Here is a 288358-nt window from a genome sequence, read left to right as displayed (position 1 = left end):
GGCGAGTCTTCAATTCCTTTAAAGTGGCTGGATTCAAGTTTAACGAAATGCATACATGTTGTCAGTCAGCCTTCAAATTGACACTCTGTATACGGTTCTGCATTGAGGTCTGTGTGAGCACATTACAAATTATTGCTGTGGTGTAATTGGAATCTTTTCTATATCTTATCTTTTCATACAGTGTCTCTCAATACACATACTGTACACAAGTAGGCCTTTACACATTTACGCGCACAACACATACACAAACCCCACTACTGGAAAAAAATGGGGAAAAAAGACACAATGAATAAAAAAAATTAGGATTGAAGTTACCTTGACTAAACATAAGCTTTAAGTTAATCATGCATACAAGGCATTTTCTCGTTTATTCATGGAAAATTGATCAAAAGAAAACGTGCAGACTGATTTTTCCCCTTCTATTCATGGCAAATTGAAACATAATGTGAGGTGGTTTTATAGGTTGTTTGGAGAATTTATGGATGAGTTAGACAAAAAAAAATTGCAATGATCTCGCAAGCCTTTAAGTTAGCTGATTTTGTTATGTCACTGTAGTTCTTTTGCTTGACTAATCAAAATTTATATCAATAGCAGAATCGAAAAAAAAAAATCAGATTTGATTTTTACAAGTTAAATTAATGCAAATATGAAACAGTTGTGTCCAGGGAACGAAATGTTCTTATTTTTTGCTAGTGACACATGGTAAGTCTGGTTAAATTGCTGACAGAACACAAAACCTACTTCAGCTTAATTATCCGATGGAAAGGTTCATCACGGTATATGGACACATTGATCTCCCCATCTCACATCTCTTTACTCTAACCTGAAATATCCACTATCTTCTACAGCTTCTGTTGGTTCAGTGATGAGAGTAAAAATTGTAATGAGGTAACAACTTCCGGGCTAAAATACTCTGAAGTACTTCAGGTTTCTCCATAATCCTACACATAACATTACACTACAAATAGTCAAGTGGCGCAAGATGCCGTTAGAGGACTAAAGTTTGCATTAAACTTGCAGAAAGCTACCTTTGACACTTTCAGTGGCGTAGCCAGCGGTGGGGGTGGGGGGGCAGAGTTCCCCCACAGAAATTTGAGGGGGGTGCGATGGGCGACGGTGAAATATCAAAGGGAGTAAAAAAAATATACATATATAAATGTACCCGAACCTGGGGGATGGGGCCGATAATGGGGGCAAGGGGAGGGGGGTCAACTACTAAAGAGAATGCAATGAAAAGTCACCTCCAACCACGAAATAGAATGTGATGAACGGTCACCTCAAAAATATGTGCAGTGTCTCTCTGAGTGGCCATAGATATATATTTTTCAGTATGTGATATAAAAGGATGGTTTTCGACTGCGCAGTCGCGCAAATTCTTTCTTTTTTTTCTCCCAAAAAAAATTGGTAAAGATTTTGTACCAAAAAAGGAAAATTTTATTACACGACTGTAGTTAAAAATATGGAAATGATACCACCATTTTGTATCTAAGCCCTTTTCGAAAAACATAAAAGGGACACCTCCTCCCTTTATACCCCTCCCCCAGGATGGCAATCCACAGCTATGAGCCTGAAAATGGGGACAGAAATTTGACTTCCCCCCCCCCATCACCCCCCCCCCCCACATAAAAAAACTGGCTACACCCCTGGACACTTTCCCTTTGTTAATAACCCAAGCACAATGAAGCAATGGAAATGCATGATGTCACGACCATAAGACAACCATTTGGATCAAACAGATACAAGGTTGAACAAACGGAGGTATAGTCTCATGATGACCAACTCATCTGCTAAAGTAGTATACCCATAGCTGATTTTCAAAGTGATCGATTCAGTTGAGCCCCCTCTATTGGCCAGCACCTAATATGACAGTGAAGTCATGGCCATTTTATCCATAGCTCCACGAGGGTTCTTGAACGTTTAAATTAAAGTAGGATTTCATTTGACGAACTCCTTTCGGAAATCATCACATCATAGCATCAGAACCCGTCTCCATCCAAGAAAGGCCGTAAAAACTCCCTTATTCAACTTCCTAAGCGATGTGTCAAATTAATTGAGATTTGTCAGTAAGCAACTTGGAGGTACAAATTACCATGAATCTAGAGTGATCCTGGGTACTTCCGGTATTATGCATTTCCAGAAAGTCAACTGCTTAACTTTTCATTCCCTGTAGGGAGGGCAGGTTTCTGTTTATACTATTAATGTAGGCTTATCTCTTCTAGTCTTGTAAAAAACCAGGAGCATTATGATTACAATTCCCATCTACGAGAACTATGTGCACTAACACTAAGACAAATGTGACGTCATTTGCATGAATAACCTGTGCTATGGTTGAGTGGATACAGGTGGTGGTATTAGAAGAAATGAAGCCGTACATCTGGGAGGTTATGGGTTCATGTCCTGGTAGGCTCAAGTAACAAGAGTTTCTTTGTCCAGCAGAAACCCATGTCCCCCCCCCCCAATTTGAAATGGTTTCCTATTTGCAAAAACTATCCAAAGTGAGCTAAAAAATGTTAGTTATTGATTTATAGTTATTTATTGAAGATTAAGTTATACAGTATAATCCGTTCAGTTTTTTCCGCATGATCATACACATTTCGATAATATCCACAGGAACTCTTGATAGGTTTCACTCAATGTAAAACCGTCATCAGCATACGGTTAAAGATGTAAGGGAAGGCTGGAGTTAAGAAGTGGATCAAGTTGTTAGGTTTTTGTAATCAGGCTCTATCTTAATTGAAGTTTACTCAAAAAGTATCCCCTGAGAGTATTTTAATATGCTGGTTTATAACACACCAATATACACTACACAGGAGTAAATTCTGCACTCTCATACCCTCCACAAAATGTTGAGGATTGAAACAAATTAATTACGAATTAACCTTCATCATGGACTTAGGACCGGGGGGGGGGGGGGTGGAAGGGGTCAACTACCTTTACTTTGAAAAGTGAGGGGTGCACGGGTGGGTTAGGAGTATGATTTCCTTATCAATTTTCTGACTAGGATTGCTCCAAACATCATTGATGGATCCTTTAACTGGATTGACAAGCAAAGAAGAGGGTGCCAGGCTGAGGTAACCAAAATATTTTTTCTTTAATGAACAATATCATGTTCAATTTATTAGGACATTTCATTTTGATAAATATCTAAGGAAAATTGTGCTTTATTTAGAAGAAATCAAGGTTAAGAAGTCACAACAGGCAGGGCATCATTCCATTTTGTCACTTGTGATATCATAGTGCCAATACTGTTAGGGTCATGGGTGACACCTTTTTAATTCTTTTCCATTTGATTTTCATTCTTTCAGAAAGAATAACAATAGTGTTGCACTAAAAACTACCCTCGCTATAGTGTTATAGTGTTTTCATTCTGCATGTGCAGATCTGCCAACCTTTTGAAATTTGAAACTTTCCAGTTCTTCCAAACCAATAACTTGCAACAAATTTGTATTTTTGGGGGAAAGAACACGAAAAAGACCTGCAAACAAAATCAATCATAACTAAATGCAAGAATGAAAAGTGTACATAGAACTAACTTAGTGAATAAGCCCACTATACGTTGTTTATGAGAACAGTCAAATAGTAGGCAGGCCTAGGCCAAGTACTGTCAGTAATCAGTAACAACAGGTCTTAAAGAAAAGTTTCAAATTACTCACTATTTGGTGAGCATGACCAAAGTTCTAATCGCCAAAAAGTAAAATTCACTTGCCACTGAATGACTGATATCGTTGTAGTCTACATTAACCAGCGTACTACTAGAATTGTCCTAATACAATGCTAATGAAAGTTCATAGGCCACTCATACTTGAACGTTTTAAGTTACGCTCAGTTAGGCCTAGCCTAATAACATTACCTCTACGCACCTCGGGAAACATTTATAGGTAATGCTCAGATTGATATTCAGAAACGAAAAGTAATTAAAGAAATCGTAAAGGCATGTGAATGGTTCATTTACATGATGACAACACCTATTTTGTCCAATTCAAATGGTCATCACCAAGGCCTCGTCATGGCTACTGTTCGAATGTAGTTAGGCCGGTTAACATTACGACGAAGTCCAACGTTAGGCTAAGTACGTCATAACTAGATAGTTGGTCAACAAGATTTTTTCATTGGAGATCAGTAATTGACACATTTTTATTACTTGCCATACATCCTGTTATGTTACAAATCCCTAAAGCTCAAACACCATCTTCAGTTATAAATGGCAATTCTAAATTAAATGTGTTCTATGATATTCTATGGCAATCTGAACAAGTTTTGAAGTTCTTAAACACTTACCCCATCTCCAATTCCCATGGATATTGGTCGTTGACATAAATCAGCTTACAATTTAAACACCAAGTCCAAACGAACAACCGTGTATTCACCACATCTATGATAACCATTAGCATGGTCACTGGGGTACTTCTAAGGGCCAAATAAGGTCGGTTTACCATTGTTCCAGTCATCTATTATTATCACTACGGTCTTCGGATATCACGCATTCGTTGGGGACAAACAGTACTTTTCATGACTTCTCGTACGATATACGGAAATGCCTTACTAGTTGGCAGCTTTGCAGGATTCAGAAAATGTTCATAGCAACATCCAAGATAACCACTCAAATTAATCATGCGTAATTCGTATAAATTTCTCTATCACACAGATCAATGGACAACGTTGGATTTCCTTCTCCTATGTGAAGATTTCATTTCAAAAAGAGTCTGAAGCAGAGAAATAAAACTAACTATAAAATTGTCCACAAGGGTCAGTATCTATTAACCGTTTCAAATGTAAGACATAATAATGGCAGAGTGCTTGGTTTTCATACACATACCACAGGAAAATACCATACAAGAGTCAAAGAAAGGGTGGGCTTATTATAATGACAACATGACCATCAAACTACCATATTTCCCTCAAGATTATACATATGGTGCGATTGCACCAATGAAAAATCCTTACAATGAACACCTCTAAAGTTTGTAATTTTAAAATCAGATGAAAAAACAAAAAAAGTTTTAAAAAATGTTTTCCATTCACTGAAATGAGAATTCCTACATGAAGGTATGAAATTAAGGTGGTTATTACTTCAAATATTTTTTTTCTTTTTTTTTTGGTGTTTTTTTTATTTTTTTATTCTTTTACTACAATCATTCCAAGTAACCAAAAGTTACAGTGACGAAAAGCCCACATGCCTTTTTCTTCTTTTTTTTTTTGTAATAGTATTTTATTAACCATTTTTTCTTTTTGTTGAAGTTTTGGTTTTTGCAGGGCATGCACAATAAGCCATACATAGATCAAAGGAGTACTAAGACAGATCTAGAGAAACTGGTTAAAAAGGGAAGTGAACTCGAACAACTCAAAACTTAAAAACAGAAAATATTTCTTAAAGATTGACCAAACACTATATATATATAATGATAATAATAACAATACAAAGGACTTTTAAAAATTGGTTACATTTTGCGCATCAAAATATATAGTATGAAAAATTGTGAATTGCATTATTTTTGTAACAATTAACATGATATCAGCTTTGGAGCGCAACAGATAGCAGCATTAAAGTAAACTGAGAGCTGAAAGAGGGCGCTACAGATAAAATATCCAAAGAAACAAAAAGGGGTCATTTTTTTCCATATTATTTTTCTTTGTTTTTTTGTTTTTAATTACCATAACAAAAGCATTTCAAGGCAAGCAGATTTACATGAAAACCCCTCGTCACAGACAGATGGCAATAATGTTGATGACGATGCTCCAATCTGAATTAATTCAAAGATAAGGCAATTCACTACATCACATCGTTGATAGTTTAGAAACCCATGTCACATAAACAGCTTTGATGAAATTAGAAGAGAGAAAGAAAGTAGAGTGATAGGTCATTAAAAACAATAGAGAGGAAAAAGAATCAAAATTGATTTTAAGAAAATTGTTCTTAGTGTTAAAAAATCTAAATATTACAATGAATACAATCACACTGAAAGGTTTGACCCAAAAAATCACAGCTTTGACCTTAAAAAGTTTGGAGGAAAATAAGAAAAAAAATCAGAAGAAAGAGAGAAGAAGTAAAACCCATGATTGTAAAAGAGGGGACTGGGACGACAGTAAAAGAGGGATGATATAAAAGAGAGCCGCAAAACAACACTTGCAACTCCAAATCTGCATCTACACAAACATTACCACAGCAGTCGCTTGGAACAAGAAGAGTTAAAAACAGCTTAAAGGCGAGGTTGGCAATCTCTCCGCCCCGCCCCGCCCCCTCCCCCACCCCATTCCCTGTGAAAGAGTAAGCTTAATGGTTCTCTGAAATACAATATACCAAACCATATCCATCATTTGTTTCCAGCAAGGTACTGAAACTTGTAGAAAACTTTAGGACCAAGCCTAGCTTTGATAATAATAACCCATAACCATCAATGCTGTTAATTAACCATATTATGAAATCTGAAGACTTGGAAGTTATGTTTAGACGTAAAAGTCTGTATGACACCCAGCAAATATTCAGGAGGACAAGTCATACTTTGCTATAACGATTTTTCTCCATTAGCACTAAATCTAGAATGGTATTAGCTATCTGTGTAGAATAGCTTTTATATCGTGAAAGCTGTTAACCATACTATCATATTCTAAGACAGCCTCCTTAGCTCCCCCCCCCCACCCCCAACACTGGTCTCTGTTGGCTCTACCTCTCCCTAATTTCTGCTCTAGCAGCATGATAATCTGATGAGATAAGATATTGTAGATGTGAAGGGTGCTGAGAGTCAGTTAAGAAAAGCCATACCCACTTAGCATCATTATAGCTAAAAATACCACATTTAGTAGCTGTAGCAGCATCAGAAACATGCACAACTCCTCGCAACAACAGTTCCCTACTCACCCCCCCCCACCACCCCTCCCCAATACCATCCCCTAGCAGAAAGTTTCAAGCCAAAGAAACAGAGAGAGACAATATTTCAGGAATCTAAAGAGAGAAACCAGACTGAACAAACATCAATGTACCGTGCCAAGGAAAGAAATTACAAACATGAGCACCATTGCTGATATTATTTTTTTAGTCAATTTGCACTTTTTTCCATGATATTTTTTTCCGACAATTTTTTCCAGTTTTTTTTCTTTTTAATTTTTTTTTTTTTACAAATTCCAAAAAGCTGATGTTTAAGCTACAGGGTCAAAAATGTTCCATTGTTCTACTTTGCAAAAACACAAAGGACTAGTTTGGTCCCAATTATGCTGAGTGTTACACACACAAAAAAAACACTCAAATGTTACAGTAAGTAATATTCATAATGCTTTACACTAACATGCACAGTAGTTTACAAACTCATTAAGAGCCTGTCATTTCTCAAATCAAGAGTTGACAAACTTTGGCTTGTGAACAACCACAAGCTTTAAAAACCACAAGTTTTTTTTTTCTCTTATTCTTCTTCTTAACTTTGAATAAGTATACATGAAAAAATAAACTTGAAAATGAATGACTGGGCTATTCCACATCAAGATGAAAAAAGAGACAAAGCCCAGATCTACCTGATCTTAAAAATGACAGTAAAAGAATGAAGAGTGGAAAAAAAAGTGTTTTGTAATTTATAGTCCTTGTGTAGGACTTTTCCAGTTGTAAAAGCATTTGAAGAAAAGGTAGAATTGGTCCTTCACACAAAACTGCTAGATTCCCATGTTACATTTACAGATGTCAACATCTCCATATGAGGAGAATGGCTGCTATCTAATCTGGGCTTATAATTCATATCAACTATTACTTTTACCTGGCATCTCCCTTGTTCCCCCTTCTCCTGTTCCTTCTGTTATCTGTTTCTTTTGTTGCATGTGACTAATTACCAGTCCATTATTAAATTTAAATCAGACTTACATACTTATTTGGCTTTCTTTACAATCAGAAGACAAGCCATTAAGTAGTGTGGGCACGGGCACTGGTGTCGTAAATTATTTAAATACCTTTTCGACAAAAGAAATATTGAGAACACTTTACATTGCAATTTTTTCCCCTTCAATAATTTTCATCCTTGATGTTATTATTAATTTGTATCTACTTATTGATTTAATTTATTCCAAGGCTGGCATGATTTCCAAAAAGATATATTTTTTTCTATTCCTATGTTCACAATCCTCCTGATCTCAGGTAGGAAACTTTGTTATGAAAATGAGCATATGGACAATCCACTAAAAGCACACACCATTATTGTACCTCCCCCATACCCCCCTCCTCCAAAGGATAGAAAAATTATAAATGTCCTATTTGTTCAAATTTAAAGTGACGGTCTGCCTGACACTAATACTGTAGCTTCAAATTATAGCAGTGGATACGATATTTAAATTCTTTTCTTTCTACTCTCTCCAAAATTGTATGAGTTGGAAAACAACAGCTATTGCACACTATTCCTTGTTTTATCTCCTTTCATACTTTGCACAGGGAAAACATTTTGAAACTTTTGAATCAGGAGATTGGTTTATCTATGACTTGTAAGCACTCCCCCAGATCACTCCCTCTCCCCCCCCCACCTCCTTGCACCCACTCTGATTCCTATAACCCCTGTCATATTAGCCACATACTTTACTGTTTTCTTTTCTCTCTTCACTAATTCACCCACAAAATTTCTGACATAAAAGTGGCTTGGTATGTTTTCAAAGTTGCCATGGATTAATAGCTTTTACACACAGCCAAAGTTATTGCAATTTGAAACCAAACACCTGAAATCCATCAACATATTGATTTAGAAGAATTAAGATTTCCTTCCAGCCAGGAGGAGCTTTGGCATTCTTTTCTATAGTTGTAAATAACAAGAAAAAGTGATCACAGAAAATTGGTAACAATCAAACCATCTACATAAATATCTAATAAATCTACAGATTGATCTAAAAACAGCGAAAGACCACCTACTTCCAACAGTGCACCCATGATAAAGAGAATATTACAAAAGATATGACACCCCTTAAATCAACTTGTCCTTGCCGCATCGAGAAAGCAGATGACCCTCGAGAGGGCCACTACTGAGTTGTTAACAAAAAAACTGCTGGAGTAGGTTTTTTATTTAAGAGATGAAAAGAAAGGTCCATGACAAACAAATTGAAAACGGCAGTCATCTTCGAATTAGTGCATCGGCTAGGCCGTTTCTATAAGAAACAATCACACTTTATTTATAACATCTATACAAGAAAAAAAAAAGGAGAAAATGGAGAAATTGCACATTAGTCCTTTTGCTTTTACCACAAAATGTTTTTTCTTTCAGTGATAATAAAAGAACAAAAAAATAAAAAAGAAATTACAACACTGTTTTGATTCATATACTGTCCTCAATTGTTCAGTGCAATTGCAAAGAGCACTTTAAAAAACAGTGGCAATTCAGAAAGGCTTCTTCCTTCTATTACAAAAAAAAAAAAAAAAATTAATGGGTAAATATTGAAATATTTAAAGATGTCAGTCCTTTCCAACTTACCATGCATTGTAACACCCCCAGCAGGGTGCCACCCAAATGGGAAAGAAGCCACACGAATGTACAAATGTCAAACTGTGATATTGCCACTACTAACTTTTGACCTTTCTTCATTGAGCCCACCCTACACATCCCTCTTGAGTAGCACATGATGCAACCATTGTTCACACAAAGATGGAGAATCTTAAGAGTAATCGAGTATATATATAAAACATAATAATAATAATAGTAATGACCATAATAATTAAAAAAAAAAATCATAATACATGTACACTTCTTTGAACTGTTTTGTATCCAAACTTAAAACATGCGAATTTAACGTTCTGACTCAGGCCAGCTTTCGATTCCGTGCGCAACCTATTTAAAAAAAGACTAAAACCGAACCCACACTGTCTCTGTGAAAGTGTGTCAAGGTGATTTTAAAAGTTTAACACAATCCACACACAAGAGTGAACATTACACCACCTGAAAGTACCAGCAGTAAGTAGCCAAACAAAAAAACCTGTTCCCAGACACACACTCAAAAGCCAATCTCACAGAAACTTGAAAGTACTATTGTCCTCTGCTGTCTACAACAACGATTGCTTTCGACTTTTCACTCTCTTGAAATTGAAACTCTTAACACCGCTAGTTTCTTTGCACCATCTTTCTCTGCTCTAGCATCTTTTCCAATAAGCCCTTCAAGCCCTTTCCCTTTCTTAAACGTCTCTTCCACAAATCGCAAGTTTTTCTGTTTTTTTCTTAAATGACAACAAGAGAGTATTTCCACAAATTCAAGAAACTGAACGATAAAACATCCTTGTCAGAGTGGCCTCCAAGAAAACGAATGGAGTCAAGATTTGTTTTCCCTTTCCTTAGACGAAAAATTTACCATGTGATTATAAAAGACGTTACACCCAGTTCCTCTGGCTTATTAATCATTTTTGCCCCCTAAGTTTTCTATTTATTTCATTTTTTGAGTCAGTGAAAAACGCTGTGTCATTTTTTTTCTAGTTGCACCTCTCTTCTCAATCGAGCAAACAAAACATCAACAGCTGCTACCCAGAGGAACAGAGGGAAGGAGAGATGGGGACATCATCGTTAAATGATCGTCTGACGGATGATCCAACTCTCCACTCAATGTCAGATGACTTACTCACACACAGCCTACACTGGTGGTGACTGTCATCCAAATCATGACAAAATTATGGTTACAAAAAGGCTACCGTAAACAGGCCCGGACCGAATCAGAGACCAGCGGCGGTTCACGGTTCCCTTTACACCAAGTTGTACTCCTTAAGATTCAGTTGTAGGATGGTGTCCTTCACTGCTGCAAAGACAAACCGGATGTTCTCTGTGTCTGTAGCACAGGTGAAGTGGGAGTAGATGATCTTGTCACTGTCAGGATTCAGCTCCACAAACATCTTCAGGATGAACTCCCTGGCAGCGGTTGCATCCCGTGGTGGGCCTGAAGAGGAAGGAGAGAAAAAACAAAGCAGAAAATATTTGAAGGAACATTTATATATATAATTGTGATTGAGTTACCTCATTCAATGAAAAATGTGATGCTTGTAATATACATGCCGTGTATGACAGTCCAACGCAAGTCCTACTGGATTAAACGAAAGAGCTAACGGTTTCAAGCTCGGACTATTATAGCTTGTAGGCCTACTCTGAACTATGTTGTAGGAGAAAATTATCGGGAAGCTTTTTTCCAACAGCTTAAATATCACAATTTAACCGACAAGGTTAAAACAAAGTTGTAATTAAGGAGTCTCTCCATTAGCAAGTTATTTGCATGAATAGAATATCTTTCTCGGGCGCTTTTGTCGTACCAGGTAGGGATGACTACAATCAGGGGAAATATTCCCATGCCAACAAGAGCACTTTTCTTCTAGAAAGTACACACAAATTATAACAACAGGAGATAAACCTCACCAGGCAATTTGTAGATGCACATTACCATGCCAACAGAGCACTTTTAAATTGACTTGGCCTTTTCTTTGGTATTTTAAAGGGAGACAAATTCATAGAAGTAACGTCACATTCTCGTCATGTCAGTGTCATATCATACATACGACTCAACAAAAGTAAAATTCACTGCAAAACCAACACTTCAAGAACTATCACAAAACTGAACTATTTTTTTTAATACATATTTTGTAAATGAGAGAGCGGAATTCATGTGTCAACTTTTTAATACCACTTTGCAGGGAATAATTTTAAATTTTGTGTCGTATTCTTTACGGCTCTGCACCTTGTCTCTTATGAAATGTATTGGTTACTGCATAAAAAGTGCTATACATAGTGGCTATACATAGTTTATCTTTGGACTTGTATAGCATCTTGACCATTTTACTATGGATAAATTATTCACTGCTAGGGGCCAATCCTTATTGCTTGGACTTAAGCAAGGGGAGGGGGGGGGGTGTAATACAGGTAATCACAATGTTCTGAATGTAGGGTATTTGAAGTTATAAATCAATGAGCTTGCAAGTCATTTCCTAGACACTCAACTTTCAGCTTATCTTTGCTAGAATACCTCTGGCTCCCCCTCCACCAACCCCCAAAAATGATGTTTTGAATCCCCAAAACAATCACAGAAGTGTAAACTAAGTGAAGGGAAGGCCTTTTTGGACGAAAAGTCTACAACAATTCTCGCAGTGTATCTTCTGAATGGTATATCCTTTTGCAAGTACTTTGACTTTTTCTAGCATATCAAAAGAATCAAAATGTATACTGTTGAAACTTTTGTAGCATTAATACAGGGGTAGAGGACTAGAGGTGTTTGAACTGTGGACCTAAATGAGCCCAGCTATCATTAAAACACACCCAGACACCATAACCCCCCAAAAAATTGCTATACCTCCGTTAGATGAAAGTCTAACAAGGCTGCCTCCCCTGCTTCAGTGTCCTCAATACTTTCAGTCAGGATGTAGGTTTTAATTGTTGCTTGCAGAGATTAAACCCATATATATATATATATATATATATATATATATATATATATATATATATATATATATATATATATATACACAAGAAAACAAACAGAGCACCAAAGTCTGTAGATTGAGTGATGACTCAGTTGTCAATCAGTGATCATATTTTGTTTCGAGATGCCTGTTGCTGTCTGTTGTCGTCCACTGATTGCTGCATATTACTCTCCATTCAGCTACTCACTCTAGGGATCAAATCAGCTACAGAAAAACTGACTGGGAAATTCGAAAAGAGCTAAGGATAAAAACAAAACTCCTCCTAAACTCACTTCCCCTGGTGCTTGAGGAATGATATATGCAGACTTGATGCTGGGGTGTGATGCCTTCTTACATGGTATATGCAGACTTGATACTGGGCTGTGATGGCTTGTTACATGGTATTTGCAGACTTGATACTGTAGTGAGATGCCTTCTTACATGGTATATGCAGACTTGCAACATATGAATAGCTCAGTTTGGCAGGGCATAGGACATGAAGCCCTCAGGTCCTTTGGTTCCAATCATGATCTAACTACAACCTTTCTTTGCTCTTTCAAATTGCATTATTTTAGCACTAAGTGGCTTGACAAGATAGCCTTACAAGTTATCAGTAAGAACTACTATTTTATTATGGGCTAAAAAAAAAGCCAGTTTGTTCCAAAGGGAGTCACATAAAAATTAAATTGTGTGCGCCCTTTAGAAGGTCGGAGAAAAAAATAACAGGAACATAGCCCAGCTATGCCTATATACGTACCATCGTAAGAGGGAAAGTAATCTACAAGGTGCGAGTGCAAGATTTTTTCTTCGAGTAGATCTTTTTTATTCAGAAACAGGATCACTGATGAATTTTGAAACCAAGGGTAAGTGATGATAGTGCGGAATAATGCTTTACTTTCTTCCATTCGATTCTGTAAGGGGAAGAGAACAAGTAGGAAATAGTTGTTAGATTGTAACAGTAAAGGGAATATAGTCTAATTCTTCTTCAACACAGCAAAACTCTTCTTTTGCAATAAAACTTAAGAAACTCCTGGCCTATATCGCACGGAAAGTTTGCTTGTCCTACAAATCAGTTTTGCTGAGGCCATCAGACAACCTGTGAGATTCCCCCCCCCCCCCCATACATTTCTCTATATGGTAAGAATGCCAATGATACAGTGATTACTATATTGTGTTTAATTTAACAGTCTGTCTACAACACAACCCATTAAACCTCGGGAAAGAGTAAACTATATGCTCTAAATCAAACAAACTCCCCTGGTATGAACACACATCTATCAGTTGGCTATCACCAGCACAGGGCATCAAGACATTCCACACCAATTTAAGCAAACATTTTGGTTAGGGTCACAACTACTTTGTTATCAATCCCATTTCCTTGTCAGAATGGAATAGATGTGTCTAACACAATGGGTAGGAGAGAGCCATTACAGGCCTTGTTCACTTTAGAGAACACAACGAGAATCAGGATCTTGTCTCCCACCCCCGCCCCCCTCCCGAGGTAACAAGGCTAATCTCGGATGCATCCTCATTTAAGAGAGCAAGGTGGATCGACAATAAACGACAGAGCAATTATGCAATCACAAAAACATCACAATGATTGTTTACAAGTCATTGATCCCCTGAGCATCCACACTACTATCTTGACCCCACTAGCAGGGTCAGGATCCTCCCTGACAGGGAGATCAGAACTGTGGGGTCTGATCCTGAGTACTCCAGCATCCATACTACAATCTTTATCAACCTTGGGTTCTCAAATGTGGACTTCTCGGTAGGTATGGATGTTACAAGGAATGATGACTGCCTATGTGGATGCTGAATGATGCTAGGAATCAAGAAACAGGACACACTTACCTCACTGTCTGATTCCACAAGAACTTGGTCATATTCAGATAAGGCGACTAGAAACATTATGGACGTGACATTCTCAAAACAGTGAATCCATTTGCGTCTTTCTGATCTCTGACCACCTACGTCTACCATCCTGAATAAGACAAGAGAGAGGCAAAAAAAATCAATTCTATTAGATCATGGACAAACAAACCAATTACATAAACGGTGCATACACATTGGATATGCTCATGTATCTGTGACGTCGCTAAATAGTGATATGTATCAATATGCACAGAAGACCTGAAAAAGGCATAGACTCGCCATTGTGGTACATTTGGATGGAAGAGGAACTTGGGCAGACCCCGAATGTGGGATAGGTGGCGCAGTTCTACAATGTTACGGCTTTAGTAGGTTAGGTAGATGAGGAAAGAGACGGGTAAGAGAATAAGAAAGTATATCTCACCCATTCAAAGTGTACTGGCTACTCTTTTGCTTTAAATGCAAGGTTAAGTATTTTAGCCTCCACAGATGAATTGATAAAAACAAAAATTCTGTTCTAAAAACACAAAATTCTGTTCTAAAAACACAAAATTCTGTTCTTTTTTACACATTTATTTCATTCTATTGCACAAATATATGAAAACTAACAAACTTCTCTAAGATACTTCAGGCATCATCCAATGTACATACAGGCCTACAATTTCAGGAACTTGCTAAGGAAAGAAGCCAGTGCTCATGAAATCTACAGGTCGGCCAAAGTCAAGTTCTCCCTGATGTTTTCCTGAATTAGTACATTCGATACATGTATGTCAGTTACTAATGCACACAAGTCTGAAAGCAGCCCACTAATATTTGCTGATAATCAGCAGTAAGATAGGGCCTTACTTATAGCTACTGAAATCATGCCGATTCATTGACTGACAATTGTCGTTAACCCACTTATCGTGTGTTGACAATGTGTTGACCTACTAATCACTTGTTAACCTACTAATCACTTGTTAACCTACTCATCATGTGTTGACCTACTCATCATGTGTTGACCTACTCATAGTGTGTTAACCTACTCATCATGTGTTAACCTACTAATCACTTGTTAACCTACTCATCATGTGTTTACCTACTCATCATGTGTTAAACTACTCATCATGTGTTAACCTACACATTATGTGTTAACGTACTGATCGTGTGTTAACCTACTCATGTGTCAACCTACTCATCACGTGTTAACCTAAGTACTAATCATATGTGAACCTACACATCATATGTTAACGTACTGATCGTCTGTGAACCTACTCATCATGTGTTAACCTACTAATCACGTGTTAACCTAAGTACTAATCATATGTGAACCTACACATCATATGTTAACGTACTGATCGTGTGTTAACGTACTCATCATGTGTTCACCTACTCATCATGTGTTCACGTTCTCAGTGCCTACTGCCAGAGTTATTGCCATTACCTATTTTTTCCTACCAGTTGGCCAATGGCAAACTCTAATTGCATTTAGTGTGTACAATAAATAGTCCAAATTTAATATCCAGCTGACGTTCACTAATATGACCACCTACCTGAAAATAATAGAGTCTAAATCGAAAGGGTATTCAATAATTCCTGTCGTGGGCACTCTTACTCTCAATACATCCTGTTCTGTTGGTAGGTAATTTTGATCTGAAATTCTTTTAAGATCACTAAGGTAGCTGAAAAGAAATAGAAAAGAGAGAAAAATGGTTAAGTACAGAATCACTGCATACAATAAGAGAATAGCCCAGGATATTGTTTATGTCATAAAGGTTAACAAACAAAGGATAACTACATACTTGAGATATTGAACTGTAAACCCAATGAATAATGACAAGTGTGGTATCCACAAATAGTACCTACACTTAAATATTTTCCAACAACTGATGGAAACTATGTGTCATTGGTAGTGCATTTAAACCAGAGAGAAGCCCCATCTCAACCTGTTTCATGCCATATTAAGAACATAAACACCATAATTCAAGTATCCAGTTTTCAAAGGTTAACCAGCAAGTCAAGCCTCAGTGCTACAAACAATGTAAGAACATACTAACAATAACTGTAGCATTCACTGCAAAAGACAATTTGAGTTTTGAAGATTTTTAGTGACAAGCAAAGGTGCTTGCTTATCACACCCTACAGTATTCAAGTTTGACAGATCTAAGGTTTATCTTCAAAGGGAATACCATGTTTACAAGAAAAAAAAAAAAATTAATTGGTAAGTTATGATCTTCAACTTTGATTCCTTTTGACCTCAAATAAATAACAACTGACCTCCATGCAAGAAATAAGTGTTCTTTGGCTTATGACAATGGTTCTACTTCTGCATACTAAGTGTGACATTTAACCTGTCTTGACCTCAAAACACATTAACTTGACTGCATACAGTACGTTAGGTTACTTGTCTGCCTGAGACAGACTCAACATTACAGGTATGCCACTTAGTATACATGTGATACTACAGAACACATATATGATGTACAGTACATTGTTCTTAAACACAAATCATGTTCTAAGAACAGAAGGGAAAGCAGCACTTGGAATTTGGGACGAAAATGTGCCAGATTTTTAAAAGCCAACTATGTGGCAGAAATTGATAATTCAGTCCTCCTAAAAGCAGCCATTAATTCACAATACCATTATTAACTGTATGTGAAGGTTGTGCTTACTGCCTCATTTTATTCATGGATGGATGGTTAGCTGACAAAGGGGACTACGCAACAGTTTAAAGTTATTAATGCATTCATGCTGTACTAATGTACAGTATGCATCTATCAAGTCCAGGATTCCAGGAGAGCGCTGCATTGTGAAGTAGTAAACTTGTACAGTAGTACTTATCGATATGCTGTATTGTGCTAAGACAGTGTACAGTATATACAGTATATATATATATATATATATAGTATATATATAAACAGCATACTGTAATACTGTAGCAACAACAATGTAATGTATGGAGTACCGTATGTAGTATTAGTAGTATTAGCAGCAGTGGGTTTGTCATGTGCAAAGCGAGTGTACTACGTAGAGCATAACGATTGGTAATGTGCATTAGCATAGTCTAACATTTCCATTTGACTTCCAATGATAAATCTGTCAATACAAGAATCAAACATACTGGAACCTTATCATGGATCACTCCCCAGAGCAACCCCCAAAAAGAAGAAAAATATAGAAATCATATTTTTCTCATGTCCCCACGCTGCTACTGACTATTACTATGGTGAGTAGTATGGCTATCAAGAATGGAACAAGTTACAGAAACGAAATGAATCCTTAAAAATAATACTCTACACTTTGAAGTATTAATCGATGTACCCAATAGCACAAGTTTTGGTACACTGCCCATAACTAATATTTAATAACCCTTCTACAGTAAGTGGAATGACTATGAAGTACTGTACATACAGTACAGTACTGTACTGTACATGCAGAAAAATAAATACTTATATACTACTGCATATTACCCAAATTTTTAAAATACTGTATAATGCCCAACTTTTTATCAGCCGAGTGCTAATTAACAATACATATATATTCCTCCCAATATTACTTATTTGTCTAACAAGGAGGGCTCAATGTAATAAATCATCAATCTGCTCTTAAACAGATCTGAGGGGGGATGTCAAGGACCAGTAAGAATGTGAGTGTGCAAGAGATGATCATACCTCAATGATGATGATTTTACACACCTCTACAAAACCTTATAAATACTGGTACCAACGCCACATGTACTGTACACACCCAATACTGTCTAACAGTGTGAAAAGACATCTAGGCTACTAATCTTACACTGTGTACCAGCAACATACAGAAATCCTATGGAGATTCACTGAATAAAATTAACAATAGGAGTCAATGGACCGTCACAGAGAAAAGCTGTATCCTGGACATTAATCAGTGCACTGGCAGTGTACAAACAAACAACAAAGGACCAAGGAGCGTGGTCTCATGCACCTAAAGTAACATCTATTGTGTAGAAGAGTTGTATTTTAACTCCAGAATGCTAAGCATGGTATCTTTGACTCATAAACTGAGTAATATTGACTGGATCACACAGATCACACAATCCAATCTTATTTTCTTGATACTGACTGATGTGTTATAGACACTAGAAAGTCCACAGGTTTAGTCAGAGGTCTTGTAAACACTGAGGTGAATACACGAATCACATCTTCAATGAACCTATGAGCGCGGATACTTACCTGTCTCCAGTCTACTTATGCACTTTCCTCATCTACCATATAGTACTAAACTGGTTATATTTTAGCACTGTGCTCCCAATCATACATCAGGCACTCTTCCTTCAGAGGAAAAGCAAATTTTACTTCCTGAATGGTAGCCTCGTATGATGGATGACAAAAGTGCATAGTAGACAGGAGAGAGGTTAGAGAGAATCCAAGTAAATTAACAAGTTCATACAGAGGTCCGTATTACAAATTATTATGTTTACCGACTTTGACCTTAAAGGAGCTTTTAAGTTTGGAGGAAATAATAGAGAAATTACTTTATTTCCCAACATAGAGACAAAAGAAATTAATACCATGTTGACCGATGGAAATATAGCTTTTCTCATGTAATATTGAAATAACAACTTTACCGTACCACAGAATCAGTTTACTTGTTTCTATAGTACATGTAATGTCAGTATATGCATACAGTACTATACAGAAAAGCACTGTTTCAACTTTAATAACATGTTGTGTGGGAACTACTGTACATACAGTAGATCTGCAAATATCTCTGTATTCAGACCAATTAAATATCATGTCCCTTGATGTCCTGAAGAATATGAGGTCACTTTTTAAAATAAGACATAACATCAAGGGAAAGACAAAGCCAGCAGAGGGTCCCTAGCACAGCAAAACAAACTAGTACTGAGGGTGTTAAAAATACACTCAAAATGAACATCTTTGTGGTATTCATAGATAGGTCACATAACCATTGCTAACTACTGTTTCTTATACTATGGCCGAGTGGTATGGTTATGTACTTGCCTCAGTTAAAGGATTGCAAACATAACAAGAAACATGAAAATTAGTAAGATTGACAGGTAGCCAAAAATGAACTGTCGTTGTTCATCATTTGTCCGAACTGGTACAAAGTTCCCTCCTAATGCAAATTAAACCAGTATATGGCTCAATGTAAATAAAATAACTTTCAGCACACATCATGATATATGCCAATAAAACGTCTTCTCTTAAAACACTATCTATTGTCTTTGCATTGAACGCATATTGTGTAAGTAATCCATATTCTTCAAACTGATTCTTTGATAGAATTTTCACTTTCCCTTGAGTACAAGCCTGCACCATTAGGATAACACAACAAAAACAACAAAGTTATTCTCAACACATTCAATGCACTGAGAATACAGATTCATGAGCTGATCTTATCACTGCTCAAGTTTCCATCATACATCCTTTATACAAAATATTCTTTACATAAATATATATATATATATATGTATATATATATATATAGTTATAGTTATATATATCATGTAACCTTTCAACCTCCAAAAAGGAAAGTAAAAACAAATAATGAAATGAATCCAGCGAATAATTAAGTGTTTGATTTATTGTTTGATTCTCAAAAAATGTTTTAATCCTATCGTTCAGTTTGTACAAAATTGCTACACATAGTTGCATTGTGTATATAGCAGATTGCCCGTTCTGTAGGGCATTCTTTGATATGATACTGGATGAACGTTTCCCTGAAATCTGAGAATAGGTACACGGTACCCAATGAGGTGATATTGACAGAACGACAATATTCCCGTGACAGGTTTCCTGGAAAAAAGACAGCCCTGTTACAGCATTTTAAAACAAACACTTCTACTTACTACTTTGCTGAATCGGTTAATTGGTATTCTCTTCTCCTATCGTAGCACTCTTGGATGCCTAAATCCTTCCATATAGATTGTATAAAAGTAATATGAGGTTCTTCAAAAGTTGTTACTGTTTCATGGTCGACCAGCCTGACTTCACTTGCTTTTGTCTGTAGGAAAAAGAAAATGAAATTGATCTCTTTTAAATGCAATACTCTACTTTGCATCTTAAATGTTTTATTTCATAATAATGCACAGATGTCAGATACCAAAGCTTGATTTCATATTTCTAATTTTTTTGTTGGGGAGGGGGAGCGGGACAGGAGAGAAAGTGGACAGGATGGTGGCAAGGTTGGAGAACAATGTAGAAAAGATTAACAACTGCAAGGGAGACAGGTTTTGAGGTGCAGTGCAAATGATCATTTTGCAGTTTGCAAACCCACATGGGTAAGATGGAATACATTGGATTGCAATTAGCGTTGTGCGGTAGTGCAAATTTCACACAACCGGTAGTGTTGCAAAATGAATCGCGGTATCGTAACTACTACCAGGGTTTTCCTCAACTTTCATCTTGGGTTCAAAGCACTTAGTTACAAGACTGTTAATGTCATATTTTCAATGGCATAGCCTAGGCCATGTACATACTCATACATACTCAAGCTTAAATAAGCCAAGATTTTAGAACAACTGTCTGTAATGGATTAACAGTGGATTCTTGGCACATTTCCTTGCATTCAAGTGGAAAAACCTGAAGGAAACTCTCAACACCAAATGAGGGGAAGTCATTACCAGACTTTCAAGCAAGAGTCAGTATTCTGACTTGACTTGAACCTAAGCCTTAATAGACAGCAGTAGAAGGATACTATAATGCAGCATTAACCTACAGTATGTTCCATACTACAATCCACGTAGTATTTGTTTCACTTTCACTTCTTTTCACTTTGTTTCACTTCTTTAGTTTACATCTCCTTTCAATTACTTTCCTCAGTTTGTTCTGTAGATCTGCTTTATTATTATATTATGGTGCTAAAGCTCTTGTGAAGCACCTTTCTATCCTATGATGAAATGATGGTAATTAACTTGAATTGCATAATACCTATTGTGTGATACTATACACAGTGGATACAAGCTGTATGCACAGCCCTATGTAAACCACTGTATTCATGCATTCATTACCTTTGTACAGTATTAGGATGAAACTGACACAAATAAGTCACCCTGAATTTTTAGGTGGAGGAATTAATGTCAATCAGAAAGACTGACACAATTTCACATTTCTTTCTTAAAATATGAAAACTTAGGTAGTCCCATTTCACAAAATTATCCATATAGTTCAAGGTATATTTCTTCATTACCATATAAGCTGCATTTTATGAAACTTTCAATAATGGATATTTTATGCATACATATATATATATGTGTGTGTGTGTTTCTGTGAAGTCTGTATGTGACTAAGAAATATTTTAAAAAAATGCTTTTACAGTCAGAAACTGTGGCATTTATGCAAAATGCCAAAGTTTTAAATCATTACTTCCAGTTGCACTCAGCTGATGGATAGGACAGCTGATATAATTTTCTATATTATTACGTATACATATCAATTTTTCAAAAAGGAATATACAGTATGTTTGGTGATATAGTACTGTACAAGGTAGATATTTCAATTCTGGTGTGAATTGAGCCACATTTTAGTATATATTCTACTGTGCAACACACTAAAGAAGTATACAGGATACAGATACAGTAGTGTACCGATCATGATCATGTTCAGATTTGCCATACAAAATATTGGGCAGTACCGTCTAGTTTTGAAAAATAGCCCAAAGTGGGGAATATCGGAAAAGAATCATAGATGAAACATGACTTGTTTAACTTCTTCAATCTACTGTAGAATATAACAACTGGAATGATAAAATAAACTTCCTTTCATTCCACTTAGTGAAAAAGGGATATGAACCGTAGGCAACAAGGTTTTCAAATTTTGACCTCTTTCGATCTCATGTAATCTTTGACCTCTACATAAAACAACATGGTACTTGTTCTTCGGTATATCTACATATCAAATATGCAGTTCAAGGATGATACACTTTTTGAGCTATAGTGTTAATGATCTCACCTCACATCAACAACACACACACAAACAAATTGCATAGGTTACTGTACTTGCATGCCCAAGAAAAACAGAAACTATTCTTTTGGCTGCTATGTACACATGCCAAAATGAAAACGTGGCTAAAAGTGACTTAACCACCTAGGAAATAATGAATCAATGTTCAGCTTGTATTAATCAATGTAAATGTCAGACGTGGCAAGATCAATGAACTTCAGAGGCTCTAAACCGTGTAACAAACTCCATATAACACGTGTACAGTGTTTTTCAAACATGTAATTCAGTCTTGGTGGGTTGATGTAAGTTGGTTTGCCTATAGGTTGATGACATCACAGTGGTCATCAAACCAATCTTTGGGATGAAATGCCTACCTTGCTTAAAAAAATTTGGGGGGAAATTTCTTTTTCTGTGGTATGTGCATTTTCATGGGTACTGTACATGTAGTACTTTTACTCAAACATTGTTCTATTTCAAGATCCTTTACCTTTTTGTGTAGGAGCTGTAACATGATTCTAATTTTTTTTGGCAAAGTATAAAGTCAATGAAGTTGAGAAGTTTCAAAGAGGTGTGTCGCAAACTCTACCCGAACGGTAAAAGCTCAAGCACTGTACTTCAAGGTGATACCATCATCTTTTAGCAGTCAGAAATCTGGGGTCCATGAGATCTGATAATCCTGGGACTGCCACCTTGTTTCATCTACAAGACCTTTGCAAAGTTTATCCTGTATTTCGTCTTACATCTTCTTCCTCCTTCCAGAGTGGCTGACTACTGCTGCTGACTAGGCCTACTATTATATATATAATTATGGTACAGAAATTGTATTCATGCATTGATTAATCTGAGCAGGGGCAACGGAGATTAAAAGCAAGCACGGTATCGCTTAAACTTACTTTATTTTCTGGATCTGCATACGGAATCCTGAGTGTATCCATGGCTCTGATCATTGAATTAATAGCCATAAAAATATTTTGGTACACCAATTTGGTGAAAGTTCTCCTATCTTCTTCTGTGTAACCTGCCCCATGAATAATTCTCATCTGTTTTATGAATGTGCTCTTACCACTTTCGCCTGTGCCTGTGATGGGAAGAAAATTTAAAAAAATAAAGTCAATAGCTTTTTGAATCAAGATATACATGACTGTTTAAGGCCTAAATCTAGTCCATGAAAGAAATCACAAAAGAAATGGGTACAATAGTGTATACATATATTATTAGACAAAAGCACAGAAATATTAGATATGACGCATAATTGACAAAAAAGTAGTTTAGAAAATCTATTGGAATTTTCCGTCCCCCCTGGGGACTTACAATGCACAGTGTAACATTTAAAAGTCAAGAATTCTACGATATATGACTACTGTATCTTGATGTACACATCTACTGTAATAAAGTATCTGTTGTAGTATAAGGTCCTGTGTTGCATTTCTAAAATTGTATAACAGTTCCTTAAAATACACATGTATACAACATACAATTCATACAGTAGATCTACTACTGTTTAATCTCCTCCACTCTTCAATCTTTGTGCAAAATTCATGATACTCATACAATAAAATGCTTTTGTTTATTTTATGTTTTTTAACCATACAGTTCTTCAGTAGCATTATAGCAGAATCCCTGCTTATGCCCATATACAGTAACCTCTTATACAACTCTTCCATTCCACACACACAAATGAAGAACTCTGCAGCTTAAAGAATAAGAGAAACAAATAAAATCTGTCGTAGTATACATCTCTCATACTAGCACAAAGAAACACCATAACATTTATTACACCATCCATTTAGTTCTGCACTTTCAGTAAACCCACTCAATCCTGTAGACTATGCATATCCATACAACACAGTATCTGTACTGTATAGAAAACACCACACTGTGTAGTACTCTCTCAATGGTACTGTACATTCCACACAGCAATGAATGCCCCATTGACTACTCCTATACATTGTCAAGGTACAATACCAAGAAGAACCTCCCAAATGGCAAATTATTACACTGTACATAGCCACTGTCATAGCAGCAGGAATCCTGGTAATGTTGTATTAACCTTGCCTACTACTAGTACTGTACAGTCCTGTGCGAGAGCACTTAATTACACACTGGTTTTCGCAGACAGCCAGCACACAGTATTTGGCATATTGAAATCTCCCGTTCTCTGTGACTTTGTGAATGCAGGGAACACTCACTGTATAGTACATTTAGGTGTAGCCTAGTACTGTACTGAATTAATGTCTAGCTACAGTACAACAACCGTGAAATAAATGGTAACCATTAAAGTAATACCACTATGGGAAAATGCCTACATAATGTTATGGATGGAATCATACTCTGTAATTACTGACACTCTGACTTTCACTTAGTGGAAGAAAAAGTGGGAAAAAAAGTGAAAAAGAAAAGTGAAGAAAGGTGAAAGAAAAAGCGAAAAAAGAAAAAGACATGTCTTAATGAGAACACCTGGAATCTTATCTAGGGTGCTGTTACACTAGATCCGGATCAGATCCCCTGGTGTTATCAGAAGATCATCTCTCCATGGGGTAAACTTATGCATTGATCCGGACGCATTTACACTTCAGTCGTACTCTGATCCTCCCCGCTACGAACCGGATGTTGGATTGGAATTGTGTCATGCCCAGCCGCGGATTGCGTAGTACGTATACTCCAAAACTTTCGTTGTCATGGTGTATAGCCTAAGAGTGACAATACTATGCTATGCAGGGCCCATACTCACTCAAACTACATAGGAATTAGCACATGCATGTTAATACAGAACTGGAATTCCACCCGAGAGTGCATGTGACGAAATGAGTTCACCGGATATCTCGGGTCACTGTTGATACGGAAGTGTTTACATTGCAAAATTGATCTCAACGTCCGGATCAGATCCTGGTCTCTGCCAGCATCAAGCTAGGAGGATCAGATTCTGATCTGAACTGCGTTTACACTACAGCCGTAATCTCAACATCAAGATCAGACCCTGATGTTGAGATCTGATCCGGATCTAGTGTAAAAGCACCCATAGATTCAAAAATCTTACAAGGTACTGTTCAGACTCAGGTTTGCAAAGAATATTCTCCAAACTCACCCAGTTTCTTTTAAGTTTTATCTTTTATGTCTTTACAACTAAAGTATCGTGATATTGTATATTGGCGCAACATATGATGTCTACTGCTTTCATTCCAAAAAAAATTTCAGCAGTTTTTTTCTTTGCCATAACTTTTGTGAAACTAACAATATCATTTAATGTTAAAAGGAAAGGTCTCATGATGTAACAATGACTCTCTAGTCAACATTCATTCCAATTTGGGCGAGGTTTATTCCAGTTTTTACTTGAAACAAAACAAACAACCTGGAAAGAACTGGTAGCTTTATAAAACCCTGAGTCAAAACTCACATTCTTGTTAAGTTTGATTGAAGATGTAATCATTATATATGTTATGTTCAGCGTTCCGCCTTGGTCTGCTGTTTTACATCCAAAGCCAGCTCATTTGTTTGAAATGTCACATATTCAAATGAGTTTTTCATAATGTTGTGGAAAAATTGTTGATGATAAAGGAAAACATAGACATTGTTACTATACCACCACCAAAATCAACCCAAGTACGACAAAATTAGGCAAAAACTTAACAGGTTAAACAATTTTGTGGGACGCAAAATTTCTGCATAGCATCAAACGATCCATAACTTGCTAATGAAAAGTTGCTTAAGGATTGGCACTTCAATATCTACAGATCTGCAAGTTAAACCGAGAATCATCAAATTGCACAGATGTTATAGAGCAGGGTTGTCCAACCTACGGGCCACAGTCCGGCCCGCCGCAGGGTTGCGTCCGGCCCGCCAGAGATGCTCTACGGTGTGAAATTTAGTGAGCAGATTTATTGATAACAATTTGAAGCTTTATAATCAATCATTCGAACCTTCTGGGTCCAAAAAAACTGCATGCAGGTCAGTTTGTGTGACACTCTCTCAGCGGAGGGAAGGGGGGGGGGGGTGCCGGCTGGACTTATTCATCTGTTTTATTAGGAAGGAAAATAAATCAGTGAGCTCCGCGCAGTGCTCACATTTTGTTGCCTTGGGCTTCGCGCAAAAAATCGAGCGTAGGGTTCATGCGGCCCCCTCCTTCATCATAATCATTCCATGTGGCCCTCCTCTGCAAAAGGTTGGACAACCCTGTTATAGAGCATTGCAGGTAATTATTTATCCAGTATCACGTCACCGATTGCTATGCAAAAAACTGGTCCAATTGCTTTCAAAATTGTAAGATGTGTATATGTTTTTGACACTGCAAACAACAGTAATTTTACATGCGACAGACTTCAGTCTTCAAAGATAACTACACAAAAACTGAACAGTTGTAAAGACTACAGCAATATATATACTATACATACTGCACATACAATCAAGATTTTGTCAACTGTGTGGATTGTACTGGGAATTCATTACATTGGTGTTACTGTGACTTACAGCATTCCATTTTGACTGAATCAAATAGACATTACCATGACAGGTTGACCAGAAATCAGCTATGAGTTCTTCAGGGTGGATGTCGTAGTTCTACAAATTGCAACCTTTCTTTGAGGACTTCTAAACTATAAGCTTTCATGATTAAATAGCCAAACAAACAAAAACATCTCCTTTAATCAACACACTTGGTTTTTAAAGAGGCTCAAATCGATCTGATCAGATATTAACTGATCTATAAAACAGTTAGGTATTGAGAGCCGACTACTGTACTGTTACCTTACAGGCACTCACGGTACACTGTACAGTATCAGGCATCCAAGTTGTAGGATTTAATAAAAGTTAAAAGACCATTGCAGGTTGTCACACCAACTATTAGAATGCATTGGATCCACATATAGTAGGAATCTTAAACTGTACACACACAATAAAAAACACAGACAAATGAATTTCAATTTAATTATAGCAATATACAAGTACTTTATAGATAGAATCACTAAACTTCAAGATTTTTCTTCAAGAAGTAAACCAAAACTAGGGCAATTCCATGAATATGACCTTAGTTTCTAATGCACACATATAGCACAATATTAAAAAGCTAGTTAATTATTCCAACTGTACCTGCTGCACAATGTGAAATCAATGGTGAAACTAACAAAATGCTCAAGAAAAACACTACCTTCTTGTTTCAAGGTTGCCTCAATTTCTTCAGATTCATGGAATATTAGGGTACTGTATATCATTGAAAGTCACTTGGCCTTGACAATATGAAGTTGATTATGAAGTCAAGCAAATCACTCGTCAAATCAGTGAAACTTAAAGAGCTGCGATCTGCATTGATTTGTCATCATTTTTGTATCCCAAAAGGGAAAACTATGGAGTCATTCCTACAGACTATGGAGTCACTCTTACCGACCATGGAGTCACTCTTCCTGACCTTGCGCAACTGTGAGGGGACCGCGGACTGCAAAGCCGGCAAGGACAATAATGCAGATTGCAAACTTGGTAACTACTGTTACGGTTAGATTCGTCCAACACAGCAGGGTACAGAAACATTGTACTCAAAGCTGAAGCCAAAGTGAATTAATCAGGTCACACATCCGGAGCCTATGCATGCTAAGTTCTTCAATACCATCCTCACTACATTTCCGGAAAATTTTAATACTGTAGTTTGATTGTTATTCTTACCTAATGTAGCAATGTACGCTCGTGTTGAATTTTGATATTGTTCCCAGATGGGTGACGATTACAAGTGGTGTGCTGCAGGTACACTGGTTAGCCAAGTCAACATCAACCAGCACCCGGGTCTTACCGGCCAGTACTAATGGGAAACATACTATTCCGGCCAGAACTCCCCGAATGCCACGACCGGCACTTTTATGGTCCATCACAGTTGGGTAGAATTCTTGTCAATTTAACATGTGCTATACAGTAATGAGCCTCATAGGACAGGGCACTGAACGTCAGCTCATACTCATTTTGCCCTGGTTACGTACTTACACTATAGCCACTACCCAGAACCAGAAAGCAAGTTGGCTTAGAGATGCTTTGCCACATTTTATATGAGCACACTAAAGAGTAACACTTCAATGATTCTTATATGTTGACTTCAAGTGATCCGCAAGATTCTTGCAAAAATGCAGGACCTACTGTACTTCCCTGTCAAGTAAGGAGATCATTGTCCATGCTATACTTTTGTGATTATTATGTCTACAACTACAAGGTTGTCAAACCTCTACAATATTAACCTACACTAGAATAAACTTCACCAAAGATGCATGCTTACAAAGGAAGTCCTTTGACCTCTTTAGATGGTCTCAAATGACCTTTGACCTTCACACAAAGAATAGTGATCTTATACTCCTTTACACTTTGGCCTCTGGTGACCTTAAATGACTTTTGACCTGCAACAACAACAATACCACAAGTTATATACATAAAAATATATACACATGTATATATATATATATATACTGTAAATACACAAATTGGTCTACAGTAATAACTGCATCAATAGTCACCAGGCATACAGTACAAAGATTTTGTGTATTGTTCCACCATATGTCGTTAAAGCTGGGTGCTCCTGGTGGAAATTTTATGCAACTAATACTAACAACACAGTAAGTACAAAGGAGATGTTCCCAATGGAGCAAACTTTTTGCTACTGGTAACAGTAGGTGGCCAGATGGGACAACATCTTTTCAAAGGTGAATAAATATACTATGCACTTTGGAATGACATAATTTGCTCTCGTTTTCTTCGTTTGTTTTTTCCTTATCATTCTGCAACTGCGCACAAAGCAATTAAACACACAAGTCAGTGTGTATGATTAAAAAGTGCCTCTTACAAGTAGCACACACGATAACAACATGCAAAACAAAATCAGCAACCCTGTTGCTAGCAATGTTAATCAAGGGGTGCTGTTTCCTAGCACACAATAGTGAGCATATTTCAAATTAGGGGGGCCACTAGAAAATTGAAATTGTAGTTTCTGCCACCAGTCTTTGCTTGCTTGGCACAATGGCATTTTCTGGGACAAAAATGAAGTAATTAGTTATTAAGCTCAGAAACCTAAATGATTGTCTCCCCTTCCCCCTCTCTGATCTGTCCTATCAGACATACATATAAGCTAGCAAAGGGGACCATTTAAATTGAAAAAGCTCCCAAATGGTTTGAAGTATGGTATACTGTAACATTTATCAGACACATGTAGACCTATGGGGATTTAGTGTTATGACAACTGGATTGAATATATTGCAAAGCATAAATTTGCACTTGTTAATAATATTATTCTCCATAATGCCACAATCAAGAATGTTTAACCCATTTCTTATGATAAAAGAAATATAAGGTAGCAAGTAGTTGTGATAACTAAAAGTACAGTACTTCCATTGGAGTTTTCTAATTTTGATTTAACTGAAAATTCAATTACACTAAAGGCCTGTAGTACATGGGCACTATTATTTTATTACAACAATAAATACAGTAGTCTAGACCTAGGCTGTATCCTACTGTAGATAGCTTGCTGCAGGCCATAGCCAAGGTTCATGCCACAGCATACTGTCTATACAGGAGGCATTCTCAAGCCATCTTAAACTGTACAGTATTTGCTTTCATTCTTTTCCAACTCAGTCATCAAGGCTAGGACTAAACTCTTTGTGAAAACTGTACTCTCATTTATATTGTTTGATCGTAACTTTCGTCCATTGAAAAGCTCTATTACCTAGGCTTATATACACTATTCTCATACACAGTAAGTGCTGTAGCCTGTCATACATATAGGACACAAAAAGTAGCCTATACCCAAGGTCAGTTAGTTTGTACAACTACTGCGTGGAGAAAATTCTCGGGGATCGTTCGAAAGCACAAAAATACGGAATGCAATAAGGTCTCAGGTGAAACTGTTAAGGGTATAAAGATTGATTTGTGAGTTTCTATAGTAAGTGGCAAAAAGTGGTCACAATTGAGCCAAATGAAACAGTGAAGAATATAAATGGTTTCTATAGTAGCCAGGGAATGTTCCAATCACAGCAGTTTGTCATGGCAAACATTTTTCAGTTCAATGGGTTTGCTGTCACATGTACATCATATATGGTTGCAAATTGTGGTAACATTCTGCCTGAAAGCAACATGTCCTGTGTGGGTACCAATTTATGATCATTTAACCAAACCTACAGAATATTACACGAAACATGATTACATTGACCGAGCTGAGAAATATTCCAACTTTCCTGAACCAAACAGTATTAGTTTCCAAGTAAGTAATGATTAAATGCACATGATAAAAAAAATATCATGGCCCGCCAGTTTTTTTTTTAACTTATTATTCACAATTGGCAAATTCCCATAAAAAAAAAAATTTCAAATATAATTACTATTGGAAGTTTAGTAACAAATTTAGTATAAACAAAATTAAGGATTTCATTCAAAAAAAAATTGAGCTTGAATGGGTTAGGTAAGGATCTGGTATGGACTATAAACTACTTTTAATACACAAAAATAACTGCGCCCACATGAAAGTCAATATGTGAAAACTGACTATGAGTGTGACAGTGCCAAGTTATGTACAGTACAGCTATCATGTGATCTAGGGTCACCTGACCATTAAACCCAAGCTCATGCCTGATAATGATGGTGGCAGCAGCAATCTTGGCAGGCTGTGCTTAGAATACAAACTTATTCACCTGTTATGATCCATCATTCATGTTAAGTCAATTTGCAGCCTGTATGAGAAATAGCAATATCAGTTTTTTCTCCTTGGAGACAGTCATCCTTTCAAAGTACTATAATAAACAATGGAACTGTCTACTGTACTCATTTCTTTGCTGGATGCTTTCTCACAGTGTACACAAAATAAAACACTCTCCTCAGATGTTAGTTTAGTTTAAAGTAGCCACAATAACTACTCTCCCACAATGTAAACACAACAGACACACGAACAAAGAGAATTAGAAACGAACAAACAGTGCAGGGGAGAGGAAGCAGGCAGCAGGTCGAGGTTTGTAACAGTGAATAATAAACTGTTGGTACAGAAACATACCGTACATCATCAAGTGATACAGCGTCTGTATTGCAGGAATGAAAGCTTCAGCACAAACTGTACAAAGTGAATTAAGACCACAGCAGTGGTTGGTCTGTGGTGATTTAATGGACCATGTAAGAACATCTAGTTATTCGGGCCTTAAATATAGAAATGTACAAAAACTTTTGTTTTTATCGCTACAGCAGCTTGCAATTTAGATAAGTACTGTACAACGTCTACAGCAGATCATTATAGTTAGTAGCAGGGCAAATTTTTAAGGACCTTAAGGACAACCATGTCTCCCCTTTTGGTTGTCGAACAGCAAATTTGAGGGGATGACTTAATGCTGTTGTTCATCCGCGATCATCACAGATAGCGATTACAATGATCTTCTGTTGGATTCTTTATCCTCATGGAAATACTAATCTAAGGACCTATACAAAGTGTATCAAATATGGCCAGGGCTCACCATGGGCAATAGGAAGGTTACCGAGGGGGAAGGCATGAAAGCAACCTCTACTTTAGACTTAGGAAAAAGAGAGTACTATGGTTGTTAGGAGACAGGAAGTGAGGAACAGGTAGCTCTTGACACTGTGTCCAATTTGCAATGTACAACTTTGATTCGATTACACTAGAGTATTGTTACACTGTAAGGTTACCTTCAAGTAAAGTAGTGGCCAAAAAAAAATTGTTATACTGATTAAACACTTAAGGTTCTCTAAATGCAGAGAGCAATAAAGTAATTCTTCTATCATTTCTATGACTAGTATCACACAGGCCCACATTACACATGTAAATAATTTAACAGATACAGGATAGAAACCCCACATACTGTAAGGTGTCCTGTTTTCACCATATTCACTACTTGAGGTAGTGGCATATTACCCTGGCAATTCTACCATTGGGCTGCACTGTTTATCCATTGATGTCGCTTTTGAATTAGCAGCCAGATTAGAAGGAGGGGACCTTTGCAAATCTGAATACTTACTTTGGACAGAAAAAACTTTGGAGAAGAGACAAATATCTGTTATTGAGTGAATGTTGGCAGTGTGTGTAGGACCTTGTAATTTCAGCTGCTACAGGGTACTCATCCTCTATTGCAATTTTCTCCATTTTGTAGAAATAATAGGCCTACATAATGTCCCCAAAATAGTCAGTGTTAGACTTGAGTATCATTTGCAAGATTGCAAACTTCACATGTTTTTCCACCTTCTAAGTCTAAAATATATGTAGAATTTGGCCAAATAACCGTAGAACAGTTGTGTGCATAAATCAGCAAAGTAGCATACCTTTTCAATTGGATGCCATTTGAAAAATAAGCTTAATATACATACTGCAATGGGTGCAACCCCACCCAACAAAAAAACCCAAAATCAGCAACTTTATGACCACATTTTCCTCTACAGAAGTCAGATACAAAAAGAAGTTTTTCAAGAGCCTACTTTAAAATGCTGACAGAACAGTTCAGAAAATTGTCAACAAATAGCTACAGTACTACTCTTCACACTCAAAAGAAGTTGAAACACCTTTTGTCAATAAATACTGTCACCAACACGATAAGCAAGAATTTGTGCATCCAGCCTAGTTTGTCCTACCATGGTCCTACAGCTTTAGTAAGCTGGGTGGGGTGCTATACATGCAACCGAGTGCCACTCAATAGTGGCTAAAATCAAATCCATGTTTGTAAATAAATAAGTCATAGAACCTACCTGTCCAAGTTTAACATCCCAGCCACAAGGTGTAACGACAAACACAGTAGGCTTGCCATTTAGCATATTAGCTTCTGGCCACTAAAACAGCACTACTGTACCCGCTATGTATTTTTGCAATGTGAGGGCTGTCCAAGCTTGAAATAGCCAGTACCTTCACTGATAGATTTACAGTACAAATACTCTGCCTTATGGTACAAACGGGCAATAGGCAAGTACAGTACAGTACTTAGAGTAGTTTTTGTTCTTTGTTGTACCTTGCTATGCACAATGATTTTACTTGGAATACTACAAATGTATGGAAACACTGAACTAGGATTCTAAGAGCTTCAATTTGGCTCAGCTGGTTTTATAACGAAACTGACAATATGACAATGATTAAACATATAATTCAAAGTTCCACAGTGATTTCCGTAAACTTCTCTTCCATCCCAATGCAGTTAAAATCACACACTCTACACCTACGTAGGCTGGATGTTTATGTGATGATTTTTTCATACAAGAAGTCTACACATTGAAATCAGTGACCAAGCACTGTAACAAAGCAGTCTAAACATAGCACCACTGGACACCAAAGCAGTGTTATCTACAGATCAATACATTGTACATCTATGTACACTAAAGAGAGACTAGCATTGGGGAACCAATCCAAATAAAATATTTTTGTAAAGGCAACGGTACCACAAATTTTGAAAGTGTTACTTGACAGTGACTAACTTACAAACTGTAGCACATCATTGATAAGGAAAGACTGTCACACATGGAGCCTGTACTGTACCTTCTAGTTTGGGAGCAACTGTAAGACTATGCACTTTTACAGACCTTGAAACACATGCACGTATACATAACCACACTATTAATTGCAAACCGTGTATATAACTTTTGATTTGATAAGGTTTAATGTTCTATTTGTAATATTCATATCCATGGATAATGAACCACGAAGTACACTGATAACCAAACAATCATTCTCACGCCCGTGGTTGTCTCAGACAATAACGTTCTTATGATTAACAACTATGTAAACAAACTCACTCATGCAGTATTTAATTTACGGCCCCTGGGATTAGAACTTTGGTCAGGATTGGCAACTGGGACATCCCAAACTAAACATTCTCAAGCATGTGAGGTAGCTTCAGGAAGATGCAAGGAATGTCTAATTTGTATTTTGATTTTACAGTAAGTTCAGCACAAAACTTAGCACAATGGGGAAGAAATATATTTTCTGCGATTCAGTAACCACTAACCTCACCCAAGCTTTTAATATCAAGCCCAGGTATGATCATTTTGTTCCTAGGATGGATCCAGTCAATTAAATCATACTAGTATCAGAATATATACCAGTAGTTTGGTTGGAGGAAAATTCAGTCACATACTTTCATTAACAAAGACAGTCCCTCATATGTTTGTCCACTTACACAGCGAAACAATATTAGGCAGTCTTAAGATACCCTTTAAGAGCTACTGTATTGTGAATGTAAAAAAGGTTCTCTTTCACTATTCACATATTTAAAAACATAGATCTGTTAATTTTTAACTTTATTTAATTTGTTTATGGAATATTGATGCTTGCTCAAAGCATTGTACAATACTAGCAGTACACATTGCAGACCCCTGTGCATGAGTTGAACTTGGACACGAACCCTCTTGTTAGCAGATTTTTACTCCCCCCCCCCCTCCCTGTCCTATGCAATTAACCCTATAAGTTCATCTTCAGGGACCTTAGTTAGATCATGGTATGCTTCAAAATTTGGAAATGAAAGTACTGAGTCACAAGATCAGTTTTTAATTGCACTCAATAGAGTACAAAGGTGAAGATTTTCCATTGATTTCTGTTATTTACTATAACTGTTTGATAATCGAGTTAAATTTAGAATCCATAGAAATCATTTTGTGCAAACAAACTATGTGCAGTTTAATAATTGATTCCAACCAAAATCACGAGTCAATACATTAATAACCAAGGATAACTTCAAAGATATGTCGTGCAGATAACAACTACTTATCACAACATACAATGGTATTGAATGATTTGAAGATTGTAATAAATCTCTGAGCACTTTAGTCTAGGTGGGAGGGATGTTTCAAGGTCCTCCATTTTGTCTGTTTCACAGGTGCCTTTTTGATAAACACAACAACAATTTTTAATTATTAATGGTTGTCCGAGGAAAACAAATTTCTGTTGGGACAACAACCAAAATCAGCTTCGGAAGGTGGAATACCCACAAATAGGCAAAAATGATTAAATTGGATCCTTCTCCAATCCTTTGGACATACTGATGTAACAACTTAAAACAATGCTAGGCTTATGATCCAACCCCCAAGTGGATTTTACCTGGCTGAACACTGATGCTCATTTCCTCAAACCTACATATCTCTCCTACAGTTGTATGTATCCTAGTCATATTTTTTTTTAATTTTGCAATTTTTTATCGGACAAACAAATTAGCTGTAAGGACAACCAAGACGTAAGACCTGGTTATCTGAGGCAAAAACCAGGAGATATAATTAAAATTTGCCCTGGATGTTGAAGTTCTGACTCTTAAGCTTTTACCTTCACTTCTACCAAACCAGCCTCATACCCCCCCCCCCCTCTCCACGCTTCCCCTAACTTGTGTCTTCCTACTGAATATAACTTCTTGCTCCAATGTACAATAGTGTTTACTAAATGATTAGCTAAGTGCACAAGGACAGCAGCTTTGTTGTTTCACAAACACAAAAAAAGTAAAAAATATTACTGTAAAAGCCTGTTTTGGGATCATTTAATGAGTATTCTAATATTTTTAACAGTTTTACATTGTTTTGCAATGTTCAGGGATCTTTGGTGCATATTTTACAATGAAAAGTAAAAGAGAGTAAGAACAGGTGTGGGAGGATAAAGAGGTTGACATACGGGTACATAGAAGAAATCTAGGAACATGGGAGAAATTCCCCCATTAAATCAACAATTAATTTAAATTGGGAATAAATAGCAGATACATCTGACAACAAAGAGGACGCAACTACTGCAGTACATTTCATGCATCATTTCTTTTTATTTCCACCAGAAATGTTAAAGCTACAAACTTACGAGAGTTAAGAAAAGAAAGCCTACGTCACATAAAAAGTCCATCAATGTCTCACACCAATGATTTCATTTTCACATCAAATGAAAATCACATACAAACTTTCGTTGTGATATTTTATGTTAAAAAGGCCATAGCTACTGATAAGTATAAAAGGAATAATCATAATAATGCTATCCAAGCATACAGAAATATATCTCCTAAGCCTGTGGTTAGTTATGAATGGTAGGCTAGGTCCTTCACAATATAGGCTAACAATGGCTAACAATACAATAAGCTGCTACGCTGTTGTTAGTGTTACCAATACCACTATTAATGTTAATGTCACTATCGTTTGTATAGTTGAGCAGTCGTAGATCAGCCATTGAAAAGGGATAGTAGTAACTACTAAGCAGTGTTATGAACATGGAAAGATAGTTACAGCTAAGACTTATCAGCTGGGTTTTGTATATGGCATATATCTAGCTCCGTAGCTGTAGTACCAGTAGCTGCCTGTGATTTGTGTTAACAGATCAAGGCTAGGCATAGGCCCAATAACAGGATAAATAACAGGGCTAGGCCTTACTTAGCCATATATGATTTGCATCATGTTTTGATAAATTTCAACGACAACTGTACATCAAAAATTGTAAATTTGTATACATCAGGGAAGTTGAAACGTCACTTAGTAATATCCACCAACAATCAGTCATGCAAGGAATCTGGTTGTAAAAATATTAACCTCTAAACGGCAGTTTTGTGAAAAATGTAGGATAGGCTTGACCAAAATACGTACACGAACCTTGCGTTAGGTTGTATAGCCTACCCTGCAGATACTTACCGAGTAGGAGAAGTTTCAGCTCTCTTCGAGCATCTCGTTTGTCTTTTCTTAGCTGCTTCTCAATCTCCTGATTGATTCTTTTTTGTTCTCTCGCCTCTTCACTCAAACAACACGCCATAGTTCCTTTCAAAAAGCTATCGTTCGTTCTATATGACCTAACCTCAGTGATGTTGGAAGCAGGGATTGGCGAAAATCTAGCTGTTATGGGCATTTGTACACACACGGTGGTTGTGCATGTGCTCACAGCGCATACATACCACACTCATCCGAGATGAACCGTACACACACAAAACATACACAACGCTGTAATGGCGGTCCGCCGTCGCCAATCTACCGGTAATACCAAGGGTAAAATTCTTTCTCCTTTCTAGACGGGAGAGTGCACCTCCTTATTTTCCGGTATGAATCCCTTTTGTTTCTGATCACGTTTCGATGTGACCTAATTTTCCGTTCACGAATTTGCAAGCGCCGAGAAAAACCAAGAGGGGACCTACATCCTTGGGTGTGGTGAAGGGATACGACCTGAGCAATACAAACCCCCTGGAAATAATTCCTAGTTGTTTTATTTGCTTCTCAAAGCAAATAAATTTACAATACTGTCCACTTTTCAATTATATTATCATATTTTGAACTTATTTTAAAGATTTTGGTTATTTTTATAACAATACAAGATAAAAAGAACGAAACTATTGCTAAAATTGTAGGGGTGAGGTTATAGAAATAACAGCCAAGTTAGGATTGGCGGGAGACTATTATGGGATGGCACGCTTGGCCCTCGCATATTAATGTGATTCTGAAGACAACGATTTGTTAAGACTCGCAATGAAAGCTTTATTTATTTCTCATGAAATATCCAGCTTGAAAATTGGGGAAATTTGCGAAAAATCGAGAAATTGAGACAATGAATAACTCTTCAGGTTTCATTTTGCATACCTTTTCAAACCTGAATGTCTGATTTTAAATTTGAAAGTGCGAGGTGATGGCGTCAGTCTATAATTTTCAAGCAAAAACCCATTTACCTAGATCCACATAAAAAAAAACACATGTCGTAACTTAGACCTTTTTGTATAGATTTTCTTTTCCTATTTTGTAAAAGAATATAAACGAGATTTCCAAAAATGGCAAACCCCGTCGTAGAAATTTATCAGTGGTTCAAAGTAACTTGGTGCTTGACTTTCCCACCAAAACAGTAAAATATATAATGGCATAAGTCTTCCATTATGAATTTATATCAAGTTCATTTCGGTCATTCAAGTATAGGGCCTTCCTTTAGCCTTGATTGTTACATCTATACACGTTGAAATTGACCAATTCGTAGAATTCGTTCCTGACTTCCAATGAAAGGAAATTTTCTTTATGTTTCAAGGATTGAAAACCTGTGCAATGTCGAGTTTCGCCCTTCCTGTCATATTGTCAGGGTAGTCCAACTTGATTATGCGTCACCCTTACCATCGGTGTTATTCCTTTTGAAATTTACATTTTACTTTCCGGCTTCATATATTTTCAACTATCTTTCAACTATTCCGCTGACTGAAATTATTTGATTAAGTAACGCACCAAAATGCACCCCGTCAATAACTTTTAAAGGGTGCGATGATGGCCAAAATAAAAAAAAACACACTTATCTGACGAGCCAGTGTTCGTCTATGGTTAAAGGGAACATGTGCAGCGTAAAGGCCATTTATGAACCCCCTTCCATTACTTCACGAAAGAAATGCATCCCTTTTGTCATTTCACCAAAAAACCCTTCGAGTTTGAATCACATACCGAATTGCCTGTCTATTTTTGTTACAGCGCCCTCACTAACAGGATTTCAGAATATCGTACGTACCGATCTAATTAAGCTACATATGCCTGGTCGCCCCCCCCCCCTCACCCTTTTATTTTACCTTTTCATTTTGCTGCAGTAGTCATAAAGATGAGCATACATTATTTTCACCGCACATTTCCCCCTCGCCCTAATTCACCCAAATCCCAGGGTCTGTAGCCCACTAATGCCCCTCCCCTGTCGGCAGGCCTCGTACCAACATTTGGCAAATAATTAAATTAAATTAAATGACGGTAGCTTGAAGTTCCAATAATTGCAAACTTTAACTGACGCACATATCCCATGTATGTGGATCATCCCATGCATGTGGATCATCCCATGCATGTGGATCATCCCATGTATGTGGATAATCCCATGTATGTGGATCATCCCATGCATGTGGATCATCCCATGTATATGGATCATCCCATGCATGTGGATCATCCCATGCATGTGTATCATCCCATGTATGTTGATCATCCCATGCATGTGGATCATCCCATGCATGTGGATCATCCCATGCATGTGTATCATCCCATGTATGTTGATCATCCCATGCATGTGGATCATCCCATGCATGTGGATAATCTCATGTATGTGGATCATCCCATGTATGTGGATCATCCCATGCATGTGGATCATCCCATGTATGTGGATAATCCCATGCATGTGGATCATCCCATGCATGTGGATCATCCCATGTATGTGGATAATCCCATGTATGTGGATCATCCCATGCATGTGGATCATCCCATGTATGTGGATAATCCCATGTATGTGGATAATCCCATGCATGTGGATCATCCCATACATGTGTCCTCATACCAACATTTGGCAATAATTAAATTAAATTAAATGACGGTAGCTTGAAGTTCCAATAATTGCAAACATTAACTGAGGCTAAGTGAATATTACGTTAAATGTATCTGCAGATATCATAAAATGACCCCCCCCCCCCGTCCCCCCCCCACACACAGACACACACACACACAGACACACACAAGCTGTCTGTGTATCCTGTGGCAGTTTTTGTAAAAGATCAATTAAGTACATAAAAGCTGCATAACAGGGAGATATAGCTCCTCGTAATGAATTATGATCAATTTGCAAACAAATTAGCAGAATCGATTAGTAACGTAATCGTACATACGTGTCGTGTAACACTCCCACCCCACCAATCCTTCACCTCCACCCCACCATCACCAGCAGGCTATGCTAACGGTATACTAAGCGTTGAAAGAATCCGCGTCTATGACGATACTTCTGAGTTTCCTCAGCTAGCCTGGCTATAAATAGTACAGCCTGCACTAATTGACACCAATGACCCGCTTGAAAATATTGTTTGGTATCTAAAGCCCCAGTTCTTTGTTTTTTTGTTCGAAGAACAGGACTTTAAGGGGGACAATTCAAGTGTATGGTTTCACTGGTAGGAGGGTTGACTCATGAATCCGTTGTAGAGACGATTATTCAGGGCATGTATTGCAATAATATAGTCTATCGCAGCTAATACGCATGTGGCCCCTGATCTCTTGTTTACATCTTTGTGTCCATCATAATTTTCTCCTTGGCCACCGCGACCCATATTTCGTCCTTACTCTCGCTCTCTCCACCAGCCTCCCACCCCATGACCTCCCCACCTCGCACTACCCCTCCCCTACCCCCTCTCCCACCACCGTACAATTCCAATCAAATCCTGATACGGTTTTTAGACCGATATTGAGGAAGGATTATTTGCGTAGGATTTGATGCGGCATGATATCGATATTATTCAAGGCCTGTATTTGGAGTGTTTGTAGAAATTGCCGAGAAGAGCAAGACCAGTGACGTCACGAATACTGCATTGTTGCATGATCTCTAGTGTATTACGCAGTATTTGTGCCAGTGGTTGTTGCTTTTTAAATGGTTATGCGCAAGTTTAGCAGCGCATGAAGCGGGAAAGCTATAGCTTGTGGAATCATCAGTGATATGGACAACAGCCTAACCAAAACTGGTCATTCTCAGATTTTCTGCCGGGTTTACAGATGCATAGTTCAAATTTGCAAATAGACTATTGGACACTTCTGCAAAAAGTATATACATTAGCATGTAGGCCTACACTAATTTCATCATCATGAGTGGCTTGATGTGTTCCTTTAGCGTTCTTCGGTAAATTGCTAAGATTATATCCAGTATAGAAGCAAGAATCTATTACATCTGTGGGCATAGTCCAGTGCACGAGATGTAACACTTACAAACCTATATTATTACTTCATATCCCTTCTTGAGACATTAATCACTTACGTATTTATGAGAAATAATTTTGAGGGTTTGGGGTATTACGTAAGAGATCTGGGGACGCGGAAATACACGTATAGAAGATGGAAATGTTGTCGAATCGTTAGGAAAATTCAATTTAATTTTAAAGGTAGCTGTTTGAGAACACATACATATTTCAATTGCACACGATAATATACATCAAGGAATCTTCCTAAATGTTTCCGAAAAGTGAATATTAATGAGCCAGCCCTTCTCAACATTCCGTCACCCAGTGGCGAAGCTAGGGGTATTGGTCAGGGGGGCGAGAATGGTCTGTAGTGGCGCTTTCGACACTATCTAAGCGGAGCACCACCACAAGTTGGCGCGGAGCGTGCATAATTTTTTTCAGTAAAGATACTCCCTAGATCGCCGGAAATGACCCTTTCCGGGCCTTGCTAATTTGCAGATAAACGAAGAATAAATAGGTGTCATCGCCAATTTGTCAGAAAATTACACCAACAAAATGTGACAAATGTCAATAGGTATTTGAGAGCGCAATAAAAAAGTCAATAATCGCGAATAAGTAAATATAAGAGGCTAGGAAACATTTAGGGTTTCTAGGAACTATTTAAACCTGACTTTTATCCAAGAAAAAAAAAACTTTTTGTTCAACATTGATAAATTTACCAGAAATTATATTGCTTTTATTGACGTTTGCACTCGGGTATAAAAATATGGTATATATAAGGGAAAAATCTACGCTATGACTGTCATTGTCTTTAAACCTTCAAAATGTGAGTTAAAAAGGCAAATGCATTGTAATCATACTGCAGATACATAAATTTGAGACAAAAAATAACACAATGAGAAAATTATTCTTTGTTTGTACCAACTTATGTATTTCATGTTATATTTTATCTACATGACCATAAACTGAAATTTAGTAGGTTAATTTCTTACATGAATAAAGGAAGAAAAATACCTCTTGTCCCTGTACAAAAGTGAATCAGTGAAACAAATACACCCCACAACTGCAAGGGAGTGTCATTTAGCACCAAGAAGAAACACCATTAATGGCTTACAATACAGTTCTGAGGGGCGTACCAATACGCCCCGCTACTGGTTGGAGTGTCATTTAGCACCAAGAAGTAACAACATTTAGTGGCTTGCAATACAGTTCTGAGGGGCGTACCAATACGCCCCACTACTGGTTGGAGTGTCATTTAGCACCAAGAAGAAACACCATTAATGGCTTACAATACAGTTCTGAGGGGCGTACCAATATGCCCCACTACTGGTTGGAGTGTCATTTAGCACCAAGAAGTAACAACATTTAGTGGCTTGCAATACAGTTCTGAGGGGCGTACCAATACGCCCCACTACTGGTTGGAGTGTCATTTAGCAACAAGAAGTTACAAAATTTAGTGGCTTGCAATACAGTTCTAAGGGGCGTACCAATACGCCCCGCTAATGGTTGGAGTGTCATTTAGCACCAAGAACTAACACCATTAAGGGGCGTACCAATACGCCCGCTACTGGTTGGAGTGTCATTTAGCACCAAGAAGTAACAAAATTTAGTGGCTTGCAATACAGTTCTAAGGGGCGTACCAATACGCCCCGCTAATGGTTGGAGTGTCATTTAGCACCAAGAACTAACACCATTAAGGGGCGTACCAATACGCCCCGCTACTGGTTGGAGTGTCATTTAGCACCAAGAAGTAACAAAATTTAGTGGCTTGCAATACAGTTCTAAGGGGCGTACCAATACGCCCCGCTAATGGTTGGAGTGTCATTTAGCACCAAGAACTAACACCATTAAGGGGCGTACCAATACGCCCCGCTACTGGTTGGAGTGTCATTTAGCACCAAGAAGTAACAAAATTTAGTGGCTTGCAATACAGTTCTAAGGGGCGTACCAATACGCCCCACTAATGGTTGGAGTGTCATTTAGCACCAAGAACTAACACCATTAAGGGGCGTACCAATACGCCCCGCTACTGGTTGGAGTGTCATTTAGCACCAAGAAGTAACAAAATTTAGTGGCTTGCAATACAGTTCTAAGGGGCGTACCAATACGCCCCGCTAATGGTTGGAGTGTCATTTAGCACCAAGAACTAACACCATTAAGGGGCGTACCAATACGCCCCGCTACTGGTTGGAGTGTCATTTAGCACCAAGAAGTAACAAAATTTAGTGGCTTGCAATACAGTTCTAAGGGGCGTACCAATACGCCCCGCTAATGGTTGGAGTGTCATTTAGCACCAAGAACTAACACCATTAAGGGGCGTACCAATACACCCCGCTGCTGGTTGGAGTGTCATTTAGCACCAAGAAGTAACAAAATTTAGTGGCTTGCAAAACAGTTCTGAGAGGTGTACCAAAACGCCCCGCTAATGGTTGGAGAGTCATTTAGCACCAAGAAGTTACACCATTAGTTCTGAAATAACATAATAACACCATTAGGTGGCTAAGAATGCAGTTCTGAAGACCGATACACCCCCTACTGCTCGGAGTGTCAGTTAGCAATAAGAAATTACATCATTAATAACAACAATAAGTGGCTTACAATGCAGTTCTGAAGGATGTACTATTCAGACCCTCAGATTGCTCTAATGGGCATACTGATACCCCTACTAATAATTTTTCACCAAAAAAATACAATAATAAGAGAAAGTCACTGTAACCTTACCCCCCCTCCCCCCCCTTTTTATTTCACACACACTTAAAACAAGCATTTTAGGATTTGCAGAGTAGAAGACCATGTGGCTGTTTCAGTGTTGCCACTTTCTGAACATGAACACATATACCCTACAAGACAATTAACCTCCCTGTTGTCCCCAAATGACCTTTGACCTTCACCAAAATCAATACACTTCTTTTAATCAGTGCTATACACATTTTTTTCATCCTCTGTGATCTAGGACCATCCCTAGCAACAATAGTCACATTAAGTTCTGTGCCATCATCCCATCAAAGTTTCCTTGCAATGGTTTTCCTCTTGAACGCAATGGCCAGACCAAACAGACTCAGTGTGAGCATTTCTGTGTCATCTTCAGAAAAAAAGAGAGAAATAAAACTTTATTCTACACTGACAGTCTAACCATTTTATTTATTTTTTATCTGTTGCATTGATAGTAAAAAAAAAAATGAACAAAGACTGCAAATGTTTTTTGATATGATAAGTTAGCAGGACTATACTGTCATATGATTGCAGTGCTATCACTCTGCTGTCCTCTACAATCTGAGTAATACTATGACAGAGGTCACATTTCTGCCTGTATTAGTAGCCTACATGTTGTTCCCATTATACAAGTGAAGATTCCATTTGAATGTAATGTGTCCCCTTGGAGTAATATTGAATTAAAACATTGAATTTAATTTGATGTGACATTTGACCCCTGTTTCTGGGGGGGGGGGGGGGGTCTGCTAGACATAGACTTTAACCCTAAAACACCTTCATACCAAGTTTTAAGAAAATCAAGCCAGTCATTGAAGAGGACTGTTTGACATAAAATTGGACACAGACAACTTTTACCCCTCCCTCAGTCAAACACTTCCAGTGACCATGCAATACCCCACAATGAATGACCCCTATTGGGAAAACTAACCACTACCATGGCAACTGTTGCATAATACTGTTAATGGTCCAACTGGCAAAGGAACTACAATATTGTACCTAATCCTTCCTATCAGAGTGATTAAATAACAATTATTTGAAAATTCACATACTGTAAGAGAGCGATTCTGTGTGCACAACACAAAGTTATGTGTTATGTGTAGACAAGGACTTTTCCATACACACTTTCAATGTCTTAATGCATAGGTCATTGCAACCTGAATATACAATATGGAGGAATGAGATGAATAACTGCTCGGCAAAAATTCTTCTATAAAAACAACATTCATAGTAGTCACCTTTACCTCAATGCTCATATGATGCCTGGTTTCCCCTATTTTGATGTGCTTGTTTGCTAACCAAAGTTTTGTATCTTTACATTCTTGTCTGGATTTCTCTCTCTCAGCTCCTTACAGGCTGTCAGATTGTGGATGCCACCAATAACTTCATAATGGTATCCATTTGCCTGAAAGAAAAATTTGTTACAAAATGTGAAAATGAATATATCAGTAACTTAAGTCAAAGTAGCGTAATGTCAGACTTTTGTCCTCAAAGATCAGGTGTAATTGACATGCAAACAGAAAGCCACAGGGCTTAGTGATTCCTTTGCCTATTGTTATTGTAGGGCATTGGAGGGGAGAGTTCTACTGAGTACTTGGGATCCACAGTGAAATGGAAAAAAAATCTCTTGCAACTATTAGCAAAGGAGAACTAAATGTGTACTCAAAGATATGGTGTGGACAACCCTGAGTTATCATGTTTTCAAAGGTTTTTAATATTATGATGTATGTAGGAATCCACATGTCAAGTAAAGATCTGTTCATGTTGTTCTTCTTGTCTAGGGCTAATATTGCCATGTGCATGGTGAGGTACCATGTTCAAGAAGTTTTTCAGACTGAAATTAACTGACCTTGACCGAAACAGCCAAAAAAAAAGAAGACAAATGCTTAATTCCTATCAAATTTGAAATTTACCAAAACTTCACTTCTTCAGCTAGAAAAGTTGTCAGTTGTTGACCACTAGTGACCTCAAATGACCTTGACTTCTCCCAACACACTATCAGCTGAGTATTTACTAAGAGTGTCTTCATACTGAGCATTAACTTCATGCAAGCTGTACTTAGTGAGATATGTTTTCAGAATTTAACTAAAATTTACCTCAAATGACATTTGACCTCAAAAAAGTTAACATTATAGATGGCAAGTATTCAATCAGAGGAACAAATTTGACATTCTATGTAGCTTTATTCTTTGAGTTAGCTCATTCACAAAGTTTTCAGGTTTAGACCATTGGTTATCTCATATGACCTTTGGCCCCTCCCAAAGCAATAACAGTGAAGAATTTACTAAGGTGGTAGATACCGAATACATTCTTCTAATTGTTCAAAGTGTGAACTATATGTAAGCTGTACATGGTGATGTAAGGCTTATTTTAGGTAGTTCGGGAACGGTAAACCCGGCCTTACACTGATACCGTAGATCCGAGCGTGAAACGTGAAATAATCAGGAAAAGCGGGTACTGGATAATATATGTCTTCTTTTATTGATTCAGGATAAAACTATAACTTTGGAACTTGAGATAATTAAAATGTAAAGAGCCCGAAGTCCACAGACGTAAATATAAATTACGGAGCCTACTGTTCTACGTCTGTAGACTTCGGGAGATAAACTTCAACTCCTCGATAAATCTTTAAGAAACACTTAAACCCCTGATTCCAAAATAACAAATTAAGACGCGTTGCACAGGGCACACGCTCTGCCCTTGAACCCGATTGGTGTAAACTTTTAACTCACCCCTTACCAAACTCTTGATTGGTTGAGTGCCAACCTGATATGCAGATGAGCATATGCAAATGGGCACTCAACCAATTTGAACCAGTTTGGCTGTCTTCCAACCCCGAATCATTTAAAACAAAAGATACGCTTCTAATAGTGCGTGATTTATATCCCGCCACACCACAGCGCAAACCACCAATGCGCGAGCCATGGGTGACGTCATAATGACAATAACTAGAATACGCTTCACAATGACAATAACTAGAATACGCTTCACACAGGATTTACCCATAATAGGAAATGTCCTCATTTCCAAATTAAAACTCAAACAAGTAAGCAATATGTTAACACCAACTAGAATTCAAAACAAATATATTTAATAAGAAATAGCAAAACCAACACCTAGGTCTTTTCTTTTGAAATTAAAAGAGTGGAAAAAAAAATATATATATATATATAAATATAGGAAGACCAATATTTGGGTCCTTCCTTTAGAAGTTCTAAGAGTATAAGGGGGATATTCTATAACCCACAACCACACAGCTAACAAACATTACATATATATAAATATACAATGCTTAAAATGCAATAATAACGTGCACTTCTGTTTATGTTTAAAATATTGGTAAGTAAATAGAACACCGACATAAAACCATATCCCAATTCTTCCACCACCATGCTCAACCAACACAGATGAACCTGATGTTACCAGACAACTCTACCACAACCATTATAAGGTAAGTATATACCACACTTCAGATCAACTGTCAAATAAGATAAGATATAAACATAAAAATAATATGATGCGCCGGTTCAATGGCGACCCAATAAACATGTAAAACCACAAACAAAATCCAATGACTGGGGACAAGGCGCGTTCTAGCCTCCCTTAAACATCAAAGGACTGAGAAGAGAACAAAAGTCTAAACTAATTGCTGATGGGTGATCAAGCCATGTACAATATCTTCGTTTCTGCCGGAAATAACCATCATGCTCCTTAATCGAGGTTCATGGCTAATCGCGGTCAACAAATGTTACATCTACCTCATACATAAATTTAAAAAAATAATATCAATTTGTGGAACAACCCTAATTACTCTCCTGTCGTCGTTTTGAGATGCGGCAATTGGCAGGAGCATAGTAATCCCAACTTAAAATGAATTATGAACAAAATACAATTTACAAACATGCATGCAATTTATAAGACAGCTTCTCAAAAACAAGATACACATTAATTCATAATGAACCAGGGCAAAACTAACTGTCACACCAGATACTATCTAAACATTCAAATACAAGGGATGGAAGAATGGAGAAAGGTAATACTCAATGACTTATTATCTTAAATTCAAATTCATAACTTGAAATTCAAAAGTTACCTCATAAAGTCCTGTCAGAGAAAAGACAATTACCCTTTCTAATATAAAAGGCGTAAGTCTTAAAAAGAAGGAAAGAAGAAAAAAAAATACATAACTACTTATCCTTATGAAAAGAATGATAATAATTATGGCTTAAACCATCTCATCAGACCTAACGATCCAACTCATAATCACTAAGATAGTTAGGCAGCTTTACCTCCCTACCTAAACGTGTAAGTCTTTTATTATCTAAACGTTTTCCACCTTGCAACTCAGGAGAAATTCCAGACGTATCTAGATTACTCTCAAAGTGAAATGGTAAATTTCTATAAAATTCATCCAAGGACAAATTTGGCAAATAATTCCCTTGAACCACACTAGGTGGATTTGGCTGAATAAGCTTTTCATTTACATCCTCTAAACTATAGGGAGAAACATAAGGCTTAAGTCGGTTATAATGTATGACTTTAGATGGAATGGAAGATTTACTCAAATCTTGTAATTGATAAGTTACACCATTGTTCATAACTCTAATTACTCTATGAGGACCTTTCCATCGAGCGGCTAACTTATCACGTTGCTTAGCTGGATCGTTTACCCACACTAAATCTCCAACAACATAAGGTAGAAATCGAGTCTTCAACTCTACATAATCAGCCTGTTTTTCTTGAGCTTTCACCAATTCTTGGCCAACAATCTTACTAGCTTCTTTCATACGTTTAGTGATGTCATCAACAAAATCACCATAGCTACTATGACAACTGTAACCAACTGGAGTGTCACCAAACATAACCTCGAGGGGCATTCGAGCTTCTCTGCCATTCACCAGAAAGAATGGTGAGTAACCAATGCTAGAATGGACACTAGTATTATAGGAAAAAGCGATATGATTGAGCATCTTATCCCATTGGTTACCAGTTGAGAATAATCTCTTACTCAATTCACTCTTAAATGTTCGATTGAATCTTTCTACCTGACCATCTGATTGTGGGTGATAAGGACTAGTACGAGTTTTCACTATTCCCATTAGTTTACACAATCTATGCACCAACTTGGATTCAAATTGTTTACCTTGGTCAGTGTGTAATACTTCTGATATCCCATGTTCGCAGAAATACTTATCAAATAAACACTGTGCAACAGTCTCTGCTGTTTGATCTGGCAAGGCATACATATTAATGTATTTAGTGAAGTAATCAGTTACAACCAACACATATCTATTGCCATTCGTAGTTAGGGGTAACTCAGTTATATCAGCAGCAACTCTCTCAAATGGTTTGTTGACTATCATTGGCTCTAAAGGAGCACGAAAAGGTGAAAATCTTCACTGCCTGTACCCAGAAAAGGTGGGGGAAGTTCAACCCTAATATTATCATAATGAGGTGGTGCCATCATTTCGGTAGTATCACCCAATAGTGGGGACCTTATAGTGTTACGAGAACTGGAGCCTCTACGTCTAGGCATAAAGTTTTTGGCGAAGAACAATGAAATTCAGTCACCAGTTTAAAATAAATACAATATCCTAAAAATTTATATACCAGTTGGGGGTGCCTGTAAACAGTCTATACTCAACAACATGTGTACCAGAATGGATAATCTGTGACCACACTAGGCTATTTGGCCTTTTAAAGAAAATTGTTTCTAACAATTCAAAATTTCTTGTAGATAACCAAACATAGGGGAGTGAAAAGTGGGAACGAGGGTTAAAAATATTACGAATATTATTTATCATCTAAATAATTCAACTTACTCAAGTAATATATCGTATAATACAGTATTTTAATAAACTGGTACTGGTTCTGGTAGTAGTGGTACTGGTTCTGGTTAGGACAGGCGCCGTTGTGTTGGGCTCGTTGGTTAGGCTTCGTTAACGTCGGGCCTACACCTAAATTTGTCGCTAACTCCCAAATCTGGTGTCTATCCTAATTTAATTCTCTAATACACTTTTATGGGTTGATCTTCGTTCCTAAGCACATAAAAAAATTTCTAAAGTATAATCTAAACTACAAACAAAAACTTGGTAGAAGTACTGCACTCCGACATCAACGTCTACGGACCTGGATAGGGATCGGCGGAAAGGTGACCAGACATTTGATAGACAATCTGCCGTTGGAGCAACCGTTGATTTTCCTAATTCCCTCCGTATGCGTAGCAGTGACGATATACATGGGTGGTGGTATACAAAAAGTTCCTTAATACTAGTAGGGCTATAAAAGTTAAAAGTTTTACCATAAAATAGGCGAATTATAAGTAAAACGTCTTCGTTTACTGTCTGCCTGCGATGATCTTTCTCCCGCTGCAAAAATGTTCCATAATTTTTCGATGGTGTGTTAGAGTTCTTAAACACCGCTGCCACCAAATATGTAAGGCTTATTTTAGGTAGTTCGGGAACGGTAAACCCGGCCTTACACTGATACCGTAGATCCGAGCGTGAAACGTGAAATAATCAGGAAAAGCGGGTACTGGATAATATATGTCTTCTTTTATTGATTCAGGATAAAACTATAACTTTGGAACTTGAGATAATTAAAATGTAAAGAGCCCGAAGTCCACAGACGTAAATATAAATTACGGAGCCTACTGTTCTACGTCTGTAGACTTCGGGAGATAAACTTCAACTCCTCGATAAATCTTTAAGAAACACTTAAACCCCTGATTCCAAAATAACAAATTAAGACGCGTTGCACAGGGCACACGCTCTGCCCTTGAACCCGATTGGTGTAAACTTTTAACTCACCCCTTACCAAACTCTTGATTGGTTGAGTGCCAACCTGATATGCAGATGAGCATATGCAAATGGGCACTCAACCAATTTGAACCAGTTTGGCTGTCTTCCAACCCCGAATCATTTAAAACAAAAGATACGCTTCTAATAGTGCGTGATTTATATCCCGCCACACCACAGCGCAAACCACCAATGCGCGAGCCATGGGTGACGTCATAATGACAATAACTAGAATACGCTTCACAATGACAATAACTAGAATACGCTTCACAGTGAGATAACCTGTTAACAAAGTTTCAGATTTTTAGGTGGTGTGGACCTCAAACAATTTTTGACGTACTAAGTAACAGCAAGTGGTAAGCACTCGATTGAGGGATAAGCATACTAATTTCACTTAACCTTTACTTCAGTAAGGTCATTTATAGGGTTTATAACGGTTGACCACTGGCAATTAAATAACAATTGCAGCTGAGAATTTGCTAAGGGGTAGCTTTCTACCAAGTATGAACTTCATGCATATTGCACTTGTTGAATTATCAAAGTTTTCAAAATTTGAGCTAAGGCATCTCTCTCTCACATATGCACACACAAGCAGTCACTGCTGCATGGTTTTTGATAAACAATTATGAAGCTCCATTATAAAAATCACTTTATAATCAAGTGCTGATTACTCACCGTGGGTTCTGAAAAATTCTCCAAGTTTTCCAAAGTTGTTGCTATAACAGTCAGTGGTTGATATTGTGGTTGTTAAATTCTAACATAGCCTCTTTTAGTTTGGTGAGAAATTACACATTCACTTCTCTCAACTTCCGACCAACTTCTAGATTTTCTATGTCAATATTTGCAACACCTGTGGAGAAGTAAAAACGATGGAAAGTAAATTTCTGCAAAGCTAACATCAACTGACAGGGAAATGCCATACTGTAGGTATGCAAAAGGTTTTCCATAAACTTTGTAAAGCTAAAAATACTATTCAAACCAAATGAACACAGTGACTATAGTGATTGTTAAAGTATGTTGAAAAGCAATGTTCAATTAATGAACACATTATTAATGGGGTTCTGACCCCTCCACGATAACACTCAAATAAAAACTGATACTTCTATTGATGTTGTAAATTTCTGGTGAAAAGTCAACAGTTGAGGCAGTTCTTAATGGGCATGCAGTAGGAGGCATACAGATGGCTCAGTATGAAGGACACTGCACAGAAACTGATGTAAAATGAATTTAACAGCTGCCTACTGTCCTTTTAGTTGTGGGTTGCTGAATATTACTCATACAGTATGCGGGCCCACCATGGTAGCCATGTGCAGGAGGAAATTTTTACTAACAAAAGGCCAAAAATAGCTTGCTGAAAATGGAAGATGATTGTTTTAGCATCTAGGACAATCTTTTACCAATGTTTTTTCGTGTTGAAAATTAATGCTTATTCAAATTCTCTTCAATTTTTCTTTTTGTCCAGTAAATTGGTGAACCAAAAGGTTTGGTTTTTTTTTCCCTTTGTTTTTTGGTGGGCCAGATTAGATTGTCTGGCATGCTCAATCTGGCTAGTAGGGGCCCCCTGTTCTAAAACCACAACAGTTCCAATTCCTGAGGCAGTATATTGTACTGCTACCGTACCTGACAGCTTCTAAGGGTTCTCACCTAAGAATGCTGCATTAACTTCCTTCTTGATGAATTCTAAAGGGCTGACAACTGGCTGATCCTTATTACTCTTCCTCTTTTTGTGAAGCACAGGTAACTTGTGCTGAGCCTTTCTTTTCTCTTTACTTCCTGATGTTGAGGGTCTGTTTTAAAGTGGAAAAGAGCAGTTAGTAAACCTGAATATGATAATATGCTAGTGTCCTTTGACTCCTTGGACTCCAATATCTCAACCCCAATCTTGGCCCAATGTCTGACCCAGAGGGGAGAAGGGGTACACATGAGGCTTTCACTACCATGAAATTGAAGACTGTAAACATTTTACTGCACTGGTGCATGTCAGTCTCTGAAGCAATAATATTCCTTGTTACTATATCATATTGATTCAAAACTAATTATATAGTTGCAATAAAATTTTAGGATTTTGGAGTAGCCGACAACAGGAACGAAATTAGGATTTAGGAGCACTTCACGTTTTAACAATTTTGATATGTTAACACTATCCTGGCTTCACTGATTAAATAGGCTTAGGGCCTAGCTCTTGCTAAGTTGGAGTTGGACGTGACAATGTTATTTTCTACGAAATTTTAACAGATTTGTAGGTGCAAACAACAAAGACACACGTTGTTTTTTTTTTTAAATGAAAGCTGAAGGTTAAGGAACGTGAAGCATCAATCGAATTAATCAAATAGCTGCACGAAATTAGGACTCACCTTTGATGTTGTGACCTAGCCTACACAGACTTCAATCTGGAAATAGTGTGCACGCTACCTAGGGCCTAAGTTAGAGCCCGTAGAGGCCCCTTTTCTTCTAAGTTCTATTTGAGGCGTATTACAACGAACCGAACTTGTCAGAAAAATCGGCAAAATCGCATGGTCAATAACTTCCTGGGCTCCTGCCTTTAATTGTACCGTAAATTGTCGAGAGGACTAATAAATGTAAAATGCCGGTATATCCTAGTCATTGAATCAACTTGAAGTAGGCCTAACGTTTAATACTAACTCACATCATGTAGTGTACTTCACTTGTTCACCTTTGACCCTCAAGTTTTATGTCAAATTCACGTACGTACATAATATAAGCTTAAGGAGGTAGCACTTGTATGTTACTACGCGACTGTGGTCGCCGTTTTCTTGTTCGTCGGAAAATATCACAGAAACAGATTGTAGTAGTAGAAACCGTCAGGAGTGTCACTCGTTGACTTGTTAAATGGCTGTCAGCTTTGCTTGTTATTGCACTTGCTTCAAGTAGCATTTTTTCACTCACAATCAAGTCAGAATTGATTGAAATATCTTTTCTAATCAGTTTGGGTTGTAGACAAGCCACACTACATGACACGGACGTTTTTTTCGTCAAAGTCAGTCTAGAGCAATGTATAGGGTGTCCATTATGTGCTTGCATCAACAACTTAAAAATAGTAATACACAAAATATGACGACAGATCATGAAGAAGTTCGAATTCAAGGTATAACGTTAAATGCTTGTCTACACTGCGGTTGGACACCTGCAATCACAAATAAGTTACGCTTGGCAGTTACATTAGCACACTGCGGTTCAAGCGTCCTTTGACTCGAGTCAGAGAACAATAGTATTCACTGTTGATGTCAGTTCTGTATGAAGATAAAAAACACTGATAATGTGCATTCTGACAGTTAACCCACCACAATGGAGGTTATAGGTCGGTTAATTACGCGGTGACTTGATTCGGTTTTTCAAGAATGGTATGGTTTAGACATTTTATCCTTCACTGACCTTTTCAGGTTTGCCAAGCAGAATTACCAGAGATCAATGTCTTAAACTCCAGAAGTTATAAGTACCATATATTTGTCAAAACTCCTTTTTATTCTCAGAGGGTTATGGAATAATTTGTCTGAGAAAGTTGTACTTGCAAGTAGTGTACGAACATGGGAAGTATCACTTCCTTGGTAAGAAAGGCTTTGGGTGTTCATTTAGAATATTTGAGAACAAATGGAGAGTGAATGCTTCCAGGAAAGTACTCTTTGAAAACGCCTAGCAATTTTAGCGTGGTATGATTTGGGGCGATTGGCTATGCACTTTCAATTTATTTTAAAAGCATACCCATATACATGCAAGAACCCAAAACTCCACTTGGTTATTCTTAACACAAAATATATTTCATTATACGGAAATAAGTCCAAAAATTTTCCTCACCTTAATGCTGTTTGGGATCGGCGGTATATTTCGAATCTTCATGTAATTGGTGACAAGGGCTCTTTGGTTCCAAAAGTAGAGTCCGGACAAGTCCGAAAAAAAGAAAAATCTTGAGTCTTCCTCTGCCACACACCAATTTCTTGGTCTCGTCATTTTATAAAATTATTATTTAGGCGTTTCGAACTTTTTCGCAACTTCGGCTCTACGATTTTGCGTTTGGTGCATCCGTGCATGAGCAGTCTAACCTTGTCAGTGTATAAATACGTTGGCGGTCTGAACAACTCCCTGGTCTAACAAACGTATACGTATGTGTATGCAACTACCACAGTGAAAATTAACGATATCAAATAATAGTGCGGATGTTTGTGGTAGAAAAAAGACAACAAAGTCTGGTTGAACATCTCCACGTTTGCGGTCAACATCGAGAGGGCCGATGAAAGATGATATTACGTAATCATTCCTATCACGTTGCGTTCTCTCACACAGGAAATGAAGGTTAACGTTTTTTAAGTTGACGACATGCCATGGCCTTAGCCTTTAATTAGAACTATAGTTGTAAATAATGAAAACAGTGTGTTTGGCGAATAGGATCATTTATATACCTACCAGTATGTGTATGCATGGAGGTCAAAAACAGGTAAAAAAACCAGGTAAAATGGAGGTAAAAACAGTTTAACCTCCATGGAGGTAAAAACAGTTTTCCCTCCATGGTGTATGCATGTGTGCATGCGTGAGTGTATGTATGCAATGCATGTACGTGGATAGGTATGGATGGATGGGAATAACAAAGAAGCTGCATTAAACAAATATATGATGCATTTCATTGAAAATAAGGCTGCAATAATATATATATATATATATATATATATATATATATATATATATATATATATATATATTTATATATATATATATATATATATATATATATATATACATAAATATATATTTCTATATACATATATATATATACATATATATATATATATATATATATTATTATTATTATTATTATTATAGAAAACCAGAGAAATAAGATATGACTCATAATTGACAAATAAGGAGTAAAGTTTTAGAAAATATATTAGAATTTCGGTCCCCTTGGGGCCTTCGTTAGCAATACTTGGCAGTCGAATGAAAAGTACAAAATATACTAACACAATGAAAGTTTGACGCTAGATAAGTGTAAGTTGCATTGATGGAATTAAAAACCAAATAAACCATGACTATACAGGAAGCGGATGAATGAGCAAAGAACGGATAACATGTTTGTAGAACTGATAGTTGTTAAGGCACTTAAGGGGTCCCAAGTCTTTGTCGAGGCCGGTGACTTAATACGAAAGATCCAATCGATTTCTTTACGTTTACGTTCAGTAGCGAATTTGAAGTTCGAGGCAATTAAAATACATTTTTAGTTTTTGAGAGAATGTCTATGAAGATTGAAATGTTCGGAAACGGGGAATCTGATCAAATTATCACGAAATATACTATTTGTGATTACTAAAACGTTAGCGGAACCGGGAGCCTGTTCACCTACATAATTGCCCTCTTTGCAAAGTACACAATAGAAAATGTAAATAACATACCACAAAAGAGGGAATGGGGATAGTTGACTATAGTCTTAGACCCGTTACCGTTAAATATCATTGAATTTCTGTTATTGCGTGATTCCTGAAGAACAGATAAATGAAACGTTAACCTATGTGTACAACAAATTTTACATCATTACTCACTATCACACATTCCCACTAGGATATTTTTAGTATTCAACAGGGTTGTATACATTTAGGTTGTCCCTTGCAATTTTAAAGTGAGTGTACGCAGGGACGTAGCTAAGGCCTGAAGTTGTGGGGGGGGGGGGAATGCAGTGGCTGAAATTCCAACTGGATGGGTTTTGGAGCCAGAAAATTCCGACTGCTGCCTTGTATCCCCCCCCCCCAAACCCGCACTACTCGTGAACGATACGGTGAGTGTTAGTCAGACATCCCATCTTTCGCGACTGCAATTTTGTTCCGATTTTTTTGCGGTACATTTGTAGCACTGGCCCTCACTTCACAAACTTATTAATCACTCTGGTTAAGCGGGTAAGCAACTGAGTTGAGTTATCTGCTTGATAGGCTACATAGACTACTAACTACAAAAGCTATGTTAATGTAACAAAGGGGAAAACCATTTTTCAACAAATTATATTCGACGACATAGTGAATTACCCCAAAATACAGTGCTTTTTCCTAGCGCGCTTAATATTATTTTCTTGGGGGGGGGGGAGGCTATTTATCACTTGCATGAAAACAATTTCAATTGTTCACATCATTCCAACTGAGCATTATGGAATGAAATGAACACTTAAACATTTTGCAGAAAAATGTTGAGTTGACGACTGATACGATAAGTTACTAATCAATTGAACATTTTGCAGAAATTTTTCAATTGCTCCATTGGAATGAAGTGAACAATTGAACATTTTGCCAAAACATGTCCAATTGACAAGATAAGATATGTTGTCAATTAAATATTTTGCAGAAAATTTTTCATTGCTCAGATGGAATGAAGTGAACAACTGAACATTTTGCAGCAAAATGTCCAATTCACGAGATATGATAAGTTGTCAATTAATCATTTTGTAGAAAATTGTTCAATTGCTCAGTTAAAGCAACTAAGCAATCCAACATTTTTTTTTTTTTTTATAAGATTTTATCTTGTTATCTAAACAATTTACTGAAAAATTTCACCCTATGGGGCAAAGTTTTTCTCATGTTGATGGCACTTTAAAGCTTCCGTAGATAAGCATTGAGCGTTTTTATCGTATACGTTGTACAGTAATTTTATTAGGCATTTCTTTGTACAGTATTCAAAATCGCACGAAGTTTTGTATGGTGGAGTATAAAGAACGCGAGATACAATTTCTAAATGTGACAAGGAAAACGTGGTAAATATGACTGATTAAAGGTCAATTTTGATCGAAAATTGTAGGTCACTCACAAATTACAAGAATATATGAAATTAGAGTGCGACAGTCGGAAAAATTAGAGTGAGACAGTCGGAAATTCGGACTGTCGCACTCAAATTTTCCAACTATCATCAGTTTTACAAAGATTGGGGGTGGGTGTGAGACACCCCCACCCCTCTAGCGACGTCCCTGAGTGTACGTATACACACGGCACGTCGAATAATACACGGGCGAAACTCGCAGTGTCCTGCATTACCATTGAACTTCTGAGTTCGTATATTTTTCAAGAAACCGACACGGATACATACGACAACGTATACCAATATGTAAATGTCTCTCAAGATCGGTATGTCATAGGCACCTATAGATGACTGAATTTCCCAGTGAGGTAAAATTCCTCCTAGATGGTAATCAAACGGTTTAAGAATTTTACCCAAAGGTGACCATATTTTAATATGTAGCATATATGGGGCCAATACATCATAACTTTAAGCCTTCGAAATAACCTATTGTATAGTTGCATATAACAAGGTTTGAACCTAACTGGAGACCAAAACTTCCCCGTATGCAACACCTTTGAAAAATAAAGAGGCGCGGGGGGGGGGGGGGTCGGAAAGAGGATTCAAGAAAGTTTGTAATATATAGGCTTCTTAAATAGTGCAGTTCCTAAAGGGTCTACTCGTTTGTATTGGGTTTTAATGCCTTCTAAATCGCTTAATTTTCAAACAGTTTCTGTGAAGACTACTATATTTCAGTCATACTTTCTCAAGCGTGGGCACAATGCCTAAGCGTGGGCACAAGAAAGCGTGGGCACACATGCATGTTAACCAATATGTATATGTGTAGTGTACGCGGCTGCGTGCAGTACATATGTTGTCTATGTATATATGTTAATCGTAATGTCTTTTTCCCGTTTTGATAGATGGGCTATAGTATGGGGTGCCTCCTATGATAGTAAGAAACCAGTTACCATTAAGTACCATTGACGTACCCATCAGTGGCGTCGCCGAAGGGGGGGGGGGGGCTGGGGCCTGAAAAAAATCGTGCCCCAGGTGCCCTTCCTCTTCAGATGCGGTTGTAGTGTTAAAAAAAAAATACTCAGACAAAAATCTTTATTTGCCTAAATTAAAAACATCAATATTGGACAGATGCAAGCCCGAAAATTACTTCAAGTTGCTAAATATAGCACCAGATTGCATCTGAGGACCCTTAAAATTGATCCAAAATTCACAAAGTGGAAGGGAGAACTCTCCCCTATCACCCCTCCCCCTGGACGGCATTTAACAATACACATTGTGCCTCCATAAGTAAGTGATGTGCCCCCCCCCCCTTTACTACATGAAAGAGGACAGTAATGATGGATGAAGAACCCGAAGTACATCTGTTTTTCCGTATCACATATTATTTCACAAAAATTACAAAATTTAAACCCCAATGACGTGCGGGCATAATCTATACGAATTCAATACATCACTAACTATAGGTGGTGGCGAGATCCTCAACCCTAAATGTGATAGATTTTGTGTATAACTTCTGCATATCAGTTTCCAATCTTATTTCCGAAAATATTAATCAATAAGAAGTGCTGAATGTGAACAAATCCTAAATGAGAGTATATGCCTAGAGTCGGCGAATAAACAATTTTGGTTGTAAAATATATACATGATATTTTTCTCAAATTGATACATATGACCTTGAATTTTACCCATCTTTTTAATTGTGTTAATGACAATGACATATGTAAAGGATGATTTTGTAACACCTTTAGATCCAGAGATATGTGTGTTTTCCACGTCGCAAAAAAGTACGCCCTCTATTCCATCTTGTTGCTAAAATGTGTTTTTTCCCTCTTTTGTTGGAGACTAGGTATTTTCCTTTATATAGTAACATTATTCAGCTAGGAGTTGATCACAATGCACAGAGTAAATTGGTTAATTTGTATAATTATACTCCAAACAAAATTAAAATAACCCTATCAATTAGACACAAGCATTTTACTGTTTTCCAAAATTATCATGGAAGTTTGATGTATTTTGCTACATTAGGAGGCTTTAAATGTATTGTCAATGTTAGTGCGATTAATTAAGTGAAAATAGCTATGGCTGTAGAAAATCGGAGGGTTGAGCGCCGTCGGCTAGGACTGTATTGTAATGGACTTGTCGCAACAGAAATGTGTATGTGTATGTGTATAGGTGAGGCGGGGGGGGGTGGGGATATAATGATATTCTTTATAGCAAGTGATTTTAATGTTATGATCACAAGCTGGCTGAAAAAATATACCATAATTTATCTTACAAGCATGCAGCTATTTTTTTTGGGGTGGGGAGGGGGAGGGGAGGTGGTCAGGTCGACCGTTGTTTATATAGCATCAGCAAAGTCGTTGGGAGCTGGGGTTAGCATCGATGTGGGGCAGATCTCCATGCCCCTGCCCCCATACCCCACCGTGCTACTGTTTACACAAGTGAAAGCGACATTTTCCAAATGTATCCATGTAAACCACAAATGAATACTTCTACAGAAAGGCTAACCTAACACAAATAAGACTATATGCATGTGTGTTTGACAAGTAATACTGATGAGAACTCCGCATAGTGCATATTTTTACGCAGTACAACTAAACAAGTCTACTACAGTACTATTATAAAGGTTACCAGAGTTAGCCTTTTCACACAATAGATCTAGCGTATTTTTTTTCACCTTTCTAGGGTTCCAGCATACGTTTTATCAAAAATCGCACCAAATCGGTAATTCACAAAATAATTACTTTGTTTTCTGAAACTTTGAGACCAAATTACCACTTGGCAACCCAATAAAATATATTTATAGGCTTCCGTGGCTTTTACACTATAATACCGCGTGAACTGCTTTAATATTAATGGGTTTTTCATTCTTGGGTTTAAAATCCACAGTTAATTTTCTTGTATTATTTCCTGATTGTTATTAACCGTTTTAACTTGTTAAAATAATCACTAGACTGCCTATGATATGAATCAGTGCAACGAACAGTCAACGAATTATTGAAAACAACACATAACAAGTGAGTGAAACTGATTATCTAGCGTTTTCTGGGGTTTTATTTTGGCAAATCTAACGTTTTTTTGTTACTTGTCGCTGGTAACCCTGATTATTATTATGCTAACCGTAAATGACCTTTGGCCACCCCGTACTAGTTTTAAGTGATTGACAGATCAGCTGTGCCGCAACCCATTACAACTCCCTGGTAGTACAGTAGATACTGTAAGTGTAATCGCACAAAAACATCGTGTGTTATGACACATACGTTGTACTCCCTGTCCCAGGGCAACTCCGAATATTGAGCCTATCGTTTTAAATTCTACACTTGTTGCTAGCGTCCATACTGACACGATTTTTATCGTCAACTCTTCTTCGAAATCGGGTGTTTTTCGTAAAAAGCTTGCATCCTGAATTCCTGACCATCGTCGATACAATACAACATAATAATCATAACTGACCTATGAATCTTACGTAGCATTGTCACTCTAGGCCATGAACCTTGAAAACGAAATTTTTGGACCAAATGTACTACTAGTACGCGATTTCCGGCTGCGAGTGACACATTTCCAATCCGAATTTTTTACCGGCCCGGGCAAGGATCAGATCCATAGTACGGCTCGAGTGCAAATGCGACTTGATCAATGCATCAGTTTACCCCGTGGAGAGATGATCGTCTGATAAAATCAGAGGATCTGATCTGGATCTTGTATAAAAGCACAAGTCCAAGAACAGATTTAAGAACTTAGGTAAGTGCTAATTTTCAAATTTAATCTTTATAGCAGCAAATATGCTCATATACTTCATTATTGCATACTGTACATAGTGCATATTGCTATAATTTATTTCAGGCTTTTCCAGTTACAAACATGCCCCTCCCCCCAAGAAAAAAATAACAAAACACAAATAACAGTTTTGGCATATATATGTCCCTGCATGGTCCAGTGTGCAGATTTTTACTCACATTTGTTGCTCTCACTATGTGTGATTGTGGGAACTAGGGACTGTGTCCCAATGGCTAGGAAAATTATTGAAGGTCAGGCTATTTTATTGAAGTTAATGAGTTTTGTCCTTTTTTACAAGTTGTACTGAAGTTTGGTAGAACACTACCATTTCGACAAAATATTGTCAACTAAAAATTCACTTTTCAACATTGCAGCATTGATACTGACATTGGAGAAGTCCTCTCCCTCCATACATCCACATACAGTACCTCACAGATGTGCAAGATTTCATAACAGGGCTACACAGTCTGCATAAAGTACTAACCTCAGAAGCAATCAATCACAACAATATTGTCTTGCCTGATTGCAACTCCATTGTGGAAATAAAACCTGAAAACTTTGCCTCTTTGGTTGTGGTCAAACAGTGTGTCAATAAAGGATCATATGACACCTAGCCAGTTCATATCACAGTGTAAGGCAGTCTATACTGCAGCAACCAACAGTGAATATATACAGTCTTCAAAAGCAGGGTTAACCACAGAAAGGGAGTAAAACTGTTGAGCAGTGGTCATGCTGTGAGGACTTACTCTTTCAATGCATGCCTTTGGATACTGTTTCACATTCATGGCTCATATTATTGTGGTGTGCAGCTGAGTAAATGAAGATTTAGTTGTGCTCATTTGTCATTGTGCTCCACTTACATGGGAAACAAAATGTGTGAAGGAACCCTTACAAATTTTAACAAATTACCAGTTTTCTGTCAGAATGTAAAGAGGATGATCCTGACAAATTGGACATTGAGCCAACTCTTTTCTTATCTCCACACAAAAGCAAGGGAAATACATCCCTACCTAATACACTTAAAAGGAACGTGAGCATGGATAATGAAATGGAAAATTTGGAAGAGGAACCAACTTTAAATAATCATACTAAAACAAAACTTTCACTGCCGTTTGAATGGGGCAGTCACTGTGAGTCACAACATCAGTACTACAGTATTTCTCCAGATACAACAAATGATTCGCTGTGGTTGTACCTTGACATAAGTTCAAATGGAAGTAGTAGCAGTAGCTTTGGTATTGCCAGAGAATTTTCTGCATCAATTTCTTCATGTGATCAAAACCTTTTTTTTTTACCAGGAGTGAGAAAAAACGAAGGAGACCCAATCAAGCATTTGATCCACTGCCTATGTTCCAATCTGATTGCTGTGATGGTAGCTGTATCAAATCGCTTTCTTACGATGACCTAGAACAGTCTTTTCTAGAGGTTAGTGAAGTGAGGGAAACTTAGCTAAAGCAATTCACTCTGGACAAGATTTGGATTCATCAGGAAAGATCATGTCACACCTGAGACAAATCTTGTTCTATTTATGTAATTGGTGGGAAGATTGTATGTGAGAAAGCATTTTGTATGTTCTTTGGTATTAGTAGCAAGTTATTCAAAGATTGTCTGAAATAATTTCAAGTTGGCAAGAAAAATGCAATTCATGGCAATAAAGGCAAGAAAAGGATGAGAACAAAAACTCCATTTGCACTAGCTTGGATGAGGTGTTTATTTGAACATATTGGAGATTACATGCCCCACAAAACAGAAGTGCACCTTCCAGTGTCATACACAAAGACTTCTCTCCATGCACACGCATGAAGTAGGAAATGATAGAAATTGGCATTGGTGAACAAAGCATCATTTCCAAGGAATACTTTATGGAAATCTTTAAAAGAGTTCAAGATTCCTAATTATTTTATCTTGTGAATGTGCATGGATTTATGACAGTTATTGTTGCATACATTGCATGGGAAAAGGGGAATAAAATTTCAAATTCCTCATAGCTAGCCTAGTAGCTTTAAATTGATTAACTAGCATGAAGACATTGATAAAGTAAACTGAAACTTGTGAGGTCGAAAGTGTTGTTGTAAGACTGTTTTGCCAGAATTATCACACAAACAATAGCTGTGTACATTACAAATGATAACTTTCAAGTACTGTACATGGTCTGCTGATCAATCACAATTGGTGGGTTACTGTATAGCCCGGGGTGTCAAAACCACAGGCATTGCATCCTTTTATCTTTGCTGACTATGGAGGCTTTAACTTCATACAATCCAGTGACATTTAATCTGTTTAGTTAACTACATGTGCAGTCCATTAAACATTTCTTCAGAAAAATTCATGTGTCTCTATTGTTAGCTTCAGCTTCAGCAAGCACAAAGACTGTACTGTACATACTGGAGAGAATACACCTCACAGCTAGTGTGCCACTAAAGCTGCATTATCATTCCTTAAAAACATTAGAATTATTGTCAAAAATTTTGATTTAAAGAAGTTCTAAAGAACATGTGACATAAGTTTGATTGCAACCTCCACTCAAATCAGGAGTAAAAGTGCTTTCTGCTGAAATGTCAATGAACAACTCCCTTAGATAGTGACATTTTCAGAAAGTTCCCCCAAATATGCCAGAAATTGAAATATGCTTACCTTTGGTCAAACTTCTTTAATTGTTTTAATTTCCACCTTTGAGGACATTTACCTCAACTGTCTGGGAAAATGATTAGGGTCTTATTTCCAAACATCCCTATCAATTGGTCTAATAAATAACATGAGAAGATGTTGTACAGCTTTACTTGTTCTTTTCTCAATTAGCTACTCTCAACACCCTATACTCCTTTAAAGGAATTCTCTAAAGTACCTAAAAGAATGCTTAACTTCAGTTATAATTAGTAAACAATTTCAACATGCTCATTGCATTATTCTATGGGTATTCATAAAAACAACATGGTTCAAATTGACACAATAAAACTCTATCACTAATCACTACATAACTTTTTCTTGATTAGGTTAAGCAGTTCAATTTTACACCATTGTGTGAAGTAAAACTTATACTTTAAATGCTTAATTAAAGTATTTCAACATTATATTTTTCTAGACGACTGAGTTTACTGTGGGTGGTACTTGAAAGAGGTAGCGGAAAGAACAAGGAGTGGAAAGGAAAATGAAGAATGCCGACAATTGCAAGAAGTTCATCTTAATCATCTTAAGTGAGTCAAAATATTTTACTAATTTAGAATTAAAAGTTGATGTCTGCTTTCCTTTTTGAATCCTTGCAGAAGTCAAAAGCAATAGAAAGACTATCTATTCCTTCAAGTCCTCTATATGTGTGGGTGTGTCAGTGATGCTCCTAGTTAACACTTATCTCTTTCAAAAACTTGCTTGAACTACAAATTGGATATAGTAGCCCTAACTAAGATGATAAACCCTAAAGTTCAGAGAAAGGTCATTGGATCGGTCTCAATTTTTCGTAACAAGTAATTAAAATGGCAGAAAATGAGATAGGGGCCTTTTCTGGCCCTACTCTGAGTGTGCTCTATATTCACAAGCAAAGGCATGTTTGAGTTTTAATTTCCATGGGATCCTTGCCCAGTAGTAGTTGTACGGGAAAAGTGCAAAAAAAAGTCAAGTGGGTGGTACGTTTTATGAACAGCGCCCTCAAACTTAAGAAATCTCACTTCTGGCCCTAATTGGGGGTCCATTTTGGGCCTGTGGGTATATTTCAATTTTTTTTTTTAAATACCATTTTTCAGGAGCGTATTGACCCTATTTTTAGAAACTCAAGTAAGAAAGTTGTGTATTTTGTGTTATCTACTCAAATTTCTGACTCGAAAATTGCGAAAATCACCTCGTTCATATGTATGAAAATGCTTGCACAAGCCGATTTGAGTAATTCAAATGACAACAACTTCTTAGCATTAGCATACAGGTGCTTAACAATTAAGAGGGTGGTCTACTAGCATAAGGACCACAAATAAACTGCATTTCCAGGGTCATATGTTGAACGATGTCTGTGAACAGCACCCTTAAACATCACATTTTACCAATATGTTGGGCTATTTTGGGCATTTCAAGGTCAAATTTGGTCACAATTAAAAATTTTTTTTTTGGTTTTTAATACAAAACTAGTAAGATATATGTATAGTTATGATGCAAAGAATGAGCTAAAACATCTTTTATATTAGTTATTAATGCTCTGATGAGCAGCTTAAAGTGGCGTATGAGAGTTACATCAGCTCTACAGAAACATGCTTGCGAGGGCAAACAGTGGTAACATTGTATCTTCATTCAAGGAGATGTTAAACAACATTAGAAACTATTGAAATGTATTTATTAAAAGTGTTCTGTCTAATACTCTTTGACTCCCTCTCACCCCCACCCCCAGCACCCTCCCCATAGTGCACTAAGCAGATTTGTATACACACAGTATGTGACTGACTTTTACTGCATAGAGACTGCATAAACATGCATTCAAGGTATACTGAATGTTTTGGTATGGTAATCTTCTGCTTCAAATTGTCTGTATGCATGTAACCCACCCCTCCCACCCACATCCTCTACCCAACCCTATATCAGAATAGAAAATTGTGAACCAGTGCGTACAGTGTGCACTATATATGTGTGTACATGTTCAGTATGTGTGTTATTTTACACCAAGCAAATAAAATACACACTGTCCACAATCATGTACAGTACACACTGTGTACTGGTCATTCCATTCAATACTGTGCATATATCAATGTCATTTTAAATATTTGAAATGTAGTGTATGCTTTTGCTAATTCAATAAATTAAAAGACTTTCAATAATTTATAAGGAATGTTTAACCAGTACATAAATGTGCAGTGTGTATACTGTACATGATTTTGTACAGTGTTTATTTTCAAGTGCTTGGTGAAAAATAACACTGTACTGAACATGTACACACATATATAGTGCACACTGCATAGTGCATACTGTGCATATTTCAATGTCTTTTTAAATATTTGCAATGAAGTGTATGCATTTTCTAATTCACTAAATTAAAAGACTTTTAATATTTTAAAAGGAATTTTTAACCAGTACATACATATATGTACAGTGTGTATACAGTACTGTACATGATTTTGGACAGTGTGTATTTAAATAGTACTTGGTGTAAAATAACACTGTACAGAACATACATGTACACACATACAGTATATAGTGCACACTGTACGCACTGGTTCACATTCATTTTCTATTCTGATATAGGGTTGGGTAGAGGATGTGGGTGGGAGGGGTGGGTTACATGCATACAGACAATTTTAAGCAGAAGATTACCATACCAAAACATTCAGTATATGCATGTTTATGCAGTCTCTATGCAGTAAAAGTCAGTCACATACTGTATGCATACAAATCTGCATAGTGCACTATGGGGAGGGTGTTGGGGGGGGGGGGTGGGGGTGAGAGGGAGTCAAAGAGTATTAGACAGAATACTTTTAATAAATACATTTCAATAATTTCTAATATTGTTTAACATCTCTTTGAATGAAGATACAATGTTACCACTGTTTGCCCTCGCAAGCATGTTTCTGTAGAGCTGATGTAACTCTCATATACGCCACTTTAAGCTGCTCATCAGAGCATTAATAACTAATATAAAAGATGTTTTAGCTCATTCTGTGCATCATACCTATACATATCTTACTAATTTTGTATTAAAAACCGAAAATAAAACTTTTAATTGTGACCAAATTTGACCTTGAAATGCCAAAATAGCCCAAAATATTGGTAAAATGTGATGTTTGAGGGCGCTGTTCACAGGCATCGTTGGGCATATGACCCTGAAAATGCAGTTTATTTGTAGTCCTTATGCTAGTGGACCACCCTCCTAATTGTTAAGCACCTGTATGCTAATGCTAAGAAGTTGTTGTCATTTGAAGTACTCAAATCGGCTTGTGCAAGCATTTTCATACATATGAACGAAGTGATTTTCGCAATTTTCGAGTCGTAAATTTAAGTAGATAACACAAAATACACAGCTTTTTGACTTGAGTTTTTAAAAATAGGGTCAATACGCTCCTGAAAAATGCTATTTAAAAAAAAATTAAAAAATACCCACAGGCCCAAAATGGACCCCCAATTAGGGCCAGAAGTGAGATTTCTTAAGTTTGAGGGCGCTGTTCGTAAAACGTACGACCCGCTTGACTTTTTTTTTGCACTTTTCCCGTACAACTACCACTGGACAAGGATCCTATGGAAATTAAAACTCAAACATGCCTCTGCTTGTGAATATAGAGCACACTCAAAGTAGGGCCAGAAAAGACCCTATCTCATTTTCTGCCATTTTAAATACTTGCTACGAAAAAATGAGACCGTAAATTTTCCTCAAAATTAGCTAAATTCGAAAACTGGCCACATGTCTTCCACAATATCTGCAATATCAGACATAAAATACTTAACATTTATGCAAAAAATGCCTCCAAACTTGACACAAATTAAGGGCTCTTAAAATGCAATCTGGATTTGGTTGCTAGGCGGGGCCGTATCCTAGCAAGGAAAATTTAAAAAAAAAAATTTTTGCCCAATTTCATCCTTTGAGACATATGGCAAGACACCATATCAATTTCAGGCGATTCTGAGAGGGTCGACGTGGAGGCCACTGTTGATTTGGCATGGATTGACCCATACGTGTGTAAATGTTCAGTACAGTGTTATTTTTACACCAAGCACTAAATAAATACACACTGTCCACAATCATGTACAGTACACACTGTGTACTGGTCATTCCATTCAATACTGTGCATATTTCAATATCATTTTAAATATTTGCAATTTAGTGTATGCTTTTGCTAATTCAATAATTAAAAGACTTTCAATAATTTAAAAGGAATGTTTAACCAGTACATAAATGTGCAGTGTGTACTGTACATGTTTTTGGACAGTGTTTATTTAATAGTAATTGGTGTAGAATAACACTGTACTGAACATGTACACACATATATAGTGCATAGTGCATATTTCAATGTCTTTTTAAATATTTGCAATGTAGTGTATAATTCGTTTGCTAATTCAGTAAATTAAAAGACTTTCAATAATTTAAAAGGAATGTTTAACCAGTAAATACATGTACAGTGTGTATACTGTTCATTATTTTGGACAGTGTGTATTTAATAGTACTTGGTGTAAAATAACACTGTACTGAACATGTACACACATATATAGTGCACACTGTGGACCATACCAATAATTCAGTATACCTTGAATGCATGTTTATGCAGTCTCTTTGCAGTAAAAGTCAGTCACATACTGTATGCATGTATACAAATATGCATAGTGCACTATGGGGAGGGTGTGGGGGGGGGGTTGGAGTCAAAGAGTATTAGACAGAACCCTTTTAATACATTTCAATAGGTTTTAATGTTGTTAGCATGGCTGATGTAACTCTCATTTTCGCCACTTTAAGTTGGTTGCTAGGCGGGGTCGTAACCTAGCAACGAAAAAGTTTTCAAATCTTTTTTTTGCCCAATTTCATCCTTTGAGACATATGGCAGGACACCATATCAGTTCCAGGCGATTCTAAGAGGGTCGACGTGGAATCGACCCAAAAATCTGTTGATTTGACATGGATTGACCCATATATCATTTACATTATTTCTCAAATGATATTGGATCAAAACTCAAATCAATATTTCTTATCTGATATCGTAAACCCTGTATCAGTTAAGAGTTTATTTTGTATCATTATATGTTCTATTTTTACTAGGTCAAAAGGAGAGCAGTAACATCTTGCCCGCACTAAGGCGTGCCAGGTTTCTTTGGAACTGAATACCCTTATAGTCGATGGAATGGACCAATCAAAGACTGATCTGCCACATTTTGTCCAGAGTGATAAGGATGTAAAACATCCACATCCACATAACAGGTCAGTATTATCATGGAGGTCTGTTTTACCTCCATGGTATTGTGAAGTGACCTAAGAGTGCACAAGACGGAAAGTGTTTATGTCATTATAAGTGTAACCATCATGTTTTCTGGTTTCCGAGAAATTGTAATCCTACAGTATGAAATTGTAATGTCATGTTGGTGTATAGTACAGTATGTATGTGCGTGAGCAGCATGTGTGTGTGGGTGTTTATACAGGGTGTTTGTTTGTATGATGCCTTGTTTTACAACACAATGTCTCAAGAGGGGAAGTTTGATTATCTTCATAAATAGTATAAGGATGGACACCTAAGGTTACAAGAAGTCTAGTGTTCCTATTGTTTTGGTTGAGGTCAAATCAATTCTGTTCTTTATTTGTTGTTGTCATAAAGATAATGGCCTTAGTATCCATCAAATATTATGTGACTGTTTTGTTTTGTTAAAGCACATAGTAGGTTAATTATCAAACTTTATTTAACAGCAGAAAACAAGTAATAACAACCTCTTTATCATACATGTCAATGAAGTAGTATATATATATTCATTCTTCTCTTTCTTTTCAGGTGGTCTAATTCACACTAAAGGTCCATGTGACAAGTTTGCATATATGTTATGACTGATCTGAAGCATATCCAACATGATTCAAACATGACCATTACATGCAATTTGTGGACACTAGTGAAGCACAAGGATACTCTTGGGAAGGATCTGTTTTTGCAAATGGATAATTGTTACAGGGAGAATAAGAACTGCTATCTTCTGTCCTTCTGCCCTTCTGCTCCTTGCTTTTAGAGTTGAAGATCTTCAGAGTGGTGATATATATAAATGTTATAACTTTGCGAAAGAAGTTATTGAAGTATCTGACTATATTAAAGTTGGGAATATAGCAGCCGTAAACCTCATTGATTCAAGCACACGACCATACTTTGGAGAAGTCACTAAAATTGAAAAGGATGAGGTTATTTTACATTGGATGAGGGGATCCTGGACTGGAGACTGGAAACTGCTAGACTGTGGCCAAGGAAGAAATATGCAGCCATACACACCATCAGTTTCTTTCCATTCCTTAATGTTCTGGGACTTAAATTTAACCCATAAAAATCGCCTTCCAAAGAGGGAAGTCTGTGACTTGAAAGAAAGATATGCAGCTATAGATAAAGAATTTGAGCTGAATAACTAGGAAACCTTATGTTTTACACATACTATTGATTGGGCAGTGTGTACTCTTATTTTCTTGCAACAACTTGTGTAAAAGAAGATATGTAGTTTTGAGAAACACACACAATTTTCTTGGTGTATTGCTACACTTAACTGGTTGGGGCGTACTGGTACGCCCCAAAGATATATACAATTTATCATAGGGGTGTATTTCTACTCTAAACTGGTTGGGGCGTACTGGTACGCCCCAAAGATATATACAATTTATCATAGTGGTCTATTGCTACACTTAACTGGTTGGGGCGTACTGGTACGCCCCAAAGATATATACAATTTATCATAGAGGTATATTTCTACACTTAACTGGTTGGGGCGTACTGGTACGCCCCAAAGATATATACAATTTATCATAGTGGTATATTTCAACATTTAACTGGTTGGGGCGTACTGGTACGCCCCAAAGATATATATAATTAATCATAGTGGTGTATTGCTACACTTAACTGGTTGGGGCGTACTGGTACGCCCCAAAGATATATACAATTTATCATAGTGGTCTATTGCTACACTTTAACTGGTTGGGGCGTACTGGTACGCCCCAAAGATATATACAATTTATCATAGAGGTATATTTCTACACTTAACTGGTTGGGGCGTACTGGTACGCCCCAAAGATATATACAATTTATCATAGTGGTCTATTGCTACACTTTAACTGGTTGGGGCGTACTGGTACGCCCCAAAGATATATACAATTTATCATAGAGGTATATTTCTACACTTAACTGGTTGGGGCGTACTGGTACGCCCCAAAGATATATACAATTTATCATAGTGGTCTATTGCTACACTTTAACTGGTTGGGGCGTACTGGTATGCCCCAAAGATATATACAATTTATCATAGAGGTATATTTCTACACTTAACTGGTTGGGGCGTACTGGTACGCCCCAAAGATATATACAATTTATCATAGTGGTATATTTCAACATTTAACTGGTTGGGGCGTACTGGTACGCCCCAAAGATAAATACAATATATCATAGAGGTGCATTTCTACACTAAACTGGTTGGGGCGTACTGGTACGCCCCAAAGATTTATACAATTTAGCATAGTGGTCTATTGCTACACTTAACTGGTTGGGGCGTACTGGTACGCCCCAAAGATATAAGGTATATTTCTACACTTAACTGGTTGGGGCGTACTGGTACGCCCCAAAGATATATATAATTAATCATAGTGGTGTATTGCTACACTTAACTGGTTGGGGCGTACTGGTACGCCCCAAAGATAAATACAATTTATCATAGAGGTGCATTTCTACACTTAACTGGTTGAGGCGTACTGGTACGTCCCAAAGATATATACAATTTATCATAGTGGTGTATTGCTACACTTAACTAGTTGGGGTGTATTGGAACGCCCCAAAGATACAAAAAATATTGTACAATATATCCATTTTGCCCCAAAATGACTATTTATCAAAAAATACTTGCATTTTATGTTCGCTTTGGGAAAATCATACCAAAAATAATCATATATTAAATTTTTGCTATATTTTGTCAACTTGATTGATAAAAATCTTTGCTTTTGTTAGTAAGTGATGGTTTATTCAAAATTCAGTGAATGTTATGGCTAAATTGCTTAATTTGTTAGTATCTGTAACAGCAAACTCTTTTAAGACATCTAATCCACCAGAATTGAGATAAAAGGTTTATGTCTGCTCGTTTTACTATGAATTAACAAGGTAACACTGTTGTGTAAAATTATTCCATTTAAATGGCTATTTATCCTGCGTTTTTGAATAAATGTTTATTTAGAGAATTTTACAAATAAGAAATGTTACATGCAAATAAATGAGAAAATACGCAACATATTTCAAATGTCATATTTTTCATGTACTTATACAATGCAAAAACCAGGCCTTGGTTAACAGACCACATTTCAACGTAAAATGGTTGAATTCACTCGTACATCTTTCATTTTTCAGCTTTTACTTGGAGAAAAAGTGAAAAGTCATATTTCCTTAATTACCCAAATGTTTCCTAGTCTCTTATAGTGGTAAAAAGCTGAAAGGGCGCCAGCAGTCCATTTGAGTCCGTCAGCGGGGGGGGGGGGGGGGGCATCCACCCCTCTGACTGCATGGACGCTCCGCCACTGCCGTCACCCCAACAAAGTGTTTCATACCAATACTGGTGTCATAAAGAAACACGTACATTGGAAAACTTTAAGAAATATTTCTCTAAATTTCTTGAAGTGAAATTTCAGACTGTATAGTCTAAATCTAAATCTAAAATCAATCTAAAAGAGCTATACGTCTCCCAGTCATGAGATCCCCGGTTCGATTCCCCGCCGACAGCAATGTGTGTCGTCTGGCAAGGGTGTTGTTCAATAACAACTTCCCGACATGGACGTTAAATGGATGTGTGTCGAGAGATTGGCTTCGGTCAGCTTGCGAGTCTACAAGCCTCCATGGCTTCTTTCGCGAGTTCCTGCTTGCGGGAAGATCACACATACATACATACATACATACATACATACATACATACATACATACATACATACATACATACATACATACATACATACATACATACATACATACATACATACATACATACATACATACATACATACATACATACATACATACATACATACATACATACATACATACATACATACATACATACATACATACATACATACATACATACATACATACACACATACATACATACATACATTTGAAGAAAGCATCGAATAGCATCAACAAAGTTATCAAACTAAACTGCAAACGTTGCTTTAACGCTACGTTCACCAGTTCAACCGGTTGGTATGCTTAGAATGCTTTTGTTCCATTATAAAAGAAATCTTTCCCTATACAGATGGAACAGTGACTCGGGTGAATCGAATAACCCAAGGAACCGGACTCGAGTCAGCCTGGGAAAATCCTGCATGGTTTAATGACTAAAGTCAACATCGAAGTGACTGTCTGTTTGTTGGGCTAACATGTTGGATTCGCATAAAGGTATGCCGTGCCCTTCGGTGGAATGTTTTAGTCGGTGGGTATAGAGCCAAAGAATGCAAGAATAGTGTCTCGTGGCGGTGCTCAAAAGAGAGGGACAGGGGGACATGCCTCACACCTCATATCGTCAGTTGGCACGGGGAAAACGGTTTTACATGCATCCGGGAAAGAATTAGACCACAGGTGCTATCGGTGTACACCACCTCACACAAACACACACACAGTCTTGCGTTTAGCCTAGCTCATTATAGACCTACTTCATAGCCTAAATATGCCTCAGAATGCACCATTTGACGTATAAATTGCTATTTTATTTCAAGAGTAGGATCTTCAGACCTCCATATGTAAGAGACGGTTTCAACTACCCAGGGCCACACCCGGCCCTTCCGTATTGGTTCGTGTCCCAGGCTTAATCTATCTGCAGAAATGTCGAGTTTGAACCCCTCCACCACCTATGAATTCTGTCCACGTCGCCACCGTAATGTATACGCTATTTACCTTAAAAAGTATTACTGCGCCCCAAGGTCTGGACCCCTGTAGATATAGCCAATGCTGCATGTGTGCACTTATTCTATATGGAGAAAAATAGAACCCTACAGGTTGGATCAAATCGCAAGCAAGAAGGCATGTTTACTCCGACCAGAAGCAAAATATCAATGAACTTTGACATCATAATCAGCGATCTTTTACCTGTACAGCCAGAAACGACATCTTGTTACACATGTTTTACATAATCTATCGTTACACGAGCAAGTTCCTTTAATCCATCATTCAGGAGAAAATTGGACATGTTACGGAAGTAATACATCCACAATGCAAATACAAAATACAAGAACGATCGCCATGTGTTTCATTTCAAACATTTGTAGCCAGTTAAAGTTGTCTGTGCCATATACACACGCACACATACAAAAGCCGGGGGAGTTATAGGCACCACGTAGATGTATGAGCAGGGCGGGAGGGGGGGGGGCGGAGTACTATAGAAGGGAATTGAAAGTTTAGTGTAGGCAAAATATTCCAAAGGTTTAAAACTATTATACATACTAAGAGAATGTCCTCATGCAACCGTTACCATTAATTCCGTCTCAGCTGCAGAACACTGATGCATGCCAACGCCCAAACCGCCCCTTCACCGAACTCAACACTACCCTCAACCCCGCAAGTTCCTCCTCAGAGAACTCAAATCCACCCCAACCTCGGTCAACTCAGCAAACTCAAGATACATGCAACCCGCCCATGCAGGCTCAGCAAACCAAACAATACCCCAACCCCGTCCCATCTGAGAAAACCCAACCCCATCCCATCCGGCTCCACCTCAGCGAATTCAATGCAACACTACCCAGCTCAACCCCGTTCCTTCTAAAAGCACCCAATCCCACACCACCCCGCCTCACTTTCGAGAACACAAACTAACCCTATCCGCGCCCCACCTCCCGAGAAGTGTCTTTCAATACATTCCGCTTCCAAGACGGTATACAGCAATAAATTGCACTCGATGTGAAATTGCGACAAGATTATGTTTTCATGTAGGCAAACAATTATTATTATTATCATGTAAAGGAATGATTATGCATAATATTACACACGGGCATATCATTCTTTCACATCATCATGGTAGAAAACTGTAATATAAAACAGATGATTACAAATACTATTCTTTACTTGATGTAGAAATCCACCTTTCTCTTATTTGTCCATTCTCTTGTTCTCGGTATGTGTGACGATTGGATTACTGCTTGTCATTACTTAATTCTTTAACTTGAGAACCCTCATGACCAAACCTCCCTCCCTCCCCCACCCCATCCCCTCCACAATCACCGCTGATCTGAAACTTCAATGAGTGGGATTACGGTTAAACATCACACTGATCAGAATCCTGGTATTCTTGGAAATCCAATCTCCAGGCTGGAAGGTCGTCATTCTTCCAACGATTAAATTCTTCCCGCCACTGGTGTTCAACCTCACTTAAATCAGCTGTAAAAGGATACAATTAAGATGAAATATTAGCATTACGTAATATTATCGAATGTAAATATAAATTTTCAAATTTACAAATTTGTTGTTTTGTTGTTTTTAAGCTTTTACCTTTTACCTTCTACCTGCTTTTACCTTATACTTGCTCTCACTTGCACTGGATTTCAAAGGTAGTATGTAGGAGGGGGTTCTACCCAAAGACTGATTTTAGTAGGAGTAGATTTGTAAAGGACTCAGGCTGTGTGCACTGCATGGGTCTTTGAAGCCGACACTAATGTGTGTGTGGGGGGGGGAGGGGGCTCCTCTTCCCAAAGACAGGAACTAAGTGTAGACGTCAAATGATGCATATATTTACACTATGAATTAGGTCTATAAATAGGTATGAACGTAAACGTTTGGGGTGGGGGGGGGGCTTGTTCTTCCCGACTTAATGTAAAACCCCCACCCCCGCCATACCCACTTTGCGCACTTCATTGTCTCTTTGAACAAGACAGAAAATTCTATAGCAATAGTATATAATGTTGTGCCTCCTTACCAGAATATGTAACTAACTTCAAAACGTAATCGTTCCAAAATGCGTTAAATTCAGCCCTATCGCCAGGAATGGCTATAAAGTCAGGTGTTTCCTCCAGGATATTTAGTCCAGGAACAGTGAAAGGCTCCCACGGGAGTGTCACGGGACTTCCTTTGTTTGGATCCCTGCGTCACAATTGATAGGAGAGAGAAAGAACAAATAAAACCCGTTAATTTTGCGATAATTATAGAAGTACTGGATTGCATTGTCCTCTTCAGAGATAATTGAATCGAAAACGAACTAACTTGGATAATTGATCATGGAGCAAAATCCCCCCCCCCTCCCCTGACGGACTCAAATGGACTGCTGGCGCCCTTTTCAGCTTTTTACCACTTTTTAATTATTCGCGATTGTTGACATTTGTCACATTTTGTTGGTGTAATGTTCTGACAAATGGCGATGACACCTATTTATTCTTCGTTTATCTGTAAATTAGCAAGGCCCGGAAAGGGTCATTTCCGGCGATCTAGGGAGTATCTTTACTCAAAAAATTTATGTACGCTCCGCGCCAACCTATGGTGGCGCTCCGCTTAGATAGTGTAAAAAGCGCCCCTACAGACCATTCTCGCCTGACCAATACCCCTAGCTCCGCCACTGGGGAAGACTGCTGAAAAGATCAAGAACTGGAGATAAACTTTCTATGTCCTTAGTTTGTTTGCGTTTCAGTTAGCCTCGGAAGATGATAACGCTATGATAGTAACCAACACAAATCTTCTGTAGCAGATAAGAAGTTTGTAGACAGTTTATTTCTCTCTTTCATAAATTTACTTAACAGAGCTGTATATCTTCTGAATATGGTGTTTTCACTATGTAAGTTACAAAATTAGGAACAGAATTTGAGGAGGCGGTTGGATGAGGGTGGGCGAGGAAGGAGTAGGGTGGAGGATGGTGGAGGAGGGTGGAGGAGGTGGAGGAGGGTGGAGGAGGGTGGAGGAGGGTGGAGGAGTTGGAGGAGGGTGGAGGAGGTGGAGGAGGGTGGAGGAGGTGGAGGAGGTGGAGGAGGGGTTGGAGGAGGGTGGAGGAGGGTGGAGGAGGGTGGAGGAGGGTGGAGGACGGTGGAGGAGGATGGAGGAGGGTGGAGGAGGGTAGAGGAGGGTGGAGGAGGTGGAGAAGGGTGGAGGAGGGTGGAGGAGGGTGGAGACTGACGATGATGTGGGCATGACTCCTGCACCCCCTCCCCTCATAAATGTCTGTAAAAAGAGACGTGGACACGTATACATAACATAGTCTATAATACAGTACGACACTTCCATCGTGGATGTACTGAGCAATCTTGTAACTTATGTTTCTCGCGACGGAAGTTGCCATCGTTATAATCTGACAACTTGGCCATATGCATCTTAATGACCCCTTTTCGGCGAGGGACAAAAACTTCATTATCTTTCTAACGGAATATTGTAAAAATATGAGTGATTCTGTGATGTACAACACCATGCACAGTGTTTGCTGTACATGTCTGGATAAATAACAAGCTATAACAAACTATAATTCATTGTGCAAGACACACTGTCTTCAGACTTACCCGGTTTTGGCAAAATTTGTGTAATATCGCATCAATTCCAAAGAAAATTCCTTTTCCTTTGCATTGAAGGTTCTATCCAGTAGTGGGTTCATGTTGTATGCAAACACGTACTGTAGATCGTTAGAATGACCAACTCCATACCACGTTGGAAACTGGGTTGTACCAGGCCTTAAGTAGGTAAAGTAATACCGATACACACTGTTACCGCTCATAGCATATGCTCGTGCAGTGTGCTCACCAGGGCAGTGGAAGGCTTCATCAGTAATCAACTCGATGTACTTGTAAAAATAATTCGTTTCCGGATCGTCGAAGTCCTCCCAGTCGAGGTATTGTTGCGCAATCGAGTTCACTATGACGTCATTGGTATATGTGTAGGTGAAGCGAGCTACTCTATCTAGGAAGGTCTCATAATCGGAGGTGGGTTGCAGTCGAGGTAATTGACCAGGATAAGCTCTCATGGCAACTAATGAACCGTCATCTTTAGTATTTCCTAGCATTACGTCACACATTTTGAATTTCTTCTGCTCTAGGAGGTATCTTGGATCGTCTGTGATGAATTCTCCGTCGATAGTTGGTACCAGCGGTATCACGTTAGTGGTTGTAGCAAGAGCCTGGTAAAAGATATGCACATATATATATATATATATATATATATATATATATATATATATATATATATATATATATATATATTTATATATATATAAAACCAGTTAAAATTTAAACGTTTTTATATAAATGCAATATTAAATTCAGCCTCCAGTTTTTATCCTTCGAAATCAGAACTATACCCTTTGTAAAAATTTCTTAACATTTTGTGTGCATTACAGCTGCTAGCAATTTCATTCTCATGTTGTCCATCATCCTCTATATAGCAGGAGGCGGCCTGTGAGCTAATCTTCCGCAGCCCGAAACAGTTTGTCAATAGCGTATTAACGCTGCCATCGAAACCTTAAAGCAATGGAAAGCATGCTATATGTTTCCTTCGTATATATATATATATATATATATATATATGTATATATATATATATATATATATATATATATATATATATATATATATATATATATATATATATATATCATATGTCCATTTTTGTTCATTTTTGTCACCGGATTAGATACGGTACATCCTCATTTGTTGCGACACGTGCATCGGGTATACACAGTTTCACTGTGGCCCCGCGAAATCATTTTCGTGCTCCTTGTCTACAATTTACGTAGTAAAGTCTGTTTAGCTTGACAACGCTTGTGATCGAAAATTAAACCAACTAACAATGTAGCTGTCGTGAAGAATATTGACGACGCGAAAGAATTTACGTTGCATGTATACAAGTCAGCTGTTGAAGTGGACGCTTTATATGAAGATACTAAACCACGCTACAAGAAATGCCCATTGATCGACTACAACACAGTCAGGTCACTGTAAATAAGACGCTTTTGAAAACACAACCCCAAATCATGAACCATAACTGCGTCAAAACCTCCCAAAAAAATACACATGTTAACTTTTAGTTTTCATTCCAGGTTAATTTTTATTATAGCAAATGGACTACTTTGGTCATCAGTGGTGTTCATTCTCCTTACCTTCAATTTCTCCTTACAGTTCAATTTACCCACCTCATCCACCCACCGACCCCCACTTACCCACTATACACATTTCTCCAAATTAAACGATAACATTATATAGGCCTACTGTACCTGCATCGTACGCCTTATCTAACCTTCAACCACGTGACTCACACTGGTTGATATAACATATCCATATAAATTATTACATTTTTCGTATGCCTGCAGGTGTACAAAGTTTTGATTTATTTTAAATCTACTCGCGTTATAAAGTAACATACCGCATTTGCCGCTGCGATAAGTCTCTGCTCGTCAACATCTCGCAGACAATCTCTCAGCTCCCGACTGGTAGTAGCATCTCCGCACCCTGCTAACCTCCCAACCAAGTACGCGTCGTTACGAGCTTTTTCAGTGTCCAGTTCAATACCCCATGGAGCCATCATGTTGCCACTCTATCCGGACAGAAATAAAAAAGACGTTATCATATAGGTTAAGTTACACATGAATGTTTATTTATTTATTTCATTTTATTGTATTTTATTAATTGAGTTTGACAAATCGTTAAAGACCCTGGTATGCAAACTTTCTTCCCTTGGTGACCCCAATTTTAACATTCATTATCTTGGAGACCCTCCAGTGGTAAATGTTGTGTCGTGGGTTAGGGGTGTACGGGGAAGAGATACCCACTTCCCGTTTTAAATATGATTACAAGGTGCTTAATATCAAAATGGTGTATATTTTGAACCTTTTGAAGTTATATGAACAAGATATTTCCACAAATATTGGCAACTTTTTTCTCCCAAAATTTGTTGAGATCCTCCAAAATATGTTGGCGACCCTCAAAAGAAACATTAGTCATATTTACCATTAATATTCCCCTGTTAAAGTAGTCCCAGCTCTGCTGCGCGATGAGGTGAAAGCCCACACTGGCCCCTCCGGCACTTTGACCCATGATGGTGATGTTGTTGGGATCTCCACCGAAAGCTGCATTGAAATAAGACAGTGACGTAGACAAGAGGGTTCGTGTCGGGTGACTCAAAGGGGAGGGGGTGGGGGGTGTAGGTATACGAAACGGCGGGAAGGAGAAGCGGGAATACTCGTAATATGAGAAGAACTTCTTTGCCGCATGCCCTCCATCCTTAATTAAGTTGAAATTAATTGAAAGGTATAGCTGCAGGAGTTCCCAACCTTTTTACTTCTTTCCCTTAATAAATTTATAATGGCCACATCGGCCAATAGACATTTCGATTCTCTTTTTCTATCGATTGAAAGATTTACTTGTACCTGTAGCGATCCGCTACACTTACCTTGATCTTTGAAGTAATACAATAAACATCAAAGATATTGACCCGTCTTCAAGGAAACCAGTGATCTTTGCAAGCTCAACTATAAGCACCACATTATCCACAACACTTTATGCCATTAAATTCGCTTTCCACCTCCTGCCCTCCCTTCTCCTTAAAAGTACAATTAAAGTTAGATAGCGCCATTTTTCGTATAGTCAAAACAGGGTTTTTTTGGGGGGGGGAGGGGGGGGGACATTCTCCACACAAAAAGGAAATCACAAAATTGAAATTTGTTTGCAAACATTTAATAACTCTCTTATATTCACTCTAGTCCTTAAATCTATCGTATGAATATCACGTAATATGTCAACAGGGACAAATGATTAATATTTTGTTACCGTGGATATTTTCCTTGATCCATTTTAATGACATTTGTTGATCCCAAAGCCCGTAATTTCCAAGCATTTCTTGTTCTCCTGTAGAAGAGTAAAGGTGAAAGTTAGTCAAGCTAAGTTTGGTTTTAACTTGTGTATTTAACTCTTATAACATCTCGTATGTCACCCCCGCCCCTCCCCAATCGCCTCCCTTAATTTATATTAGCCTTGAATGCTTTTGCTATTTCGTAAAAGAAACGTTTGTTACAATATAACTGGGTGATATCTGTGAGGACAACAGTCAAATTGATGATAATGATGATGATGATGATGATGATGATGATGATGATGATGATGATGATGATGATGATGATGATGATGATGATGATGATGATGATGATGATGATGATGATGATGATGATGATGATGATGATGATGATGATGATGATGATGATGATGATGATGATGATGATGATGATGATGATGATGATGATGATGATGATGATGATGATGATGATGATGATGATAATGATGATGATGATGATAATAATACTAATATTGAATATATTGTTGTGTACTACTGCTGGTCCATTTCAAACAGCGTCACAATACCTACCCGTTGCTAGGAATCCAAAGGCGCTCAGACGGTAGTTCATTGCAACGAACACCACATTACTCAGTGGAGTGATTGGTCGTCCGTCGTATGAAGCACCATTACCAGTTCCTTGAATAAAACCGCCGCCGTGAATTCGAATAAATACCGGATAACCGGAACCCTGAAATTCAAGGGAAATTACGTTATAGTGGCAGTAACATTATTTACTAACAGTAACATTTCTCAACTCTCAACTCTTGGTAATGCGTTATTGGTATATTTGGTTGAGATAACTAATCGTGAACAACTTCCTCAGACATCTAAGAAAAAATTCTTATTCAAATTGTGAGATATCACAGATCTAATCTTTCTTTTCATACTCAAGAATGACGACTTGGTCAAGTCTAAATGTGACACCATGGAGCCACATTTTCTTCAATTATTTATGTTTCCTATATTTATAACACTGTTTATTTTCTGTAATGGAGATTGGTACTGTTAATGCTGAATGTAACATATTGATCCTTTGAACATGATCTAATGATTGCACTATGTTCATTGTCAACACGATTAATACTTTACCTTGAAAACACGAAAAGGAAAGATAAAAACCAAGGGAAAGTGAAAAGGTTTCAGAACCTAACGGTACTATATAAAATCACAGATATACAAACTAATAGCTCCCAATCACAACATATGGACGAGAATATCTTTCAAACAGAAGAATAATATTCTTCGCTATTTGGAGAAGTCGTTCACTCAGTACAAAGATCTCTATCAAATGAGGTAAACATGGTTGTTGGGTTTATGTCGCCTTAAAGGAACTGTGTAAAGAGTTTAATTGATTTGTAAAATGGATTGCATGCGTGGTTGCCGATGTAATGACGAAAACAATGGTCTTACAGAATCTCCCCCCCCCCCCCACCCACCCAATCCTAGACGGGATTAAAGTACCGTCAGCAGACAAATTATAACAATTCAAATTCCAATCGATCCATGTGGGAAAAAAGGAGATCAAACGTTAAACATCCGTGCGTCTCCTTACCCTCCCACTCAACCCCGTCCCTTTATACCCCATCTCCTCCCCCTCCATGCCCGTGGTATAGAATAATGATAATTAATATTTGCGAACGATCCATTCGGCTGTTTCCAGCTTATACATCGGCAAGCTTTGGCATGCAGTCACCACGTTAAATAAAAAAACAACTATTTTGCATTTGAGTCGAACGTTAAATTGCTGGTAATTTTAACAAACCGTCCGAATATTACTCAAAAGTAGTTTACAATTGAGCAATGTATAAGTTGAAAGAACGTTAGAAAGCGAATAATTAGTGATTCCTTTCGAATCTGAAAAAAAAATCATCTCTCAGACAATTTAATATTACGTATTAATCAAATACAAAACGATTATAAATATTTTTTTCGACATTCTCTTTATCATTTTTTTAAGTAAAATTTGATTACTTATATGTTAATGTACTGCATGCACTTGTATGAAATTTAGTATCGAATCCAGTCGAAATTTTTACCAAAGCTATCCCCAAATTTCACCTTAACAAAGTGACTAAATTATTCCTATTATATTCCTAGTCATCGGTGGGCTTTGATATCGAGTATGACGTGTCTCAGTGAAGGATAATCCATTTTTAATCTGGTGTAACATATTTGTTAAAGTTTAATTGAAAGTTAATGTCCATTAATCGACTTGTAGCATAATTTGAGAAAATAATGATGAATCTTCAATTTTAATAATTGTAATAAATGAACATTCTTACATTTCATACGAGATATATGGAAAATATACAACTTTCAAATACCAAACAACAAATATACTGAGATACAAATTTGGAACGTGATTGTCAGAACAGTTATGATGATACATATATGGAACCGTCGCATCGAATATTTCTCATTCGGAAGACTATCCTAGATCGATTATCAATATTGGAAACTATTATAATTAAAAGAACCATTATTTCATGTTTAAAACTTCATCAAGTTTATACCGACGGACATCTATATAAAGCCATTTCTCTCGATGCATGAGACACTATATAACTAACTTTAACACGTTCTTGTTAACTAACGTTAACACGTTAAACGTGAGACACGTTAATACTAACACTCTTCGTTGTATATGAACATATCACATAAAGTCATATGTATAGTTTGGAGATTATACAACTTGGTGACAATAATGATCACCTTTACATTCAATCTTTTCGATTGAACACTCAACATTTAGGAGGTTGGTCGTTCTATTAATAAATTTGAAGAGTTGGGGAAAGATTGGTAAAAAGTGTAGTCGGTCGTTCATTGTATGAAGGTTGCAAACATTTCTTACTTCTTAACTCTGATACCTGTCGACCAGATGGACAGAACCTATAGCTTACTTTGCATAAAAGAAGCTGGGCTGAAGGTTATATTTTCTTTCACTGATTAGGCTATTTTATAATAACTGCATACAAAGAAGGGGATTCATGTGAAACGATTCTAAAGTGCTTCGCGATTGACATTCCATATACCAACAGATATTATTATATAACCTCAACCGCCCCGCCGTCACTCACCGCCCCTCCCCCTACCCCTCCCCACCCCCTGGTACGTAATGAAGGCCTATATACCACTACACAACAGGATCTGTTTGACTTACTTCTGCATTGGGGGAGAATATATTCAAATGGAGGCAATCTTCGCTTTGTCCATCGGCGGTACTATTATCCACCACGATTTGCCAGCAGATTGGTCGAAAGTAAGTTGCGTTATAGACAGTCTCTCCCCAAGGTTCCATCGCTTGTGGTTTAGCAAACCGAAGATCTCCAACTGGTGGTTTGGCGTAAGGAATCCCTCTGAAGATATCTACAGTGGTATCAATATCGATTCCTGCCTGTAAGTCCTGATAGGCATACGGTGTCCTTTCACCCATAATGTTACCCATGGGTGTGGTGACGGTGATTGGGGTTTGTGACACACTTTGGTGCACACAAATCAACAGAACTAAACCAATCAACGAAGACATGTTGGTATCTCTTTCTGTCTCTCTTGAAGAACAAAATACTGCCAACAAACCAGAGGTATATGCTATCTATACTAGCTTATATAGGTATAATACGATAGACTCAATTTTGTGCAACTCAAATCGAACAGTTCTGGATCCAGATGTAGTTAAAATCCTACTCAGGGAATCAATCAAGGTTGTCCAAGATATGAAAAATATCTCATTGACATTTGCCCTTTATTGATCAGAATGATACCAAGATTATATTCAATTCAAAGGTTAAGAGATTGGATATAAATAAATTCGCTTGTTGCCATACGTGTATACATACAATCTCGTTTTCTTCTGTTATACCTTATCCCTATTTGAATCGTAGTTTTTTTTTCCTTAAATCAAACACGCTAATTAATTGCATGACCTTAATGAGTAATCCACACGGTTGTTATCGACACCTCTATTCCACCATCGATGGTTCATGGCTTATATCAGTGGTTATCTCTGTATATACTAACGAACCCCTGTCAAATGAACTTACACAGTGTAATCAAAGTCTGTGTAAGGTAAACAGACTCTTATAACTTTGATGTATGTTATGATCTAGCAAAATATAGACAATCATTGGATGTCCTTTATTAATGATAAAGTTTTAAAAAAGAATTGAAGGTTTACAGTCTGGTATCAAGGTAGGTCCTTCTCACAAGACCACATCAATTTAACCACTGGCCAGTGGTAACTTGTCACACCCATACACACGCACATACAGTCCCTCCTGGGGCACTATAGTGCGCCACATCGACGTGTCCCATGGAGGAATTCCCATAGGGCGCAGCCACAAAGCAGCGCCCACAAATATATCTACAAGGTACCTCGTATAGGTACCAATTTACACACCTGGGTGAAGTGAGGCGATGAACAGTAAGTGCCTTGCCCACGGATACAATATAGCCATCTGGCCAGGACTCGAACCGGAAATCTTTGAATAGAAAATCCATTGCCTTAGCTATTTGTCTACTGCGCCCTCGATATCCACCTTAAGAGATATTTTGGATTTCAGCTCTCGTCCCTTTAGTCCTAATGTTTAATTATATTCTTCTTTGTTAGTATTATAAAAAAGATATAGAAAAAAATTACGTTCTTTGTGTAAGTAACAAGTCACTCACATCCAACATAAGTTCTCCCGGTCAAGTGTAATTTTCTGACAGTCTGATGTATTGAAAACATATCCTCTTTTGATCACAGAAACGTTATATTTTGAATGTTGTGTTGCTGTGTTGTATATAGCTAACGTTATATGTCTCTGCACGTTTTAGCTTATAGGGGACTGCAGTCAGTTAAGTTGATGAACTTCATTTATTCTAAATAAATCTTTTCTTCCAAAAAAACTAAGAAAGATACTGACCTTAACCTAGTAGAAATATTTGGAGAGGACAGTTAGATAGGTATAGGCTATTACAATTAACATTTTACCTTTATATATAATAAGTAATAACCCTTTGAAGCAACGTGAATATTTTCAGAATTTTATAGATTTCTCAAGATCTATGAGTCCTACTGAAGGCGTTTGTAGTCTATAATTTAAAACAAAACATGGGAAGGAAATACTTTAGTGGAATGCAATGGCAGCCGACTACTATAAGAATACTGCAGAAGTAAGCAGGTCCTCGCTGACTGTATATCGGGGTTATTGTTATTTCCATTTTTGAAAACAATTACCACGAATTCAAATAGGTTGGTATGAATCGCCTTTTATATACCTGTCGTATGAATCCTTCCTATAACGTATTGTTTCTGTTAAACATGTAACAGTATAAGTAGATCGACCCATATATCGATGACAGTTCATTACTTGCGTGATTGTGCCAGGTATGTTATTCGAACTATTTATAAACCTACTTAAAAGATTACATTATATATCAGAGAAAATCAACAAAAAAAAACACCTGAACCCTATAACAAATAAGCTGCAAGAAAGATATACAGTTGATCAAAGATAACAATTTATTTGTTGATAAACAGAGACAAAATCGTGTCGTTTCTTTAACAGGAAAAGCCGGTAACCTATCCAAAGTCCTTGACGTTGGAGGTTGCATCGTTATATTATTAAGGTTATCCCGAAGATATGATCATATTATAGAAGAACGTATAATTAGTTCCACGATATTCTGAGATTCTCATCAATATTCAATATTAAAATCCTATCAAATCCTTACAATCAACTTGGTGGGTCAATCTTGGTTTACTTATTTCATAGACTCATAAAGGTTTCGTTATCTATATTAACAATAGAAGTCATTGTCATAATCATGTTCCTTGTTTATAAAGAAAATGAAGCATAATATTATCATTAAGGAAATTTCCGTTATAGCTTTCATAAATACTTCATAATAAAAGGTGACATGGCCGACGAACAGAGTTACCAGAGAACACAATGATTAATTCTGAGATATATTAGGATTGGTCATTGGAGGTCACGTGACGGATCAATTGCCATCCATTTCTTTTACTCGATGGCTTTGATTAGCTAAATTGCAAAAGTCTATGGTTTTAAGTTCTCTTAAAAAAGTGTTTCTGAAAAATATGTCGAGTTTCAGCACAGTGAACCGGCGCGTCGGTTCACCACCAACCCCCCCCCCCCCTCCACCTAGGGCCGAAATGGCCACCGGTTTACCGGTGCACCTCTGGTTCCAAGGCCGCCGTCGCCAAGTTGAGGGCTCAAGCGCCATTTTGCACTTCGTCGCTTGGATCAAGGCCTAGCGCCGCCGATTAGATCACAGCATCGGTAGCAATTTATGCCTTAGCCCCCCCCCCCTTCCCCACTCCGCCCCTTCCTCTCATCAATCTCCGTGAAGGTTGAAGAGAAATGAAAGTATGGAGAAGCAATGGTAAGGTGGTTGAGTAACACATTGTTAGATGAATAAACCATCGCTTAAATGCAAAATCTGTTTTCTATAGATCTTAACATATCACTCGATGTTTTCGTGTTACTCTTCTCTTGTACACTTGTAAATAAAATCGACGAATGGAAGAGGGGCAGGAGGGGAGGGGGTGGGAGGGGTGATGGTGGTGACGGCGGTAGAAGAACTAATTTTCATCTGAAACAAAATGAAACCTCAAAGGGAACATAAGAAACCAGACTCTCGCCCCTCAGAGGACTAAAGTCTGGGTTATTATGCACTTCTTAGTGGTGCATCCCTTCTTCTAACCATCCTTCCCTTCATCTTTATCCATATACCCACCCATGTGATCATGCATTGGGAAGATTAATTCAATAGGCGAAGAGCCTCCTTGGTGATCCCATACAATAAGAAAAACCAACATATTTATACCACAGATGAATGCATCCCGCATCTGTATATATACTAATCATATTCAAAACAAAAGTGTGTGACAGCAATACGCTTCCGTAGTAAAACGCTTCCGTACTGACTGCAGGCATTTTCCTTCATGAGAAAGTATCTTTAGTAAAATACTTAAAATCATTCTGTATAAAGAATTGACCAAGTCGATGAACTTAAGCAATTAAGCAGCTGGACACTGTAAAAAATCTGCTCGTAATGTGGAAAAGTTTCTTCATTATTTCGAAAATCTTTTTGTAGTTGCTAAAACTTGTTTTTAGTAGTAAAACGATCCCGTACTGACTACATGCATTTTCCTTCATGAGAAAAGTATCTTCTCGTAAAATACTTAAAATCATTCTGTAGAAACAATTGATTAAGTCGATGTACTTAAGCTGGACATTGATCAGAATCCTGGTATTCTTGGAAATCCAGTCTCCAGGCTGGAAAGTCGTCATTCTTCCAACGATAATATTCCTCCCGCCACTCTTCTAATTCTTCTTCTTCTCCTGTACTCGAATCAGGAGCAAAATCTACAAAACGTTTAAAAAAAAAGAGATACTTAATTTCATGATTGAGCATCTATTTGTGTTTGATAGCATTCCGGAATCCTTCGCATGACTTATAAAACTTAGGTAAGGTGACTGGAGCGGGTTCACGTTGAAGAAGGCTGTGGCAGTAGCAGGACATATTCCACTAACACTATGCCGTCAATTTAAAGATCTGAAAACAAAACACATCCTGAAACATTTGATGAACATGGATGGCTATATCACTTAGACAGTCGCTCCATCTCACTGTTACTAGCGACTATTTGGGTGTGTGTGTTGGGGAGGGGGTGGGTTGGGGGGGGGGAGGAGGATCGTACCTTCCGTCAGAGATGTAAAGCTCACTCCAGACGTGGTGTATCCATGTGTCGCATATCGACACTATATTTAATATTATTTATCATAGCAAACTCCACATATGCTGACTTCGTTTGTGTCTGTATATAGGTCTATGTATATTATTATCATCACAGAATCCTCAAAACATACATTCCCAGCGTACCTGTATATTTAACTAATTTTAAAACGTAGTCGTTCCAAAATGCGTTGAATTCCGCTCTCGCTCCAGGGATGGCCTCAAAGTCCGGTTTCTCTTCCAGAATATTTAAGCCAGGGACGGTAAAAGGCTCCCAAGAAAAACTTACAGGACTCCCAACATTTGGATCACTGGACGAAAGAGAAACGAAAAAATACCCCTATTTTATGTTGTTGTTCGATACAGAAAATCGCATCAACTTTAAGCCCATTTAATTATTTGTCCATATATGGTGGATTTTTTCACCATTTCATTGCCAGGAGTAAAACTGCACTCTGAAAGCTATATAGTGTGCACAGAATAACGATTACGCATTCATACATAGGAGTGTTCTGTATACGTTAATCACATAAAGATTGCATTGAGACTTGTGAATACTTGATAATACTGCCACTTTTGCTTATTAGGACCAAAAGTGTCACTCTCAGAAAAGAAAATCATTCCTTCTCCAACAAGATATTATTCAGGCCTCGAAATTAAAGTTATCGGTTTACTGGCTAAATGTCAAGAGGATTTCGCCGTTTACCAGTAGAGAAAACAAAATATACTTGTATTTTTCTATCAGAAGAGATAAATATATGATAAGTCGGTTAACAATCCTCAGTGGAATAATCGACAAACCGGTAAGATAACTGGTGTGTGTTGTGTGTGATTCTCAAAAATGCACCTGATAACTTGATTTTGCCTTGGAGGGTACACGCTAAGAACTGTTGGGCAAATTTAGTTGGGTAATAATTTTTTTGGCAAAAATTGCCCAACTCCTGAGAGTCAATTACTATGTTTGTAAGCAAAATGTTGCTTCATGCACTTAGCAAAGGGTTTGTGCCAAAAAGTTGAGCACAAAGAGTGTTGCGTGCAACAAATTCGTTTGGCCTTCATTGTTCTGCACTGCAATCGCGCCATACCGTACCTGTGCGCAGTCTCAAGCTCCGAAAAGCGAACGGTGATTTGTTGTAATACTTGCTCTATGGCCGTAATTCATCATGTCAGAGCCTGAAGTCAAATCAATTCTCACCAGATGGGGAATGGATGAGCTAATAGAGACATTTGAAGGTAGTTATTTGTAATTTCCTTCGCCAAAACCGTAAAACTATGCATGTGCGGCATACACGATTTTAACTTCCGTCCGTTGGCCTAACGCGAGGCTAGGTCGCCGTTACTATTTGTTGTAGGCATATACGTTAGCCTAGAAGTAGTAACAGTAACGTTTTAAATTTTAGCTAAGAGCAAGTAGGTATTATTAGTGTTAAGATGTAATGTGAAGTCTTATGTTATGAATATGATAATGGGCTAGGCTAGTACACAGAAACTGTGGTCACGCTCCACCGAAAGTATGCACCAAGGGCCTAGTCTTGGCCAGACATTTCGTACTCATTCTTTGTGATAGTGATGATTTGGTGAGCCTAACACCATGATTAGCCTAGGCCTAGTTACAGAGTTTTTACCAGTTGAAATGTTGCTTAGGCCTAGGTTGCAATTGAGACCTGTAATAGGCTAGCTATGCTGGATTACTGGAGGTCCAACATTGGACCAGGCCTTAGCCCAGCCTACCGCAAGTATGCTATATCACCACTCAGTTATGGTTTAGTTATTTTCCTCTAGTCTTATTGGGAAGTTGCTGCCACTGGGGGAGGGGGTGTCCCATGCATGACCACTTTGTAAAGCTCAAGCCTGTATAACATTTGACCTAGGCCGACATTGTGTGAATGAAAAGGACAATTACCCGTTCTTCGAGTTCTTTAAGGAAAATCTGTAAGTTTAAGAATAAATCATGTACTTATTTGAAAACCGTTAAGTATTGTGAGTTGCTACAGTATTTCAATTCCCAATCCGTTTTCATCCTGTATGGCCTAGTCTGTTCCTTGATTTGATGTAAACATTTCTTTATTAAACTATCTAATTAGCAGCACAAATATAGTGTTTAGATTACATTGATAAATTGGCAAAATCAGTCAAAATCCAAACCTACTATGTACAGCAGTTTCGCTGTTGTACATCTAGCCTCAAAAGCGCAGCGCACAATAGGTATAGTGTAATCAAATAGAACTTGCATATTAAACTGAGACTGCTCTGTTTCATTGTTATGAATCTGCTGTGCGGCAAATAGTAACACGTACAATACTACAATAGCTGTAGGTTGGTTACGCGCAAAGTATGTTGGCGATTGTAGGCCTATGTAGGCTAACTATATGAACCGATGCATTATGAAAGTTTGTTATTGTAGTTTGCATGACTATCATGATAATAAGATTGGTTTTTGGAAAATTATAAGAAACTATTAAAAGTAGAATTTTGAATTTTCTATCAGGAATACCTGTAGGCCTCTACGGTAGAGATTTGCCCGCACCAAGTAGATATAAAGCGCCGGGCGGGATTTTTTAATAATTGCCAGGCGGAAATTCCTAGGGCTGGGTGGAACCGCCCGACAGGGGCACATCTCTGGAAGAAAAATGGACAGCTGACAAGTTTGCTTGTTTTGATTTTTTATTCAGGAGTTGGCTTGTGCTTTGTTAGTATTTACAGGAATGGTGGTCTATGTTTTCTTTAATTTGCATTCAGTTGGTCTTTTAAAGCCACCTAGGTTACCAATTTCAAACATTGGTCAGTAGTTTTCTCAAATTGTTTTGATCACATTATTCACATAAATATGAATAGGTTTTAAAGTAATCATGTTTTCTTTCTTGTTTGTTGTTTCTTTCAGACAATGAGATCGACCTTGAATCATTCAAACTTCTTGATGAAACTTCACTGAAAGAGCTGATTCCAAAAGTTGGGCTCCGTGTCAAGTTTGCCTACAGATTGAAAAGCTATGTTAGTATTATGACCACTGTTTCTGCATACTTTACTTTACTACTTATAGTTACTATCATGTTATTAGTATGCTTCAAGTGTCTGGCTACATTACAAGAGGCAAGTGTAGAAGCTCTTCTTGGTCATTTAAAATACATCCATGGCATTCATTCCGGAACTGGAACAAAACTAGTGTGAGGGGGCCAATGGATGTGTGTGGATGGGGGGGGGGGTATTATCTACTTATAAGCCAGAGTGACACTATCTGTTGGTGCATATTGTACCCCCTGTGCTGGATTTGCCACAGGAAATATCCAAATAGACTCAAATTTTGCACCAAATGTGGGCATACTTACAAAACATCAAGTAATATTTGATAACCAGTGTCAAGTAAAAAGGGAATTATTGTAGTAAACACATTATTGCAGATATGTTTAGCTTTTTGAAGGGATTGGGATAGTTAATTGTGAAATTGGTGGTATTTCATTTTCACAGGAGGCATTTTACACTAAAAGCACCAGTGGGAGACCAGCGAGCGGATGGTTGGAAGAGCATCTTAAATACAGTAGAAAACGAGTGAAGAAATACAGCACAACTGAAGAAGCAACATCACCAGAAGGCAAGCATGATAATGATGAAGACACTGGTGAGTGTAAAACACTTGAGTAACTTAGTCAACACTGAATTGAAGGGCCCCTCACCAGTGGAGGGTAGGGGTGGGGGAATAAAGAAAGAACCTTGATAAGAAAGCATTATTGTATTGCAAACTTGGGATGTTCCATAGGTTTATGAAAGGTTTTGATCCCCTTGGGTTATAGGAGCTGTTAGGGAGTGTAGAGAATGAGAAAATTCACACGCACTAGGCAGTTGAACAATTTCTAAATGTTTTTTTTTATTCTCTTGGTAGATGGAAGGGGGTCCCAATTGGCTGGTCAATTTTTAGTGAACATGTTGATATGTAAGGAAAGATTCATTGTGCTGCAAGAATAATGTTTCACACTAACACAGTTTTTAATCCTGATGTTGATGTGAATGGGGGGGGGGGGGGAGGGGTTCAAGGTGGACTTGGGGATTTGAATCTTGGCACTCCATTAATATCTGGAAAAAGCCTGGATGGATGAGCAAATAGGAGTAACCTGGTAGTGGGGTGTTAATATAAGAAAAATTTGTGCATTGAATTTCACTACATTCAGATCACATTGCTGTCTTCAAAAAGTAGTGTTACAATAAGAAATGCTTTCCTCAACCAATAGTATCTGTCTATTTCGGTGCTAACATTAAGTTTCATCACAACTTAGTTTTATGGTTTCAATGTAAAGAGAAGCATATGCATTCATAATGGCTTATGTGTGTGTGTGTGTGTGTGTGTATGCGTGGGTATATGCATGTGTGTATGTGCTCAAGACTAGAAGCTTAGTCAGATCTCATATTTAGTTGTAGGTGGACCATAGAACCCTATTATTACCTAATTAAAACCGCTATTCATTTTTGCATTCTGATTTCAGATGATTCTGTGTCTGAGGAGGACACCCAAAAGATGAAGACGTGGCTTCAACATAATGAGCAGCCACGTGCTACTATGGAAGAGTACATGCTAAAGACAGCAAAGAGAAGACAGATACTGATCAAATCAAAAGGCTTCAAAGAAGCTCTTGTGGAGTATCCAAAGATACTACTTCCAGGCATGGTAAGTATTGAAAAGTCAGCATATTGTAAATGCTACTAGGATGAATGAGTTTGTTCATTAATTTCTACCTCTGCAGCTTATCTTTTGTGATGTTTTATGGAAGTAGCTGTTTTCTAAGTCACAGCTGTTGAGAATGGGAGGGTTCTTATGTCTCAATGACAGTGCTCTTGAATTAATTGTGCTTGGAGCATAGAAAAAATGCAACTTTAACATAACTTTTAAGAATATTGTGCTGAACAGTGATTGACTCAGAACATTCCTTGATAATAGCTGTTTGACCCATTTTGTAAGGATTGTAGATGTTTCCAACATCTTGGAGCATTGATGACCTGATACCAGGTTTGTGCTATTAATTCACAAATGGTAATGGTTGAGTTTGGAAGACAAATATATGTCTTATTGTAATACTTTACATTTTGGCTGCCCTTGCAAATTCATTCAGGCTTCATGCACATCATTACAGGGGTGGTAAATGAAGGATTAGATATAGGCCTACAGATATATGCAGTGTGACAAGCTGAAATAAGACTAACCGGTATTCTCCAAAAAGATGAATACACAGTTTTGCTGAGTCAAAGCTGAAAGATTAAATGCACCAATTCTGCAAGAAAATGCTGCAAACATATGTAGTTATGGTCTACTTTCTCCAATTTGTGATTGGAACGAATGGCAAGTTATCCTTCTGGTGAAAAACGGTTTCTCATGCCTAAATTCCTGATATGTGCTTTAACTACAATTTCTTGTTTCTCAATGCCTTTTTGCATTGTGTCTTTCTAGTAGTTTTGTGTGATTGACATTGCACTAACCTCAGCATTACGTCAGTGCAATCAGTGATTTACCAAATTATTTCCCATTCCATTCTCCAAATGCTCTCCTTTAGTGAATAGTTTTCTTTACTCTCCCATCTTAATGTATATACAGATTGAACAAGATATCCAAGTACTTCAACCAGAATCAGCAGAAAAATTGTATGAGAAGTGGCCAGCTGTCTGCAAGGTCATTTTATCATATACGGAAAAGAACTTTCCAGGATGGATGAAAGAACTTCCTTGGGACTGCACACTTTGTAAGTTGGATTAAGCATCACAAACCAGTAAAAAAGTTTTGTGTAATGTTACCAAAGGAGAAAAATTTAGACAAACAGCTTTTGACTAATAGTATGAAGTATGTGTGTGTTTGTGTGTGAAAAGAAGGATGTAATTGTCTATATTACCAATTGTAAAACCTTGGTAAATTCAAGGTTCATATGACACACACAGGAGACACACACATTGAGCAATTCCCTTAATCAACTGCCTTTGACTTATGTTTTAGCATATATTTTTCACCCCTAAAAATTTGGGCATCCCATCCCTGCAGTAAAATGGAAATGGCAACCCATGATTAAGGGCAGTGCACTCACGAGGGGTTTATGCAACTATTTATAAAACCCTGCAAGTTCGTATAACAGTCTATATGTACATTTTTATTTTCTGCGTTTTGACAGTGACAGAAGAGGAACTTGGATTTTTTGCTCTGCCATATGTATTTCAGAGTCGGCACAAGAGAAAGAAGGGCAGAGGATCTATGTCAGTTTCTGCCGGTGTAAAGGCATTCATAGACATCCGATCTGTAAGTATTGAATATTCATTCAGTTCATAGATGATGTAGGCTGGATATTTATGCAAATCTGCTGGCACCCTATGACCATGTGAAGCTACACTTGTGATATGCCACAATATGCTGTTAAACCAAGATTTATTCACAATATTTGTAGCATTATTTGTCATTACACAGTTAGTAGATATTGATACTTCAAGGTCAGCATCACAAGCTTTTTCATATCTTTGATGGTATCATCGGTCAACAGGGGATATCATGAATTTTGGTGTCACAAAATGTTTAGTATTGTCAATGTTTTTCATTACAGTGATGTCTACTCAGTTGCCAATATCAGTAAGCCATTTGTTTGATATGCGTTCATTTATGCTAATAACAAAACTTTATTATGGTTATCGTGAAATAAATTATTGGCCTACACGTTTTCCATCGTTATATCTGCCATTAGTCTGTTGTCTGTCTGTCTGTTGGTCAGCTGTGTCTCTCTTTCAGTCAGCATTTATGTGAATGATTTATACATCCTTTATCATTACAGAACGTGACAAACATCAAGTCCTTTTGTGGAGATATAGATGAAACGGTACATCCACAGCCATTTACTGTAGTTCTTTGGGACTTAAAGCAGAAGTCAATTTTTTGTGCTGATTGAGAGAAAGGCTCTACCTGCAACCTCACTGTTGAAAGCCATTGACACATGCTTCAAGATGCACTTTGTGTTCGATATTGAGTATCAGCCTGACTGTGAGGCATCATGGCAATTTCTGCAAAGCATTATTTATGAGTTGAACACAGCTATCACAAAGGAAATAAGCTCTGTGAAGGCTTTCCGTGCCTATTACAACTCAATGTAAAGTATTATACCACCAGCTGCTATACGTGTAACTGCCTGCATTGATAACCCTGTTCTACTGTGTTGGTTTGTAACTTTTCTGTTGTAAGTTCTATAATGGACTTTGTTTGCTGTAATGATTAAGTTCGCTTTTCATGAATATTATGTGTTAGTTTATCACTTTCATTCAACATGACTTGACTAGTTTGATGGTTAAGATTGAATTGTTTACCTGAATATTATTATTAATATAGCAGTTGATTATGATTGAATAGCTTGATTGTGATATTATGTATCATTGTTTATGACTGATTGGTTTGGTTACCATTGCCATGTTGGTACTGATTTATTATGTAAGCTACATGACTGACTAGTTTGACATCACAAATAGTATGATAGTTAATTACAATTAATTAGCTTGATCGACAGTCAGCATAAAGATATTTCATGGGTTATACATTGTAAGTTTGATCAACATAACATGTAATTACTATATAATGATTTATTAGTTCAACTACATGAATGATTCAAGTCTCTGACCATCAGGAATATGGTGGGTTTTGTTGGTCAACATTGTTGTTTAATTGATTGGTTTCTTAATTAGTATCGTGTGAAATCATATTGTTGTTGGGTTTTTTGAAGTCCTCAGATAGAGTGGTATTGATAAACCTGTTATTTTGATGAATTCTTTATTTAGGCATAGATACTTAATATGAGGTATGAAGTATATCATAAGTTGACATCAGCAGAGGCTATAAAAACTTAGGTACTCTGCCTGCACATGCAGGGATTGCAAAGTCAAGAAGCATTTGGATATATATAGTTCAATTTCAAAAGCCCTCCATGTATTGTGTTCCAGGCCCTGAGATTTTCCTGACCTAGCATTGCAATGAAAACTTAATTGTTAGATATGTTTGTTAAAACTGTCACTTAACATCTACCACCTCCTGAAAAACAAACAGTTATAATAATAACAACAACAACGATATAAGGGTTTATATTAGATTTTTCAATTAAATAGAGTAGTGAAAGGGATGACCCCACTATGAAAAGGAATTTCATTAACATCATCAAACTCTTGCCATGTTAGTCAAAGATTTCAGGCCTGGTTTACTTGCAAACTCTACAAAATTTACAGGCTACATTTTACAGTGAATGATAACAATTTTTAATTTTTTGGTATCACATTTTTGCTTGTTCAATTTAAACCCAAGTGATAAATTCTTTTGGGGAATGTTTATGTATTCATATTATATATGTGCAGATACACTTAAAACTTATATCACAAGATAGAAAACAAAAGAATAAGTAACTGCAAGAGAAATTGTATAAATTGCAAAATGTTGCTTAAGAGAAAGTGAAAAATAAAGCAGTTTGCGAATCAGAAACTTACTTTGGTCCATTCTGTGATTTGATTTGCATGTTTGTAATTGCTGTATAATCTAAAAATCAACTGTAGCAAAAAGTGACCAACATTGGAGAATATAATAGTGCTAGAAATTGGGGAAACATAGCACGTAAGAATTATTAGCACTTTTTGCTGAACTGTGTTTAGCACAGGTTTTTCCTAAACTTTTTGGTAAAAATTTTCATAAATATTGGGTAAATGTGACATTGCCCATAGTTTAGCAACTCAAGTTTTGCCCAATTTTTAAGAAAAATGTTACCCAAAAGTTTAGGAAAAACCTGTGCTAAACACAGTTAAGCAAAAAATGCTAAAAAAGTTTCACGTGCTATGTTTCCCCAATTTCTAGTAATTATATTCTTCAATGTTGGGCAATTTTTGCTACATCGTTCTTAGCGTGTATATAAGCACTTGTATATTTTTAGCAGCTGGTCAAAATTCTAGCCTTGTATTTGTAACATTCCCAACCAGTCAAATTCTCATTTTTGTTATTAATTGAGTATATTCCAGTTAAGTTAGAGTTTTATCATATATACATATCACTGCTACGCAATCAAAAATTTGTATTTGAGAATACATTTGAGAAACTAATTTATACCTATATGTAATTAATATATATATATTGAACATTTAATTTGTACTTATATATATGTATATGTATTTATACACATATATATATATATATTTTTTTTTTCTTTTCTTTTCTTTCTTCAGGGAGTCTTCCACATTGTTAAGCTTTTAAGCTTTATGGAAGACTTCCCTCCACTTTGTACTTTTGTGGCAAAACAAATAAATAAATAAATAAATAAACATGTGACAACAGTTGCTATGACGTAAGTCATAACGAAGTCTTTCGTTTATACACAAATAATGTAACACTGTACATATACGAGAGGACGACACACTTACCCGGTTTTGGCAAAATTGGTATAATATCGCAACAATTCGAGTGAGAAGTCCTTTTCCTTTGGCGTGAAAGTTTTTTCCAGTCTTGGGTTCATGAAGTATGCAAAGACATAAGGTAAATCGTTATCGTGACCAACACCATACCAAGTTGGGAATTGGATAGTACCGACGCTTAAAAAGTTAAAGTAGTACCGGTAGACAGTTTTGCCGCTCAAAGCATATGCTCGCGCAATATGTTCGGTAGGGCAGTGGAAACCTTCGTCGGTTAAAAGTTCAATGTATTTATAAAAATAATTTGTACTTGGATCGTCAACGTCTTCCCAATCGACATACTGTTGCGCAATCGAGCTAACTATGACGTCATTGGTATATGTATACGTGAAGCGCGCTATTTTCCTTAGGAAGGTCTCGTAGTCAGAATAAGGATTTACTCTAAGAATCTGTCCTGGATAGGCTCGCATAGTTATCAAAGACCCATCGTCTTTAGTATTCCCCGTCAAGATATCGCACATTTTAAATTTTTTCTGCTCTAGGAGGTATCTTGGATCGTCTGTGATGAATTCTCCGTCGATAGTTGGTACCAGCGGTATCACGTTGGTAGTTGTTGCCATAGCCTGTATGAAGTTTAAAACATTACATCGTTTAGGTGTCACCCAAGTATGCCAATCCCACTTCTGACACCATTCTTTGATAACGCAAAATCCTTCAAAATCTCATTGAGTACATTTCCGATTTATTTTTCCTTACTTTCGGTAAGAACAATGAACTTGAACAAAAGGGGGGGGGGGGAGAAATACTAACAGAGTGCTACACGATAAAACTTTTCAAGTATTCAACAAAAGTGATATACATTTAAAGGAACCACGGAACAGGCATATTTTTTGATCCACTGCTTGAGCAATGGTTCACATCAACTGGAGATAAAATATGACTTGGTGTTATGCAGTTGAACTAAGTGTCGGGAATTCAGATACATAAATCCATTAACGTGTAATTGAATGTGCAATTGATTTGGTAATTAAGTAAAGTTGCTGCAAGTCTTAAACTTAAAAGGATCAATATCTTAAACTAGAACTACTTTTAGTACCTGTGATTCGCTATAATGTGATTGAATATATACATATTACCTTTCCCTCTAATCAAATCCTCAATATTATTTTTAACCATTTCTCTTCCAATCTTACTCCCCAATTATTATGCTCCCAACGTTAACTAATGTGTCAGACAAGTGTAAATTAATAATAGGTACCGCATTCGCTGCAGCGATTAATCTTTGTTCGTCCAACTGACGTAAACAGTCTCGCAACTCTCCACCATTGGTGGCGTCCCCGCAGCCTGCGAGCCGCCCTACCAGGAAAGCATCACGCCTTGCTTTCTGGGTGTCCTGCTCGAGCCCCCATGGGCCATCATATTGCCACTCTATATAAGAAAGCAATATACATATCGTTAGAAATGTTGTCAACCATTCCTTTAGGTACAGGCAGACTAGGCACATACGGCATATAAGGAGAAATATTGCTGAATATTGCTGCCTGTATATATAAGTTATGTGGTAAATATATCGATGCCTTCATGTGTATGAAATTGGTGTTTAGAGTTTAATACCCATCTCCATACCAGCTGACGTTTCAAAGAGTTCTATGATACGCCTTAACTTCTATCTTAATATTGTGTAGTCAAGTTATGCCTCATGGTTTGTGCTATTTGAAATCGCATCCAGTAAAACCAACCGCCCGCCCGTCGTACCATTAGCCCGATCCCCTACCTTCAGTGCTATGACCTATTTCGGATACTGATTTATTGTGGGAACAACCACCATTTGTATTGTGGGTAGAGGGGGTGGGGTTAAGGTGTTATGCAGTCCGGGAGATGAGTCTTAGAGAAAGGTTTGGTAAATTGGAGGGTGCTTAGACGCAAAAATGGTGCGATTAATTTGCAACATTTGAAACAATGTTGAATAATTTCCAAGTGTTTTAATTGTACCGCATAATAGTTAATATAGTATCTACTGTATACTAGTCTTTTGTCTGTCAGTGGGGTGGGGTGGTGGGGTGGCGGGAATGAGTCTAATTTTATAGCCCCTCCCCCCTCAGATATAAAGTTTGTTGCGTCCCTGTTGATTTGTTACCATTAGAATAGCGCGATGAAAATAGTCCCAACTTTGTTCCGCGATGAGATGGAAGCCTACACTCGCCCCTCCTGCACTGTATCCGTTTATTGTGATGTTATTAGGGTCTCCTCCAAAAGCTTCATAGGAACAAATTATTCAAAGCAACTTGATAAGTCTGAACGATACAGTATTTCATTAACCTTTAATAGATTGAAACAATCAGTAAAAACTCATTTATTTCAATCTAAAAGTTGTCCATTAGTGCATTAGTGCAATTTGAATAATGAATGACAATTGGCGATATCGTATGTTTCATATGCAGATTTTTTTTCATATCATATCATATCATATTATTTAAAGTGTATGTTAAGACGTCAAACACAATGATCGACAAACAGTCGGCAGGAAAAGTTTACCATCTCCAGAGGCAAAAGCAATAAAGTAAACATGTGTGTATCAGTGTGAAAACAAGAAGAACATGACAAGAAGAATGCTAATCTAACTTAAACCAAAATATACGCAGTTTAGAAATAAGATGAGCCAATGACGTTTGATTGCTATACCCTTTATCGTTCGATTTGTTTGCGTTTTTACGACATTGATTACTGTTACTTACCATGTATGTTCTCTTTAATCCATTTTAAGGATAAATTTTGATCCCAGAGACCATAATTGCCAGGCATCTCCGGATCTCCTGCACACAAAAAACGGAAAAAAGATCACAAGATATTTTTCCCCATCCCCATGCTCTCGATGTGCAACCATTCTCGACTCGCCTATCGCTGCCGTTTTTTGTTATGAAGGTAACAATGAATAATTAATTCGAATCAGTGTGCAAGAAGTATTAGTCGAAGAAACATTTAATTAACAAACCCAATGTGATTTTGTTTATTATTTCTTTGATCAATATCTCATGCCTTTTCATGAAGCTCTTTGTACCCTCGGAATCAGAATCTATAGCGATCAAAGAGAACCAGTGACGTAGGAAGGTACTTTTGAGTGGGGGGGGGGGGCTGAAGACTGAAGGCCGGCCTGGGGGAGGGGTCTAAGGGGAGGGGGTGTCCCCCTCCCGTTTGGAATTTTTTTGCATTCCAGGTTGCCTCAGATGCAAGTTGGTGCAATATAGCACACTTCAACCCACCCACTCCATTTTGTATATAATTTTGCATTTTCACCTTGCCTTAGATGCAATTTGGTGCTCCAAATGAGATTTTTTCTCTTTTGGAAATAAAAAAGGTTTTTTTTTTGCGAAGCGGGGGGGGGGGGCGGAATGATACTTCCGCCCCTCCATATTTTTCACTGGGGGGGAGGCTGGCGCCCCCAGCCCCCGGTTCCTACGCCCTTGAAGAGAACTTACGCAGTTCCATATTAAAGATCAAAATGAGTCCATACCAGTAGCCAAGAAACCGAAGGCATTTAACCGGTAGTTCATGGCGACGATTACCACATCGCTCATCGCTACGATCGGCCGACCGTCGTAACCGGGACCGATACTGGATCCCTGTGTAAAACCGCCACCGTGGATTCGGACAAACACCGGGTAACCGGATCCCTGTTAAAAGTAAAAACAATTATGAAACAAATATCTTTCGTGAAGGATGCCATTGAACGAATTCGTAAAAGTGATTGAATGAGCAAATAATAGTTTGGTTAAAAGTGAGTTCGAAACGAGCACCACAATGATCTATTATAGCCGAAGTATATACAGCCCTAGGTTTGTAGTGTATATAGTTTGTGCTCTGTTAAAAGGTATGGCCGCATGGCTCTATACTCAATGGTAAGGTGTGTATATATATATAAGAGGCTTGCTATACTCAATCTCAGATGTGGTCATACAGATATCTGGAAAACCGAAAAACAACAACAATAAATTAACGTAATTATACACTAAAACTATGAAATACAAAAACAAAACCTCATTATGTATTCCATCTGGACGGTTTAAGAGAAGTCTGTTCTTGTATTATTCTGTAGTACATAATCACATGCACAACTATGACGAGGTACTTTTCGGCCAATTTAGCCCATATCTGCAGGCGAATGGGCCAATTTTTTTGGGGGAAACGGTATATCGTTATGGCTGCTTTAATGATTATTTACTACACAGTATAGTATCAAAAATCGTTTGCAGAGCTATAATGGAATTCATAATTAGGCTTTTAACACTTCATAAACAAGAAATAATGCCGCGTTACCTGTACGTTAGGAGAAAAAATATTAAGATGTAAACAATCTTCACTTTGTCCATCCGTTCTGTTATCAATCACTATCTGCCAGCATATAGGCCGGAAGTAGGTGGCGTTGTACACTTCCGTCCAAGGGTCCATTGGTTCGGGCTTGGCGAATCTCAAATCCCCAACCGGTGGCTTGGCGTAGGGTATCCCTCTGAATATGTCTACCGTAGTATCAACCGTTACTTTCGAGTCTGAATATTGATACGGCGTTCTTTCACCCATGATGTCACCCATAGGTGTAGTAACCGTGATTGGCGATAGTGATGCGGATTGATGTACATACACCAAGAAAATTAACACGCTTAACTTGAATATGTGCTCCATTTTAAAACTGTTTTTATTACAATAACACTAAAACGTCGTAACTGTACGTAGTGTTTGTAGTAATTGCTAAACACAAGTGTTCCAGCGTTAATCACTCCTACAGATTACAGAAATAATCTAATTGTTTAAAGAATGTAGTCTTAATCCTACCCTAGCTGGTTAACATGATAAGCAATAGACTTTGTACGTCAATGAAGAAACAAATGATGCATTAAATACGGTAGCCTTTATCCTGGTCAAGAACAAATATATTTACCCTAACCACGATTTGTTTGTGAGTTGTCAAATACCGCTAAGTAATTCCCGGTGTATGAATATATACAATGATCATTATATACCGGTCTATCATGTACGGCTACAACTGTGTATACTTTGAACAGTACCTTAATTCAGAAAGATGTTTGAGTTGATTTTGGTCAATTTCTTTTTCAGTGTCGAATGCATTCGTTAATTACAAGCTAATTAAAGTATTAATTAATGTCCATTTGGTGAAGACAATTTACGAAATTATCTTATGTCGGATCAATTACAGTCTTCGTTCGGGAAATACTCAGTAAAGTTGGCAAAATAAGCAGAAATTTTCAACACATACTGGCAAAGGTGCTTGAAATTATGTAATTAAACCCAACAATATTACATTTCACTGAGATTTAGCCACAGTCTATGCGAATTCAATCAAACATCGAGAGTTTCCAATCGGCGTTTCACCACAAAGTAGATGATGATTAGGCTCAATAATAACATTTTTTTAGACCCGATTTATATTCGTAAAGTATAGAATGTTTGCTATATTTATATCAATAACGAGATTGTGGTAAAGGTCTAAGCTTTGCTATATTGATATCTGTGTTATAACAAATTGACAGACTTTCTCTAGGTTGCGAGTTATTGTTGTGGCATTAATGCTACCGTATATCACAAATTCCTACTGAGTTATGTTTCGTTACTGAGTCATGGTGACTCGAGTTATGTTTCGTTACTGAGTCATGGTGACTCGAGTTATGTTTCGTTACTGAGTCATGGTGACTCGAGTTATGTTTAGTTAATGAGTCATGGTGACTCGAGTTATGTTTCGTTACTGAGTCATAATGACTCGAGTTATGTTTCGTTACTGAGTCATGGTGACTCGAGTTATGTTTCGTTACTGAGTCATGGTGACTCGAGTTATGTTTCGTTACTGAGTCATGGTGACTCGAGTTATGTTCGTTACTGAGTTATGGTGATTGGAGTAATGTTTAGTTCCTGAGTTATGGTGACTCGAGTTATGTTTCATTAAGGAGTCATGGTGACTCGAGTTATGTTTCGTAACTGAGTCATGGTGACTCGAGTTTTGTAACTGAGTCATGGTGACTTGAGTCAATGTTTGTTACTGAGTTATGGTGACTCGATCAATCACAGTGCATGATTTCAGTGTACTCAATGCAAGCATATATAGTAGATTGCTTTTACAATAATTATATGATCTCATATATTATGTATAACCAAAAAATTCTGATAACTACTATAATTCATTTGTATTCATGAGAAAAACTTATGTCATAAAGTGGTAAACAAACACACAATTTTAACTTTTTTTTGGACACCAATATTACCGTTAATATTATAGTTAGACGGCCTTATACCATAGGAACTTTATAATTCCTGTAAAAGTGCTGCGAATATTAAGAAGGAAATATAACAGCTATTCAGTAAAGTACAACCATTCTGGGATATAATGGACGTATTAATTAGTTGTTCTTACTCTGAAACACAGGACACATATAAAACATATTAGAACCTTATATTATAAAAGCTAATGGAATTAATTTCACTGGTTCTTGCAGATCTATAGGAAAGTCGAAAATTGTAATCGTTTTATATCTATCGATCCATCCATATCATTACATCGTTTTCGATTTTTTAACATTTATCTTTACATATTTCAATAACATTTCCTTTTGCCGGTCTGTCTAAGTACTACATTGATCAGAATCCTGGTATTCTTGGAAATACACTCTCCAGGCTGGAAGGTCGTCATTTTTCCAACGATTAAATTCTTCTCGCCACTGGTGTTCAACTTCGCTTAAATCAGCTGTTGGATAAAAATTAATTCAATGTAATTTAAATTATCTTCCTTTTTTCATATTTTCTACATTACAATATCTCATTATTATACATATATTCATCATATTTTAAGTAATGTTGATTAAAATATGAAGAAGGTTACGAAAATTTAAAAAAAAAACACACACAGCCATGTATCACATTCAGACCGAGAGCCCGATTGTTTTTTAACATTGTTCAAATCCATGTACCCTATCCTTAAAAGTAATCGGGAACAATAGAATTCTTCAGAGGACTTGGTGATTCTTTTCAAATGACTTCTGAGGACTTGGAATTCATTTGTTCAAGTCCTCAGTCAGAAATATAAAACGAGTACACATACACACATATACCCATACAAACAAACACATAAGATACCAGAGACATTTACAGTGGTTAGAAAAATTGACTAAAGCACAGCTGCAGACCCAAGGTTTTTAAGACTATCTTTAGGATTCATTTCCAAACATAATCGATCAAAAAGGGGTGGGGGAGGGCGGGGGGGGGGGGAATTGGGAAGTCCCCGAGGAGAGAGAGAGAGTCAGGTGTCATGGTGTCAATAAGGGGCCTGGGGAAAAGGGTAGAGAATAGTGTTTTCTCATTTTAATAATACATACTTGAGGGAAAAGTGTGGCTGGTAACATTAATAAATTGCCCACGTGGCCTAATGCCTGATTCTCGGCGTATAACTGCGAGTTGGGCAGGTGGGAATCAAGCTTTCTGTTAGTTTTCTTTACTGACAAAGCATCTTTTGTTTCACTACAAATACATTGTCATTATAACCGGAAAGATTCAAAGTATCACAGAGAGAGCTTTTGAAGTGATTCAAGTAAATTTTATACCTGAATATGTAACTAGTTTCACAACGTAGTCGTTCCAGAATGCGTTGAATTCAGCTCTCGCTCCTGGGATGGCCTCAAAGTCTGGTTTCTCGTCAAGAATATTTAAGCCAGGGACGGTAAAAGGCTCCCAAGAGAAACTTACAGGACTCCCAACATTTGGATCACTGACAAAACAAAAGAATACATAAGGATTTGATTTAATGTATAGTGTAAATTTGAACCACCTTTCAATGTACAATGTATATATGTGAAAGTACAATGTTAGACTTTTCATGTTACTGTATAATTTGAGCAGGAAAGCCCAACATAACCCGTCCAACGTTCCAAATTGACACCCATTCTCAAACCTGCAGTCATGTTCCATCTTATCTGTGGACATATCATGCGACGAGTTTTGCAGTTTTCGAGATAATAAATATATTTCATAAATATAATTCATTTATAGGAAACGCTGTTGTAAGTGAACGAGATATGAGGGAATGCGTTCTTTTGTTGGTTGAAGTACATTTTTTTTTTATTCGGATATAGGCCTTTAAACTTATGCCTAACTGCGATAAATGATAGTGTTACCAAGCAAAGATCTGTTACGAGTTATGAAGTGACCAAAACTCTCACATTGCCCTTGTATATAAACATTGCAAAAATATAATACCGGGATAATTAGGCTATCAACATACCCGGTTTTGGCAAAATTGGTGTAGTACCGAATCAAATCGAGAGAGAAGTCCTTTTCCTGTAGTGTGAAAGTGGCTTGCATCCTTGGATTCATGAAGTATGCAAACACATACGGCAAATCATTAGTATGACCAACTCCATACCACGTTGGAACCTGGACTGTACCAGGCCTTAAGAAGGTAAAGTAATACCGATACACACTGTTACCGCTCATAGCATATGCTCGTGCAGTGTGCTCACTGGTGCAGTGGAAGGCTTCATCAGTAATCAATTCGATGTACTTGTAAAAATAATTCGTTTCCGGATCGTCGAAGTCCTCCCAGTCTACGTATTGTTGCGCAATCGAGTTCACTATGACGTCATTGGTATATGTGTAGGTGAAACGAGCTACTCTATCCAGGAAGGTCTCAAAATCGGAAGTGGGTTGCGGTCGAGGTAATTGACCAGGATAAGCTCTCATGGCAACTAATGAACCGTCGTCTTTAGTATTTCCTAGCATTACGTCACACATTTTGAATTTCTTCTGCTCTAGGAGGTGTCTTGGATCGTCTGTGATGAATTCTCCGTCGATAGTTGGTACCAGCGGTATCACGTTAGTGGTTGTAGCAAGAGCCTGCAATAAGGGAATGTAGATCTGATATGACAATCTGTACGTTGCCCATCGTACCAAGAATAAGGAATTGCACATCCCGGCTTGAACACTCGTATTCAGTAGGCCTACTATTCATGTTCCGTTTTAACTGATTGTAAACTAAACTTTTTTGGAAGAATCGAAGATCGACGATCGCCCATTTTACATGTGTTAAAGTATTATCTTATAAAGGGACCTTAAAGCGAAATAAAACAAAAAAACAAAACTACAAAAACAAAACATTGCCTATGTTATCGAAAATCATGGAGATATACTGCGCTGTGTGAACAACTGTAATCCACGGCAATATCAAAGCATATATCTATATATGAAATTTAAGTAAGTATATTGATTGCACATCTCCATAGTTCCAACGTACTCATTGGGTTAGTGTCAATTCTTATTCATAAACGGTTACATTGGTAATCATAGAAGAAATTATTTTCATTCTCCGATTTGATCAGTTTCTAAATATCAAAATTGGTTCTTTAATATAACACTTCCATGTTCAAAATTTATCGTTTGTCTTGTCCCACGATAGAATTCAAGATTATATTTACCGCATTCGCTGCAGCGATTAATCTTTCTTCGTCAACCTGACGTAAACAGTCTCGCAACTCTCCACCATTGGTGGCGTCCCCGCAGCCTGCGAGTCGCCCTACCAGGAAAGCATCGCTTCTAGCTTTCTGGGTGTCCTGCTCAAGCCCCCATGGGGCCATCATGTTACCACTCTGTAAATATGTCATACATGTTAACATGAAAAGAAATATAGTCCAATAAAATTAAAACACCTTATTGGAAGTTGTAAACTTTTAGGGTGTGAAGTGGTTATATATAAAAAGTCTTCAACTGTATCTAATTCTTGACTGATTTTCATCCCCCTCACCCCTACCCAACCCCCACCCTACCCCACAAACACACTGAGTTCCTCTTTCTCCCCGATCATTTTATTACAAATGTACGTATATTATTTAAAAAATCTTAGATTAACGAGAAGACAAATGTTGTGTTCTATAAAACCTGTGTCTAATGAACAGATGAAAAACTCATCTTACCATCGGAATAGCGCGATGAAAATAGTCCCAGCTCTGTTCCGCGATGAGATGAAAGCCTACACTCGCCCCTCCTGCACTGTATCCGTTTATTGTGATGTTATTTGGATCTCCTCCAAAAGCTGCAGTGAAATGATTTATTTTTTACAGCAATAGTTTGAAACTGAGCAGTTTCGTCAAAATGACGTTCCACTAAAATATCCATAACGTTCCACCGTGCACCTAACATCAGTTCCTTTTAAACCATATCCTGTTTTGTTTTCCTTCTCCCTTTTACGATTTACAATTAAAGGGAATTAATTATTTAAATACAAAGGTCGGTTTAACCTATTTCTGTAACACGTCATCGTAAATCAAAGGAGGCAATTACAACATCTTTCATCATATTAGTAATAAGATGAGTCCGTCATTGTTTCCTATATACTATACTTTATGATATACGCTCTGTTTCCCTATAACTAAAGAAATAACGCCGTTACTGTTACTTACCATGTATGTTCTCTTTGATCCATTTTAAGGATAAATTTTGATCCCAGAGACCATAATTGCCAGGCATCTCTGGATCTCCTGTAAATGGAGGACAATAAAAGAGAACAAAATATCACAAAATGCATCGACCGAAGAAGAGGATCCTTGTTTATTCACTATAATGAGGGAGGCGGATCCTGAGATGGTACAAGAGAGATTGTTTGCCAAGCACCTCAAGAACATTTAAAATATGCCAGTATAATTTCATTTCAAAATTAACTTATCAAATCAGTGCAGAATCCTGTTCTCCACCCTCGCTCTCGCCCTCCCCTCTCCCTTAACATCCTCTCCCTTCCCCTCCCCCTCTCCATCTCCACATATGCCTAGACGAGTTACTGTGTATGGAAATATGCCCCATAGTTTGGAAAAGGGATAGGAATTCATCTTTAGGTTGATTACATGCACATCAATGTCTGCTACAGTAGATCAATAACGAAATTGTTTCAGATCGTACCGGTACCATTTTATACAGGTAAACTAAGTAACCGGTAACAGAGCCCCGTAACAATCATAATGATTCCTTCATCTAAATTATAAATGTTCAAAGTTAGTTTATACCAGTAGCTAGGAACCCGAAGGCATTTAACCGGTAGTTCATAGTGACGACAACCATGTCACTCATCGCTACGATAGGTCGCCCGTCGTAACTGGCCCCTATGCCTGATCCCTGAATGAAACCGCCACCGTGGATTCGGACGAATACCGGATAGCCGGACTCCTATAGGAAAGGAATACTCAAAGAAGTGTGAACAAATTCAAATGGGTTGATCTATTATAAGCTCTTTTACATATTGTTATTGTATTGTTTTAGGCAGAATAACACTTGTTGATTTAAACGGATGTCCTTGATGAGGTGACTGGGGATTAGAGGGGGGGGGGGGCTTAAAGATAAAGTTGGGCACGCTTAATCCATTATCTATTCATGTTTCTTACATATTTTCAATACAAAGAAATGGCTACGAGCGGTATAAACAGTATCTACATATATATAAATGTAATAGCATATTGCTTTAGTAAATTACAAAGAGTTACCTGTACATTAGGAGAATAAATATTAAGATGTAAACAATCTTCACTTTGTCCATCCGTACTGTTATCAATCACTATTTGCCAGCAAATAGGCCGGAAGTAGGTGGCGTTGTACACTTCCGTCCAAGGGTCCATTGGTTCGGGCTTGGCGAATCTCAAGTCCCCAACCGGTGGCTTGGCGTAGGGTATCCCTCTGAATATGTCTACTGTGGTATTAACCGTTACTTTCGAGTCTGAATATTGATACGGCGTTCTTTCACCCATGACGTCACCCATAGGTGTGGTAACCGTGATCTGCGAAAGTGATGAGGACTGATGTACATACACCAAGAAAAGTAACACGCTTAACTTGAATATGTGCTCCATTTTCGGAATACAGCAAAATATGTTTAGCAGTCTCTGACAACGTTTTTCTTTAATTTGTAACGTATAGTTCAGATGGTTAGTGGTTAGTAACAGATGGTAAGCACAAGGTATACAGCCTTAATCACCCTATTATCTCTTGCCGAAACAATCTAATTTAAGAGAAAAAAATTATCGTATCGATAAAATCAAAGTTAATTCCCTATTAACACGTTCAAATGATAGACTTTGTACGCAATCGCGATAAGAAGTACAGTTTAAATATATAGTCTGTTTGTACTGTGAATTTAACTCCTGATAAATATTGCAATCACAGCGGGGTTATCCATATTTACAAATAAGGACTTGTAAACTGACAGCCACATTTATACCAAAAGAAAAACAAATGGAGTGTTAGTCACGTTATGATAACGTAGACCCCCATGTTATTCTTCATGCCATACGAAAGTTAATTCGTTTAAAAATGTACAGATATATTATAAAATAGTTAATCCTCGAAAATATTCCTTTTCTGATCACAAATCAATAGTGTGTTTCATGCCTTATCGACAGTATGGTTAGGATGACTCCCATCCGGCAATCACGGGAGGGGAGAGGAGGGGAGGGGAGGGTATGGGAGGGAAAGGTAGTGGAGGCCAAAAGAGGGCAAGGGGAGGAGGGAGAGGAAGTATAGTGTGTAATGGTTTGGTGTCGAAGAACAAGGAGACATGATTACACAATAATTATCATTTTTGTCCATAGACCAGATTATATTGTTCCATTTACCTAAAATAAATCAAACTTTTCGTTTACGAAGGCTTTCGTTTTGCTTGAAATGTTTTCTTTGTTCGAAGTTCACTACAACTTTACACTATTCCATACATAAATATATATATATATATATATGTGTGTGTGTGTGTGTGTATACATATATTTCATATATATATATTTTTTATATATTTTTCATTTATATATATATATATATGTATATAGGTTGATATCAACTATCTGATAGTAACAGTGTTTTTCTCGGATACCCATGCCAAACTAATTATCAGAACAAATTAATATGATCATAGTCCAACTTATTATCTTCGAGAAACAATGAAAGAAAGAAACTATAACATCTATCATAATAAATGCACACTATAATTAAAACTCTATTGGTATTTTATTAATTCGTGTTAACGTTGTATTATTTATACTCACATCAGAGAAAGACTCCAGCCAGTAACAACTTCTAAACACTTTGCTACTTGATATATTTTTGTCAAACGTTCAAAAAATGAAATATCGTTTTTCTCGGCTCTGCGGAGTTTTGTATTTGATGGCGTTTGTTCATATGACAACGTCGCAAATTTCTCCGATCGTTGTGTCTACGGCAATGGGTGACATAATGGGCGAAAGGACACCTTTCGCCTACCAGGATCAAGTGGTTTCCGTTGATACCACTGTAGATATCTTCAGAGGGATTCCTTACGCCAAACCACCAGTTGGTGATCTTCGGTTTGCTAAACCACAACCGATGGAGCCGTGGTTGGAGACTTATGACGCAACTTTCTTTCGACCAATCTGTTGGCAGATTGTAGAGAATAACATCACCGAAGAACAGAGCGAAGATTGTCTTCACTTAAATGTATTCTCACCAGATGTGCAGGTATGATTTTCTGGTGCATTTCAGAAACAGATCAACTTTTCCTAAGTCTGATGTCTTATTTAATTCTCTTTTAAGGGTCGGCTGCATGATTTAAATAGAATTTGAAATTAATGTGATGCAGTCATAAAACCTATTATTAAATTGGATATAGGCTGGTATATATTTAGGCGATATAGATTTCAACCCTTTGTTCTGTCCGTATTATTGTACTATTTGATGCCCTACCCATAAACCGTTAATATCCCATACAGTTGAAATTTCATTTATGTCATTTGTTTCTGTGCAAACTTTTGGAATTTAAGCACAACGTCAGTTCTTACAGTAAAATGTTTGTATAATGTTAAGTTGCAGATCTCTTCTGGTAGCTTAACACCTTCCCCTTTATTAGCCACCACAAACGACAACACTGTAACAACCTCAACGTTAAGAGCATAGCGTACCGTCCACCAATTCCATTTATCTATTCCATATGTGTATCCTAGCGTACCGTCCACCAGTGCCATGTACCTATTCCCTATGTATTTCCTGGCGTACCGTCCACCAATTCCATGTATCCATTCCCTATGTATTTCCTGGCGTACCGTCCACCAATGCCATGTATCTATTCCCTATGTATATCCTGTCGTACCGTCCACCAATGCCATGTACCTATTCCCTATGTATTTCCTGGCGTACCGTCCACCAATGCCATGCATCTATTCCCTATGTATATAATCTGTCGTACCGTCCACCAATGTCATGTATCTATTCTATACTTATTTCCTGCAGGGCAGTGGGTATCCAGTTGTTGTACATATTCACGGAGGAGGGTTTATCCAGGGCACCGGTAACAGTGCATATCACGACGGGAGACCGATGGTTTCGTTAGGCGACGTTGTGTATGTTACCATGAACTACCGTCTCAACGCCTTTGGTTTTCTATCAACAGGTTTGTCATCTTGAAACATTTTTTAACTTACCCAATATTTGAAGCTCATGTGAAGCTTAGACATTTAATCTGATGTTCCTATATTTCATACATATACGTATTAGAAAAAATCTTCAGCGCTTGAAGTTCCGTCTCTGCAGCAATTGTACCCTAATAAGATGTAAATTTTTTATGTGTATTTGACGAGTGTATTCTGGTTCTTCCAAACGCAAATCGAGAACTTCACTGAGCAATATATGAAGAGCTTCCTATATAGATTATGTCTGCCTCCTCATAGAACAAACGCACTGCCCTCGTCACCCCCATCCAAGCCACCGCACACCTCTCCACAAGTTGATACAATTCCTACTAAACTACTAACCTACGTAAAGTTGCATTTGTGAGTTGTGTTTGATTAATGATTTGACATCGTTCTTCATATCTTGAACTGTTAACACCCCTCGTAAATTGACATGGTTCTATGTAGAGAACATGTTTAACATCATCGCAATCTGCATCTGATGTAAAATTTCTGACGTCATATAACAGAAGTAAATAAACAAACAATGTTAGATAGAATTAATCTGAAGCTATACTTCGTTCAACAAATGGAATCAGGGGAAATGGTATTTGCATGTGTGTTGTAATCCTGCTTTCTTCATATCGAAAAGCGAAGAGTAGACTTCAGCTGTAAAATAGCCAAATTTAACACATGTCGTAATCATTGGTCTATGTGACGGATATCTATGTGGCGGATAAATGTGGTGACAACCTTTCCCAAACAGCTAAGAATAAAATCTTAATCCATTTGGGAGATACCAAAGAAATTAATATATACGGTAATATTGATGTTCTAACCATTGGTTAAATGCAGGTTTATCGTATTGGCTTCAGTACTGTTAACACTGTTAACAATCTACGTTGAAACATGAACAGAAACTAACACAAAGAGAAAGTAAAAAAAAATTCAGATTCTACGGGTACAAGGAAATCAGAGATTTACAAAATGGCAGCCACAGATATTTCAACCAGGACATCTTCCAAACTGAGCAAGAGTTTGATAACTGCTTTATGGAGTTGTTCATCACAAATATATATCTCTCGAGCTAAATACCCATTATCCTATTTTAAATGAAATCTGCATACACATTCATATCATATATCAACATTATCGAATTTCTCCTGTTGTAACCTACATAGGGGACCCGGAAATGATCGGTAACTATGGCCTGTGGGATCAAAGCTTGTCATTAAAATGGATAAAAGAAAATATTGAACGTGAGTGATTTCTTTTCAAAATAAAATGTTCTTACTTATTTTGTTATTTCATGTGTACTAGTTCAACTAATGAACATTTAGATTATATACCGGTATTCTATTGTATTGACCAGAAATAAGCTGTGCATAAGTGCAGTTAACCTTCGTAGGATGCAGCTAACCGGTGTAGGAGTAATACACGTCCTCTGTGCGGGCAACAGTGCAGTTAGCAGCCGAGGATCCAGTGGGAATCCACACCCTGTCCCTTTGTTTCCAATCCCACACAAAAACTATGGGCAATTATATAAGCACAACCTTGATATAGATCTAATAGATAGCCCAAACGTGCCTATGACATCTAAATGTTTAACTTTTGCTGGAGGAGGACCCGAACCCTCCCCCTCCCACCTCCCTGTATAGGGATGTTATTCAACGACCCCAGGACCAACCCCTCCTATTTAAATTTTCGATGTCCCCGCCCTCCCTCGCCACCTGATAAGACAAATCGCAATCAAGGAATTGGCAAGGAGCTTTGATTGTGATGCATGTGTCGTTATTACGTTATCACATTGCTGAAAATATATGTATATATATGATTATTCGATCAGTTTGGTTATGGTGAATGCCATGGACTGCTTGCGTGCTCAAGACCATTTCCTTAGAAACAATGCAGTTATGAATGTATTCGGTAAAGAAAGAAGTCACTCTATATCTGAGGTTTCGTCCATGTGAAGGTCACCATCCTTAATACAAGTTTATGTTGAGCCTATATACCAGTTATATTTTCAACTACTAGGCCTATATCCGTAGTCTGATATTTCACATACATTTGCGTGACACAGTTTTACCTAAAGGCTTGGCAGACTTAATTGATCAGGATAAGGTTACGTCACATATAGGCAGATGTTAGTCCCTGTCTCATCAGAGATGGTTGAGAACATAGTTCCTAGCACCCAAATGTTGAGTCATCCTTGTCACCATGGTGATTAGGATTTCTAAGTTAAGAACAGTTTGGAGAATGTATAGATTTAACTTTCTACTCAGTTAACATAGGCTTCTGTTTGTTTCTAAGGAAACCATCCTCAGTAAGAAATGATAGATTTCCCTACAGACTACGAAGTGTTGAAATATTTCCATACACGATGGACGGTAGGTTGTTTAAATTGGTGCCGATTCGATTTTAGCATCTTCTTCCACCATGGTGATATCTATTTGAAAAAAAAAATGTTATTAATCCTTAGTTTATGATGTACCGGTATTTCGTTCATAAACAGCATTTGGTGGAGATCCCAACAACATCACCATCATAGGACAGAGCGCCGGAGGGGCTAGTGTGGGATTTCACCTCATAGCGGAACAAAGCTGGAACTACTTTCACAGGGGGATATTAATGGTATGAATATTCATGCAATCTCCTCAGACAAAAAAAAATCAGTACATTATTTTCTTTTTCATTTTATAGAAATTCTTATTGTTCTCATTCTAATGTTAGCTGCATTATTAGATCGAATCAATAAAAAGACGGTTATGGCTTTAACAATACCTATAATTAGTATACAGCCTGCATATTGATGAACCTATACTGTCATTTGAAGGGAGGAGCACATTGCACATTGCATCATCACAGCTATGAAATAATCAAAAAATAATTAACATACATTCCACTATCGTGTGACAGAGTATGCCGTACAAAATCTGACGTCACACGATGAGATTTCAGATTCTACCCGATTATAGCGAACGAGAAGATCCACTTCGGTTATTTCGTAGGAAACATGTGTGTGTGTTCCGTTAACTGTAGTAACATAACACATGCAATATCCCAACCTATAACCTTAAAGTCTGAATACGTGTTTGCTGATCAATTTCAGAAAACAAACTTCAATGTTTCTTATTCTAAATGCACTCTGACCAGGTGGAGAAATGCTGTCGCAATCGAAAGAAAATTATTTTCTGTTGCTCTTAATGCACGAACGATTTCCCGTGAAATCACTTCGACCGGGAACGTCAGCTTGTTCGTTACACAAATGTAAACAAAATAGTCTACACATGCGGCCCGATCAAGATTTTAACACAGTCATACTCGTATCATCCACTTTTTACAATTCCACGGAGGAAACGTCTGAAAACACCTGTTTATTCATTGTAATGGAAGGAAATGACACAATTTCGCAAGCCACATCGGTAAGACCGAGAGAAAGAAACAAGAGCAGGGACCTAAGACAGGCTAGCCACGAAAGTAAATGTAAGCCTAGGCCTAACGGTCGTAAACAAGTAAGAGAGATTTGATTGGCGCATGATCTGTTGGGCGGGGCTTACAAATTTTGGTTGAAGTTTGTAGAATCTACGGACTCGTTAATAAATCTGGCGAATTTTATTCAGCTCAACATTTTTAGCGACAGATAACTTAATAAAAATAATGAATATTGATATGAAAATTGCATAGAACGGTGTCATTTTCACTGAACTTTTTGTGCAGTAAACTGAAAAGGTTGAAGCTTAAATTTAACAAACACGTACTGAGCCTTTAACATAAATGATATTCGAAGTGGGCTTGAACTCTGAACTGCTGCATGTACACATTATTCACAGTATCTAACTGTACAGGTTTCTTGGTTTATGTATATTTCAGAGCGGAAACATGATGGCACCATGGGGTTTAGAGACAGATTCAGAAAAGGCAAGAAGTGACGCATTTTTGGTTGGAAGACTAGCGGGCTGTGAAGACGCTACAAACAGTCAGGAACTAAGAGATTGCTTAAGACAAGTCGAGGAAGAACGACTTATCATAGCAGCAAATGCGGTAGGCTCTTAAACCTACATCTTAAGAGTTATTTGTTTGTCTTTCTTTAATTGAATATCATGCCGAGAAGAAGAACTTGCTAAATATCTTTACATAGGCCTATTAGTGTATATGGATATAACTATATGCCATGTTTTGATTATTTTTATTATGATGCTTGTTATGTGGTGTCAGAAGTGGGATAAATGTAATAACCACATATTGAGAAATTCAGTGTCGTATGTTATTTGTCATATAATTGCCTGCAGGCTCTTGCTACAACCACTAACGTGATACCGCTGGTACCAACCATCGACGGAGAATTCATCACAGACGATCCAAGACACCTCCTAGAGCAGAAGAAATTCAAAATGTGTGACGTAATGCTAGGAAATACTAAAGACGACGGATCATTAGTTGCCATGCGAGCTTACATTGAACTTATTCCTAGCCCGGATCCATACTCTGATTATGAGACCTTCCTGGATAGAGTAGCTCGCTTCACCTACACATATACCAATGACGTCATAGTGAACTCGATTGCGCAACAATACGTAGACTGGGAGGACTTCGACGATCCGGAAACGAATTATTTTTACAAGTACATCGAGTTGATTACTGATGAAGCCTTCCACTGCCCTGGTGAGCACACTGCACGAGCATATGCTATGAGCGGTAACAGTGTGTATCGGTATTACTACAGTTACCGTAGGCCATTATCCGCTAGCATACCAACATGGTACGGGGTGGGGCATGGGTATGATATGCCTTACGTATTCGGTCACTTTATGAATCCACGAATGAATTCAACTGTGCCATATTTACGTGAAGAGAAGCAATTTACACTGCAGATGATGAGTTATTACACCAACTTCGCCAAAACTGGGTGAGTGTTTGCCAACTTTCTGTTTATTCATATATATATATATAATTAGAATAGGAATATTACTACCTGTAAAATTAATATCAGGTGAAACGGATTGTTTCAACGTTAAATGAAGCAGCAATAAGAGAATATTAATAATAATATCATGCGCACCGATGTTACATGTAAACCGTAACCGTGTTTCACTATATACTAATAAAAAATTATATTTATCAGGAATCCAAATGTGGGCAACGAGGTCACTTTTCCATGGGATCGTTTTACCGTACCTGACTTGAATATCCTGGAGGAGAAACCAGATTTTGAGGCCATCCCTGGTGCAAGGGCAGAATTTAACGCATTCTGGAATTATTACGTATTGAGACTGGTGACATACTCAGGTACAAAACCAGTTTTACAATTTATATCTAAAACAACATCTATACTCTACAAAGGACCTTAGCTATATGGGGGCGGGGGGGGGGGTGGGGGGGTAATGAGGGTGTCGAGTGAGGGATAATGAGAGTGGGGGAGATAAGTGTATTACTTATAAGATGTGGGGATCCTGGTAACGCACAGGGCAACGATAGTGGAATCGGAGATTCGTTTTATCGATGGTGGTATTTTCTGCTGGTGTTTACATAGCATCGTTAGGTTAATCTACGTCACTGCGACCACAGTGAGCTACTTTTGACTAAAAGGTATCGCTTATAAGATGATCGATATGAACATTTATTTTGAAGAGAAAACTTTAATCGGTTTAACAGTGTTTTCTTCATTTTCAGATACCTCTCTAAGAAAAAGCGTACTTAACAGACAGTTTTGAAGTATATATAGTGAAAGATAGTACTTTCATGATATAAAGTGGACTGACTTGTTTTACACACGAGTATATTTTCCGTGTCCTGAATTTTGAGGATATATAGAAACTATTGTTATTTGCGATGGGTATTGTTGTATTCTAGTCCACAACTAATTCTTTAACCTTCTCTCAGTAGTCCCGCTTGTCTTTTTCTTTCTTTCTTCAAAAGTTTAGTTTAAGTCATTCTAAGAATAACGTTTTATACGTTAATTAAACATTCCATGCTGCTTTATATCGTCTCTATTGTTTATTTACTTGTTTATTATGATTTCATTATTGACAGCTGATTTAAGCGAAGCTGAACACCAGTGGCGAGAAGAATTTAATCGTTGGAAGAATGACGACCTTCCAGCTTGGAGATTGGATTTCCAAGAGTACCAGGATTCCGATCAATGTAGCCCTTAGAATATTTGATCTAGTAACATCAACTTTAAATTTACGAGATCGAGAAATATCGGAAGATGCACTGAAAATGAAAACCAAGGCAATAAAGGAAAAAATAACACTGATTAATTAGAAGAAAAACATGAAATTTTGACCGGTTATTCGAAACATAATTAAAGATAGATCATTGTTGACGATCAACGTAAGAAACTTGTCATTTAAAATATGACTCTTGTATTTTATTTCTTTGGTTTTAGTTTTGTTTTTTTGGTCCAGAATATTTTACCGCCTATCGCGGTATGTATGACACATTATGTCAGTCATTATATACCTTCTTCATACCGCAGATTAAACGATATACCGGTATCGCTTATTGCTACATGTATTCGCGAATTTTAAATATCCGAAACGTTATACATTGGGAGAAATGTTGGAGAGATATATGCCAATAATAAACTAGCATATCTCTCGATGATTGTGACATTTTATTACAGCGGTGTAAAATAAGAAAAAAATAAGTTTAATAGTTATAGTAATAATCATATATTATGTTTTACAGCAATAGATAAGAAAATGATTACTTAGACGTTACCGTTTTTGTCCTTATTTACTTTAATTAGGCCTATATGAGACGAGAACAAGGGTGTTATCATAACATGGGAGGGGAGATATATGAAAACGATTCCAATTTCTTTCTGAAATTATCTTATGCGGAAAATATACAGGCAAATAACTTCAAGATTCCTCTTTTCTCCCCGGGTGGGGAGGGATCAGCCAATAAGAAACCAGCATCTCCCACCTCCACCCACCGACCACGTGGGAAAGTATTATGTTTGCACCCTATGTGCACAGCAGTGTAAAATTCCTTAAGTGGGGTTTGGGGTGAGCAAGCGAAATGTATGTAGTTTGGCATCCAATTAATGTTGATATGTTACAGACCGTTGAAAGACACTACTAGCAATCCATATTGTATTTCTATACCACCTTTCATTAAGTTAATTAAGTAATTAAGGAAATTACCCTTCAAGCTTCTGAGGCTCCTCAGTTAAAGTGGGTGGACATACTTAGTCTAACACACCATGGAGCTATAAACAGATAGCTCCATGAACACACAGACCATAAGGCTACTTCGGTTCCTCATAAGGTTTTCATGGTCTCAAAATGACATGATTATACAATGCAATACAAGTATGTGAAGGAAACATGGTGTTGAATATTGTTCAAAGGTACACTGCTGTTTACAAATGTGAAGTAACAAGAACATCTCTTCGTTGATTTTTTTTATATAAAACAATGGATGAACATTAACATTAAGGGGTACACAGTGGAGCCAACGTCATCATCATTTTAGCTTTGAAGGAGCATACCAGAGATTAAGCTTGATTTGACAAAGACATGTCAAGAATAAACTTCTGCCTAAAGTCATTCTTTGACAGATCGCGATGCTCTGTCAATGACGTAACCGGTCGAGGTACTAGAGGACGTTTTCCTATTGGTCAGAATTAAAACCGTCATCAAACAAGGCAAGACGTTTTATAAGAGATTACATAGCACTCACTGTGCTAAAGGTTATAGGTATATAACCCATGCACCTATACAAGCTAAAACAGAAGTTCAAACAGTGGACAGTTGGTCAATACTGATGAATCATCAACACTGGAAAATTTATTTATTTACTTTATTGCTTAATTGAAGACTTCTCAACACGCTGACAATAAGTGGAGGATCAGAAATCCCGGGAAAGCTTTTGAATCTCTTAACAATGTTAAAATACTATGGCGCTATACTAACCTTTGAGTGAAGGAGACTCGGAGAATAGCCTATAATATAGGGCGTGGGAGATAAAACACTTCCATGCGGACAGAGTCATATTGTTCCATCGGTGCAGTGGCGACATGCATCTGCTATAAGTATTTATCGTAATAAAAGGCATTGAATACTCGCCCCAAACCGCGTGCCGCGCTCTGAAAAAGTTAACTTTCCGTTGCTTGCAAGTGAAGTTTTCTGCTTGTCGCTACAAAATGCAGACAGTAAATGAAACGTGATACCTTGTTATCTTTAGCTGCACCTGCGATGTCCATCGCTGTATCGTTGATATATACTGTGCTGTGGGTACTGACCGCAGCTGTATGTACTGACTGTACACTAGTGTCTAATTACCGAAGGTAGCAAGCTGTGTGCGTATTTTCTGGGATCGATTGTGGTGTCTAACACTTCTGTTAAACCTAATTCGAAACTAGGTCAGATTACCGTCATTAGACGTTTCTTTTTGCGCGAGTCTTCACACCCTTTAAAGTAGCTAAACGCGGTACTCATCACAATTCTCCGCTGTTACCCTCTTACCACGAGAAAATATAAATATATTGATACTCAATAACAACTATAGGCCTATATAGAAACCATATCAAGTACAACTTTGGGTTGCCGGAATCGAAACGAACTTGAATATGTCTTTCGTTTTCCCTGTTCTCACACAAGTGAGAGTAAAAAACAAGAAAATTAGAACCAAACAACTAAGTTAACAATTTAAATAATGCTATTTAATAAAATTGGTCTTATCGTATCGGCCTTATAATTGTACTCACGTTGATGTATAAAATTCCGTTGTCTAAACTTGCGTCATTGTCTAACTTACGTTAAACTTAGCAACGAAATAAGTTTTCCCTTTTCGCGTTCCATATCAATGATGTAGTCAATTAGATATTTACAGGTTCCAAAATATGACCATCGCCAAAACATTTGCAAATACGTTGAACTTAGAGAGTTTAATCAACTTAGAATGGAATCACGTCCGATTGCGTAATAATTAATATTCATGCCAAATACGATTTCAGTTTGAACTTTTGTTTCAACCATTGTACCATGTTATACATAAATGCTATTAAAAAGGAGAAACAGGGTTCTTCAAAGATGAATATTTTAATACAATATTCTTATGAACAACTGTCGCTGTTTTGCTGGTAGTCATTGAATGAGAGGCGCCATTTTGTGACGTCATCATACTTCCAGATGGTGATTTCCTCTCTCCATTGGGCTTCGTATTCGCTCAGATTATCTAATTGATGGGATTAAAGAAAATTTGATTCATTTAAATATTAATCATGTTGTGTATAGAAAAATTACATCCATGTCGTTGAGGAGATGAAAATTCTTAAATCGCTCCGCTCACCCCATCCCTCTAGAAACGGATGCATGACAATTAAAAATACATAAAAAGAAGAAGCTAATATAAGTAAAGAAAACTAATATCAGGGTACTTATATTATGTAGATATAACTTTAAGGTATAGTTGTAAGGTTATGTAGAATGTAAATGGCCTTTCAACTTTAAAATATTCAAATATTTCTTTTCATTTCTCCGCTCCTCAACCTTTCCAAAGACATGAGTATACTGATCACCATCAACTACGGAATGGTCGGCTCGTTTCGAGGTTTACATGACTTAAGGTTATAAACGACATGGTCCGAATACCGTTCTAGACCCCCAAAAAATGATTTACTCTATCAAAATTGGTTGACAATTTACCCTATCAGACTTTTGGCTTTAAGTTTACTCCTTAAAATTTAAATTGTATATTCGATAGGGTTGAAATTTCTGCTTAATCAGTTTGTCAGAACAACACGCTTTGAAGGTTCCAATACTAATCTTATGAACTGTTTATCAAGTTATGACCTTGTGAACATACAGAGACCTTGTGAACATACAGAGGCCTTGAAAGCCAGGTTGGCCCCCGGGAGCATGACGTCACCGGTCCCCTTTGTCACTTTCCCAATTTTTTTTTAAATAATAAAAAAAACATGAGAATACACTATATTTAATATCCCAAAATTGTGCGCATCCCACTCCAATTCGTCCATGGCCCCCTAAGTGAATCCAGGCCGGGGGTTGTTACCTCCTAACTATACCAATTTCGTCGGACCTGTCTGTGAACGTACCTATAGTAATAATCGGCATTGTGTGTCTGTACTTTATAGTGGGATGAAATGTTAGAATTTTTTATGTTTTTCATAACATGAATAACCAAACAGGGGTTATGGTCTTCTATTAACGATCATATACCTGTATAGTCTACCATCGATGGTATGTTATGGTTCCACATTCTACAATGATCTGCCCTGACTCCAGTTAGGTCATTCAGGTTTGGGTTGAACTCCTTTAGTACCAATCCTGGGATTTCAAACTCTTTCCATTCACTTTCTGGGTCACTGTTACCATCGTTATCGCCACCGTTGTTTGGATCTCTTCAAAGAAAGAAACGAAATAAAGTGAATGTAAAATTGATCTCTTGTGATGTAATGGTTAGTTATGAAATTAAGACTGAACCAAAGCAGAAGGCCGTTATACATAGGAGGGTGTGTTACTGGATAATGGATATATCACGGCCATTGGACATCGACGGAGCCGCGTGGACGATATTGAACTAGTATTGCTTCTCTGCCTTATTGACTCTTTGGAAGTCGAAACATTGCCATATTTCAACTTGGGATGATTCAGTTCGGCTCATAAAAATGACAACAATGAACAGAAATAGCGGGCACAAGAGAGCTCACTAGTTTCAACCAATTTTAGTAAGTACACTCTTCCGGTGTTGGGAGTAACATTCACCCGGTTTTGGGAGTAGCTCTCATCCGGTTTTGGAAGTAACACACCCGGTTTGGAAGTAACACACCCGGTTTTGGGAGTAATAATCACCCTGTTTTGGGAGTAACACACCCGGTTTTTGGAAGTAACATTCACCCGGTTTTGGGAGTAACACTCACCCGGTTTTGGCGAAGTTAGTAAAATATCTCATGATATCGAGAGAAAGCTGCTCTTCATCTGAAGTAAACTCCCATTCCCTAAACGGAGAGAAGCCGTAACCAAAGACGAAGGGCAAGTCCTCTGCGTGGGCCACGCCTATCCATCTAGGCGCTGACGGCCAGTAACTTGTTTTCGGAAGATGAGTGAAGAAATACCGGTAAACCGTGTTACCGTTTGTCGTGTACCCGCGTGACGTGTGTTCTGACGTACAGTGAAATGCCTCGTCGGTCGCTATATCCATAAAAGTAAAAAAGTAATTCGAATCCGGGTTTTCGTACTGCGTCCAATCGATGTATTGTTGTTCAATGGCTGTAATGATGACGTCATTAGCAAATGTATACGTAAATGTTTCCAGCTTATCTCTAAACGTTGGATAATCTGATGTCGGCCTGAGACTGAACGGAGGTACTAACTGCGACGGAAATGCCCGAATATTGACAATGGAGCCATCATCTTGAGTATTACCAACGATCACCGAGCATTGTTTAAAGTTTCCGTTGGCCAATAGAAGACGAGGATCTGCAGTGATGAATTCTCCGTCAATGACCGGCACTGTAGGAATCACGTTTGTGGTAGTTAGCAGAACCTGCAGAAATAATGGACTAGGTATGAGAGTTTTACCGAGAACTGTCGGCGTAACGTGTGGAAGGAGAAAACAGAAGAGCTAAATTCTGCTGCCAAGAGATTGTTCCAAATAAAATGATATAGATAAGTGACTGACTCGCATGTAATAAATACATCTATAAATTGTACGTGATCAACTACAGCACTCAGCGTAATAGGAGAGCGGGGACCCCCCCCCCCCCCCTCTCCCAGACAGACTTCAAATATATTTCGAATTATTAGAAAAACCATATTATTATTACCGTATTATTATTATTATTATTATTAAACCAAATTTTGAAAAACGTTTGATTGAAGTATGCATCATGTAATTAAAACTAAAATAGTGTCTTGTGGACGATTTTTTTTTTAAAGAAACGAGTGACAATCTCTTAACAGCGTTGGCTATATATAAGGTGGAATATGTACGGTAGGATTCTGTCCATTTCGGTTCAAATTGTCGGCAATTATCAAACAAGCACAAAATGCTAATTGAACGGCGCCGCATAGATGAAGGAATTAACGTATACCCCATTAGCGGCAGCACTGATCTCTTTAGCATCTTTAGTACGAAGACAAGTAGCAAGTTCTGCACTAGTGAGACCATCTGCACAACCGATTAATCGACCAAGAAGAAAAGCATCCGATCTGGCTTTTGCGATGTCTGTTTCTAACCCCCAGGGTGACATCATGTTGCCGCTCTAAAGAAGATAAAGGGAGACATAAAAATGTCGTTGAATAATGGATGGCAAGGAGGACACTGTGTACATACATTTTGGTTACTCCGCAATACGTTCACATTAATAAAATTACTAAATATTGAAATACTTTTTCATCAAGACATTTTGCTTCACACAGATTTGGTGTATTATTTTAATTGTTACAGTATATTTATGTTTTCGTTTTATTTGGATGAACGGCACCGTTATGGATCTATGTATACCCTGGTCATCTTGTGAATGTCGCAATGAAGAAACTCTTCTGGTTTCCGATATGAAAATTGGATATTAGGTTTTTTTTTTTTAATATCAACTTTATTACATACTTACAATAAGTAAAGCCCTGTGAAAGTAATCCCAGCTTTGTTGGGCGATTAGGTGATGTCCCACACTAGCCCCACCAGCACTCTGACCAAATAAGGAGATGTTATTCGGATCACCACCGAAAGCTTGTTATTTAGAAACACAAAGCAAAAGGAAACAAGGTAACGGTGTACAATAAATAAGTATTACAATCGTGCACGGTATGTCAATCAGAATTGCATGGCGGGATATGATACAACTTTCAAATATCAAATATTAATTTCAATATCTAATTATTAGCAAGGGCGGCGGAACCGGGGGGCACAGGGGGCACGTGCCCCCCCCCACTTTTCCTCAGGTTAAAAATGTGCCCTTTTTCTACATAAAAATTGAGGTGTCTCAAGTTAGCAAGAGGCCAGGGAACCAGAATGAATACTCGGGAAGGGCCGTTTCCGGGCATCTGAGGGGTTTGTAAAACCAAAAATTTTCTTGTACGCTCCGCGCCAACCAATGGTGGCGCTCCGCTCAGATAGTCGTGCATACAACTTTGCAAATCCTGGCTACGCACCTAACTTTTAATGAATTTCTGTGGGTCAAACTCTAAGCTATTTCGAATGGGAAAAATTTGTTAAGATATTAACATAATCCTTGTTTCAAAATTTGCACATTGGATATTGCAGTGCTAGTATATATGCATATTTTCCTTAAGGGGGGGGGGGGGGGGGCTTTATGGAGTGATGTGTATACGCAAATAAGATAATACAATAAGAGTTATAAAGGGTACTAAATATAAGGCTGCATCAGGCCAATCGAATTTCTGCAAAGTGCCCTTTGATGTCGGTGCCCCCCCCCCCCCAGATTAAAAGTGCTTCCGCCGCCCTTGATTATTAGATAGACTACAAATAACTGTAACTGGATGGCATTCTAGGTTAACGCAGTAATGTATTAAAGGGCCGTCTATCATCAAGTACATATGTGTAACTGACAGGTTACAGGTATACTATATCTTAGTATTGGTTACAACTTATACAAGTATATCCTAAGGTAGCATACTCCTATTAGAGTCTATACCCATCCGCCCGATTGTTCTCCTTCCGTCAGGAAAAGTGCCAAAAAGCAGCAGGAGAACATCTTTTTTGACCTGTTATCAATCATGATCTAGTTTTTTTGTGGCTTGCATGTTGAAGAGCATGATTGGAAGTACATATGGTGAACAATTTTTAGACCCCTTTAGGCCTCCCAGGAGCAGCGTACGAAAATTGTTTACTACTGAGTGAAGAGGATTGTTTACAAGTGACGAAAACTTCCGGCTCGGATAGCACAAAAAAAACTACATGGTCATGATACGGAACATTGGTGGTGCCACGAAAGGCCATCTTGTCAGCTATCCGGTGATGGGTAGCGTTTACTTCTATCTAGACTTAGAGACCACATTACTTTTGTGATTTAGTGTGTAAGTCAATGGGGCTTTTAATGAGCGTATGCTACCCTAAGCCATTTACAAAATAGTGGTCGATATCCATTCACACATCAGGCACACAATCACACACCCACACAGGTCCTCGAGTTGATAGCCATGGCAACACACGCACACATGCACATACACTGAACTTTTAATTAGACACCAAATTTGGGAGTGGCCTTCTATATGAGCTCCAAACAGATGATTTACCCTTCTTCGAATACGTTGATATAGATTGACATTTTGTTAACTCGATGCACCTTGTTTAACTATTGTTATAACATTGTTTTAACCCAATATTTCAGAATGCACTGACCTTCGTAGCAATGATTTGAGTAGGGCAGATAAAAATCTGAGAGCAAAGTAATTGTTAGTGATCTGCATTTCCCCACTAGGCAAACGATCTTTATTCGAAAATGTAGAAAGGTTCGAAGGATGACAGGTAAAGTTAAAAACAAAAACACACAAGCTAAGCAAGTTACTCAAGTAGAAGTACAGATGGTTACTTGTGAAGTGTCCTTAAAATGTGGCCAAAAATACGTATGATAAATAAACTATTGAAATTCTTACCAGCAATATTTTGCTTAATCCACTTCAAAGCCTCATTCTGATCCCAAAGGCCGTAGTTTCCTTTCAATTCGTCGTCACCAGTCGCTAAAAATCCGAATGCATTCAGTCGATAATTCATGGAGACCATTATGACGTCATTCATAGCAACCAATACCTTCCCATCAAAATTTAAATCTGACGAAGCACCTTCAACAAATCCACCGCCATGAATCCATACCATTACAGGTATGTTTTGTCTCTATGGAAACGAAAGGTGATTATAGTGCGTTTTCACAGTTTCAGATATTTTACACAATGTAACGGACCATGCGAAGACATGAAGATTGATCTATCTCTATCCATCTATCCAGTGGCGTAGGAAGGTACTTTTGAGTGGGGGGGGGGTCTGAAGACTGATGGCCGGCCTGGGGGAGGGGTCTAAGGGGAGGGGGTGTCCCCCTCCCCTTAAGATTTTTTTTGCATTTCCAGGTGGCCTCAGATGCAAGTTGGTGCAATATAGCACACTTCAACACCCACTCCACTTTGTAAAGAATTTTGCAATTTCACCTGGCCTTAGATGCAATTTGGTGCTTCAAATGAGATTTTTTTCTCATTTGAAAATGAAAAAGAGGTTTTCTGACTTGCGGAGCGGGGGGGGGGGGCGAAACGATACTTCCGCCCCCCATATTTTTCACTGGGGGGCTAGCCCCCCAGCCCCCCCGGTTCCTACGCCCTTGCATCTATCCATCTATCTACCTATCTATCTAGGAAACAACAAAATAAACATATTATACGTGTGACTGAAGTGACCAGCTGGTATAATATATAACAAAGAATAAGACATAATTATAATCCTTCTGTACAGTGTCTTATAACCAAACAGCTTTATCGTTGAAACATGAGTGTATGTAACAACGTTGTGAGATTCGTCATAAGAACTTGTCTGGACAAGGGAGGAGAGGGGTAGGCTGGGTTGGGGTGGGCGGGGTGGATGGATGGAGCTTAATTGCTCTCACAGTGCTTTCAAAGAGGTGGTAAAAGTGCCGCATACAACATAAATTTCCAATGCTGTTGAAACTGACACGAAGATAGCTTTCGACAGTCACTTAATGGTGCAGTCTCACGAGGCGAAGAAAACGAAGACAAAGAGTAGACCCTTCCAAGTAAACTATTTATCTACTTCATCAGAAGAATATATAATGGAAACCAAATGAGACACATGATTAACGTTAGGTGTATGGATCCTTATTAACGCATTTTTTCATGATTTTAATATATTGATCGTTTACACATACCGTTACATCAGGAGACCAAACGTTCAGATAGAGACAATCCTCGTCTTGTGGGTCCGTGCCGTTTCGTTCTACTGCCAGTTGCCAACACCTAGGGCGAAAAAATGTCGCGTTCCATGGTTCCGACCAATCGTCTACCGCTTCGGGCTTACGGAAACGGAAATCCCCGATTGGAGGTTTAGCGTACGGTATACCGAGAAATTCATGGATACTGGTATCTACCAGTGGTGGTGACGAACGATTAAATGCGACAGCCTGGCCGAATACGACCCCGTTACTTGTCGTAACTGACTGGGCGTTACTTGCCAAGATATTGGTTGTTAAACCAACAGCAAAGAGGTAATATCTTATGGCGTTCATTTTACGTCCTATACAAGTGTATTCTGTACCGATACTAAATATATATGGCCTGATTAAAACTGTGAACTATATAGGTAATTAGCGATATTTTAATCTTATGCAAATCTACAGCATACTACTGTAACGTCACTTCCCTGTCTGGTGGGGCAGTCTTTAATTATGGGGTTGGCGGAAGAGAGTCTCGACAAAAAGATGACAATGAAGAGGATGATAAAGTGCCCGTGGCACAGTGGTACCGTTTATTCAAACCTCCGACTTACACTTAGGTTCATTAAATATCCTTACATTACGCATAACGTAAAGGTTAACGCAATTCCTAAACGCGGCGTCTAAACGCAGCGTAGAACACGGCACTAAACGCAACGCCCAACGCAGCGTCCAACGCGGCGCCACACGCAGCGTATAACGCAACGTACAACGCGGCGTCCAACGCAGCGCGGAACGCAACGTAAAACGCGGCGCCCAACGCAACGTCCAACGCAACGTCCAACGCGGCGCCACACGCAGCGTATAACGCAACGTATAACACGGCGATAAACGGAACGCCAAACGCAGGCTCTAAATATGTAAACAGATTCAAAGCTATAGGGTTAACTAAACGGTGTCTGCAATACCGTTAACAGATACAAATATACTAAGAACCAATCGATTGACTAAATGGCAGTAACGTATATGGCAAATATCTGACCTAGGCTATTCACTTATATTCCTACTTACGGACTAACTGAAAATATACAATCACGGCAGAATACTGATCTCTACTAAAGTACACACATTGTCACGTAGTTCAGAGCGCTACTGAATAACGTAAAATGATAACAATCGGTCAATAACGTTACTCCTAAATAATTGGGCGTAATCTCCCTCAGTGCAATAGTGCAGTTTGCTAACAATTTATACAACTCACAAATGTATCCAATAATATTCTGAGCGCTTACAATATCTAAGAACAGTTATACACGGTGCCGTGGTATTAGAAACCTACCAACTTGGATAATAGTAAATGATATGATAACGTACCGTACGTAGACGTCTTGTGATATTTTGGCAAAGAGTCCCTCGCTGCACGTACCAACAGCTCCTTTTATACTAGCCTGAACAATGGCTTAAGTTTACGCGCGTGAGAAAGTTACTACTTCAAAGAGCACCGCCTTAGTGTTGCAGTCACCAGACTTCCGGAGACCGAGAGGCCAGGTGCACGATTACTTACGTCATAGTAAACAACTTAACGGGGATTTCCCGACATAGAATCATTACATCACTTAAACAGTCTATACAGCTTAAAGAATAACCCTCAAAGCTTAAACACTACGCAAGTTCGGTTACACTACAATAAAAACAAAAGTATCGATCATTTGGACTTTAACTTTTGTACCACATCAGCTCAAGATAAATATTTCTATCGTAGGCTATCTGTCAATTGCATAGTAGGCTATACATAGACCGCATATGTATATGCTATACCGTGGCAGGCTAAAGGTGATGAAAATGGCAAGGTAAAGCCCACGCATTTATTACTGAAAATTATACGAAAAAGTACAGAGTTGACTACGGGGAGGGGTTTTCCTATGAACAAAATATGAAACACAAAAGGCACTTTTGTGCAGTCTGTAATTTTCGCAAAGCATATGAAACAATATGTCCCTCTCGCAAAGCATTGTCTCATTCGGGTAGAAATAAAAGAGGTAATCATCAAAAGAAAACTCCACCTATATACATCTTTATCTTCAAATCTCAATATATTTATTTTCGCTTTATTCACTTTTACGGTCTTTTGAAATCGATATCAACTTACTTTACAAATTTGAACAGAAAAGTCAATTATTAATCATTTTTCTCGATAGAGTATATCTAAAATAACAATTGATTATAAATAACGCACTCCACTCCTTCCCGGTCTGATGGGTATAAGTGCTCCTGGGTTTCCCAAACAAAGAAGAAACAAATCTTTTGATGCATCTCCTCCCCAACCCCCCCCCCCCACTCCCCGCCATATAACTTGAATTTCCTGTAATTCACTGAAACCCATACTGCCTAGCCTATAAATCATACGGGAAACTGTCACAAGCGTATAAGAGCCATCTGACTACATCAAGTTTACCTGAATGAAGGTCACACCAAACACTCACATATGACTGGATACAATGAAAGTCTAAGGGTAGGCTATATGCCTACTGCAGAAAATCAAATATCGCGGCCTTAATATAAATGTAGTGTTTGTGATTTTCTTGGGTTTACAACAGTGACGTTTTAATTCAAGAATATACGTGAAGGAGTAGATATAACCACGACGATAAACATCGTGTATATAGATTTGACGACAGTACTTTTGCAACAACTTCATCTCACTTTGGCGTTCCATACTTTAATATTGCGCAACATTGTTATTTCGTGCACATCAGCCTCCAATTTAATGAAACATATGCCCTGCAAACAAACGCAAAACAGTCATTTTCTGGTGAGTAAATTTGGCTTAAAGATTCAAATTTCAGAAAAAGTCCACACAAAAGTGTTTTTCAAGTTTTGTTAACGTTTAGTTAGATCTGACTCTATAATTAAAACGTAGACTATCGATTAGAACTAAAACTCCCGTATGATCGAAAGTGATGTATTCGTGCAACTGATACTGTCACATTCGTGTGTAGGCCTAGGCCCAACGGTCAACTGTGTTATGTTGTCTAGGTGGCGGATAATGTATTTCACTAAAATTGCTTTTTGTTTTGAAACAAAGGAGTTCTAAAAAACCAAATAGGAAACATATCATTTCACTAAATTGACCATAGACGACCATTTTCTCACCATTTAATGGTCTGCTGTATAGACCCCAACTACAGCACGCTATCATGAAAAAGTTTCTAGACTTGAGATACATATCAACCTGCCTTGGTCGTAAAATGACCTCTTAACCAATTAGTCTGCAATGCCTGCCACATATTTTTTCTTGTATGAGGGTCTTTGTGTGAACGATGTATGATGAACTACACTGTAGACATGGACATAATTCCACACACTGGTTAACACACAGAGCCTAATGGCGTTAAGAAGCTACATGTATGCATGCTAATTGTAGAGCCTGAGGTCAATTTACGACCGTGGCAGGTCGATAACGTAATCACAAACTTTCTTAGCTATAGCGTGCTGTAATTGGAGCCAATAAAGCAGATCTTTCCTTATAGAAGCAAGCTGAAGAGGATGGCGTATCGTTACTAATTTATCAATATGTAAATTCATCTGTATGATATCTACTCCACACCATTCACATTTTTCAGAACCCTCTCATGATACAGTGTTGCAGAGATTTCAGACATCATGTCAGACGGAACTGATAATTTACCAATTGATATCACATCAAATAAACTGCTTGGTAAGTGCTTTTGATACAGAATTATGATCCTTCTGTGATATCAAACTTCAAGTTGTTTTGAACTGCCACCAAAAATACATTTGCCTCAATGAGATATTGTATTTTACAAAAGGTTATCTTTGAAAACCATTAGCAAGTTTTTGCATGCTTAAATTTGGGGCCAATATTGATGACTTTTATTTACATACATTTCAAGAAAAAATCCTTTTTGACTTCTTGCAAATTAAAATTTTCAATTCAAGTCTTTACCGGAAGTTATGAACTTCCAACTTAGTTTCTGAAATTTCAGAATGTTCAGAATTGTTCATTTTGAAAATAAGACATCAACACTGAGGGAAAATGCCTTGCAGATTACAATGCATTTTTGGCATCGTGAGTGATATTTCTTGTCACAGTACTTTGTACTTTGTAGCATACAATTTGGGGATAGTACTGACACCCTGTAATATGTTTAGTGCTTAAAAAGAAAGAGATAGCAATCATAACTTTCAAAATTACATTGCAAAAAGTAAATTGTACATTGAGTGCTACATAAAATCAATAGTCGTTGCTTATTTGCCATGTGTAATATGAAGGAATCAATATATTTAAACTAACTTTAAAACACTTCTGTTTTCTGCTTAGCACAACGTTGATAAACATATGTTTGACTATCTTTAGCATATTTTTTTTCTTTTGTTCGTGCATACTCTTTCAAAAGAGATATTACAGAAGAGTATACAATGGATTACAGGACAAATTTGTAATGGTCAGCTTTGGGGATTGTTCGACAGACATCTATTTGTTTACATCCAATTCAAATTGCATTGTAAATAAAAGTCGCAAATATGTAAAAAGATATATTGGTATCATCCCAAAGTTGGTGTTCTATTCACTAAAACTAGACATGCAGCATCTTCTACAGTACTGTGTAATGTTGGCATTTATTGTTTTGCTACATTTTTTTGCTTAACAACCAAACCTTATGGGAAAGAATAATTATAACATCATTTCAATTAAGTTTTAATATCACTTTGACATTAAGCATATTTGTTTAGTTAAAAATGAACCACTTTATGTATCCTATTGTTTTCGTTTTGATACCAGACAACGCACTTCCAGTTATAATCATTTCCAAACTTACTTTTAGATTAGATCAGATCATTTCATTGGTTGTTTTCAATTGCTAGATTGGCTGATCGACAGGAGACATGTCAAACACAAATGGCAAGTTGACTCAACATCCATACAGAAGAAGATAAACCATGCCATTCAAGACATGCCAGAGGTGGAGGAAATCAAAACACTCTTAGCTGGAACTTGTAAGCTGCTTCTTCCGGACATTTCTCTTGTAGAATTAAAGGCATTGAAGACTCGCCCCAAATCGCTTGCCGCACTCTGAAAAAGTTAACTTTCCGTTGCTTGTTACAAAATGCAGACAGTAATGAAACATGATACCTTGTTATCTTTTATCTAGACCTGAGATGTCCAGGCTGCTATGTACACTGTGTTGTGGGTATTGACCGTAGCTGTATGTATTGACTGTACACTAGTGTCTAATTACCAACGGTAGCAAGCTGTGTGTGTATTTTCTGGGATCGATGGTGGTGTCTAACACTTCTGTTACACCTCATTCGAAATAAGGTCAGATCACCGGCATGAGACGTTTCTTTGTGTGCGAGTCTTCACACCCTTTAATCAAACAGAGTATTAATTGTTTGCATGAAATCAACAATAATGTGCCATCCACCCCGACTGTGCTCTTCATCTGCAGGGACTGGCTCCCCATTCTTGTTTTGTAATGAGTGTTCAATACTGTATCTTGTCATCAGTGTAGCAGTACTAGATGCTGCCGTGACATTGTTTTTCTTCTTCTAAGTATCTAGCTATTATCGATACTAGTATAGAATTTGTTACCACGAACAACCAAAACTGACCACATGATCAAATGATTAAAAACTCCACTGGCTAAAAGGCAAGTTCTTAGTGGAATTTTTACTGATTTACAACACACAGCCATTATTGCACAGTCTTTGTGATAGCAGCACAATGATACTTGCTGGTAATAATATATAATATAATTATTTGGGGCTAACAGGTACGTAAGGTATGGAAATCCTGCTGATTCTATGACATAAGGATTGTTAACCAACTTACCATGTGTGATTGTGTGTATGATCTTAGTACCTACTGTACTGGCAGAAAGATGCTTAATTTGTTCTACTAACACAATGGAAATCCATTTGCATCTAGCCAAGAAGTTAACCTGAATTTGCAGAGACCTCCTGTTTAAAAATTAAGTTAGATGATTGAGTGTTCATCAGTACTGTTAGCAGAATATTTTTAAACAGTTCAAAGTTGAAAAGATTCTCTTTTTAAGATAGATGCATTGATAAGCAATTTTTTATCAAGCAGAGTTACATAACAGTAGTAGAGGAATAATAAAATAGCATCTATGGTTCGTGACATGTTCACTATTTACAGGTTTGAAACCAATACAGTGATTTTTGTTTTGTTTTGATATATAACTTTTTGGAATGAACCAGTACTGAAAAACATCATATTAAGTGTGTTTCTTCTTTTTTTTCCCTTCTAGACATCAACTACTTTCACTGCCTTAGAATCTTAGAGCTTCTGAAGGTTTCAGAATCTGGAAGCAAGAACATCTTTGGATATTATTCATCGCAGAGGATGAAGGTGAGTTCTGGTCAGCAGTGCCAGAAGACTCTCCACAATTCAGAACTGTTTATTGTTATTCTGAGAATAAAAAAAAAGAAGGAAAATTTGGTCTCAGTTTAAAAAAGAAGTTTTGTATAATAAGCCAGACTGTTATTTGTACTTGGGTCTACCAGTAACGAAACTTTTATTGAATCCAATGTGTTCTACAAATACATGACTAAAGTGGATGGTGAATTAGTCTTAAATATATTAACATTAATCATAGCTTTATATAATTTTATGGGAATTTTTATACATCAGTGAGGATGTTATTAAGGGATTGACACAGTATTAAAGTCAGTACGAATATCCACTAACATTTGTCAGGGTACTGTAACTTCTTTCTTTGACAAACTTCAGGGCCCTTTTACTTGCCACTTTTGTAGTGCATTGGTTACTAAGAAAGTAAGCCTTCTGAAGAGTATGTCTGAGTTGTTACAACTTAAAGTATTATAATATTATTATTATTATGATCATGCGGCTCTTCGTAATGGTGTATTCTGGCTAATGTTGTAGTATGCTTAATGACACTATACTACTAGTGGCCACTAACTCACTTGAGCGAGTGTGCATTTCAAACAAGAAACCTAAAACGTTTTTACATGTTCATTAAAATTGCCTTTTTTTTGGCCAACATTTCATCCACAGATTTACCAAGAATGGTTGCCATAAATCATTTCTGTTGTTAGCTGATTTATGATTGTAAGGTGCAAGAAAAAAAGATAGAAAATAGAAAAAACACAGAATTTTGTTTGTTTGTTTGTTTCAGAGGTGTTATTAAAATAACATTGAGGAAAGTATGATTTAAGGATGTTCTTGTCTTTTTGGTTTCTAGAAATCAATAAACATATTTTATCATTTGCACTTTACAAAACAGGACTGGCAGGAAATTGTGTCTCTGTATGAAAAGGATAGTATTTACCTCGCCGAGGTATCGGACACCCTTATCAGAAACGTCGCTTACGAAGTCCCCTGGATTAGAAAACAAATAGCAAGGTGCCAGTCAACTCAAACTGTAAGTATAAACTAAAAGTAACATCTAAATTTATGAAGGGCTTTATTGATGCTGACAATACCATTCAGCCATTTGTAACATCAACATAAGAATAGGGATGCACCGGATCCAACTTTTTGGATCAGGCCGGAACTGGATTTTGCCGGATAGTACATGAAATCCGGCCGGATAAAATCCGGCAGGAACAGGATATTTTCATTACACAAAAGAAAATCATTAATAAGAAGTAGAAGTATGAAACAAGGAGCAACTCTTAGGTGAGGTATATGCATATTATAAAGAAGGTGAAATTAAGACCCCATTTATGAGATTAAATATAACTTGAAGTGGTGTAATCTACATTTTTTAATAAAATAACTACAATATACAGTAATTGTTGACAAACTTGATACAGTATGTAAATTTGTTTGCTGGAAAAATACTGCATACTACCTATAAAGTTTGTTTTAAAACGGGAAGCTACATTTCACAAATTTCATACTTTATACTGAATAAAAAGATTATTTAATTGGATCTTTAGAAACAGTGGGTCAGACCATTGAGAAAATTAAATTAAACATGTTAAACCTAATTTTTCCTTACTTTGAATGTTTTTATTAATTTTTGGAAATAGTTTACATTAATTTAAGTTAATACCAACACCTTTTTAAGGAATAATTCAGGCCAGATTTGGAAAAAGATCCGGCCAGATTTTGAAAAATATCCGGCCGGAACCAGAACCGGATAATTGCTCACCGGAGAGTCCGGCCGGACCGGATATCTGGTGCATCCCTACATAAGAAGAAGAAAAATAGGTTTTTTTTCTTAAGGTCAAAATCAATAATTTACAAGAAGACTTCAGAGAGTAACACTTGCAGAGATGACAGCAATATACCAAATTGCTGGTTGAAAGCCCCTTTTGAATATCTTTAGTTGTAACAGATATTAAGGCCTAATCCAGAAAATAGCTTTTAGTTGGTAAGCTGTGCAGGTGATCATGGCTGAGTTATGGACTTCAAATTCTTCCTTTTATACTATTCCTGTCAAATTACAAATCTCCTTGAAATATGTTACAATTGTAGTACAGCTAAACTGTCCATGTACTGTAAAAAAATTCACATTCAGTAAGGAATATCTTTGTTGTTATGTGTAAGTATCCCTTTCATTTGCAGATGAATTATTTGTACACTACAAAGTAAAAGTATAATGTTTTTAATAGCTTAAATGCACGATGATGATAATGCTCAAGCTGTTGTTTCCTATTTTTGTGCTAAACAAAATTTCCTGAAATTTTAAAAACTTTATTTTTAGGATAATAACTTCTAGTAGGATGTGGTTCTACCTACTGATTGAGAAAATTTGCTCTTTTCCTTTTTCTTTTTGTTCACATGTTTTTCTTGTATATCACCACAAATTTTCAACCACCGTCCCTTTAATGCAAGAATTCGTTTATTGAATTGGATGATCCCTTTGGCATTTAAATACTGCATGTTTCAAAATTACAAAAGTGCAGAATTACATAGTTTGATGAGTAATTTACCTTACCATTCCGTTTTTCCTCCAACCTTCTTTTCTTTCCCATAATGCACAAGAAACTAGTTTCCTCCGACAGGTCAACATGTTTGTTTTGCTTTCACCATATTTATTATCCTCCCTTTTCGTTAGGAATGTGAGAAAAAGGACAAATACTACGCTGATGCAGCTGTCGCTGCGAAAGAAGAATATCAACAGTATTGTAAACAACTTGGAATCAAGGTAATCATTATGTCACATGTTATGTCACATTATTATGTCACATGTCGCACAATAAATGTCATTATTATGTCACATGGCCCTGATGTCATTTCAGCCATTGTAGTTCCTAGCAATAAATGAAGAATATCAGCAGTATTGTAAACAACAGGTAATCATTATTATGTTCCAAAGAAAACATGGCACTGATGTCATATCATCCATTGTATGTCTTCTCTAGAAACCCTCGAGCATGATTTGCTGTTGCTCTGGCAACGATCAGTGTTTTTCAGAGACGTTTATGTAATCACGCTGTCTGTTTGTTCGTCCGGTCTTATTCCCATAGGTAGTTGTCCCTGCAGTCTCTATGTACTGCTAACCCCCACAAATCATCATTCAGTCACAAACATCCAGTTTATGCAGATCTAATCACTTTGTGTTTTGAGTTAATCGCACCATCAATCACATCAGTTCAAAGAATCGTCTCCAAAAACATACAACAAAGTATTTTGGAATAAAAATTCGAGTTTATTTCTGGTGTTTTCATAGTACCGAGCAAGATATAACCTTACTCTTAGATCTGTAACTACTTATAAATGAACAGCTCATGTGACTTGATCAATGACTTGCTGTAGTATGCCATGATGTAACTTTCATGAAAAGTTATGCAACAGTCTGGTGACACACTTTTTGTTTAAATATCTTGCAAATTTTGAATAGGGCTTAAAACCTAAGTTTAGTTCACATTCCTGCAATTATGCCTACTAGCCATTTAACTAACTTAGACTAGACTATGTATTGAAACAGATAAATAAATATCTTTTTGTTGCTAGATGAAATGTTCTAAATATTAGGAGAAAGATCTGCATATTCATCTTGTACTAGTGTAGAAGAATAATAATTATTTAGCACTCCTTCATCACGGTAGGAGACTACAGTAACATCCTTTCAACAGCAGGATAAAATAATCACGGGTCAAAAATATATGAGGAGCAAATTTTCCACTTATAAATATTCATGTGTCACTCAGTTTTTACTTGACTGAATGCACTCATTTAATATTCTACTGACCAAATTAATATCAGAATAAGATATTCATATGAATGTTGTAATGTATTAGGAGAGACTCAATAGAGAGAGAGAAGTCGACACTAACTTTGCAGTTCATAAGTGTGTTTAATCGAGTAAGATTCCTGGCTGGTAGTGTGCAGGTCAAAGGTTATAGATATGTACTGACATGGTTACGTACAGTGTAATTATGTTACTACGCCACAAATGTCATTGAATTCATTGCAAGTTCAACAGACAAACAGACGCACTTGATCATATTGTGTTTTCCTCCCTTCTATGTTACTATTATAAAAGAGTCTCACTTTGCAGTCTTATTGAAGCACAACCTTACATGAGGTCCTTGGGATTTGTGGCCATGTGCACTCCATCAATCTCTTGGTAGTAAACTATGTACAGTTAAAGCTTTAATTTGCACAAACGTGACCTCTTCTAAATTTTCATGAGGAATTTCAATGGGTTTTATATGTATTGAGATAGCATTCACCGACCTATTATTATTATTTGGTTTTGGTTTTGGCAGGGGGAGAAGATCCGTGCAGAGCTATTATCTCTGGTAGCAGAACTCCCAGCTTTCTATGAGTCTTTGACGACAGACGTCAAATCTCTCTCAGATGTGGTTGATTTTTATGGAGCATTTGTCCAGTTTACTATCGAGAGGTAAGCACTTAAAAAGAAATTAATACAGCAAAGTTATTGGCATGGCAAGTTCTATTTGGACACTCTCTGTTGATCTATTAATTGGAAACATTGGGATTCATAATTGCATCATGTCTAAAGGTTGTAGACTGAGTAGGCTGCAGCATCATAGCAGCCAGGCCATGTACTAGGAAATTATCTGTAGTGCTCTGCAGTATCACACAATAGACCCTGCAGCTGCTGCAGGTTGTAGACTGAGTAGGCTGCAGCATCATAGCACCCAGACCGTGTACTAGGACAGTATCTGTAGTGCTCTGCAGTATCACACAATAGACCCTGCAGCTGCTGCAGGTTGTAGACTGAGTAGGCTGCAGCATCATAGCAGCCAGGCTGTGTACTAGGACATTATATGTTGTGCTCTGCAGTATCACACAATAGACCCTGCAGCTGCTGCAGGTTATATGTTGACATATTGCCTCACTACCACAACACTGGAACATTTCTAATTCTCTGTCTTAACTTTTTTCCTACTAAATAATCTTTATTATCAACATCTCAATATGTATACCAAGATATTGAGACATTGTCATACTGGTATGCACTTTTATCCCCGACATCTCAATATGTATAACAAGAAATTGAGATCTCAATGTGTACAACAAGATATAGATATATTGTCATACTGGTATGCACTTTTATCACCTACATCTCAATATGTATACCAAGATCATGAGATATTGTCATACTGGTATGCACTTTATTACCGACATCTCAATATGTATAACAAGATATTGAGATATTGTCATACTGGTATGCTCTTTATTACCGACATCTCAATATGTATAACAAGAAATTGAGATATTTTCATACTGGTATGCACTTTATCACCGACATCTCAATATGTATACATAACAAGATATTGAGATATTGCCATACTGGTATGCACTTTATCAATGACATCTCAATATGTATTACAAGATATTGAGATATTGTCATACTGGTATGCACTTTATCAACAACATCTCTATATGTATAACTAGATATAGAGATATTGGCACACTGGTATGCACTTTATCAACAACGTCTCAATATGTATAACTAGATATAGAGATATTGCAATACTTGTATGCACTTTATCACCAACATCTCAATATGTATAACAAGATATTGAGATATAGTCATACTGGTACACACTGCAGTAGTGTGCCCATTTTTCCTCTCTGCTGCCAAAGCTCATGTCTAATGCATATAGGCATAGTGTAGTAAATGGGATGGGAATGCAAAGCTTATATGTACTTTCATAGTCCAAATTGATGCAGAGTTTTTGGGCATGTATGTTTCAGCAGTTTTGTGATCTCTTTAGCAGTAGCTACCCTTCATGTTTATTAAAGTGACATTTCACATGAGTAGAAGAAGAACCTTGTGGAATTAGAACAGGTTTGCACTGTTGGCTGTGAAGTAGCGTAACTTAGGCGTTAATCTCTGGAACCCTGCTACATAAGTTGTTTCAAGTCTCGTTCTGTTCTCTAACTATACACGAGTCCTATTTGATCTAATTTTGTCTTTTAATACTTTTTACTATTTTTCTTCGTCTTCCTCCACAGTGTCAAAGGGGGCACTACACCGTTATTGAGTCACCTCATGGAGAATGGGAACACGACCACCTACCAGTGGAGGAAGAAGAAGACGCCAGATTCAGTGGAAGAGGTCAAACTGTGGTTCTTGGAGGAAGAGGAAGAAACAGCCAATGAAGATGAGGTATTAGAAATTAAAAATTTAAAGATTTTGTGAATTTTTATAGTTGTCTTTGTGAGCCTGGTCTGTGTGCTCAAGTGGGGGCATCTGTTATAGTGCATGCACAGAAAACACTGCCAAGTGTTTTCTTGAGCATCTATTTTTGCAGGTGAGTTCACTTTTATAAGTAAGTTAGAGATGTATTACCAACATTAAGTGCTTCTGATTAATAGTATTATGGTTGTGGTTGTGACTAAAGGTTGTTTGTAATAATTGGCCTGGAAGACAGCTAATTGACAACCTTAAGCAGCCACACATGTATGTGTGAATGCCAAGTGGACTCTTAGTTTAAAATTTATTTTCAGGTGGTTATCCAGTTTACAGTTGTAGCTCATATTTTATTTTTTACAATTGGAAGACCATTTTAGATGGGAAAACTGTGGATTTCTCCTGCATGAGAAAGTCACCTTACATTGGCCAGCCAGGGATTCGACTCTATGGCCACCCAGATGATGCTAGGTTTCATTGCTTCTAATGTCACTGTCTTTACCAATTCCATTATAGTACCTTTCTAGCTGACAATAAGCAGAGAATGGGGAGAAGGGTGGTCATTTCATAGTTGCAAAGATAAATCATTTCCACTTTAATTATGTGGTTTTAATATCTTACTGTGGAGCAGAGTTGAAAATAATCCTTCTCTGTAATGTACAGGTGGCAGCATGCATGTGTCTTGGTAGTAGAACGTATTCGATGAAATATGTAAACTTTGCCCATAGATCTATATCAGATAATCGTTTCATTTAAATCATGATGTTTATGAAATGACAGTCAAGCACAAGTGCCCGCTCAATTCTTGAGCATTATTCATAGTTACACATCCTGATGTCGTAGTACGTGGTAAACACCATAAATCATGTCTTGCATACATTGTGCTGTTTTATCTTTCTGCAGTACCTTTCTACCTCTGTAGACATGTTTCTTTCATCAGATATCAAACTACTGTACTAACATTTTATACACTGAAAAGTATCCTTTGTTAAATTGGTATGTTTTTAAGCTTGCTTAAATGATGCAAAGATCGATTCAACTTGCATATTTGTGACTCATGTGCGCATTGAAGTGCCAATTCTTCTTCGAGCAAATGAGTGACATTTGAAACCCTAAGAGGATGATGAAGTTAACAGCATAAATGTTTCTGTTTTTTTTTATACTTGTTCGTGATTGAGTGGATTGTAGATGTGTACTGTTTCATTTCTTCTTCAGATTGATTGGGGTCTAACCTCTGATGATGTGGAAGATATTGATTTCAACATAACCATTGAGGATGTAGGGGCTGATCAGGAGACTCCCATTGACTTTAGCATAGAGGTAACAGAACACTGTTGACGTATTAGGAAAATATCATGAAATTATCATATCAGATAAACATTGTTTGCCATCATGATTGTCCCCCTGTGTAGAATATACTATACTATCTGGACACATCTACACTTATGTAGCACCCTGATCCAAGGATTAACTCTTATCTTACCCGTGGCAAATGTTTAGCACTCAAATCCCACAATGTCTCCATCTTTCTTGATGTATTTCTTGTGTATGTGAAGACTGGGATGTGTCTGGATGTCATTTGTCATAAATTCTGAATTTGAGGTTCCTGTATCACCATGGTTATGTGGAGTTGCCTGCAACTATGATAGTTGGTTGCCACAAATGAGACCAAAATTCCTACGATGTTCAGAATTGGATTTACTTTCAAATCGAATATTGTGTCAGTTCAAGTCAAAAGTATAATTCAACGACAAGAAAGTAGAGATTCTCTACAATTTCTCAGACTGGAAATATCAACAATGTTTGGATATCATCACAAGAACCTTCCAAAAATAAATTTAAATGGTCCGTGGAATTATTAAGCAAGACTGCAATATTTGCTAATTTATTTTCAAGTTAGTAAAAGTGTACTATTTGGTGACCATAAAATGAAATAAGATGTGTGCTGTTTTCTTATAATTCCATATATTTATGATTACATTCATTCATAAGCTTATATATTTTCTCCAAAGATAATCAAATGTGTCGCTTTTGACTTTTCATTAGCTAATCAGATCATGCTACAAATCTATGCACTTAATACTTTTAAAACTACTTAAATCTGATGCTTTTATCCACACACAGACCTCGGATACCTCTGGTAATATTGACTGGAATATTGAGACAAACTCAGGAGGTGCAGGAGATGACAGTATAGCTAGAGGGACTGATGCCTTAACTGTATTGGACAATCCTGTGACCAGAAATCAATTCGTAAATGAGCTATTGGAGGTTAGGCCAATAACGTGGCATTTGTTTTTGCAAATTTTCAATATATAGATACAACGTAGTAATCAACATTGGTGTCTTCTACTTTCACCTTAGTGGTTCCTCTTATGAGAACATCTTTGAAAATCAGTCCCAAACTTTTTTTGACATCCTGATACATATTGAAGCGAAAGTAACAATAGTGACAGTCTCCTTTGACTTGTTTTTATGTATTTTTTGATAAATTAACCAATTATAACAAATACTATAGAGTGTGAATGCACATATTAAAACAAACACATTGTGGGGTTTAAATGCACCCATTAAAACAAACCCATTGTGGGGTAGGGATTCATACATGTCACAAACACACTGAAGGTGTAAAAATGCTCCCATTAAAACAAACACATTGTGGGTATCATTGCACCCATTAAAACAAGCACATTGTGGGTATAATTGCATCCATTAAAACAAACACATTGTGGGGTAGGGAAATAATTAATGTCACAAACACACTGAAGGTATAAATGTTCCCCATTAAAACAAGCACATTTTGGGGAATAAATGCACCCATGTAAGCACACACATTGTGGGGTATACATGCACCCATTAAACCAAACCCATTGTGGGGTATTAATGCACCTATTTAACTAAACCCATTGTGTGGTATAAATACACCTATTAAACCAAACCCATTGTGGGGTATAAATGCACCCATTAAAACAAACCCATTGTGGGGTATAAATGCACCTATTAAACCAAACACATTGTGGGGTATAAATGGATCCATTAAACCAAACACATTGTGGGGTATAAATGCACCCATTAAAACAAACACTCTGTGGGGTATAAATGCACCCATTAAACCAAACAGATTGTAGAATATACAAATACATACATTAAACAAACATATTGCAAGTATAAACTGAACAATCAAAACAAACACTTTGCAGGGTATATCACTTGGGTATAGTTTCTTTCAGAGTACTTAGAAACTAACCTAAATAGTGGTTTGATGACAACACACTAAGGATCTAGGGATGTTAGTCTTAAGAACTAACAACAGCAAACTTCAGTAAGCTGTCCAATGCAGACAATTAACTGCATCACTAACATGTTTGGTAATGTCAACTATAAATATTTGACAGTATTCAGTGCTGGTTTTGCCCTAATTTGGCTAACTTGAGACAGAGATAGAAACCTGCATCTTGGAGCTGTATAATGCTTGTCTCCTTTTCGTCATCTTCCTCTCAGCTTGAATCATTCCTCCAGCAGCGTCTGATGGAGATGCAAGGAGAGGATGACATCCTCTCGGTCAATCAGTTTCAGTCGGCTCCAAGTAATGTTCAGATGAAGACAGTAGAGGACATCAAGAGAATGCTTGCCTCCATCTCTAATATCCTCTCAAAGATGACCGATACCAGAATACACCACTTGTTCATGTTGAAGTCATCCCCACAGTAAGAACAACAATGATTACCTGACGTTGAATGCAACAAGAAACTTGTAATAGTACTATGCACCCTAACTTTAATGTACAGTATGTGTGGAGATAACTGATCCTCGGGCTGAGTAACTTCTCTCACCTCCTTGCCCCCTCCCCCCATCCCACCCTCCCCTTTCAATTCTGTACTCCCTCCTATTCTGGACAGGTACAAAAGATATTAGTTGATAAACACTCTCAAACACTGAAGTGAGAATTCCGGGCTCGTTGAACAGTAACCTCCCTCTACCAGCAACATGTGGTAGGCCCTAAAACCGGTTGAGCGCCTAAACTCTAAGCCAGTGGGGTTACTGCATAGAGGAGTAGACATGTTCTAGAGTCTACTTGTAGTCTAGAATAATTCTATTGTTGTAGATTCCCCAACGTCTCGTATTTCCCGTAGATACCATCGTCAATCCTTTGTCATTATGTTTGGACCGACAGAAAGATGAAATAAACAACTGTAATCTTTAACGTCAACAGTTAAGATCAACAGATTATCTGCTGTAGAAGTTTTACCCTTTTCATAGGAGACTTTTGTGACACCATAAAAAATCAAATAAATACTCAAGACAAATCAGTATTAAGGTAGTCATTTTATTACGATAGTAAGAATTGATAAGGCTCGAGGATATTGAGGAATGACTTGTAACTTTCATTGTTTACGGGTGCCACAAATTCAGTTAAGAGGTTTCAGCTTGTGGTGGTTTTAAACATCAGTTGGTTGTGTTGCTTCAACCGGACATATTTGCAAAAGATATTCTACAACAAATTCAGGCAACCAGTGCAAATGTCTCTATTGAAGGTATGATATAGTTTATTCCTATCCGAAAAAGTTGAAATTATTTTTTAACAATTAATGCTGAAGAAATATTCTGTCCTGATTCTTATATGTCAAGTATTCTAGTTCTAAACATCTGCCATGTTGGTTTGGTGTGCCTGGGACGAAAGTGTTGACATTTATAATTTTTGAATTAGCAGCATTTCATCCATAAATGACTGACTCACAATGTAAATTCAAGGGCCTTGGCAAAGCAGTAGACTTTATATGAGCTGTGATCAACTGCATAAAGAGCAAGCATCTCACTTTTTTTGATAGGTACGTTGACAGACTGACAGAGACGGTGAGACTAAAGAAGGATATGGAGGAGAAGATGCTGGCATCTCAGGTAGCGATGCAAGAAAAGAGGAAAGCGTCCATGGAGGAGGCCAAACAACTCAAACCCAAGGAGGAGAGAATAATCAAACATACAAGAGAATTACAGAAACAGGTCAGTAGTGGTTTGTATTGACTTGCGGTATTCGGGGCAGCTTGATGCTACCATCTTGAACCCTTATGACATGCAATGGCGTAGCTGGGGCCTTCAAGGGCCCCTGTTCAAGAGTTAGAGAGACCTGGGGTCCTTCACCCTTTCTTCATCTGAATGGTATATGACACAAAGCATCAAATGTATACTGTCTGGCTAGCTTCAAGATCTTAATGCTTTGAAGTTCCATTGGGAACCCCACCATTGGGGCCATGAATCGTCTGAGCGGCCTATTGGTATGTAAGGTATGGAAAATTAGGAATGAAGAGACTAGGTCGTCACACCAAACATACCTCAACCAAACTGTCCTTTTCCTGCTAGTTGGATGTAATCCTCCTAAATATAAAATGGCGACCTCAGTTTGGCAGTCAGGGAGGGCCATAGCTGCCTCTAGAGGCATCTATGCCATAGCTGCCTCTAGAGGCATCTAGAGGCATCAAAGCTGCCTCTCCAAAGCTAAACGACACAGGAACCAAAATGCTAATGAATACTTGTAAATGTTCGTCAATGAATCTAAGTGCCAGCAGAGTTATTTCACTGGTAGATAACTGAGAGCAAAGAAAATAGTAATGTCTCGATAATAATGCAATGTGTTACTAACTTTAGTATCCCCACCCCTTTACAGCCTCACACAATAATTGAACAGTATTGATTTAATATTTGCACTAGGCTCCTTGTGATTGGACCTAATTAAAGACTTTATTATACATGCCTCAGAATGTACCTTTGGTTGCCTAATCTTTTCCCCAAGGACCCCCTTAAAATGGGAATCTTTTTCAACCACCCCCAACACTCACACCTGAACATCTTTCATCTGCCTCTGGCCCTTCCATAAAGGTTCATGTCCATCCCTAAATCAGACAATGATATTTAGACTGCTCCACCCCCTTTCATGCGCCTGCCATGGTATACATTGGTCGGGTTAATGAACTATGTTGTTGCAAAATTAAGTGGATTGGGATTAGCATCTGAACATTTATCAAAATCGACTCAAAGAACTGTTAAAAGAATCATAGAAGCATAAAAAATGTGCCTTACGAATTTTGAGGTGGAAGGGAGGGATGGCTTGTGGTAGTTACTGATAACCGTGAGAGATTGAATGTTTTAAATTACTCTGGAGAGCAGGAGCATTTTTCTACATCCACTCTGTGATCATGTGCAGTTGAAAATTGCAAATTCCAAAGAGCAAGCCAGGCATGAATTCAAGTGTTTGTTACTAGTCATATTTACATGGCTTATCACAACTACATCAGGAGTTTTACGTCATCTCTCATCACAGGATTGTAAGATCTAATGCCCCTTCTTCATCTTCTCAAATTTATGCAATTTAAGGTAACGTCGGTAAATATCACCGTTTATCGGCATCAGAATTGCAACCTTTATTTTCCAGTTTTTACAAACATTTTCATATCTTGATTCCTACTTTTTTTCTTTTCTTTGCAATTTGTCTTTTTTTCAGATTGAAAAAGAAATCTCTAAAAAATATAAGAATAGACCAGTCAATCTAATGGGAGCCATCAACACATTATGAGGATGTTACCATGGAAACCTCTCCTGTGATGGAATATGAATCATGATAGAAGCTTGAAGATGTTTATCAATGCGTTGGATGGACTTGAACAACTGAAAGAGCAATCTCTTGGGTCTTGGAAGTGAGATGATATTGAATAACAGAATTTAAGCAATTCCAGTGAATTTTAGTGCCAATAAAATTCTCTACGGGAAAGAGCTGCAAAAAACATGTTTTCTTCCAGCTTTGTTTAAACAATGTCTTCCTCTGACTGGGCTGTTAAATATTTTAGCTTTAAACTTTCCCTTCAAGCTGTCAATCCTAGAGCCTGCCATCACTCACCGTTTATGTTAGTGTCCAGACTCCATCTAGACTATTACGATCATATAAACGGTCTAACCGTACTGCTGATTTGTCCCTGAGGTGTCAATAAGAAATATTTCATATGAAAGAATCAAATTTCTCTTTTACATAATATTGTGTCTGGTATTATAGGAATTCTCTTCTGCCATCCACCCCCCTCTTATTGGGTAACTTCTTAATCCTGTTTCTTTATTCAACTAGTTATGGTACCTGAAAGATACATTGTCTGACACAGGTCAAATTACGGAGTAAGGGGGGGGGGGCAAGGGGTACAGTCATCGGTCAGTTTGAGGGCCCAGGAAAATATGGAGGGGTCAGGAAATTGTGATATATGAAAAGTTCGAAGACACAATTGTGACACAATTGCTCGCAGGGCCCGATCTAACTCTCTCTCCATGCCTCTGGTTTGATGTGTTCATCCCTCATATTCACAGAGAAATGACAATGCCAGGCAGTTTGATGAGGGAGAGAAGGAATATACCTGGACAGCTTTGTCTCATGTGAGGATACTATCAATTACTCATCACTTGTGTGATACTATCACATTTATAGGACCAAGTGTGGAGAAATAGTGTTTTTATCATTCTTTGATTGGACAAATTCCTTACCACTTAAAAGATCAGTCTTAATAACTGAATATTCCTGTGTACCCTTGAATGTTAGATGATGTTCATGTGTAGTTCACAGGAACACAATTTGTCAGTCCTTACTGTTACAATCAATGTTCATGGGAAGAGAGGAAGGAGGGGAGTACCTTGTTATGAAGTTTGCTTCAATCATAAAACTTCATGACTGCAACATCTCTCATTTCTAAGGTGATAATAAGTAATTAAGGTTAAAGGCAGTCCTGACTCCTTTACATTACTTTTATGAATAATAAATGTAAAAACACAAAAAGAACAATACGATTGTTTCATTTACTTCGTTATTTTTTAATATCTGTTGGTATTCTTCTTCTCGCACAAACTTAAAAGTTGGACTTACAAATAGCACCCTCAGGCCCAAACTCATTGCACTGATCCAGGAACAAATAAAACACACACAAAAAAACAATAAAACAAGAAAGACGAAAAAAACAGAAGAAATAGTTTAAGCAAATTAGAAAATAAACTAGAAATAAATGAGTGAAACAGTCTGATAAGAAACTTGACTGGTCCATCAGTAGTTATCTTGTAGCCATGCACACTAAGGAAAAAGATACAACTTACTCCTTACTGGGCACCATACTTAAAAATAACAAAATAAGTGCATGTTGCAATACCTGGCAGCAGTCACAGTATTCCAACTAGCATGTCTCTAGCAAAGTTATTGCAAAATATCAACTACACTGCATAAGAGACCGAGAAAGTATTCATGTATACCTCGCAGTATAACTGACAGCGTTTGTCAAACGATCACAACTTATTTTCTTTCTACTTGAAAACAACACACATTAATGGATCTAATCTGGGGCTGAAAATACTTTTTTCTACCAAAAATTCATTGGCCTTTCATTTTTTTTCATTTTCTTCACATCTGTTTTTAAGTATTTGAAGTTCATTGAATTGAGTTATTTAGTTAACCTAAAGTGAAGCTTTTGTGACAGTGATGTACAGCTTGCAAGATAACATTAGAATGGCCACAACTTTCAAACACTTGCCACACATATACAGTTATAGGATTTCTTCAGCAGTTTTGAACACAATGCTTAGTGATGCTAAACTGAAGCTATATGTAGTCACAGTGATAATTTCCAGATATGCTGTAATTATTACAGAGTTCTGACACCTGTGTGACACACACTCAGTCTAGATATGCTGTAAATTGCCACAGTACCTTGACACCTGTTACACACACACACACACAGATAAGGCATTTCCTTGCCATTTACTGCAAGTGCTTCATGGTTTGCTAAAGCCTTTGAATTCACAGTGAATTCTTGTATATTAAAGGTATTAAGGTAATTTGTTGCTTCTTGCTGTACAGACACATACCGGCTGTAGTTTGCATAAGTTAGAACCTTTTTCACCCTGAACAAGTCATGTAATGTTCATGTATCACACAAAGATGGATATCACCAAAAACTAAGCGTTAAAATAATGCTACTAATGGTTTAATCTGATATGAACAAAATTGTGTCCCACAAAAAATTAATGTGATGGACTTTGTTCTAGTCTTTCAAGCCTCTGTTTTTAGTGCCGTAATTTCATCATTCTGAAGCTCAGGGGAGCAGTGAATGTAATATAAAGACCTTACCAAGTTTAGCAGTTTCTGTTCTAGTTAAATTCATTTCGTTACCTTAACCATTTGTTGACGTTTCAGTTTATTCCTTTCCGATACAGACACAGAAATCCTATGGCAGTGTCAAACCAATGCGCAAACACTTCACACTAACTCCGGCAGTATTTCAACTTTCTAACCCTATAATGGGTATGGAAACAAAATTACATTTGATCAAAAACAAACTCCTTCCTTCCATTTCTGACCTTTTCACCAGTGCATGCCTAATCATTATGAAGGCAACCTGGTTAGCCCTCGCTTGGTTTATACCCGGAAAAAAAAGGTGATTTCTCGGCATCACATGAGCTACGAAGAAACCGAAGCGATCTTCCTTATCTTAGCTAATGAAACAGCTGCAGCAGGAATAAACTATCACAAAAGAGCTTGATGAGTAAGACAAGGGAGACAGCTTTGGTTACTTAGATCATGTGATACCCAGCAAACTCTTTTTTTTCGGGTATATGTATGTATGTATGTATGTATGTATGTATATGTGATCTTCCCGCAAGCAGGAACTCGCGAAAGAAGCCATGGAGGCTTGTAGACTCGCAAGCTGACCGAAGCCAATCTCTCGGCACACATCCATTTAACGTCCATGTCAGGAAGTTGTTATTGAACAACACCCTTGCCAGACGTATAAAAACGAGTATAACGTATAAACGAGTAAAACGTATAAACGAGTATAAACGAGTAAAACGTATAAAAACGAGTATAAAAACGAAGCTAGGGCTAACCAGGTTGAACTTGTCATTATGAGGAGAAAGAGTAAATTTGGTGATGTTACTAAGAGTAGTGCTGTTACATATACAGCTATATCATCAAATAAAATCAAAATTATATATTTAATAAAAAAAACGTTTACTCTTTGCTGATAAACAGCTCACTTTTCCCAACGAATCACTTTGCCAATATACATAAATGTTAGCCTGTTTTCACTAGGAAGTAATGAAATAAATACCACAAGTTCCTCTCCATCAGAAAATTTGTCTTTATGTTTGATAGTTACGAAATAGAAATGATTTGAACATAGTAATTTCAGTCGTTAATCAATGGGCATGATATAAACAATTTTGAAGTTTTTCCTGAGACAATGCCTCTATTAGCTTAATCACCCCCCCCCCCCCCCCTTCGCCTGCTACTAGAGCAATACCAACATGTCACTTTCATTGATTAGTAATTTGTCAGATTCAAGGTACAATGATCTTTAATACCAAAAGGCCTGTCACAAGCATGACACCATCCAGCCATCCACAAGGCAGACAGCTGTACTGTAGAATAATGGGATGCAATGTTTAGTGGCAATCATGGTCTTCTTACATATTCTATACACACACTTGATTTATTAACCTTATCCTATGACTGTTTGACAAATATTGGGCGAGACAGGATCTAAATCTCATACCAACTATTTTAAACATTAATGACCTGTGGCAAGCGATAAAAGAGATGTCAATATACATGATTACAGTAGTGTCCATACCTTGCATTTTGTACAGAATGCATACATGTCACCTAACACAATGTAGTGTGGTTGGGTTAAACCTATAATAATTGTTAAGTACTCACAAACTCCTGACGGTCTACTCTGACATTCTGAGACAAACCGTTGTTTACATTCTTTTTCTTATGACCTAGGTCAGTATAGTTACAGTTAAATGCATCCCTTCTGCTGGAGGCTCTTTACACCACGGAATGGACATAGAAATAATACATCGTGGAGAATACTATACACGTTCATTTAACACATAATTATGTAAAACATAAAATAACATAATACCTACACCTTATGAAAATATAGAACAGATTTGTGGAGAAATACATTCGGGGCAAATTCTGCTTCGTGGTTGCATTTTCATGATGTCAAGTTAAATAGGATTACTCAGACATGAACTTACTGAGTGGGTACAGTACAATAGAACAGTACTTGTACAAACCTTTGATTAATTTGCTTTGCTTTTTTTTTTTATATAGCGCTTTATACCAGCGATGGGTCTCAAAGCGCTTTACAGACGTTATATTACCCCTGGTCAATGATAACCTGTCCCAGAGACAATCCCTCCAGTCGGCAGCAGTTATATACTGCGCCCAATGACAAGTTACCTCACAGGTACCCATTTAACCCCTGGGTGGAGAGAGGCAAGTGAGATAAAGCATCTTTCCCAAGGACACAACGTAATAAACTAGGCAGGAATCAAACCAGCAATCCTTGGATCACGAGTCCGACGCCTTAGCCAATTGGCCACCACACTCTCATTCATTTGAGGAGCCTACATTTATTGCAGTTTTGATTTATTGCTTTCTGTAATGAAGATTATATGTAAGAGGGGGGTACTAATTCCCAGTGCTTGCTAGTAAGATCCTGTTTTAAATACTGCGGCCGGGAACATTGATGATCAACCAACTTTTGTAATTCGAAAACTTGAATACAATATATGTAGCACTGGTTATGCACAAATTCCTTTCACAAAGCTGGGTAGGTTGATTTCACAACATGACAATACATAAATGGCTTTCTACCATAAGCAATCACAAAGGTGGTTCAATTTTGGAATCCTTCACTTTTATCATGTGACCAAAACAACAATCACATTTTTTTCTCCTTTCCTGTACTCAACACACAAAGATTCATAATTTGTTATCACTACTGAGAGAAGTAAAAAAACATACTTGTAGACTCCACAGTATAAAGTATTACTGTTTTGACAATTTACCTAGTTAATCTTTTGTATGTATGTTGTATGTCACAGTGTCACCACAGTCCACGGCTGGACTGTCAAACACTCACCCTTCCATAAACTCACAATATTTGAGCAGTTATAAGTGTCTCTTGCCCTTGCAGCATCTCACAATAATCTTACCGTTCAAATTAAGGAATACAGTGTATTTTCAAAAGAAAATTTTGAAGGATGATTGCTCTTTTTACAAAGACCTTAAGATAAAAACATCCAGATATTAAGACAGCAATTTTAACAGATCTCTAGCATGTTTTGGATCATGCATCATTTGAAAGAAATTTGGTGTCTGCAACAGGGTATTGAAAAAAGGAGGGGAATTTCTGAAGTGGCCCACAGAATAAAAAAATTGTGAATCACTTTTTGGGTCTCTTCATAGTTTGGAGAGCTTTCATAAAACACAAATTGCAACCAGGTGCTTACAAACTAAAGCCTGCTAAAAAAAAAAGGAAAAAAAAATTACACGGGCGAAAGGAGAAGACATCAAAGGACACTGCAGATCATATAGAACTGCTAAGCCCTCGCAAGTACAATCAGTCTATTCTATCTTGGTGGACTGTTATCAATATTTGGCAGGCTCCTGTGTTTAGGATTCCCTGCTGTTTAACCATAACAACACATTTATAGCAATTATGCATAATATATAATAGAACGATTACTTCGTTACTACTGCTCAGAAACTAATTAACATTATTACTGGTGCCAGTTGCAAGCAGGTTGCTTACCTTAACGTATAGATCTACAAAAGATGATTCGCAGTTTCTACATTTTGTTGATGTTAATCCCACTACTAATTTGCATACTTTTGTTTTTTGAAAATAACAAGAATACAAAGAAGAAGTATTTTTTTTTACACAAAGAACATAAATGAAGATATAAATATGTAAGTAACTAGTTAAATAAACACAATTGGCTGCTTTCAAAAACGAGAAGCCTCTAATAATGACAAAGTTTCGATGAAACTGTGATTCTGCCTAACTCATCGATATGAATAATCATAACTTTGTATGATGAACACTTTAAGTGCTTTGCAGTCCAATTTAAAACATTTACCCTGTACCTTCATGAAACTCATATTTTGATCAAAATTTTGAGGTCATAATACAGTAAAAAGGTTAGAATATCAGATTTGAAAGTAGAAAGATGTTATTTGGGTTAAGCACATGACCTACTAAAGTGAAACTATCAAATTATTCAAAAGACAAAGAGATCAATGCTGTATCAAATTTTATAGATGCTTATAAAGTAAAAGCAATTTTTATTTTGAAAAAGTACTGGCTATATTTCTGTACCACTTGTTAGTTTTTGAGAAATTATCCTAGAAAATGCAGGGGCTCATCAGGTAAAGTGGCTGGCCTACCTAGTTCAGCACACCGACCATCATTAAAGTGCCTTTTACTTGCTTAAAACTTTTACCTGAACATTTTACTATATGGCTACTGAGTAATAACACAATTTAAATCTAAACAATAGTTTTTGGCTTTAAAACATAAATTTCTGGCTAGCCGTTGTGTAAGCTTTCACCAAATATATATTTCACATTTCCTTAAACCTATTTTCAGAGATCAACTGTTATGTAGGATGCATGCAAGTATGTGTAAGTTGCAGAACCAAATCCAATTTTGTTTTTTCATTACAGAGAAGAAATATTCATTGTATTCCTTAAGATATCAGGAAAGAAATGTCTATTAGATGTAACACGGTAAAAGATATTATTCAACTGAATTAAGATCAGTGACTGGATAAAATGAAGATCACAATGAATGGTCAGAATGAACTGTGGATAATATAACACCATTAGTTATAGCAATGAATCCATAACAGTCGAGTGAAGCACAAAATCGATAACCTAGATTTTTACAAAATATATTTTCACTTTAGAATGACAATAACTCAAACTCTGATAACTTAAATGAGAAAATAGAAATTGTGTTCACTTTTTTGGGGAATTATTTCCATCCGATCACACGTAAAGGGAGGGGGGTGGGGGTGGAGTCAGTAACAGCCAAAAACTGTTTTTGCTATAAATACTGGCTAGCTTTGTAAATATCCACACAAACTGCTTCCATGCAATACTTTATGTGACAAAATTAGCATTCATTTTTCTTTTCAAAATGAAAAGAGTAGCGACAAGACTGGCACGAACCTACAACAAATAGGAAAAATGGTAAAAGAATAACAGAAAATATTTAACTGTAAAATAAAATTATTTTAAAGCAGTAGATTTGAAAGGAAAAAAAAAGAAAGAAAATAAAACTTTTATCTTTTCTTTTGTTTATATAAACTAACAAATGGCCAAAAAGCAAGATTCCTCTTGCATTATTCTATCAACAGTAGCAGACTCATGTAATACTAACATTTCACATAAACTTGAGTGGTCAACGTTTGTATCGATCATTTGAAACCGCAGCTTTGAATAAAGATAGTTGAGTGACAAATAAGGTATAATTTAACACTTTGACTCTACCAAATCTATGACAGGGACATTTAAATAGCAAACATATACAATGTCTGCTGTCTCCCTATATTGCTAACTGAAAACTAGATACATACATATATCTTACACTATGTACAGTCCATAAATTAACACTACAGGATTTATATATATATACATTTCTCTCTCCAATATTTCATTGCACAGTTTCTAACTCTCTCCTTCGGTCTTCACCTGCTGCACCTTTGCCGAGATGTTTGTGGTAGTTTTTTCGATAAGTGGCAAGCTCTCCAGCTTAATTGCAGTTTGTGCTTTCCGGATTGCGCAATCGGCACTCGGTGGTTGCCGTGGCGAACTGACCAGACTGCTGACCTTACCGAGAGAAGCGGATGGCAAGGTCACGATAGTGAATCCGGTCGGTGGCGTGCTTGGTGTGACCAAGCGTGCGCTCTGAGAAGTAGGTGTAACAGGGGTGCCTGGTTCCACCACTATGCCTGCATTCCCCAGAGTGGTGGTGCATGGTTCTAAGAGGATGCTGCCATTGGCAAGAGATAATCCCACATGACCGGTGGCAAAAATTGATGGCGTGATGGTAGTAGTCGCTGTTGGTGCGGGTGAAGCTATTGTTTGTTTCGGCGATGGAGACGGAGATGAGCCAAGGGACGTTGGAGGATGCTGTGCTATCACGTGCTGGCGAAGACCCTGGGCCGATCTGTAGCTCTTCCCACAGTCACATTTGTATGTTTTTTTAATCTGAAAAAAAGTAAGGCAACACTTCTGGACATAACATGTCAGAATGCAATAACAATCTGATGTTTACACTGTCTCCTTTACTTGGAGCATCAAAATATAGGGTGAATTTTTTCCCCCCACAAAATCTTGGAATTCTTATTATATTTTTTACACCTACTGCATGGATAGAATCACCACAGCAATACATGCTGAGCTCTGGACACTTATGCGATGGAATGTCCATGGGTACTTTTAATTGCATGCATGATAGTGCAGTGCCGTAGTAATGCCACAATTTATTTGTAGCAAGCGTTGTCTCTGTCAACAATACAACACTGGAAAATCTTTATTTCACAAACTCCTAAATATTGTTGAATTCTTGTATTGTTATTCAAATGCACTCCAGCGAATGCCTTAAGGAAGTCTCAAATCAGACAAAGGATACTTTTACAAGTACTTGAGCAGCTGCAGGTGATGAAACAGTTTCATTGATGACTAATAAGAATTGGGGTGGGAGAGGACATCACAGACCTGAGTTTGTTTAAATTTCAGTGATATACAGTAAGTATTAAATATTGATGTGGAACCTTGAGTACAAATCAACACAAACAGTTCTTCAGTCTTACTATACACATGAAGCAATGTAAACAGAATATGTCAATGACATTACACATATAAACAAGGGCATATTACAGATGGGTTTTTATGTTTAATACATAATGAAGAGCTCTGTAACTGGGGGAAAGACTGAAATTGGACAATGGGTATTCAGGGGTTTTGACTATTACCATCACCTTTATTGTATTACTAAAAGCTAAGTACTATGGACACCTATTCAAGTTGCCCTGTATTCAGTGTGATAATCTCATTAACAAAGGTATTTGAGTTCAAGATATACACATTTGAAGGTTTGATAAATCTGGGAAACTCATTTGAATGTGTGCAAACCATGACGTGGAATGTTGCGCTCATCAAAATTTCTTATTTCAGCCCTTATTAAGTTAACCCCTAATAACAAGCCCACATATAAATCATTTGAATAATGTGATGTTCCTCTTTTCAAAGAAGACAATAAAATATTTGAAGAAATGGCTTTATGCCACATGCCTGTGTTCAGTGTCCTTGAAACACAGGTTGTGAAAACAAATGGATTACATAACAGACGATTAGGCAGTCATTCCCTGTACATCATCAATGTGGATAATTAGCTAATGTTTATTCATGAATAAAAACTAGAATAAAACTAGAATTAAGAAAAGACTTGTCAACCTTTGGTCAATCTTTGATGTTTTTTTATGGGAGTTACAGCTATTCTCATAATTTCCAATGCCTATTAGAGTGATTAGGACAATGTTGTTCATCGGTGTCCTTAGACCTTTAACTACAACCATCTTTCTTAGTTAAATCTCTGTATAATTTCTGACTTTCTGTGTCTTGTATTGAGCAGACTGTATGTAGAAGGAAAGTGCAGCAGCAGACAATATAACACACAGGGCTTTCATTGTGCTCTCAAGTTACACAAGTTTACACTGCATTATGTTTTTGTCAAGGACAAGGTTATTGGGTTGCATTCTCTACAAAGCTAACGTGACACTTGTTTATGAGAGCTACTGGAGTTTTAAAAATGAATAGGATTTACATCCAACTTACTAGTCCTGAGCTTGAGTTCTGACATCATGACATGTTTTACAGGTGAGTGTCTTAAATTTCAACGAAGCTATCAAAATATGATTGCCCCTTTGTTAGTCTATGGCAGTATCAACAAGAGTATGCTGTCATAGTAGACATACCCGAGAGACTACAGGGTCAAAGGTCAGACAAGTCAAGCAAGGTCTTTAGACTTATATCTACTGTCATAGCTCATTGAAATGAAGGTTAACCAACTAGAAAATGAAGAGAGAATATTGAGTGTAGATCCAGTTTCATATCACAGACTATTGCACAAGCTAGAATTAAGTGATGATAAATTCGCTGTTTTCTTTCACGCTTTGACTGGATTTATCATAGAAAGTGAGAGTGGTGAATTTGAACCAAATTTGTATTAAACCACACTTTGTATTTCTTGGGCTGTCAGTGTAACGTTTGACAAGACATTGCTTTTTTTCAATTTCAAAGAGAAAATAAATCGTTCAGACCTTTGTTTCTGATTTGTCCTTTTCTTTACGATGTCCATTTCTGGAGTGATATTTCATGCCATTGATGTTCTTGTACCTCTTCTTGCACCCTGGTACGGGACAGAGGAAAGGTTTGCTCTTGGTCCCCTCACTGCTGCTCCGATTCTGCAGGACTAGGTCTGCATTGTATGGACTTCCCAATTTCAAGAGGATGCTCTCTTCGCTGTCAGAGTCGCTGTTTAGACGATCTAAATCTTCTCTGCTACCTGGAGGAAGAGAACCATCCAAATCTCATTTATGGGAAAAATTGAGAGGCTTAGATGGGAAACATCATTAAAATGAAGCAAGAAATATATCAACAATTGATTTTCTGAAATTAATACTTTGTTTTATTAACCCTTGTACCCTCTAATCACTTAACAAAAACTACAAAATGAGGTTACAACAGGTTTAACGATGCCATACAGCTTAAGACTAAGATCACAAGTCTGACTCATCACAAGGCTTTTGACAACAACAAACTTCATACAAACTAGTAAATTCACCAATTTATCCTTCACTGCTAAATCTCTTCCTACATGATCCACAGTGTGTTTACTAGACTGATATAATAATCATAAAACATAATTTTTATATAGCGCCAAACAAACTATGAAATAATTCTCGTAGCGCTTAACATAATAATAACAATTATAACATATATGCATAGCTTTGTCACAAATATTCAAGAAATGATTTCTTCAACCAAGTGATCCAACCATCTGGAGGTTTATACTATAGCATGACAACAATACATGGAGAAATTAACATCGATTTACCACTATCATCCACTCTACCAAACATCATTATGAAAGTGCAGTACGCTTGAAGTTGATAATTGACTTGAAATTGAAACAAAAGTTCTTGAGGTACTAACCATAAGTTAAAGGCATAACTTCTACAATTATCAATTATATTTTCTACTAAAGTGAAATTGCACTGTGAAAGATATCATTACCATGTAAGAATCAAGGCCAACTGCTTTGAGTATGTGAGAGATAAACTTTTGTAAATATTGATAAATGTAATTACAGATTTAGTAAAAGCGTTGTCATACTTGGAAACAGTTATTCTCCACAGTTTTCCCATCATTCTTTGCAACAACCCTAAGAAAGGCATCATAACACTGAGAAAATATCTATAGGAGATATCCCAGAAAACTGCTTTCATGAAATAACTTTAGATCAGCACCTTACCTATGAGAAGATGTTTGGGTGATGAACCTCTGTACAGTTTGGTCTTCTTTTTTTCCTTCGGTTGATGTTTTGCAGCATCTGTTACAAACCTTAATTACACAAAAAAGAAAGAAAAGCAAAAGAAGAAGAACAGAAAACATTTAATGGCCATATAAATGGGAAAGGCCAATGTATGGTGTTGGTAATTAACCCTTGAACCTCCTCCTCCCCCCCCCCCCCCCTTCTAACTTATGTTCATATTTATCATTTGGACTCTTACTTGTGGCTTTATGAATAATCTAGTATTGATCTACTAGTGCAGGCTTACGTACTTGCACTAAGTACCTAACTTGTTCTCATACTAAGGGGAGTTATATTTGTACCTTGACTCCGGGTGTTGCACTGGTAATTATACAAGTCGGTCCACCAATTTAGCTGCAATCACTAGTCAATGCAGTGCAATGCAAACCAAACCACTGTAATATCTTTCATCCATCATTTCAGATGTTCTGATACTTTACAAAAATTACATAACAATATCCAAAATGAGATGCACAAAAAATGACAAATACATTGTGAAGTATTTAAAAGTGAAATAAGATAGTACTTGACCAGTCAATGTTAAAAACAATCAACTTTAATGATTATGACATATATGCAAAGTAGGCTAGGAGTGGGTACGCCTACCATGGTAGTATTGCAGGCCTAAGCCATGGTACATGTTGGCATTTGTTTTTTAAAAGTAAACAGACTTTTCTAATGTATTAAGTATCTGTTAGATCACTTTAATGCTTACAAGGTTACAATAAATTAACAAGTGGCTTACATATGTTGGAATAGTTTCATTCCATCTGCCTTTAGTTACGAGTCACTCTGAATCCTTTAGATCATTCCTGACTCTCTTTTAAAGTCTACATTTTCTCATTAAGTTCATGTTTGAAGAATATTATTTTAATACTAAACTATTTGGACTGATATCCACGAGATTCCACAGGTTTCTTGTCACATCCTGATGTAAACATATCCTAAGTACATGGCATACATGGTAGGCTATATTATTCTAAAAGTCATCCCTGAGGCTGGATAACTTATAATTCGTTAGAACCAAATGTTTCAGATGGTTGCTCTATCAAATGAAATCAGAATTTTTTAGTTAAGATTTTTATTCAACAAAAACTCACCTCATGACATAGCTTAATGCTAGTGCAGAAGGTTGCTGTCCTTCTTGCTTCTCAAGGAAAGATGGGTCATTATCTACAAAGAAAATAAAACACATAGAATTTAAACGCCATGTTAGTAAATACTGCGAAATATGTCGACCAGAAAGCTAACAGGCTTAGTGGTTACTTGCCAAATTATATGAGAACATTTTTTGAAAATTGCACACAAGATTCTTATAATAAGGTGGATCCACATACCAAGTATGAAGTGCATTCAACTTTCACTTTTTTAGATTTCTGTTACAACAAGGTTTTCAGACTTTCATCTCTGATTAACCTGAAATGACCATTGACCTTCATGGTAAACAATAGGCTTTTTGTACTTATTAAGGTGGATTCACATACAAGTATAAAGTTCAACCAATGTTTACTAAAATTGCAATAATGTTTGGTTTTCAGACTTTGATCTCTATTGATCTCAAGTGACCTTTACAAGATTTGTTAACTTTATAGTTCTTATTAAGTGGGATCCACGTATTTTTATGTTTAAGTTTAATAATGGAAATCTTCCTCCTATTTACAACTCATATTTTCATTATAGATATAATATGCATCATTACAACACTAGATCTATGTACTCTCTAAACATTCCATATTCACGAACTAGACTTAGACAGTCCCAGATTCGCTCACGTGGTGTTACTCTCTGGAATTCATTCTCATCTAATCTCACTGAATTGAATATTACTTTATATACTTTTAAAAATAGGTTGAGGAAAAAATTGATGTCGACTTCATATTATATATAATTACATGCATATTTAAACCATTCTTTAATGTTGCTGTTATTCTTTTGTAATTAGCACATTGCTAATTATTTTCTTTATTTCTTTTCCTTTCTTTTTGTAAGGGGTTAGACTCGAAAAGCTTTGCTTATTCTGACTCCTCTACCCATCATATGTACAGTATATATATATATACTGATTTTTGCATATCATTTATTATATGTAAGTATATTAATTTACTATTACTCATGTTATAAAATATGATTTAATGATTATGTTGATGATGGTACAAATAAACTTGAACTTGAACTTGAACATATGGCCTTCATCCCAAGCTTCAATTTGTGAGTTATCATGTTCAAGGTTTTCAGATTTTGTTCTCTGTTAACCTAAAATGACCTTTGAACTCCACCAACTTCAATAGGTTCTTCCACCCACCATGGGAATCTGCACAATGAACTTCAAGCAAGATGTATGATTTGGGTCGTCATACATATATAGACACATGCCATAAACATAACATAGATTGCATGTTGCCCTTGGCAAGGAATCAAAAGGCTACATTCGGTTTCATATGAAAAAGCATTTTTTCATGCAGTCTCAAAGCAACTCAAATAACTAATTGGGCAAATCGAATTCCTTTTCATTTACTTTGAATAAGTTAAAGTGCCAGAACTTCCAGGAAAAATACTCCTCAATACGTTTAACGATTATAGCATGCTAACATCTGGACTAATTCCAACGACCTTTCACGTAATTCCATGCAACCATTGGTGACCTATTGAGCAAAAACATCCCTGAAAAAATGTCTCTAATCAAACAATGTCATTTGGCCACTTGCACTACTTTATATTGACATGGTAACCACATTTTTGTTGAATTCTGCTCACAGTATTACCAAACTTTTCATTTTTCTAAACTTAAAAACTATCTTTAAATTTCCAATATTTCAATAATTATCATTGTTTTCAATCATCATGAACAGGTGAGTTACTACAACTGCTTTATGCAGAGGACTGAAAGTACATTACTACGGTTCCTAAGGTTTATATCTAGCCACGAATTTCTTTGCTCTGTCAAATTTATGTTCAAACTGAAACAGTTTGATCTGTACAAACCATCTGACCAGTGCAGCATGTTCTTGTGTGATTCAACACTCCTCAATCTCTGAAAGTACATTACTACGGTTCCTAAGGTTTATATCTAGCCACGAATTTCTTTGCTCTGTCAAATTTATGTTCAAATTGAAACAGTTTGATCTGTACAAACCATCTGACCAGTGCAGCATGTTCTTGTGTGATTCAACACTCCTCAATCTCTGAAAATAGTACTGTAATAAAATGGTGAGACCATGATCCACCAAAGTAGTCTATTGCAGTAATCTTTTGAAGACATTGAGTAACTTTTAGCTTGTTAAAGTGGTATACGGTGACTGTCACTTTGCCTAGGAAAGTTACTGTAGTTTTGATGACCATGTAGCAAAATCACATCTCTTATATATATATATATATATATATATATATATATATCATTGGAAAAAGATAATTCAGTATTTGGACCGGAAATAACATGGAATAACATGATAGTCAACAGGCACAATCACATTCATGTACTGTACAGACTGCTACAGTATGTAATTTATATTTAATGCTACTGTACCATTTCATCAGATCAAATGTACCAACTGTAAACATTGTTTCTCTGAGTAATATAATTCTTTATTTATGCCCTGCCCCCTTCCCTTAATCCTCTCTTTAACCCTCCACTGTTTATCTCCTACCTCTTCTCTTCCCCTGTTGGTTTCTTTCTTTCTTCTCTCCATCCCTTGTCTACTAATCCCCTTACATCTATCTTTTGTGTTCACCATGCTCATTAACCTGTCTGTATTCTGTGCATGTTTTTGTCCCTTCTGTTACTGTTACTTGTCATTTAGCTTTTGAAGAAGATCCTGCTAGGATCGAAACGTCAGGCCAACTTACTTTTACACATAGTATAATTCTCATCCATGTATATGATTTATTAGACTACCTGTACTCCTGTAGTTGATAATAAATTCTTTCATGATATATTACCTATGTGACTTTCTTCAATGTGCTCTATCAGCTGGCACAGCGATGAGAAGGTTAGACTGCACTCCTTGAATTTACAATTATTTGTGGTGAAAAAAGCCATGACCTGTTACCCCTGCCAGTGGTGAAGCTTCAAATCAGCAACTAGGCTGACTGTTATCAACATCATCTTCTTTCCTGCAAAATGATTAATCAACAGCTGTATGGCACATGAAGACACAGGGTTCTTGACAATATAACTTAATACTGACTAGGCTATACATATTAAGATAATATGATATAGGGTAAATGCAATTATTTTAGGCAGCCTAAGCATAAACATTCTCGTCACATTACCAAAAAAAGAAGTACTGTATGTCCCAATTTAATGCTGTGTGTGTTTGTAATTTAGCCCTCCTGATTAACTCATATTATTTAACTGACATATCATTTAGTTCTGAACAGAAACTTAAATATCTAATGCATACATAATTATCTAATGCATTCATAATAATGCATTCTAATGCATATGCAATAATAATGCATTCTAATTAATTCATAATAATTCCTGTATATATTTATTATATGTGGAAAATCAAATAAATCAAATCAAATCAAAATAATTTACAGTTATTGAATTTCGAAAGTTAGAACCACTACCCTAGTGTTGTTTTTAACTTTTCTGTAACTTTTTTATACAGTTACCTTTTCCTAGCAAGGCAACTGCAATATCCACGCACTCTATACCTGTATAGTAAAGGCTTCATAATTGACGCACCCCCGTAATTGATGCACCTTCAATTATTACTAGCAATGATACAGTAGGCCACCTAAACTTTTTGCAGTCAAGCAGAATGACATATTTTATGAGTTTGAATCCATTTCAGCTATTTGCTGACCAAATTGTGGTATTTTTTAAGCTTTTAACACCCTCCCACCAGTTTTGCACATTTTTTGGTCATTTGGAAATCTTACTCCCTAAAAATAACCAACATTACCTCAATATGATTACACTGCTCTCTGGAACCTGACCAGTCTGAGCTTAGAGGCTCAGAGCATAGCAAACAGCATCTAAAGTCAATGGATGTATACTAAGGCCTACACTACAGTTAGCTTTACAACGAATGTGTCAATTCAGGGGTATGAAAGAACTTGACATGGCAGACATTTTGTGGTCAAATTCTGCTCAATTGTACGGTGCATAAGCACAGAACCTTAAATATTTTGAGATCATAACATTTCTGAGGAACTATTCATATGAAAAACACATACAGTCGAGTGATTTGGATTTTTCCTTGATAGATATCGTTGATGAAATCCTTAAGTGCGTCAATTATGAGCCCACCATGCTACTATGGGTGGACTTAATTAAGTACATTGCATAATTCTGTGTGCCAATACTTGGTGTCCATCATAATGTTAACAGATTACCATATATACTACAGTGTTAGATGGTTTACTCAAAAAAAAGCTGCCATCTGAAAATGTTCTGTAGAAGTTTCCAATTGATTTGACACCAATTATACCAAAAAAAGTTGTTGCAAATATGTGTATTAGCTCAACATGCAGATGAGCTGACTAATTTACAAGTTTGAGAAAAAATAATGCTCTTCTCTAAAACAAACAGGTTAGTTTCCAACTACCTGGAAAAATTATATACCCAAGTCACCTGATCATTTCCTCAAGCTAAACACTTTCTGTGTGGCATACAATTGGTAGACCTGTGGCCTAAAATCGGTCGCGGCCTAAAATATGTGCATTTACCCGAAAATTTTAAATTAAAGTCGCACTGAACCTCCATCCTGATGTGGAGGGGCAATAGCAGACTCCAAGGCCTAGTCTGTGAGACAACTGCATGGAACTATGCCTCCAAAATGAGGTTTTGAATTTGTGGGGTGTTTTTTTGTTTCACCCTATTAAGTATTACTAGTATTATACATTACATAAGGCTGAACTTTGGCAAGCCTCATCTTGCTTAGGCCTATGGGTAACTATCTTTCAACATCTATTATCTAAGATAGCCTTACTAAGGCTACTTTTCACAGGCTGGAAAACTAGCCTATTAGTATTACAGCAAAACTTCTTTGTGGGCACGCACTGGTATTCTCTAGCTGTCTTGTGTTCACAATGTTTAACGTCCTGTCGGCTTGCCTGATATGGCTTACGGGTAGGCCTAGGCAAACTCTATTCCAAACCTTATATCTAAGTTAGGCTGGGCTCACCTAGGCTACAGTAACAGTAACACAGGCTGTATAGTATGAGTAGTATTTACAGCATATCTCACCTTCTCGTTGACATATTACTAGTAGTACTTCTACTTGTACTACTACAGTACTAGCTGGGATTCTCTGTAGACTGTAGTCAGTGCTGTCTATTTTATGAACAGTAGCAAACCTAGCACAAGTTCAAAGCTAAACAGTAGGCTAACGGTACTAGGCTACCTAGCAATGATAGCTTAATGACAGCAAGTCATATTAGTAAACCCTCTCCAATACAATTCGACAATTAGAGCCCAAGCTTGACCGTGAAGCCGAAGTTAGTGTGTTCAACGTATATGTCACACTAATCAAGCTTTTATAGTAACCATATATACAGTACTGTGGAAGCTGGTAATGTTAGTGTTTACATTTTTCGCAGCCAAACCCAGCTGGTGACCTTTTGCCCTTTCACCGTTTGCCCCAGGAAAGTTGAAAGGTCATATGACGTAAATAGATGCTAGAAATTAAGATCCTCTATTTCATATTATAAACTTATAGTTTTTGTTTTAAGAATTAAATGTTAATGCTCAATATTTTATTCATTTTTAAAACTAGATGTGAAACATAATAGTGCATAATCGTATCGAATTGCGTCATTTTAATATAATTTTTAATTATTAATCTCCGAACGTGGCTATCGTTCACGCATGCACTTTACGCTCAGTTACCGGTACTCCGATTCAAGACGTGAGTAGAAACCTAAATCCCATATTTTCTTAGCAATCGTTCGAAATTTAAGTTAGTTTTAGAAGTGACGTTATTAGCGAATATTATATTCATTTGATAAGCATTTAATTTAATTACGAAATTTTCAAGTTAATTCTAATGTAGCTAAATTTGTTGTCAGTTCTTACAGCTCTTACTTGATTCCTTTAAATTGTATGGTCTTCTTTTGCAGGTTGAAGTTGTCAGGAATTTGTGCGAAAAAACACCAACCTAAAGATGTATCACTGCACAAGATTATGTTCCTCAGGAACGCAAACTCTCGTAAGTACACCTTCTACTAAAGCACTATTATATTACAGTTTCCAGATAAAACAGCCCATTTTTCAAGATCTGCTCATTGTGAAAAGAGAGACCTGCCCTATACCTAGCGTAGTTTATATTTGTCAGGGGAGTTACCCATTGGCTTTATGTGGTAGGATACAAATGCAGTAGGTTGCTACAACCTACAAATGTGTAACATTAGGCTTCTTCTTGTCATAGTGTTGACCTAGCCGTGGCCACCGCAACGCCTCACCACAGCTCAACTTAAGTTTATTTCTGTAGGCTTACTTATGTGAATTCCTGAAGTTTTAATTATTGTAGCCCAGATGCAGATCTGACATGTGAGTGTGCATGCTATTTTTGCCAAATAAGTTGATGCACAGTTACACACTGTATAGTTGCTGTGTTTGTAAGTCAATTTGTTACCAGTACATGGCTGAAATTGCCACATTGAAACAAGGGAACAATAAAGTTTTTTAACTGATTTAGCGGAATTGCATAGTTTAATTTAACACACATGCGATGTTAGAGAAATTTTTGCTTTCTTATGTTAATTCAATTGCAGTTCACTGTATTTTTTGTGAAATATAATCGAATCATTGATGAAATCACACAGTTGAAGAATAGAAGTAAACCACAGAGTAAAGTTAGTGAGAGTGTCATTGCCACTGTCCTACAGAATAACCTGAAATTCCTCAGTATGATGATTAAGTTACCATATCCCCCAACAAGTCTTGAAGAAAATTGTACAAGGAATATGATGGAATGTCGTGTTAACCAGACATTCCTACTTGATTCTTGCTGAGCATGCCCGATTGGACTTTCAGCTGCTACTCGTCTTGTGCACTTGTTGATACATGCTCACATTCACAATGTACACAGGCTTGTCTGAACGTATACTATCAAAAGAGTCAAAAAATTTAGTCTTCCATCTTTCATATCAAAATCTTGCTGTTTTGGAAGAAAGAGTCAACTGTTACATTCCTTCTAGCAATGTTTCTAGAATTAATTGCAGCCAAAGATACAGGTTCAAAACCTAAAATCATGCAATGTTCACATTTTTTAAAACTCTTTTCATTCACAAAAGAAATGACTCATTTTCTATGCTATCATTTTTATAGATTGCCCGTGGAGCCAGATCATTTGTCAGACCACTTAGTGCATCAACCAGCGTCAACAATGAAAATACAAAGTATGTTGTTAAACTGAGTTATTTTAAGCAATTGTTTCTCAGAGAGTAGAAAAAGAGATAAGCAATCGTGTATGATGTTCTTTAGTGTATATACTCGCTTTCATCATGGCATGTGCTTTCTTAAAAGAGTTGATGTCAAACTAGAACTTTTGTTGCTGTATGTCCATGAAGCAGCTGTTGTTTGATTGTTAAGGCAAGATAAATGAGGTACTTATGTGCCAGTCATAAATCATGGAAAAAAGAGTGCCCAAGGTTCACATGATGTCATTCCTGATCTTGGATATGTAGAAAATACTACCATTTTCAAGTAGATTTTCCTATTTTATATTTATTTGCGGTTATGTTCACAGTGTTTCAAGGCGCAACCTGAGCTCATATGGCAGTGTTGCTAGCCTCAGCGGTGCAACAACAGTAACAATCCCACAGATACCAGGACTTATGAATCAAGTAGGTTTTTTTTTAATTTTATGTGAAAATGAATGACCAGCCATGTCATCAAAATACATAGCTAGGTCAAGTAAATTTTCAAAGCCATAATAGCTATCATTTATAAGTATTTGTTGATTTTACCCAATATCCCAAGAGATGGGTACTTACAGATCTGCTATATATTTTGAATGTTTGAAGGTGCATCTTTCACAACAGCAGAGTTAGGAATGGCTTTGTACAATTTGAGCCGAAAGAGGCTTTTTCATTACAGATGTGCAGTGTTGGTACACGATATAATCAAATTAAGATTACCTTCTATAAACAGATGCTAAACATGAGGCCTGTCTCAAATGGAAAAAATGAAAATGTATTGATTAAATAATTTTTGTGGAAGCAACTCCAGTTGACATCTGACTGTGTTGCAAGTTCCTTCATGTCAAAGAGTCAATATGGCCAAAATTAATTTCAAGTAATCCTACAGATATATAGCAGTTTGGCAATTGTCATCAACTTTCAAACTGTTTTCAAGCAGAAAATTAATCTTTGTTTCATTAAAAAGAATATTTTAAATCCCAGGTTTCTGCATTTTGTTGGTGGTGATGATTGCTTTCTCAAATAATCATATATCTGCATTTGTTGACAACATTACTTTGTGTTAGTACCATGTTTTTACTTGCTCCCCACTGTGGCAGGTTTTGCAGTAGTCAGCATGATAACATTCAACAACCCTGTCAAATAAACAAGAGAGAGAGAAACATTCAATGCCACTGTGTATAACATTAGTTTGTGTGTTGTCAAAACTGCAGGTGAAATGGCATTTTGTATAAGTGAACACCAATGAAATTAAAAGTATAGTCCTGTAATTTAAAATGGGTTTGGAAGTATTTTCACAGCTCTTCAGTCAAGTCAGTAGTGGGAATATTATTATATCTCTCTATATATAATAATGGTCAAAAAGTAAAACGTCAGTAATTTCATTTATTTGTTACAAGTAAGAAAGTTTGTGCCTTTGCTTGATTTATGATTTGCACAGTAGGTTAGTTTTGTATTGGACCTGCCTTTCTGATTTCATCAATATTTTTTTTTCATCCACTTTAATAAACTGCATTGTCAAATCTGTTCTCCCTATCAGATTGCTGCAAGGAACTTCCAGACATCTGCTGTACAAAAAGATGTTGAAGCTGCTGCAAAATTCATCGGAGCTGGAGCTGCCACAGTAGGAATTGCCGGATCTGGCGCTGGTATTGGAACCGTCTTTGGCAGTTTGATTATCGGTTATGCCCGTAACCCATCACTAAAACAACAGCTTTTCACCTATGCCATCTTGGGTTTTGCATTGTCTGAAGCCATGGGTCTATTTTGTCTTATGGTTGCTTTCCTTATCCTGTTTGCCCTGTGATTATGGGCATTGTTATAGTATGATAGAGACCAATTGTCTCAGATTTATTTTCAGGTCTTATTTGTTTGCAGAGTTCACCATTTGACCAGAGAGAACGGTGTTTATTACATCAGTATGGCAGGCAAGTGCATTTTAGGGTGAGGGTCCAATGACAACTTCAAAAGTCAAGAGGGATCTTTTTTTTCAAAATGAAAATCTAATGTAGCAATGGACATGTAATGTTCCAGCCAATTATTTTTCTTACATTGTTCATAGATTACTTAAATGTCTCTGATTGTGAGAAGATTGGCACCTGTTGTTGTTCTTGTGTGTTTGTATCAATCGCACCAATTCATTATAGCATAACCAGAACAAACTGTTGATGTTGGATCTTTGTATTCAAATCCATTTCAACTTATTTTCTCATTGAGACAGAATTTGAAATTAATTTGCAGATGATTTACCTGATTGTAATTAAATTGAAGATCAGACATATGATGAACACAAGTCTGGTGTCAGTAGTGGGCCACTTGTCCCAAAAATGTTCTTGGCCAGCCATGTGATGGAAAATGAATAGATGATTGAAAAGTTAACTGTATTGTGAGCTTTTTTGTTTCATTTGTTAGTCCGTCTCTTTAGAAGTCCTGTATTCTAGATAAAGTTGCACTTGCAAGTCAACAACTGAATGAGAGAATGCTGAGATTAAGGACTTTCTATCAGTATGGGAAGAAATGGTTTAGACAGAATGGATAGTATTTCGTCTGTAGTAAAAATTAAAATGAATTAGTGGAAATATTAAGTTACTAACAGCTCATTCTATTGTTCACCATTAGATTTGGCTTTAGTCACAGCAGTGATCAAAAATATTGCAGTCCTCTTTAAAGTTCATCAGAATGGGGGTACCAACTGTACCAAAGTTGTTTCTGAGTACTTTCCTAGAGGTGATTTGACTTACTGCCTGACATTGATATGTGCTTGAATGGACAATTGTCACAAAAAAATGCTTCAAGTTTGGCAGTATATAAAGCATGTTATAAGTTCCAACATGAGTGACAAATATTTCACTTCTAGTATGTTAGTTTGCAATACTGATATTTTTAATCCTGTGAGGGGTAGTCAATCTTTTCATAAAATCAATTATTAAACTACTGATGCATGCAAGCTAACTACAATTAAAAATTTCTTCAAAAGTTTAATCAGTTTACCCTTAAAATCACCAATCTTGAACAAGGATCCCTCAAGTTAGAAAATTGATGCAAAAGGTATTGTCCCTTGCTATCAGCACAATGTTCTAAAAACCCAATTCCCAAACACCTTGAGGGCCTTAAGTGCTTCAATGGCCCAATGATTACTTAACCAAATAATCTGCTTTTCAAGTTAAAGGAAAAGGATTTGCTATGTATTGTAGAAAGATCTCAGGTTAATCAATCGCTATTTACTAGATTTTTGGAATAAAACAGCAGTCGCAAATTTAACAATGGGAGGAAAACGTTTGACTTTCACTAAAGCAATTTTTTTCATCTGAAGCTGGAGTGCCCTGCTCGCTTGGAGAGCAGTGTTCTTGGATCATAATGTGATCTTTGTTCACTTATCCTTGACTGTAACTGAACTCGATGGGGACATTAATAGGGTTCAGAGCAACTATATGATGCCCCCCAAACCATGTTGTTACTTGCATATAAATATGAAGGTTGGCTTATACAAATATAACAAACTTGGCAGTATTAAGGGCGTACAGCCTAGAAGAGCATTCTTTTGAAGATGCTATTCAACACGACCACAGTTTGGGGAATTTCATAACATGCTACCAGATTTGTAGTAAGAAAGCTCACTCTGAATGTAAGCTCAAAAGGCTTAAAGGACCTTTTAGTAATAAAAACTTCAAATTCTACATTTCATCATCAACTACGGCATTTTCTACCACAGTAAATCCACTCAGACTTTAGGCCATAGGAGTTTTGCAGTACTTTCTAGTTTTCTGTTGCATCCGCTGCAATGACCTAATAGACAGTGTTGGATGAGGTAGCCCAGCCACGCAGATGAACGATCTTTGGATGTTTACAAAACAATCTTTCCTCAAAAATTACACAGGGTTCAGAAAGTATCTTAGGAGTACAACCTGGACTACTAGCTGTTACTTAAACGGTGTGAAGACTCGCGCACAAAGAAACGTCTCATGCTGTTAATCTGACGTAGTTTCGAATGAGGTGTAACAGAAGTGTTAGATGCCACCATCGATCCCAGAAAATACACACACAGCTTGCTACCGTCGGTAATTAGACACTAGTGTACAGTCAATACATACAGCTACGGTCAATACCCACAACACAGTGTAGCCTACAAAGCAGCGATGGACAGTGGCGTAGGAAGGTACTTTTGAGTGGGAGGGCTGAAGACTGATGGCCAGCCTGGGGGAGGGGGCGTCCGCTTTGGAATTTTTTGGCATTTCCAGGTGGCCTCAGATGCAATTTGGTGCAATGTAGCACACTTCAACACCCACTCCATTTTGTAAAAACTTTTGCATTTTCACCAGGCCTTAGATGCAATTTGGTGCTCCAAATGAGATTTTTTTTCTCATTTGGAAATGAAAAAGGGGTTTTCTGACTTGCAAAGCAGGGGGGGGGGCGGAATGATACTTCCGCCCCTCCATATTTTTCACTGGGGGGCTGGCGCCCCCCAGCAGCCCCCCCCCCGGTTCCTACGCCCTTGGCGATGGACATCTCAGGTCTTGATAAAAGATAACAAGGTATCGCGTTTCATTACGGTCTGCATTTTGTAGCGACAAGCAGAAAACTTCACTTGCAAGCAACAGAAAGTTAACTTTTACAAAGCGCTACACGCTGTTTGCGAGTCTTCAATGCCTTTAACCATGTGATGCATATCAAAGTTTGTGCCAAAAGTCAACCATAATCTTTCCTGTCATAATCTTTCCTGTCATAACCTTTCCTGTCATAATATGCAAACTTCATTCCTCAAGTCCAGTGAAGAAGTAAATGGACATTCACAAAATGCCAACCTTGCCAGGAATCTGGTTTTGCTAATAAGAACATATTAAATGGTCTTTCAAAATAATGCAAGTTTATTAGTGTCATTTAGTCTAATAAAGATATCTAACCATAATTTCAGCTCCTATGGGATACTAAATTTCTCCACTGTTAACAATCATCAAGCTGATTTCTTCCCATGGAATAATTTATGTGGTAATCGCCATATTATTCCTTGCTTCCACAACAATACTGGGATATTCAAGTGGGTTAGGCAGAAACATTCAACAATCACGCAGAAAGGCCAATGATATGTCAACAACCGTTTCAGTGTAATTGGACAATGATGTTTTGTTATTTCAGACTTCATTTATTTGCACATTTCACACATTGGTCTTTTAATACACTTGTGCAATTCATCCTGGTTACCTTATTCAGTTTGAAACAACAGAAGTGTAAAGGTAAGAGATATGCAGGCCGGTTGAAATAATGAAAACGTGACAAAACACCAAAAAATTTGTACAAAGAGATGAAATTAAAAACTGGCAAGGGGAAAACATTGATCATGTGAACTAGAATTGATATTGAATGATACCAACAGTAAGTTTATTTCTTCAACCATAAGAAAAATTAGCCCTTTGTAATGATATTGAAATATTTCTGATGTCATATTTTTTTTTTTTTTTTTTTTTGAAAACGAAATATGTGTGATTTGTCACTGGGTTAGGACTGAGAGTAGATACAGTATGCACTCATTTAAGATTTTGCATTGCCCGAATAGTAGAAAGTATCCAACATTGAAGGGTGTACATAATTCGTAGACCAAATATGCTAACACTTTTATGGAGCAGCAAGGTGGTTGCCTCCTGATGGCTGATGTTGGGTACTTGGTTGGATGGTATATTCAATATTTCGATAAAAAAAAGGGGAAAGTTTGCAAACAAGGTCGATGCATGACAACTCTGGCTACAGCTTTGAAACTTATCATGCTGTTCCTGAAGTCGGTAAGTATACCCAGATGACGATGGAACAGTAGCTACTACTGTCATCTTTTAAGGAACAGCATTAGAGGCAACAATAAGCATCACTACCTGATTCCAAGATACAAAAGGCCCTTACTCAGCCAACGAGTGACTGTACAGTTATACTGACGAAAGATGACAATTATAAATATCAAGATCAATTTGAACAAACTCACAACATTTTCATCTAAAATTGTTTGTTAAGTGTATACTAATGATCCTTGAGATCGTTCAAATACATTGAGCTATTGTTAGGTAATTTAATTTTAACATCTGTTCCCAATTGTAGGGAAGAGAGTAAATGCAGGTTTTGTTGACATAAGATTCAGACAGCAATCACTTAAAGATTCCAGGGGGCTTAAATCTCACAAACAATGAGGAACAAAACTTGGGGTTTTATGGCACAGTAGTGGACAATACTGACATCATTTGTTTATTGTCAACCGCCTCCCTCTCCCAATTGCCCCTGTTAAGCTGTCATGATTCATGTTTTCTGCCCAAGATCTCCTTTCCAGCATTTCCAATTTGATGTCTTTCTGCAGAAGACAGTCATCTTCCCACAATTTGCTATGGGTACTTTGATGAACAATAATGAATTAACTTAGCTGGACAAGAATCCATTTTCAATTTAGTGGAGGTTTTTTGTCATTTATCATCCCCTCCACGCAGCAAGGACTGCCAACATGAATAGTACTGTGACTGCTGACAAAGACATGGTTGACATGGTGTTAAACATATAGCTGTACTGCCACCTCAAGTACCAAACGAAGCCGATGGTACACGCAAATAAAGGAACCATGAATTGGCCGATATCTAACTCTCCTTGTTCGGATTGCTGGGCAGCAGTTCCTGGACTTTGCTGATGCTGTGATATATGACAATGAAGAACGCAGTTGTTGACAATGCTGTAGGAACCGAGTTGTCGACTATCATCTCTCAGAAACTGACCATTGAAGATGAGGTGCACAACTCGACCATCCTGACTCTCCTCTGCAAAATTCAGTCTAAAAGGAAAGATGAATACTGTTTATAACCAGGAATACATAAAAGATTAATACTGTTTACATATGTTTTTGCCAGCAAATTTACAAATCCTGGTCACAGTGCTTCATGTGGTACTCAAAAGGTGTAAGAAGAAACAGATGCCAATGGTGTGAATCTTCACTTTGTTTAACATGTAACATTTTGCCATTTTGAGCTATTTCTGTATTTTTCCCCCCTTTTAAGAAGGTCTGTCTTTAAACCATCACCTGAAATAAAACCTGTGAAACACTTGTTCCGTTCGACAAATTCAGGAGCCATTTAACCTATTTGGGGATATTTTTACAATGCAATCTCACAGCGGACTTTGGTCCTCTGAACAGAAATTTGCTCGTCTGGTATGAACGGACAACCACTAAAAATTTGTTCTCCCTTTTCTTCTTCTTCTCTTCTTAAAATTGTCCCTGTTATTTCTTACCTTTTAAAGTTGCCAACAGTTTCTTCAATGCTTGTCCTGATGATCCTTTCTGTTTCATTAAGGAATTTAATTTTGAGACTTATATTATCATCAGTTGAAGTTCTATTACTATCTGGTTCAGTTTCATAAGTCCTCTCTGATAAGTTTTCCACCCTAGAATCATCTCCATCTTGATTTAAACTTTCACATTTTGTTGTTGCTTCACTTGAATGGTCTTTACTTGTTTCATCTTTCACTGAGGGATCTGCAGACTCTTTCTTTGTGTGTTCCTCCGATGATGGAAGTGCGTTACATGCAGAGTCAGTTTCATTTTGGCCATCAATACCATCTGCCGTTGGACTATTTCCTTCCAGTGATGAAGGTTCATTTAATCTTTGTTCCAATTCATTTTCTGTGCCTTCTGTTGAGCTGCCAGCTTCTTCCTCAGACTGGGAGTTGTTTTCTTGTGTTATTTCATTGAGCTCCACACGAAGTCCACTCAGCTGGGATTGAGTTAGACGAGTCTCAGAGACCCTTGTTGACACCCAAGCAACAATTAATGTAACAAATATAACAAATAAAGATAGAGTAATAGTCAGTTCATCCCCTACTCCTTCTATTAGTGACATGATTGGCTGATCAAGCTTTTCCTTTGGGTATATCTGTAAATAGAAAAAAGACAAGCTGTGCAAATTGATTACGATTACAACACAGTGTGCATAGCAGAGTGTACATCTCAGATCTAGATAAAAGATAACAAGGTATCACGTTTCATTACTGTCTGCATTTTGTAGCGACAAGAAGAAAACTTCACTTGCGAGCAATGGAAAGTTAACTTTTTCAGAGCGCGGCACTCGTTTGGGGCCAGTCTTCAATGCCTTTAAGGCTTTGGCTTTCACAAAATTATTGTCTATTGAAGTGTTGTAGAAACTTGGATTAGTTCCATTCAAAACATAGCCAACCGTTAATGCAGAGATGCCATCTACGTATGCAAATAATATGTCAACAGATGGGGTCAACATCAATTGATATATCAAATTGCTGATTTAAATATTGTAACCTTACCATACTGTTCACCAGACGATATAACAAGGTATAAAATAAATTCATGCATGTTCCAGCATTTCTTGTACATTTGATGGCCTCTGCCTACTGTCAGAACTGAAGTTTTAGTGCTAGAATGGAGAAATGTTTCTTTGAAGTTTAAACTGCACTGATGATGAGACTGGTGTGAACATCACATAACATTGCACCCAAATGTAGGGTTATTCTACTGTCACAGATTTCATCTCATTGAAGTTACAGTATATAGACACGACAGATCTGAAACGGTTACATCATTTTTTCGCATAACCAGTCCCTATGATCCAAGCATTATCATGTAGGCCTAGGCCTAACATTATGCTATGGGCTCCCTACGGTATTAATTTAACAAAACAAATAATAGGCTAGATCGAATAAGTCCCACTTGATGCTAATTCAAACTTGGCTCAACTTTAACATGAAGATCGTAGATATTTGTGAATCACCCTCAATAGTTACCAAATCGCATGTACTGGGGGAGGGATGTGTACGTAACAACTAACATACAGTGCTTTTGCGAGTCTAGTCTATGAATGTCTACTGTACTGTAGTCTAACTCTATTTAAGTACAAGTGCATTGTTTCGAAAGTGTGGCCTCGAAAAGCCTCATGAAGTCAAGAGTAAAATTACAAGAGATGGAATTTTGGACTATGATACATAGTTCAGCTTGTTGACACAACACGCCAATTCTTTCTTTGTACCTTGCGAATAGTCTTTGTAGCTGCTGTGCATAGGTTCACGAAGTCCCGATCGTCGTACAGCTTTGAAACTGCTCGTGTGCTACGTCATGCGCAGTTTGCACTAGTCGGCTTCATAATGGGTAGAGACAATCAAAAGGATCAACCCTAGCTAGATTTTGTGAATTTATGTCAGTTTTTTTTCCACCGGGCTCCAAAACGGAACCACTTTTGCGACAGAGAAATATCACACTAAGCAGCGTCTGGAAAAGTCAAATCAGAATCGTTTTGGCGGTGATAAGAGGCTACACTGAGTAGCCCGAAAATTTTCTACCGTTCCCAATACTGGTGAATATGTGGCAACAGGTCGAATTTGAGGATATCCGATGCTGTTTTTCAAGGGCGTAGGAACCGAGGGGGGGGGGGGCTGGGGGACACCACCCCCAGTGAAAAATATGGTGGGCGGAAGTATCATTCCGCCCCCCCCAGCTTCGCAAGTCAGAAAACCCTTTTTCATTTCCAAATGAGAAAAAAATCTCATTTGGAGCACCAAATTGCATTTAAGGCCAGGTGAAAATGCAAAATTATTTACAAAATGGAGTGGGTGTTGAAGTGTGCTATATTGCACCAAATTGCATCTGAGGCCACCTGAAAATGCAAAAAAATTCCCAAAGGGGAGGGGGCACCCCCTCCCCCTAGACCCCTCCCCCAGGCCGGCCATCAGTTTTCAGCCCCCCCCCAACTCAAAAGTACCTTCCTACGCCACTGCTGTTTTTGCTTCTTGATGGGGAAATGTTATGATCGACCCCTGATCTTGAGTGCTATGGTAAATTCCCCAGGGGACACGTAGATGTGGTGCACTGTAGTGCTCCAGGAAGGGTCTTATCTCATCCCAGTGGCGGAGCTAGGGGTATTGGTCAGAGGGGGCAAGAATGGTCTGTAGGGGCGCTTTCGACACTATCTAAGCGTAGCGCCACCACAGGTTGGCGCAGAGCTAGCGTAGGCCTACAGACATTTTTTGAGTCAAGATACTCCTTAGATCCTTTCCGGGCCTTGCTAATTTGCAGTTAAACGAAGAATAAATAGGTGTCATCGCCATTTGTGACAACTCTGAAGTTTATATGGGTGTTGAAAGTCCATGCGCTTCATCACAAGACCGCCGATAGAGCATTTTGTCAGAAAATTACACCAACATAATAACAAATGACAATAAGTAGATGAGAGCGCAATAATAAAGTCACTAATCGCGAATAGGTAAAAAGTGGTAAAAAGCTGAATAGGGCGCCAGCAATCCATTTGAGTCTGTCAGGGGGAGCATTTGCCACCCTTGCCTGTATGGACGCTCCGCCATTGTCTCATTACTTCCATAGGGAGGATGAGATATTATAGTTCCTTTGCCAGTGGCAATATACAGCTATGTCAATTGCCATGGTAATGGTTAATTTCCTGAGTAGCTACTATTGGGGGGGCCGGGGGCCCCATAGTGGGGTACCTCAGGGTGACCGGCTATCCATGACTGAGGGAGGCGTCAAAATGTGTCCGTGTGTGTGTGTCCAAATTTGTGATAACAACTAAAAACATTGACTTGACAATTTGCCATGGAACGTATAGGAATATGAGAATGTCCATGCTACCAACATATTTAGTTGCCATGGTAACTGTCAAAGTTCCCATGAACTAAGGTCAAATGTTTATTTTTAGTGTAGTTCGATGAGATATGCAACTCCCTGGATTGCCCCCTTGTTTGAATTGTGCACACTGGTGTGGGTGTGACCAGTTACCAATGACCAGTGGTTAAGTTTAATAGAGTCATGTGAGGGAACTTTGGCCTCAAACTAGACTAAACCTTCAAGTTCATCTCCTAACATTACCGAAGAAACAGTGAGATGGGAAAAGTGTGTCTGATGGTATAGGGGGGACGGGTTGCTTGTGTGGGGTTGCTGGCATGGGAAAGTGGCCAGTATTTCATCGATCACTTTTACATAGGAATAAAGACAAATGTGAAATGATAATCATCACAACTCACAATACAAGTTATTGTTTATTTGAATCTGAGAAATCTGTTTGCACCCAGCAAACCAGTTTAACTTATCTCTTTTAGTGAACTGTAGGAACTTACAAACAGTAGGTAGACAAGTTGCTAACAAGTTGATCAATGCAAAAGGAAAAATATTAAGGGATCACCACCAATATAAGGCCTGGATAGTTCAATTAGTAGTTTAAAGAATTTTTAAGCCTGAGGTCTCTGGTTTGAGTCCCATCTAGCCAAAATTTCCATTGATCTACAAATATTTCCAGCCTTCTTTCTTGTAAAACTTGAACGCAATAAAATTCCTGTGCTCAAGTAAATTAGTTTGCGTCAGTGAGTTGTCTCACAGTTAGAAATTTGTCATATATTTGGCTAAATCTGGAGGAAAAGTTGGTTTCCATGAAAATGATTCTGAAGATCCTATGATCAATTCCAATGATGTCACTCTGAACGATAATTAGGTCCGGTAATGAGGTCCGGTAATGAGGTCCGGTAATTAGGTCCGGTAATTAGGTTGACATAGATGGGGAATTGAAGAGGTGCACTAAGTTACTCCTTACGGACAAACCAAATATGGTTCAAATTACAAACATAACAGTAAATCACTAAAGAGGAGGTATACCGTCATGAAAATCATTTGCTCAAATGTGTGCAAATCAGCTTCTAGCAGTTGGTTGGCTGTTTATATGCATTTTATCAAACCTAAATATGGACATAAATGGGTTAGAATTACTTACATTTCTGAAATTTTTGGTAATATGATTTACAACCTCTACAGGTCGATATTTTGGTTCGTAATCTCTTTAAGCCACCAAATTCATGTCATACAGGTGAATTTGACATTGCTCTCCCATCCAACATGAAAATGCTTCATTTAACATAACACAACTGATTCAACCCATTCTGTTGTACCAAGGAGAATAGCTCAAGAACTACTCCTTAATCCCTCCCCTCCCCCCTCCCTCTATCCAACACTATCTTCAAGCTTAGATGAAGTCAATTGTCACATCTTTATTCTCGTTATCTCTCTCTTACTTCATTAACTGACTCATCTTGTCTCAGGGTTGCTGTCTTCCCTCTGACATGAGTGTATGACCATCTCAGTGCATTACTGACTTCATAAGTGACTTCATCACGAGGGCGCAGTTTCAGCGTGAACATCTTTTTGTTCGGCTAAATATTCCTCGGTTTGGGCCTCTTCCGCCTCCTCCTCTTCTTGTATAGGTAAAACAACAGTTCTTACGATGGGTTCTCTGTGGGTAGCCCATGGGGGCACGATCTTTCCATGGAGACGCCATGCGCCATACCTGCTTGGAAGGTGTTTCTCCAGAACGATGTATTCTAGCACATCTTTGGGAGTATCTTCACTTCCGACTTCCAATCTACCAAAACGGTCATAGATTGCCAGTGTCTAAAATCAAGATACAAATTAACAATGAACCAGTCTTCAAAAATTTGGTTCTACTTTATTTTCACTTTGAAAACGTTAGACACAAGAGAGTAACCAAGGTGCAGTCAAAGCGTTACAAAATGGAAACAGAAATAATGAATTAAAGATTTAATTTCAGATGAAAAAATCTAAAATTTAATTCAGTAGAGAGAAGAAAGGTAGCAAAGGAATTCAGTAGTGGAGGGTCAAAAATAATCACAGAGACCCCTAATCAGGTGGAGGGTATTATTTTGTGCTGCTCTTCAGCATAGAACAAAATCTCAATGGATCTTAATATTTTGTCCAGTGTAATCACAAGCCCATTTCCTTTCATTTTGTTTTCCATTTTAGCTAATTTCTGACTGAGTTTTACTTTAATTTACTTATTTATATTCTCGTTTACAGTACCTGTCTGCTCAGCATTCTGACTGTGACTTGTGCATAAACATTTCCCTTTGTCATCATATCTGTACATCTAACATGGACTACTCTAGGCTTCTCAAGAGACTCTATGAAATTCCATCGAATTGTTCTGTATCTGAAACCTGAGACCATCTCCTACCAGTTGGAAGAGAAGAAATGTTAAAAAACATATTAATATGACTAATGTATCTCATGAATAATCCAAAGACTGTCACAAATAATTGAATGAATCTCTTTAAACCAGCTTTGTATGTGATGTCCAGCTTTAAAGGCATTGAAGACTCGCCCCAAACCGTGTGCCGCGTCCTGAAAAAGTTAACTTTCCATTGCTTGCGCAAGTGAAGTTATCTTCTTGTCTCTACAAAATGCAGCAACTTGATACCTTGTTATCTTTTATCTGGACCTGAGATCAGGGAGTTCCATAACAACTCACTGCTGAGATGTCCATAGCTGTTATGTACACTGTGCTGTGGGTATTGACCGTAGCTATATGAATTGAATGTACACTAGTGTCTAATTACCGATGGTAGCAAGCTGTGTGTGTATTTTCTGGGATCGATGGTGGTGTCTAACACTTCTGTTACACCTTATTCGAAACTTGGTCAGATTACCGGCATGAGATGTTTCTTTCTGCGCGAGTCTTCACACCTTTAAGAAATATTGCGTACTATTTGTTCATAATGTCCCATAACTACAGTATGTACATTTGAGTACATTCAAAAAAGGTTTACATAGGGGAAAGAAACTTTTCCTTTAGTTATGTTTGGATGTCATTTCAATGCAAAGATGAAGAAAGTGTCCAAGTGATAAACATTTCAGAATTCAATCAGAAATCAGAATCATATTTTTCTAATTTAAAAGTTCCTCTGGTTTAAACATTGAGGAGGCTGCCTTTGTTTAGATCAATTTACAATCTCATCTTGGGTAATTTCAGTAACTTTGGTGATTAACTGGTGATTCATTGCATTCGAGAAGAAACCAACAAAGCAGGAACAGATATTCTGTGTCTCATAATTAGTACACTAGGTCTGGTCCTGAGTATGCACTGCAGCACTAATCCCTGACAACAATGTCAAGACATGAGGTTTGGGATTATCAAGGTCATTGGTTTCAATCACATTCTAAAATTAAATCCTTAAAAAAAGTGAAATTGTTACATATATATGTCCATGCATGTTTGCCAAATGCTTTCAATGTGAACTGTTTCGGGCAGTATTTGGTGAACATCCGAGCACCACATTAAGGTTTTGAAGAAAGGTTTGAAACAAAGTATACACCCTAGCTTTACGTTGAAACTAAAATTGAAATTGCTTGTTAAAGAGGTACTCACAGGGTAACATTTTTCCGTCACCAGTGAATGCAAGGTGTTCTTGTCAAAGCTGCAAAGAAAACGAAATCATATAAAGAAAACATTAAATCACTTTCCACTAGAATAAGAGGTGGAGAATATTGGTTCAGCTTGGTTCTTCAAAGAATCCAACAGAAGCTCATTTGACACTGAATCCATGTGGACAAACACAGGCTTATATCAAGTAAATACTCTTTGTGATGGGTGATCAGAGAGTTACAAGCCAGGTGTGTAATTGTCGCATCCCTATTTGTGATATTTTGCACCTCGCTTCGTCATGCAGTGATGATGAATGGGGTTGACCTATCCCCCTCACTGTTTGAGAAAGTGATCAATTGCTCAGGTATGTTTGCCCTCCTCTGTTGGGTGGGGACATTAAATGGGGGTCCAGCTCATCACTAAACAGATACTTGAGATAAGCCTGTGTTCATCGACATACGTAGAGGGTCTCAATGACAAAACAAGTTGCTTCAAAAACCGTTGAAACAGCAGAACTTGAACAGAGCCTCATCATTTTTGTTGAGGTTTTGAACCAGGTACCTAATGGTTGTGGGACGGACGCTTTAAACTCACCAGTGGCTACACCAAACTTTAACTTTAACATTGAATTCCACCAGACTCACTCATGATACTAGTGCATTGCAATAATGCTCTACAATTCTACGATCCTTCTTACACTCCTGTTATCTCAACAGTGAATGAAAATAACAACATCAGTTGCATAAATAATCCTTATGTTCAAATTCTGCCTCTACAGCAGATACAAACAGCCAGATGATATTCATTAAATGTTCCAACACTTTTCTAACACTTCAGAGATCATTTTGTTGATATTTTATCCCTCAAACTCCTGTCCCTTCATCCGTCCCTTGGACATTTACACCTATTATTGTGTACATTCTTTACAAGTCCTTGTTCCAACCAGTATGCAAAAATGCATGGGGGTTTCAATAACGTAACATGAGCAGAGTTTTCATGAATCTGACATAATGTATAGTGAGGGTGTACATGTTTACAAGGGTTGCACGATTTGACCTCTGATGACCCCAAATGACCTCCACCAAAAGTAATAGGCTTCTTTAATTCAATGTGGTACTTCTACACACTAAATAAGCAGTCGACCCAAGCTTCCAGTATTGAGATATCATGATTACAAGGTTTTAACAATTTGACCCCTGGTGACCTCAAATGACCTTTGTCCTCCACCCAAAAACAATAGGCTTCTTTTACACAATGTGGTACTCCTACACACCAAATATGAGGTCTGCCCATGATTCCCTTCTTGAGTTTTCACATTTTGACCCTTGGTAACCCCAAATGACCTTTGACCTCCGCCAAAAACAATAGGCATCTTGTACTCAATGTGGTACTTCTACACATTAAATATGATATTGGTCTCACCTTACCTTCTTGAGATATCGTGTTTATAAGCTGGGCGGTCACAAACGCACTCACACACACACACGCCATCATGAATGCATAGGTTACGATTATCATCGAAACCAAAGACCATCCAAACCAATGAACCCAATCCTCCCTTTAAATGTGAAATGAGATAAGAAGGCAAAATGGTAAAGAAAAAAAGATTACTTTTGTAGATTATTGTGAGCATCTATAAATATTTGTTGGGCTTTCCAAGCAAACTCTGATGTTTGAAATTCTGGCTGAAATTGACGTATTTTTCGGACAGCCATTTGGGTGACACCGATGTTTTTCACTCTGTCTATTCTTTGCTTTGCACCCTGTTAAATGAAAAATCCATAGCAACAATTGTAAGGCATTTTGCTCAGAATCGAAATTCATTGCGCATTCATTGTCTTATGCATTTGATTAAAAAATTATTATGAAATTTCTTTTATATTAAAGGAATGATTTTTGAGACTACAAATTTGATAAGTTGCAGAAATATTCAAACAAAATGCTGACACAATCTTTTTCCCCAATCTTTTTCCCACTAAATGACAGAGTCTCCAAACTGAGAGAAACTTTAAGAGGGAATATATTAAGAATTTGGGTCCTGAAATAACATCATTATTACGCATTAAATTTGTCACCGGTAAATGTTGTAATTCATTCTTGGGTGCCCTACTGTTTCCATACAGTAAGAGCCTACGTAAACAACATTTCTTGGGAAAGTTATTAGAATTATGTAAACAAGTGACTACCATTGACAAGTTGGTGATGCCATCTCTAATATTTGTGTCAGAGGAGCATTAAAGCCATGTAACATGTTTTAAAGATGAATATCCTTAACACCAAAATCAACATAGAGAGCTGACCTGTATCTTTCCTTTTTATCATTTTATTACACCATTTTGACATTTATATTCTGACTTTAGACATTCTTTGAGTGGTCTTGTGGTAGATTGAAAAGAATTCTAAAATTTAAGTTCATGATGCTTCGTGCACGTTACCCCATTGATAATACAACTTCTATAAAGCATGCATAGTAAATTAAGCCTATTGTTTTTTGTCAACTTTTTCTGGATCATTCATTTTCAATACTCAGCACCCATGTTTTTTCTATTGTTGTATCATTTTTGTCTCTTCTAATTGATATTGTTTCAAGATATTTTATTCATCATTTAAAATGATGCTGTAAGCAAAGAAGAATAAACAGTAATCGACAATGCATCTTTTTATAATTTCATCACCAACGGATGCACACTCGATGAAAGGACACAAACACGATTATCATCATCTTTAGTTTATATGGCAGAGGTCTTTGTGAAGAACTACTCTCTGAAACAGGCAAAGAAAATCTTGCTCTGTGTGATTAGGTCATGGAATGTGCTACAATCTTTTAGCTCTCCATTATGTTACATTGAAGTACATGTGGCTGGATGATGTCATATTTAGACTTGATCAAGTCTTCAGCCTTGTGTGTGAAAGGACATTAAAGCTATAGATATATCCAAAAAGGAATATACATTTTCCTTAGCTATTGAAGGAAGTTGTTCGTTACAGTTATCTCTATCAGATGGATCAACAACGGTGTTTGAATTTGTGTCTCCTGGCTGTGGAAGAGGAGGGGGTGGGGTTGTTTGTGACAGTAATCTCTATTAGATGGATCAACAACACTGTTTGAATTTGTGTCTCCTGGCTGTGGAAGGGGAGGGGGTGGGGTTGTTCGTGACAGTTACCTCTATCAGATGGATCAACAACGGTGTTTGAATTTGAGTCTCCTGGCTGTGGAAGAGGAGGGGGTGGGGTTGTTCGTGACAGTTACTTCTATCAGATGGATCAACCGCGGTGTTTGAATTTGAGTCTCCTGGCTGTGGAAGAGGAGGGGGTGGGGTTGTTCGTGACAGTTACCTCTATCAGATGGATCAACAACGGTGTTTGAATTTGTGTCTCCTGGCTGTGGAAGAGGAGGGGGTGGGGTTGTTCGTGACAGTTACCTCTATCAGATGGATCAACAACGGTGTTTGAATTTGTGTCTCCTGGCTGTGGAAGAGGGGGTGGGGATGTTCGTGACAGTTATCTCTATCAGATGGATCAACAATGGTGTTTGAATTTGTGTCTCCTGGCTGTGGAAGAGGAGGGGGTGGGGTTGTTCGTGACAGTTACCTCTATCAGATGGATCAACAAGGATGCTTGAGTTTGTGTCTCCTTTAAGCCTTCGAATATCAATGTTAAAGTCTTCATAATTCATATTTACCTCTTTGGACAAAGTAGAAGCTTTACCATCACCCTCAGGAGGTATATACGGCTCAAAGAAATCACCTGCAAAAGACAAATAGAGCTTGCCAATAGGTAAAGTACTTCGACTGGTAGCAGAAAGTGCAATTCATCACATATTTAATCACACATTTCTCTAACACATCTTTAAGTAAGTCCAATTATTGTATTCAAGGGTTGAAAACCAAACTAACTGCAACATGATAAATTCAATTTATGGTGATTTTCACTCATATATTAACTTGAGTGCATACATTTTAAGCGTATAATAATTCAGCTTGTTAATTTGCTGTCTCATATATTTGTTTCCATTTGGAGTTGTTCTCCTTATCGCAGTGAGGAGTGTACTGTAAGTCATTACTATACACAGTGGAACTACACAAGCCATATCGACAACAGAGACATTGATTGTGTGCATTCTCGACCATCTTTCTCATCTCATGAACCCCAAAATGAATGGAATTTTATTTGCAGTAATAGCTTTCTTTTCTTAAGTGTAAGGAAATATTGCTGGTGAGAATGCAAATTAAATGCAGAAAATGTCTCCTCCTACCCAGTGGCGAAGCTAGGGGTATTGGTCAGGGGGGTCGAGAACTATCGACACTATCTAAGCGGAGCGCCACCACAGGTTGGCGCGGAGCGTACAGAAATTTTTTGAGTAAAGATACTGTACTCCCTAGATCACCGGAAATTATCCTTTCCAGGCCTTGCTAATTTGCAGATAAACGAAGAATAAATAGGTGTCATAGCCAACAAAATGTGACAAATGTCAATAGGTAGATGTGAGCGCAATAAAACAGTCAATAATCGCGAAGAAGTAAAAAGTGGTAAAAAGCTGAAAAGGGTGCCAGCAGTCCATTTGAGTCCGTTAGTCCCCCCCCCCCCCCCTTCTGACTGTATGGACGCTCCTCCACTGCTCCTCCCCCTCTCTCTTCATCCCAATTCCTGTCCATCCTCAACACTCAAGTCCATTCCCTTCTTAATCCCCCCCCCCCCTCCCTCTCCATTCTCCCCTTCCAGCTTCTTACTATTTCACCTACATTGTTACATCCTTCTGCAAAGTTTCCCTCCCTCCCTCCCTCCCTCCCTCCCTCCCTCCCTCCCTCCCTCCCTCCCTCCCTCCCTCCCTCCCTCCCTCCCTCCCTCCCTCCCTCCCTCCCTCCCTCCCTCCCTCCCTCCCTCCCTCCCTCCCTCCCTCCCTCCCTCCCTCCCTCCCTCCCTCCCTCCCTCCCTCCCTCCCTCCCTCCCTCCCTCCCTCCCTCCCTCCCTCCCTCCCTCCCTCCCTCCCTCCCTCCCTCCCTCCCTCCCTCCCTCCCTCCCTCCCTCCCTCCCTCCCTCCCTCCCTCCCTCCCTCCCTCCCTCCCTCCCTCCCTCCCTCCCTCCCTCCCTCCCTCCCTCCCTCCCTCCCTCCCTCCCTCCCTCCCTCCCTCTCTCTCTCTCTCTCTCTCTCTCTCTCTCTCTTTGAATTTCAAACACTGTTTAGGCCATGAGAAAAAAAAAATGACAAAATGTTATTCTCATTTTCACACTCTTAATATCCAAACAGTGTTACCAATGAGACAAGAATCCAGATTGATAAACAATTGATAAACAATAGTTCTACCTGTACAAGTGATTGTTATTGCTCTCTCTGCATACTGTCTCCCCGGTTTCATCCCTGCCTTTCTTAACAGGCCAAACACCATCTTACGAGGATCCTTCTTCCACTCTTCCTTCTCAGCAAGACGTTTCTGATCCTTCTTCAACAGCCTGGCTTTCTTTCTGGCTTTGTGAATTTTCTGGGTTGTCCGAGGCCTGCTGACCTCATACAGGGAAGTCGAGGACGGCAATAACATTCTCTGTGCTGTTACTAACTTGTTTGTGCAAGATAAGCAGTGCAACTGTTGACAAATTCAAGATAGTTAAAAATTAAAACACACTAGCGGCAGACAGTAACACAGTACTTAACGAACCTACTGCAGCTCAAAGGTATAGATAGCACAGGCTTTGCTGTAGTTCTGATAAAAATTATGGTTAACACATTGTATGTCCTCATTTACCACATTTACCTAACACTGCATTTAATAACTTTATATAGTCAATGGGCCGATTATGACACACTTTTGGAAAATTTCAATATTATACCATAAATAGCAATGAGAAGTAAATCAAACTTGAAGTGTGCTACCTGGTGTCCCATTGTGTTTTACACTAAAGTAAGTGAAGCTAACCGATGATGTAAATTTGCAAAGCTATGTCAAAAATCATAATTATCAAAGAAATTTTTTTGTGTTGTAGCTTACTTAGGCCTACATCTGCTAGACTATTATTTGTTTGTGTCCAATTTAAACTTGGATGAATTAAACATTCTGTTCATATTCTTTCCAGAACTTTCTTATTGTATTTATTCTCATTGATATATTCTCTTTAAAACAAGAGCTTTCATTTTGAACCCCTTGAAGATCATCCAAGACTCATTCTGTTCTTTCTCTAGCAGCTTGCTTTGCTGTATAATACGTCAAAGTTTGGTGAAATGTTTCGGCTAAGAAACAGTCACAGAGATTGCCCAGAGTTTCTTCCAAATTTGATCATGATACAGAAAATGGAGACATGCATGTTGGTTTCATACTGAAAGGCGAGAATATAGACATTTCTTTCAACAATGATTAAGCTCATTTCAATGTCTTGTGTGCTTCCTAATTGGACCACCGTGCTACAGTACACTATGCTCTATGTTCTATCAAACCCACATGGCATTCAAACCATGGCCAATCGAAACCATGGAATTCTGGCAACTTATAATGAAACATGATAGAAATTTTGAATGTGTTCCACAATCAACCTTTTGCCAGCAAACTTTTTGATAAAAGTCTTGTATTGTACTTCACATAGCAGAATTGAATGCACAGTTGACTATTTGAATGCTTACAAAAGCAAAATATGTAAAGCACATTAGTACACAGAAGACCAAATTAGTTTTTAGTCCCAGTATGACGTTAAAAGAAAATGGGAGAACCTAAAGTGCTATGCAAACTTTAAACACCAAGTTCTCCAGGCTGCGCAATTTCATTTTGACTAAAGATAGACAAGAAACTGAGCAGAATTCATCTGGGCTCTGTAAATTTTTCTTTGTACACCATGCTATTAAGGTACTGCAAGATTTTAAGTATTGGAGAAAAGGTACCACAACATACTGTAGATCGACAGTACACTGCACATATACATAAACATATACACTGCACCCTTGCCCCACACACCCCCCCTCCCCCCCCCAGAATGACTGATGCACGGCTAGCATTTACAGATGGCACCAGCAGCTAATTGCCCAAGCTACCACTTGTTCTACAATGCGCTGCACCTTTAAACCCACAAATGGTGGTCTTAATTATGCGAAGTACCACTGTTTTGGTTGAAATCTCAGCCAATATGGCTAAAAATATACTTGCACCAAAGTGATAAGGAAGAAATATTTCATGCTATTTTGCAACAATCAAATTCACCCACAAATCTTTCACATTTGGATACCATACATAACATCATTGGCTAGTCGGTATCTACAGTACACTAATATTATCTTAAATTTGGTCTAAGTTGGTCAAGCTTGACTAGAGGGTAAGATAAAAGTTTGCTATTGAAATAAGATGTCAAACTGGATTGTTGGGCAAGGGCAGAATTTATTTTCAAACATCAATACATCAATGGAGACATCAAGGAACTTTGAACTTGAACATTTTTCATGTAACAGATTCAGAATAAAACATGCAACCCCACTGCAACTTAGCCACCACCTCAGAAGGGAGGCTCAAAGGACTGTTAATTATATGAAAACTCCCAAATTAAATGTTCGTCATTCTCACAATAAAGCTACAATAAGACTAACAGTAACAAGTGACATTCTTGGATCACTGTGACTGATCTACAGTGGCAGGGTATTCTATTGTTAATCTGCCATCAGAAAAAGTAAGGCTCTAGGCCTTAAATTGAAAGCTCTCTTCCACTTCCATGTTTCACTCCATACTGTAAATCCTATGACTAAATTCACCCTAAAGGCAAGGTTGTAGTTTTTTTGTTTTATTCACATGGTGTGTGTCTGCAGTATTTCATTATTGTGGATAACTTCAATAACTAGAAAAATCGCAGCGATTAATCAGACTCGTGGGGCATATTTCAAGGCCTAAATTTAGGGTAATATTAATAAGTTCAGTATGACTTTTGAAAGTTCGTCTATGACTATAGGCCTATGAGTATGACTATAGGCAAAGGTGTGGTTCAGCGGTAAGAGTGTCTGCCTCACAATCCTAAGGGTCAAGGAACAAAATTCCGCCAGGAGCTCGGTTCTCATGACCTATTCAAAAATCGCTGCAGTGCAGTGGTGATGTGCATCGTCTTCCATGGATTTGGTATTTCTGGTTTGTTAACTTGAGAAAAGGGGTTTGTTTCTGTTCATCACTGGTATTGAAATAAACTGCAGTGATGTCAAATAGGGTGCCTTTGCCTACTCAGTATTTGAGAAAGTGGTCAGATGCTGGGGAATACACTCTCGCCGATCGGATGCAGGGGACATTAAATGCCGGTCCCAGGAGCAGGAATGGGAGGGAATTCACACCCCTACCTCGTTATCCACTGCACATTTAACGAAAAGAGAAGGCTTGCAATAAGTCGGTGTTCATCCATGATCTAACACGGATAGGGTCTCAGATAAGCTACGGTAAGGCTTCCTGATCCTTGGGTCACTAAACTAAACTAGTAGTGCTACTACTAGTATGATGAGGCCTACCCTAACTAGTTTGATAGCCTAACGTTAGTTTGCCCAGGCAAATCGCATAGGCCTAGGGTTTCGCGACAACTGACAAACTAGCACAAAATCTACTTTTTATTCAGCAAGTGTATAACAAGTTTGAAATTCGAGATTGAATGCACGGTCAAAGTGTGTTTTAATCTTACATTCGAAAACAAGGTAAAATTTCGACTGATTGCGGCGATCGGCATGTTGAACAAGGAGGTAGCCATCTTTAAATAGAATGTAAAGATCAGTCGTTCCCATAACGTTCACGAGAGGTCATTTTCTGAAAAGTTAAAAATGCTCCTTCTAGCAAACAAGGCCTTCTGTAAAGTTTTCAGTTATGATGAAAAGTTGGCCACAGATCGTACTCAATGATCAGGCGCGTATCCAGGTGGGACGTTGGGGCGCGCGCGGGCCCGGGTAAGAAAAAGAGGAGAGTAAAAAGAGAGAGAAAAAGAGGGGAAAAACGAGGAGGAAGGAGAGGGAGGAAGGGAAAAGAAAATGAAAAGAGAGAAAAATGAGAAATTGAGGGAGTAGAAGAAAAACGCCGTTTCCATTTTTCCTCTCTCACTAATGTATATGTATATATACTATATATTGTCTATATATCATAACGCGCTTGTTTGTATATATATATATATATATATATATATATATATATATATATATATATATATAAATGAAAATCGTAATGAGTTGGAAAATCAAGAACAGTGAAAAAACTTTCAGCCTCCACCGGGATTCGAACCACGGGTCTCATATATATATATATATACATTAGCAAGAAAGGAAAATGGAAACTTCATACCGTATATGGTCTATCATAACGAGTGTGTGTGTGTACTGTATGGACGCCTAATCAATTGTACAATTGTGCTATGAAACCAACGGGGCTGGTCTCGAACATGACGCATTTCGGTATTAGACCAGGATCTGTATATGCGAACTGCTCTAGACATATATCCTTCGATGTAGCACTGCCATCCAGAGATAAAATGTTACACACTCCGACCTGAATGCTAATTGTTACCCTAAACCTAGTTCAATGAATCTAAAAATAAATTCCGCATGCGATTGGAAAATTGAGCACATCTCTTGAAAATATCATGCAGTGGATCCAAGGGCGTATCATGGGGGGGGGGGGGGACGCACCCATCACTTCTTGAGATTGTTCCCATATGCATGAAAACGCGCGCCCCACAACCCTACGCCCCACCTCTCTAATCGCTTCCCGATGAGTTACGAAACTTAATGAATGACCTTCGCCCGTAGTACCAAGACCTTGACAAAATCCGGCAACACACCACTTCAACAAGTGATCGGGTTGTATATTAGTAACGTCTAGAGGTCGCCCACTGACCTACTTGGAGTGTGACCACTCCCGATTTAGCAATTTCCAAGATCAGGCCCCGAAAAATCCCAAGGACACTGTACTGTATAGATATCTAGCAATAACTAGCGATATCTAGGTATGAAAATCCAAAGATCTTCCCTAAACTGAAGGCAGATAGAGAATCGAAGCCTTCAGTGTGTATAATGAACTTGAAACTGTGCGTCTTTCAAAATGAAAAGAATGTGGAGCATTGCGCAATAAACAGAAAAAAGTTATTTATTTCAGTCTTATTTCAATTACTCGAATTTGTAAAGCAAACAGCAGATATCACATCATATCAGTGAGCATGAAAATGGCGTTCCAGGAGGAACAACCTCCAAACTGTCTATGTGTGTATAGTGTTTCGGTTTCGGAAATATCTGGTATTTTTTCATATCCTCCAACGAAGTTTTGGTGGTATAGGCTATACCCGTTATAAGAGGTTTTGATATTGTAAACGAAGAAATTAACCGTTTGAATTTTCAAAAATTCCCTGACCAACATTCTTCATCATACTTCCCTCTACTCGTGCAAGGACGTAGCCAGGGGGGCATTTGCCCCCCTCCTTACAGTGTCGAAAAATATTAAAAACTGTTGTTCTTTTGCATGGTATTTTGTCAGTGCTCTTTTGATCTTGAATACTCGTCAGCTCCGTTAACTCGATTATAATCGTAGTAACATTCAGGCCTACTGATTTAGCTACTTAGTTTTGCAGATGCAATTAGCTAAATAATTAAGCCTATAGCCTGGCAAGCCTACAGTTTGCCACTGCGTTACATATAGCCTACCTAACCGCACTCGATGGAGTGTCACGAACCGTATGCACAACGACGACGACAACGTGCGTTCTCATCCTATGATTCGCCACGAGTTGTTGCACGAACAGCATGCTATGAAGCTAAGCTAGCAAACGTACGTGATACGCGCCTCCTATATATAATTATTACACCGCTAAATATGAAAGTTTATATTATTCATCAGTTAAGTTCTTTCAATATATTTAAAGTCCAGATATTGGACAATAAACAAGAACCATCCTACTGGAAAAATTTTAAATAGCACTATGTTTGTCTTTCTGATATAATATGTAAAAAATCGAACATGTTAAAGAATAATTCAAACCGGAAACTAAATCTGCTGATATGATATCATATATGATAATGATGAAACTGGGAAAACATTGCACCAGATCGCATCTAAGGACCTCAATTGTTCAAAGATTTCTCAAAGAGGAGGGGGACACCCCCTTAGACCCCTCCCCCATATCAATCGCAAAATGTGCCCCCCCCCCCCTTTCAAATTCCTGGCTATATATGTCGCTGTACTCGTGCAATTTTTACCGGTCTGTTATAGGTTGAATGAGGTTTTTCTATATTGGTTGTCCATAGATGAAAGTTTGTGCAACATTATGGGTATGTTCTGAAGTGAATTTATTCACGAGAAATTTGAATTTCCAAATTCTGAACAAATAATGGGCTTAAAACCTTGAAAAGTGCGCGGACGGGTATTGTGGGCCGCGACGTATAGAATCACCTACGAAAGCAATAATCCACAGAAGATGGGATGAGGTCGAACATGATGTGTGACTGGTGACAATCTTGAAAAATGTTATGGATGAAAAACAATACTATTGGAAAAAACTTGGTTCTCAGGCAAAAGTGTACATCTGGTTGGTCATTTTCAAGCCCAATATGTGCCATTTCCGGTGATCTGGGAGGTATCAAAACCAGAAATTTTCTGGAACGCTGCGCGCCAACTGATGGTGGCGCTCCGCTTGGATAGTAATTCGCGCCCCCTGGTTAGAAAATGCTACATACGCGCCTGGTGATCATGAACTTTGATGTTCAGCTTTTCGTTTCACAATGCGTTTTGCTGTGAGTAGCAAAATGTCTTCCATCTTACTTTTCCCCGTCATGTTGGGAAACAATTCCTCCAGTGGGAGACTTGGTCAAGTCACACATTTACTTACTGATTATATATCTAACTCATCAAAGGTATATCCAAGTGCAATTTGAGAAGAGATCCCGTAAGTTGAGTTGCGTTTGGGATTAGCCTAGGGCTAATTACATAAGATAAATTGAATAAGATTAATTATTATTGTTTGCACCACAACTGTTTATTATTCTGATAGAAAGGATTGTTAATGGAGCAGGACTGACACTTGTATAAACTTCTAAATTTTTCTTCAAAGTTGAAGAACAAAACCAAATTAAGCACCAGATAACATGGCATAACAACATGAATTAATTCAATAGAATGAAGAGTACAAATCCAATTTAGTTTTTATTTAGCAGTACGTATTGTTAAAATGTTATATGTAAAGCAATGTATAAAAAGTAAACGAAAACAAAACGAAAACGAAAACAAAACCCCCGTCATTTCCGAAAGTATTTACAGAATCCTGACCAAGTTTTACTCGTTAGTGTCGCAACAGCCACTGTGCTTATCAGGTTAGGGATGCCGCATTAATAAAACAACATGAGAGAGTCACGATTTCTTTGTTTGGTTATACCGATTCCTTTCAATCTCCTCAAGTTACCTACAGTGCAAATTCCAGCGAGATTCTCTTATAGAAATGCCGCTATACATAAACTGTACACCTCCACTGAACTTTATTTCCAAAACGGAATATATAAGCAAATGAAATTTTTAGAACAAAATTTTAGAACTCTCTGCCACCTATATATACGCCAATGTCCCGAAACGGGCAACATACCAAAGAATGAAGATGAGAACAGTATACAATAAACAAAAAAACACAATTACAACAAAAATTAGGTTAGGTTTAACTGGTGACGTCTCTGTCTCTTCTTGACGTTTTCCTCTCTCCTGCACTGATCCATCTTGACAGAAGTGCCAAAGGTCGTCCGACCCCAGCTTGATCTGTCATTGACCACTTCGCTCCATGTGTGAAGGACATCACCTTTTTTTCAATAAATACTTCAATGTGTCTTTATATCGGAAGCAGTGGTCGACCGACCCTACGCTTTCCGACACCAAGTTATCCATAAAGAAGTTCTTTGACAGGACGGTCGTCTGGCATGCGAGCGACGTGGCCTAACCACCGAAAAAGGTTGCGAGTAAGGACAGCTTCGATGTCCTCAGATGTGGCCAGATCCAACACTTCATAATTAGTAACAAAGTCATCCCACTTGATCTTCAAGATAGCATGTCAGATGCTGCTGTTGAATTGTTCTCAACTGTCTGATGTTGTGGTGGTACAGAGTCCGTGACTCACTGCCATACAGTAATATTGGTATGACACACTGATTGTATACCATTAGTTTAGTCTCTGTTGTCAGGTCTCTGCAGTTGAAGACTCTGTCACGTAGCCTTCCAACGGCACATGATGCAGCTTGAATCAGTGTTGGAATTTCCTGGTCCATCATGCAGTTACTTGAGACATAACTACCCAGGTACTTGAAATGATCAACTCTGGTCAGCTTCTGTTCAGAAACGTAGAAGTCAGCTTAGTTCGCCAGTACTCATGGTTTCAGTCTTATTGATGTTTATGCGGAAGCCCATTTTTTAGGAAAGTTTGTTGTAAGCAAACAGCAGGTGCTGAAGACCCGAAGCAGAGCTGCTGAAAATTGCTATGTCATCTGCATATTGTGCCTCTCTGATATAGGCTGTAGTGATTTTTGTGCTGGCTCTCAGACGTCTAAGGTCAAATAAATCTCCATCGTACCTGAAGCGAATCTTGATGTCGTATGATGGGTTGGTGTCACGGAATGCCAGATATAGCAAAACAGCAGCATATATTCCAAAAAGTGTGGGTGCCAGTTTGCATCCTTGCTTCACTCCGCTGTCATACTTTATAGGTCTTGATAACTCTCCATCAACTATTAGCCTCGCCTTCATGTCCGAATAAAGCTTCTTGATCATCCGAACGAATTTCAAGGGACAACCAAGTTTTCTTAAGATTGCAAACATGAGCTCCCGGTTAACACAGTCGAAGGCTTTTGTAAAATCGAAGGCTATGTACAGGTTCTGCTGTTGCAACCTGCTCTTCTCCATGATTTGTCGAAGAGTGAACATGGCATAACAACATGCATTAATTCAACAGAATGACGAGTACAAATCCAATTTAGTTTTGATTTATAATATGTCAGTTACAAATTGCAGCACGTATTGTTAAAATGTTATATGTAAAGCAATGTATAAACTGTAAAACAAAACAAAAACAAAACAAAAAACAACAAAAAAAACCCCTTCATTTCCGAAAGTATTTACAGAATCCTGACCAAGTTTTACTCGTTAGTGTCGCAACAGCCACTGTGCTTATCAGGTTAGGGATGCCGCATTAATAAAACAACATGAGAGAGTCACGATTTCTTTGTTTGGTTATACCGATTCCTTTCAATCTCCTCAAGTTACCTACAGTGCAAATTCCAGCGAGATTCTCTTATAGAAATGCCGATATACATAAACTTATACACCTCCACCGAACTTTATTTCCAAAACGGAATATATGAGCAAATGAAAATTTTAGAACAAAATCTTAGAACTAACTCTCTGCCACCTGATGATACTTTCAGTATTGTCAATCATCTGTAAACGGGAAAGAAAAAACGAGAAGAAACCATCAACATATGTGAAATATCATAACTTAAAATACTTTTGAATTGAGAATTATCCGTTTTGCAAGTGCAATGGAGTGGTCTGGGGATAGGGGTGTGTGTGTGGGGGGGGGGGGGAGGAGACCGTATGAGAGAATGTTCAATTGCCCTGCTGAAATAACATTTGCTATAACTTGATCTTATAGCCACAATTGTCAGTTCATATGAGGTGGTCTGGTAACTTTTTGTTTGGAACAGAAACATTTGAGATAAGCAGGAGTGATCATATGATCATTTTTGCATGACTCAACATCTCTTGCTTGGATTTTCTTAAGCTTTATCTCTCCTTTGCTTTTAGAGTGCATGAACAGATGCAACGTGATGGGGTATGAACACTACGTTTTGCTTTTCAAGTCATTTGATTGTAATTCCGAAAACAATCAAACTATGCAATAGTAACACAGTTGCTAGTACAATAAGTGGTGAGCCATATATATTTAATTGTTAAAACTTCTTATCTTAATGTTTTCTTTTCACAATGCGTGTTATTCGGTAGATGCTACTGCTATTTGCATGATCTTCTCTGGCCTATTTATTCTGGATATTAGCCTAATTTACTTGTCATCCAATAACGGTACTGTTAGAAAGCTATCAGATTTTACTGTATTACCAAGAGACACTTTCTTATCGTTGGGACGTGATTTAAATCAGTTGATATTGCTATTTATAACAGGGTCATCGCTTTTGTCCGAAAAGTTTGGTATGCTAAAGATTGCTCAAAGTTTTCAAAAGTATTTCCTGGTGGTTCGTACTCTCCAAATGTATTGCAGACGTGAGAGTATGGTCCTGTTAGATAATCAAACGTCTAAGAATATGCTCTGAGCGTGTTGGCAGTAAAACGAACGTGTGAAAATGAGTCATCATTATTTTATTCTCTATCATATCTGGGGCAATACTGATGACCTATAGGTAGTCCCACAAGATAAAGAGGACCTTCGTGTCTATCCCAACGTTGCGGTTCCAAATAGTTGTGCAATGTGAAAATTAACCATGGAGCAATGTGGCATGCATTCCAGAATAAGAATGAGAAAACTTATTTATATACCAGTATGCTTTGATAGATGGCCAAACCAATATTAGGCTGAACCCATTTATGCCACAGTAGGCAGGCATGTAGCCTTGCTATTGTACGCCATGCAGACTAACCCTTTTAGTAGACATCCTTTTAAAATTGTTTTCTCATATGGTTATGAGGATGAGTGATTGATTTACCTCTAACTTCATTCTAGGTAACCTGTCATCATATCCCTGGCGAAATATTCTCTTCTAAAGTTTGTTTTCATATCATAATTCAATGACAATGAACATTTGTTTTGTGTGAATGCTTTATACCTGGTCTTCCGTTCCAGGTAACCTGTCAAATTAAAGCACCCCTTGTGAGATATTTTACAAGTTTTATTCAGATGTATCATTAGATATACTTTAAAGTTATCCCGACATAACGTAAATCAAAGGCATAGCTGTTGTATTTACCTGTTCTTCTATTCTGGATAACACACACATCATCTCAAACTTATACCGACGTTTCCCAGACCATTCTGTTTGAACAATTTTCCTGGTCTGGTAGACTGCGCAACCTGTCAATTAGATATACTTCAAATATGACTAGATACTTTCTCAGGTTTTCTTTGCAGAGAGGATCATTTTCAACCCTTAACATCAAGTAACTTATCTTTCAATGACAACAGTGAATCCTAATTACTCATGTAAGTTATTAGTAGTGACAATATGTAAGAGCCCCCCCCCCCCCCAGATTTTGTGATACTTGTCAAGTCTTATAACGAGATTATTTAAAGTAAACCATGTACAAAGCATTTCAAGAATCGAATTCACATGACCTTTGACCTCAACAATATAGCTAAAGTACTCACGAATTTGCATGTACCCTTTAGTTGAACATCAAAACTTTATCGCATTCGTAAGTTTTTGTTTACCTTGAGCTTTGGGGATCTCAAATGACTTTTGCATCAATAGAGAGCATAGGTTTTCTTGCTCTTACATACTTTGTTCGAGCTTTGCTTGTGTAGTTACCATAGAAATTGATCAATTTATATGGTAGTTACCGAGTTCGTGATGTTCACAGACTTTACCCTTTTTTATATCCACAAATGACATTTGACCGTCACAAGAAACAATTGGGTTCTTTCACTCAATAAAAAGTAGATTCACATACAAGTAAGAAATTAATCAACATTTAGGTGTTGCACATGCGCAAACACATAGGCTACATACACATGCAAACGGCATTGCCACATATGTAGGTCAGATTGGTTGATTAGGGTTAACATGGACCATTTGGCTGGGTCTATTTATGAATAAGAGTAGGAACTTCCTGACAGAATTCAAATAACTCTTGATTTTTGTCAATGGTCTAGGCCACGTGTGATCGTGGTTGAGCAATGCTGGAGGAAAATAATGACATAACCGAGTTCCAGTAGAGAACGCAACTGCCAGGAACAACTGCAGGATAGGTTTACTATTCTTCATGCAAGTTTTGGTCCTTTGTTATGCAGATTTCAATCTTTATCAAATTTCTAAAGTACTAAAACATACAACATGTAATCTCCATTCAGTGATAAACATAGTGTTCCTAACAGATGAGCTCCGCAAATTCAATCGGTTTCCAAGTCGTAGGTAGTAGCAAGTTGTACTCAAGGTATGGTATTAGTGTATTCCAAATAACATATTTCATGAATACATACATTTTGTATAGGGTATATGTGTAGGGTATTTGAATTTTGCGGAGTGTCATCAATCTCTGGTCTCGTGCTAGACATTTTCATGATAAGCATTTCCACACGCCTCCAACACTTACAACCTGACTTATAACAGCACTATTTGCTGCTGTCATTCCATCAACGACATGTTCATTTACAAAATTCTATTTGATATAAGCCATAGTCACCAAACCCTGCATCTATGCACATACACCTATCAAAGTGATGGACTAACCAATTGTTGTCGGTGACTTTCGTCGTTTCTTCGACATTTTCTTGGCGCTTTTGGTTCTCTTTTAAGACAAATTTATCAAGACCAGTCCTCTCCCAGAGGACAATTTTCTGCATAACGTATGGATTAGAACTCGACTCTGTAAATGAGATTATTGAGAACAATTTAAGGCTCTACATCAAAGTCAAGTCATATTCTTTTCAACACAAGTTAATGTAAGCTGAAGACTTGGGCATGCCATGTTAGTTGCAATGCATTGTTAACAGAACCATGTACGCTACAGCAGGCCCCGGTGAGCCTTGTGGTATGAGAGGGCACAGCCGAATTTTTGTCCCAATTTTAAGAGAGTTAAGGTTTAATTAAGGTAAGACACCATATTTGCTCAGCTACCCTTTGTTAAGCACACGAACGTTTGGTTCAAAAACTTTGGATGACGTCCGTGTGCTGAGATGCATACTGGAGGGGTCTAAGTGCCCCTCACCCCTTGAAAAATCTTTGTTTTAGTAAGGGGGCTTGTATGCAAAGTGGTACTATTATTTCCATCATTTTAAGTACATTTGTGTAGGACAACTTTAAATATTCTCAGTCTTTACGACTGTATGGATATGTTTATAAAGTTTAAGCCACTTTGCCCTGTAAATACTAACAACATGAAACATTTACAAATACATGAAAGTACGTTCCGGTAGGTACACGCAAGGATCTTTTATCTTTATGTTATAATTGACCCAAATAAATGTAGTTGCAATGAAGACGCCAGTCAAGTTCGATGCTGCGGATTGAACTGGTACTATAAGTGGTGTCGATTTCTGACTCAATGTTAACACGTTTAGAAAATACTTTTCTGTGCTTAGTACAACATAGGTATAATTAGTATAATTAGGTAAAACTTGGAAGCATATATGATATATACACAAAAAGCCTATCCAGTATCAATTATATCAATTTTTTCTTTGCCAATTTTTTGGCCATCCCCGTTTAGTCTCCAAATGTATGTGTTTGTGTTTGCGTTTGGTTGGGGGTGGGACATTCCCCCCTCTGTATTTGCCATAGGGGAACGAATTTTATCAACATATGTACAGCTGAAACACTGAAGCCTATATTGACTTAGGCATATCATATTGAACTAATAGGAAGCAGCACAAAAACAGACATTCTAAAATTAAAAAAAATGTGGCTTTTGATACAAGTAACAATCAACAATAGCAAACCAGAGTTTTGTTTAGAAGCCTTCCTTTTGCAAAATCGAATGAGCAAGTAAACATGACTAATTATTATCAGAGGAGGTGGAAGGGGAGGACGCTCCGAAAACTCATTGAAGAGATCATATCGTTGAATTTTCCACAATTCATCTGCGCGGTCTTGCACATTGGAGAAGGTGTAACTGTTAACAGAAAAATAAAGTGGCTAACTAAGCAACTTTTAAAAAAAATTATAGTCAATCCATAGAGTTGTAGAATTTATCCCAAAGTTCACTATAATGACCAATTGAATGTCACCACTCTGGAGGCACATCTAACGTTATATGGCCTCCAAATTTTAGGAACTTGAGCTTTTAACCTTTCTGATCTCATGACCTTTGGCAATTAATTTTTAGTTATACACTCTAAAAATTCATTCAAACACCTCATTCAAACAGTCATTACTTCCTCAATGAATAATGGCACTTTCACCTATTTTCCATCTTTGCAAGTGCATATTATATATAGACAAAAAGCAGTTCTATTTTGGTACGTTTCAATATCCTGAATTTTGTGATGATCATAATACCGTCGTTTGGTTATTTGATCTTTGACCGTGCGACGTCATAAGTAATAGAAGCACTACATTCCACGCCCGGAAATGTTTGAATGAGGTCAGTCAGCGTTACAGTCTTAGGATTAGTATGCAAACACTTTTCATCCAAAATTCGCAAAGTTTGACATTGGATCTCCCTCGATCACGTGACCTTTGAGGGTTTGCATATAACAATGTGATATATATGGTAGAGCCAGACCTCATGCCTTTTGGGTTTTTGGGTTTGGTATGCGCGTAACGGCCAAAATTTCTTTTGTGTAAATTGATCTCTTCGTTTGGCCTCATACTGATTCATTCACACACCTACCCCCCCCCCTACAAATACATACATGCATACATAATGGTGGGTACACTCCATGTGCTGTGTACACAATAAGTCACCAACCGTCAGTTTACTGCCTCAACTTCATGCAATGGCCAGCAATGTTTTCACAATTTATCGATATTGTATAATATATCATCCCCATTACAAGTAGGGATGATATAAACACCAAGTTGACCATTTGTATTCAGTAATGACAAGAATTTTAGTTTAAAGAAAATGACCATGGGAATTAAACGCCACTGGAATCCTTGCAGCAATATTCTCTTTCTCTCTCGCATTCCTGTCCAAACCAAATTCCATTCAGATACCATTTCTCAGGTCATAGATGATGTAGCAATTACCTCCTTCAAAATGTATCAAGGTTCCTTTTGTTCGCTGCATGCGAGAGCAAAAAATTGTTGTATTTAATTTACTAGTCCTAATTATATACCACTTTGTTTCATGGCATCATCCGTACTTCTTATTAATAGTAAGTAACGCTTTGGCAAACTTTGAAAGTATGGTAGGTCTCAATTAGGTGTCGATATTTGTTTCGCATCAACATAGTATTAATTGTTAACCAGAGTGATTAGTAAAGCATGGCAAATTTAGATAATTCACTGAGAATGAAGACATATGATGTAATACAGTATGCATTACTTACCTCAACATAGCGATGAGCAGATTCAGCAGCATGACATTACTCAGCAGCAAGTACAAAGAAAGTAGTACAAGACCTAACCCTGAATTTTCTGGACACTGTGTTGCCAGACCTAAGTCTATGAGAGTGGTGTTATCTGAACAACCGTCCCCTATGCAAAGAACACAGAAAGCGACATAGTTGGCATGTTTTCATTTTGTAATTACATATTTCATGACTGCCCAAAAACATTTGCATATTGTGAGGAGGTGCGTTGTATTAGCAAAACTAGATAAAAAGTAAAGCAACTGAAGAAGATATTCTGCCACTACTAACTCTACGGATATTTCATTCGTTATTATGCATGTGGTATATTTGGTGTTATGACACTGACCTATCAGCATATGAAAAAGTATTATTTCCTATGTTCCTTATTGTGATAATTGTAATGGAGTAACTAACGTGTAAAAGTGTCTAAGAACAGGGTCCCGTAAATCTGAAAGTAAGGCCGGTAAAATACCCCAATGAAGTTCTCTAATGGGTCAGATTCATTGGGAAACATGATTGCCTGCAATGCAATCCCGTATCCGATGACACAGACAGCCAAGATACAGACGAAGAAGAATAAATCTACCACCTGTTAGGAAAACAGAAGAGACAGTTGGAAGCTTGAGTAAATATTCTCTGAACTCTATATCTAACATCACTTTAATTTTGTTATAGGGTACTTTCCTACCAAGTATGAAAAAAACAAAACATTTCGTCATTTTTGACATCAGTTACCACGGTACCCACATATATTGATATACCGATCTTTCCTATGCAAACTAATAATAATAATAATAAGCAGTTATTTTTACTACGCTTAAGCGACCAAAAATGTGGGAGAAACCCGTAAGGCCTGATGGATTACAACTTACACGTCGGGTGGCTTCCAATTCAACATTTTAACTCAAATTTGGACTCTTTTCAATTTAGAAAGCCATTCCAGATGGGTAAACCGTAGATTGCTCTTGGATGAAAAACCAACCTTACTATGACCCGGCCAGGAATCGAACCCCGAACCTCCCGATTGCTAAGCCTCATTGCTTCAAATGCCACCGCCTTTATCCACTCGGCCATAGCACTGGTGCGATCGAAACTGTGATCGTTCTAGGTAAATGTTTCCTGATTGAGTTAAACACCAAACCACTCTTTACATAATTGCACCTTTGCGCTCTACCATTTGAAGGTTACGGGTAAATTCAGTGATTCCCTTTGGCGTTATAGCAAAACGTCACATTTTCCCCAAATTGAGCGTTCGATCTGAAAGCCTGAAAGTGACAATGGACAAGACACCCAATGAAAGAGTTACATAAAGTAGTTTCAAATTCCAAGTATACCAACCATTTTCCAAATCATGATGAGCTTTGGCCCTAGCATTTTACTAACTTTAAACATCTGCAGCAATCTCATGTAAAAGAGCATAATATCAACGGCTAGCAAAAGGTGACCAATTTGGTCGGTACTGGAGGAGAAGTCTAGTCCCAGACCAATGACACAGGTACCTAGGCTAACCGCGTCTATAATGTTCCAGTAATCTTTCATCCAGAGTTGAATTCTGTGCCCCAAGCTGAAACTCACAATACCGACAAACTGAAACGATATTAATAGCAGATGTTAAATCCAGGGAATCCATAATGGGTTATAAGAAGGTTTAAATCATTAGAACGTAATAATTTTGCGGAAGTTGTTTTTCACCTGTCAGTCATCTATATCACGTAAACCAATAAAGAAGGTTGGTTTGTGTTTCATTTGAATATACAGGATGCATTTGGATATATTTCTTCCAATAATCAAATATCAGGCGCGTATCCAGGATTTTCTAACCCGGGGGGCGCGAATTACTCTCTAAGCGGAGCGCCACCATCAGTTGGCGCGCAGCGTACAAGAAAATTTCTGGTTTTGATACCCCCAGATCACCGGGAATAGCACATCTCGGGCTTGAAAATGACCAACCAGATGTACACTTTTGCCTGAGAACCAAGTATTTCCCAAAAGTTTTTTCCATCCATAACCTTTTTGAAGATTTTCACCAGTCACACATCATGTTCGACCTGATTGCATGTCCTATGGATCATTGCTTTTGTAGGTGATTCTACGTCACGGCCCACAATATCGGAAAGCCCCACTTTTGAAGGATTTAAGCCGATTATTTGTTGAGAATTTGAAAATTCCCATTTCTCATGAATAAAATCACTTCAAAACATACCCATAATGTTGCAGAAAATTCAATCTATGGACAAGCAATATAGAAAAACCTCCTCGAACCCCTAATAGACAGGTCAAAGTTGCACGAGTAGAGGAAAGTATGATGAAGAATGTTGGTTTCGGAAATTTTGGAAAATTCTGACACAGTTAATTTATTGGTGTAGAAATATTGCAACCTCTTATAATGGCTATTATAAAACTTGGTTGAAGGAAATGAAAAAAAGAAGATATTTCCGATATGAGGTATATCGAAACCGAACACTACACACATAGGCGTAGGTCCCGTAGGAGGCGGTGGCTGCAGCCCCCTCCCCCCCCCCCCCGCAACCAAATTTTGCCCATCTTTTTCGGGCACCTACTGAAAGAAAAATAAATAGCAATGAATAGGTTAAAAATGATCTCCTTGGTAATTAAAATAAAGTTGTAAGCTTGGCCGACATTACTACTGTAAAAGAGAGTTTTGACATAAATGGATCTGTATGATTTTTCTTCATCTACATAAGACATTTGGTTGTTTACATAGCATTTGGCGGTATACTGTGGAACTTTCACGGACCGTGCGGTACACGATGCCATGCACTGTAATGACCGATGCTTGCTTATGTGATATTGGCATTGATATGTTGAACGCGCGCTTCGCGCGCGAAAAATTTTGGCTTTTTTTCGGGCAAGTCATTACAGCCCCCAAATCCAATTGGGCTCCTACGCCTTTAACTACACACATAGACAGTATTTGACGCTGTTCATCGTGGAACATGCATTTCAATGCTTACTGATATGATGTTATATCTGCTCTTTGCTTTACAAATTCGAACAGGAGTGTAGCGAGTAATTGCCAAGGCAGGGGCGAAGCCTGTAGGCAAACTATCTAAGCGAAGCGCCACCATGAGTTGGCGCGAAGCGTACAAGAAAAATTTTGGCCGAAAATGCCTCCCAGATCGCTGGAAATGACACTTCCCAGGCCTTGTAAGTTGCATCTAAGCATTGTCTATTTTGAAATTACTAGCGATGTCATAAAGAAAATTTGAAAAAATGGGTGGCGCTCCTCGCTGAGCTGATACGATAGTTATTTTCGCTCTTACATTTTTGTCGTGTTTTTGACTAATCGTTGACTTGTTACTCATCGCTGTACAACGTAAAATGTAACATCTGGACTAACAACTTTCACTTTGCTTTTCTGGAATATAAAAAAGGATTGGTATGCAGAGTTTTCGTGAGTTTATATTATTTTTACTCGTTACCATCACGATTGTTTTGCCTAACAACAGGCCTTTACCCGCATAGCCTAACACACATGGACATGGATAACCACAGACTTACCTACAGCCCAGATACGCTTCGAAGTATAAGGTCACATATGACCGATTTTGAACTAAGGCCACGGGTGATCAATAGATTAAAGGAACTTAACATTGTTCGCAGGCGTAGAGGCGCACGAGCCGGTATTCAGGAGAGGTTAAAGCATACAAAGGCATCAAATTTCAGCTTTCCTTATGGTTTCTCGTCAAATATTAACAGTCTTCAGGGGAAATTTATACATCTAGAACAGACAGTTGGAAATATGCCGAACCTATGTTTTATTGCCTTGCAAGAAACGAAACTGGAAAGTTGGAAACAAATGGGAAGGTGAGAATGTTCAACACCAAGTCGCTGACGAGGCTCTTCAATTGCAGAATTTCCACATGTTCCGCCAAGATCGCGGATTCACGGCTAATGGCGGTGGTTTGATGACCTACATATCGAAGGAATGGTCTATCAATACTCCCAAAGTGTGTTTCACCTTGTCAACACCAGACATTGAGTTACTTGCTGTGAGAGCTCGTCCTCGGTTTCTGCCCAGTGACATATCAAACATGACTATCGTAAATGTGTATACTCGCCCTTCAGCAAACTTCACGGTTTCGAACGCAGCGTTGAAAAATGCTTTAACATCAATTTTAATGGAGAATCCGCGTTCATATATCATTATTGTTGGGGATCTCAACAGGGACCGTTTACCATTCCTCGAAACAATGGGCTACAACAACCTCGTAAATTTTGTCACCTTCCCAAGATCTAACACCATTTTGGATGCTGTGTACGTTAAAGGTTGGAGTTACTTCACTGCCAAGAAAATGCATCCTATAGCTACATCAGATCATTTCAGTGTTCTAATTATGCCACGATACACAGAACGTTATCGAGAAGTTCAAAAGATACCAAGACCAAAGGAAAGAGACACCAGGAAGAGTAATTTACGAGTGATGTTGGATTCAACAGATTGGAGGGTTTTTACAGATACGTGTGACACCTTAGATGAATTGACACAAGTAGTATCATCTTACATCAATTTTACAACTGATATCTGCATTCCTTATAGGACAATGTCACACTCAGAAGTTATGAAAAGATTGCCAGCCGATGATAAGATCAAGCAGTTGGAGAAAGAGAAAAAGGAAGCAATTGATGATGGTGACACTACTCTACGGAACAGGTTACAGAGGCAAATAAACAAACATGTGTTCAAAGGAGGAATGAATACTTTCAAAAGGTAACAACAGACAAACAGTCTCTGTGGGATCTACTCAAATCAATACGGAAACCAGATGAACAGCAAAGAAACTTGGTAACTGATGAGTTTGGCCAAAAATTAAGTCAACACTTCGGACGTTTTAATGATGCTTCGAGCAAAGATATTTCATTTATACTACCAGACCTATCAACTGCTGAACCACCAGTAATACTAAAGAAAGATGTAAAAAGACAATTTGGACTTGTTAAGATAGGAATTGCGTCTGGTTTTGATCAAATTCCCTGGTGGGTGTACAAGTATTGCTCTGAAGAATTAGCTGGCATATTCACTAATTTATATAATGTAAGTTTAAATGAGAATTCAATTCCGTCCCTATGGAAGCATGCTAAAACATCACCTGTGCCTAAAATCTCTATTCCAACATCTGTAAACGATTTTAGACCAATTGACATGTCCAGCATTGGTTTTAACTGTATGCAAAAATTATTATTTCCATACTTGACGCAGGCCATCGTATCACACGGTGATAAAAATCAGTTTGCCTACAACAAAGGCGTGTCCTGCACAGATGCTATACTCAAGCTCGTACATTGTGTTGTTTCTGGTTTAAATCAGAGTGACACAACAGTCACTAAAGTTTTATTCTTAGATTTTTCAAGTGCTTTTAATACGGTTTTACCAAATCGGTTAATCCAAAGTTTGTGTAGTTTTATCAATGAGCCTTGGCTTATACATTGGTTGGCTAATTTTTTACATGGATGGTCTCGACAAGTCAAGCTACAGAAAGGTTATTCAGAGGAATCAAATATTACAGTGGGAGTCCCCCAGGGAGGTCCTCTATCTGCGTTACTTTTTACAATATACACAGATGATATACGTTCTTCAATGGGGTGTGATGTAATTAAGTACGCTGATGATACAGCCATATCCTGTAACATTTCAAAGCGGACACACCTTGAAAATCAAAATGACTATAAATACTGTATTGATAATATGGTCAATTTGTGTGAGCAGAAGAACCTCTTACTTAATCCAAAGAAATCTAAAGAAATAATTTTTGAAAACATTAACATTAAACATCAAGGTCTCATTCAGACCAGGGATCAGAAAACTTATGTTCAAGGCTCCATTGTTGAGCGGGTGTCTCATACTATGTACTTAGGGGTTGATATTGACGCCAAGTTAACCTTTACTAAACATATATCTAAATCGATGTCTAAGGTGTATTACATTGTATCAACGTTGGCATATATTACTCCTTATTTTCATTCTAATGTAAGAGATAAGGTTTTCAGCTCATCAATTCTGCCAGTGATTGTGTATGCAGTTCCTGTCTGGTATCACTTTCTACTTGAAAAGGACAAGAAAAGAATTAGAAGTTTCTTGAAATACTGCTCCAAAATATTTAATCTCGACTATGAAAGCCTTGTTGGTAAAGTAAACACTGCTGCTAAAAATGAATTCATAAGACTAGCTAAGAATATACATAGTTCTAAAGATCACCCACTTCACTCCGAGTTGATCTCTCTGTGCAATAGAACCAGCAAGTACAATCTACGTAATCCTACTATCTTGCCATCTTTTAGAATTATGCTTTTTAAGAACTCATTTATCTACAGAGCAGCCATTTATATTCAAAATGGGTTCTTAGAATCTCTGTTATAATCCTTTTAATCTTTAATCTTTAAAACTTCTAATCCTCTATCTTACTTCTTGTTTTTGTTTCATGCTTTCATTTTTGTACATGTTTACGTCTTATATGTATCATCTTTTATGTGTCCTATTTATAAATGTTATCATTTATACTGGAATAAAGAAATTGAAATTGAAATTGAAATTGCTCGGGGGGGGGGGCGGTCGCCCCTTCCCGAAATGCGTCATGTACCCCGACGACTCGGTCGAGTTCAAGACCAGCCACAGTTGGTTCCATAAAGCACAATTGTACAATTGTTTAAGGGGTCCATACACACAAACACGTTATGATGGACCATATATAGTATTTATGTAGATACATTGAGAGAGGAAAAATGGAAACGTCAAAAATGGAGTTGTCGGTGTAAGGGGTAGGGTGAGGCGCACAACCCCTCCGTAGTCATTGATCTGTCACTGGCTACCCTGTGTATATTATAGGGATCAGCGCTTTAACTATGACTGTTCCTCTTTCTCTTCCCGAGGTCTTGGCTATCTTCTACTCCCTCCTTTTCTCCTTTTTCTCTCTTTTTTCTTTTTCTTTTCCCTTCCTTCCTCTTTTCTTTTTCTTTTTTCCCCCCTCCTTTTCCCTTTTTTCTTCTCTTTTTTCTCTCCTCTTTTCCTTACCCGGGGGGCGCGCCCCCAACCCCCCCCTGGATACGCACCTGAATATGCACACATTCAAATCAGCAAACAATGTTCGTGCTCGCTTACTCCCTATCAATAAGTAACATTAGTCCTTGTATATATGTGTCGACGATGTTATCATTCTAACACGCCAAAACCATATATACTCTATAAATAGGATTCATACTATGCTATATGTTACTGTTGCAATGGCTCTGTACGTGAATGGATGAATGAAGGATAGTGAGCCTTCTCTTGAAGAAACTGCATCAGTTAAAGGTTTATATCTTTTTGGCAAATCCCTTTGGTTTCCACCAAAGGTTTGACCATGTGAAAGAGTTCATAGAGGAACATCTTTTGCCAGACTACATTAGTGACTTCATATATCTTTAAAACCCAATTTAAATTGCTAGACTCGATGCAAGATAGAAGACTCCTCTGATATAGATTTTTATAGATTTTCTTCTGTCATAGTTAAATCGGCATACCGCTTGAGATTCCAAGCTAATTTACACCAACTTGAATGATTAATCTGCCATTAAGGTTCAGTTCGTTTGAGGGTATCTAAAGTAGTGAACAAACCATGCAGTTCTAGTTAAAGTGTTATAACCTTAACCTTTAGGATTATAACCAATGGTTGAAAGATTACGTGTCTAAAAGAATTTGCACGTGTACCTTTTGAAAAGACTGACTTTTCGATCGTTTGTAACATGGAGCTTTACATGATGCTTTGGTGTGTTGGATCAAAACTTTTTACAACTGATCAAATCAAACCAAAACCTCATTCATTGAGAAGAACAGGAATTTCTGCTTATAGCCTCATCAACTGGAGTTCAAGTGACAACAGCTGCGCGGTGAGCATAACAGTTTATAGAGTGTTTATTCAATTGTCTTAATATCACATAATTGAAGACACTCATCTAAAGGTTTTTCACAAACATCATAAAAGAGGTAAAAATAAACCATTGATCCCGTGCAGTATGTAGTGGTTTTCATGTTCAAATATGCTTATAGACCAGAGAACTATAAATAGAGGAACAACATATGAAAACAACATGCATGTTTGTACCTGTCTAAACTTCTCTATGCAGAAGGTTCCTACCCATACGAGGAGCAGCCAATCCCACACTCCCATATTTGGTTCGAAATCGTGCAGAATGATACAGCTGTACAGGATAAGGAACACTAAATAGGACACCTAGAAACAACAATTAAGAATTAAACAACACAGATTTAATTAAATAAGTAGAACTGTCATAGTTCTTTGGCAATTACGCTATAGAACGTTAAACAATATTAGGATATTTGAGCAGATGTGGAACTCACTTCCCTGGAGACCAAAGAAGCTTGTTAAATTTCACGAAAACTCTTGATCACTCAACAAAAGTATTAGATCATCGATTGTATGTGTAGACTACAGGGAAATCACACTATATTGGTTTGTTTGCTTATGTTATGATCAGATTAATCGCCACTGATTTTAGGTAAATGTATCACACCAGGTATGACAAAAGAACCATGACCATGAAAAAACGATGATAACATATTAATTATATTACTAACACCTCAATATTATCTTGAGTTTCGTGTGTTGTTAAAAAAAAAAATCTGTGTATATATAGTAAAGTAGCCATTCATTATTTAATTTATTTATTATATATATATATATATATATATATATATATATATATATAATCATATATTTATATATATTACAATCCGTAAATACTCCTTTTCCAAATGTAATTATCTGATTTCAAACTTTCACAAATCAGATGCACTATTATCAATAATATCTGATCCAAGTATTCCTTGAGAATAAAATTCATGTAGGGCTTTTACTTGTCGATTGATATCCGACAGACAGAAAACAAAATACTATACTCGTCACCTACCAAACTGCCTTGTGAGATTGTTCTATCAATGAACTGTATATTTACAGCACGTTGCCATATTTTACGCTATACACAAAAAATAAAATTAACTTTACTATTCAGTTTCCTCATGAAAGATCCAGACAAAGGTTATGCGATAACATACTCTGAATATCTTTATAAATATGACCAAACTAATACCAATCTCTCTGTCAGTATTAATGGGTATATTACCACTGTGTAATTACAATGTAATTTAATCAAACTTAGACAGTATCTGGTTCTAGTAACGCTGAATTTGTAATATGAAAATGATAACAGAGGGCTTGCTGCATGTGTAACTTTGTTTCTCAAGTCACTATGAATGAACATCAAATGATACCAATAATGATCATATTGGATGTCACTTTTGGATTCACGGTGAGTTTATCCAATACTAGACACACGTTATCTACCAGAGATTTCAAATGAACATAGAATAGAGTTTTCTTCGATATAATATCAATGTGTTTGTAAGTGTGCACAAAATATATGTATACTGACCAAATTTAACGTGAATTTGATGGCAGGTGCGGAGTAGAAGGCGGCAAACTTTTTCCAGCAAATTATCGGACAACTGCGGTTGAGAAAGTCAATGCAAAAAATGATTAAAAGGTGGACATCTAAGTTCATCTATAGACCAGCATGCTTGCATCAAATTATAGATAGACCTTCAAGTTTCATATGTACGACACTTAGGCATTTTTACCATGGCAGAAATAATGCATGTAAGCTTTTTCACTATTTCACTAACGTGTTTACCTACCTACACGTTGATTGTGCATACATGAAACCTGCACAATCAAATTGTTTTAGCATGTATTCCATTATTATCAATTGTTCTTCAGTGTCTTATAATGTTTTAGATGTGCTTATACTAATGTTCCGTTATGGCTCGGTTCTTCAAGTAGAGATATAGATGGAAAAGTAGGGATGTATTACGAGACACTTACAGACAATAACGACAAGAGTAAGGCTAGAGGTGAAACACAGGATGTATTCTGCCCGTATCCACGGAACATGATAACATTGATACATTTTCAGTCTTTGCCTCAAAGCCCGAAATTGATTCTAAGAATCTTGAGATTTACATATTCTTTTATTATCATTAATCCTTAGCTTTTCTCAGTATCGAATCCGTTTATGTGGAAGCTATGCTCACTGTCTTTGTTTCCAAAGGTCTAGATGATTGGCATGTTACCAAAATTGCATAACACAAGGTCCGCGCGCATGAGTTGAGACTACGCGACAGGGCAATACCTTAAGTTGCTTCGGTTTTGACCATAACAAGTTTCTCGTTTAGTCCATCAATCTGATGTAAGGATACACATTATGCAAATTAAAGTGTGTTGAACCTCAATATGCATAACAAAACAAACGCTTCACATGCTCCATAATGGCCAACCATGGAGTGTTTTTCTGCCTTGTGTACCTTATCTCTTAGTTCGACCACTTAGTATAACATGTGACATTCCGAAAATGTAGCTTCCGCATTTTCCGAAAAACATTATGAGTAACGTTAGCTATTCATAGGAATATAAATTATAAAAATCAGTTTGTTAGAATCAGGCCAAGCTATAAGAGAGATGTTAACGATGTTATTATCATGTTCAGCTTATTGAGGTTTTGGAGTTTGTCTTGAGATTGGCTTTTGTTAGAAAGTAGAAATTGGTTTGAGTGTGTTAGTCGTAGGCCTTTGGAACATAAGGTCCGATTCTTATCTTCTACTTCATGTTCCGTTAGCGTATAAGCCTCACCTAAATTTATAACCCTATTTGTAGAATCGAGACATAAAGGACCTGTAATTGGCTGTTGCTGCGAATAAATATTCACACAATATTACATATTATACGTTTGCGAATCCAAAATATTATCAGTGTGTTTACATCTTGTTTCTTCACTAGAAGTACGATATAGTTCCATAGTAACTTACGGCTCTTGAGATCGATCATTTTCTTCTCCTCTTTCTTCAACGTCAGTGGTTTGTTTATCTTTAGACTTAAAGTAATCATCAAACATATATCAATATTAGTGTAAGCATGAGTTCATAACGCTATACTAAGTCCACTAAGAAAATGCTGCAATGATATTTAGCAAGTACTGGTGTTGCATATTGAAATGTGTGAACACTGATGAGCTGAATCCATTCCTTCTTCAGTTAGTTCAATTTATCGAACTGATGATAAGGATATCCTGCTGTAATATTATGATAGACGGGTTATTTTATTTGAAGAATTTAGATTTATACACTTAATGCTCTTTATCATTGTTGAAACTCTTAAGAAAGTTTCTCTCACTTAAGTGTCCTTGAAGGTTCTAATGTACAGAGATAAAACAGTCTACATTTACTGGATAAAAGGAATGGCTAAGAAGGAAGGAAAGTGGAATCAGAGGAGTAGAACGAGAGGTTTCATATTATACTCACATCGTTTTTAAATTCAATAAGCCAAATACACAGACCGGGACAGAACGCACATAGACACAGCTATTGAAAAATACAACAAATATATATCAGATGAATAATTGCCCGCAGAAACCCTGAACTTACTGAACGCACTCCGATCTACCCTAGCCTAAGATTTGGTAAAATTCCTGCACTGCGCCCCCAATAACCGTTTCTAAGGTCACTTTCCTCTCTTTCGAATCTACCCATTCTTGTTAGCGCTAAGATAAGATAAAGAGAGAGTTGTAGACAAAGAAAATCCAAGTCGGTCGATTAAGAGATATCGCCCTGAGTGAGCGTTAGAAAAAAACAAGCGAAGGTAACTGACACAATGACATAGAGATTAATCATTAGTCTCATTAACACATCAAATAGCCAAAAGTGATAGTATCACTCACTGAGTTACTGCAGGTTAAAGGCTTAATTGTATCAGAACCACTTCCTGCAGCAAACAGAAGCAAATAGCTACTTCGGGAAGGACAATCCCCAGAAAGGTAGACGGCCAGCCGTCACCGTCCAAGGTAGGGGAGAGTTGTAAAGTATGTGTGGAGATAATAGGTGGGAGAGACAGGTAATTAATGTTTTTCGTAAATACCAGTTCGTAGAAACCCGTGTTTTGGAATATTTACATCACACCTCGGTACCTGTTTCCTAGACATCCGCGCAGAATGGCAGTGTTACTGTGGTGTGAGACCCAACGGGCAGGACCTGCACGAAGGATCTCACAACACCGCACGTCCAAAAATAGGCCTCTGATGCGGAAACGACGGTCACGTAAGAAGCGACGAAAGCCAATGGAGTCTTACAGGAGGTCGCTCTAAGGATCCCGTCGACAATCGAGGATTTCCCTCTAATGTCGCGGGCCCCAACTTTCATCCCAGTAGAGAAATGAGGGCGAATCAAGCAGACGTGTAATCTAGAGATGGTGTTTCTGCATGCCCCTGAATTTGAGGCTTTCGGAGGAAACCATAACTTGTTCTATACTGACGAAAAATGAGAAATTTTCGATATGAACATATTTTCGGGCAAATTGCCTGGATAAGGGATTAATTAACATGTCCCCATTATCGTCTAAGCAGATATCCTCATTGGTTACTGGTAGGGCCTGGAGGCGCCTGCGACGCTGTAATCTGAAATTGTTCGTTTGAAACTCCCCAGGTCTTCATGCGGCCGTGACCATATTGACAGCAAATTGAGAAAGGACAAGTGGGAGTTAACAAGGAGGCTGAGAAGAAATGGAAACGAGGTTCGCCTGGGCCACCATCGAACGATTAGGATCTCCTAGGAGGACCATCTTGTGGTATCCGATGTGAGGTGTCTGTTGTCCGTTACTGGACGTCCCATTGCCAGTTACTGCTGGAAGTTAGCCACCAGTATAGATGAGCCGGGTCGCGTGGTGGGAGGCGAACCCAATGTGTTAATGTCCGACTCTTCCGGCTTGTAGCACTTCAGGAGGTGGGTTTTCTAGAGGTCCGTTTCTGCAACGACGATGTCTGAAACGACGTCCTTCAAGCTGGTTATTGTACCCAACACACAGCCAACGTCTTACCTGATGACTCCGGAGGAACTAACTGGTAACAAGTCGACCAAGATGTCTGATTGCATCTTTCCTCGGTTGGCGGGTCGTAAACAAAAAGTAGCCGAAGACTGTCTAACTGGCAAAAACGAATGTTGCTATACGGGCCCCACCGAGGGGTCTGTCATTACCAACACCTATGCATCTAGAGCGAGGTCTGTATGCCTAGACAAGTAGAAACGTCTCGAGGGAGCATGGGGCTTTTTAACCCCTAATCTTGATAAACCCAACTACGACTATAGCTATCTCATCAACGGAAGAAAACTGGTAATATAAGAGCCTGGGCAAAGGACCTTAAAGCCATAGAACGAGAGCCGCCTCCCAGTCCGGGATAATTTCATAAGTTTCGGTGCTGGTTGGTGAACGTCGATGCGATTTTCATGCCCGTTCGCGATGCCAGGTCGAGGTCCACGAGGAGCTACTCTGTTTTCTTTCTTTGGGGATCTCTGTACGTAAACGAAGACATTGCCATGCTCAACTGTAAGGCGTTCCTTTACCTCTGCTGAAATTCCTGGGGGTTTCAAAATTAAATTTATACCTCATCCTCTTAGGACTTTGGCTATGTTTTTCTTAACCAGTATAAAGGGGGCTGACTCCTTATTCTCCGGTAAAGTTACAAACATGCAAATTTGGTAACAAGGAAGACCCATCTGTACACGGCCTGATCGAAGGAGTTCAAAACTCGGCAAAGAATCCCAGATCAGAGGGGGTGGCTTGCGGGTAAATAAAAAATTCTGCTTACTCCGAAAGGCCTTGCCAGCTTGGTACACTCTAGAGCCTAGGCTCCGAGCCTAAAGGACTTAAACAGCCATGCGCCTGAACGTCTAACTATCGTTAAACAAACCCGTGGGAGAGTGGGAAGCTGAACACTCGGTGGAACTAAGTGAGTTCCTAAAGACTCCTTATCTTAATACACCTTACAAAACTGCGAGAAACAACTCTTATAGGATAATATAAGTATAACTAATTTTCCAAACTTTCGCGCAAACGGTACACATAATAAAATTTCCAAGTGAGTGACGATCTTAAAATGGGAGAATACATGCAGTCATAAACATGGAAAATTCAAACATATTAAAGTAGCGGTTTGTTTAGGGTGAAACTACGATCGAAACTCCTGGCAGAAACACGTGTGCAAAGGCGTCTGAAGGAGTAGAGATAATGACCTTAGAGAGAAATATTGGAGGTGCAGTGCAAAAATGTTACCAGTACTAAGGTAAGGTTAGATTGGAGTGCGTTTGTATATGGGACAGGTAAATGATGTTAACTCCGTAATTTATCTCGATAGCCCTGAGAATTTGGAGTGGGTGCTATACAAACCAGCATCAAGAATTAAACGCAATGCAATGTAACAGAAGGACACACGCTTGTAACCCATATGCCTACCTAAAAGACATGTACTAGAATGGTGAAGTGTTGGAAACATCTTGAATATCAAACATTCTCTCCCACACGTTGCTTTAGTATAGCTCTATATATTAGGTTTACAGTATACTTTACACGGCAGTACTGGTCAGTTATCTGCTTACTTTCTAGAGTTAATCCTTAAACAAAGAAGTTGCCCGTTACAGTTCCCTGCTAACACTTGTAATAAAAATGAGGTTTTGTTTCATATTTCTACTTTATCTATTTGCTACTGCAAGACTTGGGAGTCACAAACCTTCCAAACAGCATTCTCTTCTGAAATTTTCCCTAACCAGATATGCGTGAAAAGTTCCTCAGCTGGCAACTCTGTGATGAATTTATCGTTCTCTGCCAGCACGGCCAGTTTGAGACAGTTGGTGTTTCCCCAGTTTGGCCGATTGACAGTTAGGAAACTGACGGTACAGTCTTTTCTCTCATCATAACATTCTTTAAGAACGTCTATCGCTAACTTGTCATATTGTCTATATAAATATGACAGATATGAGATGAATTAAATGCTCAGACTAGATGCAATTTCTTTCTGGAAGGTGAGAGTACATTGTGGGAATGGGGCAAGTCACATGCAACAGTTACTTGCTTACTATTAAATATATTAATTATTTTTAGTTATTAAATATCACACTATGTTAGGTCTGATACAAATCCAAACGCAGATTAACACTGACAGTACTGCTATAACTATAATCAGAAGTGAAAGAGTAACCTAAAGAGCACATGGAATTAAAAAGAGTTCCTTCAAAAGGTGTTTATTTGAAACAAATAATGTGTGTGTTTATTTCATGCAATGGTAACCCATACATGTGATTAACCTTGCTCCAGTATAGAATGTATAACTTGAAGAATTTTCCATTCCTAAATGAAAGTGCAAACTACCAAATAGTGAAGTAATATTATTTGACAACTATGCAGCTATGAGACTGGAATATAGCTTACTCTGATTGTTGAATTCCATTTACGTTATTTGACAATTCTGGAGCGATCTGAGACTTTAATATAACTTAAGTTATTACTCTGGATATTGAATTACATTACTTTATTGGGCAATTCTTCAGCAATATGAGACTTCAATTCAACTTACTTTGCATGTTGAACCAAGCTCTCTCTCTTATTTATGACACGTTCAGATCTTGCCATCGCTTTCAAGATATGACTGGCAATCAGAGCAGCTGCTATGGCCTCATCGATATTCTCCCACATGAGACGTGACATTTCTTTACGATTCAACAGGATCGCATACAAAAACAGGTCCCGTATTGGGGTGACTGTAGAATGCAAGGAAGAAATGTAATAGTAATGTCCCTGAATTTCACTGAAGTTGTGAAGTTATCACAGTATCAGTTGTACACCAAATGATAAACTGTGATGGTTCCATGTATCAATACCAACAGGAAACTCCCAGAATTAATTTGAACGTTTGATCATGACAATATTTCATTTAGAACACACTTTCAAGGGCACTATCCCGAGTAAGTGATACAAGGGAGCACGTAAAATAATTGACGTAATGGCGATACTATGATCATTCATATGATATTCTAGTATATATATGTTAATATCGTAATTCTAAGATATATGAATCAAACGAAATGAAATTTAAATTATTGGTGATTGCAACTATTGGTCAATCCCAAATCAAACGTATTTGTTCCGCAAACTCGCCATACGGTCCTTTGTAAGAATGCTAGCCTATGCGAGATAAAGTTTAAACTACATAGATACTTAACACCCATGTACTACATAAACATTGTACAATAGCGTCTGCATTGAAGAACAGTACAAAGGTAGAATATGGCCAGCGCGGTCACTGAGCAAAACCACGAAAACTGTTATTTTTCGAAGAATATCACTTCCTGGCTTACAAGAGATGAACCATATCTTTTGAAGCATTTGAACACTTTAGTATTAATACACAAACACGAAACAAAACAGTTTTTGTTGACAACTGTTGCATTTCAGTTACCTATTAGATAGCAAACTTTTCACTTGATTCCAATTGGCAGAATTTTTAAATGGCTGTAAAGCTTACAACTTGACCCAAACTAACCACCCCAAAGCATTGGTATATTAATTTTGAACAACTTAGCTCGTTGTGAGTAAGAGAACAACATGGAATGTTTTTTTTTCAACTAAGTCCAACAAGAAATCTTAACGGAAGATTGTATTTAACCTAGCCGGATATATACCAGTAGGTGTTTAAATTGACATAAACTTGGCGCCTTAACGTAAAACTACAGATGATGTTTACATATGAGAGTCGATTTCCACACAAAAAAAAAGACACATGGAACCCTGAACCTCAGGTCTTCCTGATAGTACGAAATAGCAAATGTAAACACGTTTCCATATATAGTTTCAAGCCGTCTACATTCTTTATGGCCACAAAAGAAACAAAAGTTCAATTAAAGTCTGAGGTTTGCCTGACTATCAAGCTTTATAATATAAGCTAAGTTATTACAAGAATGTCTCACAGCAATTGCAAATGTTAACTGGTATTAAGCAGGCTTACAAACAGAATATTTAATTATATCTGATAATGCATTAGGAACGCACACTGCTCACCTTTATGGACATGAATTGTATCATTTTTGAAGTTTTCCAGTATTGGTTCCCCTGTTGTCTACCAAGAAACAAAACAGAAACAGAACACAATTATGCACTGCTTAGTATAGTCGAACGTGGAACTGGGTAGCAGATTACCAATTAGGTTGGTTACTGCGGAAGGACCAGATTAAGCACTAAGTTATAACCAAGGCTGGACCCATAAGAAAGAGGAAAATTATCATGTATGTGCATTGCTGAAAGGAAAAGAAAAAGAAAAAGACAAACAAAATATAATTGCACAATATAAAGCTGCATTTTGCATTGATTTTGTCGGAATCTGGTGGTCTCCTAGTCAATTGTCAAGGAAAGGTACATTAAAACATACTTATATCCCATTAGGGTTTACATAACAATAATATCAAAGGTTAGCAGTGTAGAGATATAGCAAGTGCCAGAAAAAATATTGCATGCACTTAAGATTTGCCACAACACATGATTAAAGTGCCGTAAAACTTGTTTCTTCATGAGTGCACGTCATTCACCAGAGTAAAATAAACCACACGTATTTCAGATTCAAAATACCAGGATAGATAAATATCGTGTCGATTACAAACCAATGTGGTGCTTACTTGTTGTTGGTCGACGAGCAACTCAGGCAGACTGATACGACGTTTAACCTAAGAAAAAACAAAACAAATATGTTTGCTGGTTTTAAAGGGAGATATCTTGGCTATTTACAACGGGAAATGAATTATTTTGTATCATATTAGCAAATTAAGTTGACAACCTCATGAAATGACATGTTTTCCATGTGTTAATTCAGATATATATAGATACAGACATACACAAACACAAAGCGGGAGGCCCTGGTTCGTTTCCTGGTGGAGGATGAAGGTGCTTTCATGTTCTAGATTTTTTCATTTCACTAAAATTCCAAACATATATATATATATATATATATATATATATATATATATATATATATATTGAATGAGTAGCAAGTGGTATGACAGATATATAGTAATTCAATAAGGAATAACACACCAGAAAAATTCCACTTCACGACCGGTTTCGTCTTTGTGGGACTCATCAGGCGAAGGTAGGAATCGAACCCCGGATCTTCGTGTCACGAATCGAAGTCCGTACCACTCGACCACAGTGATTCTACTGGTGTGTTAAAGCGTATAAATTGGCTTTGAATAACTGTCAGTAAGGGCGTATTACCCAAGTGTTATGATTGTACAGAGTGCACCCCTGGCGCTTTAAATCTGACAATTTTACACAGGATAACCACTTTTTAGGCAAGCCAAGCCGTAAATAAGAATTGAATGAGTAGCAAGTGGTATGACAGATATATAGTAATTCGGTTCGTGACACGAAGATCCGGGGTTCGATTCCTACCTTCGCCTGATGAGTCCCAAAAGGACGAAACCGGTCGTGAAGTGGAATTTTTCTGGTGTGTTATTCTTTATTGAATTCAATATATATATATATATATATATATATATATATATATATATATATATATATATATATATATATATATAAACATATATATATATACATATATATATATATATATATATATATATATATATATAGACAGATATATAAATATATATATATATATATATATACATATACTTTATCGTGCCAATATGGACAATTTGCGTGATTAAACATAGAGCTTAAAATTCACTGCAAAGTTTTTTTTTACGTTACTCATGCAAGATATCAATTAAATCATAGTAATTCCATGAGTCAAATCAAAGATGGAAACCAGTTTGTTAGCTCACCTCTTCAAAGACGTTTTGCAGATCAGAGACAGCTAGATAATCTTTTATATTTAAACCACTTTCCATGAATAGTTCTAAGAAGGCGTACAAGTTGCGCGTTATGGCATTCTTTACAAAGTCCTTGATTTCTGACTGATCTAATCCCTATGGCGGTCATTAAAAGAAGAAAGGGAAAGAAAGAAACTCAACATTAGAAAAGTGTCCACAATTCCCAAATATTTGTAATCAGCTTCAACATTTCGACATTCAGTAACATATCTCTGTTAATTGCATTGATAGTTTATGTGAACAACAACCGTCCATAAGGATGTGTGTAACTAGATAATCTACTAATACAACAGTAATTGGTCAAATAAAAAATAAAAAAATACAACTCCATTAAAATGGCTAATTATTTCATTCTGAAGTAAGGAATTGAGAACTTTGCGTCCCAAACATGCAAAACGATATGGAAATACTGCAATGTCCATCTTCTGAAATTGAGAGGGTCTACCTGAAGTATATACATATGGAAGCTACATATTAACTTGTTTGCGAGTATCCATAGATCCTCATGAAAAGTCATATAACTGATATATCTTATGATTTGCAATACCAAGTTGCTTTCCAAAGGTTGATATATTTTAATTCCTGCATGGTTACTATCATTCGTGAAATGATGTTCATCATAAACTTCATCTAGAAAGATATTTGATAACACTCTAAACAAAGGCACATACCCTAAAGCATACATAAGTTGGGGACCACAGATGGTGTAGACAATTGCTCAAGTCATGACAACAACTGCCCGAAATAGGGTTTGAATAATATAAAGTAAGCAAAGATCTTAAAGCGTATATGCATTGCCACTTTGCGACATTTAAACAACGACAGTACACGGTGTTTGAATAAAGCAGTCGTAGGCCCCAAGTGTTCACATTGGTTCTTTAAGTTAATTGCCGCACATCGTTGTGCTTCTTCAAAACAGTTTCTTAGAATGTATATTTCATACCACTATGTGTTTATATATAAACACATTAATTCTCACACAAACACATAAGTCACCTTATAAATAATAACCCTTTTTTCACAATTTAGTCCACGCCCTCATTAAACCACTTAGCTGTGACTAAGTTACCGCATCCTCCTATATACTATCATGTATATCATGCCAGTAGTGTATCTCCCTCTTTCCGTCACTTATGTAAACAATGACGGGAGTGACAATTGAAGAAACTGCAAAAATATCCTGCAAAGATAACAAAATTACGTCATCTACTTTTTATACAACAATATCCTAAAATTGACTGATTAACCTTCCAGCTTTCGCTATCTAAGTTTCTTTGGTCCACGTTAACTCTGTTCCAGAGTAGTGTCCACTGCAAGCCGGGTTTCACCTTGCTATTGGTTGCTGTAAGGATGAATAATGGAGGGACTCATAAACATAAAATGAACCATTTAACTAGTACACATCCTTTTCCTTACCCGTAAGATAATGGGCTTTACTTATGTTATGTTTTACAATGTGTACAGACTGATTTCGCTTTGGGGAATCTATACTTAATACAGTCTTTTGTGTTTCCGGCATTATACCAAATGCACCAAGACTCCTAGTTAGATTTTAATTGATGCAATTGCGACATTCTGATACGTCAACTTGAAAATAGGATAAACTGACTATTCCTCTTTAATCATTTAAAGTAAAACTTGGCTATATAGTCAGACAATTATTGCTTGCATTTTAGGGCATAACAGTTTTACTTGGTGGCATCAAAACTTTTGCCAAAATAATGCAAATATGCTTCAAGCTATCGTAACAATTGAAGTGCATCACTGACTTACACATTAAACTTTCCATTGCAATCTTGATAGATCATAGGTTGAAATTTCTGAATGTCCTACCCTCCATATAAAATCTGATTGTTTGGACTACCACGCGAAATTTTTATATCATGGCAGGCTAGATTGTGAGCTAAAGGAGAAGAAAGTTTACCATATAGAGCTGTCCCAGCCAGAGGTATGCTAACGAAATCTCACCAGTTCAATACTTACAAAGCTGTAAATGTTCGTCCAAACTTTTTTCCAAACGGAAGTGTAGAAACGTTTACTTTAACTGAAGTTTGTGACTATTCTTTAACTTTCACCGATTATTATGTAGCTTGCAAGTAATTGCAAGGATTCCTATATGGTTGAAAGTTTACCCATTACCTCGAATGAATAACAAAAAAGTGACACATTAAGTAGTGTGATTATCTTGGGCGGACCAAGTTCGGAATAGTCAAGGTTTATGCAAACATCCATTATACAAATTAGTTGCTTGTGGGGAATATGGTAACTTAGTTCTTTGATTAATAAAGCTTACCTTTGAATAAAGCATCTAACATAGCCTTTCCAATATGACCACCGGCTTCCTGTCTGGCATTTAGCTCATATACGCTGAACAAATGAGGCTTCGCTAAGCATCCCATGATTTGATTCTTAAGTTCATCAAGGTCCTCAGAATTTAAATCCTGTAAAGTGCTCTTCAGCCTTTCAGCCACCTCTTCCCTGATGGTCCGAAGTAGAAACATTGTTATTTCAGTGAATTAATGCTAATCATTCCCGAGATACCTATAGCGTGAGTCTTGTTTACCCATTATTAAGACATATATGTCATGTTTTCACATCTTTCTTGTTTTCGTACAAAGCCCTTCTCAGAAATGTAGTATATATTCAGAATGAATATCAGTGGCATGCGCATCATTTCAAAGGTGTAGGGGGTCAAATTTCCGGATGATTTATGTAGGATTCTGAATCTTTAGAGAAGGGCCAGAGGCGAATCAATGATTACAAAAGGAGTGCTGCCGTGGGTTCGTTGACGTCGTCTCCTATATGTGGAGTGGGGGGGGGGGGGGGAGGTTATGTCCTCCCCAGGAAAAACAATTAAAAATTTAGACGTCAAATTCTGAAGCATACTTATTCTATAAATTAGGTCTATATAACTACGTTAGCCCTACACGCACGGTTGGCTAATAAATCTTTTGTGTGAGGGTAAGCGTGGGGGGGGGGGTGGGTGCACACCTACAATATTGGTCAAATTCTTCCATGGCTGAATGCCAAATGAAATATCCGACTAGAGCATTGTCCCCCGGCTTACGATTGATTTCTTTAAATATTAATTATGTCACAGTTAGGTTGGAAATGGATATAATTGAGTAACCATAAAACAAGAGGGTTTTAGTGATTCCTTGTCACGTTTTATGCAGGAAAATTACTTGTACTTAATAAAGTTCATCCTCATACCAAATACGAAGTTCATTCGAGCTTTACCTTTCGAGTTATTACTATTACAAAATTTCCAGATTTCTACCAACGGTGACCTGAAATACCCTTTGACCTCTACGAATAATAATTATTGTTCTTGCATTCACTAGTGTGGATCCATGTTCTGAGTTGGAAGTTTGTTGAAGTTTTGCTTTGAAGTTATAGATAATAAATATTTTAACCTCTGATGACCTCAAATGACATTTGACGTCTATATGTAAAACAATAGGGTTCTTCTACTCATTATTTTATCCACTTCCCAAGTATGAAGTTCATCCAAGAATAATTTGCTTTCGAAATTAGAATAGAATGGTGACCTCAAATGACCTTTAACGACCATTGTGTCGTAAATGGGCTTTTCTACTCGCTGAGATACATCACACTTCCTCGTACCAATTTAACCCAAGCTTTGCTTTTGAAGTTACAGAGTTTACACGGTTTTCAGACATTGCCCTTTCGCCGCGGCAGATAGCAAGTATGAAGTACCAAGTATGAAGGTTAACCACAATATACTTTTTGAGTTTGAAAGTTTACAATCCAAGGCGTCACAAACATACATAAGCACAGATATACACAGCCAATCCAAAAGTAGATATTTCTTACAGAAAAGAGTAGGTAAATCAGGAATTCTGATCTGGTTATAAAAGGTATCCATATCCACTGTCTTGTAAGTTTGCATTCTATCAAACATGGTCAATATTAATGGCCATTATTCCTTGATGGTTTCATTCTTTCCTCTCACTTACTCTTGTATAGTACTTGCGTTGCGGAATACATATGCTAACCTGTCAGCAGCTCTTCCGGACCCATCAATGATTAGTGAAGGAGTGTCATTTTCTATGGCCGTACAGACTGCACGGATCGTATTCGGACCACCCCCAAATACCAAGCACACTGAAGGAATCTTAACTGGAAAAACCAAAAAACCAAACAAGAATTAAAGTTCACTCTATCAGTGAACATTGTTAAGTATTCATGACAGGGTTGGTCTTTTTAAAGAAAACTGCTCATATAATAATGAAAGACGATCAATACACCTTTATTCAATACCGCCAGTAAGCTAATTAATAAATGATGTAGTGTTTGAGAAATTTGGTAGAGAATAAAGTAAATGCAAAACCCACTGGAAGATTGTAGTGTTCTTTTTGGATTGTGAGTGATTAAAACATTCAACAGTTTGAAATTTATGCAGTAAACAATGCGTATGTGTGCCCCTCAACTTGTTGATACTCAACAATAATTAGCAAGATAATTGACAATATCTGGGTTAGATGTTGGATGAATTCATTATGTTCTTCAAGCTAAGACTCCGTGTAAGCCAGTGGCTTCACATTGGTATGTATGAGAGTGGATGGCGAAGAAGTACGTGAAGGTGACTGGTCTCCTGTTTTCATGACGTTCTGAGAAAAATATTGAAATGAGCTTCCTTACATGACAGTGTGAAAGAGGGGAATGTAGAAGGGCTGTCGTGTGATAAGTAGGGCGGATGTCTTCATATGAAGGAATTATCGATTATCTCTACCATCAGGGTAAGAGATCGAGTTCTATTGACTGACATGACGTGACGCCTCGCCTTCGTCGAATTCACGAAGGAGTTGGATCGTGCAATGTCTAAGTTTGATTCGTTTTTGGAGAGAGACTGAGAGAGAAAGGTTTTGTTGAAAATATTTAATGCAGGTGAGAGGAGCGATCTAAGGAAAAGAGGTGTCCCTTTGAGAAAGTATAAATGTGAGTCTTACATGCGAAATGGTGCTGACTTTCAATCTTTCAAAGAACCTTTATTTCAAAGATATTTCAATACGTCAGTTAACCTACAAACATATTCTTCATTTCGTGAAAAGGATCAAGCTTTTATTACATATTAAATATTACACATCTCATTATTTACATAACAGACATTTTATAATGTACATTATGATGGGAAGAGGGAGGGGTGAATTCTACTTTAAAATTATGCCAGATGCTATTCGCGTCTTTGATAAAGGATAAATGTGTTGAGGCAAAAGGCATGTACGATGCTCATAAATTCCCAGACCAGGTAGGCTAAGTTTTCATATATATTAATCGAATTTACAGTAATTTGGCAGATCAAAATTTATCAAAATGGAATAAATTTGTTGTTTTTTTGGTGTATGATTTATTTTGAGTGGTGGGGTTCATCCGAAACCTTGGAAACACTCCCCTCCCCCTCCTTTGTACTGGTATTTTCGGATCTCTATTTAGTACTACGCAGGGATAGATTAAAATTTTGCCGGAAATACAGACTTTGGAAGAAAAAGGACCAGTTGAGGTGTACACGTCTTAGAAAATGGTTGTGTGTGGTCACAGGCATGAAGCGATAATAAACCAAAGTGATCAGCATGTTTCAAATGTCATGAAATGGGGCTGCCTCAATCCGATATCAGAAATGCAGCAGTCTAAATGGACACAGTCAGTGCCTGAACATGAGAAATGCCTATCACAATATTAATTGGCTTAGAAATTAAAGGTGAGTCTATTCCTGCTGTTGTTTGCCAGGTGACGTATATGACGGGCCATCAGTCTCAAATGGTCGGGAATGATCGACTACATATTCCGATTTAAATCGACTTATAACCAATTTCCTTCGACTAATACTAGTTTCTAGCAGTTTAAATTGACTTCTACCGTTTTAAGTTTACATATCATCGATTTTAACTGGTAGATGTCGATTTAAAATGACTTATACCAGTTTAATTCGATATATCATAGATTTAAATTGACATATACCAAAGCGATGCTATGTCAACAATTAATCGGTATATCATTTTAAATCGACATATACCAATTTAAATCGACATATGCCGTTTTAAATCGACATATACCGATTAAAATCGACATAAACCAATTAAAATCAACATTTACCAATTGAATTCGACATATTCCGATTTAAATCGACATATACCAATTTAAATCGATGATATGTAAAATATATCGGTATAGACCATTTAAATCGACATCGTCGTCGTCGTCCTATGAGTCATGACTGACCCTTTGTGACCCTATTGATGATGACGTTCCAACCACTTCTATCCTGGGCATATCGGTGAGCTGCGCAGATGTTCATGCCGGTGATCTCTTTTATTCCGTTAGCCCATCGAACTTTTGGCCTACCACGTTTTCGTTGACCCTCAACATGACCTTGGGTAATGATCTTCTCCAAGTTGTCACCTTCTCTCCTAGAAATGTGTCTAAAATACTGCAGCTTGTTCTTATCAATCTTCTGACATAAGGTGACCTTCGCTCCAATTTGGTTCTTGACAAAATCATTTGACTTACGTTCCTTCCATGATATCCTCAGCATCCTCCTCCAACACCACATTTCAAAAGCATGGATTTTCTTTCTGTCTACTGCTCCAAGAGCCCACGTCTCAGACCCATATGTAGCGATTGGAAAGACCAAAGCATTCATCATATGAATCTTGGTGTTCCTTGAGATCCCTCTGTCTTTCCAGATGTCAGTGAGGTTTATAGCAGATGATCTAGCCATGGCGAGACGCCATCGTATTTCTTGTGAGCATCCACCATCATCCACAATCAGAGAGCCCATGAGGTTGAAAGTGTTGACTACTTCGACATCCTCTCCATCAGCTTGAATATGATGGTCATTCTTTCCTCCACATATCATAACCTTTGTCTTCTAAACATTGAGGTACAGTCCGTATTCCTCGCTGGATTGCTTGACTCTTTCAATAAGGTCTTGAAGCTCTGCTGCTGTTCTTGGTAAGTAGGGTAGTGTCGTCAGCATATCTAAGATTATTTATCTGACGTCCTCCAATGGATACCTGTCCCACAAAGTCATCTAGAGCTAATCGCATGATGTATTCTGCGTAGATGTTAAAGAGATACGGTGACAAGATAAAACCCTGGCGCACTCCTTGACCTATTGTAAACCAGTCGTCCCTTGGATGCGAATGGTGATAATTCTTTCACTAACAGGGTTGTATCCGAGAACACATCTAGCCACGCCTGGGAAGGCAACAATTGCAACTCCATGCTCTCAAATCGACATATGCTAGTTTAAATCAATGATATGTCGAATCAAATCGGTAGAAGTCAATTTGCTTGGACTTATGCCAGTTTCTAGCAGCTCGGAAGGACCCCTTGATAGGTACTCATGCCTGGAAGACCTTCAGTATGACAGCTCAAAGGCCGAATGTCAAAGGTGGAATGAAGCGAAATAAAATAACAATGGCGACTAAGTTCAAATATAATGGGGTACAGGACAAATGCTGTTTTTAAGTGTTATTATGCAGCAAATAATCAATTGATCATAAACGGTGTTTTCTCGATGATATATGCAACCCCGTGGATAGCTCCAATTGTGATGAACATGTGAGTAATTTGACATGATAGTTATGTGTTACTGCATGGCTCATTTATTGAACGACTTTCATATAGCTTCAAACTCTTTGTGTAATGTGTACACCTGTTTTCATAAAGGTAAATGTTGGAAGGGCAAAATCAAATCCAAAGAAAAAAAGTAGTTACCTAGACAGAAGCTAAAGGGTGAGATTGGTCTATGCTCCAGGGCAATATAGTTTTCTTTAGATATAGTCAATCCAAGGAGATATTGGAAACTGGCTCTTATTTCAAGCAATGTACTGAAAACAAATCTGTGAAATACGTACTGTTTTCGACCCCTAAGTTCCTTTCAGATATTTTTTTTCCCAGTTTGCCTGAAACATCAATCGCCTTTCCAAATACACCGGTAGTCCCATCGTCCACAAGTATAAAGTGAGTATGGTTGGGGTCGAGTCGTTCTCTTTCCAACTCTGGAGAATCATCCGTCGAGGTGTCCATTTTGTATGTGGCAGGCCACATTCCCTGAAAAGTGAATGAAACAAAGGTGCCATCTAGTGTAAATTGAGGATCTCTCAGAGCCTTCTACAGTGCTTTATCAATTGGAATTCACCTACCTTCTGAGAAATTTGCTTCGCTTAACATGAAAAGAACTAGAGACACATGGGGAGATGAATATAAATGTCGAAGGGTCTTATCTATACTGCAATTTTCATGAACAAAATATGATAAATTTATTGTGAACATTAAACCACCGATCTTCACATAACCATCATACTTCTAATACGTTTAGTAAAATGTTTGGGATAACCTCATTGTCGATTAGTTCTGTTTTTTGATCAAGAACTCCCCACGCTCCGATACCGATAACAGCAATATTGGCAGTCCCACCGGCAGCTATGGTATAGTCACGAACAGTTTCTCCGACATACTTCATGACACCACAGTTTAAACCACCTGTAAGGATCCATGTATCTGGAAGAAGGAAAAGAGTAAAAGAGAATCCGATTTGGACAGTGTTGCTATGTTCTACCATGTAAAAGATATTGTACACACTATTATAGTTGTAAGCCACAAACTACAGACCAATTTCCATTCTCCCTACAATTTGTAAGGTTCCCGGAAAAATAATGCATAATAAACTCATCGATTTCCTGGACAAAAATGGTATTCCCTCTCCCTTTCCCAGTTTGGTTTTCGTAAGAATTCTTTTACATACATGGCGGCAGCAGAAATCGTGCACTACATTGCAAAGGGTTTTAATCATAATGATATAACCATTGGTGTTTGCTTAGATCTTTCAAAAGCTTGATTTCGACACTGTTGATGATGATATTTTACTACAGAAGCTTGGTCATTATGGAATCCGTGGAGTTGCTAATAATTGGTTTGGAAGTTATTAATCCGTTAGAATCCAAGTCGTATGAGATGTATTACTAAAAATATTTTCAAAGCCCAGGTCTATGAATTGTGGCGTACTTCATATTTGATTTATATCAATGACTTATGTAATTGTTCTACTTAGCTTAATTTTACGCGTTTCGCTGATGACACCAATGTTATTTGTAAAGGTGGACTGCTCGTTATAAAATCTCTGCTTCTTTAGTCGTCATCCACCACCTTGTATTTGTTTTCGTAGGCCTACTTTTGTATATTTTACTGTGGAAATAAACTCAAACTCAAACTTGCAAAATTAAATTTGAAGCAATTAAGCTTGATTGGTCGAGCAAAGTTACTTCATGATTTGCTCTGAAATTATAGTATCCAATCCTGTTCATATCTTTCCAAGTTTTTGTTGTCACATAAGTGTTTATTTAAGAGTAATAATTGTATGATTCTATGTCTGAATAATTTGTTCTCTCTTTGATGATTTCCATCATTTTTATCAGTATCAGCTGGAGAGCTAGCAAACTGCATTCTTTGTTCTGGGAGTTATAATACTGTAGACACTTGGCGAAAGTCGGTTCCTTAGTTAGTTCCTTGTTACTTAATTCAACTTTTATATTGGGCAACATTAAACTAGGCATAATCCTACCATCGTATTTAGCTTATGACTGTCACAAGTATAAAATTGATCGGATTCTTTACAATTTAAAAATATGAAACTCTGCAGGCTCGTTCCTTGAAACTAAACTTAATGCATAACCTGCTCTAACAACAAAGTGTGAGGGAACGTATACGTTACACCCTATAATTACATAAATACTATTGTCATGATCGAAATCCTATCCAGCCGTTTATAAGCGCATAGTTATCGAAGGCGTTAAATGGTATGGTCACCGTTTTAAATGATGTATAATTTCTTGATGTTTCCGTGAAATGGTACCGTATGCCCCGCGTTTTAAAGTTTTTTTTGTCATACTGCAAAACAATTAGCCGACATATCTTCTAATAACGGTTCAGTAACTTATTACCTTCTTTTCCTTAAGTCTTTTAATGAAGTTTCACTTTAACTAATCTTTTGACATTACAAACAAAATATTTTCAAACTTTTATTCTTTTATAAGGGAAAAGATACAACATTAGAGCACAAGAGTTTTCCGCATAAAACTCTTTGGTTGCATTTATTTTTCCTCTTCTCGATATTTGAGTACAGTTACAGTACTCATCATCATACTGTACAAGGTAAGTAGGTCATCAGATCAGACTCTTATTAAAGATACCTAATATATTTGGGAAGTAACCACTCTGGTTCAATGTTTGTATATATGTGTAGTAATCGTATTTTCTTGACATGTTACCGCTATAGTTTCCGTGGTAGGTGGAGTTCTACCAATGTCGAAGACCTGCTTCCCGGGTAAATAGTGAAACTCATCACTTTCGATGGACCAACATGAAAATAGGGGAGTTTATACTGGTTCGAGAGATGGCATGTTTTTTGTACGTTTATGATATGTTTTGTGAGAATTGCTTTTCATATTACCGTGTATATAAGAATAATGAAAGACATGTACCCCAGAAAACACGGGGAATTTATGTGTTGCCAAACGTAATTATTGCCATTTTTGAAAAGATTTACAGTGTATTCACTAATTTCAGATGTATTAAACTGATGACTTTTGTTGCATCAATCTGAATTCATAGGGTATAGTGGATCATTTTGTGTATCCGGGCTTGGGCAGTCAAGGGGTTACTACATGTGGGTATATTACTAAACATCACTTCACAGTGCCAAGGGTGAAGTTGAGTTTATACTGTTTGGGAAGGTGAGCAAGATACATGCTTGTCCTTTGGGTTAATAAATTCTTACCCAATGAGAGATCTAGACCAGATCTCCACATTTTGTAGATTAAAGAGTGACCCCATTGATTACTTACTGTGTGATATTTACGAAGCATTGAAGTATGCTCTGATTGCAATTTACCAGAAATTCTCATATGATCATTCCATGTGGTTAGGAAATGGAAGGCCGGAGCTAGAAGATTGAATTGACATTTTGTTGAACACTCACCTGTATTATCCCTTATAAGGCCTTCCCTGAAGACAGCTCTAAGTCTTCTACTTAGAGTAAAATTTTTGGCACCACCAGTCACAGTAATGAGCAATTTGGGTAGTTTAAGCTTCCAGTGTTTCTCGATGAGTTCCAAAAGTTTTCCGGGATCACTTTTGAAGTCAGCACGAACAAACTACAAAGCAAAAACAGTTTCAGCTGATCTGTATTGCTCCTACATTAAGCATGCCAATTTGACAAATAGCATCAAAGTTGGTCTGTACAATTTAACGTAATACCATCATACTTCGAACAAGAGATGTGCTTAGATTGCAATGTTTGGCAAACAATATCCTTTTCTCATAGTTATTTTAATATTACATATAGACGATATTAATGGGTTTGGCAAACCATGCAACAAAGAAAATTGATAAAGAAAAATGTAGTAGAGTATAAACAACACATATATAAAGGCATACACAGTAGTATGTATACTAGCTTCATTTACCTGACATAGTATTACCTTATGAAAGGGATGATGCATTGACTACATCATTTGTAATTGTTTGATAAACGAAACATATATATAATATTACATGATTTGGGGCTTAAAGGTGCACAGCAATATATGTTGAGATAACACCAAAGACCTAACTGCTTGAATTTCGTGAGCTTTATATGATATGTTTTCCACATTCATATGTAATGTGCCGAAAGTGGAGGGTTGAACATCAAAGATATATTCAAATGAAAAAAAATTACAAATGTCGCAGTTTGCAACTACAGCTTAGGTGAAAATCATATCCTAATAGCATCTTGTACGGAGAGCCAATAACAGACTGAATGATGCCATCACTCATCAATTCTGTTGAAAATGCTTTGTTTTACTTCATAATATTTGACTTAGTGACAGTTATTCACAGAGCAAAACGATATTTCTACAACACATTTCATTTTGATGAAAGTTTAAATACAGAGAACCTTGACAGCCACACAAACATTCCAAGTTTATCCGTTTTCAAGGATGAACCAACAAGAATATTATTATAGAAAAAAGAAACTGTTGAAGAATATTTGTCATTATGACATAACATCTCACCTTCTGTGAACTGCTCCAGGGAACTTTCGAAGGTCCTTTCAATCAATTACATTTTGAGTTATGGACCAAATATTAATATGGGGTTATCATCTAACAGTGTAGAATTCCTTTTCCTGCCATATAAGTATCAAAATGTCTCCTTTAAACTATTAAACAGCAAATATTATGACCGACTTACCTTACTGTTCTCCTGCCCTTTGCGACCAGCATGCCCCTTAAATTCAATCTCCCCGTATGCGTCTGTGGGATGGGTTGTTGTATGGGTTTCTACTTGCCATTCATCTTGGTTCTCGTCAGGGTGGGAAGACCTCCATTTTCCGCATTGACATATATCGGATTGAGGATTGGCACTGAAAGTGTTACATTCTCTCCTTTTAATATTGGATTTGATAAATTGTATCTGAAATGAAAGATGATAATTACAAGATTAATTTGGAAAGCCTATGTCACCACATGACATATTGATCTCATCGCCAAATATCTTTCAATCCATCTTCCAAGATAGCTACGTCAAGGTAAAGTACAAAAATGATGACATAATAACTGTAAAATTCGATAAAATGAACATTAATCTTAGTTTGTTGACATTGTTGACGACGAATTCGTTTTCACATCGTGTACCATGTGCCATACTTTACAATAGAGGCTAAGTGTTGAAAGTAGCCGAATTGTCAACAGTTTGGGAACTGTACTGACATGATAAGACAAGGTGAACCAAAGAGGTCCGCACTGCTGTACGGCTAAATGAATAGAAACAATGCATCATACTGAGCATCACCGTTTGCAACTAATTTGGGGAACATCTATTAGTATAACACGTGACCATTCAATGACATGTCAAAGTGGTCCTCTTAATGTCGTAAACGTACTTCTGATTACCTGCTTCTAGTAAGTAAGTTCTGTGTTGGTAGGCGCCACAACAGTCGGGCCATGTTACATGGAAACACGAGCAAATTATATGTTGCGCATCGGGCTAAATTGAGAAGCCTTCAACGAAAAGCTGTCTTAATGACTTCATTGGTAGGACTTCGAGCATTTGCTGTACATAACAAACGCAACTCCATAGAGTATATCTTAATTGTAAACACATTTTATTCGAAATAGTAATCCTTCAGTATCTCAGGTACATTGAACCGGAGCGACAAAGAATAGGCTCATGTTTCAATTAACAAAATGGCATGTATTTTCTGAATCTGTTTTTATAGATCATTTAATGCGGATCATAACCGCACAAAAGTATCTTCATGATTGTGACGTAAAGTAAAATCAACGAGTACAATTGCTGTCCGTGTTTTTGGGCACGTTACTTGCAACGCGTTCATTCTCACAACATATGGGCAATTGCGATGAGCAGAGATTTGGTATGTGATATGATTTATTATTATATACTATGTTGTTGTATCCTTTCTTTAATGTCTTTACCAATTTTTTTTAGAGAGTTGGCGGGAAATGTTAATAAACATAAACTTTGACTACTTTGAAAACTTCAAACTCTGTTGCTTATTTTTGGTTTATTCCCTTACGATAAATGACAGGACCACCTAAAGGCATTTGGAAAACAATCTACGGTTTTAGTTCATCAAAATTGCAACAAGAAACAATGAAATTGAAATGCGAAAGTTGTAACACTGTAAATTTATGACCGTTTACGTCTGGTCGACCAGATCCCCCCCCCCCGCCATCAACTTTGCTCCCGGTCCCGTCAGCCAAGCACTTCTTACCATTGGCCCAAGTAGCTAGAGAAGCCACTACATATGCCTCAGCAGGACCTGAAGTACATGTCAATGCAAATAACCTTAGCTTTTCTCATATTGCACAAAGGAAAATGATAGCAATCCCTACGCGAGCTTTCTGTTGGAACCAGATCTTTGTGGTGTTCTCGATGAAACGACAGACGTCAAGTCCTAGTCGTCACGCTACCACCCCTCCGTCTTCCAGAGTACTTGGCGCTGATTTCAAAATCGGTAGGTCAAGGACATTTAATTCACTCCCCCCCCCCCCCCGTTTACGTGTTTTAAAATAATCTCTGCGACAGCTCCATGGATTGTACGTCCGTCAGGACATTGTCAATCTCTACAATGGCAATGGAAGGCTCACAGAACATTCGATGACTCAACGTTTGAAACTGACTAAACATTAACCACATCCTCTATAGCCTACTTATCATGGGGTCTAGACACTGAGCTAAGGAAAAAGCCCTCAAACGAAGGGTGAAGGTGATTTTCCAGATTACTAGAGTTGAGGCTTTGACTCTTGTTGCAAAAACTTTTAGACGGGCACCAAGTATTTCATGAAATCCGTTTTTCATTTGACCAAGAAGAGTTTGATTTATTGGAATGAACGAGCCACCCTAGGCTATTTAGTATGCTGAACGATGTGCGGACGTTGTGCTCGACGACTGTCCTGGATGGTGGCCCTTGTTTCTCGGATGACACTACTACACCTTCACCGTTTATGAATCCCAGTGGAAGGAGAAATAGTGTCACTTATCGCTAAAGTCTTAAGACCTTGAATTTAAGGCTTGTAAACTAAACCGTGGGAAGCGTTGATGTTCCTGGTGAATTGGGAAGTGCAACTTCGCCTTGGTCATGTCAACGATCGCAACTTTTAAGGCTAGCGACTCCATTCTTGAGAGAATGTGGTCTGACAAACTGTTGACTGAAGTGTTTAGGTTTGGAATAGGACACCCTTGGGGGTTTTTTTGCTAAGAAAAAAAGGGAGGACAAGAAGGGTGATTCCTATAAAATGCAAAGGACGCCAGACTGTGTTGTTCTCTGATCGTGTATATTTATCTGACCTCGTTTCTTGACCTCACCTCAGGCTCGTACGTATGTATAACAAAGTGTTCGGGAAGAACACTACATCCCTCCAAACTTTAACAGATGATACCTATTATGACATAAGGCTTAACTGCTATGTAAGATATGTAAACTTTTTTAAACAATAAGTTTTACATTAATTTCACATTATGCGATAATTAATTGTGTGAGCATTTGTTGTTTTCTTTGAATGGAAATGCTTAGAGTGTACAGTAAATAACAACTTTTTTATAAGACATTGTACATAGAACAATATGAATAATATGTAAACAAAGATAACTAAAGACCTATAAGATATTGTACATAGTACAATTTGAACGATGAATAAACAAAGAAAACCAAAGAAAACGTCATGTTGGTGATTAGACATAATCTTTGAAGTATGCCGGCGGTTGGCGATTACGACGTGGGTACATATTAGGTCTGTTCTGCGGCTGTGCAGCGCGCGGTGTAGGGTCAGCAGGTATGAGGTACATGTCGTCATCTGTATCAGAGTCACGTGGCTGACTTTTACAGGCATGGTGGTTTTTAAGGAGTTTGAACGAGGAGCAGTTACGCGTAATGTTATGACTTCCACGCGATACCGTAACCATGGTCCCTTTGACTCTAGTTACTATGAAAGGATTGATCTTATAAGGGGTATTGCGTTAGCTCACAAAACCGTCTTCTCTGACAAGCACAGAGTCTCCAATTTTAAAGGAGTGTTTACTTGTTCTAGCACGCGCGTCGGCATCTTTTCTCATTCTTTCTTTCGCTCTTCTGTCGTTTTCACGAGTGACGCTGTCATTAGGCGGGGTTTGTACACTTATTTCTGGGATGCGCGTACGAAGAGCTCTACCAAAAAGCAGGGTTGCAGGGGGTGCTCCCGTTGAGGTGTGTGGTGTCACTCTATAATTTCGTAAAAACCTATGTAGTTCCTGCTTCCAATACTTTCCTTCTGCATGTGCTGTGCGGTTAACCTTTTTCAAGGTTTTCATAAAGCGTTCCACTAAACCATTTGCGCGGGGCCATCGTGGCGTGATTTTGCGATGCTTAAAACCTAAGTAGTTGGCAAGGTCTTTGAATTCCCTGCTATTAAAGGGTGGACCATTGTCCGTTCTGACTACCTTTGGGATACCAAACATAGCAAAGATTTTGTCAACTGCAGGGATGACTGAACTTGCAGACGTTGAGCTAATGACCTCTACAACAGGGTATCTGCTATAGTCGTCAAAGCAAACCATTAAGTGATCTCCGGTTGGCAAATCTGCAAAGTCAATACTTATTTCAACCCAGGGGGATTGGGGCAGTTCTGACATTTGAAGTGGTTCACGACTGTTCCAATCGTTGTGGCTTGACATGGTATGCAATTAGCAATCTTCGTTGCTATCATGTTATCTATTCCTGGAAACCACACTTTCTCACGGAGGAGCTTCTTAGTCTTAACTTCTCCTTGGTGCCCTTCATGAGCTATGTCCAGGATGCTTTGCTGCAGGCAGGTGGGAATGATAATACGACTGCCGCGCAATAACACATTATCATGTGATACACTCACGATACACTCAACTCATTAGGCACCTTGTGTAATGCTTTAATCTGACTTTCATATTTGGTACCTTCCACATTTTTCAATGCAATATGCCAATTACTTGATAATAGAGCAGACATACATTCCTGAAGTACCTTGTCATTTTCAGTTGCTGTGAAAATGTCCCCTACTAGAATTGTCTTGGGCAGTGAATTATTCACAATCAAGTTGATGTGTTCATCTGCCATCTTTTCCTCTCTCGAGGGTTGCTTTGTAGACACAAGAGGGTGTCGTGACATGTAGTCAGCAGGGTTTGATTTTCCTGGAGCATACACTGTTTTGAATGCATAGTCCTGGAGTTTTAGAATCCACCGTTCAATTCTGGTGGGAGCGCTTGTTTGTGGGTTATTGAATAACGGAATTAGCGGTTTGTGGTCTGTTACCACTGTAAATGATTTACCAAAAAGGTATAGGTGAAAGTGTAGGATTCCCCATGTGACACCTAGTGCTTCCCGTTCAGTTTGAGAATACCTAGATTCCACGTCAGTGAGGGACCTGCTAGCAACTGCAATGATTGAGGCATTTTCGCCATTATCTTTTTGGATTAGGATGGCACCCAGTCCTAATGGACTTGCATCGACTATGAGCTCAGTCTGTTTATCGTGATAAAAAAATGCGATAGCACAGCTTTCCACCAGCGCAGATTTGATTTGCTGAAATGACTGGGTATGTTCCTTATCCCAGTTCCACGTTACATTTGATTTAGTTAACATGCGCAGCGGTTGCGAAAGAGAAGCAAGGTTTGGTATGAATCTACCAAGGTAAGTAGCCATACCAAGAAAACTTCTTAGCTCATCCACATTGCTAGGTGGTTGAGTTTCTTTGATGGCCGCCACCTTCTTGAGATCAGGTGAAACGCCATCTGCACTGAAAACATGGCCAAAAAACTCAATTCGAGTCTTGTTAAATTGGCACTTTGATTCATTTAGAGTGAGGTTTCTCTCTCGCAAGCGCTGTAAGCAAGCTGCAAGGCATATGTCATGCTCTTTCTGAGTTTTACCATATATAAGAATATCATCACTTATATTTAAAACCCCATTCAGTCCATGTAGAGAACCTTGGATCAGGTGCTGAAAAGTCTCAGCTGCTGAACTTACCCCACAGTTCAATCGTTTGTACTTTTTAAACTCTTAATGCACTGTTAGTGTACTTTATTCAACGGTGTCCTCGAGTCTCTCATAACCCCCTTCCTTACTTGCCAACTGGGTACTTCACCATGCTACCAAAGCGGAAATCGTTGCAATATGTAGATATGTTTGGAATTGGTTTAGACATAGTAGTTTAGCACATTGGATCTGTATCATACCCATAGTTAATATTACCTCATGCATGGTTTAAACATACCAGAGCCATTAGTTGATTTGTAGTATCTAAAAACTAGTCAGTACTCTGTGGTTGAATAATCCTGCTTAATTTTTCCTAACACTGTTTGAATCAGAACACTTTACAGTCAACCAGGATATTGATAACTCTGGGTACTGTAAAAGAGCCTTGGCATCTTGACAATTTTCCACGTCAATGTACTCTTGGCGGGTTTTACAATTACACAATTCACTATTTGCATATATATGATATTTGCACGCTTGTCGTTCCAGTGTCGTTTGCCCATCGCAGATAGAGTCAGTAAATTCAATTCCCGAAATGAATGAATTTGTCAAAGGGAAACTCGAAGAATGGAATCTATCATTCCTAGGTGATATATTTGAAGGTGAGATATTAGTTCATGAACATATTGATATAATATTCGTAATAATTAATGATGAAATGTTACTTGTCCTGTTGGGTTATTGCGAGTTGGCCTAGCGTTATGCTACTCGGATAACGTAGGCCTAGGCTAGCCCTAGTACTAAGTTAAAGTGTGTTAGGCTTGCCTAGTGTTATCAGCTATGGCATAGGCCTAAGTTTTTAATCCTATAGCCTAACGTAACTAGCCTAGGAGTATTTATTACTAATGTGTGCTAGGCCTTACTATGATTCAGGGATCGAATACCGAAAAAAAGTGCATGCATAAGATGCTCCGTGCATTTAGAGTTGAGCCAATACAGTTAGGCTTAAGCCCGGGTCACATCTGCGCGATTCAACACGCGATTCAACTCGCAATACAATTGAAAGTTGAATCGCGTAGTTAGACACGGGTATCAACTTGTTGCGCAATAAAAGTTGCGCCGTCGATTTGGGTTGATTTGCAATAGAGCAATGTCCTAATCAGCGCAACTTCTCAGAAGCAACTTTCTGATTCGCGCGATTTAGTTGCGAGTTGAATCGCGTGTTGAATCGCGCAGATGTGACCCAGGCTTTAGTGTTAGTGTTACATCATCTTACATGAACCCCCCCCCCCAAAAAAAAAAAAATAGGCCAAGGACCCTAGGACCTAGAGCGTAGGCTAGCTCAAATCACTTTTAGAAGTTTCAGTCATAACAATGAAGCTCTAATCTCTCATGTTATTCTAGGCCTAATTCAATCACTTTTTGCATCCACAGATATATGTTGTTATATATGTTGTTATTAAGTTTTTGCCTAACTTCGGAATCCGTGGTCAATTTTCATTGCTCACCTATGAAGCTAGTTTTAATTTTTCCGGTGAACGTTGTCCAACCTTTAGCCTGAATATAGACTGTTCTTTTTTGTATGTTTAACTTTGAATTGAACTAAAATCGTTAAATTTGTTAAATTTAATGTTTTGTTCACCTGCTCAATCGTTTAGGCTAGTGAAGTTAGGGAACAGGGTTGGAAGAAATTGGACTGGAGAGGATTGACCACGGATTCCGAAACAGTTTTAAACACAGGCGCGTATCCAGGATTTTCTAACCCGGGGGGCGCGAATTACTATCTAAGCGGAGCGCCAACATCGGTTGGCGCGCAGCGTACAAGAAAATTTCTGGTTTTGATACCTCCCAGATCACCGGAAATAGCACTTCTCGGGCTTGAAAATGACCAACCAGATGTACACTTTTGCCTGAGAACCAAGTATTTCCCAAAAGTTTTTTCCATCCATAACCTTTTTGAAGATTTTCACCAGTCACACATCATGTTCGACCTCATTGCATGTCCTATGGATCATTGCTTTTGTAGGTGATTCTACGTCACGGCCCACAATATCCGAAAGCCCCACTTTTCAAGGTTTTAAGCCCATTATTTGTTGAGAATTTGAAAAATCACATTTCTCGTGAATAAAAACACTTCAAAACATACCCATAATGGTGCACAAAATTTAATCTATGGACAAGCAATATGGAAAAACCCCCTTGCACCCCTAACAGAGTAGAGGGAAGTATGATGAAGAATGTTGGTCAGGAAATTTTCGAAAATTCCGACACACTAATTTATTGGTGTAGAAATATTAAATCCTCTTATAACGGCTATTATAAAACTTGGTTCAAGGAAATGAAAAAATACCAGATATTTCCTTCAACCGAGCACTACACACATAGCCTGCGTAGCGCCACCACGAGTTGGCGCGAAGCGTACAAGAAAATGTTGGCCGAAAATGCCTCCCAGATCACTGGATATGACACTTCCACTGCCTTGTAAGTTGCATCTAAGCATTTTCTATTTTGAATTTACTAGCGATATCATTAAAAAAAAATATGCTCGGGGGCGGTCGCCCCCTTCCCGAAATGCGTCATGTTCTCCGACGACTCCGACCAGCCACAGTTGGTTTCATAGCACAATGGTTTAAGGCGTCCATACACACACACGCGCAGTATGGTAGACCATATATATATATATATATAGATACATTAGTGAGAGAGGGAAAATGGAAACGTCAAAAATGGAGTTGTCGGTGAAAGGGGTAGGGTGATGCGCCCGCCCCTTCCGACATCCTCGATCCGTCACTGGCTACCCTGTGTATATAATATGGATCAGCGCTGTAATGATGTCACTGTTCGTCTTTCTCTTCCCGGTGTCTTGGCATATTTATTCTACTCCCTCCTCTTTTTTCTCTCCTTCTTCTTTTTCTTTTCCTTTCCTTCCTCCTCTTTTCCCCCTGTTTTTTCCTTTCTTTCTTCTCTTTTTTTCCTCTCCTCTTTTTCTAACCCGGGGGGCGCGCGCCCCCAACGCCCCCCTGGATACGCACCTGATAAAATTCAGGAGAAAATGAAACCCTCTTTTTTTTTCTCTCTCTCTGAACGCCAGTGCGTCAAATCGGCAAGCCATTGCGTCAAAATCGCGTCATAGCGGCTTAGCGGAAACACTGATGCTGAATGTCATGTATTTGTTCCGTTTTGCTCGGAAAAAATTCCATAATTCAGTGTTGGACTTATTGAAGCAGCGCGATCGTGGAAATCGCACATCAAAATATACACTCCTGAAGACAGGAATTCCCGCAATTACTCTAGCTATCATTAGCTAAGTATAACATTTAAAAAAAGGAAAAACCAGGATAGTGATAGTTACGTACATTTTTACAAACAGCACACTCACTTCACCGCGCAATCTAATGCTAGTATTGAACCAGCAGTAGTTTGCAATTTCATAATCGATATTTTGTTCATTCTAATGTTACACACGAAGCAGTGGAGTGTCTAGTAGAATGTCCTTAATTTGCGGCATCAGCTATACAGTAACGTGTGCATAATGATAAAGCAAAGGGGACTATCTGTAGTACATATTCGTCCCAGTAGTACATATATTCATCCCAGTAGTACATATTCATCCCAGTAGTGTTAGCGCTAGCTTCTCCTATGTAGGGTAGGCCTATAGGCTATAAAGTTAAAAACCGGCTTAAGAATATTGCCAATAATATATCCAATTACTTAGAAACACCAATACAAATTACGTTTTCATGTAAAACAACAACGATTGTCTTGGCTTAAATTTTGTGGGTTTTAACTTTTCTTTGTCAATCTAGTTTTGTTTTAGAGTAGTTCCAGAAAATTTGCGATCTCTGAAGTAGCTAAGCCCATTTGAAGCTAATTTAACTTGGCTAGGCCTGTGTTCTAATTGAACTTGTGTGTAGTTAGGATAGTAGGCCTAATGTACTTGGATATTTCTGATAATTTCGTAATATATTAACTCATTCATACACAGAAAAATAGTAAACATTTATACAAAATAATGTCATGTTGTAAGGAATTAATAATTAAATTTACATTTTAGTTAAGAATGAAGATAAATTTCGAGGCCATTCGAAAGCAGAAATTATAGTAACTTTTCATGGCACGCTGTGGGAATTCTCAAACGACCCAGACATATCATATAATAGGATATAGGTATTTAATAATAACTGTACCGATAAAAATGGTGCTGTGAATTTCAGTTGTGGTAAGGACATGAATTAATATGATTTTTTTTTTAGACTGGTTCGAAGTTGATGCCAAAAATGTTAGTATATAGATTAAATGGTAATCAGGGGGCACTCATAAATGACGCTACATGCAAGGGGTTGGGTTGGTAGTTTGAACTGTGTGTTACTACCTGAAAATGGTAGAGAGGGAAGTGTATTGGGATGATCGGTGCGGTAAATTTACTAGTATACAGTAGAGTACATACGTACAAACATTAATATAACGAATTTACATAACAGAGGTCAGAAAGTTGAGTACAGGAAGCATGGAATGCCTAAAAAACATAAACAAGTTAACCTTGAAATCCACCACAGCAAGAAAATGGAACCATGATTCTATCCTTAGCACCAACATTTGTAATTGAAGTATTAAACTCATAAATTCAATGCAACTTGAATAAAAAAAATGCTATACAATATTCAAAACTGCTATGCCAAATGAAATTTGCATAGCATTTCTGCTATACAAAAATATTACGTTAACCTGGACCCTGTATACAATATACTGCATACTGCATAGTTTGTATTGTTTTGTGTATAGAGAGAAGTCAGGACTAATTCTCCCACCGGATTATTGACCAGGAAATCAAAGTCACATTTATCTTTTATTCTTTATCATAAAATGACCATTATGATATTAAGATATAAGCAATATTTTGTTGCTTCATCGCTCCCCGACGAAATCATAATTTCCCTCTGAGGGGAAGGGGATAGACCGCCCTGACAGGGAGCCTTTACCCCGCCCCCCCCCCCCATATTAACAAACCTAACTGTAAAAAAATGTTTATACTTTTATACTGTACAGCTTCACAGTACATGGTTACAGTGATGATATTGGGAGTGGGAGTGGGAGGATTCCCTCAATTTTCCCAAGATTTTTGTAATGACATGGCTACACCGTACTCGTACTGAGAACTATGGGACAGATTTACAGATAGCATGAATTTCCACGTACACTAATAGTCATTGTATAAAATTGCACCATACCACATGGTAGGCAATAGGCATATTGTCTAAAATTTTATAATTTTTTGATTGAACTCCCCTCCCATTCGCCTAATACCGGATCTACATTGTACCGGGGAATGCTGCATTATTTTTAAATGAGAAAATTGTTGTGTTACAGAAATATATCTTATCATTAATATACAGTAGCCAACTTGTTTAATGTTATTGCTATTTCAAGTAAATTATATTGTGTTCCCATTCCTCCTGTTTTTTGAGGGCAATTTTGTGACTTTTAAAGGCCAAGTGACACGTAACAGATTCCCTTCAAACTTGCACAAATTGAGAAACTACATATCAAAACCCTATCCTCCAAATTTGGAGCTCCACGATTGTTTCTTTGCTGTTTTAATTAAGTTAATAACCAAGCTCATTCCGTTAGATAATGACGTCACGGGGGAACTGCCAATGTTGCCAAAACTAAATAGGCCTAATATGCTAACCGAGATAAGAGACTTAAGTTGGCATACTCCTATTAGCCTGTATATCAATCCGCGGCAAATGTTCTCCTTCAGGAAAAGTGCCAATTAGGAACAGGAGAACAACTTTTTTGCTATGTTATCAATTAGGATGTGCTTTTTTGTGGCTTAAATTTGATGTTAAAGAACATGAATGGAAGCACATGTGGTTAAAAAATTGGGTCAATTGAGGCAATTTTAGACCCCTTTAGGCCTCCAAGGAGCAGCGTAGGAAATTTGTTTACCACTGAGTGGAGAGGTTTGTTTACAAGTGACGAAAAGTTCCGGCTCTCGTAGCAAAAAATCTACATGGTCATGGTACGGAAAATTGATGGTGCCATGAAAGGCCAACTTGTCAGCTATCCAGTGATGGGTAGCGTTTAGCAAGTGAAAACTTCTATCTAGGCTTAGAGAAGACATTACTTTTGTGATTTAGTGTGTAAGTCAATGGGGCTTTTAATGGGCGTATGCTACCTTAAGCAAAAATGTGAAAATTGCCGTTTTAGACTCTATGAGCGTTATTTATAGCTGAAGGGGTCGGGTATGATGTGTAACGATGAAATATGACAAAACGTCTAAAAATTTTACGCTTGGGCGATTTCGGGGTCCAATTTTGCGAAATGTCATCAAAATATCGAAAAATGGCATGAGATTGCCGAGGAAATAATAAATTGGTACATCAATGTGCTCCAAAATGCACTGGTGAGTAATGGTTAGACTTTAAGAACATCTGCAAGGCTTGTATAGGCCACTGTACCACCTGTGTATGTTGTTTTGAGCTGTCTGCTACTGAGATGTGTATAGTAGTTAAAGTAAAGGCTGGTATAAGGAGCCACTAATTTCGATGTTAGGCTATAGAGAACAACAAAAACCTGACGGACTGAAGTTGTACATACGGTGAGTAGCCTATACTTTTAAACAGTGTAACAAGCAGAGCAAAAGTGCCATTCAGAACTTGAACAGCATATACACTAGTCTTCCATGTGGCTTAAGAATCAGCTGCACTGTGCCTAGGCTGCATTGAGATTAAACATAGGCCCTGTATACAGTACTGGCAATCTCCAAACTTCTCTACAATGTCAGACCAAGATTGGATGGCATGGGCTGATGGCATTACTGAAAAGATGGCCAAACATACAGCAAGTGGCACAAGGGGATGCAGAATGTGGACAGGTGCCTACACCACCAGTAAGCCAGGGGCCCCAGCATATGGCATTATCCGCACAATGCTACCCCTGGCAGCTAAGAGAAGAGCCATCAGAGTCCACATTCTGGCATATGCTCTTCAGAATATTTTGCAGAGAAAACTTGTTATAACTAGTCCTAGTAGCAGATCATTTGACATCTCCCACATTTGCCACAATAGCCTATGTGTGGAGGTGTCACACCTCTCTGCAGAATCCCGCAGTATCAACAACAGCAGAAGGTCCTGCAAGTTTGATGGTGCTTGCCAGGGTCATGGTCATTACCCTGATTGCTTAGGGTTCCCTGAGTGAATGAGTGAGTGAGTGAGTGAGTGATACTGTTTTGGATTACCACTTGCTTTGATGATAACTTGCATCACTGATAATTATTGTCATCATCATCAGTGTCACATCCCCCCTTAGAGTAACTGTGGTCATGTATCAGTTGATCTCTTTTATAACAACTGTGCTGGTTTATGTATTTGATTCTGCCATGTATCTTGTACTTTCTCTCTCTTAGTTGTGCTCTCCTCCTTCGGTAGGTTCTGCCTCTCTTGCGTAATTTATCATATTCTTGTTTTCTCTGCATCTGTTTCAGAGTCTGGATACATGGACTATTTGTGCTTAACTTTAACCCAGCAGCTTCCATCTTACTGGCTATGGACTCACCAGGCCCATTATTGGTGATGTGTATGGCACTGTGGTCCCTGTACTGACTGTTACGTGCAAATGTGGTGCTATGTTTTGGATTAGTCACCTTGAAAGCGTTATTGACTGCTTCTGCTTTTTGAGTGGAAGTCTCAAAACGAGTGGACCATAATCGTTTGTAGCAGGTACGGCGTGTTTTAAGTAATTCGATAAGTTTTGCATTGTCACTGTTTGATATTATCAGAGAACCCTTTGCAGCATTTGGCATAAATGGAAATTTGTAGCATCTGCCCCTCTTACATACAAATGACTGCTTTGGGCAATCTGAATGATCTCCACTGTAGCACTTAGTAAGGCAGTCCATACATGTTGACAAAGCTTTTGCAACTTTGCAGTGGTCATATTTGTGCACTTTCCTGCAAGCAGTCACCTCTGCCTGTACACGGTAGGTCAAGTCCTCAGCAAATCGCTTTAGTATCAACCGCTTCTTCGTCACAGTCTTTGCAGGAAACATGTCAGAGGAGAATTCTGCTCCAGTGAGTGCTCTGCGCAGAGATCTGTTTAGATGCACCTGGTCTAAAAGGTTCTAGTGTATCAGACTGAATAGCCTCAGACATGATACTATTAAACCCTTTACATGCCTTGCCATCAGCATCAGTTGTGAGGAACTTGACCTTTACTGGGTTTTTACCTGCTAGTAATTTTGAAGCACAAATCTTTCCACCATTCTGTTCATCTCCAATATTGGCATCTTGCCTTAAATTTGCAGAACAGCCCTTATGGCCTGGACATTGTACCTTGTGACCCCTTCTTCTTTTCATTTCTCCCATTAGGCACAACTTGTTACTGTGATGGTAACCAATAACAAACTTGTCCATGGTGACATTCTCTACAATGACATCTCTGCATTGGCTTGCAGGAGCAAATGGAGTCTTACTTCTTGAATTACGCAGAGGGTTATTATACTGCCGATCATATTCTGCAAAAATGGGAGAATCTCTTGAGAGGCCACGCAGTTGCAGTGTCTCCTTTATTATACCCCTCTTTTCAGCCATATCATTTTCATTAATTTCTTTCATTACAGGTCCAAACTGGTTGGCTGACTTTTGCAGTGTACTGACAGCAGGACTGGGAAGAGAGATGCTGCTGAGCAATCTACGAGCTGCTGTTGAACTGATGGAAGTCTGATGCAAGCCTAACTGCAATGCAATGTTTAACTCTGAGGGATTCCTGCCAGGTTTGTTACTTTGGTTTAAAACTTTATAGAGGGGCAAGAGCTCACTTCTGTAGTTACAGAGAGTACATCCAAACACAACCTTTGAGCCAAGTCCCACAAATTCCTCCATATCAGAAACAGATATGAGGAGCCCTGCACATCCATTGCTTGCCTCCCTGTGAGCCATCATAGCACTATGATAAGCTCTTACTATGACTTGCAAATTCACTACCCTGTTGCCTGTAGATTCTGCTACACTTGCATGAGCCATGTTATCAAGCTTGCCAACATGGTGCTTAGTAGGCCTGAGTAACATTGTTTGTTGGGACTGAGATGAAAATATCTCAGGTCCCTTGACAGGAGAGTTAACTACCCTCTCATACTCTTCCTTGCTGAGCCTTTTATATGCAGGTTTGCAAGAGGATATAGTTGCCACATCTGTATTAGAAGGGCTAGGCATATTACCAGTGCAATTGGCATCAGTTTCATCAGCTGTACAAGCTGTAAAACCGAACCTGTGACCTGATCTAAAGGTTGTTGCACGCCTACGATACATGCCTTTCCTTCTACCCATTCTTTTAAGTAGTATTCCTATGTTATCCTTTAAAAATAAATAGTTTCCAGTGGCTAATTCAATAGTTTTGTTTGTTAGCAATTATTGAAAGTCTAAGCAGTTGAATAGCTGTGCATAGACTGGTATCAAACAAGATTTACACTGAGAAACTAGTCAATATGATCGACTACAACGTATTTGGAACGTTGTTTGAACAGCGCCCTCACTTCAGATCTGTGCACAGCACACTGTTTTACTGAGCTTTTTTGGCCCCAAAATCTGCTAAAATTCCTTTTAAAAATAGTGCCAAAGTAACAAGTACATTTTTCTCTTTCATCTCAGGGCCACAGCTATGTTCTAAAGTTTACTGGATGCTGGGATTGATGAAGGTTTCAGAGGGAAGAAGAGAGGTTGGAAAGCAAAGTTTTGTCAAGTTTCCTGTCACACAGGAACATTTCTCCCGCCTGACGGGTTAAGTAGCACCAAACTGAGTTACTGTGCTTAAAACACTTTCTATAGACCATAGAGCACCTTAGACATGCAGTACACAACATTCATGCTTATGGATGGCTTTTTATAAGACCAGGGAACATGCTAACCAGTGGAGACTTGCTTCTTTAATATTCAGTATTTCACTGTGCATTTGGCCTACACAATTTGTATGAGGCACAATATGAAGAGACACCAAATAGACAGATATAAACACAAATTGTCAAAGTTATGTATTTTCTGGTTTTCCAGACTACTCAAACTGTCATTAAAAGAGGTTTAAAGTAGAGTTTAAAAATTTCAACTTTTACTTAAGCAAAAATGTGAAAATTGCCGTTTTAGACTCTATGAGCGTTATTTATAGCTGAAGGGGTCGGGTATGATGTGTAACGATGAAATATGACAAAACGTCTAAAAATTTTACGCTTGGGCGATTTCGGGGTCCAATTTTGCGAAATGTCATCAAAATATCGAAAAATGGCATGAGATTGCCGAGGAAATAATAAATTGGTACATCAATGTGCTCCAAAATGCACTGGTGAGTAATGGTTAGACTTTAAGAACATCTGCAAGGCTTGTATAGGCCACTGTACCACCTGTGTATGTTGTTTTGAGCTGTCTGCTACTGAGATGTGTATAGTAGTTAAAGTAAAGGCTGGTATAAGGAGCCACTAATTTCGATGTTAGGCTATAGAGAACAACAAAAACCTGACGGACTGAAGTTGTACATACGGTGAGTAGCCTATACTTTTAAACAGTGTAACAAGCAGAGCAAAAGTGCCATTCAGAACTTGAACAGCATATACACTAGTCTTCCATGTGGCTTAAGAATCAGCTGCACTGTGCCTAGGCTGCATTGAGATTAAACATAGGCCCTGTATACAGTACTGGCAATCTCCAAACTTCTCTACAATGTCAGACCAAGATTGGATGGCATGGGCTGATGGCATTACTGAAAAGATGGCCAAACATACAGCAAGTGGCACAAGGGGATGCAGAATGTGGACAGGTGCCTACACCACCAGTAAGCCAGGGGCCCCAGCATATGGCATTATCCGCACAATGCTACCCCTGGCAGCTAAGAGAAGAGCCATCAGAGTCCACATTCTGGCATATGCTCTTCAGAATATTTTGCAGAGAAAACTTGTTATAACTAGTCCTAGTAGCAGATCATTTGACATCTCCCACATTTGCCACAATAGCCTATGTGTGGAGGTGTCACACCTCTCTGCAGAATCCCGCAGTATCAACAACAGCAGAAGGTCCTGCAAGTTTGATGGTGCTTGCCAGGGTCATGGTCATTACCCTGATTGCTTAGGGTTCCCTGAGTGAATGAGTGAGTGAGTGAGTGAGTGATACTGTTTTGGATTACCACTTGCTTTGATGATAACTTGCATCACTGATAATTATTGTCATCATCATCAGTGTCACATCCCCCCTTAGAGTAACTGTGGTCATGTATCAGTTGATCTCTTTTATAACAACTGTGCTGGTTTATGTATTTGATTCTGCCATGTATCTTGTACTTTCTCTCTCTTAGTTGTGCTCTCCTCCTTCGGTAGGTTCTGCCTCTCTTGCGTAATTTATCATATTCTTGTTTTCTCTGCATCTGTTTCAGAGTCTGGATACATGGACTATTTGTGCTTAACTTTAACCCAGCAGCTTCCATCTTACTGGCTATGGACTCACCAGGCCCATTATTGGTGATGTGTATGGCACTGTGGTCCCTGTACTGACTGTTACGTGCAAATGTGGTGCTATGTTTTGGATTAGTCACCTTGAAAGCGTTATTGACTGCTTCTGCTTTTTGAGTGGAAGTCTCAAAACGAGTGGACCATAATCGTTTGTAGCAGGTACGGCGTGTTTTAAGTAATTCGATAAGTTTTGCATTGTCACTGTTTGATATTATCAGAGAACCCTTTGCAGCATTTGGCATAAATGGAAATTTGTAGCATCTGCCCCTCTTACATACAAATGACTGCTTTGGGCAATCTGAATGATCTCCACTGTAGCACTTAGTAAGGCAGTCCATACATGTTGACAAAGCTTTTGCAACTTTGCAGTGGTCATATTTGTGCACTTTCCTGCAAGCAGTCACCTCTGCCTGTACACGGTAGGTCAAGTCCTCAGCAAATCGCTTTAGTATCAACCGCTTCTTCGTCACAGTCTTTGCAGGAAACATGTCAGAGGAGAATTCTGCTCCAGTGAGTGCTCTGCGCAGAGATCTGTTTAGATGCACCTGGTCTAAAAGGTTCTAGTGTATCAGACTGAATAGCCTCAGACATGATACTATTAAACCCTTTACATGCCTTGCCATCAGCATCAGTTGTGAGGAACTTGACCTTTACTGGGTTTTTACCTGCTAGTAATTTTGAAGCACAAATCTTTCCACCATTCTGTTCATCTCCAATATTGGCATCTTGCCTTAAATTTGCAGAACAGCCCTTATGGCCTGGACATTGTACCTTGTGACCCCTTCTTCTTTTCATTTCTCCCATTAGGCACAACTTGTTACTGTGATGGTAACCAATAACAAACTTGTCCATGGTGACATTCTCTACAATGACATCTCTGCATTGGCTTGCAGGAGCAAATGGAGTCTTACTTCTTGAATTACGCAGAGGGTTATTATACTGCCGATCATATTCTGCAAAAATGGGAGAATCTCTTGAGAGGCCACGCAGTTGCAGTGTCTCCTTTATTATACCCCTCTTTTCAGCCATATCATTTTCATTAATTTCTTTCATTACAGGTCCAAACTGGTTGGCTGACTTTTGCAGTGTACTGACAGCAGGACTGGGAAGAGAGATGCTGCTGAGCAATCTACGAGCTGCTGTTGAACTGATGGAAGTCTGATGCAAGCCTAACTGCAATGCAATGTTTAACTCTGAGGGATTCCTGCCAGGTTTGTTACTTTGGTTTAAAACTTTATAGAGGGGCAAGAGCTCACTTCTGTAGTTACAGAGAGTACATCCAAACACAACCTTTGAGCCAAGTCCCACAAATTCCTCCATATCAGAAACAGATATGAGGAGCCCTGCACATCCATTGCTTGCCTCCCTGTGAGCCATCATAGCACTATGATAAGCTCTTACTATGACTTGCAAATTCACTACCCTGTTGCCTGTAGATTCTGCTACACTTGCATGAGCCATGTTATCAAGCTTGCCAACATGGTGCTTAGTAGGCCTGAGTAACATTGTTTGTTGGGACTGAGATGAAAATATCTCAGGTCCCTTGACAGGAGAGTTAACTACCCTCTCATACTCTTCCTTGCTGAGCCTTTTATATGCAGGTTTGCAAGAGGATATAGTTGCCACATCTGTATTAGAAGGGCTAGGCATATTACCAGTGCAATTGGCATCAGTTTCATCAGCTGTACAAGCTGTAAAACCGAACCTGTGACCTGATCTAAAGGTTGTTGCACGCCTACGATACATGCCTTTCCTTCTACCCATTCTTTTAAGTAGTATTCCTATGTTATCCTTTAAAAATAAATAGTTTCCAGTGGCTAATTCAATAGTTTTGTTTGTTAGCAATTATTGAAAGTCTAAGCAGTTGAATAGCTGTGCATAGACTGGTATCAAACAAGATTTACACTGAGAAACTAGTCAATATGATCGACTACAACGTATTTGGAACGTTGTTTGAACAGCGCCCTCACTTCAGATCTGTGCACAGCACACTGTTTTACTGAGCTTTTTTGGCCCCAAAATCTGCTAAAATTCCTTTTAAAAATAGTGCCAAAGTAACAAGTACATTTTTCTCTTTCATCTCAGGGCCACAGCTAAGTTCTAAAGCTTACTGGATGCTGGGATTGATGAAGGTTTCAGAGGGAAGAAGAGAGGTTGGAAAGCAAAGTTTTGTCAAGTTTCCTGTCACACAGGAACATTTCTCCCGCCTGACGGGTTAAGTAGCACCAAACTGAGTTACTGTGCTTAAAACACTTTCTATAGACCATAGAGCACCTTAGACATGCAGTACACAACATTCATGCTTATGGATGGCTTTTTATAAGACCAGGGAACATGCTAACCAGTGGAGACTTGCTTCTTTAATATTCAGTATTTCACTGTGCATTTGGCCTACACAATTTGTATGAGGCACAATATGAAGAGACACCAAATAGACAGATATAAACACAAATTGTCAAAGTTATGTATTTTCTGGTTTTCCAGACTACTCAAACTGTCATTAAAAGAGGTTTAAAGTAGAGTTTAAAAATTTCAACTTTTACTTAAGGTGGCATACTCCTATTAGCCTGTATATCAATCCGCGGCAAATGTTCTCCTTCAGGAAAAGTGCCAATTAGGAACAGGAGAACAACTTTTTTGCTATGTTATCAATTAGGATGTGCTTTTTTGTGGCTTTGATGTTAAAGAACATGAATGGAAGCACATGTGGTTAAAAAATTGGGTCAATTGAGGCAATTTTAGACCCCTTTAGGCCTCCAAGGAGCAGCGTAGGAAATTTGTTTACCACTGAGTGGAGAGGTTTGTTTACAAGTGACGAAAAGTTCCGGCTCTCGTAGCAAAAAATCTACATGGTCATGGTACGGAAAATTGATGGTGCCATGAAAGGCCAACTTGTCAGCTATCCAGTGATGGGTAGCGTTTAGCAAGTGAAAACTTCTATCTAGGCTTAGAGAAGACATTACTTTTGTGATTTAGTGTGTAAGTCAATGGGGCTTTTAATGGGCGTATGCTACCGTAAACAATACGTCACGGACAGTTAACAAAATATATGAGAATGGGTGCACAACAGTACAAGAAAGTTTCGTGTTCGTCAAACACTGTATACAGCGATAGCTTAGTACCAGTGCACTCAGCCAGCCTAGCTGCATAAGTAAAGATAAGCTTGGACCTTCGAGCGAATCTTATGAGTGCAGTGCGCACTATACTAGTTAAAGTTTTGTTTCCTATCGCCTATCCGCGCAACTTGGACCACCAACAGCTCGCCGTCTACTAGACAATGCCGTATTTGGAGAAAGTATCTTCAAATCTCGAGGAGATATAGAAACAAGTAGACCAGTAGTTGCGAAGCTGGATCGGAAAAGAGTAAGTGTATATTCTGGCCTAGGCCTACTACAAGGACTAACTTAGTATTATTACTAACTTAATTACAGTAGGCTAATTCTTATAATTTCATTCAGTTAGTTAGGCCCTAAATTAGGTATGGCGACGATAAAGTTAGGCGTAGGCTAGGGCTAACTAAAGCATTTGATCAGTGGTACATCATGAAAATCCCGAATAACAAGCATCAGATGTTTACATGTTATTTTGCCTAATAATGTGCTCCCACCTGTCTTCATACTAAGAGTCATAGCTCATATGTTGCACAGTAAATGACATCCTTACATTTTGCCATTTTTGGTGGTACGGCTGCAATTTTTGTTACAAGAGAACACACTTGTGACAGGTGCTTTCAACCAAATCAAACTGCTTTCTTAAATGAACTTTTATAACTTCCTTGTTATTTTCTTTCCCAATTTTCACTACTTAGATTAAACTAGAAGCTGTTCCCCAACCAACTGCAGTGAAAATACAAAGGCAGGATTCTGCAGAATGTACATCCATCTAAAGGTAGCATGATCTTATATACATGTGCTTGTAATTATCGAAAAACAGTTGGAAAATTGGGGAGGGAGGGTGGTGACAGGCATTAAAGATTTAAGTAGTCAGTTTTGAACGGGATACAAGGAATCTCCACCAGTGAAACATCGAGGCATGTATATGGGGGGCAAGCTACCGGACAAAAGGGAGGCAGCAGTATGACGCCCGAAAGGTCCCCATCAATAGGCATAAATAGAGTGATGGATGGGGGGGGGGGTGGGGGAGGAAATGTGGTGGAGAAGTGTAAGCTAGGGTAATACAAGGAAGAATGGAAAACTTTCATGCATGTATTGAGTATTCTATAGCAGAAGTGAGTATGGGGCCAAAATTTGAGCAACAGTACTCGTTGAAAGCAAAATATATAGCAATTAAAACTGCACATCGGGCAGGCAGACTAGGGGATAACATACATTGTATTTTATCCATATCCGCTTGCCTGACGAGAGTGGTTGAGGAGGCTTTACTTGATGGCTTCACAGGAAAATATATAGGCTACATCTATAGTTACTGAGAGAACGGAGATAACATTGTGTAGTTGTACTATATATGAAACCAAGCTGAAGTCATTTGCAATGCTCATGGTGTGAGTGGCTAATATTTTTGCAGCCACATAAAGTAGGAGGATATGCTCTCCTTGAGAAAATATAAGTGAACCATCTAGGCAGCTGACCCCTGTCCAAGAGCAGCCTACTGTATGTGTGTGGTGTAATAAGCGTTTATTCTAATTTTCAGTGAATGTAACACATGTAGAAGTCCAGTGTTCACTGGTCTCCCTACCACCATTGAAGTTGCTGACTGGACCAACAGAGACAAGAACACCATCAAAGCAACCAGGGCCATCTCACAGTGGCGATGATGGTCCGTCTGCTGCTGTGGCATCCTCATCGGGATACACCGAAAAACCGCCAGGTAGTTCGGGCTACACTCCATCAGTTCACTCATCTGAACATGACAAAGATGACGCTTCAAGGTAATTTTCAAGATTGATAGTAGATTAGTCTGGAAAATCAATTGGTGCTATCACTTTCTGGAAAGAGGATCATTATTAATTTTGACACCAACACTGTGGGGCAGTCTGGAATAGGTGGTGAGGCCATCAGTCTTTACTTCAATTAGCGTATACATACTGTACCTGGTAGAGTTGTCACAGCGGTATGTGAGCAGGAAATAAGGCACAAACAAGTAGTTCAAGTTGGATTTAACAGAGTATATTATATCGTCACTTGGCTGGATATCTGCTACTGAATACAAATGGTGAAAGTTGCATCTTATACACTTTTGTACCATGGATTACAAGGGAATGGGACAATATGTTACTCTGTCCACATGTTTACTTTACTACATAAACATTGGTTAAGCTACTGAGACAATGACCACACATCCTGCTGAAGATTACATAATCCATAATATTAGGTGCACAAACAGGTGTAGGGTTTTTGTTGTAATCAGTAAAAAAATATATTGGAATTGTTCAGTCACAAGTTGTCAGGTAAAACCTGACCCATGTATCCATACCAATCGAGGTGTATCAGCTCTCGCATTAGTTGGGCATCCAAAGACTTGACTGACAACTCTGCATTGTGCCATGACTATTGACCGAAATGGAGTGATTGGAGTGCCTCTATCTAAATGGTATGTTTTTATGAACTATAATTATATTACTCTTCATATCTTTACTATTCTACAGATTACGTATGGGAACTTTTTGACTGCTTTCACAACTTCTGCAGAAGTTGAACTGTGGGAGAGGAGTGTCCTGTTCCTGTCAGAGAAGAGCCACCACCACTTGCAAGCTCCTATGTTCATCCGAACAATGAGGATGCCATAAAACAACACCGAAGCAGATTTCAAAAGCTTTGCTGAAGTGGTTGATGGCCTCCCAATTTCTAATTTTGTTTCATTGTAGTGGGGAGCAGTCGACTCTGTGAATCGTCTGTTCACAGGATGTTTTGGCACAGCTGCAGAGCAGTGTTAATTAACAGGTCGCTACCAGCATTTAGGGAAGTTGCTAAAGTCTTACATTAAAGTTTTACTTACATCTGGTTTCCATTGTAACTAACTAAATGATAACATTATATTTAAACAAAAGTTCCATTGACAAGTATTCCTCTCTAGAGAGCTAAGACTTCATAAATATACAATTACAAATATACTGTATAAATATTATATTTTGTTGGATTTGAAGGCATTTGAAGGTTTTATTGTTTTCCTACTATTATATATATGCTATATATTTTAATATTGATGTATATATTTTTAATCATATTTCAGATTGGTACTAACATGCCAAAATACTTAGTAGGAGTTGAAAACAGACAACCCTTCACAAGGGCGTAGGAACCGGGGGGCTGGGGGGGGCGCCAGCCCCCCAGTGAAAAATGTGGAGGGGCGGAAGTATCATTCCGCCCCCCCCCCCACTTCGCAAGTCAGAAAACCCCTTTTTCATTTCCAAATGAGAAAAAAAATCTCATTTGGAGCACTAAATTCCATCTAAGGCCAGTTGAAAATACAAAATTAAGTTAACAAAATGGAGTGGGTGTTGAAGTGTGCTATATTGCACCAAATTGCATCTGAGGCCACCTGGAAATGCAAAAAATTCCAAAGGGGAGGGGGACACCCCTCCCCTTAGACCCCTCCCCCAGGCCGGCCACCAGTCTTCAGCCCCCCCACTCAAAAGTACGTTCCTACGCCACTGACCCTTCATAATGGATACTGGAGATCTCATGGCCATTCATCAAGTTTTTGTGGTGGCTGATGGGCGAGGCCTTGAACAGCCCTCTTTTGCTTCAAATTATTTTATGTTTTTGACATTCAGTACCCTTGTTATTAGAAGTTATTAGATCTTCCTTATTAATTTGCCTCAAAAGTAATTTGTAGCAAATACAATAACAGGCAGTCTAATTGTTTCAAGCCAGATATAGATACATAGACCCGCATAACACATTTCATGGGTTGTATGCAGAGGTCCTGAATAGCTATTTGGCTAAGGGGCATTGTTATACTGCTAGATGATATGTACATATTAATGTATCCAGTCATAAATATATTAAATATTCATGCGGGCATATGGCCTAATATGATTTTGTGGAGTTGAAAAGTGTGTAAACGCAACTCCTCCGAGATCATAGTTTGGAGGGATGTGGTACTTGCATACCTAGATAACCAATGGTATGTAGTTGTGCAGATAGATTTTTCTATCTCATGCATATTAATGAGCTGAGAGGTCAAGTTCTTAAAACATTAGTATTTTCCGTAACAAGTCGGAACTTCATATAAGGTTATATGGATAGGCAGTATGTGTAATGCATTCCTAAATATTCATGAAGGGGCGTGGTCCAATGTAATTTAGTGACAAAGTTTGTAAATCCAACTCCTCAGAAAACCATATAGGTTAGAGAGATGTTCTTACATAGATGCCCTATAGTTGTGCACTTTGGCTTTAGATTTTTAACTGATTTTTATCTGAGCTGAGAAGTTCAAAGGTAAAATTCCCAAATAATTTTTGCAAACAGAGGTCAGAATTTTATACCATTTTTAAAAACAAACAAAAATCCAAAACAATATTGGCATTAGTGCCAATACTGCATGTTTCATTAATATTGTTTGCATAATTCATACCATTTTACTTAAAGCACTTGTACATTGAGCATGACCTGATACAACACATTTAATTTTCCCAAATCCGCTAAGTAGTCTAATCGAAATGGCTGTTTACGACATCAGTATTATTCAATCAGGTGCAAGTCATATGTAATAGATATTGTATTCTCATTAGCAGAGAATACAGGTATCTTGCAAAGTGGTATAGTGTGAAGCTAGCTAAGATTTGTGGAATTAGTTCGTTTGCAAATTCAGAAAAAGGAAAGCCATCACAATTTTTTTTCTCGAACACTTTTTCATGTTGGTTGAAAATAAATAGTAAAAATTGTCTCTGTATATTTATTAAAATTTTTATTTTAAGTTAAATTGGAGATAATGTGAGACTTAATTCAACTATCACTTTTCTAGTAGTCTGACGGGATTGTCCCCCCCTTTTTCATATACTGACCATGAAGGAAACTTGCTCCATTTTTAAAGAGGACTTGGTATAACACAACAGAGGAATATATGTTCACTGGCTCGAAGCCGGTTGCTTGTTTATGTGTGGTATAATCCATACCAAATATTTGTCAAGTCTGAAAACAAATGCAGAGCTTCTTTATTGAAGGTGTGTATGTTATCATGCCAGTCATTATTTAACCCCCTCATTATTTAGGCTGGGAGCGTAATATCACTTGAAAATTATTTGCTTACTTTTGCCCAGAATTGAACCAAGAATCCTGGTGAAAGTTCACCAGGATGCTAGTAATATTCAATCAGGAATTGGGTAAATTATGACGATATTTCCTGGTAAAGGTTAACCAGGACCTGGTAACATTTAACCAAGAATTGGGTTAATAATGACAATATTTCCTGGTAAAAGTTAACCAGGATCCTGGTAATATTTAACCAGGAATTGGGTAAAATATGACAATATTCACATGTAAAGGTTAACCAGGATCCTGGTAATATTTAACCAGGAATTGGTTGAATGATGACAATATTTCTGGTAGAAGTTAACCAGGTTCCTGGCAACATTCAACCAGGAATTTGTTAAAATGATGACCATATATACTGGTAAAAGTTAACCAGGATCCTGGTAATATTTAACCAGGAATTTGTTGAAGTTTTGACGATATTTCCTGGTAACAATTGACCAGGATGCTGGTTAATTTATTTGACCAGGATATCCTGGTCATTTTAATCAGGAATGTGTAGGTGGCATATTGACCCGAAGTCTGGTTAAGATTTAATTCCTTCTTGGTGAAATTTCACCAGAGTGTTTTTATAGGTTTTGTTTGGGGAGGATTTGTGCTGGGAATTGAGGTTTCAAGATTCACGATTTGAAAGCTTTTAGAATGTATGCCCCATGTAGTAAGCATATACCCATATCATGATACCGTACTGAACTATAACGCGCGATGTACCATAAAGTACGTACACCACATTTTTATAGTAGCCTATGTAACATTCCTAAAGTTAGTATGTGCTTTCTTGAACTTATAAGATTATCACATCAATTATTATATTATGGCTACCTAAATCGAGACAGAAAAGTTAAAGGAACTTATCCACCTGGGGTATGAAAGCAGTTAGCACAACAATGTGGTGTTAACCGAATTACCGTTGCCAGGGCTAGTCAGAAATAATTTCCAAATGGTATGATGTTTTCGTGGGTATTAACCTATACTGTAATGTGATTGGTACAAGTGGGACAGCGCCCACCGTCACTGGCCAGGTCACCTCTCACACAATGGGAATGAATTTCTCAGGACGGAATGAAATTGGGCAAAGGAATGAAGTTGGACAACCTTGAGGCCCACGTTTTCGCTACAACTATTAGGCGCGTATCCAGGGGGGCGTTGGGGGCGCGCGCCCCCCGGGTAAGAAAAAGAGGAGAGAAAAAAGGAAAAAAGAGGGGGAAAAAGAGGAGGAGGAGAGGAAGGAAGGGAAAAGAAAATGAAGAAAGAGAGAAAAAGTAGAAAAGGAGGGAGTAAAAGAAAAACGCGAAAAACATCGGGAAGAAAAAGAGGAACAGTGACATCATTACAGCGCTGAAGGGTAGCCAGTGACGGATCAATGATTTCGTAAATGTGTGACTCACCCTACCCCTTACACCGACAACTCCATATTTTGACGTTTCCATTTTCCTCTCTCACTAATGATCTATATATATACTATATATGGTCTATCATAACGCGTGTGTAGAATTGTGCTATGAAACCAACTGTGGCTGGTCTCGAACTCGACCGCGTCGTCGGGGAACATGACGATTTTTGGGATGGGGGCGTCCGCCCGCCCCCCCCCCCATTCAGCATTTTTTTAAATGATATCGCTAAGTAATTTCAAAATAGAAAGTGCTTAGATGCAACTTACAAGGCCTGGGAAGTGTCATTTCCAGCGATCTGGGAGACATTTTTGGCCAAAATTTGCTTGTACGCTTCGCGCTAACAAGTGGTCCTGGGTAGTGCCATTTCCAGCGATCTGGGAGGCATTTTCGGCCAAAATTTTCTTGTACGCTTCTCGCCAACCTATGGTGGCGCTACGCTTAGATAATTTGCCTACAGGCTTCGCCCCTCCCTTGACAAATTCCTCGCTACGCGCCTGTTTGAATTTGTAACGCAAACATCAGATATCACATCATATCAGTGAGCATGAAAATGGCGTTCCAGGATGGAAAGCCTCAAAACTGTCCGACTTGCCTGAAAAAATAACCAAAAATTTTCGCGCGCGCTCAACGTGTTAATGTCAATATCATATAAAGCAAGCATCGGTTATTACATCGCATGCCATCATGTACCGTACGTTCCGTTCAAATTGCGCAGTATGCCGCGGGATGCTAATGTAAACAACGACATGTCTCATGTAGATGTATAAAAAGCATGGAGGTCCAATTATGTCAAAACTCTCTTTTACATTAGTAATGGCGAATTAGGGGCTGCACCCCCGCCGCGCAGTGGCGGAGCGTCCATACGGTCATGGGGAGGATGCCCCCCTGACGGACTCAAATGGACTGCTGGCGCCTTTTTCAGCTCTTTACCACTTTTTACTTATTCTAGATTATTGAATTTTTTATTGCACTCTCATCTACTTATTGACATTTGTCACATTTTGTTGGTGTAATTTGGCGATGACACCTTATTCTTCGTTTATCTGCAAATTAGCCAGGCCCGGAAAGGGTCATTTCCGGCGATCTAGGGAGTATCTTTACTCAAAAATGTTCTATACGCTACGCGCCAACCAGTGGCGGCGCTCCGCTTAGATAGTGTCGAAAGCGCCCCTACAGACCATTCTCGCCCTCCTGACCAATACCCCTAGCTCCGCCACTGCCGCCGCGCCTCCTACGCCTATGTGTGTAGTGTTCGGTTTCGGAAATATCTGCTATTTTTTCATTTCCTTCAACCAAGTTTTATAATAGCCGTTATAAGAGGTTTTAATATTTGTACACCAATAAATTAACTGTGTCTAAATTTTCGAAAATTTCTGACCAACATTCTGCATCACACTTCCCTCTACTCGTGCAATTTTGACCAGTCTGTTAGGGGTTGAAGGAAGTTTTTCTATATTGGTTGTCCATAGATGAAATTTTGTACAACATTATGGGTATGTTTTGAAGTGAGTTTATTCACGAGAAATGTGAATTTTCAAATTCTGAACAAATATGGGGCTTAAAACCTTGAAAAGTGGGTCTGACGGGTATTGTGGGCCGCGACGTAGAATCACCTACAAAAGCAAAGACCCACAGGAGATGCGATCAGGTCGAACATGACGTGTGTCGGGTTGACAATCTTCAAAAAGGTTATGAATGAAAAAAAAAACTATTAGGAAATACTTGGTTCTCAGGCAAAAAGTGTACATCTGGTTGGTCATTTCAAGCCCGAGAAGTGCCGTTTCCGGTGATCTGGGGGGTATCAAAATAAGAAATTTTCTTGTACGCTGCGCGCCAACTGATTGTGGCGCTCCGCTTAGATAGTAATTCGCGCCCCCCGGGTTTGAAAATCTTGGATACGCGCCTGATTATGTTCCCGCGACGTTAATTATTTCTCTTTATTCCTAGATAATACCATGATAGTGGTCAGGCGCGGCGGAACGGAAAAATTATTGGGGGGGGGGCTAATGTGTGGAGCGCCACCATCGGTTGGCGCGGAGCGTACAAGAAAATTTTGGGTTTTTTCAAACCCCCAGATGGCCGGAAACGGCACTTTCCGAGTGTTTTATGCTGCGAATACCTAGCCCTAAAATATATGTCTCAAGCCTGCAATTTCTCAGATTGCACGTAAAAGTCTGTAAAAACATTGTAATTTGTATATTCGATGGTTTTTTAAGAGAGTAGCTATTACTCGTAGTGTACTCGCAAAGATGTTTTTGAGTGTAGTAAGGGCAGTGGCGGAGCTAGAGTATTGGTCAGGGAGGGCAAGAATGGTCTGTAGGGGCGCTTTCAACACTATCTAAGCGGAGCGCCACCATAGGTTGGCGCGGAGCGTACAGAAAATTTTTGAGTAAAGATACTCCCTAGATTGCAGGATATGACCCTTTCCGGGGCCTTGCTAATTTGCAGATAAACGGAGAATAAATAGGTGTCGTCGCCATTTTGTCGGAAAATTACACCAACAGAATATGACAAATGTCAATAGGTATATGAGAGCGCAATAAAATAGTCAAAAATCGCGAATAAGTAAAAAGTAGTGAAATGCTGAAAAGGGCGCCAGCAGTCCATTTGAGTCCGTCGGGGGGGGGGGGGGCATCCGCCCCTGACTGTATATATGGACGCTCCGCCACTAAGTAAGGGGATGTTGGAGAACTGGCTGAAATGAGGCAAGTCATTGGCCTAAGACGCAGTTGTGTTACGCTTACCGGTACTCACACTCACTGCTTTCACTTTTCACGGGGCGTGAAGACGCGGTTGGGGTGACAATGTGGTCTATAGCCAGGGGACGGGCCGAGGGTCCCCTAGCAATTACTAAAATTATTACACCTATAGAGTATACGTGTGCATCGGACAGATCGACAAGTATGCATTGAAAAATGGGCAGATGCACGTTTCGGAGCCTTGGTAAATATTGGGGGGGCTTATCATGCATTTGCCCCCTCAACTTTTTTATTGGGGGGCTGAGCCCCCCCCCAAGCCCCACCGGTTCCGCCGCCACTGATAGTGGTATAATATCTGCGTCAAAGGACTACCAAAACTAACTTGATTTCTACTAGTATATACATATGTTGTCCTATGACTGCAGAAGAGCTGTACACTAAGTACTACTGCATATAAACACAAACTGATTATTTCAACAAGTGGCTATACTTTACCTCAATTTGATCCATGGTTCCAGTCTTCCTCTTCTGAGTCAAACTAAAACTGACGGGACATCCATCACGTAGAACAGGCTTTGACAAGCAGGTTAACAGCTTCCACACACGTACGATATGATGCGATGAAAACCACCAAGCCTGAAAAGTAGAATTTAAGTCTTAGTTACGGGTGGTTCTGTCTTCGTACTGACTGTGCATTACAGAGCAAATGACGGTTGACGACGACACTTGTTTTGAGATTATAACAAAAATATATGCTACTTTTATACTCCTATTTTTGGTAGAAGAGACTCTTCGTGTTTAAAAAAACAAGAAGCAAACTAGGAACTTCTCAGTAATCCAATGAAGCATCACAGTAATCTTTTGTACTCCTATGTTTGGTAGAAGAAACTCTTTGTGTTTAAAATGAAACCAATTTAAAAAATAGGCTATCTATATAGGAAAATGCTCAGTAATCTAATGAAGCGCCACAGGAATCTTTTATGCTCCTATGTTTATTCATTCCCCCCTGACCCTTTCATTAAATTTCAGTCTTCATAAATTCTCAATTTTTTCACACCTCCTCACCACCTTAGAAGTGTTGTATGTACTTCTGTTCCGTTTCTGCTTTAATAGAACCAAGTTAAGGAGCCTTGTGATAATTCTTAACAACCCTTTTTGCAGCAGTGATCCTTGTTATTCTGCAATAATTACCAGCGTACAACAACTATGAGAATACAACCATCGGTATGTGCATGGGCGTCAATCCAGGGGGGGGGACGGGGGGACACGTCCCCCCCACATTTCGATGGATGAGGAAAACAATATCAAATGTCCCCCCACACATTTGGAAAAAGAGTAGTGTCGTGGCCCTATTTGGTTACGGCTTACACATCTTAGGATTCATATTCTCGAATATCACTCAATGTTGCTGAATGGAGAATTCCACCCAGATCTCGTGAGTTGGTACCCTGAGCTCTCCAACAATCTTAAGCTTAGTCTGCCTTTCTTTCGAGGCCAGTTCCATTCGTCGTCGGTTGCAGGGTATAGACAAATATTCAAGTCGATGAATCCAGCGGTACGGGCTATGTTTGGTGAAGTCGAAGCTCTCTTGTGGTCCTCCTCGTCTCCTCCGCCAGTTCGACGGAAGACGAGAGATCTTTTAGTTTTGAGGCGTTTGAATACAAGGCTACGGAGCACCATGTCTATACAAAGGCTGAACCATGTGATCGTGTTCCATATTCACCGCGCAGGGACGTCGTTAGAAGGGGTGTGTGGGTGTCTCACCCCCAAACTTGGTAAAACTGACGCTAGTTGGAAAATTGGAGTGCGACAGTCGGAATTTCCGACTGTCGCACTCTAGTTTATCTAGGCCTATTCATTTATCCCTGTTATTGTGCATGACCTATTTTTTTTTTTTAATTTCCGTCAAAATTGACCTTTAACCTGTCATATTTACCACGTTTTCCTTGCCACTTTGGGAAATTGTATCTCGCGATTCTTATACTCCACCGTACAAAACTTCGTATGATTTTGAATACTACAAAAAAAATGCCTAATAGAACTACCGTCATAGGCGTAGGGGCCCAATTCGATTTGTGGGGAGGGGGGGGGGTTGTAACGCCTTGCCCGAAAAATATCACCAAAATTTTTCGCGCGCTACGCTCGCATTTCACATGATAATGTGCATATCATACAGGCATGCATCGGTTTTTACATCGCATGCAAATAGCATACAATAATTTTCCGTCTTATTACCCTTCCGTATTGGTAAGAATTGTTGGGTAATAATATTATCAGTTTAACCACTGAAAAACACATTGCAAATTATCTTTCTTTCAGTAGGTGCCCAAAAGCTATCAGCATATTGCCCAGATGTCACTAAAATATTTGGTTGGGGTGGGGGGGGGGCAATAAGTTTATGAAAGGAGTGCCAGTGGGTACAGATGTATCGCAACAGTGCAGTCGCGAAAGATTGGGTTTTCTGACTGACACTGACCGTATCGTTGACGAGTAGCGCGAGAGTGGGGGTGCAAAGCAGCAGTCGGAATTTTCTGGCTTCAAAACCGATTTTCAGCCACTACAACCCCCCCCCCCCCTTCCCAATCATCAGGCCTTAGCTACGTCCCTGGGTACATGATGGTTACATAGTACGCTCCGACCAGAATTCACCCGATAACCAGATGCAGATCCACCTAGCAACCGAGGTAACTTGCTTGAGGACTCCAAAAAACAACCACTGATTTATTTTCATGCCTTCATCACTTTAGCCACCACTCACATCGGACCTAATCTAAGTCTGACGATACATGCGCATGTGTGGGGTCCTGAAAACATAATAAAAGTGGTCTTGTTATCCTTGTTTTCAAATTTCATATAAATGTATTCTCGTAGACCTAGCAACCTGGTTTAACATGCTGGCGTTTGAAGACTTTTGGCCAAATTTGCGCTAAGCTCGCTGTACGAACTCGGATCTGGGCTATGCCTTATTAGTTAGTTATTTAAATTATTAATAATGGCGTATGAGGAAATGCACCATTTTGTGGTATGACTCCCAGGACGGAAAGTCGAGAAACTCACATGCAGTCGCGGCGGATAGCTTCCTTCGCCTATATGTCCGGGGAAATTTTGGGACATCGTTCCTATAGACCAGGGGTGGGCAACCTGCGGGCCACATGCGGCCCGCCAGTGATTTTTTGCGGCCCGTGAGATGTCTCAAGAAAAATAAAAAAATCAATCTATTTTGCATCATCACCAAAAACGAGCTAACTGCTTAGAATTTATCTGCACTAATGATGCTGTCAGGTTGGTCTACTATCACCATTATTATCAACTGGACTGTATTGACATTATGGTTTGTGAATACAGATTAAGTACACAAAACTATTGCTTGAACGTCCTCGGAATCAAAGGTTTGAAATCAACAGCAGGTCGTTGGTTAGGTGCGGCCCTGTCAATCTTTCACTCCTAAAATCTGGCCGATCTGCATCGTGCCCATTGGGGCCCGGGAGGCACAGGCCCCCCACCCCCCAAAAAAATTGTTGTCAAAGGTGTCATAAAATTTGTCATAATTTAAAAAAAAAAAGTGTTTTCGAATTCGAAAAGTAGACTAAATATTCAATTGCTCTTTGATGGTCGTTGCGGATTTTCCACACACCTCAAAGACGACATATCGGGATTAGTAATGCCATTACCTTTGAATATGTTTGTCCTAAGCTCGCGTTTGATACAGTCACAATTAAACTGGAAAATGATCCCTTCGTTATCGCGCGTTTAACCTAAGGTTTCACTACTTTTGCTTTTTCTGCCCATGATTTCAAACAGCATAGCTTTTTATTCACTCAGTCACCACTTTTCACGGGCATGGGCGGTGATCATGGATCAGCCAACACAAAAATGTTTCATATCTTAAATTTTGGGCGCTTCTGGGAGACGAGGAATTGGTAAACTGAGGAATAAATGGCGATCACTTCCTTCGAAAATATTTCCCAAAATAAAAAATTGTCGGAAATTGTTATCAATTTTAGGGGTGTTGCTTACTGCCATAAGGCACGGAAAGTGCCGTTTCCTGCAATCTGAGGGGTCTGCCAGAAGAAAAATTTTCTTGTACGCTGCGCGCCAACCGATGGTGGCGCTCCGCTTAGATAGTACTTACGGTCGGATTATTCATATCGAGTGACGTCCCCCCCCCCCCCCACGTTTCAAAACGGATTGACGCCCCTGGGTATGTGGATTGTAATCAGACAAAAGTCCGAACAATATATATAGAAACGGATCTAGCACTTGCACTACGGTTGATCAGGTGCAAAACAATACGTTAGGAGTTCTGTAACATTAAGTATCACATAGTCTAATTCAGTTTTCATTTAAACAAAATTCCCAAGAAATTTTGGGTACATTCTTGCTTCATAAGAAATGATTGTGAGTAATTTGAAGGGTTAACAACCGCTGAGATGTCAAACCACGCGAAGACAAAACTCGCAATAGTAACCTCAAACGTTATCTAATAGAACTGTATATGGACGCTTTACAGTAATATAAAAATAATATCCGGTACCCTACCCTCTCTCAGCAGTGGGTCGCCGAGGGGGTGGGGTGGGAGGGATACGAGAGAAGGAGAGGAAGGGAAATGGAAGAAACAGGAGAAGAAACAGGAACCATGATACCCTCGATGCGGTCGTCCTGTTAGAATTAATAAATAGGACACATACAATAATCATTGCATTTAGGCTGAGTTGTTTACATGTCCTATATCAAATGTTTTAACTAGGGTTTACCTTTCAAATTACTCATCAAATTTTCTTATAACGCAAGTGCAGTGAGTTGAAAGTAGGTCCCTATTACAGTGTGATATGTAAACATCAAGGCAGGTTTAAGGCAAGTTCAGTTACACCTCACCACCTTAAATATCAAAATCAGACCATACGTGCGTGGGAACTTTTACAAAGTATGACATTCCTGGCAAATATATGCACAAGAATAATGGACTTTAGGGACTTGTCACGCCACTAGTGTGAAAACAGTGTGATGTAATAATTATTGCATAGAGGCTGAGTTGTTTACATTGCAATCGGCGATAGTGGGTCAATATATCTTTTCCCTCGTAAACAAGCTTGTCTACAAAATTTGAATTCAGTTCGTTCTATCCAGTGGCGTCACCAGACTTTTCAGTCTGGGGGCACAGGGGGGCACCAGCATTTGATGGGGGGCACTTAGGTGGATACGGATCGCCGTCCTGGGGGAGGGGTCTAAGGGGAGGGGGTGCCCCCTCCAGGCGCGGCAGAACGGGAAATTATTGGGGGGGGCTAATGTGTAGAGACTATCTAGGCGGAGCGCCACCATCGGTTGGCGCGGAGCGTACAAGAAATTTTTGGTTTTTTCAAACCCCCAGATGGCCGGAAACGGCACTTCCCGAGTGTTTTATGCGGCGAATACCTAGCCCTAAAATATGGGTCTCAAGCCTGCAATTTCTCAGATTGCACGTAAAAGTCTGTAAAAACATTGTAATTCAGTGGCGTAGGAAGGTACTCTTGAGTGGGGGGGCTGAAGACTGATGGCCAGCCTGGGGGAGGGGTCTAAGGGGAGGGGTGTCCCCCTCCCCTTTGGAATTTTTTGCATTTCCAGGTGGCCTCAGATGCAATTTGGTGCAATATAGCACAATTCAACACCCACTCAATTTTGTAAACTTAATTTTGTATTTTCAACTGGCCTTAGATGCAATTTGGTGCTCCAAATGAGGTTTTTTTCTCATTTGGAAATGAAAAAGGGGTTTTCTGACTTGCGGAGCGGGGGGGGGGGGCGGAATGATACTTCCGCCCCTCCACATTTTTCACTGGGGGGGGGGCTGGCGCCCCCCCCCCCCCCAGCCCCCCCCCCCCCAGTTCCTACGCCCTTGTTGTAATTTGTATATTCGATGGTGTTTTAAGAGAGTAGCTATTACTCGTAGTGTACTCGCAAAGACGTTTTTGAGTGTAGTAAGGGGATGTTGGAGAACTGGCTGAAATGAAGCAAGTCATTGGCCTAAGACGAAGTTGTGTTGCGCTTACCGGTACTCACACTCACTGCTTCCACTTTTCACGGGGCGTGAAGACGCGGTTGGGGTGACAATGTGGTCTATAGCCAGGGGACGGGCCGAGGGTCCCCCCAGCATTTACTAAAATTATTACACCTATATAGTATACGTTTGCATCGGACAGATCGACAAGTATGCATTGAAAAATGGGCAGATGCACGTTTCGGAGTCTTGGTAAATATTGGGGGGGGGGGGGCTTATCATGCATTTGCCCCCTCAACGTTTTCATTGGGGGCTGAGCCCCACGCCCCCCGGTTCCGCCGCCACTGCCCCCCTCCCCTTTGGAAAATTTTCGCATACGGAGGATGGGCTAGATGCAAAATGCTGCCACATTTGATGCTAAATTCGATCTGAAGATATCTCCATTTTGAGGTAATGATTTTAACAAGAGGCAGAATTTTGCAGAGGATATGAACCACATGCTGTCGATATTATGCCTAACCCTATATCAATAGAACCTACATTTGTTGAATTAATGTGTGCATAACCCCCGACTCCTTTCTTGTCTTTCTCGTTTTCGCCCATTAACTGTTAAGATGTAACAGGTTCCAGCATCGTTATTGGCTCCTATCAGGGATCTCACCATGCAATCCAAAGTTTGATCACACATCGAGTATGGCTCAGTATGCAGGTGTGAACATTCGCCATTTGTTCCTACAAGCATCTGACCTCTGCACCCCCTACACAACAGGGTTAATATATGGGTCCACAAATATAGGCAAGTATGGTGCCTGCGGACCCTCACATTCTCACATTTCGTCAGCTCCTAACCTGTCAACCTCAGACCAAGGCAACATATTGCAGTACCCTCCCTTCTCACAGTCATGTAGCTCGCGAAGCGGACGTGAATATCCGCTGGTATGGCGTGAGCACTGACACATTCAATGTAAATATCGACACCTGTTGTGATGGCGCGGGTCACGACTTCGATATACCCGACGTTCAAGGATAAACTTTTTCATTTTTTCTCAGCTCATTTGAAGAAAATACGAATTACTGTGCTTCTTTGTCCTTATGAAAAACCAACTCAGATGATGGGAGTTGAATATAACGAAATATATATATATATATTTTTACCAACCCAAACCTCAGATGGGGGGCACTCGGGGGGGCACTGGGTTTTCCAGGGGGGCACGTGCCACCCTGCCCCCCCCCCCCCCCTTGGCGACGCCACTGGTTCTATCAAGATGTTTGAAAAGGTTTTGTCTTGGATTACATGACTATTTGAATCAAATTTGACTGAACTCATGATCGCTACCAGCATCTTAGATGCCTACTCGCACACTTCGAAAAGCTTGATACTTCAATGTATCATATGAGACAAGTGAGTCAACTTCGTTAATATCTTGATAAGTCTGCAACTCAGAAAACTTATTCACGTAATAATTTCCAGTATGCTTGATGGCACAAATTCTTAAATAGCTGACGCAACTTCTTTCCAATTATCTAGACAGCAATTGATCCATAACATACATAGGAAACATATAATTATCATCATCATCATCGTCGTCGTCATCATCATCATGATCATCATCATAATCGTCGTCGTCGCCGTCGTCAATATTATCATAGTTATTGCTTTTCTTCGTCCTATTATTATATTTATTGTTATTACTATTTAAAGGATCTTGTGTTTGCTGAGATCAGACATTCATTAAGACTCAACCAAGTGAAGATATATTCAAACAGGTATTTGATAAATTATTGTAAGAGATTTTTTGCTGTTCTGAAAGTTTCAGCTGAAAATGCACAATGAAGAGGAATTCCTTAATGTAGGAATATCATTCTAATTATGAATACCATATATCGAAATATAACTACATGAAGGAGGGGCTTATCATCTAATGTTTCTACAAGTGAAGCACTCTGTAAGTTTAAATATGTTGTGTACAGGGTCATAACCATGAGATACAGGTATTGATTAAATCAAAGGAAATTAACTGCCTTGGTTGCATGATCACAGCATCTATCTGCCTTGCTGATATTCAGAGCTAAATTGTGAAAATTCCAATGACATATCTCGTCTATAGTATCAGAATGTTTTGTGGATAATCTAGTGGATAATCCCATTAACATAAGAAGATTTTAAGTCATTGTCACAAAAAAATAGTTCAGAGTTGAAGTTATGTATCAGAAACTTTGATTGTGCAGCAAATATTCTTTAACAATAAATACATGAAAGCATTTAATAATAAAGGAAGAACATGGAAAGATAATGAATGTGCACATGCTGATCTTTACAATCCGCAATCACACATCACTCGATTGAAGGAGCTTGCATATCACTAAAACAACTGTAAGTACAACATGTGATTAAGTGCAGATATACGCTCAACAATGCAATAAATGAACATGCTAGATGAAAGAATGAAAGAAGTAAAAATCATTAAAGGGAACATGTTTATCATTTGACGGAAGTGTGATAAACTGTGACATCCATTGACATCAACTTTGAGTGGACAACTTGAACTTAACTTTCCATATCACATGCACTTTTTTCATAAGTGCCCACACAAGCACAGAATGCTCTAAACTCCATTACTCTTGTGCATTCTAATTGCCAGGAATGTCACACTTTGTAAACATGCCCAGGTAATTATGGTCTGATTTTGATATACCAGGTTGTGAAGTGTAACTGAACTTGCCTTAAAACTGACCTGGTGTTTAAATATCACACTGTTTTCACACTAGTGGCGTGACAAGGCTCTAAAGTCCATTATTCTTGTGCATATATTTGCCAGGAATGTCACACTTTGTAAAAGTTCCCACGCACGTATGGTCTGATTTTGATATTAAAGATTGTGAGGTGTAACTGAACTTGCCTTAAACCTGCCTGTATATTATTATTATTTGGCCAAGCATGCCATATACCACAATGTTAGAATACCCATTCGATAATCCAGATTAAAGATATATATAATGCCTTGAAACAAACGTCAAAATGCTTTTAGGGGAGATGTTTGACTTAATGACCTTTGTTGAATTATCACGCAAACTTGTGGAGAGATCCGTGTACCTCCTATGACAAGAACGTACGGCTGTTCAGGATGAATGTTTATGTTTGTCAGGTACTGTTCAAAACTAATGCTCTCCTTGAGTAAAAATGACTACCCAACCCCCTTCAATCAGACAAAACTAAAATGCAATTTAGATTTCTCTTGCATGGAGAATATTGGAGTTTATGTTTTGTGGGGGAGTAACAATGGTGATTAAACATAAAAGGTGATTTGCGATGTACACAGAAGTACAAACCTTCCTCGATCTTTACAGACAGATCCTGTACCAGTATGTCATTTGTACAGGTTTATTCAATATCATCAAACAGAAACTGCAGAAGAAGCATGGAAAGCAATATATTCATATTTGGTTAAGATGAAGTGATGGTACATCGATATTCCATTCCATGACATTAGACATATCAACTAAACAGAACACAGCCAATTCAGAAATTAAGCATGATTTTTTTTTTTTTTTTAAATTTGAAGCAATCAATGTCAATTTACGCTCTGGTAAATTATTGGCAATAATACCCATAAATACTGAAAGCAGTTTGTTGTAACACTTAAAATGAACTTCAATTTAATTTGAAAATATGCCCTCACAACTTGTGATAAGCCATTAGCTGTAGCAGCCGCAAAAGTGTGGAATAACTTTCCTCAATCAGTAAGACTTTTCAACAGCCAAGAAAAATCTAAAAACTTACTTGTTCCAAATCTCATTTATGTAACCTTTTTTTCTGCTGTGTCTGCAAAGCGCCACGAGCACCTTCGGGCGGCTACTGGTGCTAAACAAAGTGTCCATTATTTTTATCATTATTAAGAGTGCTTCCAAGAATTCCTTGCAGTTTAGTTTATGCCTTAAGTAAGTTAATTTGGGAACAAATCTTTGGTTTATTTTTTCCAAGATTCTTATTCTAAACGTTAAATTGTAATCAATCTATCATTATAGCTTATTGGTAAGAGGCTAGCTCGGCTTTCAAAACATCTCCTCTTTAAAATCCCACTCTAGACACTCTATCTCCATTGCCCTCTCTTAATTTAAAGAAAATAACAGGGAGAAGATGGACGGCAGCATTCTTCTGATCCACTAAATGAATGAATGGAAATTTCAAGCATAGAATCCCAACCCAACATAACCTTCCATAGTCCCACATATCATAGGACAAACCTATCGATTTGACTGATTGCCTCTTTTTATCGCATCAAATCCTCTCTCGCTGACGTTACATTATCGCACCATCCTACTCAACAATTAGCTACTATATGTCTCATGGTTGATCAAGGGCGTAGGAACCGGTGGGGCTGGGGGGGGGGGGCGCCAGCCCCCCAGTGAAAAATATGGGGGGGCGGAAGTATCATTCCGCCCCCCCCCCCGCTCAGCAAGTCAGAAAACCCCTTTTTCATTTCCAAATCAGAAAAAAATCTCATTTGGAGCACCAAATTGCATCTAAGGCCAGGTGAAAATGCAAAATTATTTACAAAATGGAGCTGGTGTTGAAGTGTGCTATATTGCACCAAATTGCATCTGAGGCCACCTGGAAATGCAAAAAAAATCCAAAGGGGAGGGGGACACCCCCTCCCCTTAGACCCCTCCCCCAGGCCGGCCATCAGTCTTCAGCCCCCCCACTCAAAAGTACGTTCCTACGCCACTGTGGTTGATGCTAGGCTGATTTCGCTTTTGGCGGTGTTTTACAGCAGTGGATCAATGGTATAGTTGGCATCCTCTTTCCTTCTTTTCAAAACGCTTACAGAAAGCTGAATCAAAGTATAGTACTTTTGGTCGCGAGCTCTTGGCCGTCTATTTGAGCGTTCGTTATTTTCGACACATGCTGGAGGGCCGAGTTTTCACCGTATACACAAGACCACAAACCAATCACCTTCGCACTTGCCTCCAAGCCTGACCGCTACTCTTCACGCGAAATTCGTCATCTTGATTACATTTCGCAGTACACAACGGATATTTAACACATCTCTGGGCGCGACATCTCTGGGAGATGTAGTAGCCGCATCTCTCTCTCTCGCAATGTATTCGGTCTAACCACATCTCCCGTAAATTTTGCAGCAATGGCCTCCGCTCAACAACGTGACGAGGAGCTTCCCACATTACGGAACTCGTCAACATTAAAACTCAAGGATGAGCCGCTCTCCACTTCAGAAGGCACAATTGTATGTGATCTCTCAACTGGCACAGCCAGACCTTATGTGCCGCAGCAATTTCGACATGCTATTTTGACTCGCTCCACTCGCTGTCACATCCTGGCATCAGAGGGACTCAACGTTTAATTACTCAACGCTATATTTTGCCCAGCATCAACAAAGTTGTTAGAGATTGGGGTAGATCATGCCTAACATATCAACAAGTTAAGGTACAGCGCCATACCATGGCGCCGGTTGGTACCTTTCCCGCTACAAAAGCACGTTTCCAGCACATCCACATGGACATCGTTGGCCCATTGCCACCTTCCGATGGAAAATCCTACCTCTTGACATTCATTGATAGATTTACCAGATGGCCCAAAGCTGTACCTATCCCTGACATCACCGCCCAAACAGTAGCGAAATCTTTCGTTGAACGATGGATCCCTATTTTTGAAGTTCCATCCATAATCACAACCGATCGGGGTGCTCAATTTGAGTCAGCACTTTTCAGACAGCTCACTCAACTTCTAGGAGCTCAACGCATCCGTACCACAGCATACCACCTGTAGCCAATAGGCTGGTCGAGCGTTTTTATCGACAGCTAAAAGCAACTATCAAAGCCACTGATCCCACCCATTGGACAGAGGCACTCCCGTTGGTCCTTTTAGGAATCCGAACGTCTTTCAAACAATATCTTCAATGTTCAGCCGCGGAAATGGTTGTTGGCACCACCCTAGCCTAAGCTTGCCCAACGATTTTATATCACCTTTAGCCTCCGATACGATACCTGATCCATCAGCCTTCGCTACGCGTCTCCAGCAACTTATGGCAAAGCTTCGCCCAGCCTTGACACGACCGTCGTCGAGTTCCACGCACGTTCATAAAGATTTGGCCAAGTGCACGCATGTCTGGGTCCGTACTGACGCTCTTCGCAAGCCTTTGCAACCGCATTACCATGGTCCTTACAAGGTCATTGATCGCCATGACAAGTTTTTCACTGTTTTAATGCGGGGCAGAAAAGAAACCATCAGCATTGACAGGCTCAAGCCTACTTACCTCGATGCTGATTTCACAGATCAGCAGGCATCACGACCATAACCTAAGCGGAACGACAACCTGGTTACGCCTCCTGCTCCGCCTGTCCGAACAGCTACTTAACCAACTCGCACAACACGGTCGGTTCGTCATGTTCACTCGACGTTACGTTCAGACTATTTCCATTCTTTAAGCTTGTTTCCTTTTTCATCGATTGCTTTCCATTTCCAACCACTCTAGGGGAGCTAGCTTTAACAAGTTTTATTTCCTTGCACCCTCATCTCCGGAAGTCTAAAACTTTTCTTGAGACGGGCTGCCCCACTTGGAAAATACTTTAAGGGACTTGCTCGGATCATGGAGGTAAAAACAGAGCTCGGAAACACGCGTCATCTTAGCTTGGGACTTCCGCGACATGTGGATTATTAGTATTACCAGTACTAGCTGACCTATATTAAGATACTTAATTACAGCTATACTCGCGTATCTTTACCTCGAGAACTTCACCCTTATTATGTTCGGACATTGCCCGCTCGCGTTAATTACTGCTCCGCGAGCTCTTTTCACCGGACTTAGTAACCTATCAATCACCTCCGGTCCGCTTCGCAGGTGATTATAGTTTATCAGCGTAGCCTAGCATGGTTGCTGTTCATAGGATAGTAACCCTAGGCGACCTAGAGTACCACTACTACTACTAAGTACCAACCAATACATATCCTCTCATTTAAACATGTCAGGTACTAGTAATGATGTCAAAGCAACTACATTATGCTACCGATCACCAAAGTGCTATAGATGGGTCAGTGATTTAAAAAGAAAAAGTTGTACTTAGTGTCCTCTCATATACCTTTCTCCCTCATGTGAATATATTTGTAATATCATCCCTCCCTTACAACAAAGAAACAGGTGCCCAGAAAAGTTTACAAAGTGGCTATTTTTACGACCAGGAGTAACAATAATTTCCGGTAACGCATGCGCAGTTGCTTTAACGTGGCTATTTTTACGACCAGGAGGGTTGGGTTTAGGGTTAGGGTTACCCCTACTACATGCGCAGTTGCTTTATTTACTTGACTGCTCATGCGTAACCGGAAATTCGCCGATGTCGTAAGAATAGTTTATAAATAATTTTTACTCCTGGTCGTAAGCAGTGGCGTCGTTCTCATTGGGGCCCGGGGGGCACAGGCCCCACCCCCAAAATTTTTTGTTGTTGTCAAAGGTGTCATAAAATTTTGTTATAATTTATAAAAAAAAAGTGTTTTTGAAATCGAAAGTAGACTAAATAGTCAATTGGTCTTTGAGGGTCGTTGCGGATTTTCCAAACGTCGCTCGTGCCTACCAGCTAATTCTCACCCTGCCAGTCACTTCCTGCTCATGCGAGCGCGGCTTTTCGGCGTTAAAGTTTGTGAAGAATTCGTTGCGGACGAGCATGTCCCAAGCACGCCTGAGTGACCTGATGGTGCTGGCCACGCACCCCGACCGCGCGGAAGCGTGCAAGCAGACTGACATTGACTCATTTTGGAACCTAACTCAGCGACGTTGAATGAGAACAGTGTCAGCAACTGAATTTCTTGTAGGGCCTACGAGAAATGGGGCTTCTGTTGACTGCTTGGTCAATGGTAGTTAATTGTTGATATTCAGTCAATCGAAACAGTTAAATAATTACTGGTTGATAACTAATGAACCAAATTTGCCATCAACACTGCCATCGTTGAACACTATTATAAATACGTAGTCCCAGAGTAAGACAACCCGTTACCTTTGCCAAAGTCAGTCAATTTTCCATGAAAAAATGGCAAATTTTTTAATTGTTTTCTTAGCCTGTAACAAAGTTCGGAAAGTTAAGATAAATGTATAGTGAACAGTGATTATGGGACTCCATGTGAACTTCTTCTTAAGTAATGCAATCAGTTCGCCAAGGGCGGCGGAAGCACTTTTAATCTGGGGGGGGGGGGGGGCACCGACATCAAAGGGCACTTTGCAGAAATTCGATTGGACTGATGTAGCCTACTATTTAGTACCCTTTATAACTCTTATTGTATTATCTTATTTGCGTATACACATCACTCCATCAACGCCCCCCCCCCCCCCCAAGGAAAATATGCATACTAGCACTGCAATATCCAATGTGCAAATTGGGAAACAAGGAACAAGTTTTCTATTGAGACAAAATGAGGTGAAATCATGCTAGTTGCTAATGTAGGAATCTTCCGAATTAGAGTTTATTTCTTGTTAATATCTTAACAAATTGTTTCCATTCGAAATAGCTTTGAGCTTGACCCACATAAATCATTAAAAGTCAGGGGCGTATCCGGGATTTGCATGCAAAGTTGTATGCACGACTCTCTGAGCGGAGCGCCACCATCGGTTGGCGCGGAGAAGAAAAGAAAAAGAAAAATTTTGGTTTTACAAACCCTTCAGATGGCCGGAAACGGCCCTTCCCGAGTGTTCATTCTGGTTCCCTGGCCTCTTGCTAACTTGAGACACCTCAATTTTTATGTAGAAAAAGGGCACATTTTTAACCCTGAGGAAAAGTGGGGGGGCACGTGCCCCCTGTGCCCCCCCCCCCGGTTCCGCCGCCCTTGCAGTTCGCTAAAAGGTCCACCAGGTTAAATTTTCCTCATGATCTGATAGGTAGTTTCGAGAAAAAAAATGAATAATAATAATCATTTATAATATAATCATTAATCATCAAATACAGACACAATTAACCTGGAAAATAATCACTTCGATATCGCACGTTTTACCTTAGGTTTGGCTACTTTCGCTTTTTTGCCCATGTTTTCAAACGGCATAGCTTTTTCTTCACCCAGTCACCACTTCTCACGGGCATGGGCGGCAATCATGGATCAGCCAACACAAAAATGTTTCGATTTCTTAAATTTTGGGCGCTTCTGGGAGACGAGGAATTGGTAAACTGAGGAATAAATGGCGATCACTTCCTTCGAGAATATTTCCCAAAATAAAAAATTGCCGGAAATTGTTATCAATTTTAGGGGTGTTGCTTACTGCCATAAGGCACGGGAAGTGCCGTTTCCTGCAATCTGAGGGGTCTGCCAGACGACAAATTTTCTTGTACGCTGCGCGCAAACCCGTGGTGGCGCTCCGCTTAGATAGTCATCACCTGCTCACGGGCCCCCCCCCCCAAAAAAAATAAAAAATATTTTCGCACTACGCCCCTGGTCGTAAGAATAGCCACGGCCAAAAGTTTAGCCTACTAACTGAAAATGAAGCAGCACTTGAGGCCATCAAGTCTGGCATTAAAAGTGTGAAGACAAGTAGCCCACAAGAACGCGTCAAATATAAATTTGACTATACAATGGGGAAAAAGTTTAGCACCCAAATTCAATATTGAAAGCACAATGTGCACAATAACGTGTCTACTGTACAAACCGGTTTTAGCAATTGTTATTGCAATTGTTATTACAATTGGTTATACAGCAATACAATCCTATGTTAATAATGCTCATAGAACGTTTTTATCCTTGTTTTTCCTTTGGGGGGGGGGGGGGGGTTGTGAGAGTGGTTAAATGTCAAAAACCTACTCCGCTCCATCCGTCTGACAAAGATACCCCTTGCAGCACTTCTGAAAACATGATGCTGTCATGCAAATATGTCTTCAAATATAGAAAACCTTGATAATTCAGTTCAAATTTAGTGGAAAATACCATCACAGTTGCAGGTTTCCTAGCAGCTACCAATAATGTTTCTCCGTTGTCCTAAAATAAGGTGACCAGACGTCCCCGATTTTCGGGGACAGTCCCCGATTACAGTTTGCTGTCCCCGATGAACAAGTGTCCCCGAAAATGTCCCCGATTCGTCAAAATGGTCAGGAATTTCGAAAATATCCCATATTATTAGTAAAATAATTTAAAAACAAAATTTAGTCAAGTGTGCAGTCGCAGAACGGAACTAACCAGTATTTCAGGTGGGCCAGTGTAAAGTGGAATATATGCTAGATCGAACTAGCCTAGCACTCTTTCGTAAAAGAAGTAAATTTAATCTAAGACAAAGCTACATTTTTGAAAATAAAATTGATTTAAAAAGTGCTTCTAAGTATCACCATTTTACATCTAAGCACATTAGGCACTTGAAAATTTTCCAAAGGGGAGGGGCACAACCCCTCCCACTTATCAGCCCCGCAATAATTGTCCCTGATTCCAGTCAGACAAATATGGTCACCTTATCCTAAAATTGCCTATCATGTTTCTCCGGGTTTGTTCTAAAATCTCACGCTGGGTTTTACGCCTAGTTGCAAAAAAGGGCGTGGCCTATAGCCACACAGCCTACATTTTTCATCACCACAATATGCAGAAGATATAGCTATACCAATTTTAGTGTGACGGAATTGATCACTTTCCATCTAAAGGAGGAGTCAGGGACGTAGCCAGGGGGGGAGCAGGGGGAGCGACCGCTCCCCCCCTTTCAGTGTCGATTCTTTTTTTTTAAACTGTCGTTTTTTTAGCATGGTATTTTGTCAGTGCTCTTTTGATCTTGAATACTCGTCAGCTCCGTTAACTCGATTGTAATCGTAGTAACATTCACGCCTACTGATTCAACTACTTACTTAGTTTGGCAGATGCAATTAGCTAAATTTAGCTTATAGCCAATTACAAGCCTACAGTTGGCCACTGCGTTATAAAATACATACTGCCTACCTAACCGCACTCTATGGAATGTCACGAACTGTATGCACAACAACGTCGACAACGTTCGTTCAATGAGTCGTCCTAAGTTGTTGCATGAACAGCATGTTATGAAGCTAAGCTAGCAATCGTACGTGATACGCACTTCCTATAAATAATAATTATTACACTGCTAATACACTGCGATAACGATATTTGTTTTAGGCCACTGAACAGTGGCGTAGGAAGGTACTTTTGAGTGGGGGGGGGGGGCTGAAGACTGATGGCCGGCCTGGAGGAGGGGTCTAAGAGGGTGTCCCCCTCCCCCTTTGGAATTTTGTGCATTTCCAGGTGGCCTCAGATGCAATTTGGTGCAATATAGCACACTTCAACACCCACTCCATTTTGTAAACTTAATTTTGTATTTTCACCTGGCCTTAGATGCAATTTGGTGCTCCAAATGAGATTTTTTTTCTCATTTGGAAATGAAAAAGGGGTTTTCTGACTTGCGAAGCGGGGGGGCGGAATGATACTTCCGCCCCTCCACATTTTTCACTGGGGGGCTGGCGCCCCCAGCCCCCCGGTTCCTACGCCCTTGCCACTGCATATCTGGCTGTATTACAAAATATGAAAGTTTATATTGTCCATCAGTTAAGTTCGTCAAATGTATTAAAGTCCAGACATTGGACAGCAAACAAGAATCATCCTACTGGAAAACTTGTAAAAGAGCACTATGTTTGTCTTTCTGATATATTATGTAAAAGAACATGTAAAAGAATTTAAACAGGAAACAAAATCTGCTGATACTGATATCATATGATCAGGGCGTAGCCAGTATGTAGCACGATAGTTTCATTCAACACTCTACCAGCCGAAAAAGACTATAGGATCCGATCTTGTCAGTTTTTTAACATGTGAACCCGTTTACGCAGATAATATTTCAGTTGAGAAAACACTTGAGAAATTTGTATCAGAAGGCAATCGTCGGATAGCTCTCGCCTTCTCTTATTAGGCTAACTTAAACATTTACTAGCTACAGTTGTATCAAAGACATTTCTGGACTATCTTTGTATCTACAAGTATCAAAAGTTGAAAAGTAAGACTACTAAGACGGGGGGGGGGGGGCGTTGATGGAGTGATGTGTATACGCAAATAAGATAATACAATAAGATTTATAAAGGGTACTAAATATCAGGCTGCATCAGTCCAATCGAATTTCTGCAAAGTTCCCTTTGACGTCGGTGCCCCCCCCCCCCCCCAGATTAAAAGTGCTTCCGCCGCCCTTGTGTAACTTGCTAATTTTAATACATTATGTATTATTGAATTACGTACTATTTTAACTCGTTTGTTTTTTGGGTTTAAAAGTGATATTGAATGAGGTGTCTCAAGTTAGCAAGAGGCCAGGGAACCAGAATGAACACTAGGGAAGGGCCGTTTCCGGCCATCTGGGGGGTTTGTAAAACCAAAAATTTTCTTGTACGCTCCGCGCCAACCGATGGTGGCGCTCCGCTCAGATAGTCGTGCCTACAACTTTGAAAATCCATATCAATCGCAAAAAGTGCTCCCCCCCTTTCAAATTCCTGGCTACGTCGCTGGGAGGAGTTGGTATTCGATGGAGCGATACGTATATGTTTTGAACAGCTTGTGTTTGCTGATTGAAGAATATACGCATACAAAATAAAGCCAAATGCATGCATGTACGGTACATGACCTAATTTATGAACATTGAAGACCTTCACACCATTTCAGAAATTTCAGAACACGGCAGCACGCATTTTAACTACATCCAGAAAGTCCTACAGTATTTATCATACTCACTACAGTGTTAAAGGATCTTCACTGGCTTCCTTTTACGTCCAGAATCATCTTTAAACTAATGTTGCTTGTTTATAAATCTCTTAAAACTTGTGCCTCACTAACATTGCTACTTATATTGCTCAAAACAAATAGGTTAATACACAGTTTTAAGTACAAGGTGACTACAGTAGTTGAACAACAAAAAACCTTCAAAAAGGTAACACAATGTATAGAAATACTACCAAATAGGAGAGTTGAAAGACATTCAAAACCAATCTACTGTAGCGAAACATACACATTTAAAGTAAATCAAACTTGTACAGTTACTACCACGGAGAGAACAGTGGCTGAGCAAGGGGTATTGAGGGGGGTCGAGAATGGTCTGTAGAGGCACTTTCAACACTATCTAAGCGGAGCGCCACCACAGGTTGGCGCCGAGCGTACAGAAATTTTTTGAGTAAAGATGCTCCCTATAGATCGCCGGAAATTACCCTTTCCAGGCCTTGCTAATTTGCAGATAAACGAAGAATAAATAGGTGTCATCGCCAACAAAATGTGACAAATGTCAATAGGTAGATGAGAGCACAATAAGAAAGTCAGTAATCGCAAATAAGTAAAAAGTTGTAAAAAGCTGAAAGGGCGCCAGCAGTCCATTTGAGTCCGTCAGGAGGGGAATCCGCCCCCCCCCCCTGACTGTATGGACGCTCCGCCACTGGGAGAGAAAGAGTATCTGATTGTGTAGAAGACTATTTAGGCGATTAAGCGATCAATATTAATTGTTACCTCTACACGTAACGCAATGGCAGCCATAACAGCAAATCGACAATACTACAATGAGAAGTCAGGTTAAAATGGGTCGCAACGGGAAAGCTGAAAAAAGGGGGGGGGGGTGCAAACCAGTAGTATAGTGGTTCTTTGATGATTGGAGATGAGGGCATGGCCTCCTGCCCCTCTTGCCCACTTCATCCCCGACTTTTTGATAAACAATCCTCCGTTGGAGAGGGGTCTAAAGAGCAATACTTGTTTGGGTACTGGGGGTTACAGTATATGCAAACTGGTGCTGTCGTTTTCTATCATTTTAGCTAAAGTTTTGTAGAACAATTTTTCATTGGTGCAATCTTGATTTCATTTAAAAAAAAATAAATGACAAATCTGCTCCCCTTGCACTCACATGATTATTATATCATCTCCATCAGCAGTAGTGTAGGAAGCTATAACAATTGGGGGCACTATTATAACAAAAATTAGGTGTTTTATGTCTTTGCTTTTAGCAAAATGTCGTCGGCACCATAAGTATCTTGGTGTTATGAAGGTACCATGCAATACTCTATTTCGTAGTGCTTTAAATTGAATGTCTTATCCTATCCAAGTGAACTTCCTTTATAATGAAAACAGAAAACAAAATTTTAATTGTCATCTAGTGCAGTTAAACCAATTATAATATTAGAAACCCATCCTTCCTGCGTTGAGTTGAGATAGTCAATAATAATTTTCTGGCAAGTGCATGGATACGATTTAACTGCCCTCCCCCCCCCCACCCCCAAAGCCGGGACTTCCAATATCAAAAACTTAAAGGTGTAAGGAATGTGCAGCACTGATTGACTTTTACGGTGAATTCCATCCTGTAATCCTAAATACAATGAAGGTCTATAAAAGTATAACGTGGTATCTTTGTTTCGTTTTAATTTGCGTGTTACTGTATTTTCGTGTATTTGTGTGTAACAATAATATTGCTTATATTGCCATTTTGTACATGATTGTGTACAGGTTGATGTTGTCTATTGATTCTATATCTGTAAGTCTATTTAACCTCAAATGAATGGACACAGACTAAACTTAAAATACTTCGGCATGCCCACAAACATCGGTTCATTAACTTACAAATATGGCTAAGTAAATTTTGGAAGGCAATAAAGATTCAGTTATGTCAAAGTCTGAGTGTCATAAAATGCCAGCGAACTTTGCAACAATGTGATCTCGTTTAGTACGAAAACAATATTTGAAGCACAATGTGCATAGTGTCAGGTGTACTGTACATGCAGTAGCACTGTAATGTTTTTCTTCTATATTTCTTGGATTATGAGCAATGGGAGGGGTGGGGAGTAGTGGGGCAGAGGGAGATGGGAGAGAAGACAAGAGAGGCGGGGGGCAGAAACGTGGTAGGGGAGAGAAGGAATATAAGGGGTAAGGTAGTTGTGTGGGTTTAGATGTACATCACTGCCTCTGTGATTAATTGTTCTCATCTTTTCAACCCATTTCCCAGAGTGATAGTAACCTTTCATGTTTAGAACAGTAACTCATCTTCAAAAACTTACTCTGAGTCCAGTGTTTGTTTTTTTATTGAGCCAGGAGTGTTATACACTAAAACAGAAGTAAAACTCACAAGATAACATTTGTTTACAAAATATCCATGTTGTTCCAGTCATTGTTACATATGTAAATATATATACACTTTAACTTAGCCATTTCAGTCTATAACTGATAGTTATGCATCTGTGTTAGATAATGATGTGATTTTATAAAGTAAACTACTGTCACCCTTCACGTTTATACCATAACAATCTCGTGAACAGATACCCACACATTCTACTATAAAATTGCATGCGAGCAGAGTATTGGTTACATATCCAATGTCAGCCCATTCAGTAATGAATATACACTTCGGTAAAACAAATTCTACATACTCTGCCCTAAATTAATAACATACACAGTAAACTTGGCAACACCGTTCAATATGTAACTGTCACCATCGTCCTTGAACAAATCCTACAATGTGATTCATAGCCATGTTACAGATATGTTCTAATTTAAGCTTTAAATATAGGCTCAGAAAGACGTGTAAAGGTACCAAAAATGATAGTTCGGAATTGTGTAATGTTACAGGATAGCTGCAAGGGCAGTAGGAAAGTGTATTTTTACAGATACAAAAATTACATATATAGAATTACACTCTTAATGTATTTTTCAGTAACTGTTGCGTTAAATTACTAAAGTTAATCCAGGTTCTAAAACTTCTAAAATATGTCAGCTATCTTTTTTCCAAAATTGCAAATCTTTCCGATCAGCCTGGATATTTTAAGCAAGTGTGATCGATATCACTTATATCGTAATGGAATGCAATAGAAATAAGGCTCCAAGCAAACAAAACATAATAATTGATCCATCATATTTATCAAATTATTTTCCTGTTCAGCTAAATGCTTGATAATGACCTATACGTTACCAAGTCACAGCAATTGACATGCAGGAAAAATCAAAGTACCCTTGTGGGAACCTTCTATTACACCCTCAAGCTTATCCCACTGAAAGATTATTCATAACAAACAAGCAATAAGTATAACATACAAGCATATATACTGTATAAGTATAACAAACAAGTCAGATTAGATTGTTTTATACATTGATATGGTTTGATTTACACACCCGGTGATGATAGTTTAGAAAGCATTTAGGGATGTTATCAAAATATCAGACTCTAAATAAGGCATTGCCCTCCCCCTCACCCCCCCCCCAACAACAACCTGATACCCCCACCCATCATCTCAAACTCCAAATTAATATTACGTATATTTGCTTTGATCTTCAGTAGAACAAGACATATTTCATAGACGTTGTACTTACAGTAGTATTACACATTGATTTCTTATTAGAAATGTTCAGGAAAGATGATTAAACTGATTTCATATGACTCATATTGTTTTTAACTTTATAAGCTGACGACGGATGACAAGCAGAGGATATGTAGATTTAATCTCATCATTTACAAAAGTAGTTGTTACCAATCTCAAAGATTTTATAGTTATACAAAAGTACAACTTTTTTGACATCTCTTGCCAGCATATCTCAAAATGAAGAAAAACACTTATAATTATTTGATTCTGTATATCTGATTATAAATTCAAATTGGCATTCTTATTTATTAATGAAAAGTTCAATAGCTACTGTAGTGAAAAGCAACATTTTATTATCATTTTTCTTTTAACATGTAAAGAACCCTAAAAAAAAAAAAAAAAGTTTTCTAAAATGATTATTTCCATCTGCATATAAGAAAAAGGAAGAACTCTGGATAAAAAAAGGCCAATTACAGAGCCCAGCTATCTGACTAATCTAATTTAAATTTAATGAAGTTCAATTTTAAAATGATGATTTTGTAGTAGAATATGCATTACTAAAACTTGACATGATTAGTACACTCAATATATTCTAAATATCACATTTAAGAGTCAATAATTAAAGTTTACAATACATGATCAAAGTTTCATTCCAAAAGATTTGAGATACAAATAAAACAACAAACTTTAAAAGCATAAAACCAAGGCACCCACCAGTGACTTGGAGGTACTATGTCAGATAAACCCTTAGCCGAAGATAAAACTTCAATATCAATATCTTACCAACTATATTTCAGCAATAAAACAGCCCTGAATGAATTGCATGTAATACATCAATTTTTAAAAAAGGCAATTAAAAAAAAAAAATGCTTTCTATGAAACTGAGACTTTAAACAGTAGTTTCACAGATAAGGGGTGAGTGAAATACAGTAAATGGTAAAACAGGTCTGAAGACATGCTGACAGTACATTTACTATGTGCTATGCTGGTCAAGGGAAAAGTCAAAGATTAGGTTGGGCTGGGTGGGGGGAAGGTGGGGGCTGAGTGGGGGCAGTATTGAGATGGACTGTGTCATTCTACAATCATATGTAACAGCACTAAACATTAATTATATGGGGCACTAAATTGTCATTGCATAAATGTGGTATGTCTACAGATTTCGTATGACCTTATCTTGATCTTCTCAGAAAGCAGCCTTGTGTATCTCTGCTACTTTAGCCAGCATAGCTGTATGGCTTGCAAATAACGAAATCTTAGAACTAATTCTCTGCCACCTGACTCCTTGGGCATCATCACCTGCCTAAAAGACAACAAAAAAGGGAAAAAACCCAATAAATACAAGGGAAATGAAATACTACCAGTAATATATATACATCATTTAGTTTTAAAAACATACGATAAATGCTTTGCCAATTCCAAAGTCTGTTAGGAATAAGGTGAGGGAGTAATGCAGCTAAGAGGACTGGAATAAGGGGGAGGGGGGGTTGTATTGATATGAGTGTCCTATAAAACAATAAAAAAATTACCTAATGGATGAATAGATAGTGAAGATCTATACATACCTGCAATAAATCCTCCAGCTGTGCAAAGACTGAGCCGTCATCATCGTGGAAGTTCATAGCCACTGTTTCCATCCATGCATTGTCAGTATTACGAGGGTCATCCACATATCCCTTGTAAACCTGAATTATTTCAGAAAAACATATGAATAATTGCCTTAACATGAATTGCTTCTATATCCCACACAACCTGAATTATCACTTGGTAACATATGCCCCCAGCTGCCCCCCCCCCCAGTGCCTCTCTCTGTCTTTCTCCTTTCATAGCAAAGATTCTTGACATAGGCAATAGTTTAGTCTCTGATGGAGCAACAACCACAGGAACATTCTGGTAAGATAGTTTGCACAATAGGAGATGAAACAAACCCCTGTGTAGAATATTGTTATGTAGAGAAGATTCGTCATTCTCTTTGTTTGATTTCTCCGCCAGTGTCACAGACTGAGACAAGTGAAAAGATGGTGACTCTTTAGTACTATTGTAGATGGATGTGAAGGCCAGAGGGTTGTGCTCCCTCAATTCTAGGTTTCTGATATAGGTGGTTTTAACAAAATATACTGTCCATATGTGGGCTGTACCTTTGGACTTTGCATGTTGAGAAAGCCAGTTAGAACCTGTTGGAAGAGAACATTCTCCAATGATCAACCGACAGTGGCGTACTCACCTCGGTACCGTGCTTGAGCAATTCTTTCACTTTGGCTTGAAGTTCCATCCTCTCTTCTTCAGTCTTGTCCAGTTCTCCGAGAGCTTCTTCGCTGAACTCTCTTAATAGTGTTTGGCTCACTTGGTGACCTGGCTCTACCATACCCTAAAAGAAAACAGAAAAATAAATGTCCTACCATTCAACACAGTCGGTATAATAAAAGATTCAAACACACTGGCAGTTATGAGACTGCAATACAGGTTCAGATATTACTTAGCAACCTTTTGGCTCATGTAGTGTTTTTTGTAGTCTTGTGTCAGTTATCAAGTATAAACAGGATTATGTTGAAGCTGTGCACAGAGACAAGGGTGTAGAGAACTATGATACAAACCATGACTTTAATTGTACCACTATATTCATTCAATTTCTTGTATTTCATAGATGTACTGTACCACTATATTTTATCCACTTTTGAGTATTTCAAAGTTGTAACTTTATTTATGCACTTTTGTGTATTTTAAAGTTGTACCCCTATATTTATCCAAGTTTGTGTATTTCAAAGTTGTACCACTATATTTATCCACTTTTGTGTATTTTACAGTTGTACCACTTATTTATCCACCTTTGTGTTAGTTTACAGATGTACCTGTATATTTATCCACATTTGTGTATTTTACAGATGTACCACTACATTTATCCAAGTTTGTGTATTTCAAAGTTGTACCACTATTTTTATGCACTTTTGTGTCTATAACAGTTGTACCACTATATTTATGCACTTTTGTGTCTTTCAAAGTTGTACAACTATATTGATGCACTTTTGTGTATTTCAAAGTTGTACCACTATATTTATCCAATTTCGTGTATTTCAAAGTTGTACCACTATATTTATCCACTTTTGTGTATTTTAAAGATGTACCACTATATTTATTCACTTTTGTGTCTATAACAGTTGTACCACTATATTTATCCACTTTTGTGTATTTCAAAGTTGTACCACTATATTTATCCACTTTTGTGTATTTTAAAGATGTACCCCTATATGTATTCACTTTTGTGTCTATAACAGTTGTACCACTATATTTATGGACTTTTGTGTCTTTCAAAGTTGTACCACTATATTTATGCACTTTTGTGTATTTCAAAGTTGTACCACTATATTTATGCAATTTCGTGTATTTCAAAGTTGTACCACTATATTTATCCACTTTTGTGTATTTTAAAGATGTACCCCTATATGTATTCACTTTTGTGTCTATAACAGTTGTACCACTATATTTATGCACTTTTGTGTATTTCAAAGTTGTACCACTATATTTATGCACTTTTGTGTATTTAACAGTTGTACTACTATATTTATCCACTTTTATGTATTTCAAAGTTGTACCACTATATTTATCCACTTTTGTGTATTTTAAAGATGTACCCCTATATGTATTCACTTTTGTGTCTATAACAGTTGTACCACTATATTTATGCACTTTTGTGTATTTTAAAGATGTACCCCTATATGTATTCACTTTTGTGTCTATAACAGTTGTACCACTATATTTATGCACTTTTGTGTATTTTACAGGTCTATGTTGCACATAGGGGAAACACGGCTGACAAGAGCTAGAGGGAACTAAGTTTGAAAAAAACCCATTTAGGAATGCTTTTAGTATGTTTATTCTCTTCACGTTTTATATCGTAGGCAAGGTTTATGATATTAATGATATATTCATATGCTAAACCGGTGTTGAAATCCAGCTAAGCATACTTAGGTAAGTGTAACATTTACACATTTTGTGGTATTTTTGCCCCATTATCACTTACCCCTGGTATGGCCCATTGTTGATTATCTCTCCTTTGTATAGCAATGAATTCCAAGACCGGCTTACCGTCTTCCTTCATTACTTCACCATTTCTGTCTCTCTTCCATCTGCAAGAAAAAGGATGGACAGAACCAAAAAACAATCAGAAGGTTGCAAAAATAATGAATATTTGAAAAAGATCAAGAAATTCTTGGGCTAGAAATGAATTCATTCGGTGACCTAATGTTGAATGAATACATTTGTCGTGTTCTGTGCTCCCTCCCTACCAGAGCTGATAACTATCTTGATTAGTGCTGACTGCTTTTCACAGGTAATCCTAGAATCTTGTCGAGATGAATAGCAGCACAAGGCAGACAATACGATGAAGAATTAAAATCACCGAATAGAAAACAACATGACTGCAACTTAATCTGATTATCTAAGGATCTACGGATTAACGAC

At 38.1% G+C, this 288358-nt stretch overlaps 14 protein-coding genes and 4 long non-coding RNA genes across 38 annotated transcripts in view; 7 read left to right on the top strand and 11 right to left on the bottom strand.

The window, feature by feature from the left end:
* Positions 1-4734: 4734 nt before the first annotated feature.
* LOC139966133 (guanine nucleotide-binding protein G(q) subunit alpha-like) lies at positions 4735-37276 on the bottom strand. Its single transcript, XM_071968855.1, has 7 exons — positions 36748-37276; positions 23064-23248; positions 20079-20233; positions 15784-15912; positions 14234-14363; positions 13137-13290; positions 4735-10872 (listed from the first exon to the last, which is right to left on the bottom strand). The coding sequence occupies exons 1-7, from the start codon at positions 36956-36958 to the stop codon at positions 10682-10684; spliced, it is 1155 nt and encodes a 384-aa protein (XP_071824956.1). The 5' UTR covers positions 36959-37276; the 3' UTR covers positions 4735-10681.
* A 4385-nt stretch (positions 37277-41661) lies between these two features.
* Positions 41662-54232, bottom strand: LOC139966130 (uncharacterized). Of its 4 annotated transcripts, none has more exons than XR_011792480.1 (5): positions 54077-54232; positions 51908-52050; positions 50939-51113; positions 44711-44871; positions 41662-43839 (listed from the first exon to the last, which is right to left on the bottom strand). It is a non-coding gene; the product is annotated as an uncharacterized lncRNA (long non-coding RNA). The 4 variants fall into 4 exon arrangements; XR_011792481.1 differs by lacking the exon at positions 54077-54232 and adding an exon at positions 52911-53928; XR_011792482.1 differs by lacking the exon at positions 54077-54232 and adding an exon at positions 52618-52777 and having other exon boundaries at positions 44705-44871.
* A 5690-nt stretch (positions 54233-59922) lies between these two features.
* On the top strand, positions 59923-71425 carry LOC139966129 (uncharacterized). The gene is made up of 5 exons (XR_011792478.1): positions 59923-60787; positions 62122-62248; positions 63906-64017; positions 68538-68696; positions 69259-71425. It is a non-coding gene; the product is annotated as an uncharacterized lncRNA (long non-coding RNA).
* A 303-nt stretch (positions 71426-71728) lies between these two features.
* On the bottom strand, positions 71729-83954 carry LOC139966120 (acetylcholinesterase-like). Its single transcript, XM_071968835.1, has 8 exons — positions 83432-83954; positions 80800-80959; positions 80208-80285; positions 79389-79507; positions 78805-78975; positions 76953-77563; positions 75392-75555; positions 71729-74856 (listed from the first exon to the last, which is right to left on the bottom strand). Exons 1-8 carry the CDS (start codon positions 83795-83797, stop codon positions 74735-74737), a joined length of 1791 nt encoding a protein of 596 aa, XP_071824936.1. The 5' UTR covers positions 83798-83954; the 3' UTR covers positions 71729-74734.
* A 1730-nt stretch (positions 83955-85684) lies between these two features.
* LOC139967097 (acetylcholinesterase-like) lies at positions 85685-101988 on the bottom strand. The gene is made up of 7 exons (XM_071970817.1): positions 101716-101988; positions 100913-101072; positions 100137-100214; positions 98660-98829; positions 97414-98024; positions 88162-88325; positions 85685-87644 (listed from the first exon to the last, which is right to left on the bottom strand). The coding sequence occupies exons 1-7, from the start codon at positions 101986-101988 to the stop codon at positions 87502-87504; spliced, it is 1599 nt and encodes a 532-aa protein (XP_071826918.1). The 3' UTR covers positions 85685-87501.
* Positions 88893-97323, top strand: LOC139966126 (uncharacterized). The gene is made up of 7 exons (XM_071968845.1): positions 88893-89247; positions 90896-91005; positions 91480-91630; positions 92490-92671; positions 93593-93737; positions 94158-94282; positions 94806-97323. Exons 1-7 carry the CDS (start codon positions 89178-89180, stop codon positions 94917-94919), a joined length of 897 nt encoding a protein of 298 aa, XP_071824946.1. The 5' UTR covers positions 88893-89177; the 3' UTR covers positions 94920-97323.
* A 1632-nt stretch (positions 101989-103620) lies between the features above and the next one.
* LOC139966121 (acetylcholinesterase-like) lies at positions 103621-109420 on the bottom strand. The gene is made up of 8 exons (XM_071968836.1): positions 108921-109420; positions 108447-108606; positions 107850-107927; positions 107364-107482; positions 106869-107039; positions 105680-106290; positions 105003-105166; positions 103621-104149 (listed from the first exon to the last, which is right to left on the bottom strand). The coding sequence occupies exons 1-8, from the start codon at positions 109281-109283 to the stop codon at positions 104028-104030; spliced, it is 1788 nt and encodes a 595-aa protein (XP_071824937.1). The 5' UTR covers positions 109284-109420; the 3' UTR covers positions 103621-104027.
* A 988-nt stretch (positions 109421-110408) lies between these two features.
* Positions 110409-118495, top strand: LOC139966128 (acetylcholinesterase-like). The gene is made up of 8 exons (XM_071968848.1): positions 110409-110916; positions 111685-111844; positions 113024-113101; positions 114355-114473; positions 115713-115883; positions 116132-116748; positions 116965-117128; positions 117873-118495. The coding sequence occupies exons 1-8, from the start codon at positions 110644-110646 to the stop codon at positions 117992-117994; spliced, it is 1704 nt and encodes a 567-aa protein (XP_071824949.1). The 5' UTR covers positions 110409-110643; the 3' UTR covers positions 117995-118495.
* LOC139966127 (ATP synthase lipid-binding protein, mitochondrial-like) lies at positions 116196-169566 on the top strand. 2 transcript variants are annotated; one of them, XM_071968847.1, is made up of 5 exons: positions 116196-116207; positions 165881-165969; positions 167091-167161; positions 167512-167608; positions 168723-169566. In XM_071968847.1, exons 2-5 carry the CDS (start codon positions 165925-165927, stop codon positions 168987-168989), a joined length of 480 nt encoding a protein of 159 aa, XP_071824948.1. In that variant the 5' UTR covers positions 116196-116207; positions 165881-165924; the 3' UTR covers positions 168990-169566. The 2 variants fall into 2 exon arrangements, with proteins under 2 accessions (XP_071824948.1, XP_071824947.1); XM_071968846.1 differs by lacking the exon at positions 116196-116207 and adding an exon at positions 165598-165669.
* On the bottom strand, positions 119899-128131 carry LOC139966119 (cholinesterase-like). Its single transcript, XM_071968834.1, has 7 exons — positions 127705-128131; positions 126431-126668; positions 124426-124544; positions 123907-124077; positions 122734-123359; positions 122033-122214; positions 119899-121028 (listed from the first exon to the last, which is right to left on the bottom strand). Exons 1-7 carry the CDS (start codon positions 128059-128061, stop codon positions 120907-120909), a joined length of 1815 nt encoding a protein of 604 aa, XP_071824935.1. The 5' UTR covers positions 128062-128131; the 3' UTR covers positions 119899-120906.
* On the top strand, positions 130365-154158 carry LOC139966122 (CDK5 regulatory subunit-associated protein 3-like). Of its 3 annotated transcripts, XR_011792477.1 has the most exons (14): positions 130365-130519; positions 131331-131425; positions 132595-132726; positions 134001-134101; positions 135000-135137; positions 136782-136871; positions 138439-138575; positions 140159-140312; positions 141552-141656; positions 142461-142607; positions 143838-144043; positions 145166-145337; positions 146833-149968; positions 150233-154158. XR_011792477.1 is itself a non-coding variant. In XM_071968837.1 (13 exons), the coding sequence occupies exons 2-13, from the start codon at positions 131371-131373 to the stop codon at positions 146902-146904; spliced, it is 1509 nt and encodes a 502-aa protein (XP_071824938.1). In that variant the 5' UTR covers positions 130365-130519; positions 131331-131370; the 3' UTR covers positions 146905-154158. The 3 variants fall into 3 exon arrangements, 2 of the variants coding, with proteins under 2 accessions (XP_071824938.1, XP_071824939.1); XM_071968837.1 differs by having other exon boundaries at positions 146833-154158; XM_071968838.1 differs by having other exon boundaries at positions 130410-130519; positions 131349-131425; positions 146833-154158.
* On the bottom strand, positions 150212-165352 carry LOC139966123 (juxtaposed with another zinc finger protein 1-like). The gene is made up of 6 exons (XM_071968839.1): positions 165009-165352; positions 162749-162922; positions 159913-159985; positions 158753-158841; positions 157539-157783; positions 150212-155424 (listed from the first exon to the last, which is right to left on the bottom strand). Exons 2-6 carry the CDS (start codon positions 162846-162848, stop codon positions 154882-154884), a joined length of 1050 nt encoding a protein of 349 aa, XP_071824940.1. The 5' UTR covers positions 162849-162922; positions 165009-165352; the 3' UTR covers positions 150212-154881.
* Positions 169291-176319, bottom strand: LOC139966125 (transmembrane and ubiquitin-like domain-containing protein 1). 2 transcript variants are annotated; one of them, XM_071968844.1, is made up of 3 exons: positions 176197-176319; positions 174434-175074; positions 169291-173978 (listed from the first exon to the last, which is right to left on the bottom strand). In XM_071968844.1, exons 2-3 carry the CDS (start codon positions 175039-175041, stop codon positions 173627-173629), a joined length of 960 nt encoding a protein of 319 aa, XP_071824945.1. In that variant the 5' UTR covers positions 175042-175074; positions 176197-176319; the 3' UTR covers positions 169291-173626. The 2 variants fall into 2 exon arrangements, with proteins under 2 accessions (XP_071824945.1, XP_071824944.1); XM_071968843.1 differs by lacking the exon at positions 176197-176319 and adding an exon at positions 175478-175537.
* Positions 176320-178208: 1889 nt separating this feature from the next.
* Positions 178209-190164, bottom strand: LOC139966124 (large ribosomal subunit protein mL45-like). Its single transcript, XM_071968842.1, has 7 exons — positions 190006-190164; positions 186686-186962; positions 185063-185127; positions 182992-183143; positions 181384-181432; positions 180039-180188; positions 178209-179612 (listed from the first exon to the last, which is right to left on the bottom strand). Exons 1-7 carry the CDS (start codon positions 190069-190071, stop codon positions 179334-179336), a joined length of 1038 nt encoding a protein of 345 aa, XP_071824943.1. The 5' UTR covers positions 190072-190164; the 3' UTR covers positions 178209-179333.
* A 3088-nt stretch (positions 190165-193252) lies between these two features.
* LOC139966118 (transient receptor potential cation channel subfamily M member-like 2) lies at positions 193253-262480 on the bottom strand. Of its 3 annotated transcripts, none has more exons than XM_071968830.1 (24): positions 262150-262480; positions 232607-232828; positions 231351-231525; positions 228711-228874; positions 228229-228424; positions 224326-224488; positions 222639-222823; positions 221593-221687; positions 220298-220441; positions 219131-219178; positions 218520-218577; positions 217039-217222; positions 216196-216421; positions 212942-213001; positions 212450-212514; positions 211021-211093; positions 209673-209801; positions 202912-203160; positions 201988-202162; positions 201550-201697; positions 199996-200168; positions 198788-198923; positions 197309-197412; positions 193253-195767 (listed from the first exon to the last, which is right to left on the bottom strand). In XM_071968830.1, exons 1-23 carry the CDS (start codon positions 262162-262164, stop codon positions 197349-197351), a joined length of 3147 nt encoding a protein of 1048 aa, XP_071824931.1. In that variant the 5' UTR covers positions 262165-262480; the 3' UTR covers positions 193253-195767; positions 197309-197348. The 3 variants fall into 3 exon arrangements, with proteins under 3 accessions (XP_071824931.1, XP_071824932.1, XP_071824933.1); XM_071968831.1 differs by having other exon boundaries at positions 224365-224488; XM_071968832.1 differs by lacking the exon at positions 202912-203160.
* LOC139966113 (uncharacterized) lies at positions 243702-252365 on the top strand. 5 transcript variants are annotated; one of them, XR_011792473.1, is made up of 7 exons: positions 243702-244266; positions 245347-245581; positions 246481-246633; positions 247508-247575; positions 249273-249507; positions 250407-250559; positions 251434-252365. It is a non-coding gene; the product is annotated as an uncharacterized lncRNA (long non-coding RNA). The 5 variants fall into 5 exon arrangements; XR_011792472.1 differs by lacking the exon at positions 243702-244266 and adding an exon at positions 244283-244461; XR_011792474.1 differs by lacking the exon at positions 243702-244266 and having other exon boundaries at positions 244482-245581; positions 250156-250559.
* On the top strand, positions 253043-255397 carry LOC139967125 (uncharacterized). Its single transcript, XR_011792899.1, has 3 exons — positions 253043-253236; positions 253999-254236; positions 254954-255397. It is a non-coding gene; the product is annotated as an uncharacterized lncRNA (long non-coding RNA).
* A 20204-nt stretch (positions 262481-282684) lies between the features above and the next one.
* The window catches only part of LOC139966116 (transient receptor potential cation channel subfamily M member-like 2), a 58779-nt gene continuing 53105 nt past the window's right edge, over positions 282685-288358 (bottom strand). For all 8 annotated transcript variants that reach the window (XM_071968824.1, XM_071968829.1, XM_071968828.1 and 5 more), the window contains 4 exons: positions 287919-288024; positions 286125-286268; positions 285466-285585; positions 282685-285203 (listed from right to left, as the gene is read on the bottom strand). In XM_071968824.1, coding sequence (XP_071824925.1) covers positions 285087-285203; positions 285466-285585; positions 286125-286268; positions 287919-288024 — 487 coding nt within the window. In that variant the 3' untranslated portion in view covers positions 282685-285086. The remainder of the gene's footprint in view (positions 285204-285465; positions 285586-286124; positions 286269-287918; positions 288025-288358) is intronic.

The sequence above is a fragment of the Apostichopus japonicus genome, chromosome 4, assembly GCF_037975245.1.
Source record: "Apostichopus japonicus isolate 1M-3 chromosome 4, ASM3797524v1, whole genome shotgun sequence".
In the NCBI taxonomy this organism is placed as follows: domain Eukaryota; kingdom Metazoa; phylum Echinodermata; class Holothuroidea; order Aspidochirotida; family Stichopodidae; genus Apostichopus; species Apostichopus japonicus.
The sequence above is the reverse complement of the archived record's forward strand: the minus strand, read 5'-3'. Positions and strand labels throughout refer to the sequence as shown.

Bases quoted from the DNA above. Each gene is read 5' to 3' on its own strand.
- LOC139966133 (XM_071968855.1), bottom strand. From the start codon at position 36,958: ATGCCCATAACAGCTAGATTTTCGCCAATCCCTGCTTCCAACATCACT. The intron at 23,249-36,747 runs GTAAGTATCTGC...TTCCCATCACAG, and splicing joins GCTGAAACTTCTCCTACTCG to GCACAGGCGAAAGTGGTAAG. The intron at 14,364-15,783 runs GTAGGTGGTCAT...TGTCTTATTCAG, and splicing joins TTAGACTCTATTATTTTCAG to GATGGTAGACGTAGGTGGTC.
- LOC139966120 (XM_071968835.1), bottom strand. From the start codon at position 83,797: ATGTCTTCGTTGATTGGTTTAGTTCTGTTGATTTGTGTGCACCAAAGT. The intron at 80,286-80,799 runs GTAGGTATTGTG...ACTCTTCTACAG, and splicing joins CTTTGGATTCCTAGCAACGG to GAGAACAAGAAATGCTTGGA. The intron at 75,556-76,952 runs GTAAGTCTGAAG...ATTGTGACGCAG, and splicing joins ACAAATTTTGCCAAAACCGG to GGATCCAAACAAAGGAAGTC.
- LOC139966126 (XM_071968845.1), top strand. From the start codon at position 89,178: ATGTCAGAGCCTGAAGTCAAATCAATTCTCACCAGATGGGGAATGGAT. The intron at 92,672-93,592 runs GTAAGTATTGAA...ATGTATATACAG, and splicing joins AGATACTACTTCCAGGCATG to ATTGAACAAGATATCCAAGT. The intron at 93,738-94,157 runs GTAAGTTGGATT...GCGTTTTGACAG, and splicing joins TCCTTGGGACTGCACACTTT to TGACAGAAGAGGAACTTGGA.
- LOC139967097 (XM_071970817.1), bottom strand. From the start codon at position 101,988: ATGGGTGACATCATGGGTGAAAGAACGCCGTATCAATATTCAGACTCG. The intron at 100,215-100,912 runs GTATGGACTCAT...TTTTGTGTGCAG, and splicing joins CTTCGGTTTCTTGGCTACTG to GAGATCCGGAGATGCCTGGC. The intron at 98,025-98,659 runs GTACCTATTATT...AACTTCATACAG, and splicing joins TAATCGCTGCAGCGAATGCG to GCTATGGCAACAACTACCAA.
- LOC139966121 (XM_071968836.1), bottom strand. From the start codon at position 109,283: ATGGAGCACATATTCAAGTTAAGCGTGTTACTTTTCTTGGTGTATGTA. The intron at 107,928-108,446 runs GTATAAACTAAC...CTCCATTTACAG, and splicing joins CTTCGGGTTCCTAGCTACTG to GAGATCCAGAGATGCCTGGC. The intron at 107,040-107,363 runs GTAAGATGAGTT...ACATATTTACAG, and splicing joins TTCATCGCGCTATTCCGATG to AGTGGTAACATGATGGCCCC.
- LOC139966128 (XM_071968848.1), top strand. From the start codon at position 110,644: ATGGGTGACATAATGGGCGAAAGGACACCTTTCGCCTACCAGGATCAA. The intron at 115,884-116,131 runs GTAGGCTCTTAA...AATTGCCTGCAG, and splicing joins TTATCATAGCAGCAAATGCG to GCTCTTGCTACAACCACTAA. The intron at 117,129-117,872 runs GTACAAAACCAG...CATTATTGACAG, and splicing joins GAGACTGGTGACATACTCAG to CTGATTTAAGCGAAGCTGAA.
- LOC139966119 (XM_071968834.1), bottom strand. From the start codon at position 128,061: ATGAACGCCATAAGATATTACCTCTTTGCTGTTGGTTTAACAACCAAT. The intron at 124,545-126,430 runs GTAAGAATTTCA...CTAAATAACAAG, and splicing joins GATTAAGCAAAATATTGCTG to CTTTCGGTGGTGATCCGAAT. The intron at 123,360-123,906 runs GTATACGTTAAT...TTATTTCTGCAG, and splicing joins TCAGTGCTGCCGCTAATGGG to GTTCTGCTAACTACCACAAA.
- LOC139966122 (XM_071968837.1), top strand. From the start codon at position 131,371: ATGTCAGACGGAACTGATAATTTACCAATTGATATCACATCAAATAAA. The intron at 135,138-136,781 runs GTAAGTATAAAC...CCTTTTCGTTAG, and splicing joins GGTGCCAGTCAACTCAAACT to GAATGTGAGAAAAAGGACAA. The intron at 144,044-145,165 runs GTAAGAACAACA...TTTTTTTGATAG, and splicing joins ATGTTGAAGTCATCCCCACA to GTACGTTGACAGACTGACAG.
- LOC139966123 (XM_071968839.1), bottom strand. From the start codon at position 162,848: ATGGCTTTTTTCACCACAAATAATTGTAAATTCAAGGAGTGCAGTCTA. The intron at 159,986-162,748 runs GTAATATATCAT...TTTTCTTTGTAG, and splicing joins CATTGAAGAAAGTCACATAG to ATAATGACCCATCTTTCCTT. The intron at 158,842-159,912 runs GTGAGTTTTTGT...TGTGTAATTAAG, and splicing joins GCATTAAGCTATGTCATGAG to GTTTGTAACAGATGCTGCAA.
- LOC139966127 (XM_071968847.1), top strand. From the start codon at position 165,925: ATGTATCACTGCACAAGATTATGTTCCTCAGGAACGCAAACTCTC. The intron at 167,162-167,511 runs GTATGTTGTTAA...TTATGTTCACAG, and splicing joins GTCAACAATGAAAATACAAA to TGTTTCAAGGCGCAACCTGA. The intron at 167,609-168,722 runs GTAGGTTTTTTT...TCTCCCTATCAG, and splicing joins TACCAGGACTTATGAATCAA to ATTGCTGCAAGGAACTTCCA.
- LOC139966125 (XM_071968843.1), bottom strand. From the start codon at position 175,522: ATGAATTTATTTTATACCTTGTTATATCGTCTGGTGAACAGTATG. The intron at 175,075-175,477 runs GTAAGGTTACAA...TTCTATTTACAG, and splicing joins ATCGTCTGGTGAACAGTATG to ATATACCCAAAGGAAAAGCT. The intron at 173,979-174,433 runs GTAAGAAATAAC...CTTTCCTTTTAG, and splicing joins ACTGTTGGCAACTTTAAAAG to ACTGAATTTTGCAGAGGAGA.
- LOC139966124 (XM_071968842.1), bottom strand. From the start codon at position 190,071: ATGGCTACCTCCTTGTTCAACATGCCGATCGCCGCAATCAGTCGAAAT. The intron at 183,144-185,062 runs GTAAATATGAAT...TTCATTTAACAG, and splicing joins CTTCTACTTTGTCCAAAGAG to GGTGCAAAGCAAAGAATAGA. The intron at 181,433-182,991 runs GTAATCTTTTTT...TTTTCTTTGCAG, and splicing joins GCTCACAATAATCTACAAAA to CTTTGACAAGAACACCTTGC.
- LOC139966118 (XM_071968830.1), bottom strand. The intron at 221,688-222,638 runs GTAAGCTTTATT...TCATCCTTACAG, and splicing joins GTTAGATGCTTTATTCAAAG to CAACCAATAGCAAGGTGAAA. The intron at 198,924-199,995 runs GTTTGCTATTGT...TCTCATTTACAG, and splicing joins GGCTTCTAAACAAAACTCTG to AGTCGAGTTCTAATCCATAC.